At 45.2% G+C, this 271,284-nt stretch overlaps 2 protein-coding genes across 2 annotated transcripts; both read left to right on the top strand.

Annotated features, from left to right (window-relative positions):
• Positions 1-1,879: 1,879 nt before the first annotated feature.
• Positions 1,880-33,764, top strand: SMC3 (structural maintenance of chromosomes 3). Its single transcript, XM_081105134.1, has 29 exons — positions 1,880-2,182; positions 3,200-3,275; positions 5,451-5,489; positions 7,882-7,949; positions 9,640-9,711; positions 10,081-10,160; positions 10,419-10,497; positions 12,413-12,530; positions 13,469-13,644; positions 14,149-14,229; positions 14,831-14,995; positions 15,953-16,074; positions 17,060-17,273; positions 17,521-17,624; positions 17,800-17,899; positions 18,253-18,413; positions 18,788-18,929; positions 20,117-20,267; positions 23,683-23,835; positions 25,211-25,362; positions 26,078-26,236; positions 27,213-27,320; positions 27,796-27,904; positions 28,446-28,693; positions 28,780-28,992; positions 30,054-30,245; positions 30,398-30,575; positions 31,650-31,756; positions 32,364-33,764. Exons 1-29 carry the CDS (start codon positions 2,168-2,170, stop codon positions 32,433-32,435), a joined length of 3,654 nt encoding a protein of 1,217 aa, XP_080961260.1. The 5' UTR covers positions 1,880-2,167; the 3' UTR covers positions 32,436-33,764.
• Positions 33,765-58,617: 24,853 nt separating this feature from the next.
• Positions 58,618-233,313, top strand: RBM20 (RNA binding motif protein 20; the record flags this gene model as incomplete). Its single annotated transcript, XM_081104738.1, has 14 exons — positions 58,618-58,766; positions 184,058-185,144; positions 186,541-186,602; positions 188,421-188,512; positions 189,095-189,192; positions 200,228-200,371; positions 202,705-202,836; positions 208,891-208,970; positions 210,633-211,302; positions 217,483-217,578; positions 218,706-219,366; positions 220,910-221,044; positions 228,374-228,495; positions 232,843-233,313. The coding sequence occupies 14 exons, from the start codon at positions 58,618-58,620 to the stop codon at positions 232,951-232,953; spliced, it is 3,639 nt and encodes a 1,212-aa protein (XP_080960864.1). The 3' UTR covers positions 232,954-233,313.
• Positions 233,314-271,284: the final 37,971 nt, after the last annotated feature.

A 271,284-nucleotide genomic window follows, 5' to 3' on the forward strand; every position in this document is an offset into this window, starting at 1 on the left:
TCTCTCTCTCTCTCTCTCTCTTTCTCCCTAAAATTAACCATCTTAACCATTTTAAAATGTACAGTTCAGTAATGTTATGTATATTCAGCCTGTCATGCAACCAATCTCCAGAACCTTTCCATCTTGCAAAATTGACTCTGGCTTGTGTTGTCCCATTTTCATGGACTATCTTGGATTTTAGCTACAAATATACAGATAGTGGGTTTCAAACTCTTTAGTGAGTCTCAGTGTGGTCAGGACAGTATTGGTGCTCAGTAAATGTCCACTGGTTAATTGATTTTGCTCTGTTTTATTTTTTCCTTCGTGCTACAATTTCTTCGTTTAAGGGCAAGTTTAGTTTTATGATGCACCTGACAATTGTTAAGTACTTCTCGACTGCCCTCTCATGGAAAGATGAAGAAGTGAAACTCGGAACAATGTTCATCGTTTATGCTGGAATAAAGTGGCCCTTTTTCCTAACTCCCTGGACTTTACACCATGCAAAATTGTGATCGATCCAAAGTTGTCAATTTATCTTCACCTTATAGATGAAGTTGACATATAGAACAGTGGTGAATGACCAGTTTAAAACATTTTTAATCCGTTGCAAACCAATCCATTTGTAAAATATAATAAAAATGAATCCATAGATAGATTACATTTAAAAACAAAGACATACAAAACAGAAATCTAATTTTTATTATCAGATTCAACAGGCAAAATTACATTCCAATAAATATAATCAGAACAACAGGCAAAATTACATTCCAATAAATATAATCAGAGGATAACAGGGAAAAAATAACATAATTGCATAATTTGTGTGTTGTTCATTGAATGTGCATACTATAGGTGGTTAATACAGAGAATCGCTTCTATGCTAATAACTTTTGGTGTTCTGCAATCATAACTAAAGAACAAATTCGAAGTAAAAGGTAGTGTTTCTTCACTTTGAATGCATATCATATTTATTAACATGAAGATTTTTTTAATAGATAAATCCCTATAAAGATAAAGAAAATTCCTTTGTGTTCCTTCCCGGTTCCCTTCTAACCTCCCCAAAGCAATCACTTTTCTGACTTTTTTCCATCATAAATCTGTTTCACTTGTCCCAGAACTTCATATACATAGAAATATGTATTCATTTGGAATATATATGTGAGTATGTCTCTAAGATTCATCAGTATAATATCTTTGAGCTTCACTCAGTATATTTTTGAGATTCATCTATGTCATTGCATCTATCAGTAGTTCATTTCTTTTTATTGTCAATAAAAAGATATACCTCAATTTATTGATTGAGTCATCAGTTGATAGGTATTTGGGTTGTTTCCAGTTTGGGACCATTGTAAATAAAAATCATTGAGGACAAGTATGTCCTCGTATGTTTATCTTAGGCTTAGATCATAGGATAGATGCATATTTAGTTTTATAAGAAAGTAAAGTGGTTGTATCACATTACGTTTCTATCCTAAATGTGAAAGAGTTTCAGTTTGCTGAGGGGAGGAGGAGGGGGGGGAGGAGGGGGGGGGAGGGGGGGGAGAGAGGGAGAGAGGGAGAGAGAGAGAGAGAGAGAGAGAGAGAGAGAGAGAGAGAGAGAGAGAGAGAGAGAGAGAGAGAGATGCAAGGATTCCGCACGCTGGACCAGAGACCAGCGGCATCCTGTGGTTCCAGGGACGACGCAGCCCGTTCCGGTCCGCATGTTTAAACAGCCCGAGACCACGTGACCACCGGCCCGCACAGCTATTGGTTCTCCGACTCCCATACTCGGCTTTGGCGCCCAAGGTTCCCCCTTCTGGACGCAACCACTGGCTCCACGCTCGGAGGGAATACGAGCCAACCTCACATTCAAGACTTTACTGAATGAAGCTTCCGACTAACCCTCAGCCAAGCTTCAGCTACAGATAGAAATTTAATAATCAAATCCACCTAAGGACGCCGGAGAAGCCTCCTTTTCTAAGACAGATGAAGCACACCTGACCCGGACTCCCCCTACGCTTTGTTGGGAAAAGGAAGATGGTTCCGTCCGAGGCGCGGACTCCGCCTCCCGGGGCGACGCCATTTTGTTTGGCTGGCGGGACGGACTGGCGCTGAGGGGGAGGGGTACCGTAGGTGCCTCACCTGACCCCGCGGCCGCGCTCTTGTTTCTTCACGGGCGGCCCTTCTCCCCGGCTGGGGTCCCGGAGCCATGTACATAAAGCAGGTAAGGCCTGTGCGTCCCTCACACCCCTCACGGGCCCGTGAGGACCGCTCCTGGAGGCGGGGATGTCGCGGCACGACCTGCGGCCTCACCTCTCCCTGCTGAGGGGGACCTGGGGTGGACGGGGCCGGGGGGCGGAGAGAGGCCCCGCCCCCGGAGCGCGGGGGGCGCTGAGAACTGGGGCGTCCCTGTGCAGCCCGGGCCTCTGTGCGGGGCGCTTGTTGGAAGGAGAAAGGACTTGGGGGAGGTGTGGAGGGGCCGGCGGGGCGGGCCTTGTGGAGAGATCGGGCCTTCCCGGGGGGAGGGGGGGCGACCGGGGATCTCGGGGTCCTGCGGGGAGATCCCCGCGCGGGTCATCCGCTGGCGTGTGTGGAGATGTGTCTCCCGCCCGGGGGCGCCCCTGGGGCACAGGGTGGGTGGGTGTCAGCTTACCCGGGGGCCTTGCTCCTCCGGGTCTGACAGGAGGAGGCCGAGGGACCTCATTCTGGCGGAAGATGTGGCGCCGCCTCATTGTTGACTCCTGTCAAAACGCCTTCCCGCGCCGGAGCCCGCGCGGTGCCGAGCCCGTCCGCGGTCCATGGGCGAGCGTCCCTGGTGGCGGCGCTGGGCTCTCAGCGCCCCCTTCCCGCGACGCCTCCCTTTGGGGGGCTGTCCCGTGTTCCCCTCGGACTCAGGAGAGTGGGGACCAGCCTTCCTGCTTGACGCATGTTGACGTGAGCCCTTCAGGTTGGGGCTCCGGCGCCCGTTGACTGGGTGCGTGGTGTCCGGACGCCCCGCGGCGGTTCCGAATGAAAACTGAACGCACGGGGATGGGCGCGGAGGAACGGACTGCGTGTTCTCCGACGGTACTTGTCATCGCCGCTTTCCACGGTGAAATCTGAGGAGAAATCGACAGCTTCCTGTCTTGAAGGAGACACCAGAGAGGGCAATAAGTGCAAAAGAAAACGTTTTTAGAAGTTTGCATTTCTTCGTGTGTGTGTGTTCTGGAAAAAAAAAAAATCCCTTTTATTTATTTGCTAGGTTATCATCCAGGGTTTTCGGAGTTACAGAGATCAGACAATTGTAGATCCCTTCAGTTCAAAACATAATGTGATTGGTAAGTGTTCGTGTTTAAATTCTGCCTGTACCTGGGCTGATGGAGACGAAGTTACCTCTGCGTATACATAACTGTATGTATTTTTTTTTCCGTATGAAATAACTTATTTGTCTTCTGTCTGCACCGATGAATTGCTTATTTTACACATTTAAAGAGTTTGAGTAAGGCAGGCGTACATTATTCGGGTATACTCCCGTGTGTGTGTGTGTGTGTGTGCAGAGCTTTAAGTTTATAGTGAACGGCACTAACTCTCGTGTCATTTTGCAGTTAAAATGCTCACTATGGCCCATTTCAAAGATGACCATGCTTTCTTCACAAATGGCATTGTTCTCAGATTTCTTGCTTCCCTGTCATAATGTCTGAGGATAGACCACAGAGCTTGGTGGGAAGGTCGTGAACTTTGGAGCAAAATTGAATGGGATTGGAATCCCAGTTCTGGCCTGTGCTCTTGTTCACTCCTGGCCCCCCGAGGGCTTCGGTTTTCTCATTTGTGAGGTGGAGGTCATGGCCCACTCATGGGGCTGTTGGGGAGATGGGATGGAAGAGCAGCTCTGCCGGAGATGGAGGGCCAGTGGTGAGGGCTCTGCAGTAGTCAGTCTCCAGGCTCTTCTGTGGTGGTGCTCTTGTGCTCAGAGCCAGCACAAGTGACTTTTGATGTTCTGAGTTTTTAGATGTAAGTTACGTGTATCAGGGAACTTTACCTCAGACTTCAATGCAAACTTCCTAAGAAAAGGGATGCTCTTGCATAATCATAGTATACTTAATCCCCTGAGTAAACTGAACATCAGTGCAGTCATTTGCTGTTCATTTTCCAGTTAATTGATTGACCCAGAAATGCTCTTTTTGGCATCTCCCCCCTTCCTCCCAAAAGGATCTATTTAGGATCAGGCATTGCATTTAGTTGTCATATCTCTTTAGGTTCCTTTAAGGTGGATCCTTTCCACAGTGTTTCTTTGCCTTTTATAACATTGTTTTATTAAAATATTGTGTCATCTGCCTTTTACTGATGTTACTTTTGATCACTCAGTCAAGGTAGTGTCTAATTTTTCTACTGTATAGTTAATGTTTTTCCCATGCAACTAATAAATACTGTGGGAATGGGGAGATGCTTTTGGAACATGCAAAGATGGTGGTGATCTTTATAAAAATTTTCCTCTACATTTTGTGTCCGTTAATAATTCTTTATTCTGATGGTTTCAAATGATTTTTTTCCATTTCCAGTATTCCTTTCACATTTACCATGATCAACTAAGAATCATTCCTTCTTGGTTGCTTATCTTTTTATTGTCAGTGTAAACTCATGGATTATTCCCCCCAGCACTAATTTCTAGTTCTAATTATTATGGTACCATGTTGTCCTAGATTTAACTAGTGGAAGCCGCTTCAAGCTGGCCTCTGTGTCTGTTATATGCCTCTTTTTAAAAACACTTCATTACTTTCTGGCATAAATGATCTCTTTAGGATTTACTTTGTAGTAAAGTGATAACTTTGAGGCTAAATTGTTCAGCATATTTTGGTCAAGATTAAGAATCTTAATGAAAATGTTTCAAAACAAAACACTCAAATGAATTCATTAAACTTGAAACATTTGATACCCTTTTATGTATAGGATTGCTTATTTCTGAATTCAGATAGAAAAAACAATGCCTTACAGTTGTCTATACTTTTATGAGTATGAAACTACATTAATATATATTAATATATATCATATTAATATATGATATTAATAATATAAATTGTTTAACATGTGAGTAGTTGGAGAATTTGAAATAATTCAAGTATTTTTAAAAATGTAATTTGTGAATCTTTACATTATTAAAAAATACTTTATATACAATTAAAATAGAATTACTGTGCATTGTAATGATTATAAATTATAATAGCCAGGCAGTGTATTTAGTTATTTTTATCTAAACTATTGGGAAAGGGCAAAAATATCAACAATGAAATTATTTTCTTTAAAGAAAAAGATATCTGAAGTCTATATAAAAATTGTACTCATTTGGTGATTAAAGCTGTTTTGTTTATTGATTTCTTTTGTTCACTGTTCTGTTGTATTTAATATATATTAAGATGTTATGCTAAAAACTTGGATTTATAAATTTTCTAATACAGTAAAGTTTTAATTTTATAGTTTCTTATACAAAATAACATATACTTTTTGAAATTTTATAGTGGGCAGAAATGGATCTGGAAAAAGTAACTTTTTTTATGGTAGGTATTGTTTTTTGCATTCTAAATATATTCAAACCTAGGTATCTTAAGATAGTTCATTTTGAGATTATGTCTGCATGAAAGCCAAGAAATACTTCATACAGGGTTGTAGTTTAGAGAGTTAAGAGTGTAAGCACCTGAGTTCTACTCTATACCTAGTGATTAATGAGCTCTGTGAGACTGGGCAAAACACTTAGCCTCTCAAATTACTCTTTTCACTTTAGGAACAGAGATGTTCACCCTGCCTGCCTTAGATGAGTTGTGTGAATTACAAACTTGCAACCTAGATACCTGCCCTTGACCAGAAATCGAACCTGAGGTTCGATGCTCTAACCACTGAGAAAACCAGCCGGGGCTCTAAACCAATTATTATCATAAAGGATGGAGGGGTGTAAAAACTTTGTTAAATCAACAGACTATTATCAATTTGCAGATAGTAAATAGGACTTTGAAAATTATCTTTAACCCTTTTCAGTCCAACCTCGAGGATGACTCGACAGACCAGGTGCTAGGAGCAGGTCCAACGTCGAGCAATAAGAACATTAAAAAGTTCAACATTCAATCCCGTCAGTTAATTTGGACCAGACTGTTTGAATTCCAAAAATAACATTGGACCGCAAAGGGTTAAAGATAAAATGCATTTAAGTATAGTAATGCCTCTGTCAGCAAATCTTCTGGGCAGAAAAAATCATGTTAACAGAATTAGACTATATAAGGAGTGAGTTGGAAAATTTTTGAACCTCTTAGTTGGGTAGTATTTGAGGAAAAGGGCGGGTTTAGAAAAGCAAAAGTTCTATCCTGTCTGCTTGTAAAACTAAAAGGTATTACTCTATATCCTATCAGTGTAGTAATTTGGGGATGGTAGGAGAGTGGCTTGGAGTGGAAATGAGTATTTCATAATCTCGGGAATGAGGGCAATTTAAATTCATTTTCCTTCCACCCCCACCCCCCCACCCCCAAGGTGATTATAAAAGACAGCCAGTCCTCACCTTCACCCCCATTCATGCATACACACACACTGTCAGAGGTCTTTTGGGTGGACTGGGAACAGAACAACTGGGTAAAGAGTTCCATTTCTAGATCAGGGTGGTCCATTTAAGTGCTCTACATGGAAGTAGGAGTGACTCCTTGTCGAAGCAGTTGAGTAGAAGGTGGGAATCTGAAACATTTCCCTGTATATATATGTTTTTAAATTTTTATCTTTTTTTAAAAATATTTTATTGATTTTTTTACAGAGAGGAAGGGAGAGGGACAGAGAATTAGAAACATTGATGAGAGAGAAACATCGATCAGCTGCCTCCTGCACACTCCGCACTGGGGATGTGCCTGCAACCAAGACACATACCCTTGACCGGAATCAAACCTGGGACCCTTCAGTCTGCAGGCTGACGCTCTATCCACTGAGCCAAACCAGACAGGGTTTATCTTATTTTTTAAAAATATTTTTTTATTGCTTTCAGAGAGGATGGGAGAAGAGAGAAATAGAAATGTCAGTGATGAGAAAGCATTATTGATGGGCTGCCTCCTAAACGCCCCCTTCTAGGGATTGAGCCCATAACCCGGGCATGTGCCCTGACCGGGAATTGAACTGTGACCTCCTGGTTCATAGGTCCACGTTCAACCACTGAGCACACCAGCTAGGCAACCTTTTGGTGCACTGGGCCACACCCAGCTAACTGAGCCACACCATCCAGGGCATTTCCCTATATTTTTACTTAGATCTATTTCTTTTGACAAAGTATCCAATTAAGGATATTGTACGAATGTATTCTAATTTGTTAATAAATAATATGTAACATTTATATCTAGTGGGTAAAAGCAAATATAATGTTAACCTAACTAGTCAGTGAGTACTTTAAGAAGAAGTAGACCTTAGTTCTGCTTGTCTCTTCCTTTACCTTTGTATTTTCTTTTTATTTTATTGCCTTAAATGTTTCAGTGAACATTTAAAAAAAATATTTTATTGATTTCAGAGAAGAAGGGAGGAGAGAGAGAGATAGAAACATCAGTGATGAGAGAGTCATTGGTTGACTGCCTCCTGCACACCCCACACTGGGGTTTGAGCCCACAACCCTGGGCTTGTGCCCTGACCGGGAATCGAACTGTGACCCCCTGGTTCATAGGTCAACGCTCAACCACTGAGCCATGCCAACCAGGCTCAGTGAAAACTTCTTAATAGTTTTCTTATATCATCATCTTCTAGCTGTTAGTCTGAAATACAGGCAAATTATCTGCATTTTTTTTGTTGTTGTTGTTTATATGAAGCAGGTAATCTACTTTATCTGCATTGTTCATTACCTGCTACACTATATTCTATGAAGATATGGGAAATTATTAGTAAGGCATAAATTCATTTTAGACTGTACTAATTGTTATGTTTTTGTTTTTCTAGCAATTCAATTTGTTCTCAGTGATGAGTTTAGTCATCTTCGTCCGGAACAGCGATTGGCTTTATTGCATGTGAGTGAGGCTGCTTTAAGACATTATCGATATTACAGTTAACCCTTGAACAACTCAAGGGGTAGTAACATCCACTGCCTTCAGTAGAAAATCTGCATGTAACTACAGCCAGCTCTCCAAATATGCAGAGTTCCAATCACCAGTGGATCCTTGAACAACATGTGCAGATCAGTTTTAAAAACCTGCATAGGTTGATAATTCAAACCCACATTATTTAAGGGTCAGCTTACATACATATTTTTTTATTTATTTAATTCTCTCCTGAGGATATGTTTCTACTGATTTTAGAGAGAGAGAAACATAGATTAGCTGCCTCTCAAATGAATATGCCCTGTCCAGGGATCGAACCTGCAACCTTTTGGTGCATGGGATGATGCTCCAACCAACTGAGCCACACCCGCCAAGGCAACAGTATATATATTTTAAAATACATTGTCAATCCTGATAAATTACTTGTTCAAGTTTCAGATCCTTTGTGAATATGATATAGCCTCTTATTCTGCTGTAAAATTTAATCTGTTATGTTTAATGTAGGATAAAGCTTTAATTTTTATCTAATGATAAGAAAATTGTAGGATTTGTCTATAGATGGATATGTCTTCCATATAAATATAAATTCTTTATTAAGGATATTGTCTGGTAAAGCTGGAGAAGAAGGTTTGCCGAGGAGAAAGAAGAGTTTGATATTGGGGATTAGGAACTTTGAGACTCAGAACCAGAAGTTAAATGGGAACATATAGAAGCAACCATTGCAAAATAAGCAGCATAAAGTTGCTACTGTTTTTAGCCATATAAATGTTAACATTTTCCAACATGAAAGAAGTATGTGTAAAGAAAATTATAATTTTTCATTAGAGTTTTATGAATAATGAACTAAAGTAGTTTTAGGATAAAAGTTATAAAAGACTATTATAAAATAATATAATTTATATTTCTAGTTTGAATAAGGCTTATAATTAATTTAAGGACCAGAAAGCAAGATTCCTCCATATATCTCAATAATGTCTCTCCCACTTAGGAAGTGTTTTTTTGTTTTAAATATCTCTCTACCCTACTCCCCAAATTTGAATTTTTGGCTCAGTAATCAGGACTAATTCCTTATAGAAAAATCTCTGTTTAAGTTTCTCAGATTGGCATTAAAAGAATCATCTTTTTAGATATTCTCCATGTGTTGAATCACTACATGATACCAGTGTCCAGAATCTGGAAATTACCTGGACTTGGTTATGTAAGTGGTTGGGTCATAAATTGGTTTAAATGTGACACATGTTAAATGCGTTTTCTTAGCAGATTTAAAACATAGACTATCTCAAATGTTTACAAAACAGAGTTTCAGTAGTTCAATGATTTGTTAGGGATCATTTCCAGCATTAAGATGAGTCTGTAAAAGAAAAGCCTCAAAAGTGTTTTAGATATTATCATGTAGGTAGAACTTAGTGTCTATGGAGTCTTGTGCTCTAATGAGGACCTAACTTTAACATCTTTTGTATTCTCATTCAGAATCAAAAGCCTTTGGTTAAAAAATATTACTATCCTAATCCAGTATCTTTGCTATTTTGGCAAGAGAGATATATACTAGTCGGGTAGAAATTTTTCTCCATTGAATCAGGCTTGTTACCATGCACTAAACTTGAAATGTGTTTAAAGTATTTGAAAATACCACAAATTTAAAATTTATCTCATATTTTAGGAAGGTACAGGTCCTCGTGTTATTTCTGCTTTTGTGGAGATTATTTTTGACAATTCAGACAACCGGTTGCCAGTGAGTAACTGCTTTTTCTTTTTATTAATGTTGAGAATTTTATTGTTGCAGCTGATTTTTTTATGCTTTAAAACATTTATTTATAGCTTTATGTAAGCTATTATGATTTAGTTTATGCCAGAGTTACTATTCAGTTTACATACTAACTTTGTTTTAAAATTATAATGAACATTCTTGTAAATAAGTGGGAATGTTCAAGCTGTTGTAAAAAAATGTCTTTATCATAAGAATTGAGTATTCATAGCATACCTGTAGTGAGATTGAAATGTCAAAATAATTGTTAGGTTTAGGGACTCTAAAATGACCTTTAAAATTTTTTACTTTTACTATTAAATTAACTCTGGGCTTTTACTTTTTTCTTCTTCTTAGATTGATAAAGAGGAAGTTTCACTTCGAAGAGTTATTGGTGCCAAAAAGGATCAATATTTCTTAGACAAGAAAATGGTCACGTAAGCATTTTTCTTCACATTTGTAATTTCTTTACAACAGAGTGAAAGTATTTTTTTACTTGTCTAATATAAGAGGTATATTTACTTATGTTCAACAAATCAGTATTTAGAGCATGAACATAAGAGTCTGAAGAATCTCTGAGGCTAATACAACAGATGGTTTAATAACTGTTCTGTACTCCCTCATGCCCCTTAACCTAAAAGTTAGTGTACTCATTTTTTTGTCATTTATCTGAAATTTTCAATCTTTATCAACAGGAAAAATGATGTGATGAATCTCCTTGAAAGTGCTGGTTTTTCTCGAAGTAATCCTTATTATATTGTTAAACAAGGAAAGGTAAAAAAATTGTATGTCCATTTTTAATAGAACTTGGTTTTTGAGTATATTCAATGAATGATGATTTGGTTTATTGTAGTGGTTAAGTTGAAGTGAAAATATACCTTATGTCTTGTTTACATTGATTTATTTTGTATTGAAATTAGTATTACCTTTTATGTGGCTATAAAATACAAGTAGATCCATTGCATAATGGGATGGGAAGTATTTCAGTAGAGGTTAAATGGATCATCTTTCCTTAGTGACCTGTATTACTTTCTAAGGCACATTACACTGGAAGACATGTAGGTTTTTGGAAATCTTTTAAAATCATAAATTATGGATATTGTGGAAATTCTGTAAAAATCACATTTGAAAATACTACTTTCTGAAAGTATATCACAAAATTAAAATGCTAAAAAGCTTACATTACTAGAATTCACCATAATGATACATATTATTTTCCTTATAGAGATTATATTCATTATAATTTTTAGTTTCTATATGCTTTAGGTGATTGTTCTACGATTTCCTAATATACTTTAAACTATATCTAAGATAATTAATTTTTCTTAGGACGTACCTGTAATGTCCTAAAGTTTTCTGTAATGTTTGCTTGAACTAGGGGGAAGTTCTTAACAAATGTCCACTTCTCATATATTGAAGGCTTTTTTAGATTTGTGTTGGAAAGTTAGCATTCAGAAGTGATTAGGAAAGGTATGGTGTTTCCCTTTTGGGAAATGTGATACCAGAAGAACAGGTTTTTTAAAAGATGGTTTATAAGAAAGTTTTTAAAAAGGAGGCTGGTTTGAAATAGCAATTATCTGAGTCTTCCCTTCACACATACAACATGGGTCTCTTTACATTATTTTAATTTCTGCTCATGTGTGATTTCATATGACCCATCTGTGACTACTTCATCTACAAAAGCATTGCCTTCACTCCTACTCTATCTGCTTTATTTCTTTATTCTGTTTTGTTTTTCTTCATAGCAGTTGTGTTATACTGTGATGGTATGCTTATTTCCTCTTTTTCCACTAGAATAAGTTCCATGAGGGCAAGACCTTTTCTGTTTTGTTCACTGTTTTCTTTCCCAGTGCCCCGCGGAGTGGCATGTATGTTGTAATGATTCATTAAATATGTTTTAAGTGAGTAAATTTAGTGAATGAACAAGCTTAATTGGGGTACCTTAAGAGAAGGACTTGAAAGGTGATTTTTTTTGTTGTATATACTTTTGTTCTGTATACTTTTGACAGACCATTTTTTCTTATCTCAGAGCTGATTTTCTTTTATGTAAAAGTGTTAAAGTAACTGTCACTTGAATTTTTAATGCAGTGATAGCATTTTTTACCTTTAGCACTTAATTTTATTTTAAAGAATATGTGAAACTCATGCTTGTTATATAACGTTTCATGATAATTAGGTTTTATCACTCTTTGTCATGTATTTTCTTTGCCATATATTTGTGAGATACTAAAGATGTTTTTGCTTATTTTATTTAATACACCCTACCCCTGTGAGACAGTTATTTTAATCTATATTTTAAGAATACCATTTTTGTTACACTTTCAATAGTATCATTATAGCTTTAAAAAAATGCATAGTGAGTTATGGTTTCCCCTCTTAAAAATACTTTGTTCCTTTAGAATGAATCTCATCTTTTATACCTTATCAAATTGACTAAGAAAAAGAGATGGTGGGATATTCCTCTGTCATGTAATTTGGAGGGTTTTATCATAAATTAGACTTATGAATATATATCTTGGATTTTTTTGGGTAAATTTCACTTTCGTAAAAGGAAATACAGGTATATAGGTATACTTATGTACTGTACAAATTAGATTAGTGAACTCAACTTATGTGAATACCCATTCAACGTAGAGTTCTTAAAGAGCAGTCTGTAGTGCTGTAATAATTATTTTTCCAAAATTTTTAGATCAACCAAATGGCAACAGCACCAGATTCTCAGAGACTAAAACTATTAAGAGAAGTAGCTGGTACTAGAGTATATGATGAACGAAAAGAAGAAAGTATTTCTTTAATGAAAGAAACAGGTAAAAGAAATGTGATTGTACCTTATTTCTATTTGTTGTGAATTACTTTTCATTGTATTGTAATGGAAAGGAGTTCTTTCTATCTCAGGAGTATATTGTATGTTACTTTGCCTGTATGTTGAATGGAGAGAAAATTAGTTTTAAGCAATTTAAGGTTTGAGATTTCCAATTGATTCCTTTGAATAAAGAATTGTTACTGTGAAATAGTAATGCCCTTTTAGGTCAACTACTTTGTGCCTCTAATGTCCTCATCATTCTGTGTGAGATAACAAATTTGGATGTATTCCTTAAAAGAAAAAAAGGGGTTCAGGAGCAAGTAAATGTAAAACTTCGAATTTAGACTCATCATTAGTGCATTTATTATGGAAACCCACTTTGTTCTTCAAGTGCTCTGTCCTGTCATAGCTTAGAGTCAGACAGTCCTGGATTCAAAATCTAACTAATAATTAACTGACACTGTAACTTTAGACTTGATCTCTCTAGTTCAAAGCTTCCCTATCTGTAAAATCCTTTTTCATGTTTTATAGTGGTGAGTAGAGGAACAAAGTAGCACAATTGGAATATAATAGGCATACAATATGTAGCAGCTATAGGTAATGCTATAATTGTAAAATTGGGAATCAGTGTCACCAATGATATTAGGGTTTTGTGTTTTTTAATGTTAAGCTTTTAAAGGAAGCTTAAACTGAGATCCTTACCACATGTATATGAGAATCAGTGTCACCATGTGTAAGTTTGTTCTCTGTTGCTTTTCATAATAAAGCATCATAATTGCCATTTTGTTATTTTGTTATCTTAGATTTGGTTATCCCATAATAGCAAAGAAATATTGCTGTAGTTCTTAAGATTAAGTTTAACTCATGGTATATTTGAGAAGAGATATTACATAAAAATGTATTGAACTCCTTCATCCCCCCCCCACCCCTTTTTTTTTCAAGAGGGCAAACGGGAGAAAATCAATGAGTTGTTAAAATACATTGAAGAGAGATTACATACCTTAGAGGAAGAAAAGGAAGAACTAGCTCAGTATCAGAAGTGGGATAAAATGAGACGAGCCCTGGAATATACCATTTACAATCAGGAACTTAACGAGACTCGTGCTAAACTTGATGAGGTAAAATATTTACCTTTGCCACTTAAATTCAGATTAATTTTTATTACTTATGAATGTGTTAAACTCATGCTGTATTTATACTTTTCAGTGATTTTTAAATAGAAAATTAAATTTGAAAACCCCTTAATTTATTAGTTAACAAATTTGTTCTTTCGGTCTATTCTGAGAAAAATGTGTAGGCCCACGTTGGCCTTGCTGTATATCTGAAATATAATCAGGTGGGGTCTCAGACCAAGATGAGAGGAAGCCACCTTTTAAAGTTTTATGAATTTTTTTTCTTAGCTTTTAAAAATGTATTTTGTAATTACTATTGCTGACATTTTGTACAAAAATTTGTTTTAGGGAATTTCCTATGTAAAAAAAACCACTAAGTTTTCTGATAAAAATTTTTTAATGTAAATGACAATTTTAGCAGGTATCTAAAAATTTAACTAGGTATTTTAAAAAATTAAATAAATGCAAGATGAGTTAGAAATAATAGCTTGGTTTTGTTGTTGTTTTTAGCTTTCTGCTAAGCGAGAAACTAGTGGAGAAAAATCCAGACAATTAAGAGATGCCCAGCAGGATGCAAGAGATAAAATGGAGGTAAGATTACAAACTAAACCTACGCTATTTTTTTTTTTTTTTTTACCACAGTAGGACCTTTGTACCAGAATTGGGAATGATAACTTTAAGTGGGGTGTCACTGGGGTTGAGTATTGGAAACACAGAGTACTGAAAGGGTAAATGAAAGAAAAAAAAATGGACAAAACTAATTGTATTAATAAAAGGCTAATATGCAAATTGACCAAATGGCTGAATGACCAGTTGCTATGACACGCACTGACCACCAAGGGGCAGGTGCTCAACAAAGGGGCTGCCCCCTGGTGGTCAGTGCACTCCCACAGGGGGAGCACCGCTGAGCCCGACTCACGGCTGGCGAGCACAGTGGCAGTGGCAGGAGCCTCTCCCACCTCTGTGGTAGCGTTGAGGATGTCCGACTGATGGCTTAGGCCTGCTCCCCTCAGGCCAAAGCCGTCAGTTGGACACCCCACCAGGGCTCCTAGACTGCGAGGGGGTGCAGACGGGGCAAACCCCCCCCCCCCCCCCCCCCGCCATGTATGTCGTGCACCGGGCCTCTAGTGGTGTAATTCTGCTGTTGTACTTCTACTTGCCCGACTCATTTCTATTTGAAACTTTTGAATAGGACATTGAACGCCAAGTTAGAGAACTGAAAACAAAAATTTCAGCTATGAAAGAAGAAAAGGAGCAGCTCAGTGCTGAAAGACAAGAACAAATTAAGCAGAGGACTAAGTTGGAGCTTAAAGCAAAGGATTTACAAGATGAATTGGCAGGCAATAGTGAACAAAGGGTAAGTTAAAATGCTAAAAATGAAAGACATAAATATTCAGATGAGGAGGACTAAGAGTCCTTTCTGTGATGGGTGCATGCTTGAATTTTTGTAAAAGATTTGGCACATTAACCCTTTGCGGTCGTTTGTCTACTCTCAGCCACCAAAGCTTTTTTACCGTTCCGGTCGTATGTCTGCTCTCAGCCACCACAGCAAGGAACCGTACGAATCTTAACTCTATTCATTCATGTATCAGTTCATAATTTCTCTGAAAGCTCTTAAGTGTCTAAGCCACCTTGTCACTAACCAAAACATTGCCCCGACAAATCAGAGATATCGAAACTCAATATAAACAAACGCGGTCGTTCCACACTCGCCATGCAAAACACCGTGGCGAGTCAGTCGCCTTTTGAGAGTGAAGAAATCGACAAGCTTCGGAGATACTTCGCAGAATTTCAAATAAAGCTTTACAAATTACGTTTAACTATAATTAGGCATTCTCGCTTGTTAAGATATTTCAAAATAATATTCCAAAATGGCAAAAAGAAAGTTACCGAAAGAAGTGTACTGCGAATCTGAAAGTATCGATGAAGAGTTTTATTTTGGCACCTTTAATACTGACTCTGACGTAGAAAGTGATAACGTTTGTAGTGATTCTACTAGTAGTGACGTAGTTCCAAAAAAGAATTAATAAATCTTGTTTATCCTTCATAATCTTGCATGTTATGTATCACCGCTCTTTCAATGGAAATTAATTCCGACCAGTACGACACCCATGTCCAAATTTAATATGACCGCAAAGGGTTAAAATAATTTGCACTCACATAGCAACTCATTACTATCTCTTTGTTTCTTACATTTAAAAATTAGTTTTGTGTTGCAGGATCAATTTTCTCATGAGAAAACATTTTATGTTAGAAATATAAGTTAAAGATTTTTAAGCAGATTGCATTTTTATTTATCTTGCTTTATTTACAGAAACGCTTATTAAAAGAGAGGCAGAAGCTGCTTGAAAAAATAGAAGAAAAACAGAAAGAACTGGCAGAAACAGAACCCAAATTCAACAGTGTAAAAGAAAAAGAAGAGCGAGGAATTGCTAGGTTTGGGATTTTTTTCACCACCACTTTTAACTTTCTGCATAGGTTTTCTCTAGAACCTAAATAGTCATGGGTTTAGAAGGCACAGAATTAAAGGCAAAAGTTAAATGTACATTACAGAGTAATAGCCAATGTTAAACAAATACTGTGGGCCAAGCATTATTGTGCATATATTGTCTACATTCTTTCTACTCAAAGGCCCTAAGAGAACCACATTATCCCCACTTCATATGAGCCAAACTTGAATCTCGAGTAGGCTAAATAAGATGTCTAAAATAACATAGCTAGATGTTGGATCTTTTTAAATAATTCGTGTTCGTTTTTTTCACCAAATGACGTGTTACTTCATGTTTTTTTCTGCCACTTTTTTTATTCAATGCTGTTTTCACAGCTAGACATTTTAGTATGTATTTGTAGATTGGACTTGCCAGTGTTTGCTGATTTTATGATTTAGTGCATTATCATGTTTATATGCCACTTATATTTCATTTTAGTGAATTGCACTTTAAAAATTTTTTTTTCTTTTGTATCGGATTGCTTTATGTAATATAGGCATTAATATTTATTTTATGTGGTTTGAATGTTTTCTCTTGCCTTTTAACCTTTATAGTATCTTTAGTTGTAAGGAGTTTAAATGTTTATATAATTAAATATAGTTGGAGAATTTTTGAAAATTCCTGAGAATGGGTTACTAGAATGTCTAGATTTACCGACTATCGCAAACCTAGAGTGAAGACATTTTCTATCTGAAATTCTTAAAGTATGGACTATTTTACCTGACAAATTGTGATTTTGAAGTAAGTTTATTATTTTATAGTACTAGCCCAAGGAGCTCTATCAGATAACAGTTGCTTTTTATACTTAGTACCTTTTTAAATGGAATTTTTAGATGGCTATTTTCTCTTATGTACTCTTGATGTATTGATTGCAATTAAACTTCTTTATTTCCTGTTCTGTTTTTCAATCCATTCTCTTTTGTCTTGTGTAGATTGGCCCAAGCTACCCAGGAAAGAACGGATCTTTATGCAAAGCAGGGTCGAGGAAGCCAGTTTACATCAAAAGAAGAAAGAGATAAGTGGATTAAAAAAGAACTCAAGTCTTTAGATCAAGCTATTAATGATAAGAAAAGACAGATTGCTGCTATACATAAGGATTTGGAGGACACTGAGGCAAATAAAGAGAAAAATTTGGAGCAGTATAATGTAAGAACTATTACAGTTATTTTGTAAAAATCTTTCCAAAGAGATAAATGTATAGTTTTACCTATTTAAGTTTTATTTTTAACAGTTTCCATGTTACTTTTAAAATACATAAGACAGGCACTAATTTTAAAAAGACCAGCACAATTTAATATTATACATATGGTAGTTTTTTGTTTTTATTGATTTTTTTAGAGAGGAAGGGAGAAATAAATTGGATTTTAAATTTGAATTATTTTTATTTCCATAGAAACTGGATCAGGACCTTAATGAAGTCAAAGCTCGAGTAGAAGAACTGGACAGAAAATACTATGAAGTAAAAAATAAGAAAGATGAATTACAAAGTGAAAGAAAGTTAGTATAGACTAAAATATGTCAATTTTTTGGAGGAATGCTAACTGACTATTAAATGGTCTTTAAAATTATTCAAATACGTTTGATTTCATTATTTTACTCTAAATTTTGTATACTGTTAGTGCGCCTTCTTAATGCTTTTGAAATTAAAGACAGTCTAATTTTTATTGGTTAGTTACTTGTGGAGAGAGGAGAATGCAGAACAGCAAGCACTTGCTGCTAAAAGAGAAGATCTTGAAAAGAAACAGCAACTTCTTAGAGCGGCAACAGGAAAGGTGAGCGGATTCTTTTCATTACCTCAGTTTACATTGAGTCAGTTGCTATCACACGAAAATTAGCTTTCAAGCTGTAGGTCATTGGTTCCAGGAAATAAATAAGAGTAGAGTGCAAATCACTTGTCTTATAAATATGAAATTATGGGTATTGTTTAAGCATGCTATTAATGATAGTACTTTTAATAATATAAGATACTGCATGTAGTTGGCATATTTCCAAGGGGCATGTGTTGTTGGAGAGGGTGTTTTTACTTGAATCTCTGGCATATTTTTTAATATGGAGATATGGTTTTATTTTTTACCAGCAAGAGTGCCATTGGTAAATTATTTTAATATTTTTCACTTCTAAACAGGCCATTTTAAATGGAATAGACAGCATAAACAAAGTGCTAGACCACTTTCGTCGAAAAGGAATAAATCAGCATGTTCAAAATGGCTATCATGGCATAGTGATGAATAACTTTGAGTGTGAGCCTGCTTTCTACACATGTGTGGAAGTCACTGCTGGAAACAGGTGAGATTATTTGCTTGATATCTTGAGTTTTTAAAGGAAAGAGGAAATAAAGAGTAAGAAACAACTTTTTGTAGTTTTAGTACAATATGTCTCCCATTATCTTCTTGTATCCTCACTTACTTACTTAATTTTCTAATTAAATGTGTACTTGCCAAGTGTTTGTTTCTAATTGTAGAAGCTAGAACTTTCCCCTTTTGGGGCTTTTCCTTAGAGTGGTAACGATTTGATTTTTCTTAGTAGTTCTTCTCTCCACCCACATATAAATTGGATTGCATAGAAAGGAAGTGAATAATTTAAATGTTTATAACACTTTAAAGTCTAGTGATTAAAAAATGTCTAACAATAAAAATGTGTTTTGTTCTGTTTACATGTAGGTTATTTTATCATATTGTTGATTCAGACGAAGTCAGCACGAAGATTTTGATGGAGTTTAATAAAATGAATCTTCCTGGGGAGGTCACTTTTCTGCCTCTTAATAAGTTAGATGTAAGGGATACTGCCTATCCTGAAACCAATGTGAGTTGGCCTATTAAGGTCTTTCTTTCAATAAATTACTTTTCCTCATGTTCAATCCATGCTTAGTGCACAGGCACTTTACATTAGAATTCACATGGTCTGTGAAATAAATACGCCTTTTTCCCCATAGAGCACAGTCACAACATGAAACAAATCATTGGAAACGGTGCAAAGTATTAAAATACAGAAATGGAGGATACTTTGAGAATGTATTCTAGGGAGACAAAATTAAGGTTAGGTAGTTGGAGAATTCCCTGAGGAACTGTCATTTAAAATGAGTAATAAGTTTTTCAAATACACTGTTTTAATGGCTTATAAATTAAATTTAAAACATCTAGCAAGATGATAGGCCTGAAAGTGTAATGTTGCTTTTGTTACTAGCTGGTATATTTTTGGAAAGTGCTTTGAGGTATTTGCTTTCAGAATGTTCATGATAGTAGCAACTATTTTATTATTCTCTAAGGTTAGAGCTAAAACCTTATGAGAAAGATCAACAATTCCAGAGGAACAGTGAGAATCTTATAAGCTACTCAAAGGGCCCAGGCCCCTTTTTCTTTTAAATCTATAAATTATATTTGAATTTTGGGGAGGAGAAATTGAGTCACAAATGTTACCTGTGAATGAAGCAAGACAAAAGAATGCATGTAGTGTGCTTCCCTTTTCATTACCTAAACAAAACAGCTGTCACTGTTCTGTAAAGAAGGCCCTCGCCTTTTATTCTTATTTTATCCGAAAACTATTTTTCTGACTAAAATAGATATAAAATAAAATTAAAACATTTTGAGGAAACACTATTAGTTTACATTTATTTTGCCTTTTTATGTGACAGATGCTATGCTGTTTCACATATATTAATTTGTCTAGTTTTAGTAACTTTATGAGAAAGATACTGTTATTGCAATTGTATAATGAAAAAACTGTTATATAGAGAAGTTAGGCAGCTTGTTACTAAGCTCTTTATCACTGCTCTACTATTGAAAACCTAGATGATTAAATGGGCACTATTTCCAGGATATTTTAGCAGAATGATTTTTCTAACTTCTTCAGTATAAAAACCTATAGTTTTGAAATATAAAGTTATTTGTGTTTATTTCTGTTTCATAAAGATGTAATTAATAATTCTGCTAGCATGTTTTAATTAACTGTGTTGTGATCTCTTTGTTTTCTAACAAAATATTCATTTTTAGGATGCTATTCCTATGATAAGTAAATTGAGGTATAATCCCAGATTTGACAAAGCCTTCAAACATGTGTTTGGAAAAACACTGATTTGTCGTAGCATGGAAGTTTCAACCCAGTTGGCCCGTGCTTTCACTATGGACTGCATTACCCTGGAAGGTTTGTAATGGGATTTATTTCCCATTTAAGTTTTAAGAGTATTTAAAAATTTATGTCCAATTCTTATTTTTTAAGTAGTTTGTTTATTTAAGTCAGAATCCAAACAGGGTCCACACTTTATATTTAGTTGATGTCTGTTAAGTATAATCATTTGGTCTATAATAGAGGTTCTTAACCTTTTTTGCACCATGGATTCCTTTGGCTCTTTGATGAATGAAGCCTATGGATCCTTTTTCAATGTTTTTAAACATTGATCATAAAAAAAACCCATAAATTATATTGGCACATTGGCATGGTTATCACAACATTTAAAAAAATATGACATAGTAATTCTTAAGTATTCAAAAACAAGATTTAGCAGTGGGTCTAATCTATTTATATGTAAAAGCCTAAGCAACCATTACAATGGAACAACCAGTCGCTGTGACTTGCACTGACCACCAGGGGGAAGACGCTCAACGCAGGAGCTGCCCCCTGGTGGTCAGTGCACTCCCACAGCCAACCTCCCATGCCCTGTCCCCCTCCCTTATCCCACCCTCACTTCTATCCCCAGCCGGCAGGCCCTGCTGATTGCTGGCCAGGCCTAGGAACCCCACCTGTGCATGAATTCGTGCACCAGGCCTCTAGTAAGTCATAATTTTGAAGCACTCTGCTGCATGTAAACAATATTTTGAGATTTGTGACAAGTGTTATCTGATAGAAAATATCTGTTATTTTTCTTGATAACAAAGTCACAAGTACTGATAATAGTACTGTGGTTCTTGTCTCATTCATTATAGAAGGAATTACTAAATTTCATTTGAGATTAACATAAAAATAAAGATATAAATTTTTTCACACTCAAGCCAAGGATCTCCTAAATTTTATCTGTGGAATCCAGGTTAAGAACCTCTTATACATAGGTTCACTTGCCTTCATTTTTTTCCCCTTCTCTTTATAATACTTATGTGTTGATGAAAGAAGGTAAACCACCCTCCAGCTTTGTCTCTATATATGTAAAAATGTTGTTTTGAACCATCTGAGAATAAGTTTTAAAATAATGACCCTTGATCTCTAAAAATTACGTATCTCCTAAGAATAGGAGATTCTCCTTTATAACTATAACTAGAGGCCCAGTGCACAAATATTTGTGCCCCCGGGGGGGGAGGGGGGGGGTCCCTCAGCCCAGCCTGTGCCCTCTCGCAGTCTGGGACCCCTCGGGAGATAACGACCTGTTGGCTTAGGCCTGCTCCCGGGTGGCAGAGGGCAGGCCCAATCCCTAGGTGCAGCCCCTGGTTGGGCTCAGAGCAGGGCCGATTGGGGAACTGGGACGCCGCCCCGTCATGCACAGAGCAGGGCAGATTGGAAGGTTGTGATGCCACCCTCAGTCACGCTCAGGGTAGGGCCAATTGGGGGGTTGGGGCACTGTCCCCTGTCACACTCAAGGCAGGGTCGATGGGGAGGTTGCGGCGCCACCCCCTGTCACGCACAGAGCAGGGCCGATCAGGGGGTTGGAGCGCTGCCCCCGTCACACACAGAGCAGGGCCATTCAGGGGGTTGGGGCACCGCCCTCTATCACCCACAGAGCAGGGCCGATCAGGGGGTTGGGGCGCCGCCACTGTCACACTCAGGGCAGGGCCGATGGGGAGGTTATGGCTCTACCCCATCACACACAGAGCAGGGCCCGTGGAGGGCTGGGGGTTGGGGAGCTTCTCCCCTATCAGGCACAGAGCAGGGCTGTTCAGGGGGTTGGGGCCCCACCCCCTGTCACACACAGAGCCGCAGGGCGATCAGGGGGTTTGGGCGCTGCCCCCTGTCACGCTGATCCCGGTGCCGGGAGGCATATTACCCTTTTATTATATAGGGTAGAGGCCTGGTGCATGGGTGGGGCCGGCTGGTTTGCCCTGAAGGGTGTCCAGGATCAGGGTGGGGGTCCCCACTGGGGTGCGTGGCCAGCCTGGGTGAGGGGATGATGGCTGTTTGCAGCTGGTCACACACCCTTCAGGGTGGGGGTCCCCACTGGGGTGCCTGGCCAGTCTGGGTGAGGGCTGAGGGCTGTTTTCAGGCTGGGAGTGACTGAAGTTCCCAACTGCTCCTTTTTTTCTTTTTTTTTTTTAATTCTGGGCCAGCTATACCTTGAGGCTTGGCTCCAGCTCTTAGGCCTCCACGGCTGAAAGTAGGTTTCTGGCCTTTGCTTACAATGTTGCGAATCTGCTGGCTGAGGTCCGGCGGTATTTGTTACAATGTTTCTTAAACTGCCCACCCAGAGGCCTGCAGCGGGGAACATTGGTTTCCTCCAACGATCCTCCGATCCTCCGTCACTGAGGCAAGCAAGCCTCATGTTAGTTTCAAGCTGCCTGGCTGCCGGCCGCCATCTTGGCTGACAGTTAATTTGCATATCTCGCTGATTAGCCAATGAAAAGGGTAGCGGTCTTACACCAATTACCATGTTTCTCTTTTATTAGTGTAGATATCATTGTTACACCTAAGAAATTTAATATTAACCTTATAAAATCTAAAAAGGGCCTACATTCAGATTTTCTCAATTGCCCCAAAATAAAATAAAAAATTCTTTTTAAAGTATAGTTGACATGCAATATTATATTAGTTTCAGGTATACAACATAGTGATTTGACATTTATATATCTTATGAAGTGATTACCACATTCAAATTATTTTTCTATCCAGGATGCAGGCAATGTCTTCTCTTTAGTTTCTTTTAATGTAGGACAGTTGCTCCTGTTTCTTCCTACCCACAGAAATTGACTTTCTCAAAAAATGTCCATTCTCTGGATTTGTCTTCTTGCTTCCTTATCATTAGATTTGGGTTAAAAATTCTTGGCATAGTGATATGTACATATAGTATCACATAATGTGTCCCACTGTTGGTGATGCTAAGTTTGACCACTAGCAAAGTACCTTTTTCCCTTTTTAAATTAATAAATGATATGTGGGATTGTCCTTTAAGAATACTGAATATCATGTTCCCCCGCAACTTTTTTAGCATCCTTTGTTGATCCTTGTCTGACTCATTTAATATACTGGGGGTTTCAGAATGGTTATTCTTTTATTGCTTCTATATTTATTAGCTGTCACTGTTCTGTAAAGAAAGCCCTCTCCTTTTATTCTTATTTTTAAAGTATCAGTATGATTAATGGATTCTTTTCTTATTCCATGTGTTACTACATTGTCACTTATTTTTTATCAAATTTTCCCAAATATGGCCAGTGGGAATTCCAAGCTAGTTCTGTGTCCTGTTCACATGTCTCCATTAGTCTTTAGCACTTCTTTTCTAGCAGAGGTTTGGGCTCACCTAAAAGCACATTTTTTTAAAATGCATATTTTAATATTGGAAATATTGTTTGATTGTAAGTCAGTATATCATTGAGTAAAGTTGTTATAAAGAATTACTACCTTTCTTATGTTTTATTTATAGGTGACCAAGTTAGTCATCGGGGTGCTCTAACTGGAGGTTATTATGACACAAGGAAATCTAGACTTGAATTACAAAAAGATGTTAGAAAAGCGGAAGAAGAACTAGGTGAGCTTGAAGCAAAGCTCAATGAAAACCTGCGCAGAAATATTGAAAATATCTTTTTGTCTTGTGCCACTGTAGAGAGAGAACTGCATTTTGGTTAGAATATATAATCTTTTACATGTTAGGTGTGTCTTCTCATATATACAATGGGAAAAACTTCCATGTGTTTTACTTTGACTTTTATTTAAGCATAGAAGCTTATATTTATCTAACTTCTGAAAGCAGTAAAAACTATTATAGCATTGATCCTTTACTTTGCTGATAAATAGCTAATAGTGAGTCTACTTCTGAGCGAAAGAACTCAAGAAATACTAAAATTTAAGGTTATAAGGTAACTGAAGAGGATTAGTCAGAAAATTGTAGAAGGAAAACCAGGATAGTGTTTCATGGAAGAAGGAGGGGAGGTAATTAGAAATACTACATTAAATTAAATATATAAGGTTGAAAAATGTCCATTAGATTTTATTATATCGTGGTCATTTGGCTGAGATTTAGTAGGGTGGAGGAAATGGCTGTCAAAATCCATAAAAATGGTGTTCCATTAAGAGTGGCTAGTTCAGCCCTTGTTTCACTGTCCTCAGCTTTAATAAAGGTACTCTCAAAATCACACACACATAAAAAAGAATGGCTAGTATAGCTTACAACTGAAATAGTTGTGCCTGTTCATTTTCTTAAAACAGCCATGGTTTAAGGCAAAAGTGCTTTATGTGTACTTCACATTATGTCACACAATACTAAAAATACAGATACTCGAGCAGCAAAAATAATCATTTTTACTGCTTCATTAAAATATTCTTAATTGAAACTGGCATTTTTAAAAAATTGGAGTTTATAGCTTCTGTGCCATCAGTGAAAGCAACAGCACTGAGAAAAAGGTAAACATCCTAGTTTTGATTTTGCAGAGATCTACACAGCATACTTTGAGAACTGCCTAAATTTGGCAACTTTTTACCACTAAGAGAGCATAGTGAAATACTAGGAAAAAGGAGATTGACACCAATTACCTTTCCATATTTGATAATCCAGTGAGAGAGAATTATTCTTCCACATTGAGGAAGGCCTCTTTATACATAACTTCCATATATAATTGATGCTTTAAGCATAATAGACTACACAATAAGTATTTGTTTAATGAAAAGATGTTAAAAAATACTGTTATATTTCATTTAGCTTCTTCTAGGGTTTTCCAAGAATATTGATTGGTTGATTGGTATAGCTATTAGCAAAATAACATGTTATTTTGAAAGAGAAATGGTGGGGTGAGCACCACTTAATTCAACATTCTTATGGCCCATAAATTTGAGTAAACCTATTTAAGAGTAAAGAAAAGGAAGGGGATACAAAATAATGTTTATAAGAACTGAAGAGAGTTTAGAACATAAGATGTATTTACAACTTGGAGAGAATTTTTCTTAGCCTTGCATATGGATTAATAATGAAATTGACCAGTTGATGAACCAAATGCAGCAGATAGAGACCCAGCAAAGGAAATTTAAAGCATCTCGAGATAGCATATTATCAGAAATGAAGATGCTAAAAGAGAAGAGGCAGCAGTCAGAAAAAACTTTTATGCCGAAGGTTCGTAAGTATGCCTTTTATTATAGATGTTTTCATTATATAGAATTGGGTGGACCATGTTAAATAGGTTATCCACACTTATTACCCAAGGGTACCCAAAGTCTCTTTTCCTAGCCCACATTCAGACTTTCCAAATTCATTCAACAAATAGGCATTTTGAACTATGGCATAATAGTACTGTCTGATAGTAATTAATTTGTAATTTACCATTTTTGTCTGTAAAGTACTATTTATGGAGTTATTTGAATATTTTATTGCATTTTGTTTTGAGTATTAAAATGAGTAGAAAGCACATTGTAACTGCTGTTACAGTGAAAATATATATTGATCTTATAAACGTGAAGCTGTTTGACAAAACTATTAATTTGGTACATCAGTACTAATACAAAATTTTTTTTCTAAAAATTACCCACAATTATTCTACCCTAATACATTCTAACAGTTAACTATTTTTGGTTCTTATGAATATACGTGAAGATTTTTATCTAGTCTGATATGGGATATGGTATTCCACACAGCCCCATGGTATTGCATCATGAATGTTATTGCTACATAGTTTTAATTAGCAAATGTAATGGATACCTAATAGTTAATTTGAGTTGATATGATTCTTAGCTCACTTTAATATCAAATGTAGATTGTTACCAACTTTTTACTATTATAAGTTATACAGTAACTAGTACCTTTATTAATAAATGAATTATCTGTCTTATAGCAACGTAGCTTACAAAGTTTGGAGGCAAGTTTGCATGCTATGGAGTCCACCAGAGAATCATTAAAAGCAGAGCTGGGAACTGATTTGCTTTCCCAACTTAGTCTGGAAGATCAGAAGAGAGTAGATGCACTGAATGATGAAATTCGTCAACTTCAGCAGGCAAGTACAATTGACAGGAAAAATAATTGTTGATAACTGTTACTGTGGAAAGTATCTTTCTTGCTAATAAAGAAATGCGAAAGATTATTGGAAAAATGTAAAAATGACACTTGGACTTATCCATAAAAGTAAATAAAATAAGATTTTAATAAGTTTTTCTGAACCATTCTGTATATGTTAGGATTATACAAGAAATCTTCATTTTATTCTATCTTATTTAGTGCATATTTATCACTAGTAAGGTTTGACTTGTTAGCTTTGCCATATTTATTGATATGACCATCTTTACATATTTAATATTATTTGAATTAAACATTTTAGTAACATTTTATTATTGAAACAGAGATTTAAACAATATTAAGTCCAAAGATTTAAAAGCAGGAAAAGAAAAACATTTTTGGTAGCATGCTTACAAAAAGAACCAGGCACAAAAACCTAGCATTTGAAGACAGAAAATGAAGAAAACATACAGTCTTCGGAATGATATAAGGTGTCCCAAAATTCACGCAAGAAGTAATTTTGATAGAAAACACAGGTTTATAATTAAAAATTGTAAATTTTTTTATTGATTCATAAAGAATACAGTATAGGGTTATGTATGGAATAGCACATTGGGTAAATGGCCTCCACGGCTTTGCTGGCACATACACAAAGCCGTGGTCTTCATTGGTCTTCATTGTCCCTGCTCCTGGGCCATAATTGGTACTTGGTAATGCTTATCAAATTGAAGGGATTGAAATCAAAGGGCAACAGATATTAGAATCTGATTCAATAAACCAAGTAAAATTAGGCTTTTATTTGTTGTTGTTGTTAATGCTCACGCAAAATTCAAATCTTGCGTGAATTTTGGGACACCCTATATAAAACTCTGTAATGCTCATTTGAACACAAGTAATGGGGATGACAGCAAATTAATGGCATTCCTGTATGTGAAATGTACATGCCTATGTAGACAAATAATTTTCTTTTCTTTTAGGAAAACAGACAGTTGCTGAATGAAAGAATTAAATTAGAAGGTATTATTACTCGAGTAGAGACTTACCTCAATGAGAATTTGAGAAAACGCTTGGACCAAGTAGAACAGGTATGTTCTTTTTCGGGAGTTCCTTGATGACCATAACTATTTGAAGGTGCATATAAGAGGCTCTGTTTGAGAACTTGGACTTTGGGGACCAAAAACTAGCAGTGTGACCACCTGCCTAGCATTGCCACTTTGTGTATGATCTTGGATAAATCATTTAATATTTCTAAGCTTCAGTTTCAGGACTATCGAAATACTGTTTTGTATTTGTATTCTGGCACAATCTAGGTATTCAGTAAAAGTTATTAATATTTAATCAGTAGAAGGTAGATGTGGAGACATTTTTTAGTAATTATATCATTACTTTTCCCCCCTTGTAATGGTACTTTAAGTATTTGCAATTTATAAAGTATGTTTTTTTGTTTTCTGAATGTTTATTCAAACATAACAGCTATAGAAACTGTTGATAGTCATAATATTTTGAAACTAACCTTTATATTTTGTGGATGAATGCTCATAACTGTCTTTTGTGTTGCAGGAACTGAATGAACTGAGAGAGACAGAGGGGGGTACTGTTCTCACTGCTACAACCTCAGAACTTGAAGCCATCAATAAAAGAGTAAAAGATACTATGGCACGATCAGAAGGTAAATTATTGTTTAGTAAAATTTTTTTAGGTATTTTAGTTAAATTTAGCGTATTCATTTTATAACATTGTTTAATACAAAATGAAACATCCAAAAAGGCAGAATTATCTAGTAATGGTTTTTTGTTTTCCATCATCATAAACAGTCTATAGTGAACAGAGTTCAGGGTGTTGATTATAGATAGTAATCTTTGTTTTATTGAAATATTTGTGACTATTTTGAGATCGTAAATTGTTAATTTTATTGAGAAAAGTATGAAATAATTTTCTTGTCGCCTACTTCATGAGTATAAGATTCTTTTTTAGTTTTTTCTAAAGGTAAACATTAAATAATAATAAAAACTATACTCATGATTCTCATGTAAACTTCTAATTTATCCTGAATTCAATGTTTTATGAATTTTTCACAGTAAAATTTAAACAAACATGAAAAATCCTATTTATTTTGATAGATTTGACCATTAAAATAAAACCTTTGATCAAATAACATTCTGTCTGTAAAATAGGTATTATGGCTTAATTTGTTTTTCCCTCCATTTCAGATTTGGACAATTCCATTGATAAAACAGAAGCTGGAATTAAGGAACTTCAGAAGAGTATGGAGCGCTGGAAAAATATGGAAAAAGAACACATGGATGCTATAAATCATGATACTAAAGAACTAGAAAAGATGACAAATCGACAAGGCATGCTACTGAAGAAGAAAGAAGAATGTATGAAGAAAATTCGAGAACTTGGATCACTTCCCCAGGAAGCATTTGAAAAATATCAAACACTGAGTCTCAAACAGGTAAATCTAGTTGGTTTTAAATTTGAAATCTCATTGCAAATTTTCCTATATATGAATTTACATATACATGGTTTTCCTCCTTATAGTTGTTTCGAAAACTTGAACAGTGCAACACGGAATTGAAGAAGTACAGTCATGTTAACAAAAAAGCTTTAGACCAGTTTGTAAATTTCTCTGAGCAAAAGGAAAAGTTAATAAAGCGACAAGAAGAATTGGATAGGGGGTACAAATCAATCATGGAATTGATGAATGTACTCGAACTTCGAAAATATGAAGCTATTCAGTTAACTTTCAAACAGGTATGTTCCCCCCCCCCCCCCCCCCCCCGCCCCAGAGAGAGGGGACAGGAGGGAGAGATACAGAGAGAAACATGTATGTGAGAGAGACACATTGATTGCCTCCTGCATGCACCCTGACTGGGGCCTTGAATTGAGCCTGAAACCGAGGTATTGTGCCCTTGACTGGAGTAGAACCCGAGACCCTCAGTCCAAGGGCTGACTGCTCTATCCACTGAGACAAGCCGGCTAGGGTGGTGTTTCTTTTAGTAGTAAATAAACATACATGACAAAAGCTCCAGCTATCATTCAGTTTATTTTTCAGTTTGTAAGATTTTTTCCCCACTGATAGTTGAATCTAATACATTTGAATAAATTCAGCATATAAGTTGCTAACATATTAACTAGAATGTTTTACACAGCTGTCTTCTATTTTTTAAAGATTACAGTTCTTTTAAAAAATATTTTCATTGTATTTTTTAGAGAGAGAGGAGAGGAGAGAGAAACATCAATATGAGAATGAAACATCTTTCAGCTGCCTCCTGCACACCTCTCACCTGGGATTGAGCCCACAATCAGGGCACATACCCTGACCGAGAATTAAACTGTCAACCTTTTGGTGCACAGGATGACAACCAGCCAAATGAGCCACACCACTGGCCAAGGCTACACAGTTCTTAAAAGGATCACATCTGTTATTGTTCTTAAAAAAAACCATACTTCTGGCTCTGGCTGGATAGCATAGAGCATTGTTCCCACTCACCAAGGTTTTGGGTTCATCCCCAATCAGGGGATGTACAAGAATCAACCAATGAATGCATAAATAAGTGGAACAACAAATAGATGTCTCTCTCTCTCTCTCTCTCTCTCTCTCTCTCTCTCTCGCTCTCTCTCTCTCTCTTTCCTCTCCCCTTCTCTCCCTCTAAAAAAAGTCAATTAAAAAAATGCATATTAAAAAAATACTTCTGATTGCTTTTACATACTTGTCTTTGTTTTAAGCAGTAATATGTATAGTTCCATATAAGCAAAATTTATATTTGAATTGACACACAACCTTATATATCTATCTATTTATTTATTTTAAGGTATCCAAGAACTTCAGTGAAGTATTTCAGAAGCTGGTACCTGGTGGCAAAGCTACTTTGGTGATGAAGAAAGGAGATGTTGAGGGCAGCCAGTCTCAGGATGAAGGAGAAGGGAGTGGTGAAAGTGAGAGGGGTTCTGGGTCACAAAGTAGTGTCCCATCAGTTGACCAGTTCACTGGAGTTGGAATCAGGGTAAATGCTTTTACATCCCGTTTTCCTCAGTAATTATCATAGTGTAATTTGTAAATATTTTGCAAATCTAAGTAGATGCATTGTATGCAATTTAATTTGAAGAGGTGATTGTATTCGACCCCTTTAGGATATTGACTCAAATGTTTTCTTAGGTGTCATTTACAGGAAAACAAGGTGAAATGAGGGAAATGCAACAGCTTTCAGGTGGACAGAAATCCTTGGTAGCTCTTGCTCTCATTTTTGCCATTCAGAAATGTGACCCAGCTCCTTTTTACTTGTTTGATGAGATTGACCAGGCTCTGGATGCTCAGCACAGAAAGGCTGTGTCAGGTACAGTTTGGGTTTTACACTTATCAATGAGAACATGCTCTAAAATGATAGCTTAACTTTTTTATAGTGACTTCTTATTGCCTGAGAGATTTGGGGTTACTAGATAGGATATGTACTAGTAAATAAAATGTATCTTTTAATAGGTTTTTAAAATTTAACATTAGACTTCTTTGCAAAGTTCTGTGAGAAAGATGTAATTTTTTGAATCAATTGAAAATCCTACTGCCCTGGCTAGTGTGGCTCAATTTATTGGAGCATTGTCCCGAACATCAAAAGGTTTCGGGTTTGGTTCCCAGTCAGGGCACATACCTACGTTGCAGTTCAATGCCCAGTCTGAGGGCGCATGTAGGAGGCAATCAGTCAATCTCTCTCTTTCTCTCTCCCTCTCTCCCTCTCTCCCTTCTTCGCTCCAAAAATCAATAAAAAAAGAAAATTCTACTTGAGTTAAACATTTTAATGTAGAAGTTGCTCATTTTAAAACTTGTATTTCAATGTTTGAGTATTTCGATGTAGTTTCAACCACATTGTTGATTATGTGGTTAAAGAATCTGTATTTAATCTTTAGTAAGTTCAGAAGATCTTTGGGAAAGCCCTGGCAGGCTAGCTCAGTTGGTTAGAAGCTCATGTGCCAGGATTATGGGCTTGATTCCTGGTCAGAGCACATACAAGAGATAACTAGTGAGTGCATGAATGAGTGGAACAATGAAGTGATGTTTCTTTCTGTCTTACTCTAATAAACAAACAAAAAAAATCAATAAATTAAAATAAAAACACCAGTAAGTTCAATTAAAAAAAATATATCTTTGGGAGTGGTAGCTGGGGAAAGGCGTTTTGTTCTCACATTATTTCTAATGCTGTGTTAGAAGTTACTGCTTCTTTATATTCTGGAACTAAGATATTGGGGTTAAAGATTTATTTCTAATTTAAGAAATTAAGGTGGTAATTTTTGTAGGTATATGCATAAAAATAGAGTCACAGGCTGTTTTGAATATTAAGTAAGAGTAAAGATAGTTGCATTTTAAATTTTAAGATCTAAGAAAAGGGTCTTATTAAATTACTTTTTTGTTTTTACAGATATGATTATGGAACTTGCTGTACATGCTCAATTTATTACAACTACTTTTAGGCCTGAACTGCTTGAGTCAGCTGACAAATTCTATGGTGTAAAATTCAGAAATAAGGTAATTTTTTTTACATGAAGTTTAAGTTTATGTAGTATTTAATCCATTATGTTTGTTGAATTCTTATTTTGTGTTACTTAAGTCATGAAAGAAATCTTAGAAAGTTGTTGCTTATCTGATGATGTCTTTGTAAAGAAAAAACTTTACTTAAAGTGCCCAGGAGATTTAGCAGTTTTCTTGTGGCATTCACTGCACTGATTTTTTTTCCATTGGCATTAAGAGACAATGTCTTCCTATCTAGTCATTCAGTGCTTCTTAATGAAGTCTTTAACTGTTATGTACATTGATTTATATTTGGCTGGACCGTTTTCCTTGGTGTTTTAATAAGCCTTAATGTTCTCTGAAACAGCAAAAGAATACTTAGGCGTAAGTTCTTGTCCGTATTTTCAGAGCATTAAAAGGCAGAATATTTTTAAACTCACACATGGAACAAACACCATTATAAATAAAGGTTTTATCAGTCCTTGTTTTAAAATCAGTCATTTGACTTGATATGTAAAACTTACAGGTAATAGGCTGTATATTTTAATTATTACCCTGTACAGTGGGAACACTGATATATTTCTTTAAGATTTAACAGATTTTATTTTTGGCATTTATTCTTCAGGTTAGTCATATCGATGTGATCACAGCAGAGATGGCCAAAGACTTTGTAGAAGATGATACCACTCATGGTTAATTGGAAACTGTTGCCCACTGGTTTGGAAGATATGTATAGTATTATGATTCTCATTCCCAGGAACTGTAAATTTAAACTTAAATATCTGGTCGTCATTAATAGTTTTCAGATGTAGAGCACACACTGTCCTTTTATATTTCTGTCATTGTATTTTATAAGATACTCTGTAATGTTACATTTCTATGTATAGTTTAAGAATTTTATTTCCCACACAACTTTTTGTAAAGTGTCCTGTTACTGTTTTAAATCTTTGAAACATGTTAAATATCTTTTCCTAATTATTTTATCAATTATATTGCCTCTTTTTTTATAGCTTCAATTAAATAATTGGTTTTATGACTTAATTTTGCTTTTTAAAATTTTGTGTTTTATGTGGCTTCATTTATAGTTGTACAATTAGAAACAAATTTTTCTTAAATATCTGTTTTATTTTGCCTAAAAAAAGGTCTGTTTTCACCTAAAAGAAGATTTTAAAAATAGTTTCATATTCTGTTGAATTATATCAGTGGTTCCTAATCTAGGCTGTATGTTTAAATTCATGGAGGAAGCTTTTAAAAATATAACACTGTGGGAGTCTGTCCCTATACCAGCTGGATCAAAATCCTAACAGGATGGTGTCCTGGTCACTTCAATTCTGAATTCCCCCAGGTGATTCTGACTCTCAGTGAGGGTTAGAACCCCTGCTATATTTATTGTTATTATTGATTTTTTTGTTGTTAATCCTCACCCTAGGATATTTTTCCATTGATTTTTAGAGACAGTGGAAGGGAGAGGGAAAGACAGAAAGAAACATCGATGTGAGAGAAACACATTGATGATTGCCTCCTGCACAAGCACTGACCAGAGCCCAGGCTGGGGAGGATCCTGCAGCCAAGGTACGGGCCCTTGACCGGAACCGAACCTGGTACTCTTTGGTCTGCAGGCCAACACTCTATCCACTAAGCCAAACCGGACAGAACCCCTGTTTTAAACTCATAACAGTCCTTTAAAAATTATTTTTAATTTAAGATGGCAATCTATTTAATAGAACTTGGTAATGTGGTTTTAAGAGTAACATTTATAAAGCTTTTTGCAACTTTAAAAAAAATAAAATATGGCCCAGTTGGCGTGGCTCAGTGGTTGAGTGTAAACCTATGAACCAGGAGGTCACAGTTCTATTCCCTGTCCGGACACATGCCCGGCTTGCGGACTCAATCCCCAGTGTGGGGTGTGCAGGAGGCAGCCAGTCATTGATTTTCTGTATCATCAATGTTTCTATCTCCCTCTCCCTTCCTCTCTGAAATCAATAAAAATATGTTTAAAAAATAAATAAAATATGGGATGATTAGCAAAAGTGGGTTAAGCATTTTGTCAAAATAAGTAAAGTACTAATTTTAAAGAAAATGATGCAATTTAGAGAAAAATGACTAGTGGTATAATAGTCATATAATAGAAGTATAGAAAAGGTATGAGATGAATTGGAGAATTTCTTTTTTTTGGGTAAGTATTTAAGCAATAGCAACCCTGAGTTTAAAAACATTTAGTTCATTCTTAAATGGAGTTTCTCTCATAACAACTCTCAGGGTAGAGGACTAGCACTTTTGTTCAGTTCCCACAAAGAGAGAATCCAGTGCTGAGGAAAAGCAAACATTAAGATTTCTGTCACCCAGCAAATGGTCACCTTAGCCTGGGAGTGGCATCATGCTGCTGGGATGCTTGCCAGAGAGGAGCAGAAAGTGTTCACTGTCAAGGAATCTTTATAGTAGCAATGGCATTCTTTATCTTTCTTCACCTTTACTCAGGCATATATTCTCTTATCCTAGAACATGAATAAGTAATTTGAATTTGCATATTCAACAGGGGAAGAGCAAATGGAAAACAGAGGCACACTAATGCAGTTAAAACTGTGACAGCAACGTGTTTACCTACTACCAAGAAACTAGGAATGTCTTTCCTTCTTTATTTGAGGATTTCTTTTGAAATTATGTTATTAGGTAGAAATTACCCTCTGCTTTTCTGTGAAGATGAAGCAATAGAGATACCCTTGTTCCGTAGGTTTCATACTTTTGGGAGAAGCAGGTAGCTCTTTTCCTCTGTGAAAAATGACAGAATCTATTTCAGTGGTCTACTGCTTAGAGGCGTGGTGTGGCCTTTCTTTTGGCCTCATTAAGTAATTCTTGATAAAGTGGGTTGATTCAGATACCTCTCTAGAAGGAATCTTAGTTTGGCAGGAACTCGGATTTTGTAAGGCATTTCCTCTTCTTAAATAAAGCTTTTTTGGTCAACATGCTCTAAGCTAAAAGTATCAAGCCCTTACACCTAGGATCCAGAGATACGGGATTTTTTTTTTTTAGTTTAAGACTTTTATTTTATGGTTAAGGAAATTTGCCCAGGTAATGACAAAGTGAGCACGCACAGCTTACCCCTAGAGTGCCTGGGAGCGCGGTCCACACTCCTCCTGTCTTTCGCCAAAAGTGCCAGGAGCGCTATCAAAGCTTCGAAATGGCATCCAGTTCTAAGTCTGCTTGTATTAGTGATGATGATATTGCTAAATATGTCAATGTAGTAAAGGTTTCCTTACGTTTTTGAATATGTAACTTCATTTACTTGCGATTCATAATTTTTTTCCTAAACTGCTGTAAAATCAGCAAAAATGACTTGGCAATTTTAGCATAGTTCCTAGGATATTGGTTGGCACTCAAAGGGTTAATAATGGGCAGAGCCAGAATGAAGCCTAGGCTTCCCTGCGTTGATAGAGGGGACTCCTTGACGTGTTAGGTCTTTGTTCTCCCTGGTGAACTATGAAAATGGGGGAGATGGTGTTGTGTTTGTACCGTGTTGGTTGATCCTCTGTGTTAGAGTAACAGTTTATGGGTGAGTCACCATCATTCGTTTTCTTTACCTATTCACTCCCCCCCCCCCCCCGCCCCCTTTTTCTTCAGACCTCACCTATTTTAGTGCAGGTCACTTGTCTCAATGTCCTAGGGGGACTGGCTGCCAGTCTTCCGCCTGGAAGATGCCAGAATTGCTCCATAAATCTGCCACCTTGTGGCACTCAGTCTCCCCTTCCTAGAGACAGAGAGTCTCCTGGGTGTAACAGCCCTTGTGGCAGCCAGTAGCTGCAGGAAGATGAGGCAGCACAGAGATTAGGTTTGCAGGGAGAGCATGGATATATTTACTCTCTCAAGTCATTGCATCAGTGGGTAGAAGTCCACTGCAAAGAGAACATTAGCATTTGAGTGTCATTTTTTATGGAATCTGTGTGGGTCAGACCAATGCTTGGCGTGCTGATTATATAAAACATTCAAGTGTACAGTGATACCAAGTCCTGCTCTAGCCTCATCAGTTAAGTCTACAATTATTCAGCCATTAAAAATAATGGTTATTGTCCTGGCTGGTGTGGCTCAGTTAATGGGAGCGTCATTCCGTATTCTGAAAGGTTGTGGGTTTGATTTCTAGTCAGGGCACATAACTAAGTTTCAGGTTTGATCCTCCATTGGGCTGTGAACAGGAGGCAACCAGTTGATGTTCTCTTACATCAGTGTTTCTCTCTCTCCTTGTTCCCTTCTCTCTAAGCATATCCTTAGGTGAGGATTAAAAAAAATGGTTTACAAGGACTGGAAACAAGGAAATATATGTATATATATAGTAAGAGAAAAACCACAACAGAAAATTGAAGGACATGGTGTAAAGCCAAATCATTTGGGACTCAGGTCTGAGAGGCAGTTAACGTGTCACCCAGTAAAGAATTGTGTCACCTCTAAGGCACCCGCTTTTGCTAGAAGAGGTTTTCAAACAGGAATCTATCATAGCATCTCAGAATTAGAAATGATGACTGCAAAGGTTAGTAAGGTTGATGCTTTCTTCAGCTTTGTCTGTGCCGCTATTTTTTCTCCCAATATCCTATATCTCAATTATTTCCAGCACCGCTAGAGGGGGCCCTTGACACATGCCAGCCCTTCCTCCATTTTTTCAGTCTAGTTTCCTCTCTAATTCCTCCTTTATTAGAGTTCCAGCAGCATTCGACGTGTGATATTCCTGAGGTTTCTCTGTTGCAGGAGTTTATGAGCTACGTGTTAACTGCTTGCAGCTCAGTCATAAACTGGCTGCTTTCAGCCAAGGCACCTAGTACTTGCAACAGGTTGAACTGTGATGTAGATAGCGATGCAGCAGCTGTTGAATGGAATCTTGTTAATAAAATGGCAGCCCTTTCCTGCAAAGGCACTGCTAGTTTCTCTTCAGAGCAGCAGCTTTCTCTCCTGTGCCTGATTTAAACAGGTTATTACTTACCTAATACCAAACAGGCCTTTTATCATGTCACTTCAGGGCAACAAGTTGGCGGTGGGTGGTGTTAACCCCAGTCTGTTAACCCCACCTTCTTTTTCAAAAAAATATATTTTATTGATATTTTACAGAGAGGAAGGGAGAGAGATAGCCAGAAACATCGATGAGAGAGAAACATGATCAGCCGCCTTCTGCATATACCCTACTGGGGATATGCCCACAACCAAGGCACATGCCCTTTACCGGAATCAAACCCGGGACCCTTCAGTCCGCAGGCCTATGCTCTATCCACTGAGCCAAACCGGTTTCGGCAACCCCACCTTCTATGAGGGTGAAGTAACTTGCCTAAAGCTTTCTATTAGAAAGCGGTGGAGCCCTAACTAGTTTTCTCTGTGGTTACAGCCTCAGCCCATGGACTGAAGGATCGCAGGTTCAGTTCTGGTCAAGGGCACATATCTTGTTTCTCTCATGTCCATGTGTCTCTTTTCACTCTCTCTAAAAAAAAAAAGTCAATGGAAAAATATCCGTCGCCAGTGGGCCATCCCCTGGGCCCCCCGGGCTGCCTTTCGCCTTAGTGACTCCTCCCACATACTTTGGTGCCTTGGCCCTGGTTGTCTTTGACTTGGTTTTCCCCACAGAGAAGGGGGAGTGGGGGCTAGAGAGAACCTACACTCTGTGGGACCCCCTAGGGATGAATCTGGAATAATTTAGCCAGAACTTTATCTAGAAATGGATGCAGGACCCCATACTATCTCGTTAGCAAACAGAGGGGTTCTAATCTACACCTACGTTACCCAGGCCTTGCCTCATCATCGAGTTCACCTGAAGTGGTTGTTGAAGATGCAGTTTCTCCAGCCTTTCCCCCCTGAAGATTGGAAATCCGGGCAGGGCAGGGCCCAGGTGGGCCACGTGTAATACCCATCAACTGGAAAATCTGGCCTCACGAGCGGTCAGGCCTGCTGAACGCTTTGACCTTTGGAAGAAGATGAATCTGCGGTATCTGTACAAAGGAAAGCACCAGACTTTAGGATTTTGCTTTTATTCGAAGAGAAAGTAAAACTTGCATCTGAACTAAGGTAAACAGTGGGCAGCAGCTGGGCGCGGGGCTCAGGGACCTGGGGGGTGTGACTGGCAGAACTTAGACAGAAAGGGCTTGGAGCTGGAGGGCTGGGTTCCCAGAAATGACCTACCAGAGTGCCTCCATTCAGGCCAGCCACGGGAGTGCACCACTGCTCCCATTTTTGTATTTGTTTTCTTTTGTGGGGGATTTCAGCGAATTCCTATCTTGAAGGGAGAGTCGTTTTAAACCTCCCAGCTTGACTCACAGGCCTCCTTAATGGAAGGAACGTGGAGGCTCCCGCTGAGGGCCCTGCCTGCCCGCAGTTCTGACAGTGGGGCTCGGGGTGATCGTAGCCCTCATGTTACAGTGTGTGCAGCTCGGGGGCCTGGCGGCTGCTCCCTGTACCCCTGTACATCAGTGGTTTCTACAGGGCTTTGGTTGGAAGCCAAGAGTCTAAATGGGTGTGACTAACTCAGTGGCCGTCTCCTCCAGCCTAGCCAGTGAGTCTGGCCACCAGGAAAACACAGACCTGAGGCAACCCTGACTCTGATTCCGCACAAGACCCTGTTCTGGCAGGAAGCCTGGGCCTGCCTCGCCTGTCACAGGCTCACACCTCAGCTTCCCTTGCAGAGGCTTCCTGCCTCCTGCTGCCCTCATTCCTGGACCTGAGGAACAGGTGCTTGCAGCTCACCGTCTTCCATACTTGCCCCACCTCCCCCAAACCTCTCATCTCTAAGCCTCAGTCTTAACACCTGGAACCTTTCCTTAATCCCTTAAGGATTTCCTGTGAAATCTCTCATTCCTGAGACCGTTTTGATGGAGACCACGCTTTCTCATCTGCTTCCTCTCAGGTCTAGGAGAGGGACCACTGAGCTCCTGGCTCTCTATTGCCACTTGGTTTCACCACTGTAATTCGGCAATCAGTCCTCTGTGGTTCTGTCCACCTGCCAACTCCCCACAGCATTACCATCAGCATCCTAAGATCACCATCTTCTCAGGACACAGGTGCACATCCCCACCTTAAGTTCAGCCTCCCTCTGCATCCTGTCGTCATCAGCAGTGGCTTCAGCGTTCTTCCTGCCGATTCTCACCCTCAGGGGTCCTTCCACCCAGCTCTGGCCTCCTTCCGGGACGTGAGATCAGGTTGAAGCATACTTTCTGAAAAGTTGAAAATATGATTCACATCCACAATATAGTGAGCATGTCCCAGAGATTGTTTATCTCATTAACGAGGGAGCTAGCAGTATGACAAACATGATATAGGTCCATAAAACCATAACCTTTGGGTTATCTTTCTAGCCTCTAAGAATCATGTCCAACTTCCCAATCCTCCATTTCTTTGAAGTTAACATCTAATTTTCCAGAATCTGTGCCCTAATCTGTAAAAAAGAGTGCATCAAACAAAGTGACCTTTCTTTAGGGCAGTGGTTCTCAACCTTCCTAACGTCGCAACCCTTTAATACAGTTCCTCCTGTGGTGACCCCCAACCATAAAATTATTTTCGTTGCTACTTCATAACTGTAATTTTGCTACTGTTATGAATCATAATGTAAATAAATATCTGATATGCAGGATGTATTTTCAAAGTGCTCTATTGTGGCTTCGAAAGAGCATCCAGTCGGCTTGTTGCCTTATTTCCAAGTATTGGATTCATTTTCTAAACACCCAAAGCTTGTCTGACCACCCACTCCAGCCCTCAGAATCATGGGGGAAAGTAGCATTCAGGGATGGATGGGGAAGGCCTAATAAAGAGCAACTGAAGACAAGCCGAGCTGGGTAGGGGTGGGGTTAGAGGGAAGGAAGGGAGGTAAGGAGGACAGTGCGGGTCAGGGACCTGAACCATAGAGGATGAATGGATAGATTGAGGGGTGGGCAATTCTGGGTTTATTCAACAAGCATTTGGTGAGGACCTGGGATATAAAAACCCATAAGTCAGGTGCTGTGATGAACCCGTTTTACAGATGAGGAAACAGAAAGTTAGATTAGGAGCAGGTCCAGAGTCACCAAATGAATAAACGGTGAAGCCCAGAGTTAATCCAGACCTGGGTATCTTAAGCCAATAGTGTGTTGGGAAGCCACTGGGTGGGAGGTAGAGGTGACTTCCACTGGTGTGTGTGCATGTTTGTATGCATATGCATGTGTGCTTGTGCACATGTACGTGCTCTGGATGGAGGAGGAGGTGACATTCTCTGGTGTGTGCGTGTGTGTGTGTGCGTGTGTGTGTGTGTGTGTGTACATGTGTGCGTGTGCACGTGAACGTGCTCTGGGTGGAGGAGGAGATGACTTCCTCCAGCAGCAGGTGCAGAGCCCAGGCCTGGGGTATTCCATGTCTAAACAAAGCCAACTGCAGGATTCCATACATCCCCACCGCAGGGCCCTCATTCCTGTCCCTCTTCAGCACCAGCCGCCTGAGACCCCAGGGAATGAGCTCAGAGGGTGGGGGCCACAGGGATGGTGGCAGCTGGCAGTGCCTTTGATAGATTCGTCCTCCAGCTTCAGCATTGTTCCCAGGCAGGATGGGTCTCTGCCTTCCTGTGCCCTGGAAGGAGGAGGAGGAGGAGGAGGAGGAGGAGGAGGAGGCCATCGGGGGCTCTGGGGTCTGTAATTGGATCAGAGGCTGTGATGGTGACAGCTGTGGCAGGGGCCTGAGTAGGGGGCTCAGGCAGGTGGGGAAAGGCTGGGCCTGGGGTTTGTGCTCATTCATCATCCTAGAGGCAGCTCTCCGGGGCACTGGACCCTTACCCCAGCATCTACCCCAGAGACCCTAGTGATACCAACATAGCCTGTCCCGTGTGGTGTCTCAGATGTGGGGAGGGCCCCAGGGAAGCCCCACCCATTGAGGGAGGTGGTACATGGAGAGAAAAGCAGGGGTTTGGAATCCCAATTCTGACTTTTGCTAGCTGTGTGTGGTCTTGGGCAAGTTTGTTAACCTCTGTTTCCATTTCTTCTGTTAAATGGAGACACCACATGAAACTATCTTTTTTTTTGTTATTAAATATATTTTTAATTGATTTCAGAGAGGAAGGGAGAGGGAGAGAGAGATAAGAACATCAATGATGAGAGAGAATCATTGATCGGCTGCCTCCTGCACGCCCACCACTGGGGATCGAGCCCACAAACCCAGGCATGTGCCCTTGACTGGAATCGAACCTGGGACCCTTCAGTCCACAGGTGATGCTCTGTCCACTGAGCCAAACCAGCTAGGGTGAAAGTATCTTAAAAGGTGGTTCTAGAATTAAATGAGAACAGAGTGGTTTGCATACAGTGGTTGCTCAATAAGACTTAGATTTAATATTTTGTGCCAGTTGGCATCCAAGTCACATTTGTAATATGGGGTCAGGAATAGATTTAAGAGAAGCTTGAGCCCGGCTGGTGTGGCTCAGTGGTTGAGCGTCAGTTGACCTATGAACCAGGAGATTATGGTTTGATTCTGTTCAGGGCACATGCCCGGGTTGCAGGCTCATCCCCCAGTAGGGGGCATGCAGGAGGCAGCCGATCAATGATTCTCATCATTGATGTTTCTCTCTTTCTCTCCTTTCTCTGAAATGAATAAAAATATATTTAAAATACGAACAAACAAAAACATTAAAAAAAGAGAGAAGCTTGAAAGAAAGCCATGCATACAAAGTGTATAAAATTCAGGGGTGTGTGTACTTGAGTTAGAAAGGACTCAGCAGCCAGCTGCTCTGTTCTCTGGTATGTTCAAGATGAACAGTTCTTGCCGTTATCTATGACCATGTAACAGCACCGATGCTCAGTAGATTAAGGCAACTGCCGGTGTATTATAGCTCATGATTTTGTGGGGCAGGAATTTGTGCAGGGCTCAGTGAGGTGATTCTTTGCTCCAAGTGGCATCCATGGTGGTCACCTAAGTGGGGTTCCAGCAGAGAGGCTGACCTGGAGCGTCCAAGGCTTTCCTCCCATAGCTGGTATGATGTTAGGGGAAACTAGCTGTGAGAGTCCCAGACATCAGTTCCACATCATTCAATTTGTCAAGCAAGTCACAAAGCCCAGCTCAGTTCCAAAGTGAGGGGAATGAGGCCCCTCCTCAGTGGGAGGAAGAGCCCAGATTTTACAGTCATTTTTCATCTAGGACAGTCACCCTCAAGTAGGATCTTACAAAGTACTTCTTTAAAAAAAAATCTATCCATTGATTTTAGAGAGAGAGGAATGGGGTGGGGGGGAGAAAGAGAGAGATCGTATGTTCCCCGAGGGGATCAAACCCACAACCTTGGCACGTTGGGACAGTGCTCCAACCATCTGAGCTACCCAGCCAGGGCCAAAGTATTTCCTTGTTTAGAACTTTTTCAGTGGCATCTTGGGGGAGTAGAGAGAAATGTGATTTTGAGTCCAGTAGAGAGAGACGTGATTTTGAGTCCAGCTCAGCATCACTTTGAGCCTCTGTTAAGGTGTCACTCGAGGCCTTAGTTGTGATACTGGGGACACAGGGGTAGGCAAGAGAGTGTTCCTGGGTTCCTGACCTTAGCCTGGACCTGCTTCAATCTGGGTGACTTCAAGAAAGTCCCGCCCCTTGTCAGCTCCCCACTTTCCTGGTCAGGGGAATGAGCAGGAGGATGGACTTGCTGCTCAGGGAATCTTGCCCCAGGATCACCACCCGCCCCCCAACCCCGTGGAGCTAACTGGAACCTCTGGGGAAACTGAGAGGCCTGCCTGGCTTCTTGCTGACTTTCTAGAGGTGTCTGTGTGCCTCTCACCTTTAGCAAAGTCACAGGAAACAGCTTTCCAAAGCCCAGCAGGGAGGAGGTGGTTGGTTGGTTTTGGAATAGATTCACAGCAGGAGTCCTTTAAATTGCCAGGCCTCCCAAAGCTCAACAGGAAAGGGTGTACAGACATGGAATTCCAGCCCCTTCTCAGAAAAGCTGAGGCCTAAAGTGCACCCACCTGCTCTACCCACCTGTTCTGTGAGCTCCAGTGTGTGGGGGGATTTGGGATTTGCACCTCTCACTTGGACAGGCTATGCATCTCTCTACTCACTGGTTCTGGACTGATCAGTCTTACCTAGAGAGGTCCTCAGAGCAGGCAAACAGTCCAGAGGGGGGTCTCCAAAGAGCCCAGCAGACAGACCTCTGGGGCCTGGCCTGTGCTTGGAACCTTCAGGACCACCCTGGAGCCTCTGATGCTCTGTGGCCTCCCAGGACCTGGGCATCCATGGGCCAGGCCATCCAGGAAGAGAGTAAGGCAGCAGGGCTCTGGCCTCCAGCCGGGAAGGTGGGGGAGGGTGGGCAAAGAGTGGTCTGGCCTGGGGCCAGGGCTGTGGGATTTATAATCATCCTGGGGGCTGTAAATGCTTGGAGCAACTTTTTTATTTTGTGGCCATGAGTAATTGAGCCAAATGTGTGCTGTATTCACAGCCAGCCCTGCCTTCTCCCACTCACAAACACATACACACACGTGTTCACACCTGTTACACGCACACCTGTGCACAACATCACGTGGAAAGGTAGGAGGAATACCTTGTGTGGAGGATCTGAGCTAGGCATGTACCAATGCAGAGGGCTTTTTCTTCGCTATCTCACTTAATTCTTTTTTCCCCCCGAATATTTTTATTGGTTTTAGAGATGAAGGGAGAGGAAGAGAGAGATAGAAACATCAATGATGAGAGATAATCATGGATCGGCTGCCTCCTGCACACCCCTCACTGGGGATCTAGCCTGCAACCTGGGCATGTACCCTGACCAGGAATCAAAGCATGATCTTCTGGTTCATAGGTCGATGCTCAATCACTGAGCCATACAGGTTGGGCCAATGGATTATTTAGAAGTATGTTGTTTGCCGAAGCCGGTTTGGCTCAGTGGATGGAGCGTCGGCCTGCGGACTGAAGGGTCCTGGGTTCGATTCCGGTCGGGGGCATGTGCCTGGGTTGCGGGCATATCCCCAGTGGGAGATGTGCAGGAGGCAGCTGATCGATGTTTCTCTCTCATCGATGTTTCTGACTCTCTGTCTCTCTCCCTTCCTCTCTGTGAAAAATCAATAAAATATATTAAAAAAAAATAAAATAAAAAACCAATTAGCATTTAAAAAAAAAAGTATGTTGTTTAATTTCCAAATAAAATATTATGTATATTTTAACTATTTTCATACCACATGAATATGTTACCTGTTTTAATATTACATTGTAAATAAATTCAAAGTAAAAGTAATGACTCTCAGTTTGGGAGTGAGAACCTATCCACAGACTGAACTTCCCATCTTCCCCGGGCTCGCTCTCCTGTGTGCCATAGCTCCCCTCCATCCACCAGAATATTTAACACCAACATTAGCTTCTCCTCCCTTCTCATTCCTCATCTTCAAACAACTACCCTAGCTTGTGGCTCTTATTTCCAGAGTTTTATGAAATATACCCCCTCCTTTGCCATTATCTCAGTTGAATACACTGTTGACTGTAGTTTGCACAAATGCAATAGCATTCTCATGGCCTCCCCACAAAATTCTTAGTTACAAAGGGCGAAAGAGTACACAGTAGAGAAGCCTGGCAGGCGCTATCTTAGTGAAGTGATCAAAATGAACTTCATTGTTAACAGGACAAATTGAAACTGTGGCTGTTTGATAAGATGCAGTGAGAACAATGCAATCTAAACATATTACTTAAATTTTTTTCCAGACAATTCTACTATTTTAACTTAACGTGTATTAAATTTCCCTTCGAACTGTTTGATGTGATTAGCTTTCTTTCTTAGAAAGGGTTAGATTTCTTCGTGTGCTTAAGAATTTTGGTTTTCCAGCTCATTCTGATAGTCCATGGAGATGTTCATGGTGGCTTTTGAGCCAAGATTAATTTATTTAAAATATATATATATTTTTTATTGATTTCAGAGAGGAAGGGAGAGGGTAAGAGAGATAGAAACATCAATGATGAGAGAGAATCATTGATTGGCTGCCTCCTGCATGTCCCACACTGGGGATAGAGCCCGCAACCCAGGCATGTGCCCTGACCAGGAATCGAGCCATGAACTCCTGGTTCATAGGTTGACATTCAACCACTGAACCATGTTGGCCAGGCCAAGATTAACTTTTAAATTATTTGATTTGTTGTTCTTACGTGCTTGGAGCGGCGGTAGTGCCTTAAAGCATGAACTAACTGAGAATCTTTCAAGCCCAGCACTCTGTCTGTGCTAGAAAGAACAGCCTCTTCGCAGGCCAGAGGCCTCGCCTGGAATCCTCGCTCTGCTGTGTGACCTTGTCCAGGTTTCTGAACTTCTTTGAGACCCATTTCTCTCGTCCAAAAAATTGGGCATAATGACACCTACCTTGCAGAGTTTTCATGAGGATTAAGTGAAAGTGCCTGGCGGGGCTTCCCAAATGTTGTTGACTTTGTAATTGAAACTATAATTGAGTCCCCCATGCAGCATGAATGAAACGGAGAAAGTTGATATTCCGCCAACAGGTGCAAAGGAGGCTGCTGGGCTTTTAAAAGAAAAGGACTCCAAATACATGTGCCTGTTTACATTAATGTGAGTGGTCCCTTAATCCAATTTCTGCCCGTGTGTTCTCAGAGGGAGCGAGCAGAACACACAGAGGCTGGAATGGGTGGTATTTCTGGAGTCGGAAAGCGACAAATCAGTAGCAGGACTAACCTTCGGGGCGCCATCAGCTGCTGGGGCTCTCCAACGTGCAACAACTGACTATTGACTAGGCACGACCTTTGTCTTTCTCAGCCTGGAACAGGGGCTGGGAGGGTAGGAGACTAAGTCAAAGGCTCCTGTCACTCAGATCCAAACAGCCAGTAGCAATAACAGAGGGGTGTGTGTGTGTGGGGGGTGGAGGGTGGGGGCAGGGGGGCTCAGGTACTGGAGGTGGGAAGCTGAAGCCTCAGATTTGTCTCGACTTCCCAGTCTTTCTAGGGGTCCCTCTCCTTGGATTTGCTCACCAGCTCCCCCTGCCCCCCCTCACCCCCCCAGCTCTGCTGCTCTACCTCCTGAAGTCACACCAGACAGACCCACAGGGATTTTCACTTGAGTTACAGACCCTCCCTCTTTGTTCAGGGTCTTCTTCATGGCCGTACACCCTTCACAAGGACGCCAGATGGGAGATGAAGGCAAGAGAGAAAGAACTGAGAAAGGTAGGTGACTACACTCAAGACGCTGTCACATTTGGAAATTCATTTAATTCACTGAAACCCTATACAGCAACAGGACATAGTAATTTTTTCCAACTGTATCAATGAGGCCCAGAGAGCCGGTAATAAAACCAGGTCAGTTAATCACACAATTTTTGAAATTATAGATACAGGAACATTATTTAGCTATATTAAAGAAGTGGTTAAAATCTATTGTTTTATTAGTCACAATCAGCCTAAAGGAATTATTTTCATTCTGGTTTTTTCCCCATTTACTATTACTGTAAATAATAATAACAACAAAATGACTACTATTTACCAGACACGTTTGTAGTAGACACTACGTTAATATTTTTGCATTGTGTGCCCACCACCCAAAGTCAAACCATCTTCCATATAGTAGGCCCCCTCCACCCCTGCCCTCCCATCCCTCTGGTAACCACCACACTGTTGTCTGAGTTCATGAGTTTCAGTTTTATTTCCCGTATATGAATGAAATCTTATGGTTCTTAGCTTATTCTGACTTATTTCACTTAGCATAATATTCTCAAGGTCCATCCATGTTGTCACAAATGGCAGTATTTCGTCTTTTCTTACCGCCGAGTAGTATTCCATTGTGTATGTGTACCACATTATCTTTATCCAGTCCTTTATCAGAGGGCACTTTTGGTTGTCTCCATGTCTTGGCCACTGTGAATAATGCTGCGATAAATAATGCTTTAGTTCCATAGGTCCATCCACATACCTCTACCCTAGACTTCCTTGCACATGATATTGCAATCTTTCTCTTCCCAGGACCCTGTCCAAACAGCTACATCACTGTGCCCATGAGTCCATGCATATTCTTATCTTGGGCTCCTGTTTCCATACAAAGTGATGACCAAGTGTAGCCCTTGAAGCGCTCCCACCAGGAGGATTTCCTGTCACCACTCTTAGTGCTACACCAACGTGAAGGAGCATGTGGCAGCAGTGCATTCTGGCTCCATGTACCAAATGATCCACCTATGAGGCCTTTTCCACCTCTGTCAGCTGGTCATAAAGGACCTGCCCTTGTGACCAGGGGCTCTCAGCCATCTGCTAGTGCAGCTTACTTGTGTACTCTGGCGTTGCTCATGCCTAAACCCAATATACAACTTCCATCTTGCAATGGATTGCTGATAGACCTTCCTGAGCTTATGACTTGGTGGGTCTAAGATAACCCAGTCCATGATGAGCAGCTGTGGTAGGGATTATTTCTAAAGTGGCCCCAAAAATGTTCTATCCTAATTCCCAGAACCTATGATTATAATGAGATGGTCTCCCTTCCCCATCCTGTGATTCTGTCATGTTATATGGCACAGTTGACCTTAAGATGATCTCTGATTGTTAGCAAAAGAGGAACTCAGAGAGATTTGAAGTATGAGGGGATTTGGATACACTGTTTTTGGCTTGATGATGGTGGGGGCCACCTGAGAAGTAATGCACTGGCTTTAAGTTGCTAAGAGAGGCCCTGAGGATAACATAGTTCACCATAATCATAAATTTATGAACAAATTATGATGATGCCTATAGATATAGTAAATGCTTTAACAAAATTAAATACCTATTCATGATCAAGACATTAAATAGAAAAAGGAATTAATGAGTTTTGAAAAATAAAATACATACATATATATATATATATATATATATATATATATATATATCTGTATATATATAATATATATTTTATTCCTAAAGTCAGGATTTTACTTAATGGATAAACACATGAGAACAGGAGCAAGGCAAGGATATCCACTACTATTTAACATAACATTGACAGGAGAAAACTATTAGACATAAGAACTGAAAATGACAAAATAAAACTCTCTATTTATAGGTGATATGACTTATAGTTGGAAACTCAAAAGTTTTAACACAGTAAAGTAATTCTGTAGAATATATATATACATGCACAATTTTACATAGACAAATAATATAAAATATGCAAATAGATTTATATTGATACAAATAATAGCCAGTTAAAGGAGATAATGAAAGAGAAACCCCTGTTTATTATAGAAACAGAAAAGCATAAAACATTTAGAGATAAACTAACAAATATGTGAACTATATAGAAATTCTAACAATATCTGTTAGGGAGTTACCTAATATTGTGGCACTTAGCATCTAGAAAAGGAGTCACATAGTCATAAGAAAACATAGTATGTAAGAGGCCAGCTTGACTCTGAACTTAGTCACCCAGCAAGGCATTTGGAGTCTCTAGGGCACAGAAGAGTGGTGTCGGCTCCCAGGAGAGGTGCTATGGGTACCTCATCTGGCTCCAGGTCTCCTGTCCCTCTGGGCTGTGAGACTGGCAGCTGGTTTTAGTGTGATGACTTGTGAGGTTCTGTCCTCTCCTCTAGGATCACATTTTCTGTAATAAAATTATTGCTTTGATCTGCTGGAGTGCCCAATGTTTTATTTGCTACCACTAATATCATCAAAACTTCTCTGAGAGACACTCTAAAGTGCTCCCAAAGGTATGAAAGGAGACTTGGGCAAAGCAAAAGATAACCCATGTTCTTTGGTGGACAACTCAAGATCATAAAGATCTAATTCTCAAGTTAATATATAATTGTAACATGATCCCAAAGAAAATACCACATTTTTTTTCTAGAGGAGTTGAGTCTAGAACTCATAGAAAATAAGCATGTAAGAATAGTTATTAAAAATATCTCAAAGGAAGAGCTGTGAGAAGAGAGTAGGCTTGTTAAATCTATTATAATAAAAACATAATATGCTAATTAGACCAGACAGCCGAATGACCTTCTGGACGTCCTTCTGGACGATCTTCTGGATGAATACAAGGGCCGAGGCAAGCCACTGCGGCTGCGAGGGCCAAGCCCCTTGCAAGAATTTCATGTATCAGGCCTCTAGTAATAAATAATATTATAAAGGATCTATAATTAAAACTGAATTTAAATAAATAGAGACTATGAGAATAAAATAGAAAGCCCATAAATAGATCTGAGTGGATATGGAAATTTAGCATATGATAAAGATAATATCTGAAATCACTGAGGAAAAGCTGGTTCTTTTAATAAGTGGTGTTGGGGCAACTGGATGGCCATTTGGAGAAAGATAAATTTGGACCCATGCCTCACACTGTACACCAGAATAAACTCCAAATGGATCAGAGGTCTATGTGTAAAAATAAAATCATACAGACACTAGAAGAAAAAAAAGATAATTTACAAAATAATCTCAGTGTGGAGGAACTTTTCTGACTCAATGTCTATATGCAACAAAAGATTAATGAATTGCTCTATTAGCATGGCAAAAAATATAGCAACCATCATTACAAGAAAAATAATGTACTAGATGGAAATATTTGCCACCTATATCAGAGAAAAAGCTCTAACTTCCCTAGTATATAACGAAGGCTAGCACATGAAGAAAGAATATAGTTTTATCCTCTGTGCCTTAGACCGTGTGAGATTTCTTTTTTCTTTCTTTTACTTTTTAGGAAACTTTGTATTAAAGTACTAGAGGCCTGGTGCATGAATTCGTGCACAGGTAGTATCCGGCCGGCCCACCCCGATCGGGGTCCATTGGGCCAGGCCAGCCGGGGGGAGGGGCCGAGGGCAGTTGATGGGCCAGCCCCGCCTCCTGATCGAATTCCTGGTGAACTCCCAGTGGAACTCCCTGTCAAGGGGAAAATTTGCATATTAGCCTTTTATTATATAGGATAAAATATAAGCAGGAAGAGACACAAATCTTATATGTATAGCTTGTTACATTTCTACAAAGTGAATAAATCCATGCAACCAGCACCCAGCTCAAGAAACAGAACAATCCAACAGCTCAGAAGCCTCCCTAGGGCTAAGATTTAAGACTCAGCTTGAGGATCTATTTTTGATAGAATTTGTATGCATATAAGCATAACCAATGGATATAGACAGTAGGAGGGATGAGGGCCTGGGCTGGGGAGTGGGGGCAGGCTGGGAGAGGTCATTGGGGGAACAAGGGGATATATGTAATACTTTCAACAACAAAGAATTAACAACAACAACAACAACAAACCCAGCTTGAGAATCACCTCATAGATGCTTGTTTTCTGTTTATTTATTTAATTATTTTCAACAAACTTCTGAATACCTCCTCTGTGTCGGACACCCAAAGGCATATTGCATTCCACATTATTGTGTTTTTCATGCACCTGCCACACCAGAGGCTGTTTGTGTGCTAACATCCTTTTGGTTAAGAATAAACATTGTCAGGGTTTTACTGTCCTGCATCCACTCATTCTTGGCACCCTTAGATTTTCCAGGAGGGGAATCACAGACTGTCCAATTTTCAACGTGCATGCTTCAGGTGGAGTTAATGCCACATCTGGCACCAGGGGTGAGGATCTGACTCTGGCTCAGCCAATGAGATTATCACATTTTACGGCCATAGATTGGTTCATGAATAGGTACATGGCCCAGTCAGAGCCAGAGGAATGGAATAAGGCTTTTGTTAGCACCATTGGGAGAGGCATGCTCACTTTTCCATTAGACTTGAGCCTGGGAGGATGTAAATGAGGAAATGCTAAGCGCCACTTTTACCAATTCTGAAGGGTCACCCCAGCTTCAGAATTTCCGTGGGGTTGGCTGAGGTCTCCATTGAGCCTTTATCATAGCCCAACTTCTCTTTCTGCTCAGTTCTGCTTCCTTCCCTTCTCCTCCCCATGTGTTGATCCTGGGAGCAGCTTCTAATAAACACTATCTCTGTTTCAGAGTCTGCTTCACAGGGAACCTAACTGGTAAGCATGGTGCTAAGCACTTACATTAATTATTCATTCCACAGCTGAATTCCACAGCATCGCAACTCTCACAACCTAGGAACATCATTTAACAGGTGAGGAAACAGAGGCACACAGCATTTAGGTTACTATTCAGTGTCACACAGCTGTTAAGCAAAAGAGTCAGGATTCACACTCAGGTCTGTCTGATTCTTATGATACTGCTATAAATCAACCAATGGCAGAACTAAAAACCACGCCAAATTTCCAAATCTTCATAGTGGACATTCATGTGCTGGCTCAAATAAATAAATATACGCTCTACTATAGCCAGATCTCAGAGTTTGATGATGAAAGGGCTACTAAGAAAGGCATGTCTAGCCTCTGCAGCCCAGGTGTTCCTGATACAGTCAGGAGAACAGGCATGACACATGAAAAATTAAATCACAAGACAATAAAAAGAGATCACATTATCAAATTTAAAAAACACATTGTGAGCCCTGGCTGGGTGGCTCAGGTGGTCAGAGCATTGTCGTGATACGCCATGATTGTGGCTTCAGTCCCTGGTCACGGCACATACAACAGTGAACCAATGAATGCATAAATAAGTGGAACAACAAATCGATGTTTCTCACTCTCTCTCTCTCTGAAATAACCTTAAAAACAAATGTGATTTACCGCTGAGGACATGATTAGCCACCAGGTGGGTTGCACTGACCAGCAGTGAGCTCCTGAGATGGAAGTGGGCTCAGGCAGGCAGGGCCTGGAGAAAGAGGGACACTCACCAGGGGGCGATACGAGGAGACACAGAGGGGTGAATGCAGGAGGTGTTTTTCCAGGGAAAGAATTGACCATCCTGACCAGGGGTTTTAGTGTGAAAGGAGGTGCTCCTGGAGGCTGGACCAGGGGGAGGCTGAGCAGGTTTATGGGTGTCAGCGTCCTTCCCCCTTAGACCCTCCTTTCTCTCTGGGGCTTCTATATGCAGAAGGTGACCGACATCCTGCCACAGAGCACCCCTCCCTCGTTCAAGAGGAGACTGTGTATTTTGATACTGATTCTCCAGTGGGAAGTTCAGAAGTTGTAATATTAAACATAATATTAAAAATAGCTAATGACAGCTTGCTGAGCCCTGACCATATGCCAGGGGACACTGGCCTGAGTGGCTTACAAAAACAAAAGAAAAGAAAAGAAAAAAAAAACCCCAGCTTTATTGAGGTATAACTGACATAAAAGTGTAATATATTTAGAGTGTACACAGTGGCGATTTGATGTCACATACATTGTGAAAAGACCCCTCCCAGCTCATTAACACATTTGTGTGTGTGTGTGTGTGTGATGAAGGGACCAAAAGTTTTGCTTTTGGAATATTGACTTAAGCTGTTTATTTAGAAACAAAATACTCCTAAAGAACCTTTGATTCTCCCTCCTTTCCTGCCCAAGAGATTCAGACAGAAAAACCTGTGTCAGGAAGGCAATCTGAGGATGTTGTCTTAGCCTACTCTGAATTAATATGGCAAGTAGAGGGCTTCAGGTAGGGGCCTGTGAGCTAGACTCCCTCCGTGCCCTATTGTAGAAGGTGGGAGGAAATGTATTCATGCTTTTTACCCCCACAGTGAAAACATTTAAGTTCTACTCTCTTAGCAAATTTCACTTATACACAGTATTCTGAACTAGAATCACCATGTTTTACATTAGATCCCCAGTTCTATGTATCTTACAGCTGAAAGTTTGTACCCTTTTACCAACCCCCTAAGTGTTTTACATCGAATCCTCACAATAACCTTATGATGTGGCCACTACTAGTCCCATTTTTCAGATGGCAACACTGAGGCTCAGAGAGGTAAAGTAACGTGCCCGCAGCCACGCAGCTGACAGGCCATGGGGCTGGGTTTCTCGTGCAGCTATTCTGACTCCAGTTGTTATGCTGAAAGGGGCCTCCTGCATGGGGTGGCCCTCGATGACCAAAGATGCTGCATCCGGGAGTGGAAGCCGTCTACCCGCCCCAGGTCCAGGCCAGCTGCATGGGTGCCCCTCAGTGAGGTCAGCACATCACAGGCTCTGACTGTGACTGGCGTCACGCTGGCATGCACACGCCTCCGGTGTTGCCTTCCATAATGGTCACCTGATCCCCAAGCTGGTGGGCAAAGAGCCTGAGATGTTTATTCCCTGACAACCAACTGGCCTGACAGACAGACAGACAGCCCCGGTGATAAAAGAAGACGGAGGAGGTGGCTGGGGGGAGGGCTAGATAAAGGAATCCTCTGCCTCTCAGAAGTGCTATTTCACTTGGCTGGGGCTCGGAGTCACACTATCGGGCTCTGAATGACGGTGACATTCCCCAGGGATTAGGCACGCGGTGTAGACGCTGGGTCTCCACGGGGGTGCCGAGCCCCTTGGAACTTAAATCATGCCATTAGCCACTAGCTAATGTTTCTCCCACATTCATTTCATATCTCCACGACTTCCCATTCTCCCCTCCAGAAAAATTTCACTGCACCTTGTTGTATAAACCCCCCTGTCTTACCCGGCTGCTCTGCTGTCTCTTGGCAATAGCAAAGGAGATAAAGCCATTCTCTGGATCCTTCACAGCACAGCTCAAAACTCTTCTTTTCCATGAAGCCGCAGCAGGGAACCCTGCCCTCCCCTGCTCTGAGCCCCTGGGATTCTGAACTCAACCCACAGCTGTTGGTTTGTCACCAGGCACGGAACTCGTGGTGGAAGGACCGCACGCGGGCCACCTGGGCTTGGGGCAGCGATGCTTTGAGGGCAGGCAAAGATGCTGTCACTCCTGGTTTGGGAGAGCCGCTTTTCTCCTCGGAGCTATTGGCAACACCTAGTGATCCAGGACCCGGATTCTCTGGCTCCCAGTCCACTGCTACTCGGACTCTAACGCAGTCCCCGTGCGGCTCCCGAGAGGACCGAGGGCCTGGCTGATAAGTCCACGACCGGGAGATGGAGGCTTCGCCGGCCCCTGCAGCCAATGAGGGGCGAGTTGTTAGGCAGAAAAGAACCGCATGGGTCATGTCCTCAGTTTTTTCCTCAGCTAAAGTTCCCTGACTGTCTCCTTGAAATTCAAATGTGCATCCAGTGCCATGAGTAACCACATTATTTTTAAACAGCATCCTGCAGCCACTCTCTCTCCTGGGTTTTCAGGGAGGCAATCCTTGGTGAAGCCGACACAGGCCCTTATTTTATGATGGTTTTAAAACAGCTACAGGGGTTCCAGGGAGTGCATGTAAAATCCTGTGCTGTAGTCGAGCGAACCCGGGGTTAGCAGGGACGCGTCTGGTCTCCAGAGCCCCATGGCATCGAGAGCCCCATGCCCAGTAGTTTGAAACCTCCACCCACCATAACTGTAACCAGGACTGGGGTAACATCTGCAACTCCTCCACTCAGTCGCTGAGCTCCGGCCAGGTGGCTCAACTTCTTCGAGCCCTAGTTTTCTTACCTGTAAAATGGGCATAAAATAATCACCTAAAAGAGGTGGCTGTGAGGATGAAATAAGGAATGTTATGTACTCCAATAATATAAAGAAGTCATAAAAGGGCCCGGCTGGCATGGTTCAGTGGTTGAGTGTCATCTATGAACCAGAAGGTCACGGTTCGATTCCTGGGTCAGGGCACATACCTGGTTGTGGGTTCAATCCCCAGTGTGGGGTGTGCAGGAGGCAACTGATCAGTGATTCTCTCTCATCGTTGATATTTCTCTCTCTCTCTCCCTCTCCCTTCCTCTCTGAAATAAATAAAAAAATACTTTTAAAAAAGGTCATAAAACAAAAAGGTTCCTGCTCCATCCTAATTTCCAGAGGTAATTCATGTTAATAATGAATTACTTGTATAATGTTCCAGAAATGTTCTATGCTGTTTGATTTCATCGTACTGCAATCCTGTGGACAAACTTGCATTTCTCCTTTAAGAGTACATCCTGAAAGTCTCTCCCTAATAGTGTGTGTAGACCTACCCACTTCTTTGTAAGAGCTACAGTGCATTCCCTGGGTGTTGGGGCCCTTTTTTTATGTAATCAGTTGTTTCTAGTTTTTGCCGCCAATGAACCCACAGGATACATTCCAGAAGGGTGACTGCTGAGTCAGTTTTATTTGTTGCCATTTTATAGACAGTGCCGACTCACTTCCCGGGAGGTTGCAGCACCCGACAGGTTTGCTCACAGTGCATAGAGTGTCTGTGTCCCACAGTTTTGCCAGCTCTGGGTATTATCAAACTTTATAACTTACTGTTTAAAAGAATAACACTAATAACATACATATGTGCAAAACCAGTGCATAGTAAGTATGTTTAATGGCAGAGCTAAGTGCTCACAGCTACCCTGCAAGGTGGGCTAGTTTCCCTTCGAACAGGGCTGGGGATTGCAGGGAGTGAGGCCAGGGTCTAAACCTGGGCTCCAGTTCATTATCCCCATGACTTTGGACAGGTTCCAAGCTTCTCTGTCTGCAAAATGGGGATATTAAATGAAATAAGGCATGAGAAAACGCCTAAAACCAGTGCCTAGGATCCAGTTAACATTTATTAATATTACCAAACTCAACAGGGTGCCAGAGCCCCTGAGAGTTAGAGGTTTGAGAGTGACCCTAGTAGTGACAGAATCCTGGGTCCAGTTCCCCACTCCTTCCCAGCACCTCCAGCCAGGCTGCTGAATTCCTTTCGAATTTTCTTGTTTGTAAGATATCAATTTCGATCCTTCCTATAAATGTACTGATCTGGATAGAAATGAGCAGCAGACTTGAGTGACAGTGAAGATGGCATTTTACAGCCACTGGGAGATGCAGGCGGCAAGCACCCCAGCAAAAGAAGGCAGATGGGATCAGTTCCATGTCTGTCGCTAAGGCAGTGGCTGGACCTGGTTGAGGTCTTGCTTCTGTCCCTTAAAAGCCAGGCGACCCGGGGCAAGTTCTTACAGCTCTCTGAGCCTCAGTTTCCTCGATTCTAGCATACGGATAACAGTAGCCACCTCATGGGGTTACTGTGAGCGTGAAGTGAGCCATCATCTATGCAGGCACTCAGAAGCTGACTTCTATTAAATGTTCAATTACATTCATAGGCTGCAAAGCCTCACTGTCTAACCATCGTTCACTGGTAGGTCAGAAGGGACGGATACCTCTGCAGAGTGGGACAAAGAGAGATGTCACCAGCCCTCACCTCCTAGTCATGCTCCCTATTTGTCAAGTCGGATGACTCACACAGCATTTCTCTCACTTCCATAACTGTGAAGGCACCTGGGGTGAGGGGGGTGGTGAGGGCCCAGGGCGGACAAAAGCAAGACAGTTTCTTAAATGGTTGCAACTCCAGCTAGGGATCTTTTCATACTTCCTGGAAAGAAGCCAGGAAACATAAGTTAAAAACATCTCTTATTGGAACTGTTTAATACACTCAATGTTTGACTTGCAAAAAGGCAGTGCTTGTTCAATATTTCCATTTTGGGGGGATGTGAGGTAGGGAGTGAACTAGCTGACGTTTTTGCTACACTGTTCCCCTCTCCCTTTGCATCTGCTTCAATTCAAATGTGAGTTATGACATAACATATAAATTGCAACATATAAATTAAGCTATAATCATGGAAATGGGATTTCTGAAAAACACCTTGTGAGTTATTAATTTTTCCACTTTTTTTACTTCGAAAATTTTAAATTTATAGCAAGGATACAAGAAAAGCCCAGTGAATACCTAGATTTACCCACTGTTATTATTTTGTCACATATGCTAATACATTGTTTTTAAGATCTAGAGAGCCACACTCATATAATATGAGCTTTTTGTTTGTTTATCTTTTTGCCAGTAAAAATATCATGGGAGTGGATTTAATTGTATCAACATTGTGACCTCCAGGCACTCAGCTTCCTGAAGTTTGAGATCTGTTGTTTTAATTGGCTACAAGGTTGGAATATAAGGAATCATGTTTGCACTGACTGTCAGATTGAATACCTCCTGCACCAAACATGCAAGATACATTATCTCTAATCCCAGCAGTAACTGTGTAAACCAGGGTCTCATCCCTCTCAGTTTACCTATCCAGTAACTGGTACTCACAGAGGTTGAGTCACTCCACAGGTAAAAACTGTCTTCCTGAATACAAAGCCCTTTCATGAAGATTCTGGGAGATTCTCAGAGGGAGATTTTAATGCAAGCTTACAGAAGGTTTTAGTTTTAGTATCTGGGAGTTGCAATGGTAATTTAGGGTAATTTCCATCAACCAAGAGGATTCTGGTGGTGGAAGGTGGGCTTTTATGGAAACTATAGCCAGGAATTTAGTGGCAGCCTCTTCCTAGCGGTGTGTGATGGGGCAAATCACCCTGATGCCTCCTCATTTGTAAAATGGGGACAAACCATCAGTATCTCTTCACCTGGGTTTTTTGGTGAGGTGCCATTTTGCAAATTGTGACAATATGAATACAAGGAATTGATGCATCATTTTATCTGTAGGAGGGAGGGAGGAAGGGAGGGAGGGAGAGAGAGAGGGGGCAGAGGGAGAGGGGGGGGGAGAGAGAGAGAGAGAGAGAGAGAGAGAGAGAGAGAGAGAGAGAAGAGAGAGAAATCTAGGCAGGATAACGCAAATCAAGGGAGGCTTAGTTTCCTGAGTCTGTCGGGGAAGTTGACAGGAACTCAGTCTAGAAAGAGAAGAAAGCATCTTTAAGGGAATTCAATTAGTTACCAGGTCCTAGAGAACCCATCTCCAGAACTTTCCTCTACGTGGCTCTGGGAGGAGGACGGGTGGGTTTGAGACCCTCAGCAAACTTCTTTCCTGGCCGTGGGGCATCCTGGCTTGGGCTCTAGCTCCTAAGAACGCAAGGGACACGTTTCCTTGCTTCCCCAGGCTGCGGGTGTCAGAATTTAGAAAGCCCCTTAGCCCGAAGGGTCCTGAAGGATTTCCTGGGTGACTTCCGTGATCTTAGATGCTTCTTCAGCACCAGGTGCCTCCTCAGCCCCCCATCCCAGCGCCAGGACATTAAGCTGCCCCTTGCCTGGGTGTTTCCTAGGGCAGGACGCCCTTGTCCACGGGTGTGTACAGGTGAACCGGCGCGCACAGGCTCCCGGGCAGCCAGCAGAGCTTCAGAGGCGGGGATGGCGGAGGCGCGGAGTCCGAGTACTCTCTCTTTTTCATTCTTCACATTTCCACTGAGATTTCGCCAAGAAGTAACAAGAATACAAAGCATGCTTGCTTTTGTCTTTGCGCTCGCGGGATTGCGGCGGGCCTTTTAGAGAAGAGAGGGGAAAAGATGACCAACCACAGCGGCCCCACCGGCGGCTTCTGGGGACCCCTGAAGCCAGCAGCTGGAGCTGACAGTCTGGAGAGCCGTCGGGCCTGGTCGTCTAAGATCTGGGGTCCCAAGTCCCATCGACCTGGGGGAGGGTCCGGGCGTTGCACTCCCAGGGTCGGGGCCCCTCAGCCCGGGTGGCGCTGGCCGGGCGCCAGACGCCGGAAGGTGCCAAGCCGCGAGCTCTTCGCGCCGGTGAGGTGCGCGGACGCCCGGGCGCGCTCCGTCCCCGGCGCTTGGCAGGAGCGCGAGGCGCGCCGTCTCCGGCTCCGGCTCCGTCTCCGGGCAGCCCGGCGGCCGGCTCCGGGGAGCGCCCAGAACTCGGCGGCCCGGCCGGCCGCTGGCGTGCGTCTGGCCGCCTCACGCGGTTGCCTGCGCTGCGGGGCGCGGGGCCTGGGACCCCGCGGGCGCACGGTGGCGGGGGGCGCACGCCGTGCCGGGGTTCGGCGGGCAGAGCTCTCCCGACCACCCGGGCTCCAAGCAGCCCCCGGCCACCCGGCGGCTCTGGCCGCCGGGAGACGCCCCCTGACCCCGGCTCCGCGTGGCCTGGTCGGACGAGCGGGAGCGGCGGGAGGAGGAGGAGGAGGCGGCGCCGCCGGGACTGCCTCTTCCCCGCCCCTCGCGTCTCCTCCCCGCGCCACCGGGAAGGACAAGGGGACTGGGCACGGGGACCCCGGCCAGTGAGCGTCCGTGTCCCGGGGCCGCCCCTCGCGTGCGCTCTCTCGCCGCGAGCCGGGACAGCTCTCGCTTCACCGGGTGCCGGCCGCAGCCATGAGCCAGGACGCGGACGCCAGCGGCTCCGAGCAACCGGACAGAGATGCCCGCAGCGTGCCCGGTGCCCCGGCGCCTCCAGCCCCGGGCCCGCGAGGGATGCAGCCGCCGCCTCCGCCCCCAGCCGGCCTACCCCAGATCATCCAAAAGTAAGAGGAGGGAGCGGGGTGCGCTGGGGAACGCATCCCGGACGCCCCCTTCCGTGGCTTTCCCTCCCCACGGAACTTATCCGGGCCGCCAGTGCGTTTGAAGTTCTCCTGCCCATTTTCCCTGCGGAGTAGGCGTCATTCTGGCTGTTTGCGAGGTTGGGGACGAGGAAGCCTAGTTATTCAGGGAAAGTAACTTTGGTTTTCTTTATCCCCCTTTGCTCCTCTTCAGGGATGTCACTGGATATTTTGAACTAAAATAGCCCACATTAGGGGGACATGGACCAGAGGTTCTATTTCATCTTTCTGGTCCCAAGAGGCCGCCGGAACGTATGGAGAGCCGCGCGTGAGTGTGCGCGCGCGTGAGCGTGTGCGAGTGACATGCCGCCACCAAGAAGGCGCTCTCAGTGGTGCCTCTGAAGGCCACCAGCGGCCCTGGGTGCAAAGGGCGGCGAGGGTTTGTAAACAACATGTTTTGCTTTGCCCCGCAAGACGTGTTTACACTTTGCAAGAAGGCCCTTGCGAGGAGTTTTCAGTGGCGCAACCGTTTTCCATTAAAGTTAGCATCTCGCGATTCCGGCCTGTGCGCCCCGGGTGGTCCCCCTTCAGCGGCTTTCCCCGCGCGCGAGCAGGTTAGGGTGGTCCACAGGCCGCCGACTCCCTTTCAGCCCACGCGGGGACATAAAAGCACCCCGGGGACGTTGTGTTACTTCTTTTGAGGCTTTATTCCACAGTGTGAGGCCTAGAAGGTTGGTTTGTTGGAAGGATATCTGTTCTCCTAGGGGTTTCAAGCCCTCAGCTTCTAGCGAAGTCCTCAAAGCTAGTGTCAGAAGTAGAGCGAAACCTGGATGATGCGAGCTTGGGCGACATTGTCGAAACTGGAGATGTACACACAAGCACAGCAAAGCCAACCTTCTGCAACAGAGCAGGCGTCTTTTCCAGCGCTGCTGCATGGATGCTTTGAGTTACATAAACTTTCTTAAATGCAGGAAGAGAAATAACCAGTGATGGGATGTAAATGGAAGTAAGTGGTACTTAACTGTGGTGGTTAAGGCTGATTTATGTAATAGAAAGGAGAGTGAAAATTCAAGTTTGACGTCTAAGAACGCTGGTATATTTCAGAACAAAATGGTTCCCGTTTTTTTTTTTTGACTAGCAGAACACAAAGCTCCATTTAGGACACTTTTTTTACTTTAACTTTTATATAACTCAGCGGCTAGCAACTTTCCAACTACATAAAAATTGAAAATGTTTTATATTGTCATTCTCTTCCTATTGTTTTGCAGATTATTTCAGTAAGACTAAATATGATTGACAGCTTATGTACATCATTATTTAAATTTTCTCTTTAGTCTTTACTATAATTATAAACCCATAGAGGAAAACATGTTTAAAACTTAAATTTCACTTACTAAAAAAAAAAAAAAGATGCTTAATTGACCAGTTATTAATTGGAAAACACCTAATGTGCTTCTTGCTGGGCCAATATTTTGTGGCTTAAGATTAGGCTGCACATTAAATTTATTGAATTTGCTTTTGTATTGTAATCACCCTGCACTTTCCTACCGTTTACATTTAATTAGAAAAAAAAACACTCAAAACAAAACTAGGAGTTTTATGCTCACAGAAAAGTCTTCGTAGATGGGTGTCTGATGATGAAATGTTGCCAGGTCGAAAATAAATGCCATTTTGTAGAAAATGGATCGTTTAACGTATATTTCAGTGACCGCGTATGCTAAGTAATTTACCCGGTAAATTCATCTCCATTTTGGAAATTCTGTATCTGGAATATCTTACTTTGAAAAGATGAGCGTAGGCTTTTCAAAGATGGCCTCTCCTGCCAGAAGTGGAGGATGGAGACCTCAAGCAGCGCCTGACAGCTCGCCTTGTTTGACAGATCAGTGCAGGAGCCAGGTCCAGGCCAGGGAGTGTGCCTGTGGGATTTGATATTTGTGCGCTTCTCTTTCAAGGTCTTTCTATATAAGGATGATTTGGGGTTCGCGCTCCCCTCGGTACCCACAGAGATTCCGCTGGGACCAGGCGTAAGGTGGCAAATGCTTTGCAGGTCCACCTTGAGTGCGCTGAAACCTGAGCATGTTATTTTGAAACTACGTTTGCATAATTTAATCTGAGCAACCGTTTTTCTGTAGTTATGAGGCGCTGTTTGCATCAGCCATCTTTGAGACAATGTAGTGGGGAGGTTGCCTTTAGCTGAGCAAGGAGCTGTTGGCCTCTTGATTCGGAATTTTGTGAACTAGAGCTTTGGATGCACTTCTCCTCCAGTGGATCAAATATGAAATAAGTTTTGTTGTGGGACCCGTATTTTTTTCTAGTTATTTTAGTGAGGTTGTTATGTAATTTATAAGAGGGGAAGCTAGGACCTCTTTCACAGTGATGAAAAATATCAGTCTTCATATCGCTTAGCGTTTAAGGATTACAAGAAATGTTTCACTTCTTAATGTCTCGGTATGTCTTAATGTCCAGGTGTACTGATTTTCATTAATAACAGCTTTCATTTGGGGTAAAGTCAATGACTTGATGAAATAATCATCATGATCATAATAAAAATTGCTTCCCATTCACATAGATTGTATTTGGCCTTAAGAGAACTGTGGTATATTACCTTTATGTCGATAAACACATGGGGTAGCACGATGAATAATGATATTTGTGCACTTATCTTTCAAGGTCTTTCTCTACAAGGGTGATTTGGGGTTTATGACTAATAATAATGAGACTGGTTTTGGTGTTTGTTTTATGAAAGCCAGTCTCAGTACTTAGGAAGATTGCATCGAAAGTTAATTTCTGTGGAGTACTTTTGTTCTACTCGGGGACATTTAGTTTTCTTATTATTGCATTCTTGGTTTTCATCAAGAATAGTCCATGATCTTTCTGCTCTTGTTAACCCCAGACTCCTGACCAATATTGGCATTACCGATAAAGACTGTCAGCGATGTTCAGATTCGCATAGCTCATATCTTGTGGGATCTTTGTTTTAAATGTGCATTCTCTAAGTTGGCCACTGTGGAGATATTATTGCATAAAATGTAAAACATTATGTCAACCACTTGGGCAACAAGAAATATAAATAATACTTTGAGAGGAGATTTGGGATGAGTTTAGAAAATCAGAATAATTTGAGGGCTTAAAATATATTCTCCGTATCAGCAGAAAGTAAGCTAACATTGAGCTGTGTGTTTCGGGGAATGCTTTTTAAGGATTTATCATCTTAAGCATTCACATTTTCAAAAGTATTTTACATTTTAATTTTGTGCTTTGAAATCAAACCTAGTTCTGGTTTATAAGAAGTTATTTATTAACCTCGATGAACATCAGAAAGTGGAATCTTAGGTTATACGTTTTACAACTCTCTCCACAATGAAAGCAGGCTATTCAATTCTGCGTGAAATGTTGACGGCAATTGTCAAATGCAACTACTAAATGTACCACTAACCCATGGTGAAAATTAACCAAACAAGCACACACACCTTCCATGAGGTGACCACATAGGTGATTTTTCTGAAATTATTTGATTTACAGCAAAATATTTCTGGCTAATGTATGACATCGGGTTGCATATTTAGTTTGAGTGTAGACGACTTACTTTTTCCCTTTCCAGATTATTTCGATAAGCAGTGAATAAAAATGAATTATAAAAATTGAAAAAGTTTTGGGTTAGCATTTGCTAGCTCTTGTCACCGGCCTGTGTTTGTGACTTATGGAGATATAAATCCAGCTTTAATTTCTCAAGTTTATGGTCTTCCGCATGGCGTTAGTTACACTGGCCGACTGTGTTTTGCTGACTGTGTTTTCAGAGCAAAGTGCTCTCCTCGATTCAGAATAGAAAATATTACAAGTCGTCACTGTGATTGCAGAGAATTTTTGCAGACATTCTGCATTTGGAAAGATCTCCACGCATCTCTTATGAAGCAATATGCAGGCGAGTTATGTGTGATGTCCACCCACTTTGATGGACATGCTGACAATTACATCCAAAATTAGGGAGGAAATAAGAATTTGCCAAAAGGGATATTACCTCACTCATACTCAGTCCGTTTCTGGAAAAAGGATGGAATTTCTAACATCTGTGCCAGTTTCTAACATCAGTTTGAGTCCGTTTTTAGGGGAAACAGGGATACAATTGTGGAAGGAATTTTGACAATTTTAAATACCATCTTAAACTGCACGTAAGACAAGCATTCAGCAGGAGAAAACATCTGAAAGGATTAAGCGGTTACCCAAAACAGCGAAGGAGAGAGGGTGGGTTTTTAGCATTCTGCAAACTTTCTTTGCTTCTCTAGAAAGTCTCTTAAGGGTATTTTTTTTTTTTTAAAGGAAATTGTGCTTGAGGGTTTGTTGTGCTAAGTATTTTTAGATAGTAAGTGTAGCCATCCAGTTATGAGTTTTTCTGACATGTCCAAAGAGATCAGTATTATGAAATGTAGTACATTATTCCCATTCGTCATGGTAAATGACTATACATATGGTGTACACAGGGCTGGTCCAATGCCAGAGCTATAGGGAAAGAAAAGAAGAAAAACTTGATCACCCATTTTATTCTTTTATCACTTACTCTTTTGCTACCTCCTGAGCAGTTTATCAAATTCATAATTTTAAAATCCCAGTTGGAATGTGAACTCTGATCGGTTAGGATCTCTTTGTCTTTCCTTAGAGTTACCAGGGGGGAAAGAAACCCCGCCAGGATCGACTCACAGTGAAATGATCCTACATTATCCAGTTTCTTTCTCTCTGTCTCTCTCTCTCTCTCTCTCTCTCTCTCTCTCTCTCTCTCTCTCTCTCGATTTCTTTTTCTTGCGGCTGTAGGTTTTTGATTCCAGTTAAACTAATATTTCTTCTCTGCCACAACAGCTAATCCTCCAGGGGACAAACTAATGTAGTGCCATCCACAGCTTTGATAAACAAGAATCCACACAATGTTGGGAACCGGGGTCTAATCAAGGGCTAGAATGAAATGGACTGAACTGAACATGGAAGGTAAGGCTGGAAGAAGCAGCTTGAGATAGCGGAGTTGAAACTCCAAAGAGACATTCAGAGTCAGGGCTCCTTTCTCCCTTCATCAGCCGGTCCCCCTGCCAGACAAAAGCCTGAAGGGGTTTCCTGTGCCACAAAAACCCCACTTCATCTGATTTTCATTTCCTGCCACAGTAATTATCTTGTTTGGGATGGTCTCACTGATAGGATTTGGTGTATTTTAACAGGGAAAGTGGCTGTGCAGCCACAGCTGGTGTGAGTGACTGGTAGCTGTGTTTAGAAGAGCCTGTTGAAAAGTTTTGCAGAATGTAAAGTGATCCGTATTCCAGAGTCAGAGCAAAGACGGTAATTAGTGGTTTGTGGAAAGGAGTTTATGGCATTTCACTTTCTGGGTAATGAACCTGGTCGGATCTTGGTGATATGTGTGTTATCCTGGAAACCTGATCCTGCTTGTTCCCACCAGTAAGAAGACTGGGAAATCCTGACTTTAATTAAATAGGCACATTTTTGAATCAGGAATGTGAATTTGGTTTCCAACACCGCCGAGGGGGTGTTGGCGGTGGGCTGATATTTTGCCTGGCTCGGTGGGTGGTCACCGTTTAAATTCCACCCAACTAAGGTTTCAGTCTTTGACATTTACAGACAACGAGTTTGGGGATAAGTCATCGCTGCCAGCTGTTTGAGAAAGAGGTGGAAGGGAAGGACCCTTGCACCCTCCAATATTTTATTTGTGTATTTTGGATATGATGCATATTCTAATATGATAAAGTCTTTTTTTATTGATTGATTTGAGAGAGAGAGAGAGAGAGAGAGAGAGAGAGAGAGAGAGGAAGAGGAAAGCGATAGAAAGAGACAGACATCAATTTGTTGTTCCACTTGCTTATGCATTTATTGGTTGCTTCTTTTTTTAAAAAAATATATTTTATTGATTTTTGACAGAGAGGAAGGGAGAGGGATAGAGAGTTAAAAACATCGATGAGAGAGAAGCATTGATCAGCTGCCTCCTGCACACCCCCTACTGGGGATGTGCCTGCAACCAAGGTACATGCCCTTGACCGGAATCAAACCTGGGACCCTTCAGTCCCCAGCCCAACGCTCTATCTAGTGAGCCAAACCGGCTGGGCGTATTGGTTGCTTCTTATATGTGCCCTCACTGGGGATTGAGCCTGCAACTTTGGTGTATGAGGACAATGATCTAACCAACTGAGCTAACCAGCCAGGGCCTGTGATAAAGTCTTTTTAAAAATATATATTTTTATTGATTTCAGAGAGGAAGGGGAAGGGAGAGAAAGATAGAAACATCAGTGATGAGAGAGAATCATGGATCGGCTGCCTCCTGCACACCCCACACTGGAGATCGAGCCCGCATCCTGGGCATGTGCTTTGATTGGGAATCGAACCCTGACCTCCTGGTTCATAGGTTGAACCTCAACCACTGAGCCACACAGGCTGGGCTGTGATAAAGTCTTTACAGCAGCGGGAGTTACGGCCAAGTCAATCGATCCTCCTCTTTCCTATGTTCCGAAGAGAAATAAGTCCCCTTGACGGTTTACAAGGCAACTTTTCCCACTCACTGACAGCACATCCGTCAGGGAGATGGTACACGTTGCTTTGAATGTGTTTTATGAGCAAAAAGGGAGCCGTTAGGCAACTTGCATGAGGAGGTGTTAATAACTTGTAGCTCAGTTTGCTGAATAAATCTTTCCATGTGTTCAGAAACAAAAGGCTGAGGGTCACGCATGGGCTGGGGGGTGGTTGTCACCCCATAAAGATAGTTTTCACGCCACTTTGCCCTTCTTTTAATGTGGGTATTTGCTTTAAGGATGCACGAGGCCATTTGCTGCTGCCCTTACTTTGCACCTGCTTTTTCTCCATCACAGTAAAGACCCATCAGTTATCAGTTGCCACTTCCCACTTCTAGCCCAAACCTGGAAGCCTCCGCTCACTGCGGTCTGGACATCTTAATACTTTTCAGTTTTGCAGCTTGTCTGTAGATCCTCTCCCAAATTTGTTTTTGGCCCTGAGTACATCTGCCCTCCAACCTGACCCCCAGTGTCATGACCCTAAAGGAGTGGACAAGGTTGTGTAAATTCTAAAGGTACTTCTTTTGGTTTATTTAAAATTCATTATCGAATAGGATGATTTAGGATCTGCCTGATATTGGCAAGTGTCAAAGGGACACCTTTGCTCTAAATTAATTATTGGGTCTCTGACAAAAAGGGGCAGAGAGGACAAGAAAACCTTGGATTGGGAGTGGGTGACCTGGACAAGCCAATTAACCTTCCGAATCCAGCCCCCCCAGGGATTGGAAATGAGCGATGGCAGTTCCTTCCAAGAATAAAATTATGTGACCCTCCAGGAATAGTGCTGAGTGGTTGTCAGAGTAGCGTGCCTCCCCTCTCCTGCTGTACATCTGATAGAATAAACTCCATAGCAGTTCTATTTTTAAAAATTTTTATTATTTTTAAAAATGTATATTTTTATTGATTTCAGAGAGGAAAGGAGGGGAGAGAAAGATAGAAACATCAACGATGAGCGGGAATCATTGATCGGCTGCCTCTTGCATGCCCCACACTGGGATCAAGCCTGCAACCAGGGCACGTGCCCCATCCAGGAATCGAACCATGACCTCCTGGTTCATAGGACGAGAAGCTCAACCACTGAGCTGCTGGGTCAGCAATATTGTAGCCATGGGTCCAGGTACATGTTTGTGAGATTGGTGGCTCATGGAAACAGCAATGACCATTAAAATGCTTTCTCCAACATTTGCCAAGGGTATTTGAATCAGTGACATGATTTTAAGTCAGAAAAATAGGCACTGTCAGTGAGAAGGAGGACGTTTGATATCATCTTCTAGTCACTAGAAATTTTTAAAAGCGAAAACAATTATTTTGGCATGTCAATTATTTTTGATTGTTAAAATGAATACTTGAGTTTACACAGAGAATTCTGTTTTCAATTCAGGAGACAGGTCCAATCATTAATTGTCATGTCTCTAAGTTGGACTGTGTTAAACACAGGCAGGTGGGAGTGTGTTTGGTGATGTTGTTTTTAAAGACAAACACCATAAACTCGGGACCTGCAGGCGTCTTCTAGGGGCCAGACCACCGCGCGCAGACCGGACTCGGTGAACCGTGAGGCAGGGTCAGGCTGCTGCGTGGGTTGCAGACACGCGGCCCAGAGCTCGCGGCCTGAAAAACACTTGGCGGAGAGATCGCGGTTGTCCAAAGGCGGGGCCTCGGGTTTCCCCGTGGCCTCCTTGCGTGGAAGGGACCAGGGGTTGTTTCCAGAGCCTCCGAAGGTCGGGCCTCCTTGGGCCCTGCGTCCTCCCGGGGTCACCGGGTCACCGATTGCCGCGACCCGGAGAGCCTTGATTTGCTTTTTAAGAGATTTTTTAGAGCCTTCTGCATAAAATGGGGGATGGGTTGTGTGATTAAATCATAATGATAGACTTTAAGTTACATACATAAGAATATTTGTTGCAGCATTGTCTAGAAGAGCAAAAATTAAAAATCGGCTAAATGGTCCTCAGTTGAGAAAATCAATCATTTGCATGTATAATAACAGCGTGTACTATTCAGCTCATTAGGACAATTTTGTTACTTTATATTGATTAATAGGGGACATAAACCAGATAATACTGTTAACTAAAAATGATCACATGCAGCATGCCCACACGGATCTCATGTTTGTTTGTTTTTAAATGTGTATGGTTGTCTACACAGGTGCCTGCGAAGCCTGGGGAAAAACACCTAAAGAACAAACATAAAGATGTCAACAGTGGTTCCAACTCTAGGTGGTGCAGCTATAGGGGTTCGTCTTTTTTTTAAAACTTTCTGTTTCTTTCCATTAGTGTGTATTAACTTTATAATCAGAGAAAAGAAAACTGCATTTTTTAGAACAAAAATAGGAATAGACATTTCATATTGGTATTGTACTGTCTTTAAGGCTCAACTGCCCATTACGTTAGCATTTTAGATTTCAGGCCTGGACGGCATCTGAGAGCTGCTTGAGCCCCGCCCTCCTATACTTCCCCGTAAGGCAAATGAGCATCATAGAAGACAAGTGAATTGTTCAAGGTCACACAGCAAGGCACTGGTCAGGCTGGGATGGGAATCCTCATCTTTCTATTACGTTTCTGCTAGACTTTTGTCTGCCTGGACACAGGGGACAGTGGAATGGAGAACATTCTTAAACTATTTAACCATGGGCTCTAGTCTGTTCAGATCCCTCAAGGGGATTACAAAAAACATCCTTGGCTATGTTTTTTTCGCCTCCCTGACTCCTGGTAGGTTTTTTTTTTTTTTTTTTAAAACAATAGTTTATTTTTAGCAAGAGAGGAAGTGAGGGAGAGAGAGAAACATAGACCAGCTGCCTCCTGCATACCCCCTACCAGGGATTGAACCTGAAACCTGGGCATGTGCCCTGACCAGCAAATCGAACCGGCAACCTTTCAGTTCACAGGGGGACACCCAACCAACTGAGCCAACACCAGACAAGGCCCCTGATAGGTTTTTGTGCAGGTGGCGGTAGACTGGGTCTTCCCAGGACATCTCCTGCTCTGTGCCATCCTGCCAAGCAATCCGAGCATCATACTCCGCTCCTCCAGCTACGTGAGAGTAAGTGGCATCACCCTCATTCTGTTATCATAGCTAAGGAAATTAATCTTAAATAATTTTTTCTACTGAACACTAGATTTCTAACTTTTTCAAATTGTTCTAAAAATATCTCATATAGCTATTTAAAAACAACAACCTGGTCTTGCATTTGTTTATGGTATCTCTTCTAATTTAGCAAGTATACCCGCCTTTTTCTGTTCTTTGTGACGGAAGATTCCAGATTAGTCGTCTTGTAGAATGAGCCATGACCTGGATGTGTCTGTCGTTTCCTCATGACCAGTTCAGATTAACCATTTTGGTAACGGTATGCAACAGGTGATGTCTGTTCCACTGAGTTTGTTCCTTTGGTCAATGTGGCCACCACCCAGTCTCTCCTTCGTAACGGGACATCTTTTTCTTAGTGATTACTAAGTTGTCTTTGGGACAGATACCGTGAGACCCTCTGAATATTCTGTTTTCCAACACACTTTCATCTAGTGGTTTTGTATTTTAATTTGACCATATTCTGAAAAAGCCTCCTTGGATGAAATATATGGAACTTAAATGATAACTAAATATCATGTTAGAATGGATAAATGGTTTAAATCTGATAGCCTTGAAAATATGTTGTATTGTACCAGCCTGTGCATATATCTGGAGCTTCTGGATTTTTCTAGTCCCGACTTAATAGGAACTTAACTGATGGGCCAGTCACTTCCTACTTAACCTCTACGGCAGGCATTCTGTCACGAGCTGCAGTATTTTTTAATGTCCATATCAAGTTAATATAAATCCCTTTTAATGCTGGTGGCAGTGAGTGGATGCTAATGTCATTTTTGCTAGCTCACACAATTTTTTGGCATCCTCTCGAAACTATGTCCACTCTTCGCAAAAACCCTTTATTTTCCTTTTCAAAATCACTACATGAGGCTGACTTTAAAAATGACTGATGACTTGCCCGGGAGCCTAAACTTGGTGAGTCCCGGAGCTGGTCTGTGACTACCAGTTTGTTCATGCTTTTTAGATTTAAGTTACACAGCTATTTTTGCCTCTTCCAGATTGGTGCTTTTATTTTCATGCAGAAAATATGTATGGGGGAAGGTGGTGTGGAGTAGTGAAAAGAATCAGGAGCAGCCAAGCTCTGTGTTCCAGATTCAGCTTTGCCTCCACTAATCCTGAGCCTCAGAGTTCTCATCTGTAAAAGGGAACAATAATATAAAGTGAATAACAATGAACATTCATTGAGTGCTTCCTGAGTGCCCTCTACTATCCTAAGCACTTCACGTATAATTCATTTAATCCAACAATAATCCTGAGGTAAGGGCTGTTATTTTCCCCATTTTACAGATGAGTGTATCAAGTCACAAACATTTAAAGACCCAACAAAGCTAAGAAATAGTATTTATGAAAGAAGTGGTGGGGTGGGGCTGGGATGGGAGAATGTTAGGTAAATATCATTTTTATGTAAATATCTGTGTCCTCAAAATAATTTCTATAAAACCCATCATTTACAAAAAAAAGTATAGAAAAAAAATTGCTGAAATAACTTTGAAAGTAGGTAAAATTTAATTTGAGACAAACTAAGCAATCCAATTAAAACCATTCTTTTGGGTCCTACCCCCCTTTTCCCCTGTAATGTAAGCACGCCTTTTGGTTTAAAGTGAAATCCATATCCCAATTTAAATTCCACGAGCAAATCTGACTCTGGCATCGATTCACTGTCTGACTCTGCTTGTTAGGCATGTTAGGCAAGATCTGAATTTGATGCTCACTGAGAGTATATAAACACTTATAATCCTCTCAGCATGTGCTAAAATAATAACAGATATGATAGTTTGGTTTGCAAAGCGAGTGTCTGCCAAGTCCTACCAGACCATTTCTGAACCAATTCAGAAAACCAGGAATCAGCAATGATTTAAAGTGTCCTGGGTTCCTATTAATAGCAAGAAGAATTCCTGACTTGAAACATGGCCACATCAAGCTCGCTCAGTCTCTACCGGGCGTACTTGTTGAACGGTCTTAGCAGACATTGTTACAGGTGTTCTTTTGCTTCAAGAAACCACGGTATGTAAAAAAAAACCTGACTTAATAGAACCCATAAATCAGGAAAGGATTGTTTGCTTTTGACCTGTGAAAGAACTTATGGTCAAGTTCCTCGGTGTATTTTGATTAGACATTTAAGAAGTCTAAGAGTTTAGAGGTCCAATGATAATTTAAACAATGTTTTTGTCTGTTTACAGAGGCATACTTGAAATATACTAAGCTGTGCGTGTTTAAAGCATCCATCAAACAATCAAGCTTATAAATATTTTTTTATCAGCCCCGAAAGTTTCTTCATTGCCTTTTATAATTTATTATCCTTCTCTCTTTCCCTTAATCCCTTCCCCCTCAGGCAATGACTGACCTGCTTTCTATCACTGTAGATGAGTTAGCATTTTCTGGAATTTTATACAAATGGAATCACAGTATGTACTTTTTTTTTTTTTTTTTTTTTTGCCCTGGCTTCTTTCAGCATACTGATTTTTTTGGAAGTAATATTTCTAAAAATTGTGATAAAATACAAATAGCATAATACTTACCATTTTAAATATTTTGAAGTGTAATTCAGTAGTTTTAAGTACATTCACAGTGTTGTACAACCATTATCACCCTCTAGTCCCAGAACGTTTGCGCCACCCCAAAAGGAAACCCTGTCCCCATTAAGCAGTGTTCCCCATTCCCGCCTTCCCCCAGGCCCTTGGCAACCACTACTCTGATTTTTGTCTCTAAGGATTTGCCTGGACATTTCATATACATGGAATCATAAAATACGTGGCCTTTGGTGTCAGGCTTTCTTTCACTTATGTTTTCAAGGTTTATTTATGTTCTAGTGTATATTAGTACTCATTCCTTTTTATTGCTGAATAATATTCCATTGTATAGATAGACCACATTTTGTTTAACCATTTATCAACTGATAGATTTGGGTTTCTGCCTTTTGACTATTGTGAATAGTGCTGCTCTGAACATTTGTGTCCAGGTTTTTGCTTGGACATCTGTTTTCTATTCTTTTGGGTATAGAATATCTTGGAGTGAAATTGCTGAGTCACATGGTAACTCTATGTTTGATTTTACTGTTTTTCAAAGTGGCTGTGCCATTTTACATTCCCCACCAGCAACGAATGAGAAGGGTTCGAGTTGTTCCACAGCCTTGCCGACACTGGCTACTTCCTTTGTTTTTAATTATGGCCATCCTAGCTGGTATAAAGTGGTATCTTATTGTGGCTTTGATTTGTATTTCTCTAATGACTAATGCTGTTGAGCATCTTTTCATGTGTTTGTTGGCCTTTTGCAATCTTCTTTGGAAAGTATCTATTCAGATCCTTTGTCCATTTTTTAATTGTTTGTTGTTTTGTTGTGAAACTGTAAGAGTTCTTTATAAATTCTAGATACTAGACCATTATCAGCTATATGATTTCCAAATATTTTCTCCCATTCCTTGGGGTTTCTTTCGGCATAACGGTTTTAAGGTTCCTCTGTTTTTTTGTGTGTGTGTGTTTTGTATATATCAAAAGCTTGATCCTTTTTATTCTATCTTATGGGTATATTATAATTTGTCTATCCATTTGCCTATTGTTTTAGGCTGTTCCCATTTTTTGGCTATTATAAATAAAGCTGGCATAAACATTCCTTTGCAAGTTTTTATGTGGACAGCCTTTTTGTTTTCTTGGGAAAATATCTAGGCCAATGATAATTGAACCATTTAGGAGCCCAGATGTTATACATTTTTGGGGGTGAAAATACCTTTGAATTTTTATTAAAAAATGTGTCTTTGAGCAGAGAATGTTAATATGACCCTTCAAGGCAGTTAAGGAACACAGGCTTTTTTTTTCAGGGTTAGCCACTTATTAGCTTAGTTTGTCTTTTCTTAGATGGAAAAATCTTCCTTCAGTAATTTTTCATGTGACAAATAATTACTATCATGGAGGTTGAGACGTAAGATGAATAAAACAACACAACTGCAGAACTTTAAGCTGGAGGGACCCTAGAGATCATCTAATCCAATTCTCTTGTTTTATAGAAAAGAAAGCCAGGTCCAGATTTACCAAAGGCCACTCAGCTGTTAGAGAAGGGAAGTGAGCAGAGAAACCTCTCCTGCCCGGGAGTGTCCCTTTAAGCCTCCTAGCAATGAGGCGTCTTTGAGGAGACGGTGCAGGGGGTGAGTGAGCGGCACTGTATTCCTGCTACTCCCCTGCGCTGCAGGGTTCACAGGCACTCTTCTCCCTCCTCGGTTACTCCATTTAATCCTCCAACAACCCTGTGAAGTAGGTAGGGATTAAGGAACTACTAGTAGTTCAGGGTCCCCTAGCCAATGATTGAAGAGCCCAGGCTCAGAACCAGGCTTCCGGCCTGTTCCAGTGTGCACTCCTCCCTTCAGTGCCACTGCCACTGCCACTGCCACTGCCTCCGTCCATGCCTCCCGACCTCTCCCACTGCCTCCAGCTGGGCCTGTCCTCAGATCTTTCTTTTCTCCACACCAGCACCACTTTAGTAATCTTGTCATCTGTTTGCTCAAGACCTTGCTGGAGCTTCCTGTTGCCTGTAGGTTGAGATGAGACTGTTTAGAAGCCCTTCTGGATCTGCCCCCCCCCCCCCCCCCGCCCGACACACACACACACACACACACACACACACACACACACACACACTTAGCTGTCCAGCCCTGGGCTTGCTGTCTTGACTGTCCTCCTCTCTCTACTGCACCGCTATTAGAACATGCCTTTAGTTTTTATGGCCTTTTCTTAGACCTCACCTCTTCTAGGAGCTTTCTCTGACCCCAGGCGGGAAGGGGGGGCTGGGTGCCCCTTTCCTGTAATGCCCTGTGGCCACCACTGAAGCATTTGCCCCACACTTACCTCTTGTTGGTCTCCCCTAAAGTCCCTGTGAAGTCCTCGTGGGCAGAGCCAGTGTCTTTCCTCTTGGTGTCCTCAGCATCTTGGCGTCCTCCCTGGTACACAGTTTGTTGAATACACGAGAGAACGAGCAATTTAACTGCAACGTGACTTGATCTAACTGATGAGAAGACCACTCAGGATGGTCTCGTGGAGGAGAATTGGGGTGAGACCAAAGCTTGGCTTTCTCCAACTTCTGTTTTATTCGGCCTGCCTGTCTGAAAGGGCTAGAGAGATACAAACACACCGCCTTTATGTTTGGGGAGGTAGTATACGTGGGGGGCACAGACCCAGGGAGTAAGGAACCTGAGCTCCGGTCTGGGCTGCACCTTCAGGTCCCACATTTGTTAAAGGGGGTCAGGGTGTGGGCTTAGTATAGAATGTGGAGTTTGTTATAACAACCAATGAGAACATATGTGCACATGCATTGATAGGAATAAAGTGTGTCATGATAAACCTGACTTTTGTCTTAGTCAAGTCTAGCCAGGGACCTGAGCAAGCCTTTAAAGGTATAGGCAATCCCGGCCAGTGTGGCTCAGTGGTTGAACATTGACTATGAACCAGGAGATCACTGTTCAATTCCTGGTCAGAGTACATGCCTGGGTTTCAGGTTTGAACCCCAGTAGGGGGTGTGCAGGGGGCAGCCAATCAATGGTTCTCTCTCATCATTGATGTTGCTATCTCCCCCTCTCCCTTCCTCTGTGAAATCAGTAACTATTTATTAAAAAAAATAAAGATACAGGCAAATTCTAGGCAGAATTTCTTCTGTGATGTTTGATCTGAGTAGGAGAAATGGTGGGAATAACCACTTGGAGCTCCCCTTAAACCCTGTTGCACCAAAACATTCAGCAGCTGAAATTTCTGGATCACAAAAATGGTTTTAAAGTCCTAAACAATTTATTTCAAGCAATTTCTAAAACACAATTCAAGGCAACTGGGATACTTTATTATTACCTTGACATTTGCAATGATGACAATGACATTTGACCTGTGGCACCTGCAAAAAGGAGATGCCCAGAAAATAAGATATTGCCCATGATTCCTTAAGGAGCCCTACTCCGACCACATCCTGCACCTTCCTGTCCAATATCCCCCGCTTGCTCTGCTTTCCCCATAGCATTTTTCATCTTCAGACAGATTATATCATCTGCTTATTTTACTTATTACATTTTTATTGTCTGTTATATCCCCTCTCTCCCTGCCTGTGCCATCTAAGCTCTCTAGGAGCAGGGGAGTTTTATTCAGCTATTTATTCCCCAGCTCCTTAGAATAACACCTGGCACCTAGAAGAAGCTCACTAAATATTTCTGGAAGGACTAGTTGAACTGTTAATAAAAAGGCCAAGCTTGGGCATTGCTACATGGTGGCATTTGCTTCTTCTCTGAGCCCACCTAAGACATGAACTATATGTGACTCTGGGATCTGAGCATTGAGATTCAGGAAACGGACATGAATGTGCAGATGTTAGATGATCAGAGCCTTTGTTCCTGTGTGATTCTTACAAGTAAATGAAGGTGCAGAACCTGGGATGCTCCCACTGGCCCTCAATGCCTCGGTGCTTTTATCGTGGCCTGGTTCTGGCAGTGGCCAGTCTGGTTGGACTCTCTTTGAGCTATGCTTTTGGTGAGATCTTGTTGTTGGATGAAGAGCAGGAACGGCTAGTCTTAGTCCCTTGAAATCGGGGCCCAAAAGACTGGGCAACCACATGTCCCTCAACAGGGGATTAGTGAATAAATTCAGCTACATCCTCCCATACTGTGAGGACCATCTCTGTGTGCTGTTATGGAGAAATCCCAAAGATATGGGGGGAAAGCAGGGTTCAACGACAGTGTATACATTTGCTGTCTTTTGTGTAAGAAAACGAGAAGATAGAACTATATAGAAGGAGGGTTCAGCTGTCTCCTGAGGTCATTCTGAGTTGATTTGAAATCTGTGCCTAGGGGCTTGTTGGGTGAATGGGGGAAGAAGGGGTCTAGATGGAGGTGGGAGAAGAGCATTGTGGGTAGAAATGCATTTTCAGAGGTGAGAAAGACCATGGTGAACTGGCATCCTCTGAGTAATTCTACTTGACTGGGGGGTCAGAGTGTGTTCTTAACTAAAAGGCACTGATATGGGAAAGGGTAGCTGGGGAATGGTGAGAGCTGGGATGTAAAATAAGGCAGGATGCTGGTGATTTAGAACCAATGTCTCTCAAAGTTAGGAGTTTGGATGCTCTCTTTTGAGTAGCCATTTGTAAGCAGGGGTCTGATGTAATGAGATTGGTGTTTTGGAAGATTAAATGGGTATTGGAGAAGAGAGGTTAATTGGCAGAGGGGTGTGTGTGTGTGTGTGTGTGTGTGTGTGTGTAACTGTGCACCTGGAGGTGGTGATGTCAGTTAGGAGGCCCCCATACTCAGGTGATGAACATCTGAAATTAAGAAGCACCATAGCACGACAGGCTAAGGTAGGTTTTGGCGTTGGAATACCTGGGTTTGCATTCCAGCCCCCTACTTGCTTGCTAGCTATGTAGTATTGGACAAGTTAAGGAACTTCAATGTGCATCCATTTCTTCGGGTGTAAAATGGGGCTGATAGGGTATCCATCTCACAGTGTTATTGTGAGGAGTAAATGAGAGTATGTATGTACAAGTCCCTTAAATGTTAGCTACTTGTATTAAGGCGGTGGCAGTGGTGATGGAGGGGAGGGGCCAGATTTGAGAGATGTTAGAAGTAGGGATGACCAGGGAGAACCAACAAAGTCTACATGCCGGCTAAACTCAAATGCTGGGACGATGCCATGGGGAAAGGGAGGTAAGGTGACGCTCTTCAGTGGTGTGGATAGGGGCCAGCACTCAATCCCCGTCAGCTCTGTGATCTGTTAAAAGGATGAAGGAGGATTAGGAGAGGAGAAAGCACGGAGAAGCAACCCCTCCAACTCTGACTTTCCCAAAAGGGGGTCACTGGCAGTTCACAAAGACCCAGACAAATCTATGGTATTTTAATCTGGACATGTAATACTGTGCCTCAGTTTCTGACATAAGTGGGGGAGAGAAAATTATGTGCAAAGTGTGTATTGTAAGTTAGGACAGACTGGGGATAAAAGCATTTTCTTGAGCACATCACTACTTGTTTGCAAAAGAAATTTCCATTGTCCAAAATGTAGGGAATTGAATTAGATAGTTTCAGTTAAAATCCTTTTCATGGATTTTTAAATGAAGGCCCCTGAGATTTGAGAGATTTTTTAAAATTGCAGTCAGCATGTAAGATATACCTTATGGTGGGAATGTAAAAATGGTACCAGCTATATGGAGGGGAATTTGGAAATATCTAGCAAACGTACATGTGCATTATTTTTTTGACCAAACAATTCCTTTTATGAGATCTACCCCAAAGACACACAGGCAAAAATAAGAAAAGACATACGTACAAGGGTTTCCATCGTGGCATTATTTGGGATAGCAGAAGACTAGAAACAACCCCATATCCTTCAATAATTGAAGGAACCATGGGACATGCATACAATGGGATTCTAGGTAGCTATAAAAAAGAAGGGGATGATCTCCATAGTATACTGTTCAGTGAAAAAAGCGGGGTGCAAAAAATAGATAGCAAGTTTTCTTTTATCTGAGAAACACATATGTATTTGCTTATAATGAAATAAATGGAAGAGCAAACCAATGCAAATGATGACAGGGAAATGGATGGATGGGTTGGACTAGAAGCTGGATTTTTCTGAATGTATTTTATTGGGTAGACTTACCTTTGGAATCCTATGGATGTTTTTCTTAACTATAAACAAACTTTAATTAAGACAAAAAAGAATCCCCCCAAATCAAGAACAAAATGAAGCAAATTTATGTTTCAAGTTGCTATCTAACCACACAGAAAATTACTTCAGATAACTTTAAAACATAATTATTGGATTACATACCTATAGCAGAATTTATCTTAAGGTCAAAACAAATTCCAAATAAGTCTTAAGCTGTTTACAATAACATTGTTAGTAATAATATTGATATTACTATTCTGAATTGATTATATATACTTATATGTATGTGTATGTATAAATTATGTGAAAATCATCAGAAACCAATATTTTTAGCACATAAAAAAGAGACAGTAATTTTATAATCAAAGATGTTAAGTAAAAATCCTGTAATCCTAAATCTGAATTAGAAATTTCAGCATGAACTCCTGAAATATTTTCTCTTTAACAAATCAAAAAGCATTTCCTAGCATTGTCCACCGAAAAGCCTAGAAATAATGACTAGCAGTAGCCACTAGCACCTGCAATGTCCAGATTGTGGCCTCTAAATACAATTTCCCACTAAAAGGAACTAAGATTCCTCAGGCAAATGGCTGATTCCAGGTCTGGGACAGGAAATGTACAACATGAGTTGGAACAGTTTGTATCAGAAAGTAAAGAATCTATCAAAGACCACTTGTGCCCTGTCAAAGTACTCAGGAGCCAAGTTGAAGGGCCCCCCAGTGTCCAAATATGGAACAGTTGAGCATTAAGAAAAGTAACTGTAATGGATTAACACACATGAAATATATTACAATGTGTAGAATTCAGTGGTCCCCACTGGAAGATGCCGGGGAACCAGCTCATTCTGAAAACTGGTCAAGAGAGAGAAAGAATCAGGCGTTTCATTCTGTCTTTCTTATTGGTTACCTGAGGGTAGTTGTTGATGAGGACAAGTTCTTTTTTTATAGAAGAATTCTATCTAATAAATACAGAGGGAATTATAGAAATGGAACATCACCACTTTGCATCCCCTTGTAGAAATAATGAGTTTAGACAACGTAGTGATTAAATGGTTGCTGAAACATTAGCTGGAGCTGATGGGAGACTTTTTATTTTATTTTTTATTTTTTAAATTTAAATTTTTTATTGTTTAAAGTATTACATGAGTCTCCTTTTCCCCCCATTCACCTCTCCCCGGCTGTTCCCACCCCCCAGCACATGCCCTCACCCCCCTACTGTCTGTGTCCATTGGTTATACTTATTTGCATGCATGCAAGTCCTTTGATCTTTTACCCCCACCCCCCTACCCCTGCCTTCCCTCATAGGTTGGACAGTTGGTTTGATGCTTCTATGTCTCTGGTTTGATGAGAGACTTTCCTTTTTTTTTTATATACTGTTTTTCTTTTAAAAAATATTTTTATTTATTTCAGAGAGAAAGGGAGAGGGAGAGAGCTAGAAACATCAATGATGAGAAGGACTCATTGATTGGCTGCCTCCTGCATGCCCCCTCCTGGGGATTGAGCCCACAACCTGGGCATGTGCCCTTGACCTAATCGAACCTGGGACCCTTCCGTCCCCAGGCTGATGCTCTATCCACTGAGCCAAACCAGCTAGGGCGATGGGAGACTTTTTAGTGGATGGATCGCGCTGATGATTTTCAAAGCCACTAATCAATCTTTTCTTTAAAAAAATGTTTTTATTTATTTTAGAGGGAGAGGAAGGGTGCGGAAGAGAGAGATAGAAACATCAGTCGGCTGCCTCCCGCATGCACCCTGACCTGGGATTAAACCTGAAACCTGGGCATGTGCCCTGACTGAGAATCAAACTGGCGACTTCTCAGGGCATGAGACAACGTTCAACCAACTGAGCCATACCGGCCAGGGCAGCCACTAATCAATCTTAATGTCACAGAAAAGAAAGACTCCAGGATCATGTGCCTATTGAGCTGATGTAGTGGGAAGTACATAGCACTGTCAGAAATAGAACCCGAATCTTTGCCAGGCTCAAGTAGTAACTACCAGTTTATAGAAAAACAGGGGTAAGAGGAACATGTCAAAACAACCATGGAGGTAAAAATCAGCCAGCTGGACTGTGGGACATTCTTCAGGTCAGAAGACTTGGTTTCCTCAGTAAGAACAAGAACAGCAAGAGGCGTTATCTATAGATTAAAAGAGACTAAAAATACTTAACAACAAAATGCAGTCTGTAATCCTTGTTTGGATCCTAGCTCAAAAAACGAAGTAATAAGAAAATTATGAGATCGGTTAGGATATTTGAACACACTGGATATTGAGGCTAAATAATTATAAAATTATTTATTCATGTATTTAAAAAAATTTTTGAGAGAGAGAGAGAGAGAGAGAGAGAGAAACATTGATTTGTTGTTCCATTTATTTATGCATTCAGTGGTTGGTTCTTGTACGTGCCCTGACTGGGCATCAAATCTGCAACCTTGGCATATCAGGACGATGCTCTAACCAGCTTAGCTACTGGGTCAGGGCTATTTATTTATTGATTGATTGTTGTGATACTGATACTGTGATTATGTTAAAATTTAAAAAGTTACTCTATTTTAGAACTATATATTAGAGTATTTATAGATCAAATGATGTATCTGGAATTGCTTCAAAATAATAGTGTGGAGGGTGAGTATGAGCAGCAGGTATACAAAATTGATCAATAGTTAATAATTATTGAACCTGGGTGAATGGGTACATGAGACTTAATTATACCGTTCTCTCTGCTTTTTGTATAGTTAGAAAATGCCCATAATAAAAGTAAAAAAATAAAACCCACCAGCTCAGTCAGTGGCCAGTCCTGATTTTATTTGTCCCTGAATTTAATTTTGGGCTGCGGAGTATACTCTTGAAATCACCTGGGTAGCGGTTAGAAGAGCTAGGATGCTAGCTCACAAAGTCCAAAGCTCATGGTCTTTCCACCTTACTCTGTAGAATTTATGTCCTTCTATGGCTCAGACTATTGTGGGATTGTTTAGATTGTGGGTTTATAGGGTTTCACAAGCAGCTGTCATATAAACATGGGAAAACGGGAGCAAAGCAAAACAAGAACCAAAACACCAGAATTTTCCTCTGAGGGAGGGAAAATCGCCCAAATGAAAGGCAAGAAGGTGCAAAGACTACATCCCGCCCATCTCGGCCAGGCTGGGCCTTGCCTGCTGCACCACCTTCGGTTTGGGATTGAGACCTGGGTTAAAGCAACACGCTCTGTCACTTCCTAGCTCTGTGCCCTTGTGTTTTGTGCCTTGGCTTCTTCCACCAACCTCTTCTGGTTGTTGGGAGGATTTCACGAGCTTGTAAGGCCTCAGATGTGTATTCAGAAGAGAAAACAGAAACACACTTCGCCAAATTCCTAAGAATCCCAGAGCGGGGCTGGGGATTATGTGTTTGGAAGTGCTTTATGGACACCCTCTTCTCCTCCCACCCTAGCCCATTTTCCAGCTCTTTCTGCAGGACCTGGGGGGCGAGGGGGAGGAAGCCTTGCCTAAATTTGGGGACTACTGTTTTGCCCTCAGCACTCCTAGGGCCATCATTCTTCCACTGGCCACATTTTTATTTTGTTCTGTGGCCTGATGACCAAGGGCAGCCACAAGAAGATCCTTCTTACTAGTAGGTGGGTCCATAGAAAAGTCCAGCTGGATAGCTGGAGGCCAACTTTCACTTCACCATCTTTGCGATTGGGAGGAAAAGGTCAAATTGTCTTTTCTGAAGGAAGCACCACGCTCTCTCCCTTCTACCCTGTTTACCTCCTAGAGCCATGACGCACTCCCCCACCTTTCCTCATTAAACATCATAACACACAGAGTTCCATTCTGCAGTGTAGACCTTTCTTTTTTTTAAAATATATTTTATTGATTTTTTACAGAGAGGAAGGGAGAGGGATAGAGAGTCAGAAATATCGATGAGAGAGAAACATCAATTCAGCTGCCTCTTGCACGCCCCCTACTGGGGATGTGCCCGCAACCAAGGTACATGCCCTTGACTGGAATCGAACCTGGGACCCTTCAGTCCGCAGGCTGGCGCTCTGTCCACTGAGCCAAACCGGTCAGGGCAGTGTAGACCTTTCTTTTCACGAGCCCTTTAAGGGTTCCTGGCCAATGCCCTTGGTTGAGTCACTTGGTCACCTGGAAAGGGTCCAGGAGCCATACCTTGTGTCCTTTGATCTTGGGTGTCTGGCTCACTTTCCCCCACTGCATGTGGCCCGCCCACTTGCCAGGGCTTGGGTGTGAGGAAGCCTCTGGCCTGGGACAGCTCAGCCAGAGGGAGCCCTGATTTACGGACTGTCCGTATTTAACCGAGGCCGCAGCACTTTTATTAATAGAACATGCTGCATTTCCTTTTTATAAAAATACGAAGATCACTGCACTCAGGAAAATGCCTGGTGACTTTCTGTCTTTAGTGCCTGTTCATCACCAGGCTAAAATTAAAAGTGAAGTCAGGCCCTTCTTGAGTCTATTTTTAACCGAGTTTAGCATATGAATGTGAACGTGAAGTCTTTCTTTAGATCTCCCTTAACTCAATTACTTACTTATGCCAAGCATGCTGCCTGGAATCTTGAGCTGTGGCTGGGTCTACCTAGAGTGGGAGGCCCACAGGAAAGTTAGGGACAACTAGCCCTATCCCCTGCTGTCTGGGTTTGTTTGTCTCCACCCATCCCAGCCTCACTTTTTCTGGAAGGTTAAGGTGGAGTTTGTCATTAGACTGAAACAACAACAATACAAAAATCGCACACAAGGGCAACCAACCACCCAACCACCCAATCAACCAACCAACCAACCAACCAATCAACCAATCAACCTATGGCCTTCTGTGAGGCTTAGATATAAATAGTCTCTAATTGGTACATGGTTTTCTAGGGGCTCCAATATAGAAGCAGCCACTTGGGTGGAAGGTGAGACACTGGGTTTCAGGGGAGACTTTGTCATTCCACTGAGACTTGGGACAACAGGTGGGGGGGGGGGGGGGAGGGAAAAACTTAAGGAGTGTCATTCCTGTCCAGAGAGTTCGCGGTGAGTGATGAGAGTGTTAGGGAAAACTTTCAGAAACCCTCTTAAATTCCCTCTTTGAAATCTGTTTAAAGTCTCTGTTCTTTGAGGCCTGTGAAGGGAGGGGAGGGCAGAGGGCAGAGTTGATCCTAAATCTTAAGATTCTTGGGCCTAAAGTTTCACTTGAAGGCAGGGACTGACAAAGGCTCTTTTCTGAACTTCTGCCTAGGGCAGTTCCCTGTGGACATTTTTCAAGGAAAACATTTTTTTTAATAATAAAAAAAGCCTGTTAACCATAGTAAGTCCTGGCCCTTGTTTTGTGTTTTTGAAAAGTGATTTTGAAAGTGGTATTTTATGCGAAAAATACTGACAGCTCATTCCAGTTGTGTCATTTTTCTTTGTACTTTTACGTGAATGTCTATTCTGCTCCTGTTGTCCTTTAAGGCATTGTCATTTTTAAGCATTTTTTAATGCATTTTATTTATTTATTTTTTAATTTTTATTGATTAAGGTATTACAAATATGTCTTTATCCCTCCATTGTCCCCTCATCCCGCAAGTCCTGCCCTCACCCCCTGTTGTCTGCGTCGATTGCTTATGCTTATCTGCATGCATACAAGTCCTTTGGTTGATCTCTCCTCCTTACCCCCACCCTCCCCTACCTTCCCTCTTTTAAGCATTTTTTTTTTTTGTATGGAAGCAAAGCTGTCATTGAGGATAAGCAGAAGATTAATTTAAAATGCCAATTACTCTGGCTAATCTGCTGATGGTGAGGTTGTTTATGGCTGGAAAACTTTAAAAAAAAATTATTTCAGAGAGGAAGGAAGTGGGAGAGAGAGAGAGAAACATCAGTGATGACAGAATCATTGATTAGCTGCCTCCTGCACGCCCCCTACTGAAGACTGCGCCTTCAACCTGAGCATATTCCCTGACTGGGAGTCCAACCATGACCTCCTGGTTCATAGGTCAATGCTCAACCACTGAGCCACACTGGCCAGGCATGGCTGGAGAACTTTGAAACTGTTTCTAGGCAGAGGGGAGCATGAGGAAGGTGTGTGTGTGTGTGTACATGGTAAGGTAGATATTTGACTTTTGGGGACTAGGAATGATATCTATAATAATAAAAGCATAATATGCTAATTAGATTGGACAGCCGGACGACCTTCCGGATGACCTTCTGAATGAAGCCGAGAGCAGCTGTCGAAGCTGTGAGGGCCGAGCCCCTTGCACGAATTTCGTGCATTGGGCCTCTAGTGTAAACAGTAAGCTCCTTCCATATACATATTAATTGCATTTTCTGCTAAAAGCAATCAAAATGAAGTATGATGTGGTTATAGGCCACTATCCTCTGTCTGAAAAATCTCTAGTGGGTTTTTGTCTGCAGCTCAACAAACCACTTACATGCTTTAATGATCTTGTCAATAAAACTTTGGATTTGATTACATCATTTTTTGGCTCAGACATTGTTTTCAATTCTGAAAACATTGCACCCTTACTTGGTTGCAGTAAAAATTAAAAAAAAACCTTTATTGTTGAAAATATTACATATGTCCCCTTTTCCCCCATTGACCCCTTCTACCTTCCCCTCCCCCGGCCTTGACCACCCTATTGTCTGTGTCCATGGGTTATGCATGTATATATATACTAGTATGTATACAAGTTCTTTGGTTGATCACTTCCCACCCACCTGCCCTCCCTCCCCCACCTTCCCTCTGAGATCCTGCAGTCTGTTCTATGATTGCAGTAAGGGACTGCCTCTCCCAGCCAGACTGATATTTGGGGCTGTGTCCAGTTGGTAAAGCTAGGAGTGGGGACTGAAAGATGCTAGGGACATTGTGAATGGACAAACAAACCCCTGATAATCAGAGTTTTGAATTCAAAATAAGATGCTATTTCTTTGAAGCCATTCAATTTCACCCTATTTCATTGTTCAGATATTTTGCCTTGGTTTTTACCTTGACTCAGTTTCACTCTAGTGAGTCTAAGGATTCATCTCTTTCAGGTTCACCTTGTTGGGTGGTTCCTAATAAGGAGAACATTTTTGCTTGTGTTTTTCTTATCTCAGCTTGACCCCTTGGGGAGTCCAAGGAGTCCACATCTTGGATTTCAGGGTGAACCTAAGAAATGGATGTCTCTTTCTCAGGGACTGTTGGGTGACACTTGACACAGATAGTAGATAAGGAAGTGGAGAATGTGGCACGTCCTTAAATTGTCTTCTGAGGTGGGATCCGAGCGTAAATTTCTCGTGACTGGGCTCTGACAAGTCCCCCCCTCCCATTGCCGTTGCTTCTTTCACTGTCATTAGGGTTTGCAGGATTGAGGTTAGGCCTGGAATCCCCAGGGTTCCCCTCAGCTGGGGTTCCGGCTGCTGGTGCTGTTTCCACCTGCCAGCAGGATCCTCCTCCTTCCTGGCATGTGGGAACCTGGCTCAGAGGACACTAGAACCACCCCCGTTGCAGGTTTTCTTCTGAAAATACGGCTTATTCTCGTAAATCCTTTGAGACATACTTCCTTTCTCTGGGTTTTGTTTATAGCAAGTCTAAAACACAAAGGGACATTTCTGAAAGAAAAAATAATGACCAATAATCTCTTCATCAGACTCAATAATTTGCCTGTTTTGTCTTCATTCCTTTTATGTTTGGCCACGTGCATATATTTTGAAATACTATACGCAACTTTATATTGATTTTTCTACTTAATATATTGTAAAAAAAAATTTCCGCTACATCATCAACATAATTTAATTTACCATGACTGCTTGATATTCCACTGAGCTGATATACCAACATTTATCTAATTATTCATCAACTGATGAACATTATGATTTCAGTTTTTCCTCTTATGAATGCTACAGTAATGGATCTCTTCATACATGTAGCTTTGGAATTTCTCCCAGGAATGGGATTACTAGGTCAAAGGGTATGAATATTTTTATTGCTCTTGAGATATTTGCCCCATTGCCTTAAAATAAAGTTGTACCAGTTTTCAGAGTTAGCAGTAATTTGTGAGGATAGGAGTTTAACTATGATAATTTTGAGAGTTTCATGAAAGGATATGAAAACCGCTTTCTCTGGGTTTGAATCCCAGCTTTGCCACTTGCCACTTACCGGCTGTGTGACCTTGGGAAAGTTATTTAACCATCCTGAGCCTCAGTTACTGCCTCTGTAAAATGGAGCTAGCCATAGTACCCACCTTAGGAATGAGTTAGTTAATATTTGTATAGTGCCTAGGACAGTGGCTATGCAAGTATTTTGCACTGTTTTTATTTTTGTTGTTGTTCTTGTTGCTAAACACATCTCTCTAGTTCACAATGGAAAAAAAATAGTGGCTTTTAAAGTATTTTTACATGTTTATTAACAGTATTGCTAAGACACTCCTTTTAAATCTTTTTTTTTTTTTTTCCTCTTTGGAAAGATGAATTCTAAATGCTAATTTATAGAACGTCCCTTCTGGTGCAGTTACTCATGTTATTTAGGACTCCTTCCTTAAACTTTTAAAACAGAGAGCCCTTATCCATGCCAGCCGCCCAAAGGTGCAGAGCTGACAGCTGCTCATCTCGGAGGAGTTCCAGGGCTTACAGGCGGCCTCCCCGCTCAGGCAGGGGTGTAGCAAACACGTGGGTAAGTTGGGGTCTGTTAATGCAGAATCTCAGTTGCTTCCCAGGGGCGCAGAGTACCCTCCTGGCTGTGTTCCCGGCGTGCGGACTCTCCAGCTCCGCGGTGATGCCCGGGACCTGCGGGTGGGGGCAGTGGTGAGGCTTTGGGGCGGGCGGTGAGGCGGGCAGAGTGGCATCCCGTGCTCCCTGATGGCTCCGTCAGCTTTCCTCTCCGTAATGCTGGTTGTTTCTGCTGACTCTCTGAATAATTCAATCCTTCCGTGCGGTTAAAAACTAGAAACCTGAGTAATCTCCGCCAGCCTGGCTCAGGGGAGCCTCCTGGGCGCCCTGCGCCCCCCGCGCCAGGACCCTGCGTCCCGCCCGCGGAGACCCCCTCCCCTGGCGGCTGCTGCCCTCCCGGACCCTCTGAGCTCTCGGGTCATCGGGAAAACCCCTGCCAGTGCCGGGCAGCTTCCCCAGGGATCTTCCCGGAGGGAGGGCGGGAGGACGCGGGCGTGGACGCACCTGCCCCACTAGGTTCTCCCGCGCCCTCGGAGCTGCTCCCTTGGCAGCCTCTGCCCCCTGCGCGGGGCCTTTTCCAGGCCGGGGCGTTCACAGCGGCCCGGAGATGATTCGTGGAGAGCGGCTCCTTTCTCTGGGAGCGACAATACCCTCAACATCCTGGGACCCGAACCTTCGGGGTTTTTCCAATAAATGCTTAGGACACGTTTCTTATCGGAAAAAACCCTCATGGGCCCACTGTCCAGAGGTAGCTGCTGTTCGGAATAGTCCCCTTTCCTTTTTTCCTACATAAATTACCCCCCTCTCCACTCCCCCCGTTTTAATTGTATGATAATGTTCAATTTTGAAGTCTGCTTATGTCACAACATTATTTTACATACATACTGGCTGCATAATATTTTATTTTTAATTTTTTAAAACTTGACTTTAGAGAGAGAGGAAGGGTGGGGGAGAGAAAGAGAGAGAAGACACTGACATGTTCCACTTATTTATGCATTTATTGGTTGCTTCTTGTATGCGCCCTGACCCGAGATTGAACCCTCAACCTTGTCTTATCAGGATGATGCTCTAACGGTTAGAGTCTAACCAACTGAGCTACCTGGCCAGGGCTGTGTCTAATTTGTATTAAGTATATATAGCCATTCCCCTGTTGTATATTTAGGTGGTTGGTTTTTCTTCTTTTTAAAAAAATAATTCTGTGGTAAACATCTTTTTGCATAAACTTGTTCCATATGAGGTTATAGTCTCATTATTATAATTCTTTGGGGGAAGTGTGGGGATATTTTAAATTTCTATATCTCTCTCTGTCTCTTTTTCTCTCTCTCAGGCCAAGGCCGAAGGTGAGGAGAGTAATCCATTTATTTTCAACTCCCTGCCTTTTTAAAAAAATATATATTTTTATTGATTTCAGAGAGAAAGGGAGAGGGTGAGAAAGAGAGAAACATCAATGATGAGAGAGAATCATTTATCGGCTGCCTCCTGCACGCCCTACACTGTGGATCGAGTCCGCAACCCAGGCATGTGCCCTGACCAGGAATCAAACTGTTACCTTGTGGTTCATAGGTCAACGCTCAACCACTGAGCCAAGCTGGCTGGGCTGCCTTTTTTTTTGTTTTTGTTTTTGTTAATCCTCACCCAAGGATATTTTTTCCATTGGCTTTTTTTTTTTTTTTAAAGAGAGAGTGGAAGAGAGGGAAGGAGTGGGGGGAGAGGGAGAGAAACATCGATGTGAGAGACACATTGATTGGTTGGCTCCCACATGCACCCCTATAGGGGTCAGGAATCAAACCTTCAACCCAGCTAGGTGTTCTTGACTAGGAATTGAAACTGTGACCTTTGGTGCATGGGCCCAGGCTCTATCCACTGAGCCAAACCAGCTAGGCAGGGTTGAGGTGATTTGAGAGGTTACCCTGGGTCAGTGTGTTTAAGGTATAGTGCTCCCTGACATTGTCATGGCTTCATAACTCATGGACACACCTTTTGGGGGTGTCTTCCTATTTGAGGAGAATGAGTCCACTTGGAGAGGCTTTGCCTGTGCAGTTTGAGGAAGTGTCTTTCTGGGCAGGGACTGGACCTGACTTTGTGTTTCAGACACCCCACCCCCTGTTACCCTTTATATTGCAATTAAGTGTTAGGGTTGTTGCCTGGAGAGAAAGGCAACATTTCAGTCCCTTGGTATATAAGGTGGAAGGGAAAGCATACAAAAGTCACTTATTAGTTATTATTAATTACTAGAAGCCCAGTGCACAGGTCGGGGCCGATTGGAGCCCATTGGGCCCAGCGGCGGCGGGGGGGTGGGGAGGTGGGGGGGGGGCAGGGGAAGGGGAGGAAGCCGTGGGTGGTTGGCTTGGCCCCGCCTCCTGGTTGAACTCACAGCCAAAGGGACAATTTGCATATTAGCCTTTTATTATATAAGATTAGTCTGCAGATGTACAGTATTGGGAAGGCTGGGCTTTAGTAACAAGTAACCTGTGTAGGATAGTAACCTGTGTAGGAACAATTCATGTTTGAATTGTTCACAGTCCTTTCTTAAGTTCTGCAAAATCCATTAGAAAACCTGAAACTGTCCAGGCCATTATTCTGAGCCTCATGTTCCTGGGACTTTGCTTGCAGCAACAGTGAGCTCTTCAATCCAAGTCTGCTGTCTTTACCCTCCTACTTCTGAGTGAGAGCAGGATATCACTGTCCTGCAGTATAAACAAGTTCTGAATATCTCCTTAGCATTATTCTCAATTCCCAGGCCATTTCCAGATGACAGGCAGACCTGAATTATGTAACCTGTAGCTGGACATTTGTGTCAAGCTCTATAGTGTCTTCCAAGTCTTTGTGGATCACTGAGAAGCTCACTGGATTAATAGTGTTGAACCTTTTTAATCCAAATAATTTTAATTGCATTAGGAAGCCTGCATTTTAACAAGCCGGTAGTAGGTGTAGGCATTAAGATTGATACTGCTTAAATCTCTGAGAGCAGATACACAGTCTGTTATTTTTGAGGATGTTGATGGACTGTATTCTTTAGACTTTCTTGAGCTCATTCTGTACTCTCAGAGATGATTTAACTGTCTCAAATAATTATTTTAAATACTTAATATAAGCCAGTAACTTGAGGGTTCTCCCACCAGAGGATATGCCTATTTTATATGGCTGTGTGTGTATGTGTGTGCGCGCGCGCGCGTGCATCACCTCTTTGCTTGTAGAGGATAGAAATATCTCACACACTGCCCTCAAGGAGCTTGCAACCTAGTTGTGGGGATAAGACAAATACAGTTGAATGTTTCCAGTCAGGATATACTCCTACAGTCACAGTGTATTGCTGAACAATGGTAATGTTCTAAGTGCCAACCTTAGGCGAACGGTCTGGAAGGAGAAGACCCGTGGGGCCTCAGTGTGTGCGGAAGACTCGTCGAGAGGGTGGGATTTGGAAGGGCCTTGAAGGAATGAGTAGGTTTGGGATCAAGGGAAGTGAAGTTATTGAAGTTATACCCTGAAAAGACAGGTGGGAAAAAGAAGAGAGCCTGGCCTGGCCTGGTGCCTCAGTAGGTTAGAGCATCATCCCACGCACCAAAAGCTTGTGGGTTCGATTCCTGGTCAGGATGTGTACGGGCGGAGGCCACTGCTCGATGTTTCTCTCTCCCTCTCCCTTCCTCTCTTTCTAAAAACCAATAAAAACATATCCTCAGGTGAGGATTAAATAAATAACAAAAAGAAGAAGAGTGCCTGGTTAGGAGAATTGTGTTTGTTGAATTGTGATGGGTAAAAGGTTAGATAGGGTCTAGGTTTGGGAGGAGCCCAAAGTCAAGAAGAGTGGCTGATCTTTGAAACCACTTCCACAACCGTCATCATCATCAACAGCCTATTATTAGCAGCTAACCTTTATTGTGCGCTTGCAACATGGTTCTAAGGGCTTTTTTTTTTCATCCTCCAACAACTTTATGAAACAGATAACAATCATTATAGCCTCTTTAGCGCAGAGGCACCGAGACATGAAGAAGTTAAGTCACTTCCAGCTGGTATGCGGCAACCTTGGGGTTCAGGCAGCCTAGCGTCAGCGCCTGTGTTCTTATGAGCTTTAGTAAGAGTGGAGAGCTCCTGATGCGACTTGCAGGCCCCCCTTGGGTTCTGGAGCCCCGCCTGTCAGGCCAGACAGAACTGGGCTCATATTCTGGCTCTCCCACTAACGATGACCCTGGAAGTTATTTCTCTGAACCCCAGTTTTATTCTTTGTGAAAAAGAGATAATGATAATACTTCAGGGTTGCTGGGGGATTAAGTGAAATAATATATGCAAATCCCCTAGCAGAATGCGAAGTAGGGAGGAAGCAGGCAGGAAAATGATAGCTGCTACGGGCTTCTATTTCTCACATATACCCAGGGCCATAGAGAGATCCATGAGAAAGAGAAGGAATGAGGGCAAGACATAATTCAGGTAGATCTTATTTGGTGTCACTTGCAATAGTAATTAGCCAACACAGATGCCGGATGCTGGATTCCTCCTTCCGGAGCACCCCAGGAATGGACTGTGAGCCCCGGATGTGATTCTGCATTGCTCCAAGCACTGACTGCGTTTCCCTTTGTCCTCTAAAACGTGGAGGGTAAAACCAGGACGTTGCCACTGCACGGCGCTCGGCACAGGCTCCGGTGCCCGTCATGCATTCCAGGGGCTGAATCGGGACTGCTGCAGTGACCAGGCTCCTTGCCTGCCGCTTCCTGCTTCCTGCCCACAGATAATTGTCCTGCATCTCGGAGAGGAAAATCAGATGTTGGAAAGGAGCTTATTTAATTGTCTATAAAGTTCAACAGTGCGTGGAATATTTATAACTAAGACAAAGACATTTAAACAAACATTAAGAAGAAAGTCAATGGAAGAAAAACTGTGCTCTAACATGAAACGCTAATTAGAAATATGACCGTCAGAATTGATGGAGAAACAGCACTCAGTGGGCTTCTCACACTTGGGTTTCTGCACATTTCAAACTGTTCACTTGGTAGTTTTTGTCTGTGTGACATTCTGTGGTTATAGGCGTTGTAACGTTATTTCCTTCAAGAATTTCAAAAGCCACAGTGCAACGTGTCTACAAAGAAGAACAATTTCCAGTCCCTTTCTGATGATCAGTCTAATTGTTCTGATAAACCTATTTGTACTTGTTTCTGTGTCCTTGGTAGAATTCAATTTGGCTTCCTGGGAACCATCAAATATTCTCTGTGGCTCTTAATCCAATATTGGTGTTGAAATTTGAGGATGTAAGAAACTGTAAGAAAAAATCAAATTAAATAAATATGTCGTGTATCTGAAAATGGGAAAATTGTATTGAAATTCCAGAGTCACTGTAGAAGTTTTCAGTTTCAGATAAGGCTAGAGTCAGATCACTACTCGCAGGTCTGTTTGGTGCTCAGTGGTATTTTTGAAAAACTGGAGTGTTGCCCATTGTTTCATTTTCCAAAATAACTTTTCAAATTGCTTTGCTTAATGTAAAAAGGGTTTGCATCCTCCAGAGCCTGCTGCTCCCCAAACACCAGGGACACTTCATTCCTAATTCATTCCAGTAAAAGAAGTATTTATTGAGCACCTACTGTGTGCTAGGTGCTGACTTAGGTGCTGAGTGATGAATAGAACAGATGTGATCCTTATGGGTGGAGCCTACAGTCTAGTGGAGAAAACAAACATAAACCAAGATACATATAGATAACTATAAAAACATGCATTGAGATAAATAATAAGAAGAAAAAGAAAGGATTTCTTTCAATCCAAGGCAGGGGAATAGAGCTATGGGAATACTGAAAAGTTTACCCATACAAAATAGAATCCTATTCAAACAAACAAACAAACAAACAAACATAAACCACACACACACACACACACACACACACACACACACACACACCAAAGAGCAAAGATGAAAAGTGATTATGCAAAAAAGTGTGTAGGTGTCAAGGAAGTTAAATACTTCAAATTGACATTAGTTATCCAGTGAAGTGTCACTAAATGAAATTCTGTTTCAGGACACAGAACTTGATTCCATGGCTATGCTGAGACCATGAACAGTGAATCTTCTCACAGTTTGGTCGCTTTAGTTAAAGCCGCATCATACCCACTGCAGCGTCACTCCTGAGTCAGGCCCACCGTGAAAACGTCTGATCAGGGGACTGCTCCCTCACTGCTCATCCTGGGAAGATGCAGTTCGGTTCTGGGAAGTATCCTTGAGTGTGCAGGCTAGCGGGTCTGGGGTTCTCCCCTCTGCCCTGCGGCTGCTCCTTTGGTCAGTGAGCTTGGCTTCCCTGAGATTTCAAATATGAAGGGGTTGAGCCTGACAACCTTAAAGAGTGTTTCTAGGTTCAAATTGCATTTCAGAAGAGATGGACAGCAGGAGAACGTTTGGGGTAGAACCACTTCATATTTGTTAATGAACAAAATAAACGAACTAACAAAATAGAAACAGACTCCTAGGTACAGAAGATAGACTGACAGCTAGCTGTCTGAGGGGAGGGGTTTGGGGGCCTGGGTGTAAAAGGTGAAGGAATGAAACAAAAACAACCACTCACAGACAATAGTATGGTGATTACTAGAAGGAAAGGGGGTTAGGAGGATGGAGGAGGGAGAGGGCAAAGCAGGGACAAATGGTGATGGAAGGAGACGTGACTTAGGGTGGTGAACAGAAAATACAACATACAGATGACGTGTTATACACCTGAACCTATATAATTTTATTAACCAATGTCACCCAATAAATTTAACAAAAAAATATCCCTTGGCCAGCAAGGCTCAGTGGTTGAGTGTTGACATATGAACCAAGAGGTCATAGTTTGATTCCAGGTCAAGGCACATGCTCCAGTTGCGGGCTCCATCCCATCAGGACTTGTAGGAGGCAACCAGTCAATGATTCCCTCTCATCATGTATGTTTCTATCTCTCTCTCCCTCTCTCTGCCTATGGAAATAAAAAAATAAATATTACAAAAAGTTAAAAAGAAGACAACATATTCATGGTACAGTAGAAGGCACACTGGGCCTAGAATCTGAAAGCTCCAGGCTCAGCAATACCACTGACTCCTGGAATGACTCGATTTATGCTACTCAAGGCCCAGAGCGCAGATGAGCTCTTGTGGGGCTGCCACTGTGGTCAGAGACAAGGAGGTTCCATAGTGGGTAAGCCGGCAGGTTTGGGGTTCAACTCCAGAACACTCCACTAGGCAGCAGTGTGCACTCCGGCAGGACATTTGCCCTTTTCGAGCCTCAGTTTTTTCATCTATAAAATGGAGCCTCTGTGTCTCATCTGTAAACACTCCTCTTTTCCGCCAGGGTTGGAGCAGGGATGGGGGCTAAGGTGGCTAGCACAGTACCTGGCACATAGCACGCTGTCATTTTTCTCGTGAAGTTGCTATGGCTTCTGTTACTGTAGTTCTTTCAGGTGGGCACGTCATGTGTAACCCCCTATGTCTTGGTGTCCTGCTCATGGTTTTGAAAGTCCGATGTGCTTTGTGAACCCTCAGATGGCCTCCATGGGGGAGGTGGGAGGACTGAGCAGGTGGATGCAGAGGGCTGGAGGTCTGTCTGTCTGCAGCCTGGCTGTTTCTGAGGGAGGGCTTGGCCGCAGCGGGAACGCGGGTCTGTCTTCCTCCGGCCCTGACAGACTGAGGCACATGCTCACACACTTCCATCCAGGCAGACGGGCCAGCCCACAGATGGCCACAGAGTCAGGCATTTGGTGACTGTCATTCACAGCTCCTGCCCTGTCATGCCAGAGGCAGCCGAGGGCATCTCGGACTTTTTTTCATCTCTACATGGACCCTGCCCCCTTTCAGCCTCCAATAGGAGGACACTCCTGTTTTAAATGTCTTGAAAAACAATGATATAGACTTTAAAAACAATAAAACCCAGAAACTGTGAGTGGAGGGTTTAGAGGCGGGCACCTGTTGTCATGCAGGCTGCCCGGAGGGAAAGCCATTAGTTTGCTTGGCAAAGCCACTGGAATGTTCTTGGTGGGGGCAGAAGCCCGGGAGTGGGTGGTGGGTTTGCTCCCTGGGTGTGTTGCCTCCTTCCCAGCAGATGGGGCTGAAGGAATTTCCTGAGGGAGGAGGGACGGCCCAGCCAGGGAAGGCCCGGGGCTGTTTTCCTGTCCAGATGTCCCATTCATAAAAACCCTCCTCCTCCTTCTCCAGATGGCACTGGCCACTGCCCGCTTTCCCCCATTTCTCTCCGAGTGGGGGTGGGGGGAGCACTGTCAGCTAAAGGGGTGGCAGGAGCCTCCCTCTCGCAGCTCCATCGTGTTACCACTCACCTGGCTCTCTTGATGGATGGCCTCGGCCTTGCTGGGTCGCATGTTCAGCTGTGAGCCAGCATCTGCCAAGGGTGTTTGGCCAGCGCTGGGACTCACCCACAGGGTGAGCCAGCCTGGGCTGCGGGTCACAGCGACGGCTCACCTGGGGGCTGGGAGCGGTGGGTGCCTGGGGGAGGCTGACCCACCTTCCATGGCTCGGCTTGGTGGGAACTTGCTCTTCCCTCCAGCTTGACCCCCTTAGACTGGGGTGCTCAGTAAGGCTGGGGGAGACAGGTGTTTCCTGGGGGTCAGTTTGCCCAGCTGCTCCTCGCAGGGGAGAGCTGCCCTCCCATTCTCACTTCCTGTCCCCCTGTGTGCTCCCGGCCTGGCCCCATTCCCTTTGCTCCTCTTTTCTTTCCACTTCTTCCTCGCAATCTCTGTCTCTGTTCTCTCTATTCTGGCAAAACTGTAGACGTGATTTGCTAAAACTCATGAAAAATCTTGACTCCGTGTGGCATGTCTGTTTGGGCAGTTGCTTGATGGAAGAGGCAGGGGTAGCTTCCCTCACATTCCTAGCTGACCACGCAGGGCAGTGAGTGAAGAAGGGACACGCCATTTCCCTCCTTGGCCAGGGCTGCATGAGGTGCTGTGGACAGAACCGGCCCTGTGTCCTCAGAGGCACTATCTCCCTCTGCTGTCAGACCCGTCTCCTCTGCTGTGGTTGGGCGCGAACCTCCTGGCAGACACTTACAAGAAAATCCTAGGTCCACCTATCTCTTAGGGCTTGTGTAGGCTTTGAGAGACCCCAGGGGAGAATTAGACGTCCAAGCTCACCCTTCTATGTAGTACCTGCAGTACAGGGATCCCCATGCTATACTATACTATACTATATATATGTATATATGTATATATATATTTTAAATATTCTTAATTGGTGTCTCTACAGAGAGGAAGGGAAAGGGACAGAGAGCTAGAAACATTGATGAGAGAGAAACATCGATCAGCTGCCTCCTGCACACCCCCCACCAGAGATGTTCCCGCAACCAAGGTACATGCCCTTGACCGGAATCGAACCCGGGACCCCCCAGTCCGTAGGCCGACGCTCCATCCACTGAGCCAAACCAGCCAGGGCAATATACTAGATTTTTTAAAGGGAGTGTTGGTTAAAGCAAGGAATCCCCTCTGCTAATCCTGTCTGCCATCAGGTCCCGGGCATGGAGTGTCAGTGACGCTGGACTTATTTTCATAGTTGCCTTTTTTTTTCTTTTCCTTTTCTTTTTTTTTTTTTTTTAAAAGATAAGGATTATTATTATTTTTTCCCCACAGTTGCCTTTAAGCCCCGTAAAGACCAACTTTGGAAGGCTACTGGCCTCGACACGGCTGCTGCCGCTCCCTCAACCTCAGACCCCACTGAGGGGTTTCATCGCAGTTCTTTTTAACTTGTTATTTTGAAATAATTTTAGACCTACAGAAAAATGGCAGAAATAGCACAGAGAGTTCCTGTGTGCTTGTCACTCAGCTTCCCCTAGTGTTAACATCCTGCATACATGTATCAAAACCAAGAAAGGAATATTGGCGCAATGCTCGTCACCAAATACAGATATGTTCATTTTTATTTTTTGGATTTTGGCAGTCATTCCATAAATGCTCCTTTTTTCTATTCCAGGATGCCATCCAGGATCCCACATGGCATTTAGTTGTCACATTTTTATAGCCTTGTCCAGTGTATGACAATTCCATCTTTTCTTGTCTTTCATGACCTTATTTTTTTTAAATTCTCACCAGAGGATATTTTTTCCCATTGATTTTTAGAGAGAGTGGAAGAGAAGAGAGAGAGACACCGATGTGAGAGAGACACATTGATCAGTTGCCTTCATCACACTCCCGACTTGGGGCTGCGGGAAAAACTTGCCATCCAGGTACCTGCCCTTGACCGGGATTCGAACCCTTGACCCTTTGGTGTGCTGGCTGATGCTCTACCACTGAGCAACACTGGCCAGGGTGACCTTGACACTTTGGAAGAGTACTGGCTAGTTATTTTTTTAAAACAAAGACCACTCAACTTTTTTTGTCAAAGGCCAGATAATAAATATTTTCGGCTTTGCAGGCCATATGGTCTCTGTTGCAGCAACTCAGCTTTATGCTGAAGCATGAAAACAAACCTTAGATAATATGTAAATGAATGGGTGTGACTGTGTTCCAGTATAACTTCACATATGAAAATGGGCAGAGGTCCAGATTGGCCCTCAAGCTGCTGTAAAAAGACCGTAGATTTCCTCTGATATGTTCTTATGACGAGATTGAACTTATGCATTTTTAAAATAAGAGTCCCACAGAAGGGACATGCCATGTCAGTGCCTCACTTAATCGCTTGGGTAAGGTGGTATTAACTGTAAAGGTAAAGATTGATTTTCTCCCCCTGTGGGATTAAGAATATCTCCAGGGAGATCCTGTAAGGTAATGCAAATATCTTGTTTCTCCTGAAACTCCTGCCTGCTAATTTGAGCTCCTCTTGGAGCTTGCCTGTAGCAGTTACTGCTGTGGTTCTGATGCTGAATTTCTGTTTCACTCTTGTCTTCTACATTTATTAACTGGAATTCTCTTCTAAGGAAGAGCTGCTCTTTCTTCCCCATTAATTTGTTTATATCAGTAAAAACTCATAGATATTTTTTCAGTTTTTGGATTAGGATATTCACCATTTTTGAGGTGGCTGCCAAATACCCGTCTTTTAGACTTTGGTTTCTTGATTTCATAGTTGGCTTTCGTTTACTTGTGGGCATCAGGTGGCCTCAGACCTCATAGGTCGCTCTTCATTAACTTGTTAATGGCAGAAGGCAGTTATCTTTCAGCCTGAGCACTGGCCAAGCTTACACGCACCATCTACCACGCAGGTGGCTGAGTTGCAGTGGGAGGCCAGCTTCAGGGCGGTGGGAGCCTGTTGGGTGCTGGGTAATTGGTTTCCATGAATCTTGTTGGGTGGAGGAGGAGTTTGTAGTATTTTCGTGTACATGCCAGGTCAGGTTTGAATTGTGAGTGTCATCTAACACTCACAATTGCTCTTAAGAGCTCCTTTTTTATTCTGTTTGTTGGGAGACGTTAAGGGTAAAAACCTGACTTAGGTGCAGGGTTTAAAGTGAATAGAATTTTATTGCTTTTGTAGGCACATTTCTAGATAAAAGTAAAATGTCAACTTAAATGGCTCCATTAGAAAGCCAAACAGGCTTCCAAAATATGAGCCATCTGACCTGTTTTTAAACACAAAATCCACGTGTTGAGTCAGCTTTCTGAAGTAGGAGAAACTTCTAGTACTCCCCATAATTAAAATGATTCCTTTAGTAACCGCATGGAATATTAGGTGAACAGTCAATGAGTGTGACTCTTACATTTTTGTTCGCCCATTAAATGATTTCAGGAAGTGTGCTTTACATAGGGCTTTTTGATGGTGATGGAAGAGAAAAAAATCAGCATGTACTGTGACTAAGAACAGGACTGTATCCCTCACTTTGAAAGATTTTTTACTAATTCATTTTGGGGGTAAGGGTGAGTAAATTCACTCAGCCTTTAAAGAAATTCAGAGAAAGAATTCTCCCAGGCTCTCAGTTAAGGAAACACACACACACACACACACACACACACACACACACACCAAAAAGAATAGAATTATCATTTGCCCAAGACATTGTTAAAATCAGAAAAAAGAAGGGGGAGCTTCTGATCTTCCTCTGTTACAGAATTCACCGACAGACATCCTCATAAATTGCTGCTTAATTTGTACCTTCTTTAGGGTAGAAATGTGTGTGCTACGGAGTCCTGTGGCAGTTCAGGCAGGTTCCCACTGGTCACTGAGAAGTTGCATTCAAAACTTGACATGCTTTTTCTGTGAACATTTTCATCTCTCCTGAGATGTCGAATTGGATGAGAAGCCGAGCTACTAGTACTTAAAAATAAATGATAAAAGGGAACCACAGACGTTCACTGTGTGTTCATTTCACTCTCTGTGCAGCAGCCTAATAAAGCCCATGCTCAAGGCCCTGGCTGGATAGTTTACTTGGTTAGGGCATCATCCCAATATATCAAGGTTGTGGTTCCATCCCCAGTCATGACACATACAGAAAGCAACCAATGAATGTATAAATAAATGGAACAACAAACCACAAGCCAGCCTCTCTCTCTCTCTCTCTCTCTCTCTCTCTCTCTCTCTCTCTCTCTCTTTCTCCCTCCCTCTCTCTAAGATAAATTAAAAAATAATAAAGTCCCATGCTTGAGTGAGCTGGAGATCTCTTGAACTTAGGGCCACCAAAAGAATCACTCCACCAATGTAATATGAACGAGACAGGTAGAGAACGATGGTGTCATATCTGGATGATTGTGGTAGATCCTGACATCTTGAGAAGTGAATTGATTCCCAACGTCTAGTTTTAGCACAGGTTCCTGGGTCTGCCTCTAAGAGAGCCACATGCTGGAAATGACGTGAAGACTGGGTTTGCTTTGTAAAAGGAGGCCATTAGACCAGCTGTTGGTTTTGGGGGAAAAAACATTGTATGGGCCCTTGCTGTCCCGCCTGGATTTGTGATCGTGTTGGGAGCTTGGCACTTTCCCACGTAACCTTACAGAGTCATTGTCATCATGTCCTTGGCGGGCATTTCATTCCATCAAGTGCACAGCGCATTTCATGTAACCGCTGGAGGCCTGGGAGATAAGAGTGGAAAAGGGCCCTGTGCCCTTCTGAGCGGTGGGTGATCTATTTTCGACTTGGAGACTGGTGACAAATTTGTCTTCTGTCAGGTCAAACTCGCAGGACCTTCTTGTTTTCTGTTCTTCTGTTGACAGCTGTGTCCGTGTTCAGAATGGTCATAGGGTAGCTGGAAGATAGCTCTGGCATTTAAACACCTAGATAGGAAAGGGTGGTGGAATGTTTTTTTTCTTCCCTTTGCTATTTTGGGCAGCAAGTCCCTAGTAGTCCATAGTGAGAAGTGAAGAAGTGAGGAGAGCCCTTTGAGAGGGTGGACAGGAAAAGACGCCCAACTTCTGGTGTGGAAGGCACAGAGGGAGCGGTATTTCTACCACTGGTGGGTTTCAGTACCCACAGAGGAATGGCTGGAAGGAGGATGGAAAATAAAGTTTGGATGTGAGCTAGCCTTGGGTGGAGAGAGGGTATGGAGAAGAAAAAGGCAGTTTTTAAAATTAAATTGCTGTATAAAATAAAACGCATGCACTGAAAATTGCATTTCTGTCATACTTTTATACAATGTAAGATCTTTGTTGTTTTTCATCCTCACCAGAGGATATTTTTCCATTGACCTTTTAGAGAGAGTGGAAGAGAGAGGGAAAGACAGAGTGAAACATCAATGTTAGAGAAACACATCGATTGGTTGCCTCCTGCACATGCCTGGACCAGGGCCCGGGCCTGGGAGGAGCCTGCAACCAAGGGACGTGCCCTTGACCACAATTGAACCTGGGACCCTTTGGTCTGCAGGTGGACCAAAGCCAAACTGGCTAGGGCTGTGGTCGGCAAACCGCGGCTTGCGAGCCACATGCGGCTCTTTGGCCCCTTGAGTGTGGGTCTTCCACAAAATACCGCCACACTCAAGGGGCCAAAGAGCCGCATGTCGCTTGTGAGCTGCGGTTTACCGAGCCACAGTTTGCAGACCACTGGCCTAGGGCATAAGATCTTTAAAAACACAATGGTGCGGTCTGACCTGGTGGGAGAACATTCTAGAGACCCCGTTAATCCTCAGCAGTGCTTGAGACAAATGCGAGTAGAACTTAGTTGAAGTGCCAAATCCCAGCGTCTTGCATCCACTATGTTAGCCATTGAGCTTTGACAAGTTCTTTATTGTCCTCACCTGCAAAATGAAGCCAGCGCTACCTGCCTGCCTCACAGGGCTGTTCCGAGTGTGCAAGGTACAATGTTATGCTACATTGGCAGGGCTGTTTAGTAAAACCTGTACTGGAAACTCGGGGTGTCGCTCCCAGACCTCACTTTCCTCTATTTATTTATAGTGGCCACTGATTCTTCCCCTCATCCCTCCTTTACCCAAGGCCGTGGCTCCTTCTGAGATTCTGATGAAGGGAAGGGCCCCCTTTACACACACACACACACACAAATTTAGGGGTTCACACTTTGAAAGCCAGTTGAGAACCTCTGATTTGACTGTGCTTTTTCTTCTATGGAAGTTACAATTCGATCTGAGAGAACTAGGTTTCCATAGATGCCTGGCGTTGGGAATTTTCTGCTTGTGTGCCTCTTCCTCCATCATTTGCATTTCCAGTGGGAGAAAGCATTAAATTATGTTCTTAGTCTGAGCTCAGTGCCTTCCTAGTACTGCCCCCCCCCCCCCTTCAGCGACAAGCGGCAGGATTGCAAACTGACAAAAGCAAGATTGCAATTGCAACAAAAGGCAAAGTTGAGTCACATGGTACCGACAGGGAAAGTGGTAAGATATTAAAAGTAGGTAAGTCAAAAGCACCCAATTCATATTTCCCTTCCCATTCTTCAAATGTCATAGCTAACCAGAAGGCAAACTTTTTTTAAAAAAAAATAAACCTAATTATTGTGGTTTAAATCATTCATGATATATTTATAGCTGAATGATTAGGTTGGTTGATGTGGCAGAACTCTCAGATCGTATTTATGGTCATTGATGGTTTTATGCATTATTAGAGAGAAGCATAGTTACACCAAATTAAACAGAGACATCTGATCCCGACATCAGTTCAGTAATTTCATGGGAAAAAATAAATCTAAATGAGCAAAAAATGTTGTGGTATTAACTCCAATGTGATGGGATTGCAAGTTTTCCCAGTTAATTAGTAACACATTGTAGAACAAATGTTTGAAACAGAAATCTCATGTTTTAGCATTATAGAAAAGAGCCCTGCATTAGCAGGCAGGCGAGGGGTCTCAGCTCTCTCACCACCGTGCTGTGTGACGTCGGGCAGATCACTTCACCACTCTGGGAACCCAGGAAACAGGACTGTGTATCTTAAATGATGGGAGACTCTTGCAGTGTTAACATGTTGTGGCTTTAAATTTAATTCTGTGATGATTGCTGCTTCTGAAAAAAAGTCCTGTTAGCATTTAACATAATGTGGAATAGTGGCCAAATTGTATGTGCATAGTTCAGCATATCATCACCATTCTAACCCATCCTGGATTAAGAAATGAAATGTTATCAACATTCTAGAATCTCCCCCCTCCACCCCCTGCTGTTGTCTCTGAATTGAGTGTTACTCCTAAATGTATGTGTGTGTGTGTGTGTGTGTGTGTGTGTGTGTGTGTGAGAGAGAGAGAGAGAGAGAGAGAGAGAGAGAGAGAGAGAGAGATATTAAGGTGATAACATTTTTTAAAAATTTGGAAGTTTAACATTAAAAATCAAAAGCTTTATTTATTTGGAATCCTGTTAATCCAGTTCACAATCCCCTATCGACTATTTTGAATTTCTGAATAATTCTGAAAACTGAAAGTTTTTAGCAAAATTATTTTGCAACACTGTCTTACAAAGGGCAAGTGGCTGTGGTCTTTATTTATCCTACATTGTGTGACTGTCCATGTTCTCGCTAAAGAAATGTCCATATGTTCGATGATAAATGCTGCCCTTGGACCCCAGTGGGGTTGAATGCACAGCACATGTGCCATGCTTCTTTGAAATCAAAGAGATTCTAAATTCCAAAGCAAATCTGGCCCCAAGGATTTTGGCTGAGGGATTGTGGATCCAAACCACAGCAAATTGTTTATAGGTGGTACACCCCAACTTTTTTATTGCTTAGATTTACATGATCTTTATCTGAAAAGATAAGCACGCACAGTTCTAGTTAACTACCTGGTGCATTATTGGACATTTTTCTTCTAACCATACATTTAAAAAAAAACTCACTTCAATTTTGGACTAGTTTTAGATTTAATAATAAGTTGCACCCTATCTGGTTTGGCTCTGTGGATAGTGCATTGGCCTGCGGACTGAAGGGTTCCGGGTTCAATTCTGGGCAATGGTATATGCCCAGGTTTGGGGCTTGATCCCCCAGTAGGGGGCGTGCGGAGGCAGCCGATCAGTGATTCTCATCATTGATGTTTCTCTCCTTTCCTCTCTGAAATCAATTTATATATATATATATTAAAAAGTTGCAAAAATACTAGAGAGTTCTCATCTACCCTTCTTTACCCAGCTTCCCCTAATGTTACCGTCTTACATAACTAAGGTACATTTGTCCAAACTGAGACATTAACATTGGGTACAATACTGTTGACTAAATTATAGACATTATTAGACTTCCTCAGTTTTTCACTGATGTCCTTTTTCTGTTCCAGGATCCCACATGGGCATTTAGTTGTCATGTCTCCTTGATCTCCTTGTCTGTGATAGTTTCTCAGTCTTTCCTTATTTTTCACAACCTTAAGGAATGAAAAATAAGCTTTGAGGAATATTGGTCAGGTTGTGACAACACAGATGGACCTTGAAGGCATTATGCTACGTGAAATAAGCCAGACAGAGAAGGACAAATACTGTATGATCTCACTTAGACGTGGAGCAGGGGGAACTGGAGGAAGGGGATCAAAAGGGACACACTTCTAGTTATAAGGCAAGTCAGTCCCAGGGATGTAAGGTACAGCTATGGTCAGCACAGCTGTGTGGTGCATAGGGAAGTTGTTAAGAGAGTAATTCCTAAGAGTTCTCATCCCGGGGTGAAACCATTTTGTCTTTTCTTTTTATTGTATCTATGTGAGATGATGGATGTTAACTAAACCTGTTGTGGTAATCATTTCACAGCATCTGTAAATCAAACCATCATGCTATATGCCTTAAACTTATACAGTGATATATGTCAGTTTTTTTCTTGAGGCCCCCGCCCCCCAACAATTGGGAATAAAAATAATACTGGTCAGATATTTTGTAGTAGACCTTTCAGGCATTTGTTTGCTCATTTAAATTATTGTTTGTAAGCTTTTTAAAATGAAGTTTCTAATCTTGAAGTCATGGTGGGTTAACGTGCGTTGTATAAAGTAACACAGAGAGACCTGCATATCCTTTACTCAGGTTTCCCCAGTGGTAACACCTTGAAATCTGTAGTCCAATATCACAACCGGGATATTGCCATTGATACAGTCAAGGTACAGAGCATTCCCATCACCACAAGGACCCGTCCGTCATCCAGCCCAACTCTCTTGTACCCGCTTGGTTCAGCGCATGCTGATTGAGGTCTCCTGTGGGTCAGGCTCTGCTCAGGCCCTGGGAGACAGAGGTTAGCTTAGCTTCCGGGAAATAGACATGAGCAAGGAGACACATGTGCAGAAGAGAGAATGTCAGCTAGTAAGTGCTGTGAACTAACATCAAAAGACTAAGGACTCAGAGAAAGAAGGAAATTCAGAATTCTAGCTTCTCTTGAAAATTGAGAGCTTGGTCACATTGGGCCAGATTTCCCGCTTAGCACAGTAGGTGTTGTTTGTCTCCCCACTATCCCCCGCCCCCTTTATTCTGTTATTCTGTTGTATTGCATTGATTGACTTTTGTATGGTGAACCATTCTTGCATTCTGGGAATAAATGCCACTTGGTGTACAATTTTAGCTTAATATGCTGCTGAACTCAGTGTGCCAGTATTTTGTTTACAATTTTGTATCAATATTCATAGGATGTATTGGTCTGTAGTTTTCTTGGTATCAGGGTTATGCTAGCCTCATAGAATGAGTTAGGAAGTGTTCCCTCCTCATCAATTTTTTTGGAGAGTTTTGAGAATGATTGGGGTTAATTCCTTAAATGTTTCGTAGAATTAACCAGTAAAGTCATTGTTGTTGAGATTATTACAGATGTCCCTCTTCCCCCGCCCCCCATTGCCCCTTCCATCCAGTTACATCCCTCCCCAGGCCTTCGCTACCCTATTGTCTGTGTCCATAGGTAATGCATATATGCATATATGATCTTTGTTTAATCTCTTCCTGCCCCTCCCCTTCCCTCTGAGAATTGTCAGTCTGTTCTATTTCCATGCCTCTGATTCTGTTTTATTCACCAGTTTATTCTGTTCATTAGATTTCTTATTTGTTTATTTTGATTTTTGGATTCAATTGTTGATAGGTATGTATTTGTTGCCATTTTGTTGTTCATTTTTTTTTCTTTTTCTTCTTCTTCTTCCTCTTCTTAAAGAATACCCTTCAACATTTCATACAATACTGGTTTGGGGTGATGAACTCCTTTAGCTTTTTCTTGTCTGTGAAGCTCTTTATCTGACCTTCAATTCTAAATGATAGCTTTGATGGGTAGAGTAATCTTGGTTGTAGGTTCTTGCTATTCATCACTTGAAATATTTCTTGCCACTCCCTTCTGGCCTGCATAGTTTCTGTTAAAAATCAGCTGACAGTCGTATGGGCATTCCCTTGTAGGTAACTAACTGCTTTTCTCTTGCTGCTTTTAAGATTATCTCCTTGTTTTTAGCCCTTGGCATTTTAATTATGATGTGTCTTGGTGTGATCCTCTTTGGGTTCCTCTTGTTTGGGACACTCTGTGTTTCTTGGACTTGTAAGTCTATTTCTTTCACCAGGCAGGGGAAGTTTTCTGTTATTATTTCTTCAAATAGGTTTTCAATATCTTTCTCTTCTTCTGGCACCCCCATAATAAGAATGTTGGTACAGTTAAAGTTGTCCCAGAGGTTCCTTACATTATCTTCATATTTTTGGATTCTTATTTCTTTTTGCTCTTCTAATTGAGTGGTTTTTTTTTGCTTCCTCATATTTCAAATTGTTGATTTGATTCTTGGAATCCTCTACTCTACTGTTGAATCCCTATATATTATTCTTTATTTCAGTCAGTGTATGCTTAATTTCTGACTGGTCCTTTTCCATTTTTTTTGGCATTCTCACTAAGATCCTTGAAAGTCTCACTAAGTTCCTTGGAGGTTTCTAGAAGATTTTTGAGTAACCTTATAACTGTGGTTTTGAACTCTATATCCAGTAGTTTGCTTTTTTCCATTTCTTTCACTTGTGATATGTTTCTTTGTCTCTGTATTTTGACTGCTTCCCTGTGTTTGTTTCTATGTATTGGGTAGAGCTGCTATGTTTCCTTGAGTTGTAGAGTGGCCTTGCGTGGTAGGTGTTCTATAGGGCCCAGTGTCTCAGCTTCCCCAGTCACCTGAGCTGGGAGCTCTGGGTGTACCCTTTGTGGGCTCTGAGTGCAATCTTGTTGTAGAGGAGACTTGATTGCTGTTGGTGTCCCTGGGAGAAATTGACTTCCAGGCCAATTGGCTGCGAGGACCAGCTGTGACTACAGTGGGAGAGCTGCTATGCAGGAGACACCCCTATGGAGCAGGACTTGCTTAAATGGGGCTTTGTTGCTCACTGAATTTTCCCCTTGAGTGTGTCACTTATGAGTGTGTAGAACTGTAATCTAGTATGGTCTGAGACTGACCAGTGGGTACATTGGCTCTTGGGTGTCCAGGAAGGTGCAAAGTCAGCCACTGCCTGAGGCCACCCTGCAGGAGCTTCAGAGAGATTTGCAGATTCTTCCTCTTTGTATAGGGTTTGGAAGTGCCCAGATGAGGCCCAGCTATGAAGCAAGGCATGCTGGTCCTGGTGCTGGGTCTTACGCTGTTTATTGATAGGTTTGGGGCTCCCTGACCCAGCTGCAGCTTGTTTGAGAGATTTTAGCCTGAGCAAGGACAGGCCATTAATATGCAAAAACTGCTGCACGAAGCTTAGGTGGGGTTGTAAATTGGATGAGGTGGGGTCTTAGGGAGTCACCAGGGCGGAGCAAACAGAAATGGTTGCCAGTCAGCCTTGAGACTGGGGAGGTCCCAGCACAGGAACAGTGATCCCTGTGAGCATCTCTGTCTGGGAGAAAGCTGTCCCTGAGTTCCTACCCCAATGCCAGACAATCTAGTTCCTCCTTGTGTGTGTCTGTGTTTCCCAGAGCTTTGCCCTAGTGCTGGTGCTCAGAGGAAGCAGGAGTTTGTAAGTTCAGTTCATGGTGCTGGCCTTTTAAGAGGAACAGCTGGGTCTCCAGCAGCCCCTGTGTCACTGAGCCCCAATCTGCACTGGTTTTTACAGCTTGTAGTTCTTACTGCCTGTAGGGACTTCTTTTCCCAGCTCTGGAACTCTGGGCTGGGGATCTGGTGTGGGTCTGGGACCCCTTGCTCCTCTGGGCAGCCTCTGCAGAGACGATCTCCCTCCTCATTAAAAAAGTGGCCCACATAGGTACTGGACCAGCCTGTTCCATGTTGCCACACCTCCTACCAGTCTCAGTGTGCTTTCTTTTTTACTTATCTAGTTGTAGGACTTCCATTCAGCCAGTTTTCCAGTGGTTCTGTATGATGGTTGTTCTGTATTGTAGTTGTAATTTTGATGTCACTATGGGAGGCGGTAAGTAAAGGTATTTACCTATGCTACCATCTTGGTTCCCCTTCCTTCCCTGGATCTGTTGGGAGGCTTTTGAGTAATGATTCAATTTCCTTATTTGTTACAGATTTTCTCAGCTTTCCTATTCCTTTATGGGTCAGTTTTGGCAAATTGTGTGTTTGGCATTTGCTCATATCAACCATGACCATTTTTTAAAAAAATATATATTTTATTGATTTTTTACAGAGAGAAAGGGAGAGAGATAGAGAGTTGGAAACATCGATGAGAGAGAAACATCGATCAGCTGCCTCCTGCACATCTCCTACTGGGGATGTGCCTGCAACCCAGGCACATGCCCTTGACCAGAATCGAACCCGGGACCCTTCAGTCCGCAGGCCGACACTCTATCCACTGAGCCAAACCGGTTTTGACCATGACCATTTTTAAACAAAATAGTGACTTTGGCAAAATAGTGACTTTTGTCTATTTGATTTTGGTTACTTTCTTGTCTAAGCATGAAAACTCTAATTTTAAATAGCATATTATTTCTTTACAAAGTAAAGTATCAAGGAACATGAGAGTTTTGCTTGTTATTATTATTGATGTATATTCTATTTTTGTAAAATATTTAATAAAATATTTTACTGTGTGTCTTCTGACCCATTAAAAGTGGGAAAGTATATACAAGATTATCAGGCTACAGTTGCCAAATGGAAGAGGGGTTGGTGAGACAGGTGAAAAAGGGGAAGGGATTAAGATGTACAAATTGCCGGTTATAAAAACAGTCACGGGGATATAAAGTACAGCATAGGGAATACAGGCAATAATACTGTAATAACCATGTATGGTGTCAGGTAGGTACTAGACATCATGGTGATCATGTTGTAAGTTATATAAATGTCTAATCACTGTGTTGTATACCTGAAACTAATATATTGTCTGTTAATTGTAGAGAAATTAAAAAGAGGACTATGAGGCTATATAAAAACGTTTTCAACATACTAGTTACAGTTTAGTTAGAGGGATTCTATGGAATTTTGATAAGTTTTCATTATCAACTGACAATTATCCTCACTCTTGTAAAATGACTTTGCTTTTATATGGTCTTTAGTCCATTTAATTGGTACAACAGAATGAGCTGTATTAGGCTCAAGTTTAAATTTCTCCAGTTTCTTTTCAGCAACTGGTTCAGAGCCCACAGAAGCAACCCCCATCTCTGTGGTGCGAGAGCTCTGTGACTGCCTCTGACTCCCAGGGTGTGTGTTTTCTGGTGGAGAGTCATTCATTCAACGGTTCTTTATTGAGCACCTGCCATGTGCCAAACACTGTTGTAACCATCAATATTTCAGTGACACAAAATGCAGAAGCAATCAAAGCAGACCACTTCCTGTGTGTTGGGAGAACCAAATGAAAAGGCAGCTGCTCCTCAGAAAGAAGAGGATTCTGCCGTTCAGACTGGAGAACCTTTCACCCTGTCCCTATAATGGAGTGGCCCAGTCCCAGGCATGGTATTGTCTGGGACTGGGTTGGCCCTTACGTCGGAGGTGTGAGCAGTCCCCTTTAAGGAGAGGGGGATTGTGATGAAACAGTAGGCAAATTTGGGCTGGGCCTTGGAAATCTTTCAAAATTATATGTGAAAGGTGATATTCTCTCTTCAGAGGAAATTATGGCAAAATGGCATCTAATCATTTCATTGCAATAGTAGATTGGACTCCAACTTCTAATGCAGGGAGAGACAGATGAGAGAAGAGTTGACATTTGAATTAATTCTGAGTATCTCTGCTGGAAGCGAGGAGCTGGTGATGGTTTGGATTAAAATAGTAATTTCCAAGCCATAGGCCTTTCAACAGCAGCCAACTGGTTCTTACCACAAATGGGGAACCAGTTCTGTTAGAATGTACCTTAGTATTGCATGTTACTCAGACACCACGAGAAGCTGACTGGTGTGTAACTCGCAAGCTCCTCCAATTTTGAAAAACACCCTCCCCAAGGAATTGGAGTAAATCTGGCCAGTGGCCTCCTAACAGCGAGTCAGACATGTGTCAGGAAAATCATTCTAACAGAGCATCATGTCCACGGTCAAAGGTTGTGCCTTTACCTCTTGAGTTACATTTTCATTGAGAGGACAGCATTGAACTGTGCAGGTGCTGTCGCTTCAAAGGGCCCTTAGGGCTCTCCACACACGATTGAATTTCTTAGGACATCCTTAGATAGAGTGAGATTGATATCCCCGAGTGCTGAAATTGTTCACTTTTCCGGCCCCTGCTGAGTTGTGACCGAAAGTCCCCGGCAGTTTAACTGAGGTGCTTTATTCATCTGCAGACTGGAAGCCCAGGATTGGAAATTTAACACGATATAAATAATTAAGTCCCAGCTTCCACAGGTGCAGAGGGCATAAATAATCCAACTGCATGCTGCCCGAGCATTCCATATCGTGGGCCATTTAGATTTAATGCCCAGGCACTCACTCGTAACTGAATATGTCAGAACGCAGCTCCTGCCCGGGACAGGAGAAGGGTGCTATTTCAGAGCCGTGTGCTCGCCTGTCTGCTGGAGAGCTGCCTCTGCCCTCGGCCTCTTCTGAAGACCCTTTACTGGCTGGGTCTCCAGGGAAATTCATCTGTCTTCCTGCCCAGCACTGAAGACCGGGATCTACATCCAATTCTTCTTGTGGTTAAATGAAGGAGGTGATTGATATATGGAAGGGCAACCCAAGAAAATCACTCATTTAATTGGAGGCATTTGGGGAAAGATGATGAGTTCACTGGTGGGGGTGGACCTTGAACACTTTATTCTCAGAGTCAGGCATTTGAACCTGAGCCCATTCGAACACTTGGGAGTGGCTGAAAGGTGGTGTCCTTTTTCTGCTTCAGCAGCAGATCCCACGAAGGGCACTCAATCCATTTTCTGGTGACCAGAGGTGAAAGAACACAGCTACTCATTCAAATTATGTCTGCATCACTGACATGGCTTTGCACGTGGTCGAGACTGAATACGTTTGCTAAATGAGCAACTGAAAGAACAGATGCATCATGAGGCTTTGTTCAGCTTCCTAGGCATGGTCTTGTCAGATCTGGTGCCACTCACGGGGAGGTCCCCGACCAGCTGCATCCGCTGGGAGTTGGTTAGGGATGAAGAACCTCTGGCCCTGTTCCAGATCTGGGTGGGCCCAGGAATCTGTAACAAACCCTCCGGCGATTCTGATGCTTACTGAAGTTTAGCACCACTGGCTTCAAACAGGGATGTGATTTAAGAAACTTATACCTACTTCCCCTCTCTCAGTAGGAAAGTCTCCACAGCTGGTTGCAAGAGAATCCCATCTTAAATCCCTTCATGCACATGTTTCTCCCCTCCCCAAGCTTCTCACTCAGTCCTCTAGCGTTTGTCTTATGCATCCAGATTCTCTGCTCAGTCTCTTCTGGGAAAATAGAGATGGGGTGGGGTGGTGGGTGGAAGGCACATTTCCATTTGCTGTCATGTCAGACACTTTCTGGATGCCCACGGGATGCTCCAGTCCCTGTCCCCAGGACCTCGGCGCTCCGAGGGAGGCAGACAGGGAGGTGATGAGTGCTGGGCCCGGTGAAGGTGTCACTCACTGGGCTGTGTCCCTGGGAGCACCCCGATGGGCTGAGCTCAGACCTGCACTGGGTGGGGTCAAAGAGGCTTCCTAGAGAGGTGCTGCAGGGCCACCTCTTACAGGATAAGTCGGGTGGCAGCAGGTGCACGGAGGGAGGGACAGGAGGGGCTTTCGGGTGGAAGGGGCAGCATTGCTGAAAGGACACGCTACAGAGAACTTGATGCAGGTTTGGGGACTCAGTACTTACTCGCCATTTTACTTTCGAAATCGAATTATATCCTACATATAGTGCAGTGGACAACTTTTAGGTTTGCAGCTCAGTGAACTTTTAAATTTGACCTCACTCTTGCAACCATCACCCAGATCAAAATATGGGACATTTCCAGTTGCTTGAAAGGCACCCTGTACACATTTCTGCTAGTTTATTGGGGTGACATTGGTTAATAAAATTCTGTAGGTTTCAGGTGTGCATTCTATAAGACATCATCTGCATATTGTATCGGCTGCTCACCACCCCAAGTCAAGTCTCCTTCCATCACCATTTATCCCCCCTTTACCCTCTTCTACCTGCTCCCACCTCTCTTTCCCTCGGGTAGTCACTATAGGTTCTATTGTTTTGTTTTGCTTCTTGGGGACTTTTTTTAGACTATAAACTTCTTGAGAAAAAAATTTATTTTGGTAGCTAACGGTTGCTAACAGGCTGAATATGGCTCCAAATTATGTAGTTATTATTTTCTTATTGTTTTTAGAGAGGTAGAGAAGAGGGTGGGGAGAGAGAAAGAAATAACGATTTGTTGTTCCACTTATTTATGTATTCATTGGTTGATTCAGGTATGTGTCCTGATCAAGGATCATACTTGAAACCTTGGTGCATTGGGATGACGCTCTAACCAACTGAGCTACCTGGCCAACGCCTAACTATGTATTTTGGTTTTAACTCATTGCTATTATTTAAAAATTGGGGGATTTCCCATGAGAATCAAAAGATCTGGCAACACTGGGCTCATGTACCTTGGTGGGCTGCAGCTGGGTAGGGACTGTCCCCCATAAAGTTGGAACATCTATTCGTTGCTTATCACTTACCTGCTTACTGCTCACTCCTGGCCAGCTACACTTCTGTTACCTGCCTGGCTCTGTGGGCATCTAAGTTTGTAATCTCTGCCTTTAAGTATTGTTTTGTGTTTTGGTTTGTGGCCTCCAGCATGGCTGAGGGTGCTTAATTCTTTTTATTTGTTCCCTCATCAGTATGTATGGAGCACTGACCATAAGCGAGGTACTCGCCAGATGTTGGGAACACAGAGATATTCAGGGGCAGAAAGACAACACGTTTGTTAGCTTGCCATGCAGCTAACCACCCCCCCCCCCCGCCCCCATGTGTGGCACTTCCTGTCTGCGAGTTCACTTCTCCCTACCCCCGTGGATGCCACCCGTGCTGGCTGTTTCCTGATCTCTGAGCCCACCTGTTCCTTATAACAGTCATACTTCTGCTGTCACCTTCCTCACCTTTGTTTCCTCCCTGTCCGAACCAGAACCTTTTGCTCAAGTCCCACCTCTTCTGAGAAGTCTTCACTGAGCATCCCTTTCTCTTGGGACCTCCCTCCTCTGAACGCCTATCAGCATATTTCTCACACCACCAGCAATCCATTCTGTCCTTGACTCCCTCAGGTTAAAAAAGGAAAGGCCCATTGCTTAAGCTCAGTATTGCATTCCTAAGGGCAGAGACCTTGCCTTCTATTTCCTGACATTACCCCATACAGCCCTGCATGGTTTTGAGCATACAGCAGGCGCCTAGTAAATGCAGAAGAGGCGGTAGATGGCAGCATCTGGAGGTTGGGGTCAGAGAGGAAAGCACAGGAGATCAGTGCCAGCCTCCTCACCGGGAATTGCCCTTCCTGGCAGTTACCCTGCAGGGATCCTGCCTGTCTCCAAGGCCTAGCGTCCTTGCAAGAACGTTGACACCCTTCAAGGAGGCCACAGACACTCCGGCCGCTGGGTCACAGGCATTCTGGGCAGAGTCATGTGAGGTGGCATTTGAGGTTCTCCCCTTACAGCCTGACACAGTGTCCCTGGGGTGGCAGGAGAAGGCTCACTGAAGATGGCATGTGGCTGGGACAAGAAAGTGTCATTTTGATGGCCATTCCCTCAGCCTCTGCCATGGTCCCTTCAGCCTGGGCTGCCTGCTCTGTCTCACTTTTCTTTCTGACTCAGTGATACCCATGGCTGAAGGCAACCCGATTGCAGGTAGCCGTCCCACACCTGGTAACACTGCCTCCTGGAAAAGTACCTTAGATGTTGGCAAAGGATGGTGACCTTTCTTTAGTGGACTTCTGCTCCCAGCCCAGCCGACCAGACCATGGCAGTGGAGGTGGGAGAGGTCAGAAGAGCCTTTAGTTTAAGGTTCCTTTGGCAAATGCAGTCCCCTTTGCTAAGGTTCTGTTATATGTCACTTGGTGTGCAGGGTTCCAACAACTACTTGGCCTCTTGTCAGGGAACATGATAGAATGTCAGAACCTAAGCTAATGCAAGGTATGTTTTGCCTCGCCAAGTCATGCACAGCCAATGCAAGAAGCCCATCGGTCATCCACACGTCTGCACCATGTGGCCACAGGGCTCCACTGGTGGGATTTAGCCTTTCCAGAGCCACGTGATGTGGGAGACCAGGCACACCGTGGCTTCTTACTCAGAGCATGCTCATTTTGAGAAGCATGAGGGCATCTCTTAAAAAAGTGCACATTCTTAAAGGGCACGTGTTTCCTTTTCCCCCTTATATGTCCCCTTTCGATTGTGACCCTTCTCCCCCACCCTTCGCCCTCCCCCCACACTTCTTTTTCTTTTCCTGTGTCTTTGTGTTTATCTATTGTGCCTTTGGCACCAACCCCAGATTTTCAGGTGACAAGGCAGGCTGGGTTTGTAGGTGCTACACTCTTACTTGGGGGCTTCAGATTTATATACCAGGACAAAGAGACCTACGAGTGTCATCCAAGTTTCAGCCTTGGGCCAGTTAGGTTCAGCCTTGGGCCAGTTAGGGAAGACGACACTGGCAACTCTCATACAACTGTTGAGCAAAATCATGATGGGGGAGTTGTACCAATGAAGAAATGTTTGGCTACCAACAGAAAACCCAACACACCTGGTTGAAACCAGGATGTTTCTCATCTACTGAGCAAGAAGTCTGGAGGCAGGTGCCCAGGGTTGGGTTAGTGGTTTGATGGGGTCTTCAGAGGCCCTGGGCCTTACATCCCCCACCTGGCCATGTCCAATGATGGACCTTCTGTGGTCTCCTCTTCACAGGGTGGCTGACAGGGTTCCAGATCTCATGCATTTTCCTGCCAGCAGCCAAAATGAGAAGTGCCGATGGAGCGTGGGCAACCCAAGAGTCTCTTTGTTTACTTCTCTCTTATCTGGGAGCAGAACTTTTCGGGTCCTTGTTGCAAAGGAAATGCTGTGTCAGGTGAACGCTGACACACGGACCTGGGTCGTTTGGGGTTATCTGGGATAGAGTGAGCTGAGACTTCATTTTCCTGCTCCCGACTCCATTCCCTGCTGTTCTTTCTTAAAATTACTGAATGTGAAGAACTTTATTTCCACCTAGTTTCTCGCAGCCTGGAGTGCATAGTTGGACTTAATTTTCATCAACTGATGTGCCAACATATCTTGTTTTATTGCACCTCACAGATGATGTGATTTTTTTTTTTCAAATTGAAGGCAATATAATCTACCAGCAAAAAGATTATGACTTGTTTTATGGCAACATCTGCTTTATTGCGGTGGCCTGGAACCAAACCTGCAATACCTCTGAGACATGTCTGTAAGAAAGTCTAGCCCCTACTCCCTGGCACCCATTCCTTTTATTCTGAATGGTGCATCGTATCAGCCTGGACCGTGGGCAGCATACTGTGTGCATCATTTAGCCAGAGCACTCATGGTTAGTGTCCTCTGATTGGGAGTTTGTCTTGTGAAAGGTTTGGGTCTAGTGCTCCTTTCATCCTTCCTAGCACTGATCCTTGGGAAATGATTTCTCTCTAAAATAACTTAGGTTTGTACAAATTCGAACACATGCACATATCCCAACTCTATGCCACTCCAGTGGGAAAGGCAGACGGCAGTTTCATGGTAGTTGTCTTTTTGATGAATGTCCCCATGTCCACCCACAGGGCCGTGACATTCCTGCCGCCCCACTTGATAATCTGAAAATCTCCCAAGCCAGATTGCCTTGCTATAGGCCTGCAACTCTAGAATGCCACATAGGTTCTGGGTTTCAGCCTCCAGAGCCCGCATTGGCCAGCATGTGGAGGCGACTATGGGCTTGAAACTGATAAGGCAGGGGGAGCGAGTGGGGGCCATTCCGAGAGTGCCAGAGAAGATACGGTGCACCCGTGATAGGGCCTGCGAGCCGGGGCAGGGGTGTGCGAAGCGTGACACAATTACATGGTCTTGTCTCAGCTTTCCTCTTTCATCTGCTCCCAGATGCATTGTGCTTTGTAGGGCTCCTCACCCTTTCTTTCTGAAATGCTCTCCCAAATGTGCCCAACTTTCTTCTCTGTTTTTCAGCCAAAGGTGACAAAAGGAAGCGCCCCTTTACTCCGCGGCGAGTAGCTCTTAAGTGTTAGAAGTGTTCGCCCTCCCACCCAGGGGAAGGTTTTGCATTAGAATCTGTCCAATTCCTTTAAAGTTGTTTACTTCCTTTAACGTTGACAGCATGTGAAAGTCATGATCGGCTTTATGATCTGAAGGGTGTATCGTATGTTCAGCTTGCATTCTGGGAACCTTCTAGAAGAGCCGCCGTCAGGATTCAGGATCTAGTCCACTTGGCAGCCCTCAGCCTTCAAGGGTGAAATGCAGAGATCTCTAAGATTCCTGCCTTGGAATCAGCTCCCATCATTTAACTTACATGCTGTGTGTCCAAGTTATTTGACCTCTCTGTACCTCAGTTTCTCCATCTGTAAAGTGGGAATAATAGTACTACAGGCCACGTATGGTTATTAGGAGGATTCAGTGAGTTAACATTTAAGTGCTTAAAATGTTACCTGGCAGTTAGGAAGCACCATATAAGTGTGTGTTCGATAAATACATCTTACTAACTGGAGATACTTTTGTTGGCTTTCTACTCTGCTAACTGAAATTTTTGTTGTAATCATGGTAGAATCGATTGCAGTTGTGAGAAATAATACAGCGAGTTCCCCTCCATTTATCCAGTTTCCCCCAAAGATAACATTTTGCAAAACTGTAGTACAGTATGGCAACCAGGATATTCATATTGATTTCCCCAGTGTTACATGTGCACATTCGCTTGTGTGTGCATTTAGCACACTAGCCTGTGTGTGTGCATTTAGCACATTAGCCTGTGTGTGTGCATTTAGCACATTTGTGTGTGTGCATTTAGCACATTTGTCTGTGTGTGTGCATTTAGCACATTTGTCTGTGTGTGTGCATTTAGCACATTCACCTGTGTGTGTGCATTGCTGGAAAACCAGCTGGATTTATTTTTAAAGATTTTAAAAATATGTTTTTTTAAATTGATTTTAGAGAGAGAAGAAGGGAGAGGGAGAGAGAAACATTGATGAGAGCAACATCCATTAGCTACCTCCTGCATGCCCTCCTACTGGGAATCAAGCCTGCAAAATCTGGGTATGTGCCCTGACCGGAATCGAACTGGTGACCTCTCAGTGTATGGCAGTGGTTCTCAACCTGTGGGTCGCGACACTTTGGTGGTCGAACAACCCTTTCACAGGGCTTGCCTAAGACCATCCTGCATATCAGATATTTACATTATGATTCATAACAGTAGCAACATTACAGTTATGAAGTAGCAATGAAAATAATCTTACGGTTGGGTCACAACATGAGGAACTGTATTCAGAGGGCCAGAAGGTTGAGAACCACTGGTGTATGGGATGATGCTCAATGATCTGAGCCACACAGACCTGGGCAAAACCAGCTGGTTTTAATGTTTTACCACGTGGGTGAAGAGTTAGCCTCTTGGCCACATCACACTCTGGTTTCCCAGGTCCTGGCAGATGCTGCTGCTTCCTGGGCATTGGGGTCAGTTTAATGGAGCGCAGCGACCGCTCACCTAGCGTGTTTGCAGCTGGGGCAGATAATTTTTCACAGTCCTATCCTCTGGATGACAAAATTATTTTCAGTAAACATCACGTAATGAGAAGTCATTATTTTCTTGATTTCCCCCAACAATGAAGGATTGAAAAATAATACATTCGTTTTAAAGATACTACTTAAATGTAATAAAATATTTCATATCTGGATTAAAATTTGCGTTTACCAAACAAAATTGTTACATCTTGCAGTTTGCTGTTTTAAATTTGACCCACACACAAAATGCCCAAGGGGTCTCAGGGTGACTGAATGGAAATAACTCAAGTTCTGTTTCTTCGTTTTACAATCACTGTGCTATCACTTAAAAAAAAATTTGTTTCAACATTGGAATATATAGTACTGCAGGGATTGGACACAGGGACTGTGTCCAAAGTGGAATCAAAATATTCTGACCTATTCCAAATTTATTTTTGAAATCCGTAGAAGTCTCAGTTTGCATGTGTCAAAGCCAGACGTGCTTCAAATTACCTCTCATGTCAACATAATATTTATCAAATGATAGGTAATGCAATTAAGCGAATTTAAAGTTTACATGTATATTATCATTCAAACACAACAGTAACTGCAGGAATTGTATAGAACTTAAGCCAACAAAATACTTTTTTTCTAGGAGGAATAACTTCTTACTGATATTGTTTAGAATTGCTGGTGCTTGGTGAAAATGAAAAGACTTTCAGTGGTTTTATTATGGTTTTTACATTTTTGGAGACAAAGCCCTTCCTTCTTGCCAGCACTGGTTTTGGGAGTTCGGTTGATTTGAATTTGAAGCCCAGCCTTGCCTGTTTGGAGCCCTATGACTGAGCAAGTTATCTTACCATCTGTAGTCAGCTTCCTTATCTGCAAAATGGTAAGCTTTTGTTGGGTTAATAATATAATCTCCACAGAGGGCCTGGAGTTGGTTCTGGCGTGCAGAAGGGTCTTAAGAAATCTGAGTCGTGGCCCTGGCCAGTGTGGCTCAGTTGGTTGGAGCATTGTCCTGTGCACTTGAAGGGTCCTGGGTTTGATTCCCAGTTAGGGCACATGCCCAGGTTGCAGGTTTGATTCCTGGTCAGGGCAAGTACTGGAGGCAACTGCTCTCTCTCTCTCTCTCTCTCTCTCTCTCTCTCTCTCTCCCTCTCCCTCTCCCTCTCCCTCTCCCTCTCCCTCTCCCTCTCTCTCTCTCTCTCCCTCTCTTCCTCTGTCTCTCAAATCATAAAAAACAACAACATATCCTCAAGTGAGGATTTAAAAGAAATGTGAGTTGTGTTCCTTTCTCCATCAGGAAGGAGTGGCTAGCCCTGGACCCTGAGAAGAGCTCAGGCTGACCAGTTAGAGTTGCCTCCCTTTTCATCCTCTCTGGCCTCCGTCAGGAGAAGCAGCCGTTCTGATTAAGCAGCATGGCACTGAGTGCCTATGTTGAACCCCAAGGGAAACTTGGACAAATTCCCCGGCTTCTGAGATGCGTCCGCCAGAATGCCGGCTTGGGTAAGGAGAAGGATTCTGGCCTCTCCTGGGCCGAGAGGGTGGGGATTTCAGGACGATGTGATCAGCTTGTCTATCAGAGGCTGGACCTCGGGGACAAAAGTGATTGTCCTTTGCTTCAGAGAGAAGAGGTCCTGCAGCAGTTTCTCCCGATGGAAGAGGCTTGATTGTCGTCAAGGCCTTCTGCAAGCCACTTTCCACTCTTTCTCCACCTCCTCCTCATACTGATAATTGCCAAGGAATGTGGTCCAGGCCTTTTGCTGGCTTTTGCAAGCCTTTTATAGCAGCTTAGAAGGAATTCTTGGTATTCCTCTCATGTGTTAAAGATCAGGCTATTCTTATACGTAACCCAGATCATGTTAAACATGGAAACACGTTTCAATGACCCAGGGAGGCTCTAAGAAGACTACTTTATTTAGCTTTTTTTTTTTTTGTCATTAAATGAACCTGTTGTACTTTAAAGGCACTAAAGAGAATTCTTAATTTTTACAGTTTGATCTGCCAAGTGATATGTTTCCTTTCCCTTTACTTTTAAGGGAGGTCTATTTAGTGGCACTTATTGGAGGACATGAAGGAAGCACATCATTTGTTATTTAAAAAAAGAAAAGAAAACGAATTATAAAATTTATCCTAAGAGACTACTCATGTTGTAAATGATCTCGGATGTAGATTTTTGGATGTGAAATGGAGCTTAAGGTTTTATTCTTGAGTGTTTTGTATTTCTACCATACTAACTGCATAGCTAATTCATTTCAACTGGAAAGTACATCAGAAAATGTATAACTTAATCAAGAATAAGTGGAAAAATATACCGGTTTTTAAAAACATTTTTCCTGGCCTTCTTCTCATCCTGCCAGTGTATTGCTTTAGAGAAACCTGAGCATTTTTAGAAAACATAATGCATGGTCTCAAAGTCAAATATGGTAGGTCTGAAGCCTTCAAAACACAGAGTGAGCCCTCGGTAATCACATGGTTAAATGAGTGTATAGAGAGGGCCAGCTTCCCGAGGGTGACTGCAGTCACGCAGACCCCCGCGCTCAGAGGGCCTGTGCTGGCTTCATGTTCTGTCGTCATCCTTTTGAAATTCTTTTTTTTAAAAAATATATATTTTACTGATTTTTTCCAGAGAGGAAGGGAGAGGGATAGAGAGTTATGAAACATCGATGAGAGAGAAACATCGATCAGCTGCCTCCTGTACAGCCCCTCTTGGGGATGTGCCCGCAACCGAGGTACATGCCCTTGGCTGGAATCGAACCTGGGACCCTTCAGTCCGCAGGCCGACGCTCTATCCACTGAGCCAAACCGGTCAGGGCTGAAATTCTTCTTCTTCTTCTTTTTTTTTTTTTAAATCTTTATTGTTGAAAGTATTACATAGGTTCTCTCTGCCCCCCCCCCCCCATTAACCTCTTCCAGCCCGCTTGAAATTTTTAATACTTTTTGAACAAAGGGCTTCATATTTTCACTTTGCACTGAGCTCCGCAAGCTACGTAGTTAGTTGGTCTTGTGTACTGGCTACCTGGTAATTCAGCTTCGACTAGTTTTGGGCTTTTGAATTTCCAGATTAATGAACTAGACATTGATCAGCCTTTTTTTTCTTTCTTTTCCATATGAACTTGTGAGGACCCTCCTAATGTATCTTTTATTTAGATGCATTTCTTTTCAACTATTTTCAACTCTTGTGTCTCAAAATAGTGGTGATTGCGGGAGGCTGAGTTTCAGAAGGCGTTCACCTTTTCAGTTTTATAGGTCTGAATGGGCGTTTCTGCAGCAGGCAGGAATTATTTTTTGTAATTGTGGGAGGGGGCACCCTACAGATGTGAGAAAAGCTTCTTTTATTTGTTATAGCTTTCAAAAGAGGAGCAGCTCATTTTGATCCTGGCAGGTAGCCTTGCGGAGTTGCCGGGGTTCCCATTCCTGTGGGGCCGTCAGTTCCGATGGAGAAGTGGCTTGGAGTGAGCGTGGCTGCGGGTGGGTGGTACTATTTGTGGCAGAAACATTCAGTGAGTGTTTGTCAACTTGGGGGTAATCCGGGCCTGGCATTCAGCTTTACCCACGGCACCGGCGGAAGCTTATGCCATTGTAAGTCCGCGGCTGCCAATCGTTGTGTTCCTTTGTCCGTCTTGTTTGAAACGCTCCTCTCACGCTTCAGCAGCAGATCAGAGATGGGTGGCTTTTGGCCAAAGCTGCAGCTTGCCTTTGAACCAGGACAGGGCTGTCCTCCTCCTGATGCGGGGTCAAGTTCAGTGTGAGATAAACAGCTTTGGCCTCTAAACCCTTGCTGACATCTCACCCTGCCCTGCATTGTGGCACCACTCAAGCCCTCCGGCTGCCTGTGAATGGGCCAGGATTTACTAGTACATGCTGGGTCCCAGAGTAAAAGGACCAGGGGGTGACCCTGCATTCTGGTGGGCACCTGCCCCCCAGAGGGCAACCCCACTGGGTTGGAGGACTGGACAACCTGGGCCCAGCCCCACTCCAGCCAGCTTCTGCTAGTCCCCCTGCTAAGGGGACTTTCTGCCCTGATGTGTATCAAGGGGTCAGGGGGATGGGAGGTCATCTCTTCTTTTTTCTGCCTGTGCCGTCTGTGGGCAGAAATGCTTTGACCAAAGGCCTTGGCACAAGGTGGGTACCTTATCTCATATACTCAAATATACTTTTCTGTTTGGCAGACACAGTCTTTTTTTTCTGTAATTCCCCAGCACATCTGTTAGTACATCTACTATGTTCTCTGCAGTACTCTCTGTCAGTCATCCTCACCTTGGCTTCCGTATTCTGCATCGTCTCTTTCTTCTCCGTGCCTCACTGCCTCAGTTTCACCAGGCTGCCTCCTGGAATGTTCTTTTGTTCTGCCCATTGTCTCCCTCCTTGCTTGTCTTTTCTCTCTGCTCTTCAGGTCTCTCAAGGTGAGAACCACAAAAGATAAGCAGTTAGCATAGAGGCTGGACTAACAGGGCAGATGCAGAGAAACGGATTTATATGTACACCCTTGGGAAGAAGTCTGGACTCTCGGGTCCGGGCCTGGCTGGGCCACAGTCCCGCCGTGTGGTCCAAGCAAGTGTCTGGCACAGAGTAAAAAGCCACCAGTGTTGGCTGGCATGATAGCTGTTGTAGGTTATTAGTTAACCTTTCTGGGCCTCCGTTTCCTTCCCTGTTCAATGAGGGACTGGGATGATATAGCAAGCCCTCTCCACTCTCTTAGGTACAGCAAGATTAAATTGGATAATAACCCTGATTGGTGTAAATCCTAGGGAATGAGGATCAGGCCTTGAACCTCTCTGGGTCCCTGTGATAATTTGCACACTAACTGGGTGGAGCAGTTATTTAAAAGTTAGTACTGCCCTCTGAATGTTTATGACATCAATAAGGAATTTATTAAAATCAATTAAATATATGCATTTCTTGCAAATTAAGGAATAAATGGACTAATACTGCTCAGCATTGTATAGTGGTTTGGAAGAGCCTTCACATTCATGAATTTAATGCCAGTCTTCCAACCATTCCCTACAGCAATGCCATTCCTAGATCTAATGCCAGTTCACAGAGGCGTAGGGCGGAGGTCATTTCTCCTGGTTGCCCAGCTATTGAGTGAGTGGCCAGTCAGGAACCAGAATCCTGTGCCAGTGTATTTTCCAACCCACTGAGGGCTGTCTCATTAGGCTGGTTAGGAGCAGTAAGAAATACTTCCTTGTGTGAAAACTGATGATCGTTAGATACATTAACCCCTAGGAAATGCCTGTCCCAGGATCCCTGTTACAGGATCCTAACCCAGGAAGGAATACATGGAGGCCAGAGTGAGAATGATGCTTTCCCATCTACCGTGAGGATCTGGGTTGAGCAGGTCTGGCCTGAGGTTAGAGTCGTGGAGGTGCTCCCAATCCTGCAGATGGGATGGGGGAAGAGGAGTCTGAGACTTCTGCCAAGTCCACTGAGTAGACACTTAGGCCCTGGCACACTCAGGATTGAAGAAGAATAGGAGACCCTCTTAAGAGAGATAAAATGTTCCCTGATTCAAGAGGCTCATGACCTTGGGTCTTGTCCATGCCAGGCAGCTAGAAATGTAACCATATCTGCAGTCCTTGGAGGGCAATGAAAAGGATTTGTGAATGAGGAGTTCATGGCAGATGTCTCCAGTACCATGGTGGCAACAAGAAGGCTGGCCCAGCACAGTCCCTCTGGAGCAGTGCTTTGCGGTGCTTGTAGGCTTGCTGGGTTAGCCACCTGGCCATCCAGGCTCCTAGGAGCTGCCAGAGGGGCAAGACACAGAGGATCCCAGTAGCTGCCAACCTGAGACACCCCTAGAGGATCACATTACTTGAGAGCAGGAACTTTTGCCCCCCGGTTTGTTGAGTGACCTGCTGATGAGAGCAACTGCTGGCCACTGTCAGAAGGAGCTGCTGCCCCCAAAGAGCAGGCACAGCCCCTTGGAGCTGTGGGTGCCCCATGGCCAATGGAGACCACCAATGGGAGCAGCAGATAGAGTGCCAGGCTGGAAAGTCCGTCCAGTGGTCCGCAACCCCATGGCATTCTAGAGAAGGGCCAACATGGTCCACCTGCCAACATACTTCTCAGTGAGGAGGAGGAGAATCATTTTCTATCAGATGACCTGGTTGGAGACCCAGCAGCTCAGGGTTCTAGCCTATTTGAATCCTCACCTGGTCTTCAGATACCTGATGGAGGGGTGGTTCAGAGAAAAAGGGTTACCCTGGTAGGGACTTTCCCAAATGAACTTGACAAAATATCAATGATCCAGTTGTTTTTTTCAATGTTTATGTTAATATTCATACTTCTTTTGATCCATCGTCCTTTACTGATTAACTCTAAATTGGAAGTTAATGTTTCCTAGTTTAGCCTTCCATTAGCATACTGTGTACACCAGTTTTATGTAATTCATTCATCCACTCCTTCACCAGACATGGTCAAGTACCTTTGATGGGCCAGGACAGTGTCAGCCTTGCTGTATTGTATTTTATTTATTTGTGTACATATCTTAGCTTCCACTCAACTAGGAGTTTTTATTAATTCATGATAGATTTATGCTACAGCCACCAAATCCCAGTGGTTTAATACAATGAAAAAACATTTTTTTAATTCTCACCTGAGGAGTGAGGACATTTTTTTCCATTGATTTTTAGAGAGAGTGGAAGGGATGGGGGAGGGGAAGCTAGAGAGAGAGAGAAAGAGAGAGAGATGGAGAGAGGGGGGGGAGAGAGAGAGAGAGAGAGAGAGAGAGAGAGAGAGATTTATTGGTTGCCTCCTGCTCTTGCTCCACCAGGGCTGGGGATTGAACCTGCAACTGAGGTACGTGCCCTTGACCAGGAATCGAACCAGAGACCCTTTGGTCCGTGGTTTTATACTCAAACTACTGAGCCAAACCAGCCAGGGCATGATAAAAATTTATTTCTCACTTATTCACTCATCCTACACGGGTTGGTGGGGCAAACATCAAAGGGGCTGCTCCATGCAGTCCCTCAGGGACCCAGGATGACAGAGGCTTGGCCATCTCATAGCAGCACTACCTGGAAAACAGGCTTATTGGTCACTAAGAAGGAAAAGAATACCGAAAGGTCTCATACCAGCAATTAAGTACTTCTGCTTGGGAGTGGCATCACAGCTACTCACAGTCCCTTGGCCAAAACGAATCACACAGGCCCACCCAACGACAAGAAGGCCCAGAAGTGCAATTCCCCCTTGAGCCAGAAGAACAGGACAAGGGCGAGCACTAAAAGGCTCGATGCAAGTTTTTATTATGTTCTGGGCTCTCTCATTTACTTGAAGCAAAGTTGTCTCTGGAAGGCTCACATTCTTCATTTGTAAAGGGATGGGATATAAGCGATGAAGAATGGAGTATATATTGCTAATTGCCCAGCTTGGAAAAAACTAGTAATAAGTAGCTTAGGCATCCTTATGTGAAGGTGCCTGTCTTTTTCCTTCCCTGGTAATGGAGAGGTGGGTGGTTAAGGGATGGAGACAGCCCTCTGAGCAGGTCCCAGATTCTTTGACCCAAGGCAAGGTTTGCCCTCATTTCCTACAGTGACAAAGCTAGGATTGTCTCACCTTCTCCCCCTCCCCCCCCCCACCCCCCAATGCCTGAGCACCAGAGAGCCTGGCTTCTCTTGCTCTGTGGGCCTGGGTGAAGACAATCATAATTGAGCTTCAGCCAACATAATTTAAAAATCCTCTGTTTACCTTTATACACTCAACCACCATTGAAAGGAAAGGTTTGGGATTGGGGCAATCTGGTTGTTTCAATAACACCAGCTGTAGATTATGTCCTAACTTAAGAATGAAGAGCACAAGAGTGGTCACGAGTTTCGAAGGCATTTGAGGAACCAAATATTTGTAGAATAAATGGCTGGAGTACAGAGGAAAATATGAATTTGCAACTGTGCCTGCTATCCTTCCTGTGAGTGTGTCTTTAAACAGCTATTGACTGAGTTTTCTTCCTTATGTGTTTGGATTCTGTAGAAGGAAAGGTTGGGTGGGTGACCCATGTTGTGTTTATCGTGCCTGTTTATCCAGTGCTGTCACCTGCCCCAGCGTGTCCATCTATAATTGCATATCTGAGGACAGTGCTGTGGGATGCTTGCTCCATTCCCTTTACCCAGCTCCTTGCACAGTACAAGACAAGGTAGGTCTTAAGTCTACCAGACCTGAGGCCCTGAACCTAACTGTCCCCTATACCTGGGCTCCTGAGCATTAAAGAGAAAAAACCAACATGATATAGAAAAATGTTAGTTACATACAAACAAGTGGTTAGAATAAGATGGAACTTGGAGACATTGTAGAAAATAGGTCTACCTTTCATCTAGCACCAATATTCCACCTTTGTTTGGAAATAACCTAAAAATCGGTACAGTGGTCTGGTTTAATGATGAAGTCGGTGAAGGTGGTCTACAGGAACAGTCTTCATAGTTAGTTCACGACACCCTCATACTTTCCTGTTCTTTTAAAGTACTGGGGGGCGGGCATCTTGTCTTTTTCCTTCATGTCTCATAAACATTCTACTGCTCTGTCTTGCCTTTCATCTCCCTCCAGCAAAATTCTATCAGTGCGAATTTCATTTTGTTCTTAGGTGGTATCTGGAGGGAATGTTAAGGAATGTGAGGGGGTTACCTTAGTTCTTGGAGGGTGGGCCCCCGCACCACCTTCACATACACAGATGGGTGAGGTGGGTGTCCCCAGGCCATGTCATTGGGCGACACTGGGCAGTAAGTTCAGATCTTGTTCATTTCTGATCTGTTGTGGATTGTGTTGTCTGTGGCCTGGTGTGCCCGTCACACTTTCGCATCCTTCTTCCTCTGGTTGTGGTCCCTTCAGGGATACTCCTCACCCGTTCCTCCTGGTCCTAGTGGGGCTGTCAATCATGGAATGAGGAAAACGGACGTCCTCACTCACTGGGGAGGGCGGGTAACTGAAGTACTGGCCCCACTCACTGAGGGGGAAGCACACTTGTCACGTCACTCCAATCAGCGTTTCTCCCAGAAAAGAAGAGAAGCAGCTCCTTGGCACTAGGGCTTCTCCCAGAGAGGATGTGTCTCTGGGCCTCAGGCCGCCCTCTTGTCTGCCATGTGGTGATAGCCTTTGACACTGAAGAGAAACCGAGGCAAGCGGAATGGGGCAGCCAGTGTGACCTTTTATTTTTATTTTTTAAAAAATAATTTATTGATTTTTTACAGAGAGGAAGGGAGAGGGACAGAGAGCTAGAAACATTGATGAGAGAGAAACATCGATCAGCTGCCTCCTGCACACTCCCCACCGAGGATGTGCCCGCAACCAAGGCACATGCCCTTGACTGGAATCGAACCCGGGACCCTTCAGTCCGCAGGCCGACGCTCTATCCGCTGAGCCAAACTGGTTAGGGCCAGTGTGACCTTTTAAAATGCAAGTCGAGTCATTTTCCTTCTCTGCCTGAAACCCTCCAGAGCCTCGGCCACGATCCTCAGAATAGAACCGGAGGTCTTGCCTGGTTGGCCCTCCATGGCCTTTACTTTCACTCTTGCTCTCTCCCTGACAGTGTCCCTTCCGGGTATCTGGCTCCTCAGGTGTCCCAGGGCCTTTGCTCTTGCTCTTCAGAGCCCTCTCCTCCCAGAGGCTTGCAGAGTCCCCTCCGTTGCTTCCTGCCTGCACCCTGCTCAGTGATCACTTTGCCAGAGGCCTTCCCTGGCCCCTGGCCCAGCGGCAGCTTCAGGCCTCCATCCCTTTCTGCCTCCTTTTCCTTTTTCAATTGTCGCCTTAGCCCTTGTCATTGCCTGACACACGATACATTGATCTGTCTGTTTTTCTATCTTCCTGTCCTGGAATATCATTTCCCCGAGAAGAGAGACTTTGCTTTGTTCCCTGCTGAATGAATCTCTGGCACCCAGAGCCATGCCCGGCATAGACAGGCCCCTCACCTATTGGCTGAGTGTGTAGGAATGTCCAACCTGGGCTCTCTCTGCTGTGGGCCGAGCCTGCTGTTGGAACCGGGGCTGCCTTCCCACGGTCAGCCTGGTGGGCAGCGTGAGTGCTTGCTCCTGTGAAGGCTCAGCCAGGACAGGCGAGGTGGGCGAGTGTGTGCCGTCCCCCCAGCAGTAACTCCGGGCTGCTCAGACCTGGCCTTTTCATTGACCAAAGGGCACATTGGCGGCGAGCTGCTCAGCAGCCTCCTCATTGGTGTCAACTTCACAAGCAACCTGCGGTTTTGCTTGTGTAAGCGTCTCTCATGAAACATCTTAATGTAGCCGAGTATTTGGATTTCCCTGCACCTGCTTGTTTTACCAAGCTATAAAACGAAGGCCTAAAAATAGGTGCGATATGCAGATTAAGGCAATTTACTGCAGAGCTGCCTGCCCCCTTCACCTGCAGCCCAGTGTGCGATGCAGGAGCTCAGAGCAGCCTCGCTCTGTCTCTTCTTCAGTTGTGGCGGGGAGGCTCCCCTGCGGGGAACTTGTCCCTGCCCCAACTCTGCCTGCCCCCTTTTCTCTGCTTTGGCTAATTTTTTTTTGGGGGGGGCGTGGGGGGCTGTATTTTGGAAATAAAGTTAGTTGTATTAGAAATGACTGTTACTTTTGATGACTGCGACATCCTGGCTTTTAGCTGCTATCAGTATTTATTTATAGTTGTTAAGCCAGAGGATGCGAAATGGTTAATAGAAAGACATATTTCAAACATAATAGCAGGCATTTAAAAAAATTAAATTTTAGTCACACAAGTACTATGTAAATACATTCTGCTTTAAAATATTAAGACATTACATACAAAGTTAAAGTCTATTTTCCCCATCACTGTCAATCTCAGCTTCTGTCCCAGAATCAATTACTGTTTATCAGTTCGCATCCTTCCCTCATGTCCGGGGAACCTGGAGGTCAGGGTGATGGTACCAGTTCCACTGTGAGTAATGCTGACAAAGTAGCTGTCGGGCCAGGCGTGCACCAGGGCTACGCAGCGTAATACTCCCAGCAACTCCGTGAGAGAGGAGGCGGGTACCCTGTGGTTGGTAACAGCTAAGTCACATACTGTAAAATTCACCCCTTTAATGGGTACAATTCGGTGGTTTATTGTACATTCACAGAGTTGGACACCCGTCACCACCGTCTGACCCCGGGACAGGCTCAGACGCTGAAAAAAGCCGCAGATGCATTGGTAGCCACTCCCCTTCCTGTGTGTGCAACACCCACGCCCACAGGTGGCCACCCGCTCAGGTTGAAACTGCACAGAGCTGGGAGCTGAGCGCCAAAGCGGCTTCACAGCCGTTGGCCACGTCTGTGGAAGGACGGAGCCTGAACGTGTCCCGCAGGCCCATCTTTTCACTCGCTGCTGCGCAGGGGTGATTAATCAGGACTCCTTCGCCCTGTTTCTGGGGTGGGGATGGGCGGCCATTGAGTCACATTCTTTCTGGAATCTTGGGCTTCTCCGCCCACATCGTGCCTTGTAACTTGTAATGCCCAGCTGTGTCCCTGCAGCCACCCGTGTGCTGGGTCGTAGTGTGGCCTGGCCGGCGGTCTGTGCTTTGGCAGGGTGCATAGAGAGGGCACATTCTTTCTTTGTAGCCAGAGCAGGTGTGTTTGCTGCTTGTGAATCATCTGTGGAGCGAGAACCCTGGGCAAGGAAGGCATGGTCACATTTCACCAAAAAGCATTTATTAAGCACCTACTGTGCGTGCACCCGGTTTACCATGATGGGTGCCCTTCCTCCCCCCAGGAATCTGACCTCTAGCACATCCAGAATCCGTCTTCAAGAAGTTTTAAGTGTAGGTTGGAGAAACACCTGTGAACCATCGCATTACTGCAAGGGGGACTGTGATAAACAGTTACCGAGCTGCTAATAAAGTGACAGGCACGCCGTGTGAACTTGGGCAGTCACCGCCCTTTCCCTTCGCCCGGCGAGTAATCATTCTTCCCCCGTTTAATTCACGGGATGTCTTGAGAATAAATGAGCCTGGGAGGGTGCCAGTTCCAAATGTGCTAGTTGCTCTAACATTTTGGGGTCAGCGATCCCTTTAAGGAGCTGATGAAAGCTTTGGACTTGCACCTCAGAAAAATTACTCTGGAATGCACACCCACGTGATTTTGCAAACAATTTCAGTTTCATGCTTTTTGTGGACATCCTGAAACTCATCCGGGAATCTCTGCGGGGCTGTAGGTTCATCACACCTATTTCAGAATTTATCCCCTCCAGGGTGTTGAAAAATTTCCAGATGGTGATTCACATGACTATTATTAAGAATACTGTTTTTTCAGTTATTTCTGTGTTAAAAAAAAACTTCCTTTATTAAAAGAAAATAATTTACTAAGAGTATCTTATGACTAGGTATTAGTTAGATTCTTGAACAGCAAGCATTAAGCAAAAAGCAAGGTATTCTGACTGACCAGGTTTTTCTTCCGTTCTGCGTAGGTGACTAAAATAAAATAGCAAACAATGGAACAGGAGCACGCTTTAAGCAACAACAACAACAAACAAAGCGTAGAAGTCTGGCTTGTAAGCGTGACATCTCGCTGGGCTGTGACTTTGGGGACAGCAGAGTCCACAGAGCTGTTTAGGGGGGACAGTGTTAAACCGACTGCTCTTGTAAAAGTGTTTCTATGGCACACAGCGGGGGCGGCGTGTGTGCGGAGGGGAGGCACCGCCGGAGACGGGGACGAGGAGCCGGGATTGACAGGCACAGCTTGGCCTCCACGCTGGGGGGGAATCTGCTGCGTGTGCAGCCTCCTTCCTGCCCCTCCCCGGGCTGGCAGGCGGCGGTGCCATGGCTGACACCAGCCCTGACTGGGGGCAGATGTGCCATTGGCCGCCCCATCTGCCGCCTCCCGCCCGAGCCCTTTCTCTGCGCACCCCCCTCGCCGCGCGCCTGACGCAGCCCTTGGTGGAATGTCCTGTCCTGGGAGGCATGACATCACTGCCCTCCAGGCTTCTGCTCTGAGGGCCGGTGTGACTGACCATGAAAGGGCTGAGGTTTGGGTTTCAGGGCCGCTGGGGTGTCTGTGTCGCAGGTGGCCCGTCTCAGAGTGGAATGGGAAGGTCACAGTTCCACCCAGCATCTGGACAGCCTAGTATTTTTTGTTCCCACTAAAGCACTTTCGGAGATCTCCCCTTCCCCTCTGACGGCACGGGCTGCTGTTCAGAGCACAGCACGGAGCGAGGCCCTCTCGTCACCTGTCTGCAGGTCTCAGGGTGGCAGGTCCAGCAGCTGGTGGCCGGGCCGCTGGTGCCCAGGTGAGAGTTTCGATGCTGCAGCTGGTGATGAACTCCAGGTCCCCACCCGCTGGATGTGGGCCATAGGCAAGTGCTGGACTCTTAGCGACTCAGCCTCCTTGTTGCCGAGGTGGGAATGACCACACCTGCTTCCTTCGGTTTATGTGGGGATTAAATGACAATGCAGAGGGACTACAAAGTTCGGGGTCCCCGAGACCACCCTCATGATATAATTTGTTAGAAAGACGTACCGAACTTACTGTGCGTCGTCATAGTCACCGTTACTTTGAAAGGATGAGAATAGAGTCATCCCAAGGGAAGAGGCACACAGAGAGCTCCATGCCAGGAGCTTCCCATGGTCCTCTCCCCGGGGGTTCAGGCCAAGCTCCCTCTCTCTTGGCAACAGTGGAGGACAGTGCACACTGAGTATCCCCACCCAGGGAAGCTCACCTTGGGCTCCAGAGGCTTCACTGGGGCTCGGTCAGGTAGACGTGGTTGAGTGCCCACATGGCCGGCCTCAGACTCCAGCCTCTCAGGAGGTTATGCTAATACCACACGGTCCAGAGCTACCACCATACACCACCTTGTTAGACTGTCTACGTGGCCCCAGGTCCCAGGTAAATGGACACTCTAATTGGGCAGGACAGCCCAAGGGCCTGGAGGCTGCCTCCCGGAGGCAAGGGCGAGGCAAAGGCCAGACCTCTCCCTGGGTGAGCGCTGTTCTTTTTTTTTTTTTTTTTTTTTAAATATTTATTAGTGTTACTATTACTCCCGGGGAATTGGACTTTTCTTTTTAAAAAAAATATATTTTATTGATGTTTTACAGAGAGGAAGGGAGAGGGATAGAGAGTTAGAAACATCGATGAGAGAGAAACATCGATCAGCTGCCTCCTGCACACCCCCTACTGGGGATGTGCCTGCAACCAAGGTGCATGCCCTTGACCGGAATCAAACCCGGGACCCTTCAGTCTGCAGGCCGACGCTCTATCCACTGAGCCAAACTGGTGAAGGCAGCTCCGTTCTTTACTGCGCAGGGACAGGGCCTGAGTGGTGGACAAGCTTCAGGGAATTGCTGTCAGCTCTCGTGTTTATGCCCCAGGTCAAGGTGAGGGGGGTGGCTTTGACTTTTTTTTTCTTCCTTCTTCTTTTTTAAAAATCTTCGTTGCTGAAAATATTACAGATGTCCACCTCTTTTTTCTCTACCTCTTCTCTTTATGTCTGTGGTCTTGGGAGGGCGTCACTCACCTTGCCTATTTGAAGTTAGTATCAGGGTTTGTTTTGCCACATAATAATGCCTCTCGTTCATGTGGTGCTTTAAATCTGCCGGGCTCACCTGTGCTTGTCTGAACCTCACAACAGCATGATGAGGTAGGGAGACAGGTATCATTATTCCAATTTTACAGGTTTGGCAGTGACGTCATAGGGGGCTTGCTGCATAGGGACTGAGCATAGGGATAAAGGCAGCAGTTCCTGGTATCTTTCGCCTCTGTCAGCTGACCCCCTGAGCCTGCTGCTCCTTGTGCACGGCCTTGAACTGGATGGGCCTGAGTTCAGATCTGCCCCTGTCCCTCCAAGGCTGCGTGATTGTGGGCAGGTTCCATCACTGTTCCCCTGTCCAATAGGATTGCTGTCTGAATCACATGAGATTAGGCATGTGAAGCACAGGCTCATGACGCTAGTGGCTGGTGTGGGATATTAGTGCTGAGGGTGACACGTATTCACAGTTCTTAATTCTGCTGCAATGAGAGCAATAATGACTTAAGCATTTTGCTAGGTGTGTAATCAGTTCAGAATGAGAGGATACTATGAATACAGAGAAGGCCATTTGTGGTACAATCATCCATCCTTTTTAGGTAATTGCCAAGCCTGGCCGGTGTGGCTCAGTGGTTGAGCATCAATCCCTTGTTGAATTCCTGGTCAGGCCACGCCCTGGGCTGCTGGCTCGATTCCCGTTAGGGGGCATGCAAGAGGCAGCTGACGGATTGATGTTTCTCTCTCTCACATTGATGTTTCTTTCTGTCTCTCCCTCTCCCTTCCTCTCACTCTAAAAATCGATGAAAAAAATCTAAATATGTATATATCAAGAGGGAAGCTGGTAAGGCTCCCACATGCTGCCTGTACCATTGACAATGCCCTTGGGACATCAAGTTTTTGACTCCTTGCTTGAGATCACTCTTGGGACCTCTGTCCACTCTTCTAGCCTCAGAGCTGGTTCACGGTGTCTTAATTCTGTCCATATCTGCCCCACTCAGACATTTCTTTATAAAGGGCAGAATCAGTGACCCCCCCCCCCACACCACCCCCCATCCTTCGCCCCTTGCTGATCCTGCTCCTTGTGTAGGGATGAGTAGCAATATGAGGTGAGACCACGAAGCACAGAGCCAGGTGTATGGCTGAGACAATTGTCGATGTGGCTTCCAAATGCCTTCCCAGGGGAGTGACTTTTGGAGGAGGCTGCCCCTGGATAAATGATCCCTGGATACACAGAGGAGGCAGGCAGCGTGATTCGTGGTTACTATGAATAGAGTTGCCCAGGCAGGGCTAACTCCTTGGTGTGTGCGCCTTGATTAAGGTCAGGGCATATCAGGGGTGCAACCTCTTTTATGACCCCTGGGGATGTCGTCTGTGGTTTCTGTTTAGCCTGAGACATATTGGCTTTACCCTGGCCGCCCATTTCCCACACTTTGGTGACTCAGCACTTTCTGGCTGCCTTTGACATGCCTGTGACTTTGCAGAATGCCTGAGAACTACCCGCTCGGCTCCTTTGACCCTCACTTTAGAGATTATCGCCTCTAACGCAAGGTAATGGACATATGTTATCCCCAGCAATCTGGTTTGCTCTTAGGGAGCATTTTCTCAAAAGAATGATCTCTCCTGTGAGTGACCAGCTAATCAGCTTGTGTGAGTGTGTTGCTTAACCCGGCTTGTCTTTGTCTTGACGTTTTCAGTTTACCTGGGAACCTCTGCTAAACCATTCACCAGAGTCATTCCTTCTCTTTTTTCTTAACAATAAAATCAACCCCTCCTTCTGTTAAACGAGGAGGTCATTTTCATTGTTCACTGAGGGTCTACATTCTGTCTTGAATCACTGATCATTGGGCAAAAACTTGAACGAAGCATGCTTATTCAACAATATTTTCTTGACCGATTTGGTTGTTATAATGTCACTGAGTGTGATGAGAGGGTCTCGCTTTGTGCCCTGTGGGAATGACTCCAGGAGCAAGTGTGAGAAATGGGTTCATACTTCCTTTGCTGCTGATCCACTCTCAGGATGCTGCGTAAAAGGATGTTGAAATCGTGGGAGAGAAAAAAGAAATGGAGACGAGACCTGGACAAGGAAAATTAGGGTCACCAATATTGCCTTGTCAGCATAGAAATGCACTCATGAGTTGGCTTCTGGAGCTCCTGCTCATTTGTGACTTTTAAGTCATTTACTTTCAGATACAGTGTTGAGGATTCGTTGAACTACAGGTATTATTGGAAATGAATTTCTCTGTTTAGTCTCTTTCCCCCACTAACACTAGATTTGTATCTGCTTCTGATTTCATGTTTGGGCCTAACTTATTAAATCCTGGGGGTGAACTCATTGTCTACTATAAGCCAAGATGTTAAAATTTTGGTATAGACCCTATATAAAAATACCCTCATATTCCCATTTCAGGAAGGTCCTTAACATACCTAGACCACAGCCCAATCCACTGAGATGAATAATTTTAATATGTTTTTAGAAAAGAATAGTTTATTGATTTTGAAAGAGAGAGGGAGGGGAAAAGAGAGTGAGAGAGAAAGGAGGCATCGATGTGAGAGGGAAACATTGATTGGCTGCCTCCTGCATGCCAGGGATAGAGCCTGAAACCCAGGCATGTGCCCTTGATCAGGAACTGATCCTGCCTGCAACCTCCTGGTGCATAAATGTTGCCCAACCCACTGAGCAACACCAGCCAGGGCAGCCGATCTTAATTTTAATGGTGGATATTTTCTTATTTGTAAAATAGGGTCGCTGAGAGGATGGGGTGAGGCTGTGCATGTGCCTGGTACTCCACCATGTGCTCTTGGTTTGATTGAATAGAATTCCACTGTGTGAATGCCTGTCATTTATTTGCCCAGTCCCTATGGGTTGAGGTTGTTGCTAATAATTTGCCGTTTCTGACAGTGCTGCGTGAACATCCTTGCTCACGCATATTTGTGCGTGTGTGAGTCCATGGGAAAGATACATTTTTATTAGCAGGATGGCTGTACGTCTTTTTTTTCTTTTTAATACGAAGACCATCCAGTGTATGAGAGTGCCCCACCAGTCGGCCATCAGCTCTAGGTTGTATGCCTCCTCAACACCTGCCACTGCCCATAGAATTCAGGACACTGTCCTACATACAAAAGGCAGGTAAGCAAAGATACTAGTGGACACGCAGCATCCCAGGAGTTTGGGGTACTGGCCCAGGATGGCCGGTTTCATGGCTCGAGCCTTCAGCCCAAGGGGTGGAAGGCTAAGGAATTTAACCACAACTTAGGCTAGGAAGAAACACTGTTCCCCACCCTTTGTCCTGACAGCACATTATCCGGGCAACGCTGACCCTTCCCTGTGCCAGCCGGTCTGCCTCGGGGAGCACAGACGCATCTGCACAGAACATTCACACTTTCAGGCCCGGAGAGGGTGAAACTCAATCTTCTGGCAGCAAATCCGAAATAACATGCACGTGGGATTGTAAAGTCACAACTTTGCAACCAGAGAGCTTGGGAAGAAGTTGCTTAAAGCAAGAAAATCATAATGTGGTATTTACCAAAATTAAAGAGGTCGCAGCCCGTGCCCTGTCACATGCTTACTTGTCTACCAGGCTCTTTGCCTGAAATATACCCGTTTGCCCTGAATCCCACTACTTGCTCCCTTCCCCCAAGCACACACTGTATGTGTTTGTCAGCACATTTGCAGCTCTATAGAACAAGATATTCTGTTTTATTTTTTGCTTTACATTTCACATTTTTGGATTAGGTCATGCAACAATAATGCTATTTATATTTGCTGTTTCTTGGGAGAGCAAGTTTAAACATGTATCTTTATCTAAAAAAAAAAAAAAAAAAGAAAGGAAAATCCACCCTAGATGACAGAAACAGAAAGGGAAGGGATGTGGTGGTTGCAAGTGCCCATGCTGCCGGGAGCACAGGCCCCGCAAGCAGCATGGGAGGCTGTGTGCTGGAATCTGGGCCTGTTGAGATCCAGCACCATCTCATAGGGAAATTATTTTTCCCTTTTCGTAAGCTTTTTACTGAAGTATAACTCACCTATAGAAATAATAAGTGAACAGGTCAGTGAATTTTCATGCTGTAACTATATCCTAAAAGCCTACCCCCAGATCAAAACACAGAACCCTCCCTTCTTCCTCAAAGTCATTAGAATGTTTACCGTTCGTACCACGGGTTAACTCGCCTGATTTTGGATTTCACACACTTGGAATTACTCTGTGTGTTCTCCTCTGAGACTTTCATTTGCTCAGTGTTATGTTTGTGCAGTTCTGCCATGTTACAGCAAAGAATGGTGCTTTGTTAATCTTCACTGCTATATAGTATTCCATTAAATGGAAAAAAATATCTATCTATCTGTTTTATTGTTCATGGATATTTAAGTTATTTTAGTGTCTAGCTCTTACAAATAATGCAGTCAGGAACATTTTTATACAAGTCTTTTGGAAAACTATATATATATATATTTCTGTTAGGTGTACACCTTGGGGAAGAATTGCTGGATCATTGGATTGACTTACCAGGGGCCAGATCCCGCTTATCAATAGGTTCTCTGTGGTCATTCATTCATTCATTCATTCATGTGCCAGGCACCATGCAAGACATAGCCAGGGATATGGTAACTAGCAGAAACAGATGTCGCATCTGCTCTTGGGCGACGTTCATTGAGCAAACACCTCGATGAGGTGGTGTAATTGCAGGTAAGTGTTAAAAAGGAACAAAGCAGGGTTTCAGGAGAAAGTCCGACTGGAAGTGGATCTGGACCTCAGAGGGAGTGGTGCCAGGGAGGCTTCCCTGAAGGAGAGGCACAAGCTGAGGTCTGAAGGATGCAGAGGAGTCAGCCAGGGGATGGAGCGGGAAGAGCTTTCCTTGCAGTACAAGAGAGCACGTGCCTAGAGCTGAAGGTGCCACGGGGGCCAGGACTGGGGGAGGGGCGAGTAGTGAGGCTGAGATGGGGGAGGGGGTTGCAGGCCTTTGTGTTTTTCCTGAAGCACGGAGAAGACATGGAGGTGTTTCAGAATGTGGTCCCGTGCCCCTATGGGAGCCGTGAGGACCTCCCCCTTTATTCTTCTGCTTGTTCATTCTCCTTTGAAACAAGCTGAGGATGGGCCGGCAGTGCTGAGTGCAAGAGGGAAAGCTCTCAGAAGGGACTGTCAGCCAGTGGACGACCCCTCTTGGGCCAGTCTCCTCTGGACTGGGCCTTGGCTAATGGCCATTTTAGGTCTTTGTGGGTTTTGTGTGTGACCCTGTGGGCAAAATCAAGACATCTTCTGTGATTCTTCTGTCTCTCACATGCCCTGTTGGTTTCTGTGTGTGGTTTATTTTGGCAGCTTCCCAATAAAAGAGGCAACTGACTCCCCACCTCAAACCCTCATTGCACCAGAAAAGCTCTTTATAGATCTCCCCTTAATAAATCCCTTCAATTTTACCTGGCCCACAGCCAGCACCTGCAGCACTCCTGCCAAAGTGAGGCCCCAGCATTCCTAGAGTTGACCTTCTGCCTTCCTTCAAGGTGTCCCCCGTGCATAGACGGAACCCTCGTTTATCCATTAATCCGTTATTCAAGTCCCAGGTTAGCTCACCTCCACAGGAAGCCTTCCCTGATTACCCCCACTTGCTTTTAGTTGCCTGTGTCCTATTTCTAACAACTACTGTTGTTCCTGGGGGTGGAAACATTTCTTTGGATGGTGGGTCGCTGAATTTCCTAGAGAAGGTTTTGAAAAAAAAATTATTTAATATTTTAACATAAATTGATTTTTGATTCATGAAAGAAACTATTATAATAGAGCCTGTAAGAATTAAAGCCAGGCAGATGTGTTGTCTAGTGATTCTCAGTGGGGTGGATGGCTTTCATGTGCGGGGGATACTTGGAGATGGAGATGGAGAGTGTAGGATATGATAAGGTGCCCATAGGAAAATTCAGATTACATCCATATATGAGATACTTCTACACACCCACCACAATTACTAAAAATTTTAAAGACTGGAAATACCAAGTGTTGGTAAGGCTGTGGAGACATTGGAACCATCATTCACTGTTGGTGGGAATGTAAAATGGTACAGCCACTTTGGAAAACAGTCCGGCAGTTCCTCCAAAAGTTTCACAAAGATCACCATATGGCTCAGCAATTCCACTCCTAGGTGTATATCCCAAGAGAAATGAAAACATCTGTCTACACAAAGACTCGGACAGGAGTGCTCATAGCAGCATTATTCATAATAGCCCCACAGTGGAAACAGTTCAAACGTACATCAGCTGATGAATGTGTGAACTCAAGGTAGTCTTTCCATACAATAGAATATTATTTGGCTGTGAAAAGGAATGAAGGTCTCATACATGTTACTGGAACCCTCATACTCTGCTTTTGGTAAGCTAAAATGGTGCATCCATTTTGGGACACAGGCAATGTCTACTAAAGTTAAGTATATGTCTCCCCTATGACCATACCCCTCTACTGCTGGTTGTATATCATGAGCAGTGAGTACATGCATGCACAAAGGCAGGTGCGAGAATGTTCATAGCAGCTTTATTTATAATAGTTATGAACTGGAAGCAACTCCGGTTGTTTCCATCAACTGGCAAATGGATAAAGTAATTGTTCCATATTTTTAAAAAATATATTTTATTGATTTTTTACAGAGAGAAAGGGAGAGGGAGAGGGAGTTAGAAACATTGATGAGAGAGAAACAACGATCAGCTGCCTCCTGCACACCCCCCACTGGGGATGTGCCCGCAACCAAGATACATACCCTTGACCGGAATCGAACCTGGGACCCTTCAGTTCGCAGGTCAACCCTCTATCCACTGGGCCAAACTGGTTAGGGCAATTGTCCCATATTTATACAATGGAATAACACTCAGAAATTTAATAAAAGTGCTGACACATTCAGCATGAATGAATATCACAGATATGTTGAGTGAAAGAAGCCAGACACCAAAGAATATGTATGATATAATTCCACAATATGAAGTTCAAAATTAGGCAAAACTAATACTGGATATCTGACAGACGTTTACCTTGTGAAGGAGGAAGGTATATGAGAGAACCTTTTGAGGTTCTAGAAATATTGTATATATCCTGATTGAGGTGGTAGTTAGATGGTGTATGTGTATGTTAACAAGACTAATGCCCTTTATTGTACATTTATTACTTCACAATATAAATGAATTAAAATTATTTTATTTAATGAAAAACATTTAAATTATTTAAAATTAATTTAAAATATATATTTTTAGCCCTGGCCAGTGTGGCTGAGTTGGTTGAGCGTTGTCCCGTGCATCACGGGGTCAGCATTGTGATTCCCAGTCAGGGCACATGCCTGGGTTGCAGGTTCAAAGGGGGAATGCAGGAGGCAGCCAATCGATGTTTCTCTCTCCTTCCCTCTTTCTTCCTTTCTCTGAAATCAATAAAAACATATTTAAAAAAATTTCCCCCCTAAAATTTAATTAAATTAAAAAATTTAAATCATTCTTAAACTTGCCTTGGTTTTCAAACACTTGGTAAGCTCCTTGAGTCAGAGACTCCGGTTTATTCATATCTTGGGGTAACTCCCAAACGGATAGAAGGCCCAGCTCCTCAGCTGGGCTTTTTGTTCAGGTCAACAGCAATCTTATGGGGGCCAGGGAACTTGCCTAGTTTCAGCAGGACCAATGCAGTCGTCTGGTCTTCTCCCAAAGGAAATTCAGTAAATGGTGCCACGGGTTCTTCAGTCACAGCATCCCCAAAGGGAATCTGGCTGAGGAGCTCTGTGAGACCTGAGCAGTCCCATGTGTCTATCATTGCTTATGGGGACACACAGATCTGTGATGCGAGCCCTGACCGGTGGCACCGAATGGGAAGAGCCCATTAAGCTGCAGAATTAGTAGGCGGTGTTTGAGATGTTCCATAATGTCTCAGAATCCTTCAGGGGGTTGATCCGTAACTGAAAAAGGTGTGGGGAGCCCTGACCGGTTTGGCTCAGTGGATAGAGCGTCAGCCTGTGGACTGAAGGGTCCCAGGTTTGATTTCGGTCAAGGGCATGTACCTTGGTTGAGGGCACATCCCCAGTGGGGGGTGTGCAGGAGGCAGCTGATTGATGTTTCTCTCTCATCGATGTTTCTGACTCTCTATCCCTCTCCCTTCGCCTCTGTAAAAAAATGGATAAAATATTTTTTTTTAAAAAAGGTGTGGGGAGGTGCCAGTGTCTTTCCAGGAGGTAACTGCTGCAGGTGGCATCTCTGGCTGGACAGGGGAAATCAGATGACATCCTTCTGAATGTTGAGTGTGGTCTGGGCTCGTGAGGACCTGGGGGAGCCCGCACCTGTCCGAGTTATGCTGCGTCTACCTGGCTGCTTTAGTCTGGCTGTGGGCTCTTGAAATCTTGCCTTGTTTGTAGGAAGCATTTTGACCATGAAAACTGCAAGGATTTGTGCAGTGGGAGGGTGTTTGTTAACAAACATTTCCCCAGGTACCTTCTCTGTGCCAGCATCTGCCGGGCACTGCCCTAGACATGGGGCATCGGCAGTGAACAGGACAGACACCATCCCCGACCTCATGATGCTGTGCTCACCCAGACGCCTCGCAGAGCAGGGTTGTTCTGTTGGGCTGCCTGACATCGCAGACAATCTTACATGGGGGAGAAGTGCTTATGTGGAGGCACAAGGAAGAAGGAAAGTAGGGAAGAAAGAACGCCTTCTAGACAGAACTGGATGTGAGGGCTGATCTGGTGGAGGCCGAGTGGAGCTTGAGGGAGCTGCAGCATCAGTTTGAATCCCAGCCTGGGCCTTCCTGCGGAGATAGCTCTGGGCAACTTGATCTGTAAAACTTAGCTCTGTAAAATGTAAAATAATCGCCAACAGCAGGCTTGTTGCAAAGACAACTGCGATGGGGTAGGCCCAGCCCCTGGCCTGGGTGCAGTGGCCGTCTTGGCCATGGAGCTATGAGGCTTCCCAGACACCCCACGCAGCGGCGAGAAAGCCTTCGCCAGCGGCCCCGCCTGCTCTGCTTGCAGCCCCAGCTGTGCCGTCTCCCTCCTGCTCCTGCCCCAGCGCCCAGACCTGCTTCAGCCTCCCTGATCCTCAGCAATGCAGACTTGTCTGGGAACTCGGATGCTCTGGCAGCTTGGCATTTCTGGCCAACTGCTGAGCTGAGACAGGTTCCTTGTCAAGGCCAAGGCCAAGGCCAAGGCAGGGAATCTGGTCGGAGGCCTCAGGACCGGTCACCCCAGAGCCCTAGAAAGAAGGCTGTTGAGGATTTTGTAAAAATCTGTGGCTTGGGTGTGTGTTTGATGGCCTTGACTGTGGGTTGGGGTGGAGCAATGTTGACCTTGGAAGGTTAGGATGCTTCTGTTTCTGATGGGTTGTGTAGGATAGGTCCCTAGGCTTGTGTGGTGGAAAGAAAGCTAATTTTTTTTTTTTTGAGGTTGGGTGTTTTTGAACCAGCCAAACTCGAATGGGCTGGGCAGACCCCCAAGTTAGTGCCAGCTGGATGTGAGTGTTTTGTGGGCAAGAGTGGGGCCTGGAAAGAGAAATTTGACCAAGGTCCAGATGGAGAGGAAGACTGCAGGGGAGTGAGGAGGGCTGGTGTGGGGAGCTCCTTCTGCAGAGCTGAGATAAGGATCTGCCTCAGAGGTGGAGCCCAACTTCCTTCCTGCCCTACCCACCTTCCTCCCCCTGGGGCGCAATGGGGTGTGTGCATGTGGGGCACTGTGTGAAGGGATTTTTTACCTTCATCACGCTCCTTACTCAGGAGGATGGCGGCAGATGTAACATTATTTGTGTGAAAGCCTGTGAACACATTTCCTCCAGGGGGCAGTGTTCCCATGCACAGGACAGCCGGTTGGCTCTGCTGAGTTCAGAGAGAGGGTGCCGAAGCCAGCTGGCTCCAGCTTGGGAGAGACAGCCTCAGCGACCCCAGGGTTGGGAGCTTCTGTCCAGGGTGCCATGGCTCTCATCACCTGGGATTCAGGTCCTCTCTGCCTTACTGTCTGCATTCGTCTTTTCTGATTCTGTGGTGTCAACTGGGCTTTCCTTAACTTCTAGACCAAGATGGCAGCCCTCATCTCTGCTTCCCTCGGTAGCTCCCGACCCTCCCTCCAGCTTGCCCTGCTTCCCAGTGTCTCCCATCCCCGTCAGCACAGTCTTTGTTCCTGCCTTCCATGCCAGTTTTCATCTGAGACCTTTCCACGCCTCCCCCAACCAGAGTCCTGTGAATAAGCTGAAAAGCACACATATTTTAAAGGATATTTTACAAATAAAATATAGTTGAAATGTTCATTTGATGCATTTCTCTGTTGTAATATGATTGTCATTGCAGCGATAATTAGCACCTCTATCCCGTCACATAATTAGTTTTCCTTTTTAATGGTTGGAATCACGTATTTCTGGCCTCTTAGCATGTTTGATGATTATGATACGTTATTGTTGTTTGTATTCATTGTATTGTACATGAAATTTCTAGAACTTATTTTAAGTTTGTACCTTTAAACAACCTCTGTCCTGTCCCCCAACCCTCATTCCCCGGTAACCACCATTTTACTCGCTGTTTTTACAAGTTTGGCTTTTTTTAGATCCCACATACAAGTGATAGCATACAGCACTTGTCTTTCTCTGTCGGATTTATGTCACTTAGCACAGTGTGCTCAAGGTCCACCTCTGTTGTCATGAATGGCAGGATGCCCTTCGTTCTCATGGCTGAATAGCATTCCATTATATATACACTAGAGGCCCGATGCACAAAATTTGTGCAAGAGTAGGCCTTGGCTGCCCCGGCTGCCTTGGCTGCCTTGGCTGCCCTCGCAACCCCGGCTTCATCCGGAAGGTCGTCCGGACGGTCGTTCCACTGTTCACCCATTCGGTCGATTTGCATATTATGCTTTCATTATTATATATACACATCTTCCTTATCCATTCATCTGTGGACAGGCACTTTGATTGTTCCCTGTCTTGGTTATTGTGAATAACCAGTGAACATGGGATTGCATATATCTTTTTTTCTATTTTGTTTTCTTTCCTCTGAGCATATATCCAGGAGCAGGATTGCTGGATCATATAGCACACATATTTAAGATACCTTAGGGTGGACACAGATAAGAGAAGCTGTCTACAGAGGTACCACAGAAAGCACAAATACCGTAACAAGGAGACCCCAGTCTCTGGCTTTCTCATCTTCCCAGCTTCAGATGTGGGGATCCAGGGACCTGTAGCTGTTTCCATGTTATGTCCTCTGGCACCCAAAACTTCACGTGTCTGAATTTGAACTCATCATCATCTTGTTGCCTCTCTTTCTGTTCCACAAAACTCTGCCATCTACTCAGAAAGCCAGAGACCCACCAGTCATCCGGACTCCTTCCTTTCCTTCACCTCTGCCTCTATCCCAGGGGTGGGCAAACTTTTTGACTCGAGGGCCACAATGGGTTCTTAAACTGGTCCGGAGGGCTGGAACAAAAGCATGGATGGAGTGTTTGTGTGAACTAATATAAATTCAAAGTAAAAATCATTACATAAAAGGGTACGGTCTTTTTTTTCAATAGTTTTATTCATTTCAAACGGGCCGGATCCGGCCCGCGGGCCGTAGTTTGCCCACGGCTGCTCTACCCTCTCCATATCCAGTTACCATCAAATTCTGCCAGCTTTCAGCCTTAACTTTTCTATGACTCTATCTCAGCAGGACTGCCCTGCCCAGCTTTCTGTCATTCGCTAGCTCTGTGGCAGGCTGAAATGGTTTTCAGTTCCCTGTAGCTATGGAGGTGCTGTTCCCTGTGCCTGCAGCCCCTCACCCTCAGACTCCACTTCTTACTTGTCCTGCTCTTTCAGCTCAGCTTAGACCTCACCTCCTCTAGGGAGCCCTCCGGTATTAAAGTTGCAGGTTCCCCCTTCCCTCCCCAGGATTGTCTGGTGGTGCCCTCGTCCAGGCTCCTGCTCCTCTAGAATGCCCACTTCCCACCTGTTGTGGGAATGGTCATTTTACATACCTGCCTCCCCAGCCCAGTTGTACAGTCCTACTCAGGGTTGTTACTCATCCCACCTGCTCAAGATGAGGTGTTCTTTTCACATCCCAGAGGAGTCTAGGAATATCTCAAATGGGGTGAGGGGAAGAGAGAGAGGTTTTCCAAGAGAGGGAGAAGGTACAAAGGGAAGGAAGAAATAAATATTCATCCTAAAAAAGTAGAAGCAAAAATCTGAGTAGAGAAAAGTCTTTGCCCAGAGATTTGGGGGGTGAGAACGTTGAGAAGAGGAAGAACAAGATGAGGACAGGTAGCCTAAGAGACACGTGATGCTCAAAGAAACTACAGAAGGGTGACATGATGGCTTCAGAGAAGCAGAAGCAACATACAAGGAGTTAAAGTAAATAATGCTCCGTTCTGTTATTGCCCCTGTCTTGCTGATCTTGTATTAGGAGGGTCTTAATCTTCTGTGGAGAGCGCCGTGGTATTTGTTACAGCTCTGAGGTCGTCCAGACAGCTGGATAATTCGGCTGGCCGAATCCCCAAGCCACTCACAACTGGTGTTGGGCTTAGAGCCTTGGGTGTCTGCAAATTCCAGCTCATTCCAAATGACTCTAGAAGTGGGTTATATGTGAAAATTTCCCTCTTCCAAATTCATCCCTTAAAGCTGTAAAAACAGCAACAACAGCTAGTATTTATTGAGGTCTATTATGTTCTAGCTAGATCATTGGTTCTCAGACTTAGCAGGCATCAGACTCCCTAGAGGGTGTCTTGGAGCACAGATTGCTGGGCTCACCCTGGAGTTTCTGACTCAGTCAGCCGGGGCTGGAGCCCCAGAGGTTTCAGCTCTAACAAGTTGCCGGTGATGCTGATGTTGCCACTGCTCTAGGTCATCCAACAGCTGCTCAGGGGTGCGCTTCTTCCTCACCACAACCCTGTAAATTAGGGCTTATTTCCCCACTTTACAGACAAGGACACAAAGACATAAGAGAGAACAGCTTCCTTCAGGCCACAGATTGCAAAAGCAGAGCTAGGATTTGAACCCAAAGCCCTTGTAACCACTGTCCACCGTCAAGCCACGGCATCTCCCAGATCTCAGAGGTTGCAGGGCTGAGTGGGTGCCCTGGGTCTCTTACAGGCTTATCTAAGAATGTGAGGCCGGGAAGAGCCCTGAGCCCCACCCCTCACTGTTCAGGGGTGGGCCCCATGGTTTTACCTCTGGCCGAGATCTTGACTCACAGCCCAGGGCTCTGTTCTCTAACCACATAGTTTAATGTTTTCTGTTTGCCTGTTCGTTGGGATTCTCCTTTGAGAAGGGCCCATAAGGAATTATGCCATCTCTGTCATGATGGTCTTGACCATCTTCTTTTGTTTGCTTTTCATATATTTTTATTGATTTTAGAAAGAGAGAGGAAGGGAGAAGGAAAGAGAGAAACATCGATCAGCTGCCTCCTACATGCCCCCTAATGGGAATGGAGCCTGCAACCCGGGCATGTGCCCTGACCAGGAATCAAACCAGTGACTCTTGGTGCATGGGATGATGCTGAGCCACACCAGCGAGGCTAGTCTTGACCATCTGTCATGGCAGAGCTAGAATTGCACCAGATCTATTTTGAAAGACCTTCAGAGACCTTGGTACTGCTCTGGGGGTTGGGGTGGGGGGTGGTGGTACTGTAGTAGAGAGATGTAGGCATGGTATAAAATATTCTATTCACCTTCTCAGTTGTAAAGCCCTTCAAGTCCACAACACCCTCGACAAACCCTAAACCTGTTGGCTGTCCTTTCTTCCTTGCTCTTCCCATGCTATGCTCCTGTCCCAGGGTGCTGACCCTGCAGGCTGTATCTCCTCGGCTCCTGTTGGGTCTGACTGGTGCAAGGCAGTGGTGGGAGATTGGAGGGTGGGAGGCGGGGGAAGATCCAGGGTATGTATGTCCCTCCTCTGTGGCTGACTATCTTCCTAGGCTCTATCCACCCCCTCTTGTCCCCACCAGTTTTGTTTGCCTTCTCACCTGGATAACAAATTCCCTGAATTAAATTCTCTTTGTTCTAAATACTCAGAGTGGTTTCTCTTTTATTACTTGGGTCCTAATTACTATAGCCACCCTTCACTTCCCCCCCAAGGTAGTCACTCCTCTGTCCTAAATGAACATACCACTCTGTTGTCATAAGGCATTGGCATGTGTGTCTTCTCTGATAGCCATGACCTTCTCAGGGGTAGGCATCCTGTCTAATTCAATGCCAAGTCCTTGGTGCCCCCCGGTAACAGTTGTGACATGCTCAGTTAATATTTTCTGAATGAATAAAGCATAGCATGTGGCAAGGACTGAAAATTCATAAGAAAATCAGAGTATTCAACATTCAAAATGTGTGCCATAGTCCAAGATTCACCGCAACATTGCAAGTACCTCCCCCCGTCCCCAGCCCCGTACCTCCCCTAGAATGTAGTGGTTTAGAACAGTTCACTGTTTCTCATGATTCTGTGGGTTATACTTGAGTTGGCTTCAGCCAGCCTGGCCCAGACTCACTCATCACTACACTTGGTAGGGGTTCACTGTCACCGCCTGGCTCTGAACGGCCTCTCTCACATGTCTGGGGCCTCAGAAGAAATGGCTAAGACATCCAAACCGTTCTCTCTCTCCACCTGGAGCCCCAGCCTCAAGGAGGCTGGTCCGGGCTTGCTCAAGAGGTCGTGATGCTCCCAGAGGGCAAGGTGGGAAGCTCTGAGGCCTCATGAAGTGGAGACTTGGAAGTTTTCCAGCATCATTTCTTATGTTTTCTTTTCCAAAGCAAGTCATCAGCCCCACCCAGAGTCAAGGGATGGGGAAATGACAACCTGCCTCTTCATCAGAGGGGCTTCAGAGACTCTGTGGCCATATTCAACCCACCACATGGTAGTTATTTTCATTACAAAGCGTTCTTACACACTCTACGGTGTATAGATGATGTGTTGTGGAATTGTGCACCTGAAACCTGTATAATTGTATTAACCAGTGTCAACCCAATAAATTCAATAAAAAGGAATAAAAAACATTCTTTCTTAGAAAATTCAGTACAGTCATATCTTAAGCAGAGCCTCCTGGAAAAGATTTAAAAAGTCGACTCAACTTAAGGTCCTCGAACGGACTACCCATTTTCACTGATAGCCTTAGTTCTTTGTCTAACCACCAGGTGGCGGCATTGCTCAGCCGACCTGGAGTATTGCGAGCCCAGCACCAAATTCCACTTGGAGATGCCCTTAAAGCTGAGGGACTTCTGTGATTTTGCATGAGTGGCTCTGGGCTGGCGGTGCTATGAAGGGGGCCTCGGGTGAGGACTGTAATGGGCATTAGTGACTCCATGCTGGAAAGGAAGCACAACTCTTCAGTGTGATTCTTAGAGTAATTTTGTGGGAACAAGGATCAATGAAGCCATGCCACCTCCCAGAATGGGCGATCCTGCAAAGAGGTGCTGCCATTATCATCTCACCACAGAGACACAATCACAAAGCATTACTGTCTGCAATGAAGTAATGTTTGCATCCTGATGACCTGCCTATCAAAATTACACAGTATTGATCTCATTCTGGTGTTGTAAATAATTCTATACCAGTATTTCCTCTACCCTCCGCACCATTATAGGTGTTTGTAAACTTAAAAACGCCAGCATATGCCAACAGCTGATGCCATCTGTAGTGTAGTTCATCCTTTTGTGCCACTGTCAGGTCCTGGATTTCATATCATAATGTGGCGAGATGTTAGCACTGGGGGAAGCTGGGCAACAGGGACAGAGCCCTCGCTCCCTGTACTATTTTTGCAACTTCCTGTGAATCTATAATTATTTCAGAATAGAAAGTCTTAAAAAAAAGCCCCTCTTTATAAATAACCCCCACCTGGTTGTGTATGACTGGTATTTGCACTGTTGTTTGGGAGAAGAAGGTTGAGTGTCGATTTTTTAAAAAAAAGTTGTTTTGGCGTTCGGCCAGGGTTGCACCCTTCCTCCCACTTCAAACCCACTTCCGCGGAGCCCAGGCGACTCCCAGAGCACCTGCCAGGCCCACCGGTCATCTGTGCCGAGGATGTGGAGACAAGGGCACGGACGTGCACCCCCCTCCCTTCTTCCCCTCCGCCCTCTAAGCACCCTTCCATTCGGTGTCTCAATGGTGTCTCACAGCACTATTCCCATTTTGTGGATAGGAAAACTGGCTTGGGCTGAGGGGCTGAGGGACTTGCCTGAGGCCATAAGTAAGTAGTGGACGCAAGATTAGCGTACAGTCCTTTTAACCTTAGGTTTCCTTTGCTAATTCCTCAATAGACTGAAAAGAGAAAACTCCCTTTTAAGTGAAGTTATACAACTTCTTTTGAAGTATACATGTTTGAACCCTCAGCCATCATTGCACGTGTCTTTATTTATTGGCTTGCTCTATTAAAATGCAACCCAGAATGTTCATGCAGTGTTTGACGTAGAGAAATGAAACTTCCTCTTATGAATAAGTGAGAAAGTCGTGTTAATGCTCTCTCTCTCTCCCCGCCCTCCCAATCAAGGAGAAAACATTGGTAACAACGGGTTAGTTCTGTTCTGGCAAAAAGGCATTTCCTGAGATTGAATCAAGGGCGAAAGGAGACTGTTGTTATGTTTTGCTGACCAAGAGAACAGTGGGAACTTTCTGGATAAAAGGCAGATTAAAACTGTGAAAAACGGAAATGGCATCCAGCAGGCTCTTCAGTTCCCATCACTCTGGTGCCCTCAGTGCGCCCCGTGGGAAGGCTGTGCCCGGCCTGTCCATGGTCTGGCTGCGGAGACGGAGACCAGCACCACGAAGTCACAGAGAAAGAAACATGCAGGCGCGGATGCCTTTGTGCCCGGCTGCTTCTGGAAACACGGGCCGAGAGGCCTGGCTCACTCAGAAGGGGCATCGGTTGGGGAGGATGCACTGGACTTGGGCTGGATGTGGAGGTGTCGGGAGAGAGCTCTCTGCTGACTCAAAATTGCCGTGAAAAACCGGGCTCTTAAAATCCACTCTCAGAACCCCACTGGCTAGCTGTGTTCTCCTGGAATAAAGATTTCTATCTGCTCAGCCTCAGGCCCCCCCCCCCACCCCCCTTTTGTGGTACATAACATAACATTTGCTATTTTAACCATGTTAGGGTATATAATTCTGTGTCGTTAAGTGCATTTATAATGGTGTGCAGTTGGCAATCCTATGTAGTTCCAGAACTTTTTCATCGCCCACAAGGGAGACACTGTACTCCTCAGTCACACACCGCCCCCCCTCCCCCCGCCCCGCCCGTGGTAACCACCAATCTGTTTCATGCCCCTAGGAGTTGCCGTTGTGGACATTTCATGTAAATGGACTCATATTGTTTATTTCAGCCTCAGTTTTACATTCTGAAAAATTATAAAAGGCACCGTGGGCATGACTAGGAGAATACAACGGATCATGCCCTTAGGGGTGCTGTGTGCCGGAGAAGAGAGGCATATATCTGGTTCATTCTGCTACAAGCTGATGACACGGGTCGTACAGGAAAGAGCACCAACATGACCCAAGTTCACGGGTGAGAAGGTGCGCGGTGCAGTTAGATAAAGGCGGGTGGTCTGGGTGACTGACCCATAGGCCTAGAGGGAGACAAGGTGGGCGATGGACCCAGCTCAGTGCTCAGCGCCGTTCTGGGAAGTCTGGACTGACTTAGTGACAGGTAAGAGCCATGGAAGGCATTGGGAGTGATGGGAAGGGTATTAGCATAATCCAGGCAAGAATGTTGACCAGGGCATTGGCAGTGGGAATGGCAGGAGTAGATGGGTTTGCTATTCATAGTGCAGACAGACTCAAAAGAATTTGGCCTCTGCGTGGATGTGGGGGCCGAAGGAGATGAGGCGGTGAAGATGGCCCTTAAAGGTCCAGCAGGCGGCCCTCCAGTCCAGGGCCCTGCGCTGCCTCTCTCCCTTCAGCTTTGTCTGCATTGGGTTGAATGAGATAGATTGCTCAGCCATAAAGGAGTTTGAATGACACCTTGAAGGGAGGGCTTTCTGGGTCTTCCTGGCAGACCCCAGCTGATGGCTTATCCTGTCTTCTCAGCTTGCCCTGGTCCTTCAAGCCAACCATCGGGGATTTTCATTCTCTGGCATTAGTACAGACTTCCTGCAGGGGCTTTGGACTTCTCAGGGACTAAGCAGACGGTCCCTTATCCCTGGCCCACACTGCACTAGCACCCAGGACCATAATGCTTGTCCCCATTTTACAGACGAGGTGCTTAGAGGCTGAAAGGTTGCCTATGATGATATGGCAAGTAAGTGGTGGAGCCGAGACTTGAACCCAGGACTTCTCTTTCAAGAGCAGCATGGTTTTCTCTCTGCCGTCTGTGCCTGCTTCCACGTTTGCACGCTCTGCTGTTGAGAAGTGGCTCACTCTGATTTTACCCAGGCTGTGAGCGTTGCTTATTTCCCCTCTTTCCAGCTCTTTGCTTGAACAAGGTTGAGGATCGTTGGGGCCCAGGGGGCAACAGTCATCTGGTGTCCTGACATTCATGTTCCTCTGTGTACCTCAGGCAGTGAGCTAAGAGCTGGGGACAGTGACTCGGTGGGAGTAGCCGAGGGCTTAGCCAGTGGCAAAGGGAGCAGGGGCTCGTAAGAAGGGAACATGGTTCTGTTTCTCTCTTCCTCACCACAGGCATTTTCTTGTCAGGACTGATTGGAGGTCTTACTGGTTTTGTGTGTCCAGCCTCAGGGGGACTAGGCTGGCCACATTCCCAGGGATTGCATTCCTGCTGAAAAGCCAGAAGGGAGGTGGCATCCCTCCAACTGAACCATGTGAGCAGCCCCTCCTGCCTCTGGAGTTGCTGCTCTGCACAAAGGAGCAGGTCCTGGTGCATCCAAAACAATCAGTGGCCCATTCAGGGCCAGTTAATCCCTTCAATTAATTCCATTCATATGGGATGAATGCGGAGGGAGAGGATACAGTCTACGGAGGTTAATCAAATCCCAAATCCCTGAAGTAATTTATTTTTTGAAAACCAGAATTCTGTTTTCTTCACAAATCCCAGAGCCTTGCTTCATGAGCTACCATAAAGTTAAGTATGTATACACACACACACACACACAGAACATTTGTCTTAAAACCATCTGGCCAAATGTTGCCCCAGCATCCCCTGCATTTGCTAAGGTCAGAGAAGCAGGAAGTATCAAAGTAAATACCAAGTAATAGAGTTCAGAAGTGTATAAGCAATCAGCAGACATTTATCGTGCACTTATTGTGTGACAAGGGCTGTGATATGGTGGATGGAAAGATGTGTGAGTTAGGCCTTGCTCAGAGGGAGCTTACTAGATGGGAACATAGAAAAGGCAACTGCCGTCCTATGGTCAACACATGCTTGGTAGGAAAACCTAGAAGCATTCCCAGTTAGAGCTAGAAATAAGATAAGGACACTAGATACCCCACTTCTGTTCAGCACTGTGCTGGAGGTCTTAGACAATGCAACAAGGTAAGAAAAATAAATGAAGTTATGAAGATAAAAATTAGAAGCAAGGTTCTTGTTATGTGAAGATTCTATGATTGTGTACCTTCAAAACCCAAGAATTTTCTAAAGTTATCATATATGACAAAAGAGGTAGGCAGAGTTGTGGAGTATGGTATCCACATACAAAAAGCAATAGCATTGTTGTACAACAAAAATAACCTATTAGACATGCTAATAGGTTAAATAGGGAAAAATGTCGTTCATAACAGCAAGTAAACTACATGATACCTAGTAATAAATTAAATCATTATGTCATGATCATGATAATTAAGTCATTATCACAGTACATAGGAAATGGACAATGATATGTTCATAGATGGGACAAGTATTGGCATAAAAACATCTCATTTAAGACAATTCTAATAAAAATTTCAGCAGGATTTCTCTTAAGACTACACAAACCAACTCTAAAATTCATTTGGAAGCATGAGATATACAAAGAAATAGGTCTAATATTTCTGAAAAAAAGCAAAAAGCAAAAAGATCAATAAAACCTAAGAATCCCTGTGAACTTGAACTTGACCTGGGGTAGTGATACATTCTAGACCAGTGGGAAAGGCGACTCATGCGGAGACAACTGGCTTTCTATAGAAAAAGATTAGATTGTATCTCACAGCATACAGAAAGATCAATTTCAGCTATCCCTAAACATTAAAATCAAAACTTCAACACTGTTAGAAGTGAACTCCAGGAGAATATCTATATGACTTCAGGGCTTAAAAAGAATGTCTTAGAAAAGACCCAAAACACAACTCAAGTGAAAAGGTGGATAAAGTTGACTATGTTAAAACATCACTTATGGGTGTGTAGTGTAAGAATATGGCTTCAAAGTGCACACAAAGATGTTGCCTCTGGACAGAGAGGGAGGAGCCTACAGGATGAGACAGGGACTGCACTTGATCCGTAATGTTCAAAGGGAGGACATGGCTAATTCTGGATGGTTGGAATGAGAGCTTGCTCTATTTATCAATATTTTTGTATTCATTTTTTTTTCCAAGAGAAGGTAAAGAATACTGGCTTCATCGGCACATATACCGAAAAAAGAAAACATAAAGTAACTGCCAACCCAGATCAGCGTGCAGTGTAGAAACTACAGTTGCATTATAGAAATTACCTGCCTCTCCCCCCACATTTTGATTCTGGTCCTGGCACTGCCATCAGCAGGCTGTGTCATGGGTGAGAAGCTTGGAAAACAAGAGGATTGGATTGGACTGCCTGCCTGCTGAGACCCTCTCCCTCCTGGCCCTCACATTTTCCCTTCTCCCCCCGGGGAGAGGTGACAATCGCTCCAGGAGCAGAGAAGGAAGAATGCGAGGCGGAGAGCCACCGCACAAGCTCTGTACGAGTCACTGCTTTCAGCTCTCACTGGCCTGACCTCTTACTTCATAGGCGGCCCGATTTCTGTCAAGCTCTAGACCTTACTGTTTTCCTTGACAGGGTGGGTCTGGGTGCCCTGTAGTGACGTGTGCTCCCTACCAAGTGGCAGACTCTTAATTAGCTGGGCCTGAGTAGGAGCGGCTTGCTGCTGACATTGATGTACCAGCTTAATTGGTCTCCATTACCGCTTTGGCGTCATAGCTGTAAGAGAGCCAGGGCGAGGTGGAGGGAGGGAGGATGTCAGGGGTCTTTAGGGAGGTAGTAGGATTTTGATCAAGGTGGTCCTGTTTAATATAGAGACAGGAGTGTTGGAATCTGGCCTCAGGTATGGGCCTTTTGGCTTGTCCTGCCTCAGTTCTCTCATCTGTGAAATGGGGCCGACTGGGTGAGGCCAGAGTGATCTATGAGATCATTTCCTCTTTGCAGAAAGGAGGTTTTAAAAACAAAAAGGCAGGGGCGGCGGGGGTGGGGTGGTGGTTAGTGGTACAGTTTTCCACTGGGTCTGGGTGTGTGTAACTACAGTTATTACTGCTCTCAATCCAAACAGGGTGTGTAACCAAGAACTCAGTTATCTTAAGTCATCTGTATGTGTGGACAGATTCTTCAAACTGTATGCGATGTCCCTGTAAAACCGGTTTGGGTGCCAGGTGATAGGAAAATCAGAGTTGAAAGGCAGGGCATTTAGCCACAGGAACGAATTTTAAGAGACTCAATTGAGTATCTAAACTGGGAGGTAGTTGTAGCAGGATCAGATTGGGGGGTGCAGACACACACACACTCCCTCCATTCATCTTGATCTTTCCACTGCAGGTCCTAAAAAATTCATGTTTGTTCTCTCACGGTCTGGTCTCTCTCTCTCTCTCTCTCTCTCTCTCTCTCTCTCTCTCTCGTCGGTTTCTCCCACTCTTCACTCCATTAGGCCATCTCCTCTTCGCACCTTCCGGGTTCCTTCTCTGCAAGGAGGTTTGAGAATAAGGGCTCTAGAGGCTCCATTCTGTTGTCACAACAGTGTCTTGTAGGATATGCTGTAGGCAGGCCCTAAAATGAGCCTGCTACTGTGACCTGAAAATGGCCACGCTTTCTGAAACCCATGGTTGCCCAAGTCCTGGCTGTGATTTGACTTTGCAGCTTGTAAAGTTCGTCACTAGCTTGTTGACATGTGTGAAGAGAGCATTTTCAGTTAAGAGAGAAACATGGACACTGAAGGGCCTTTGTTTCCAGTGACCAGTGTTGGAAATTTTGTGCTTTATAGCAGTTGTTTTAATTTGTTAGGAGAATCTATAGAAAACTTGCAAAAAAATGAAGTTGTTCTTTAAATGTTTATTTGCATTAAGATGAAAGTGGTTTTTTGAAAACTCTGTGCAGATTTATTCCTTAAGCCACTGCCGCTGCGTGTGTGTCTCTTTCTCTGCCATTCCTGTGGGATGGCGCCTCCGTATCCTGGAGGAGTTCCTGGGTCTGGGGCAAGGGCTGCCGAGCCCTCCCTCTGCCCCCCTCCCCCTGCCACACGAACAGGGCACTGTTTCCCTTCGGTATGATGCTTGGCTCTGAGGTTGTAGCAGCATTATTTTTGGCGAGCGTCTCATTGGGAAGCCACTCGCAAGTCCAGGCTTGATTATGTGTCCTGTTTTTTAAATCCCTGCTCTTGCACCATTTCAATGGTATCTCTGCATCAGGATTAAAGAAGTGTCTTGCAAAAGCACCTGTTAATGACAGGCACTCACATTTCTGGCCATTACCGCGTCTTTCTTAAATATGCAGCATCGTTAAAGGCGAGGGGAGGCAGGCTCAGGTCTGGGCCATCTCAGTGCAACCGATTTAACACCCGGAAGTCTTTAGGATGCATGCATGGCATATGGAGCATGCGTCCAGGGGAGGCAAATAAAAAATAGATTTTGCCGTTTTTGGAAAAACAGAAGTAAAAGTTAGCCTCAATTAATTGTCTAGATGAGGTCACTATGGCCTTGGATAAATCATTCAGCTTCATTAGACTTTGGCGGTATCATATATGAACTGGGTACAATAAGAATTTACTTGTCTGTAGACAGAAGGCTGATGAGATGGTGTCTGGAGAACTCAGCTCTGGATTTTTGATGTGCTAAACACTGAGCTGAGTGTGGACATAGCGCTAAGATAGAAGAGTCTGGACATACTAGTTGAAACGGATAAATATGTGATTTCTTTCAACCATTTTCCCTTGTAGAATATTGCATCCTCACCAGGAATACTTAAAGCATATCTGCAGAGTTTAAACAATTAAAACAAACACCGATGTCACTATCACCAGGTCAATGGCCTCTGAGTGCCCGGATGCAGCCCAGCATCCTTTCTCACTTACTCTTTTATGGTCACTGCCTTGCTTTTCTCTATAGTTTTTCCACCCGTGTTCCCTCTACTACTTTGAATCTTATACATTCCTTCTGTTCTAAACATTATGATTATTGTACTTAGAATTCAACCTTTATCAAAGCACTCATTTCCCACTGGGGAAGACCAGGTCCTGGAAATACTCTAAAAACATTTACTTATGCCTTTGCTTATTTTCTTTCATTGTTGTGTGTTTTAATTCCAAATATTTGAGAAAAAACCACAACATGTATTATTCCACACAGTCAGCGTGCATTTAGATCTACTCCTGCATTTGCCACTGTCTTTGCTCTTCATTCTTCTTGTGCTTCCAGCCTTCCCTCTGGGATCTCTTTCCCTGTCTGATGTACAAGCTTGAGCATATCCTTTGCTGGTAGTGAACTCTCTCAGGTCTGTATGCCTGGAAACTCCTGGTGGAGGGATAGTTTGGGCAGTTGTATTATTTCCTGTGGCTGCTGAGACAGAGTTGGTGACTTAAAGCAATACATTTCTTTTTGTGCAGTTCTGGGGGCCAGAAGCCCACAGTCAGGTTCTTGGGGCTAATGTCAAGGTGTCAGATACGCTCCCTACCGAGCTCTAAGGGACAAGCTGTTTCTTTGCCTTCGCCAGCTTCTAGAGACCTTGGTTCATGGCTCTTTGCTCCATTTTCAAGGCCAGCATCAAGGCATCTTCAATGAATCTCTTTGGTGTCAAATTTCCATCTGCCTTTGTCTTGTAATAATACATGTGGCTGCATTTAGGACCCACAGAGGAAATCCAGAATGGTATACCCATTTGGAGGCCCTTAACTTAATCACACTGGCAAAGTCTTTTTGCCATTTAGGTAGCATTCATGGGGTTCTAGTGACTATGATGGGAATATCTTTGATGGCCATTCTTTTTCCTTGCACTGTATAGAATTATAGTTGATCATTATTATTATTATTTTTAGTGTAAAGTTGGCCCTTGAATATCACGGGTTTGAACTGCAAGGGTCCATCCACTTAGATGCAGATTTTTTTCACATCCACAATTCAACCAACCTCCGATCAAAAATAGTATTTTGCATCCAGGGCTGGGAATCTGCGGATACGGAGGGCTGACTGTATGCATTGTTCTATTCTATTTTATATCAGGGATTGAGCTTCCATGGATTTTTGTATTTGTGTGTGGGGCGGGGGGTGGGATCCTCCATGGATACCAAGAGACAATGAAGTTTTGGGGGATTCCAAAGTTATACGTGGATTATTAACTTCACAGGATGGGTCAGCACCTCTAACCGCTAATTGTTCAAGGATCAACTGTATTAAAGGTATTATTCAGTTGTCTTCTGTGTTTCATTTCTGATGTTGAGACATCATTTCTCATTCTAACCATCATTTGTCTTAAGGTAATCAATATGTTTTTTAAGATTTTATTTTTGGTTTTTGATCACTGTGATATATCTAGGTGTGTGCATTTCTTTATACTTATTTAGCTTGGGATTCTGTGGTCTTTTGAATCCATGGTGTCATTCAGAAGTTCTGAAAAGTAACCTCAGCTAGTATTTCCTCAATATTATCTCAACCCCACCCCCACTCTCCTCCTCTTCTGGGACTCCAGTGAAATGTGTGTTGGACCTTTTCACTGTGTCTCCCAGGTTGTAAATCCACTCTTCTGAGTTCTCCATATTTTTGCTTTTCTATGCTATATTCTGGACAACTTCTGATCTAACCTCTGGTTTCTAATTCTGCCTTCTGTTGTTTTTAATCTGTTGCCAAACACTTCTGTTGGGGTTTTCATGTTACTGAATTTTCCCTTTCTAGAGGTTCTGTTTGATTCTCTTCCAGATCTGTGAGGTGATTTTTTTTTTTTTACCGTTTTTTCTTCCCTGCAGATGTCTGCAAACTTGTCGTTTACTTTTTTCATGTGGGAGGCATACATAAACTTAACGGGGCTGTTTCTGAAGCCTGCCCAGGTCCGTTACTACTCTCCGCTGTTTATACTGGTTCTCACTCATGTCGCCTTATTTCCCTGTGTGGATGATGATCTTTAACTGTTTTGCTGGCTGTTGCTCTTAAAAATATTACTTGTAGAGATGACCTGAGGCTTGGAGTAAATGTACTTTTCCCCACCTGGATGCTTAAGTTTAGGGGTATTACAAGTTGGGGACCATTTCAGACCAAATTTGTTGTGCTGTTTGTTCCTGGAGTGAAATATGTATGGTGGCAGGATTGAGGCCACATTTTCTAAGAGTATTTTATCCCCCTTCCATCTCCTTCCCTGTCTCCTGCGCTGCTGAGGTACAGAACAACCTTCTTTCTGTGCCTGTGGGGTTAGGGAGGAGCAGCAGGGGACAGATTGGTTCTGGTTCAGCCTAATCCTGAGAAATAGCCTTTGGGACCCAGCTTAATGCAGGAAAGGTTATCTTGTAAATCTTTCCAGTGAATGTGCCCTGTGCCTTGACTTCATCACCCCTACCCCTCCAGTATCTTCGAGGCAGAAATGACTTTGGCACACAAATAATCCTCTAGTTTCTTTGGGTTCAAGCTTCCCCCCAAAATTGGCCTGGCAGGGCTGCATGGTCTTTTCAACTCCTCAGTGCTTTTAAGGTGATTTATCCAGAGTTGTTTTCAGTCCAGAGGGTTTATCCGAATAACCTACTACCTAACTCATGCTTACAGGAAATAGCTATTACATTCTTATTGTATAAAATGATGCATTTATGTTTAACAATCATTGCCTTTGGGACCAACCACTGCCTTTGAGAACTTTACAGTGCAAAAAGATCCAGGGAATGTGGGCCCACACGTTTTTATTTGTTTTAAGAGAGTAGTAGCAACCATATGGAAGACTGATCTGGTGTAGGTAGACTTTTGGGGGGAAAAAGGTGTGAGGCTTGATGGATTGTCCCATTGACATGAACTTGAAGAGCCCATCTTGATCGACGCCACTTGTTCTTTCCTCAAGGGTTAACTTCAATTAGTTGTCCAATAAGTGGCATTGTTGCCTTGGAAAAATAACCACCAAGGGAAAAGCACTCTTGGCTGTTTCCCAGCCACCTCAGCCTGGTCCTGAGTTGCCCTATGGTGGCCAAGATCCAGTCTTTCCAAGTTAGGGGCAGTTGTGAAGGCACCTGGTTTTGACTGAGGCTGTAGCGACAGCAGTAGTCAGCAGCCTCTCCTCTCCCGCCCCGATGCCGTGGCGCTCCAGCGCGTGTCTGTGACAGTGCGGGCAGATTCCTGACTCTGGCCATGGATAAGGACATGCGCTTGGGCCAGGTTTCCGAGTCCAGTCTTTGGCTTACTCTCAACATCACATTTTGACTAGTTGGTCTTGGGTCACGGTTTTAAAACTTTAAATCCCAAATGTCAAGAATGAATTTTTGACCCCTGGGTCCTCCTATCCCAAATGTGGATGGAGACCTCTGATATTATAATCAATAGGAGGAAAAGCCTATAATTCATATGTTGATTCAGAAAACATGGAAAGGATTTCTACGGTCCGGCACCAAGCTGAGTCCTGTGGCGTCTTTGCCCTCAGAATGCGGATAATCTGGTCCCGTGTAGAGAACTCAAGGATGGTCACCTAAGAGGGAAACAGACTTACAGCCCACCCCCCGCAAGGCTGGTTGTGAGAATGGTCCATGACAGTGGTTCTCAACCTTCCTAATGCGACCCTTTAATACAGCTCCTCATGTTGTGGTGACCCCCAATTTCATTGTTACAGATTGAACATAATTAAAGCATAGTGATTAATCACAAAAACAATATGTAATTATGTATGTGTTTTCCGATGGTCTTAGGCAACCCCCAAAGGGGTCGCGACCCACAGGTTGAGAACCGCTGGTCCATGATGTTTATCATCCCGTTACTTATGAGGTTTGATTTGGCTGATCCGGCTGCTGCTGTTCTCTTCCTTCCGCATACCTCAGTGACTGTCCCTCCCAAATCTGGGCTGACATCAGTGACTGTGATTGCCCCACCTGGAGGAGGACTGTCCTTTGTTCAAGGTGTAAAGGTGGCTGTGCTTCTCCATTTAAGACTCAGCAAAAGACAAAGCAGAGAAAGCTTGAAGGCAGGAACTAATTGATCTTACGGCCCATCACCAGGCTTCATGCTGTCATGGTCAAAGAAACAAAAAAATAATTTGTGATTTAGGCATCACAGTAGACTTAATTTCCTGGAAATCTTTTCAGAATGGACGTTGGAATTTGACTACCAAGACGTGGCTGGAGTGATGTGTTCTCCCTGCCAATTCTTTCAAAATTCGAGGTTCTGCAATCTTCCTGCAAAAGGAGGTTGGTGCATGTACTGGTTCATGTCATCAAGAGAGCAGTTAGAGCTTCAGCAAACAACTGCCCTGTATGCCTTTAAGAGGAAACCAGCGTAAGAGCAGATTTGTTTCATTCTGGCTGGTGTGGCTCAGTGGTTGAGCATTGTCTCATGCACCAAGAGATCGCCAGTTGGATTCCTGGTCAGGGCACATCCCTGGGTTGCAGGCTCTATCCCCAGTAGGGGGCGTGCTTGATGTTTCTCTTTCTCTCGCCCTCTGTTCCTCCCTCCCTTCATCTCTCTCAAATCAGTACACACACACACACACACACACACACACACATATTAGAAAGCATATTCGTTTCCTCACATCTTTTGCAGCATACCTTAGAGCAGCGGTCACCAACCTTTCGGACCTCACGGACCACCAGCGGTCCGCAGACCACCAGTTGTCAACCACTGCCTTAGCGGATATGCTGCAGCAGTGTCTCCAAACTGCCCCTCTCTTTCCTGGCAAGATGTCAGGTTGTTAGCCTCCAGCTCCACAACTTCCTTGACAATGGGGATTCCTTCCTAGGTTGATTCTGAGCACAGATTCTTCCTGTTCTTATTTTTGCTTTCTATTGGTTTGCTATTTTCCATTCATTATTTGTGCTATTTCTCCAGCCCTGCTCTCTGGCTGCTTTGCTGAGTTGTTTGATCCCAAACAAGGGTGACTTCTGTGCTCAGTTTGTTATGAAAGTTCAGTAAAATGTGACACGGGGTACGTTCCCACTTTTGTATCTTTATATTCCTCTGGTGTTTGGCCGGGGGTGGGGGGATGTCATGTTTTCCTGCATATAATACTCTTGTCATTTGAGTTTTAATTGCAATTAATAATAAAACTAAGTTGTAATAGACTGGTTCCTCCTCCTTCCCCTCCTTCTCCTCTTTCACAGGGGGCATCAGAAATCACCCATATATGCAGAGTATTAAAATACCAACTCCTTAAACTTAGGTGAGACCGCATCCTATCACTTGCTTTTGTATATGCATGTGGAGGAAAATGAGTCTGTGGTAGAGGGTGTCTAACACCACGTTAGAGGGTATTTTGATCATTTACAAAAGCAGAGAAGGAAGGCTGGGTGCAAGTGCTGGGCACAGCACTATTGACCGGCTGATAGAGGCGATAAAGGCAACTAAAGTTCTTAGAGGAAAAACAGGACAAAGTTGGGTGTCAGCTACTCTGCTCCTATCTGGGCACTCCCACACACAGCCTCTCCGGGTGCTCTTGATGGGGCCCACACTTGGACATTATCTTGGTTCATGGAAAGATAAGCTGCAGCTGCCTTGGGTGGCTGGTGCCCTGTGATCTCCAACTTACGAGTAGACCCCACTGTGAGTCACGTACTCCACAATATTGACTGAGTTCCTGCTTATGCCTGGTCATTGGGCAATGTCCTAGGCATTGGACATGGAGCAGACAAGATCCTGTTCTCATGAGTTTATATTCCAGGGGAGGGACAGGCAATAGAGCATGAAATAAACAAGGTAATTTCAGATACGATAAAAGTAGGACAAAGGGACAGAGAATGACCTTGTGTCCTGCTTTAGATGCCTGAAGCAACGATGACCGGTAGAACTTTCCGGATGCTGGAGATGTTACCTACTGTGCTGTCCAGTATGGTCAAAACGGCCAGTACGACTGAGGGGCCGAGTTTCAAATGTTATTTAATATTAACTTCAATTTAAATAGCTCCATGTGGTCCACAGCTACCTATAGGTCAGTGCAGAGCTAGAGGAAGGACTTTTAGGCTGAGGACAGAGACTCTGCAAAGGTCCTGAGGCTATGGTCACCCTGAGAACCCAGCGTGGGATCTCTGTCTGGAGACTGTGCCTGGTCTTTATAGAGCAAATCCGAAAATCTTAAAAATGCTTCCTGCCTCTGTTCTGTGGCCCCTGGAGAACCTACAGAGGAACGAGAGTTAACCAGATGGGACTTGAAAACCCCTGCCCAACAAAGAACCCGTTTCCTTTCCTGGGAAGGGCTCGTTCCCACACCGTCTGACTCACAACTGGCTTCCCCTGCGCAGGGCGCTGCGGGCCTGTGTGCAGAATGTCCTCCTTACGCGGGCGGTGCTGGTTCATTCAGGGAGCAAATCCTGTCTTTGTTCTTGCCCTGCATCTTCCTGGAACAGCACGCTGGAGCTTCCACCGTTGCTTTCTCAGGGGGTCTCGAGGCAAATACTTCTTACTGCCGAGCATTTAGCCCGGGGCCCGAGACCTCATCTTTCCTGGCTAACTCTTCTGGCCCACGCTGACGATGGCAGAGCTGGCCCTGGTTAGAAAGAGAAACTGGGGTTTAGAGATCGTTTCTCTGTGAGTTGCCACTTACATGGAAAGAGTTAGGAAAGAAAAGAGGAGAAGAAAGGAGAGGAGCGAAGAAGAAAGTTTCCAGGAGCATTTCCAGCGGCTTTCTCACAAGCCACATGTGCTCTGGGAGCGCTTAGGCCGTTCAAGGCCTCTGCCCCTCTTGGCCAAGAAGTGGGCTATTCCAAGCAGCCAGCGGCTGATCCCAGCACAGCAGGGGAGGGAGTGGCCGTGGCAGCGACCAGCCCTGTCCATCCAGTGCGGGTGGCGATTCAGCTCCAGCAAGATTCCCAGCTGAAAACAGCCAGGCGGCGGCCTCTCCTGGCTCCGTGTGCTGAAGATTAGATAGAGGAGGCCCCGCCACACAGTCTGATCCTGGGCGAGCCTGGATTAGTCATTGGTTACCACTCTCTTGGCACTTGCATCCTTCAAAGAAAACACAATAACCTAGCACCCCCCTGCCCCCCCCCCCAATATATAGAACTGAGCCAAAGGGTCTCAATGGTAAAATCGGAGACCACAGCCCCAAACCCCCTTCCGGGGCCTAAGCGGTGACTCTGCCTTTTCCCCTGGTCCTGCCTTAGTGTCTGCAGTTGACTCAGAGCTCCTCCTCCCCTCCCCCAGACCAGCAGCGGTTTGGGGTGGACAGGCAAGGGGAAAGCGTAGAGGCTGTTGACTTCGAACTGTGGCAGGTACAAACACAGTCTTGATGCTGATGAGCTTTGTGTTGTTGTTAATCCTCACGCGAGGATATTTTTCCATTGATCTTTTAGAGAGAGTGGAAGAGAGAGGGAAAGACAGAGAGAAACATCAAAGTGAAACACGTCGATTGGTTGCCTCCTGCATGCTGGGGAGGAGCCTGCAACCAAGTTACGTGCCCCTGACTGGAATTGAACCTAGGACCCCTTGGTCCTCAGGCCGACGCTCTATCCACTGAGCAACACCAGCTTGGGCGATGCTGATGATATTGATTTCTCTGCTGAGAAGTCTGTGGTCATAAAATGAACCGTTGTTCACCCCTGATCCACATGCCGGCTGTTCCGCCCGCCATGTGCAAGGTGCCTTGCTAGAATGCAAGGTGCAAACCCCTAGGAATCATGTGCGCTGGTCTCCATGGGAAAGCGAGCGTGGCCATGCCTCCTGAGGGTGCCTCCGTTCTCCATCTGCTTTGTGTGTGCATCTCCAGGAGAGAGGTGCCTGCTATGGGAAAGAGGCTGTTGGGCAGCTTTATTGGAAGGTCCTTCTAAGCTGGGGTGGGGTGGGGGGGCAGTATTAGTCCAATTGAATTCATTTGTCTCTAAAAAATTACTTTTTTTTTCACTGAAAAATAAGCATGCTTCCTAGAGAAAAGTTGGGACATTTATGAAAGGAGAAAAATAATGACCTAAGATTCTACCATCTAAACACAGCAGCCCCTGTTAACATTTTGGTGTGTTCTCCAATAGTATTTTTTTTTTTTTTTACCACCTAAGGTATATTTTGCCTTGTACATGTTTGTAACTATACACGAGGTGTCCCCAAAAACCATATACAGCTGATTCTATTACCTTTTGAAAATGAAATGTATTTTAATAAACACTGCCTTTATAATGATTCAAAGTGTGTATACATTTTTTTGGGGACACCCTGTGTATAATATGTGATTTTGTGCACTGGTTTTTAATTTAACATTAAATAGCAAGTGGATAGTAAGCATCACTCTGGATGGCCATGTGGTAATGCCCTTAAGTTCCTATGTACTTGGCACTTGGGTATTTTGAGCCCCAAGAACTCAGTGTAATTAACCATCACACAGTGAGTTGGTAATGAGGCCAGACACAGCGGAGTGTTCCTTATGCTCACTGGTCCTGAGCCTTTCCCGGCCTGCATCCCTCACACATGGGCTGCATACCCCCTGCCAGGGTGACTCCTTACGTTATAGTGTGTCACCCCTCCCCCACCTTCCACTGAGGATCGCTATGCCACCAGCTTTGGGACAGCTTCCCAGGAATGGAGGCCAGATTATTCCCTTCCATCGTATCACTTCAAGAAACTCAGTGTCATAATAAATAACAGCGTTTGTTTGGGCCTGCTTCTCCCAAACCAAGTGCCCCCCCCCCCAAGTTCCCATCGCCTGGTGTCCATGCCAGCTCTGTGCAGGAGAAGGGATTAGCCAGGGGAAACAGGGGCAGGCTTGATGGCGAGCAGGTGGTCTTGGGCTGTGCTGCTCTGGGAACTGCTGTTGTCGGGTGGATAAATAACGTGGCTCCCACTCCCTCCTCTCTCCCCCTCAGAGTTCTTCCCTCCCATTTGGGACTGGCTTCCTGGGCATGTGTGCACACAGGGCCTCTGCTTAGGAGGGTCCTGTGCTCGGTTTAATGCTCTGCTGTTGCCATCTTGAAATTCTTAATAATTTTTAAATTTTTTACAACCCTGCATTTTCCTTTCGCATGGGGCCCCACAAATTAGCCGGCCTGATTCCATGTGGAACACACTGTACCTGCAGCACTCACCTTGTTACTCTTTTACTTATATGGTGACTCACCCTGCACCCCGGGAGGTGTTTTAGTAGAACAACAAGGTCTTTGGAATCAAACAGACTTTGTTTCCAATGACCACCTACTGACTTTGGGACTTTGGATAACTGATCCAGTCATTTGGAGCCTCAGCGTTCTCATTTGTGAAGTGGGAATAGTGATCTTAATCTTTTAAGACTTGTGAAGATTAAGAGAATGTATGAAAGGGTAGCATACACAAGTGCCTTGTATATCCACACTCAATATTACCTTATGGTCCTCCTTCCCTCCTTGCCTGGCACCGTATACAGTAGGTGCTCAACATGTGCTTATTTTTTCATTTTATTGATTTTTTTTACAGAGAGGAAGGGAGAAGGATTGAGAGTTAGAAACATCGATCAGCTGCCACCTGCACAACCCCTACTGGGGATGTGCCCGCAACCAAGGTACATGCCCTTGACCGGAATCGAACCTGGGACCCTTCAGTCTGCAGGCTGACGCTCTATCCACTGAGCCAAACAGGTTAGGGCTCAACATGTGCTTATTATATTTCAGTTTGTAATGGTTACTTGTGCCTCTTCATTTCCAAGTGGGGCCAGGGTGTGTGTCCTAATCTCTAAGTAAGAGTGAGTACCAGGCCATCAGAGGGGCTCATTCTAGGTACTGACTTTTCTTCTGGGAATCATACTCCGGACCATGTATCAGGACACCTTTTTCTTAATAATTAAGTTCACCACCCGTGTGTCACTCTGTGGAGCTCACGGTAGCACATCCTCACCGGTGCTGACTACACCAGGCACTGGGCTGTTAGACACATCTCTTCTACCATAATTCTAAAGGTAGGCATGGTCTTCACCCCATTTCGTGTGGCTGATTGCAGCTGTCTGGCTTCAGGGCCTGTGTTCTTAACCACTACATACTTCCTTTTTGGGGGTAAGCGATTGCTGAGCCTTAGATATGGGTTTGGGAAGTCCTGGTCAGTGTGGCTCGATTGGAGTATCATCCTGTTCACCAAAAGGCTGCAGGCTCATTTCCCAGTTTGGGCATGAGTGGAAGACAACCAATGGATGTTCCCTTTCACATCGATGTTTCTCTCTCACTCTCTCTCTCCCCCATTACTCTCTCTGTAAAAATCAATGTGTATCCTCTGGTGAGGCTTAAAAAAAAAAAAGAAAAAAGATATGGGTTTGGGAAGATGAGTGTGGAGGAGCACTTTTTAGTAAACTATTATCTTAAAATGTATTTCATTCCCCCACCCCCTTTCCTTTAGCAGTTATGTTGTTCTATGTATCTGCAGTATGGGTCTGTTCTGTTGTGTGTGTTTTTTCTTTTAGATTCCACATATAAGTGAAATTATACAGTATTTGCCTTTCTCTTTCTGACAATGTATTATTGAATTGGTTTGCTAATATTTTGTTGAACATTTTTACATCTATGTTCATCAAGGATATTGGCCTACATTTTCTTATTCTGTGATGTCTTTGTTTTGTTTTGGTGTTAGGGTAATGCTGGCTTCTAGAATGAGTTTGGAAGCATTCCTTCCTCGTCAGTATTTTTTGGAATAGTTTAAGAAGGATAGTTATTAATTTTCCTTTAAATGTTTGCTAGATTCCACCCGTGAAGCTGTCTGGTCCTGAACTTTTTTTTTTTTTTTTGCAGAGTTTTTATTTTTTATTTTTTATTACTGCTTCAATATTGCTAGTAATCAGTCTGTTTATATTTTCTATTTCTTCCTGGTTGAGTGTTAGAAGGTTGTTTGCTTTTAGAAATCTACTCATTTCTTCAGTGTTGTCCTAATTTGTTGGCATATAATTATTCATGGTATTCTTTAACAATTCTTTGTGTTGCTGTGGTGTTGGTTATAACTTCTCTTTCATTTATGATTTTACTTATTGGGCTCTTTCTTCTTTTCTTAACATTTGGCTAAAAGTTTATCAACTTTGTTTATCTTTTCAAAGAACCAGCTCATAGTTTCATTGACCTTTTCTATTTTAATCTCTATTGTGTTCATTTCTGCTCTGATAATTATTATTTCATTCTTTCTGTTTACTTTGGGTTTTGTTTGTTTTTCTTTTTGTGGTTCCTTTGGGTGTAAAGTTAGATTGTTTATTTGGGATTTTTCTGTATGGCAATGAACTTTCCTCTTAGAACTGCTTTTGCCAACTTCCATATATTTTAGAAAGTTGTTTGTTCATTTTGATTTGTCTCTAGGTAGTTTTTAATTTTCTGCTTGAGTTCCTCTTTGACCCATTGGTTGTTAAGTAGCATGTTGTTTAGTTTCTACATATTTGTGTTTTTATTTCAGTTTTCTTTCTATAGTTGAGTTCTAGGTTCACACCATTGTGGTCTTAAGAGATGTATTTCAATCTTAATGTATTTCACTCTTCTTGAATGTATTTATTCCTGAATGTGATCTATCCTGGAGAATGTTCCACATACATATGAAAAAACACACACGTGTATTCTGCAGTTTGGGGATGAAATGTTCTATAAATATCTACTCAGTAGACTGTTATCCTATATCCTAAGCAAGTTCTGAGCATAATGAAATAAGACAGAGCGTGAAGAAGAGCAAAATGTACCATCCATGATTGGAGCTCCACCGTGCACCTTGGGGAAACCTACTAGATCGTGGGAGGGACCCCAGGCCTGAGCAGAAATGCCGCTGCGGCCAGGTTGGCTGGTTCCCATAGGTCAGCATCTGGGACTGGCGCCTTTAGGTGTCTGTGACTGCGTCATGGGCTGAGAGCCAGGTGAGCCTGGGGCAGCCTGTGGGCTGTGACTAAATTAGGAAGAAAGAGTCCTTGGGCTCTCTGGGGAGCATGCTGGGCAGTGGGCCTCTGGTGGAAAGCTGGACGTGGGCGATTAGACAGACACGACTGGCTTTCACCTCAACTTTCCAGTGGTCTGTGGGAGCATCACACACTGAGTCCCAGCAGGAGAGGAGCCTCCTGATACCAGGGAGCCCACCCCCGCCCCACCTCCAAGCATGTGTGTAAAATAGGAGAACCCAGTGAGCTTTAATCCCGAGTCTTTTATCATCTATTCTGGGGAGGCTGTCCCTTGTAAAAACCAGAACCTGCTGGGTAATTTTGAGAGGGGATTATGGTGGAGACTGGGCATCACAGATGAACAGCAGACCTCCGGACAGGACGGGCTGGGTGGTGGCTGCTTCACGTGACCTGTGGACAGCAGGTTTTTATTTAGAAGAATCACGTGAGGGTTTCGTTTGGGGTGACTGTGTTGTCAGGGTTATAGGGTAAGATTTGGGGAGAAGAAGAGGTACACAGAGTAGCAGGCGGGTGGTGGCCCCTGGGAGAAAACTGATCAGGCTCCTAAGTAATTAAACCGTAAATCAGGCCACGCTCATCCCTGGGCCTCTGGGAGGAATTCAGTCGTTCCTCATCGCGCGGGCTGCTCAGTTTTGTTTTTCTTCCTTTCTTCTTTTTTTGCGGGTATCATATTTTCTGCGAGACTTGTGGAAGGGCTTAGTTTCTCAACTGTCGCACTGTTGATACCTTGGGCTGGGTAATTCTTGTTTGTGGGCTCTGTACTGAGCATTGTAGGATTTTAGCAGCAACCCTGACCTCTGCCCAGTAAATGCCAGTAGGAACCTCCAGTTCTGACCAACAAAATGTCTCCATCATTCCCTGGGGTGGGGGGGATCACCCCCAGTTAAGAGCCCCTGCTTAGCGCAGAAGACAGTCCACTTGTCCTGCTGAAAAGTATTGTAGTTACTGCTGGGCGGGTGAAGTGATGGGTGGCCTCACTCCATCTCCTGCTGCTCCGCACACAGAAACGAAGAAAGGGTCACCTGTGCAGGAGGTTTGCTGGTTGGGAGTCAGTTTGTCAGTTAGGGTTGGGGTCTGATGTGGCTACATCCCTAAAGGTCTTTTGGGGGACCTGCAGGACCAAATTGTCACATGTGAAAACCCAGAATGAAAAACAAACAAGTGCCCAGCCCAGCCGGCATGGCTCAGTGGTTGAGCATTGACCTATGAACCAGGAGGTCACGGTTCAATTCCAAGGTCAGGACACATACCTGGGTTGTGGGCTCGATCCCCAGTGTGGGGCGTGCAGGAGGCAGCCGATCAGTGATTCTCATCATTGATGTTTCTATCTCTCTCTCCCTCTCTGAAATCAGTAAAATAAATATTTTATATCTATCTATCTATATATCTCTATCTCTCTCTCTCTCTCTCTCTCTCTCTCTATCTCTATCTCTATCTCTAGCTCTGCCTCTATCTCTATCTCTATCTATCAAGCAAGGAATCAAACAAACAAACTGCCATCACTACCACCACTAACAAAAAGTAGGAAATAAACCAGAACTGGGAGGCTTTGGAATTTTATTAAAAATGGCCACATGATTAGCCCACGTGCTCCCCCTGCAGAAGCATTCTTAAAAGCTGGCCTGGGTGTTGATATGTGAAGAGGCTGAGAACATGTGGCGTAAACACGGACTGATATTGTTTGCCATTTACACGCGGCGTGTGTAATGCGGCAGGAATGGCTCCCGGTGGCATGTGACTCCCCTTCCAGATGGGTATGCAGGGCACTGGGGCTGCTCTTTCTCTTTCTCTCTCCCCCTCGCCTTCATTCCCCCTCCGGTGCCCCTTTCCAGACTCCTGAGGGTTTAAGTGGAGGCCCGTCATGATTGGCACGCAGAGAGCCGGTAGGATGTCATTGGCATTTTCTAGGGAGGCACATGCGCGACACCCAAAATGACCGCGGGCTTCGGTGGCCTCAGGTCAGCGCTCAGGGCCAGGCTCCCTGGTCTTCTTCAGAAAGGTAAGGTTGCATGACGTCATCCTACCTTTCCCCAGCGCAGGGGGGCAACCGGGGGGTTCCTCTTTATTCTCTAGTCCAGGCAGCACTTCTGACCATGTTCTTGGCGCTAAGCATTTGTGCATGAGTGTGCGATTTATGTGTATCCCCACCCCCTCCCGTTTAAAAAAGGAATAACTGATTCCCAGGGTAGCATGTGACTTCAGATAGCTCCCCATGACCCCCGTGGAATCCGCGATCCCAATGTCGGGATCTCTCCATGTTTCTTTTACTCCAGTTACTGAACTCTTTTTTTTTTTAAAGAAAAGTCGGGCGGCCGCAGGAAAACAGATTGCATGACCCCTGGGTCTGAGGGAAGGGAAGGGGACTTTTTCGGAATCCTGAAGTCTTGTGAACAGTAAGAGGGGGGGTCTCTTAAGATTGAGGCGCTTTGTGTTCGTGGCTGGAATGTGTCGATGATGGGAAATGAATGTCAAGGCGCTCGCAGTGTTTCCTATCTCGAGTGCAGAGGCAGAGCCGGGAACCGGGCGGGGAGTGCCGTTAGCATTCACGAGCCGGGATATTTTGCTCAGAAATGCTTGAAAGTTGCTTCTGAGCGCCGCTGGAGGAGCCGTGATCCGCATTTCAGCAACGATTAGATGTCTTTAAATAAAGTTCAATTTCAAAACAAAACTATTTCCAAGTCCCCAAGCAAGCAAGAAAGCGTATAAACGCCTGTTGCGAGGTTCAGGGGACGTATTTGGACTTGGATGTGATGACCCGTGAGCAGGCTCGGCACAACCAAGCCGGCTCACCTCGTTTCTTTAACCGCGGCAATTAAAAGTCGCTTGGACACCTTTGGGAGAGGAACCCTGGTTTTCTGCTTGCAAATGTGTCCAAGCAAACCCACACGCATACACTTGTAAAATGGTGTGTCTGCTGTATTTTCCATCAGGAGGATTTTTTAACCTTAAAAAAAAAAAATCCATTAAAAAAATCCATGATGTCGCTTTGCCATTGGTTTCTGCCTTATGTGCGTTCGAATCTCCTTTTATTTTCTGTGCCAGAAAACTGAAAGGGAGAGAGTTAATATTTTCACACACTCGTTCCCTCCCCCACATGCATAGCCTAACAGCTGCCACATATGATTTTGTGGAATTTGATATTTCAGACGAAATGACTTCCTTATTTTTCAGAGTAATATAATAATCAATTTCCCCACAGAGCCCTGTGGACATGTCAGGCCTGGGCCGCCCCTAATTAGCAATGGATGGGGAAGCCGAGGAAAGTACCCGAGAGCAGGTTTGAGTGGAAAGTCAGCTTGAACCCTTCTTTCTTGCCCCAGCCTGCTTGGATCTGAACCACGGTCGAGTTTATGGTGGATCTGACAGAAATATCTAGAATGGCACATGCAGGTGTGACCTCGGGGCCTGCCCCTCTGGCCGTTGCTGCTTTGCCTGTCCTCTCCTCTCTGCGGTAACTTTCCTATGGTCACGCCACGGCTTTGTAAAATCGAGGCAGGAGCCAGAGGTAACCTGCGTGTAATGTTCTCTGCTTCAGGTGGCACCTGTGTTTTGTTGGCTGTCGTCAGAAAGGTATGTCTTCTTAGGCACCAGAAACTTCCATCCACTTTGGGGGAAATGGAAGCTTTCTCAAATAAATAGTTTCATGGTCTGTTTATAAAGTCCCAACCTCAAGGTTCTCGTGTACTCTAAGGAACTGACAAGAAGTAAACAGTGCCCATCTGCAGCACAAACGCAGAGGCGTGCATACCTCGTATTTCACAGTGAGACACTTAGCATGTTCTGCTGAGGTCTGCCTTCTGTGTGCTTGGAGACAGTCATAAATTCAAGGGAGTCAAACAAGTATTTGTTCAGTGCGTCTGATCTGCCTGGCACTGAGCCAGGAAGCCACTCGGGAATTTCAAAGGTTTTTAGGATGTGGGTGATGTCTTCACGGTGCTTCTAATTTAGAAGGTACGAGAGTCACGCCTGAGCAAACCTCACCTGGCTCTCTGTGGTAGAAACTGTACGCACACTCGGGGAGAAGTCTTGCCACGAAAAGTATGTGTTGAACTGTGCGGATGATGCGTCAACATCGCTTAGAAATAGTTGGTTGCCCACTGTGTCTGTGACCCGTTGTGGGCGAGTGAAAACGTCAGTGTTTATTCTTCACTATAATTTAAGACAAATGGCCATGCCGTTAGGAATGACAGAAATGGCTTGTGGGGTTTAAAGTAATGAAGAACAGATTGATTTTATTCCTTTATAGATTAGTAGTCTCAGACTAAACTTTACAATAATCCTGGAGAGCTAGTATTAAAAATCCCAGTGCCCGAGGTGAATTAGAATCTCTGGAGATGTGGCCCAAGCATCCATTTTTTTAAAAAAACACCCCAAGTAATTGCAGGGCCATCGAGTTTGTAATCTAATGATAGAGATGATTTTATTTGCAGATGTTCTAGTCTATGGTGAATTTGGATTTTTTTCGTAATCATGATGTCGCTCGACTGAAGAATTTTGGGCATTCTGGAATCTGACCCTTCTGTTCTCTGCGTTAGTGAACGCAGTGTGAATGGAGTTATGCTTTTCTCCCGCTCAGCAAACCTGATAACATGATGCTGAGCGGATCAATTAACTAAGTTATCTGAGGTTTTGTGAACTTAAGTGTTTTTAATCACAGGAGACCAAATGTTGAACATGGCAATTGAGTCTTTTTTAAAAAAATTTATTTGTTGATTTGAGAGAGACATCAATTTGTTGTTCCACTTATTTATGCATTCATTGGTCAATTCTGGTATGCGCCCTGACTGGGGATCGAACCTGGCACCTTGGCATACTGGGACAATATTCTAACCAACTGAGCTACCCGGCCAAGGTAGCGATTGAGTCTTTTTTAAAGAAAGGTAGGTATAAGCGTGATCATGTGTACCCCCCGAAGTTATTTTTGCAGTGTTTAAAACCCCCATGGAAAAAGAAAGCCCCTTCTTGTTTTTTGGTGCCTAAAGAAACATACCTAATGAGGCACTTCGGCTATTTCTTTCCCTAAATCTTCATGGATAGGGTTAAGAGAGCTTATCTTTGTGCTGAGCGGCCTGCCCACGCGATCAGGGATAGAAGAAATTAAATTAGTTCATGCTGGCTGGCTCATTCAAGGCAGAGGTGGCTCATTAAATATATAATAGTTAACAAATTTCTTATAACTCACCATAGATTCTTAAAGTTGGAAAGTAGGTTCAGTGGCTCTCAAAGGGCAGCGTCATTATCACCTGGACATGTCAGAAATGCAAATTCTGAGGCCTCAACTCAGACCTCCTGAGAAAGAAGCGGGGAGTGAGTCTAGCATCTGTGTTTTAAGGTGCTCTCTGGATGCCCACCAAAGTTTAAAAATCACTGCTCTGGTAGCAACTTGTCATTTTACAGACAGGCCTGCTAACTGGAGGTTAAGTGCCTATCTCTTAAGTCACCCAGGACTAGAGGAGTAGTAGAGACTAGAAGTCAGATCGCTCAGTGTAAAATCGATCTCTGCACCGTGGCCAGATCACCCTAACTTTTCCATGAGTCATAAATAACAGCTTTAGGGAAACACCCACCATCCTAAAATCATAAGGCATAAAGGAACCTTAAATGTCTCGTCTGACCCTCCCATTTTACAGATGAGAAAACTAAGTTCTACAAGATAAAGTGAGTACAATAAGATGTAGAGTATTGGTGGTAGAGCCTGGTTAAGAAGTGGGTCTACTTACAACCCAAGCAGTGGCTCCCCCAACCCCCAAGGTCCCCCACACCCTCCACTGCCTCTTCACTTTCATATGGACTCCATTTAGCTTAAACCATGTTGGTTAAAATGTCCAGGTTAACAGGCAACTCTAGGAAAAGACCAGCTATTTTAATTGAGAATTTTAATTCTTTAAAATTAATCTAAAACTATATTTTTGATTTAAAATTGGCTTTTAAATCAAATGAATTTTATAACACTTACCAGAAAAATTTCAGTGTTATAAATGACTAAAAAGAAAGTTTAGAGAACATAGGGACCATTTATTCTTGAGCATATGTTTCATCTCAGAATCGTGTGGATTAGACACTTATATCTCCTCAGATCACACACTGAAATTACATTTTCTTCAGATTTAGTTAAAAGGAGAACTGTGGCAACAAGTCTGTTTGTTGAATATTTTAGGATTTTATATTTGATGTGGTTGGTGGTATTTACATAATATCAACAGTGTTCAAAGACTGAATCTAATCCACATTCGCTGCAGAACTTCATCTTCAAAGCCTTGAGCAGCACACATGGAACATTTGCTCCAGAAAACAGATTGAGAATGTGATACACAACTACTGTCTCACACACATACACATGGGTCAGGTGTATACATGTATAGAAATGCTTATAGATTCTACACACCTACCATGTGCCAGGCACTGTGACATGAAACGGGACATACAATTCCTGCCTTCAAAATGGTGATGGGGCAGTAAGGAGGAGAGATGCGTAACTGGATACACAATTATGATAGAGAGTGGTAGGAGTTAGAAGAAAATGTAATTGAGGCTAATGGCACAGCAGAGCTTTATGGGGGATCATAGAAGGAGCACCAGCACACACTTGATGGATGTAGGAGCCAGGGAAGTCCGCCTGGAAGAGGTGACATCCAACTACATGTTGAAGGATAGTTACCTGCGTGAGGAGAAGGGAGAAGATTGTCCTGGAGAAGGACCTGTATGTGCAAAGGCGTTGATATTTGCATATACTGCCCTTCACAGGGGAAGTGTTGGTCTGTAACCATGAATGTTTGGCTTCTTAGAGAAAGTTGTGCAGCAGTTTTAAAATATGTATTTCAGACAGCTTGTTTCTCCATCTCAGAAGGCTCCCATGTTCCCCAGAAAAGTTTGTCGGTTGCAAGGTTACCATATGTTATGTGACTGAGTCAGGAAATATCTCTTCTAACCCTAGAAGTCAAACCAACTTCCTGGATTTTAGCCTGCATAAAACCAGTGGAATTCTACCCAACATGAATTTCCTGAAGAAGGGTGTGTCAGACAAACCAACTCCAGCCCCGAATGGATTCGAGCTGCTTTTTACTGTGAAAGACGGGCCTGTCTCTGGAATGTCTTTGTAGAGGAGAAAGTCTCATAACGAGGCACTTTTGGTATTTCTTCCCCGAAATCTTCATGGATAGAGTTAAGAGAGCTTCTTAACTTGTGCTGAACGGCCTGCCCTAGTGATTAGGGATAGAAGAAATTAAATTAGTTCATGCTGGCTGGTCAGCAACACATACATCTGAACCTAGCCATATACTAGTATATGAAACAATGTTTTCTTTAGAAGCATTCCCAGGAGCTTGAAATAAAGTTAATTTGTGACTAATAATTATTATCATTATCAGCCATCATCATGCTTTGCAGAGCATCTGCCCGCCATGTTAGATGTTTAGAACAACTACGGGGGCAGATGTTATTATCTCCATTTGACAGATAAGGAAATTAAACCTTAGAGTCCTCAGACTTCAAAGGTGGATCAGATCTTGGCAATCCTTTTATATACAGCTTTCTCATTTTACAAAAAAAAAGGGGGCGGGGGAGGGGGTTGACTGACCTGCAATCGCACAGGGAGTGAATAGTGGCTGTAAGACCAGGCCTGGGTCTCCTGATTTCTAACTGGCTCACTAATATTTTGCTCCGTCACACTGTCTTGATATTCAATGGTTAAGGGAAACTTAGAATATGCATTTGTTTCTTTAGGAGAAATATTGTTGAAACCATTCCTACCTGCTCTTTTATGAAACATGCATATATAAAAGTCTCTTATTTTTATACTTTTTCTGTAAATAGATAGATACAAATAGACAGACAGATATATACATATATACAAACACACCACACCCAGATGACACTGGGAAGATGGGGGTGGAATTGGACCAGGCAGAGGCCCAAAGGGAACTTTATTTGTATAATTATTATATTTTTATTAAAAATATCTGAGGCAGCCCAGCTGGCATGGTTCATAGGTTGAGCATTAACCTATGAACCAGGAGGTCATGGTTTGATTCCCGGTCAGGGCATATGCCCGGATTGTGGGCTCCATTCCCAGTGTGGGGTGTGCAGGAGGCAGCCGATCAGTGATTCTCTCTCATCATTGATGTTTCTATCTCTCTCTTCTTCTCCCTTCCTCTCTGAAACCAATAAAAATATATTTTAGAAAAAAAAATCTGAGGCAAAATGACCCTAACTGTATGTAGCATTTATAAATTTGGGATCATGGGTAATGAGTTCATAAGTATATGTTATATTCTTCATATTTTTGTAGTTAAAAAAACAAAACAAATATGAGCATTAAAAACAATTACTACTTATAATACCATCATTTTATAAAACAAAGGATATTTTAAAGAAAAAAAATGGTACAGAAGAAAAGCAGACACAAAAAGTCCTAATCTATGGTTCTTGGTGGTAAGTTGACATTAATTCTCACTTTGCTTTAAGTCTTTCCTATATGACACTAGCAGAATGTATATTATTTTCTTTGTATTTGCTGCATTGCCCATTCTGTTTTTCTCTTTATTATTGAGTTCAGAGAGGGAGGGAGAGAGAGAGAGAAACATCAATGATGAGAGAGAATCATTGATTGCTTGCCTCCTGCATGCCTCCTACTGGGAATTGAGTCCGAAACTCAGGCATGTGCCCTGACTGGGAATTGAACCATGACCTCCTGGTTCATAGGTCAAAGCTCAACCACTGAACCACATTAGCTGAGCTATTCATTCTGTTTTGTACATTTTGAGCCCTTCTCATATCGTCAGCAGGAAGGCAAGTCCTCTCTTGTCAGTTATAAAACTGCAAGCTGTCCCTTTGTGAGTATAGGTCTCTTGGCTCTGAGAATCTTATTCTGCCTGATGAAAGTGGTTCAGAGTATAAGGGACCACCGGAGTATAATGGTGATTTGATATCAAATGTGTTATTTAAATCATGCCCTGGATGTGTTAACTAAACTTACTGTGGTAGTCATTTCACAATATACACATATATCAAATCATTACATTGTACACCTTAAATGTATACGATGTTATATGTCAATTATAGCTCCATAAAGCTGGGAAAAAAATTTAAAACCACTGTGACAAGCTGGGAGAAAAAAACACAGAATAAAGGAAAAAGCTTTATAATTTAGTACTTTCGAACAAACCCAAAACAAAACAAAACAAAACAAATCACACCCATGGAAGTAGGGCCAGGAATGTGGCTTCAGAAGCTCCTTTAATGAACCCATAACAGAGGACAGAACATTAGTCTTACAGTCAAAAGACCCTCGTTCAAATCCTTTATTCACTGGATGCCCTCAGGTGGTTCATCCGACCTTTCTTGGTCTCAGTCTTCTTAATATAAACTAGAAATGGTCGTATCTGATGAAGGTACCCATATGGTTGTCCGGGTGATCAGAGAGCTAATGAGGTAAAAACACTTATTAACACTCCAACTGAAAGACATGAAACAAAAGAGAGGTGATGAGATTACCATGCTGTTATGAATCACGCCAAGAGGTGTCATGGTGATATGAATCATCATTTGGTAATATCACAGCTGAAGCCCAAATGTAGGCTAACACCAGCATTGACCCAGTAATCTCAATTAGTCACAGGGGCCTAGCTAGTGATAATCCATAGCCCTATTGTTACCAAGAAGACAGCACTAACCAGAAAGTGTGCAATTTCACTCTGCTCCCCGAAAAGGAGAAAATTTGCTGATGAACATTGATGGGGGTGGCCCACCGTAGTAGCTCCATGAGCCCCAGGAATGAGGAGAGTTGGGTTCCAGACCCTCCTCCTCTCCTCTGTCTAGAGGTGTGACTTGGTTTGATTCACATATTATGTCTACTTCATTGGGCTTCTCTTTTCTTCTCTGTAAATGGAGTGGGTTAAACTAAATGATCTCTAAGGCCTCTTCTTGATCTCACATTTGTGGTAATGAGCTAGAGTTTACACTTTAGCCCCAATAGTACTGTACTATCATCATTGTCCTCTTGTACCCTGGCATTTAGGGACTGTTCCCTGTGGATCGCGTCGAGTCCTGACCTCGAGTCTAAGAGGGTTAAGTAGAGTGGAGAACTTATGATGTGAAGTTCAGCTCCCAGGAGGCGACAGAAAGGGCAGGACTCAGCAAAGACTTGACCCTGATTGCACTTCATTTGATTTGGCCATGTTATGAAGGTGTGACCGAACCTGGAAAACACTCTCTGGCCAGGTTCTGAGCCCTCTCACCTGGATTATATTTTATGTTCTAACACATAATAAAAATGGCATGTCCATTGCTTGGCCTGGACAGGGTCCTGTGTTGAACTGGAAGTGAATTTAAATTCCTGATTGGTTATCTTGGAAGATCTTGTGCCCAGCCAGACCTTGAACCACGCTGGGCTGCGGTTCTTGGCTTTTGCTTCTGGCTGGCTGACCATCACAGGGGACATTCACACCATGGAACTTCGGCTGTGTCTTCATTATTCCACAGCCCTTTCAGTCTCCTGTTGATTACGTATCCCATTACCAAGCAACTCATAACTCTCTCTTCCCTCCAAGTCCCAGTCCCCAGCCTGCTCCCTCCTCTCTCAACAGATGTCCATCCTTGTTTTTTACTTCTCTTCTCTCCATATTCACATCTCCTTGTGTTTTCTGCCATCTCCCTCGGTCACTCGCCATCTGCTCTGATGATGACAGTGATGCCGATGATGGTGGTAGTGATAGTAGTGCTGGTGGTAATGATAAGGGTGAGAAGACAGTTGTTGTAGCAGTTGCTGCTGCGTTTGTTTAGTGAATGCTTACGGTGTGCTAGGGACTGTGTGGAACAATTTATTGCACCCTATCATTTAACTCGGAACAAACCTATACCTTAGGTATAGCCACCCCGGCTTTAGCAATGAGGATTCCGAGGCTCAGAGAGGCTAAGTATTTGCCCACAGTCCCCAGCTTACAAGTGGTGAACTGGAATTCACACCCAAGTGGATGCTAACTCTGAAACCTGAGCTCCTTTCCATCCCCACTCCCCCATCCCCATCTGCAAGGTGTCTCAGTAGATTAGAAATTACCCCCTTGAGAAGATCAAGACGTTATGTACCCAGCTCACAAGAGCACCTGTGTGGCCAGGACTGGATCTCTGAATGTGCAAGATGTTGCATATGCCCTGGCCAATGTTGCTAAGTGGTCAGTGTTGGCCTGTGTGCTGGAGAGTCACGAGTTCGATTCCTGGTCAAGGGCATGTACCTGGCTTGCAGGTTTGATCCCTGCCCCTGATTGGAGCGTGTGCGGGAGACAACCAATCGGTGCCCCTCTCACATCAATGTTTCTCTCTCTCGCTGAAACAATAAATAGGAAAAACATCCTCACTCCTTGAGTGAGGATTAAAAAGAATGTTGCTGCCTAGCCCACACCCCATGCATACCCTGGTCTTGTAACCACCATACGGGGCTCTGCCCAGGGTGGAGGAGCATTCTGTTCCCCAACCTCCAGGAAGCAGGTCTCTCTGGTCAGTGGACACTCACCAAAGTGATTGCCCCAGTTCCCCCTGCAGTGACCCTTTAGGTCCTCACAGTGGTTCCCTCTTCAGAAGAAGCTGGCGATGACAGACTATACTTGAATCATCATGGGGCCGTGGAGGAAAAACATCTGAATTTAATGCAGATGGTTCTAGTAGGTTGGCTTTCTTTTTACATTATTACTTTTATTAACAAATAAAGGAAATGCCTTGGTTTGTGTACAGAAAAGCCCAAGCAGGTCCAGGGCAAGTGTCTCAAGGTGTCCCTGTGAGGTCACCAGGAGCTGCCTGCCCAGCTCCAGGCTGGGGTCTTGGGTTGGCTTGACTTTCAAGCAGGCTCTCCTTACGTGGTGGCTCAAATTCAACCAGCATAGCAACCCAGGCATGACGGAGGGTGTCTCTCTCCTGATAACACCAACAAAATTTCAAGGAGTGTCCATCGCTGAGCCAGTCACGGTGGCCAGGGGGCTCTGTCACATGGGATGGGGATCACTATTCCCATTTTACAGATGAGAAAATTTAGCAACTTTCTCCCATCACATAACCAGTAACTGGCAGGTGGGAGCCCAGGTCTCGGACCACAGTTCACCCCCCTGCTGCCTTTCACTAACAGCCGGTTCATCTTTGCATCTGCAGATGGGTTACTGAGCCCAGGACATTTGCAAGCCTTTGTTCCTTTTGTTTTGTTTGTTACATCTCTCTGAACAGTCTGAGGCTTGTACCACTTCCTCCTGGGCCTTGCTGTTTTGTGCTTACCTCCGAAGGACTATCCATCACTCTCTGTGTTGGTCTGTCTCCTCTTGGGAAGGTACCTCTTTCTCCATCACTGTGTCCCTACCACTTGGCAACTTCGCCCGGCACATTGTAGATGCTCAGTCCTCGTGGGCTGAATGGACCAATTCATGAACGCCCGATGGAGTCTGTACAGAGCAGAGGCCCCGGGTCCCGCCTGTGTCTTGGGTGCTCTGCCTTCCTTTCAGAATAGGATGAATCACATCGCAAAACGCTAGGTGAATTTCTAGCACCCCGACTCCCTGCCTCACTCCCTATGCCCCTCTACACACCCATCACTGCCTCCTGCTTGGGACCCGGAATAAAATATAGAAGAGCTTTGGGATGAATAATGAGCCTTGCCATGCGGGGACAGCTGTTGCGCTCTGCTGGTGGAGACAATATGTTGCACATCCTTTTGGCACTGTGGGATTAAACCATTAGAAACAGTTTGCATCTGGATGTTCTAAATCTCCCCGCATTATAAAGGCAACACTTTCTCCTTTATGTTATATTTTATGTTTAAAACCATGGAGAGAGGTTCTGTTTTAATTCAAAACAAAACAAGAAAACCTTTCTAAGTGAGCAGGCAACCAACGTTTTCAATGTAATGATGCACTGTGAATTCTTAGTGGCTCAGAAAGGAACCGTCAGCCCTGGAGGCAGTGAGCCCCGTGGAGGCCTGGGTGAATCAGAGAGGCTGTGCTGTGATAGGGGCCAGCCCTCCCGGTGGAGGCGTGGTGGCTTTTCCAGCTCTGCACAAGTAACTCTCTGTCCTTCGAGGTTTGACTCTATGACAGCAAACCGAGCCACTGCACAGGTTTAGAAGACAGGATGGAGCAGGGGCATGGAACTTTGTCTCCCACCCGCTCCCCAGACACGGGACACCCCTACTGTCACCTCTGGAGTTTACAGGGGCTCAGAGGGGCCGAATCTTTGCATCTCCCCAGGGTTCAGCGAGTGCCTTGCATATCACAGGTACTCGGTACTTCTCTGAACAGCGGGAGGGCTACAGATATGGATGGGTGGAAATGATAAGTTGGCTATGAAATAGATAGTACTGGGCTTAGTTAAGGCTATTTTGTCAGGTGCTAAAAGCTGGTTTGAATGATCTGAGTTCTCATTCAGGTTGTACTGCTACCCAGCTGTGAGCAAGTCATTTTCTCTCTTTGTTCATGAAGGGGCTGGATGAGTCAATCCCTAAGGATCTGCGAGTCCAAGCTCTCCCAGATTCCCATTGCTTGGCTGGGTAGGAAAGTTGACTTTGAGAAGGAAGGGACCTCTGGGTTTTTCTGGATCTTGGCTGAGTTCCCAGAGGGCCTTCAGACACCTGGTGAGATGACCTGTGCTTGTCCAGGACCGCTGGGAACATGAGTTCATGCCAGCAAGATCCAGCCAGTGTCCTGAATGGAAGCCTCTTCTATGTATAATTTTCTTGATGGATTGCATGAGCTTCCTATTTGCTTCCATAACATATTACCACAAATGTACAAATTTCTCATCTTACAGTTCTGGAGGTCAGAAGTACAAAATCCACCTCACTAGGCCAAAGTCAAGGTGTCACCAGGGCTGATTTCTTCTGGAGGCTCTAGGGGAAATTTGTTTCCTTTTTCAATTTCTAAAGGCCTCCTGTATTTTCTTGGCTCATGGCCCCTCCCTCCATCGTCAAAGCCAGCATTGTGTCTCCTCTCCTCCCTGACCTCTGCTTCCATCCTAATAGCATCTCTTCCTGACTCTGGTCCTCCTGCCGCTGTTTTTTAAGGACTCTTGTGCATACATCGGGCCCACCAGGACAGTCTCTCCATCTCATGCTCCTTCATTTAACCACGTTGGCAAAGTCCACCTACCACGGAAGGTGACATTGCATAGGTTCTGGGGATTAGGATGTGGCTATCTTTGGGGGCCATTATTCAGCCTACCACAGGGATTATCCATCAGTTTCAAAACCTAGACATGGACAGGGAGAAGGGTGTATTGGGGCCCCTGCTTTGGAATGGGGAATTGTAGACCATCCCCATCTGTTTAAGCTGTATACAACAGCCAAACCCATTTGCTTTCTGGGTATCTTTAGATTCTGCTTTTTGAATTATATGAGGGCCTTTATCCACAAAATATACACTCTTCTTTTAAAAGCTAAATTGATACACTTTATTTATTGATTATTACTGTTTTTCATAGCAGCACAATTCACCATAGCTAAGATCTGGAAACAGCCTAAGTGTCCATCAGTAGATGAATGGATTAGAAAACTGTGGTACATCTACACGATGGAATACTATGCTGCTCTAAAAAGGAAGGAACTCTTACCATTTGCAACGTCATGGATGGAACTGGAGAGCATTATGCTAAGTGAAATAAGCCAGTCAATGAAGAAAAAATACCACATGATCTCACTCATTCATGGATAATAGAGACCATTATAAACTTTTGAACAATAATAGATACAGAGGCAGAGCTGCCTCAAACAGATTGTCAAACTGCAGTGGGAAGGCCGGGGAGGGTTGGGTGGCAGGAGGTAGGGGGGTAAGAGATCAACTAAAGGACTTGTATGCATGCGTATAAGCATAACCAATGGACATAAGACACTGGGGGATAGGGGAGGCTGGGGGACTGTCTAGGGCGGGGGGATAAAATGGACACATATGTAATACCCTTTGTAATACTTTAAGCAATTAAAAAAAAAACAAAAAAAAAACAAACAAAAACATATTTTTATTGATTTCAGAGAGGAAGGGAAAGAGAGAGAGAGAGAGAGAGAGAGAGAGAGAGAGAGAGAGAGAGAGAGAGAGAGAAACATCAATGATGAGAGAGAATCATTGACTGGCTGCCTTCTGCACACCGCTCACTGGGGATCAAGCCCGCAACCCAGGCATGTGCCCCTGACCGGAATCGAACCCGGGACCCCTCAGCCCACAGGCCGACGCTTTATCCACTTAGCCAAACCTGCTAGGGTGAAAGGTACACTCTTAAAAGAGGTGTCCACATCTTCTTACAGTCACCAGGTTCTGATGAGCCATGTCCATTATCTTCCTTCTCCATTCTGTTCACGGCTGTTGCTGAGTATCCACCAAGTGCAAGGCAGCGTGCCGGGGAAATCGACAGTCTCCCAGACATGCTCCTTTCCCTCACAGAGCTTCAGTCTAGTGGAAGCAAAAAGGCACATATGCAGTTATGTTGAACACAAGGCAGGATGTGCTAAGTGACATCAGAGCAAGGAAACGAGGGAGTGGGGAAACAGGAAGGTGCTATCACTGCTAGCCCCGAGGGTGTCAGATCAGATGCCCCAATTTTTTGGTCAAAAATATGATTGCTAGAAGCCCCTGAATTTTAGGACTTTTAAAAGATAGGATGATTGGTCTTCCTCTTCCTCTTAGGGTCCTTGGTTCAAAAGAGGTATCTAGCTCTGGTGACTTATGTGAAATCACTTCTACTCAAGGTTGAGTAAAGTTGGGGACAGTAAGAATTTTCTAGGCAAAGCAGGAGTTGAGAAGAAAATGATCTTATTCATGTTGGATCTGAATGGGTGACCTTCTGCAACCTGGGCTGTACTCGGAGCCGCACCTGCTTCCCTGGCTGACCTGCGGACACCAGGAGGCTGGCTTTCCTGGTTAGAAGGGCAGCAATTCCCCACGCGTCCTCTTAGGGGTGAAGGGGACTCTCCAGCCAGAGCTCCCACCAGCCCAGGACGCAGTTTTAGAAAATACAGCTGACTTCTCCTGGAAAAACAAAACCAACCTCTTCTTACTCTGGTCATGTAAACCAAGTTGGCACCTCATTATCGCCTTGTTAGCAAGGACAGGCTGCTTTGAGGACAAACCTGGTAGGAAGGGCTGGCTCCCTGTGGGCAGGGTTTTGCATTAAGCTTAATTGCTTTTCTAAAGCTCAGCCACTTAGTACTGCACCCGCAGAAATCTATCATCAGACTCTTGACCATCCTCCTCTTCCTTTCCTATTCTCGCCTCCCCACCTCCACCATGACCTGTGCCTGGGCCCCCCTGGGGCTGCCAAGGCTCTGCTGCAGCCAGCACCCCCTAAGAGGAGCAAAGGTCTGTGACCACCTTTCACCTGGAACCCCCAGCCTTCCAAAACCCTAAAATGTAGCCAGCTCTTCTGCCCTTGGAGCACAGCAGGGCTGCTGGCTGGGTGAAGGTGGGATCTCTTTAATGACTTGATTTCTCACAGGATGGGAAACAGTAACTCAGGGTCATTTTTATCTGGCTTCGACATGTGTTTTTTACATGCATTTGAACACGGGTGTGCCTGGTCTTCTGAGAACTCACTTCAAACAAAACAGCGAGGCAGCCCACGAGACACTCAGAGGGCTGAGAGGCTGCACGCCTAACCGCCACCCTTGTTCTTCTTTTCAAAGCCTGGCTGGCGGTGGAATCCCACATCTGTATTCACTCACCGTGAGTCCTTGCAAGCAAGGCCACCTAATCTCTCTGAGCATTAGGTTCTTTCCCTGCATAATTGAGACACCTCAAATGAGATAACGCAGCCTTGCTAAGCACTGGTCCCACAGAAGCATTGCGATCAACGTGAGACTCTCTCCTGTTTACCTTCTTCCCATGACCTACACACACACACACACACACACACACACACACACACACCCCTCACCATTTTCTTAGACCAACCCAAGCAGAAGCTTGCTTTCTTCCAAGTGTCTCCAAAATGGGAGAGATGATGTAACGTGCCACACACTTTCCATGTTGCCCCTTTATTCCTGAACCATGCCCACCCCCAGCTTCTCTCCTTTGTTTCATTGTGGTTAGACTTTTACTGTACAGAACGTGTGACAGTGGAAACCTTGTCTGAAGTGTTGCAGCTTTGTAGCTTCTACGCCACACTTATTTATATAAGCATGCAGAATCTACAGCTTGGGTTGTCCATGTTAATCCCAGCTTCAAATGCACAGTCCCATTCTTCCCTTTCAAATGTCCTGGGAATTCCAGTTCATCAACACCCCAAACATATTTCCCTATTACACCCACTCCCCAGAAGAGGTGTTTAGCCCTGGCCGGTGTGACTCAGTTGGTTGAGCTTTGTCCCATGTACCAAAAGGTTGCTGGTTTGAATCTGGGTCAGGGCACATGCCCAGGTTAATCGGGCATGCAGGAGGTAGCTGATCAATGTCTTTCTTTTATCAGTGTTTCTCTCTCCCTCTCCCTTCTCTCTCTGAAATCAATAAAAAAAAGGGGGGGTGTTTAAGACACAAGAAATATGGTCTCACAAAAGAGCCCTGATTGCGGTAACCAGATATCCCAGACTTTCTGGGAAAGGCTGTCCCCTTATGCATCCTGGTTTTTGGTCCAGAAAGCACCGTAACCACAGCAAAGGTCACATGGAAGGCACAGGTTCAGACAGAACAGCCCTGTAGTAAGAGTCTGTGCGAGCCCACCACTGCCTACGACCTCAACTTCAGATTCTTCTCTTGTAAATGTTTGGTTATTCTTTGTGCTGGTTGGGCTTGAGCGTGGGCTGAAGGGAGCATGATTCTTGCTGCATTTGGATGTGAAATAAGAACAAGGATGAAAATGTGTTTGGCGCAAGTACACACCTCTCATTCTGTCTGTGATTTTGAAGCCTGTTTTTTTTTTTTCAGTTAACATTAGAGTACATGGATTTTCTCAGGTCACTATTTTTTTTTTTTTTTTGGCCGGGGGTGGGGGGTGGGGGTGGGGGGAGGGGGGCGGCGTAAGTAATGACCATCCCAAATTCAAGATAGTGTCTACTATTGGCAATGGTGGGGGCCAGGGTGGATGGGGAGAGTGGATACCTAAGGAACATTTTGTGTGTTGGAATGTTTTCTGTCTTAAGCTTGGTGCCAAGTACACTTTTTTAATGTCTTAAATATTACATAGTGAAGCAAAAACTTAAACAGCAGTAGTAAATGTCTGCTTAAAATTTTATTCTGTAGCTAATATCACAATTTACTCAGTTTAAAACTCCCCTCCCTGTTATCGGATTATTTGTAATTTTCAACTGTGGACCTTAAATAATGAAATACTACTAAACATCTTTGGGCGTCAATTTTTGTCTGAATTTTAGCTCGCTTTCTTCAGATAGATTCATAGCATTGAATTATTGGGTTAAAGCATGTGGCTCTCAGGAGTACATATTACGTGGCTATCTTTCAACAGAGTTGTGTGACTTTAAGACAGTCATTGACACGTGTCCGTTCCACTTTATCTCACACCAGCACTGAAGGCTATTGTGTGTGTGTTTTTTTGAAATGTGCCACTTTGCTAGGCCAATATTTGTTGCTAATATATCTCTTTGATTACCAGCGAGATGGAACCTTCTCTCCAACTTTTCTGTTGGAGCTTTACTTTTAATCGAGGTGTATGTGTGAGCACAGGTTTTTGCAGACTCCCTTCTGTGTGGGGCCCTGTGGGAGGGTCTTGCTTACATGGGTGGGGGGACCACAGCTACCCACTGAGAGAGCCCTCTGGCCTCCTCGGGGAAAGCAGCTGTGCCTCTCGACCCCTATCTTCCTGCAGTGCCGCCAAGCTTCTGGACAAGAACCCGTTCTCGGTCAGTAATCCGACCCCCCTGCTTCCTTCGCCTGCCAGTCTCCAACTGGCTCAATTGCAAGCCCAGCTCACCCTCCACCGGCTGAAGTTGGCACAGACAGCTGTCACCAACAACACTGCGGCCGCCACCGTCCTGAACCAAGTCCTCTCCAAAGTGGCCATGTCCCAGCCGCTCTTCAACCAGCTGAGGCATCCGTCCGTGATCAGCGCCCCCCACGGCCACACCGGGGTGCCCCCACATGCTGCGAGCGTGCCCAGTGCCCGGTTTCCCTCTAACACAATCGCCTTCTCACCCCCAGGCCAGACACGAGGCCCGGGACCCTCTGTGAGCCTTCCCAGCCAGCCCCCCAACGCCATGGTGATGCATCCCTTCACTGGTGTCATGCCTCAGACCCCTGCCCAGCCGGCGGTCCTCTTGGGCATTGGCAAGACTGGGGCAGGTCCCGCCACGGCAGGATTCTATGAGTATGGCAAAGCCACCTCCAGCCAGGCCTTCGGCTCTGAAACGGATGGTCAGCCCATTTTCCTGCCGGCCTCGGCCTCTACCTCGGGCAGCGCGACCTATGAAGGGCAGTACAGCCAATCGGGGCAAGATGGCCAGGCTGCCTTTCCCAAAGACTTCTACGGAGCCAACTCCCAAGGCTCACACGTGGCAGGCGGGTTTGGGGCTGAGCCCACGGGGGGCCTGAAAGGGGAGGTAGGTCCACTGCTGCCGGGTCCAAATAGCCAGTGGGAGAGCCCCCACGGATTCTCTGGCCAGAGCAAGCCTGACCTCGCAGCAGGCGCCAGCCTGTGGCCTCCACCCCCGAGCCAGTCCTACGAGCTGTATGACCCCGAGGAGCCCACCCCAGACAGGACCCCTCCTTCCTTCGGGGGTCGGCTGAACAACAGCAAGCAGGGTTTCAGCGGTGCACGGCGGCGGGCCAAGGAGGAACCAGCGGTGCTGTCCGTGCGGCCCCTGCAGGCTCATGAGCTGAATGACTTTCATGGGGTGGCCCCCCTCCACCTGCCACACGTCTGCAGCATCTGCGACAAGAAGGTATTTGATTTAAAGGTGAGTCATCTAAGACCACGTAGGAGCCACCGATGGAGCCTGGGCGGGCTCACCACCACCACCATCCAACTCTCACTGTTTATGGGCGAGAAATTGGTACCTTTGGGGACTGGGGGACAAAATGTTGCCATCTATCCCCTTGATGACAACCACAGGTATTAGAACCAAAAGGAATTCCAGAAATGTATGAGGGCCAGTCCCTTGGTTTAAGGCAAGTAAGAAATTCTTAACCCATGTCTATAGCTGAGAAGCTGCGGCTGAGTGGGGGTGGGGAGAGAATCAAGTGACCCCGCCTGGGTTACAGAGAAGGGACTTGGGGACTAGACCCTCCCGCCTCCTTGAAGAAGGCTTTTCCTCTGTGGTACACGTAGAAGTTACATATATTATACTGGAGACAATATATTGTACTGAGTTTGAAAGCGGGGAGCAGTGAGCAGAATTTTGGATCAGGGGCAAGAGAAATTCTCAGGTAGGACCTAGATAAATGATCAAGAAGGCCTCAGCATCCCCATCTGCGAAATGGAGATGGAGCCTCCTGACACTGCCCAGTGGTTGTAACATGCTTCAGCTGCAGCAAAGTTCCATCATAGTGTCGTTTCTCCCCAACATGTATTGATGATGCAGCGAAATATTTCAAAGCAATAACAGCTAACATATGTTAAACCTTCCCCGTGTGTCAGCAGTAACTCTCCAAAGTTGGAACTGTTGCTATTCTCACTTTACAGAAGTGGAAACTGAGGCCCAGAGAGATGAAATGACTTGTCCGGGGCCCTGGGGCCCCGTAGCTAGAAAGCAGCAGAGTGGAGATTTGAATATGGGTCTGGCCCTCCCAGAGCATGTGCCTCTTAAGCTCCGCTGCCTTCTGTCTCTCCTCCCGTCTGCATTTCCTAACGATGCCTCCTGAGTGGGAGTCACACTGCTGTCATTCCCCTCTGCTTGGATGCATCGTGTCTCTCAGGTGGGACACAGCCTCTCACCTCTAGTCCCTGGAGGGGGCTGGCTGACATGAGAGGTGATGGAGAGCTTTGTCTCTCCTAAGCCTTTCCTAAGGCTTTGCAGTTAGTTCACTGTGATTGCACCTGCTCGATTCTCCCAACTGGATGTAGACATGGGCTGGAGGTGCGGTGGGACTAAGGGTCCACTGAGTAGGGGAGAAGGACACAGGTTTTTGAATCTGGGCTTCTGTAGAGGATGGGCATGGGCTGTGCAGGTAGGATGGAGAGCAGGAGCTGGTCAGGAGTCTGGGAGGGAGAGGAGGCGGGGAAGAGATGCATCGGCAGGGTTGGTCCAGCCTCCCGATGCGCTGAGATCCTGCCTGGCCTGGGAAGCCTGCACTTACCCTGCCTTCCCGTGGACTCAGTTCTGCTTCCGTCATTTTTCTTTCCTTCTGGCCTAGGACTGGGAGCTGCATGTGAAAGGGAAACTCCATGCTCAGAAATGCCTGGTCTTCTCTGAAAAGTAAGTGCTGTCCAGGAGAACAGGTTCATGCACGCGCCCAAGAAATCCTCACAGAACACCTGCTGCATGCCATGAGAACAGCACAGCCAAGTCCCTGTCCCAAGGAGCTAACACTTAAGGGGGGGAGGGCTCAGATGATAAACAACATGAACAGTGAATCACATGGCGTCCATGGGGGTAGATGCTAAGCAGAAAACATCAGGACAGAGGCAGGGGTGTGTGTGTGTGTGTGTGTGTGTGTGTGTGTGTGTGTGTGTGATCCTTGCAGAGACATCTCAGGAGAGGATGGAAGGGGCTCATGGCTACTTGGGGACGTGCACTCCTGGCCATCCATGGAGAATGCAAGTTCCAAGGCCCTGGCTTGGCCCTGGAATGCTCCGGCAGCATCGGTGTGACCAGCGCGGAGTGCCCGGTGAGGAGCCAGGAAAATGCCAGAGCCCAGATCCTGAGCCCTTGGGCTTGTCGTAAGGACTTTCACTTTTGCTTTGAGTGTGACTGGAGCGTTGGTGGGCTGAGCGAAAGAGGGGTGTGCTCTGGCTCTACTGACCAGGCCCCTGGCTGCTGTGCTGAAAATAGTGGAGAGCAAAGGCAGGTGCCCAGAGACCAGTGAGGAGGGGCTACAGATTTCCACAGAGAAGAGGATGCTGGCCCAGGGACACAGGACCGAGGGTGGGGTTCAGTGTTTTGAAATGAGCGTATTCAGAAGGCCTCCCTTTCTTATTCACAATAGCCTCAAAGGTGGAAGCAACCCAAAGGTCCCCACCACATGAACAGGCAAAAACAGTGTGGGACACACTACACTGGGATATTATTTGGCTTTAAAAGGAAAGAATTGCATGCTCCAACATGGGTGAACCTTGAGGACATTACGCTCAGTGAAAGAAGCCAGACACCTAAGGACAAAAGCTGTCTGATTCCACTTGTAGGAGGTACTGAGAGTCATCAGATTCATAGAGACAGAAAGCAGAGTGATGGTTGCCAGGGCCCGGGGCCGGGGAAGTGGAGAGCTCTTGTTTAATGGGTTGAGAGTTTCAGTTTTGCAAGATGAAAAGAGTTCTGGAGATGGTTGGTGGAGATGGTTGCAAAAACAATGTGAATGTGGTTAACGCCACTGAATTGTACGCTTACAAATGGTGAAGCAGGTAAATTTTCTGTTGTGTACATTTTAATACAATGATTTCAGAAAGGTTTTCTCTGGCTCCCCATTTTTTTTTTTTACTGTGGTTAAACTGATGTAAAATGTAAAATGCAGTGGTATGTACACATTCACAAGGCTGTGCAAATATTACGACTGTCTAGTTCCAGAACATGTTCATCGCTCCCACACCCAGTTGCCCCCAAACCCATTAGGCAGCCACTCCTCATTCCCCTTCTTCCCAACCCCTTACAACCCCCAATCTGCTTTCTATCTCTGTAGATTTGCTTTTCTGAACATTTCATATAAATGAAATCATATCCTACGTAGCCTGTTGTTACTGGCTTTTTTCACTTAGCACAGTATTTTCAGCTTCATCCCCATCACAACATATACCACCTTTTTATGGCTGAATAGTATTCATATCTGTGTGTGTGTGTGTGTGTGTGTGTGTTCACCTTTTCTGTATCTATAAATCAATCTTTTGATCTATATTCAGAGCGTTTCTTCTACCCTCTGGCTCCTGTGAATAGTGCTGCTATGAGCATTCATGTGTGCGTTTTTGTTTAAACATTGATTTTAAACTATTTTGAGTCTATTCCTAGGAGTGGAATTTCTGGGTCATATGGTAGTTCTTTATTTAACTTCTTGAGTAACTGGTTCCCCTTTCCACCCTACTCCAGCGCTGCTGTCCGGTGTGTTCTCGGTTCGGCAGAGGGAACTCTGTGTGCCTCTCCCAACAGCACGGCTGTTTATAACCCTGCTGGGAATGAAGGTGAGCGAGGGCTACAGGTCGGCAGCTGGAGCCACAGATCAGCTTCCCAAAGGCTTAACACATCATATCTGCGATAACCAGACTTACCTTCCGTGTCCTTATGCGTCTATAAGGCAGAGCCCAGGGCCCTGAAATGCATGGGGCCTGCTGTCTGGGCTCTTGGACATTTTCTGGCCTATTTTATTTTATTTATTTTTGAAAAAATATGTTTTATTGATTTTTGAGAGAGAGGAAGGGAGAGGGATAGAAAGATAGAAACATGGATGAGAGAGAAATATCGATAGGCTGCCTCCTGCAATGGAGCCCGCAACCTGAGCATGTGCCCTGACTGGGAATCGAACCGTGACCTCTTGGTTCATAGGTCGACACTCAACCACTGGGCCACACTATCCGGGCTTTCTTACCTATTTTAGACATAAAGCTTTGTTGGTTATCTACATGCCTAGAGGTATAATCATGACAATCATTAATCACTATGTTAAGGGGGAAATTCCATTTTTCCCTCCCCATGTATGTCCTAACAGTGACTTTTGAAGGTAAAGAACTAGGTTTTCACCCAGTTTTGTGTAATTTGTCATTTAGATTATGCCTCAAATCTTGGAACATCATATGCAGCCATTCCAGCAAGGTCATTTGCTCAGTCAAATCCCGCCTTTCCTTCGACTTCCCCGGGGACAAATGTGAGTACAGAACGTTTTCTCCATGTCATTGTCATCACTAGGGCGTTTGCATCCCCTGCTGTGGCTGGGTGTCAGGTGCAGAGGGACCTGGGAAGGAGCTGGTGTGGCCGTGGCTTTGCTCAGTGCAGGAAAACATGTCCCTGGACAGAGGTCAAGACTTGTGTAATTCAGTCCAGCGAGTATCGAAACACGCGGATAAAAATGCTGATATACATTTTTAAAATCAAAGGCACTCACAGACTTTCTAGCATTCAGCACTGGTTTAAAAAGAATAAGTTTGTGTGTGTGTTTTTAAGACGTTGGTATTTTATTGAAGTGGACCGTTTCCTGGGAGTGGGTAATTCTGAAACGTGAAGCAGTAATGTGTCTGAAAGTAATGACCTTGCACTCCTGCTATGTTGGCCCCTGGGGAAATGGCTGCTTCTGTATAATACTGTGTTTTTAGTTGTGTTTGTGTGCAGTCTCCTCTCTCTGCAACATGCTCTTTAGTCCCCCAACGCTCTAAAGCTCGGCCCTCCTTTTCCAATAGTTATGGCGACACTTTTTCTCTCCTTGTTTTCCCACTGTGTGTAGCCTTGTCCCCAGGAGCTGTCTGCCTTTCCGTTCTCTGGGAACACGTGGAAGGGGCTGGGAGACACAGAGCTGCCTGTAAAACAAAATGCATTTGCTAGAGGGCGTGTGTCTGTGTGTTTTGCCTATATTTTTTGAATTCTCGATATGAGCAGCTGCAGCCTCTTTCTCTCGTCTCCTGCAATGAGCGAGCACAAGCTCACAGCAGCAGGCTCCACGTGCTGTCCCTTCCATGTGTCTTCTCCTCCACGTGCCATGCCGGGCATGTGTGCAGACTTTCAAAGGGCAAGCTGAGCAGTGTAGGTGTGAGGCCGGGGGATGAGTGAGGGGACAGTGAGGAGGTTCGTGAGAGGAAGTGAGGCCCGCCTGGGCTGAGATTTCTATTCGTCTGTTTGTTTGCGATGTTTAATAGCAGTGCTTCACAAGGGATCCCCTGGCTGTAAGCCCAGGTTTCGGAGAAAGAGAATTTTGTGGTTTCCCTCTCTGCACCTCCATGCTCAGGGCCCACCTGGTCAGTGGCAACTTAGGGTCAGATCCAGGAGGACAGAATGGCTGGGTTCAAGGAGCCCTGTCCTTTGTCTTTGATTACATGACCTTGCGTCCCAATGGGGGTGCTGGCAGCTTCAGAACCTTCCCCAGGGCTGTTTCTCCATCCTGTAGACCATGGAGGCATCTCCGTGCCCACAACCCGCCCGGAGACCCGGCTCTGAGGGGAGGGGACTGTGACCAAGATGGGGCGGGGGCGGGGACGGGTCAGGAGGCAGGTGGGCCAGGGGTCTGGGCACAGTAAAGGAAGCTGGTGGCCAAGAGCTCCTTACAAAGGGGAGGGGCTGAGGAGAGGAAGGACAGGACTACTCTTCCTGTGTCCTGTGCCTCAGCCCCATCCTCCGGGACTGACCAGCGAACCAGAGGCTTCTCCTACGGATGTGGAGCCAGGAGGCCAAGTTCATGTTCCTGGTCTGGAGCCCACCAGCTGCGTGGCCTCAGGCAATCACTTCCCCGAGGCTCCATTTCCTTAAACAGGGACAATACTCCTCTACTAATGACTTTCAAAGGTAGAGGGCTAGGTGTTCACCCGGCTTGGGTAATTGATTATTTTGATGATGTGTCAAATCTTAGAACATTGTTCGTGGTTGTCTAAGCACAATCTCCTGATGCAGTGGTCGGAGCTGGAAGGTGGGAGCGAAGCTGGGGTAGACCTGAGTTGTCCTGCCATTGTGGGATCAAATGGGAGCATGTGTGTGACAGTGATTTGGAAACCATGCAGCGCATAAGTAACTGGCTATTGTTGAGTAATGAGCCCTTTTAACCTGCCCTGGGAAACCTGTGCTGTCCAGGGCTGGCTCTGTGTGCTAGCTGTGAGTTTGGGCAAGTCTCAGGGTTCCTCATGCTCCAATCTGTCCAGTGATCTCTGTAGCCATAGCTGCTCCCCCGAGAGATGTTGGGAGGCTGCCTTTCCTTACGTGCAGGGCAGGCACGAGCCATCTGCTGACCGGGATTATTCGTGAGTACAGTTTCCTCCAGATGCCGAGAGACAGGGAGGCCATCTGGCTTGAGCCCAAGGAGAAGCAACGCACAAGAAACATTTTGCTTTCTGCACCGGAGGCCGCAGGAAGGACACGGAGAGCCCCGGACAGTGTAGGGCGATGATGATAACAGTGGCGGACATTCGAACAGTGCTGAATGCATTCTTAGCATTTTTGTGTGTATGAGCTCATTTCATCCTCCAGACAGCCGTGTGAGGTGGGGAAACCGAGGTGGAGGGCCACTAAGTGCCTTGCTCAGGTCACGCAGCTGGTAAATGGAGGCGTGGGGACTTGAGCACAGGTGTCCTGGCTCTAGAGACCTCACCGCTCAGGCCCCCGCCCCCCACCCCGAGGGTTTCTGTGTTCTCCTCCTTGCTGTGACTGTCTCTCTAGTAAGCTCCCTCCGCTCCCCCAACTCCCACCCCACCAGCTGCTTAGTAGGATCTGAGGCTACCTTAGGGATGCCAGTCCTTCCTGGGCCTTGGCCAGCCATCAGCCATGGAGCAAGGTATAGAGGCCAGTTGAATCCAGCACCCAAATGCTTTGCCCCCAGGACAGTGTCTCCCAGGAGGAACTCAGACGTTTGAAGGCATTTTCTGCAGATCCAGTGGAGGTAGAGAGGCATTGTTTGACTGTTGTTATCATTATACATTCTGTGAGGTATTGTTGGTCACATGAGCCTCGCCTAGGATAACTGGGAGCCAAGGACAAAGCCTGCCCAGCCATGTGCCATTAGTGGCCTGATGGCCATGTCCTCCTGTAGGCCTCCGGCCCTCTCATTTGCCATTTCTGGCAAATGGAACTGATTGAGGTGCGCCTCCCTTTAGGCAAACCTGAAGAACAAAAATATTGACATTTGAAGACAGGCTGAGAAATGAAGGGTGGACGAATCCGCTACTGAAAGGTAATTTACAAGGCTCCTTTAGAGCAGGGGCACCCCTCACGGAAATTGTTGATTTTTTTTTTTTTCCTGCTTACAAATACTGACCTCCAAAGATAAGCAGCTACATCAGGGGCAAAGGACACTTTGCCATTGAGCTCCTTGTGCGTATTCATTTCCATGGTCTTTTCTGCTTACAAAATGTATGCTTTTTGTGAAAATCAAAACGGAAAAGACAAATTAAATGAGCGATGGAAATTCCTCCCGGATCTCCCTACGGCCCCCATGAGAACCCATGAAGTCTCTGCTGGGCTTTCTGCAGAAGCATTTCCCCGTCTCATTCCACTTCCGCACATCTTTCCAGAAGCACATTTTGCTGCAGACCAGCCCGGGCCTCTGCCGTGGTCGCATCACTATTGCTTGTGCAGCAAAGAGCGGTCCCTGCTTCTAAAGCTCCCTGTTCTTAAGCAGAACACAGTGACCGGGACTTTGGGCGTGAGCCCTCAGACGGTCTCCGAAGGGTCACATGGGGTAAAAGGATCGCAGATCCCGTCTACTGCTTCCACCCGCCCAGGCCTGGCTGCGAAATTGATACTTGTCTCGCCTCTGTGGGAGCACCAGCCTCCCTTTCCGTGTCGCTTGTTGACGGAGATGGGGAGGGGGTGACTTGTGTGTGCCCCAGCCCCTCCTCGCCCATCCCAGGGTCCCCGGGGGAAGGTGTTCACTTTCGCTGGAAGCTCTGCCATTGACTGAGTGGTGGCACTTTGTCTTTGGCTGACAGAGTCGCCATAAATAGAGTAATCAGGTTTCCTGAGCGGGCCTTCAGGGCCTTCTCGGGGGCTGTAAATAGTTTCCTTGCACCTGCCCAAGATGGACTTGGCCTGCTGGCTGTCCCCATAAAACCGCAGGGACGTTTTCACAGCCACCTTGGGGACGATTTAGTGCCAGCACCACAGATGTGCCTCCCCGTCTGCGAGGATACAAATCGTTTTTATGGTTTCTTTCTCACCGGGCCGCCACACACCAGGAAACTTGTGTAAATAAGGAAACCGAGGCACGGGGAAGCATACGTGTTTGTGGAAGGCCAGAGGTTGCCCCTCAGGTTGCAGGCTGTTTCCTGGAACATCTGGCTTCCCGGGCCCGTGGTTCGGAGCACTGTGGTCCCCTGGCTTCCAGAGCACGAGGAGGAGCAATTCGTGCGACACATGATGCCCACCCCTCTCCCACCAGTCCAGCTCTGTCCCTGCTCCTGTCCCCTCCGTCGGGGCCACCTTGTGCATTTTCAAAGAGAACAAAGAGCCAGGAAACAGACGTGGGTGGGTTTTGTTCTCTTTTTCGTTTACTTTTTACAGATCTTAATTATGTTTTCTTGTTGCAAAAGTAGTACAAACACAGTCTAAAAAATCCAGTCACAGACACGTAAACAATAGAAAATGTAACCCTGCAGAGAAAACTGAAGGTAGATGTCTTTTACTCTAATTATGGGTTTCTGGCTAGTGGACATCTGCTGGCGCAATTACCAAGAGTATATATTTTTGCACAAATCAGATAACACCATATACGCTGTTGTGCAGGATGGTTTATTTCACGTAACATGAGCTCACAATACATATTTTAATTGATTTCTAGCCATCTTCTTGCATCTGAACACAAAACCCTATCATATATGTAACATTGTCTATTGTATGCATTTACCATAATTTATCAAGTCCATGTTTGATTGATTTTTCAGTGAAGCCTGAGTTGTAATCACAAACCTAGCACTATTCCATTCCCCACAAATTAAGTTCCTTAAGTTCTCCCAGGCTTCTGTGTCCACATACGCAGTGATGGGTGTGGACCAGATAACCTCCCAGTTTAAGATTCCGTGACTCTAAGGATTACATGTTGCACCACCCAGACACCCGTAGGCTAGTCTGGCACAAATAAAAGTAGATTTACTCTAAGTCAAAGCTAATATGCTTTATAAAATATTTGAAAGTGTCAATAAAGACATCTGTGTCTATCCTCCAAGAGCCATAGCTGTGGAACCCACGCCCTTTTGCTATCTGTACAATATGTTCTAAATCAACACCACGAGGAATAAATATTTGCCCTGGTTCTGTCCTCACGTGTCTCTAGCACAAAACCAACAGAGGCCGGCAGACCAAGTGCCAGGTGAAATTAGGACACGCCTAAAGGAGATCAGTGTGGAGCACAGAAATTGTTTATTGAAGATCAAGCTCCTATTTGTGGCTCTAGCAAGCACTTGGGGAGACTTCTCCCCACCCCCAGGCCTATTGCCCTCAGCCACACTTTTATTGCAACTCTGTGAGTTATTTGAACTGGGCCTGTTCTCTGAACTCACCTGCAGAGCCTGTTCTCACCTGCATCGGAGGGCACGGAAAGGTCTGAATCTTGCTACACAAGTCTGTTTGCTCCTTTCATATTTCCATCTATAAAGAGTTTGTGGGTGAGGTGAGAGATCTGGGACCCAGCCACATGAACCATTAGAAGCAGCTTCTGATTTTAAGAGAATGACCCCAGCATGTGAAAATGGACAACCCAGGCCCCTGATCACTTGGGGTTGGGGTTGGGGGGGTGAAGGGTGGGGGTTAGGGGCCATAGCAGTGCTGGCCTGCAGGCCTATTGAAGCATTCCCCCAGGCTGGGAAAGGATGACTGTCCCTTTAGGTTAGTAATTAGGGCTTTAGTGACAACCCTTGACACTTTAGCTCTCTTAGAGATTCAACCTGGGATTGGAAATTTTCAAATGCATCTGTCACATGTGTGCCTCCTAGAAGCTCAGCAGGCAGAGCAGCGGGTGGGAGGTTAATGGGGCCCATCAACACCTCACACCAAAAATTCAAGTTGGCCCGAGGTCCTGTGATTCTCTCTAAATCTATCTGCTCCTGCTCTAGAGACAGCTTTTAAAATGTATTTTTGGTAACTTTTAATTGTAATATAATTCAGAATTACAAGTAAGTTTAAGGACCATCCATATGCCTTTTACCCAGAGTCACTACTTTTCATTGGACCCCACTGATCCTTCTCTCTCTGTCTTTCTGTCTCTGGGTGTGTGTCTCAATAATCAGTCTGTCTGTTCATTTCTATCTGTCCATCCATCTCTGTCTATCCATCTAGTCATTTATCCATCCGTTCATCCATCTCTGTTGATCTTTCACCCATCTATGCAATCATCTATGCCTGTGTTCTCTTGAACGATTGGGGACAGTATATCTCTTCACCCCTAACTATGTCAGTAGGAATTTCCTAAGAACACAGACTTTCTCATACATAATCACAGTACAGTTATATCCCCACTAACCCCCTCAGTCTAGAATCACCACGCACATTCTTATACTGTGGGCGGAAAAGGAGCCAGCTGGACGCCAGGCATTGCACCAAGGCACTTTACATACATTGTGGCAGTCTTGTCTTCTGAACAGGCATGTGGGATCAATTTTTATTTTCCTTTGATTTATAGACAGGCCAGCTCAGGCTTAGAGAAATTCATCACTTGCCCAAGGTGGGTCCCGCGGGAGCAGATTCTGATCCAGGTCTATCTGACACTCCCATGGCCCTGGCACTGGTGCCTGGAGTCCATGAGGCACACACTTGATGTGTGTCTGCCCTTGAAGAGGGACCGGGCCCGTGTCCCCTTTGCTCATCTCAGGATATCATGTCCACTGTTGTAGGCACTGGACACAGGGTCACTCAGGGAATGGCAGAGCTCATCAGCAAGGTGCTCACTGCGTGGGGCTCATCTTCAGCCCTTTAAAGATGAGGCCACCACTGACACAGATAAGCATGTCTGAAAGATGGACGTGCTTGTGACTGTATTTATGCTGACACTGATGCTCGCATAGGGAGGGAAGACAGACATTGTACTCACTGGGACAGAGAGTGGGAAAGACATAGGTTTCCTGTTTATGCCCAGCATGGTTGGGGAAAGTTATCATTATCCTGGATTTTAGAGTTTTGCTTGGCAAGGCGTCTGGGAGGAATGGAATTTTAAAACTTAGAGCCACATAAGCATGGATATTTTACATCTGGAAAGGACTTCAGACGTATAGGCCACCTCCCTCATTCCAGACACTGGGAAACTAATGCCTAGAATGGAAAACTGGTTTGCTCCTGTCACGTACCTAATCAGTGAGTCCAGACCCCCTGTCTTCCGGAATTATGTTCGCTCCACTACCTCAGGAAGTCCGAGCTTTTCTCAGCCAAAATCCCTTTTAATGATTTACTTCTACCTCAAGCAGCCACTATCCTGCATTCCATGTTTGGAAAAGTACTGGATCTGCCAAAGTACTTATATTAGTGAGTAATTAACTAGCCACCCATTTTTATTCATCAGAAACACAGACACGCCAGTCAGATTGTCTAATCAACCTAAGATCTAACCAGGGTGCCATATGGATAGAGTCAAGAAACTCAAAGTATGACCTCAACTCGGGTTTTTTAAATGTCAAATATTATGACCCTCCCTTCAGATATTATGATATAGAGACCCCTTAAGGACTTGTCAGAGGACCTGGGCTGGGAATTCGTGTACAGCATGATGCTGCTCAAGGGCACTCAGGGTTGCCTGTGTCCCCAGTGAACAAATTTTACTCTCGATGGACCACCTAAAGTCCACTCTTCCTTCCTCACCTTCCTGCTTCCCTCCCTGCCTAACATTCTCACTCATCATTTGAATTTGCCATAGCGCCTACAGCAATAATTGCTACGTCTATATAAAGTGTTTAAGTGTATATATATATATATATATATATACACACATATATATGTATATATATGTATATATATATATATATCTCGAATCAAATATGATTTTGAACCTATTTGGGTTTAATAAAGAGATATATTAGCTTGATGGCAGAAAAGAATGCAGCCTAAACTGTCCTAAACAGAGTATTTGCAAAGGAATATGCAGGCACACCTTGGAGATTTTGTGGGTTCGTTCCAGACCAAAGCAGTAAAGCGAATTGCAATAAAGCGAGTCACACTAACACTGTTGTTTCCAGTACATATGTTTATACTGTGGTCTATAAAGTGTGCAACAGCATTTTGGAAAAAACAACAACAATGTACACAGCTTAATCTAAAAAGACTTTATTGCTAGAAAATGCTAGCAACGATTATTGGAGCCTTCAGAGTCGTATCCTTTTGTGGGTGGAGGGTCTTGCCTGCAATGTGTAAAAAACACAGTGCTACGGTGCGCAATCAAACGAGGTATGCCTGTAACTCATACAACATTGTTTTATAAGTGGATGGGGTTTGTCACATGCAAAGAAGCCAGGCACAACGCAAAGCAAACCCTTAACACAGAGATTCTCAAGGTTTTCAGATCTCAAAGATTTTCATTTCATGGCTGACTCAGAAAATGATAAACCGAAGAGGCCGCTTGTGGTCGCTGGAGGTACTTGGCCTCCACCTGAGGGGTCAGTATCCTGGCATCCCGAGATCCCATCTGCAGTTCGCCAGTTGGGAAGCCCATATGAACATAATTAAGTGGAGGAATATTAAAGATCTCGTGATTACCTTAAAGGACAACAAAAGGCTCAGTAAAATCCAACTTCTATTTCTAACTGAAAATCTTGGCAGGAAAAAAGCGCTCATGGAATGCATTTAAAAATTTCAGTGCAAACCTTAATGGAGACCATTCATTGCAGGGCCTCTCTAACGAGGCCTGCAGCATGAATTCGTCTGGTTATTGGGTGACTGGCAGCTGCAAAGGTGTTTGTTCTTCCGAGGCCGTTCCACCGCCCGCAGCAGCGTTTGTTGCACTCTCACGCCAATAAAAGCCTCTCCAGTCGCTTTTTCAGCCTGAAGGAGACAATGAGAGAGGCGCTGGCCCTTGTGCCGGTCACTAGGCAACTGGAGAGGGGATCGGCCCCGAACCGCCCTGCGTGTCTGCTCTGCTGTCCAAGCACACGTTAGCCCAGGCCAAGCACACAAAGTCACATGTGGCAGAAACGTGCCCCGCTGGGAGGCAGTGGGTCAGAGCGCCCAGCCTCAGCCCTCCTGTTGATAAACTCAGAGGACCAGCCACTTGGTCTCGACTGGGCCTGTGTCTTTTTGTGGACCGCCGACCCTGATGAGAGGCACTGATATTCCCTCTGAAGAGCCCTGCTCCTGTCATCCCTGGAGAGCCCTGGGGCCCACCTGGGTCACACCACGAGTCCTGTTCTCCCTCGGGAAAGTGTTAGATGGCAGATGGGGAGATCTGAAAGGGGCACTTGGGTTTCTCCATCTCAGGGCTGAACCATAAAAGGAACTTCTTATCGTTTCTAATTGTCCTCAGCCCAGATGGGAGAAGGGAGGGCTTTCTGTGGTCAAATTACCCAGGTATTAGCCCTTGTTAGCCCTCCGACTTTCCCACTGTTGCCTTAGCAAGTCAGCCCCCTCATTCATGTAATTAGATGTTGAAGTTCACTTTATCGTAGAAAATGGTGATTATGCAAATGCAGGCTATGCTGTTAGAGGGTGTTTTGGGTTTGGAAAATTGCATCCTTCTCATGCACGTTGGGTTGGCTTATGATTTCACTAATTCTCAAACCTTCTGGAGACTCAGACTGATTAAGGTTTGCACAGACCAAACAGACACACTTCCTTCCTCGGAGAGCTTTGATTAGGCCCTGGGTTTGGCTTCAAAACTGTTCCTTAGAGGTGCCTTGGGATTGCTGGCTAGTGTGGCAGCAGGGTGCTGGACCCCAAGCTCTGTGCAGAGCAGCAACTCTTTTTTTTTTTTTTTAAGAGCAGCAACTCTTATGTGTCCCATATGTTAGCCTGGTGAGCAAGCTTTTGTTTGAAGGAAGGATCCCAAAGATCAACAGAGCTTTGAAAACCAGTTCCTTAAACCGCTGTTGCTGTGAATGTGTATGTCAATGCATGGGGACCCCACAAATCCTGTCTATGCTCTCGTTTTCCTTACTGGAATTTTAAAAAATTATAAGTGAGATGATATGAGGTATGTAAGGAAAAGGTTAAACATCGCTTCCCTTCCTCCCTTCCTATTCTGCTCTTTGTAGATACCCAGTGTTGATAAGTATCCTCCCATAATACCTTTCGCTTCTGGTCTGATATCCTTTAACAGCTTTTCCTTTGGGGAAAATTTTAAACAGAACAGGCAAGACTAGTATAAGTAGCTCTGTATCCCCATCCCCCAATTTCAATAATTACCAAAATTTTATAACATTTGCATCGTCTATCTCTTTCTCGTATATTTTTAAAATTTTATTTTTTAAATATGTTTTTATTGATCTTTAGAGAAAGAGGAAGGGAGGAGGAGAGAAATAGAAACATTGATGAGAGAGAAACATCAGCATCGATCAACTACCTCCTGCACACCCACTGCTAGGGATTTTCCTGCAACCCGGGCGTGTGACCTCTTGGTGCATGGGTCAATACTCAACTACTGAGCCACACCGGCTGGGCTCTTTTTCATGCATTTTTAATTTATTTTTTGTTTTGTTTTACAAAAATGGCATGCTAATCAGCAACCTGTCTTTTTACCTAATTTATCTTTAACATTATTTCTTGTCAGCTTATCTACCTCCTCCTTTTAATGGCTATGTAGTTTTCCATTGTTTGCTTGAACCACCATTACCTCAACCGTCCCCTATTTTGGACATCCAGGCTGTTTCCAATTTTTTTTTGTCATCTTCTAAATTACTGTGACTAATATTCATGTACATAAGTATTTACATTCTGATGCATTTATGGATTGCCAAAAGTGGGGTGGCAGGATCAAGGCTATGTATATTTTAAGTTTTATTAACTATTGCTCATGTATAGTCTCAAAAGATAACCTCCCACCAGCAACATTGGCTTATTTCCTCAAAGCCCTGGATGTGATTGTTCATTAAAAATGTTGTGAATCTGTTGTGTAAAGAGATGGCATAAAATCCATGCCTTATGTGTGTGTGTGTGAGTGAATCCTTTTCTGCATTAATTTTGTGAATTGTAGTTTTGCGATCATTATTTGGGGGGAGAGAGCCATTAGGAACGACCGGAATGGAGGCCAAGAGGGAAATGTCTTTTGCAGACCCGCCACTGCTCTTTGTTTCTATTAGTTTGTACAGCGGAAAACGGGCACTGGCCGCGTGGTGCATATCTGCAATCTTCCCGAGGGGAGCTGCACTGAGAATGACGTCATTAACTTGGGGCTGCCCTTTGGAAAGGTCACCAATTACATCCTCATGAAGTCTACTAATCAGGTAGGTCTGGGCACTTTCACACGGGTATGTACCAGAGAGATCACAAATTGGTGGTTTATCCATACTAACGATACATATTTTTTTAATTATTGGTGTGTGTTTTTTTAAAGAAGCTGTCCTTAGCATAAAGAGGTATTGCACAGCTGGACTTCCATTGGTCTTAACCAACAAACAGAGGTGACGTTTTGTCTCCCTTGTTTCACCTTACCCTTCTTGTGATGGTTACAGGCCTTTTGTAAGTTGCCTAGAGGCGAGGAGGTGCTTTGGAATGAGGTACTCAATAGCATAGAAAAGCCGGCCCCCCAAATAGATATCCAATCTTCTGAACTAATGTCAGTCTTGCCTTCTAAGCTTCTCATAGCTAAGAGCCTGGATTTTGAGCCAGCCAGCAACTGACTTGGGAGCAAGAATTTTCATGGATCCTTGGTGTTACCCTCTGAGGCCCAATAGGTGGGAATTGATGGATGCTGGAAAGTCTAGGAACTAAGGGGATGGACTGAGTCCTTGGGAGTACGTGTTTGTCTTCATTTCTAAAGTCAGAGGGAGAGTTTTACAGAGAATGGACAGAAATAAGAATTTTTGTATTTGGTTGTTAATAAATATTTTTACTTTGTGAATCAGAGGAACAGGCATAAAAGAAATTCTTTTCTTAATTAAAGCATGAACCTTGGAGACTCAAAGCCACATCGAATCCCCAATGGTCTTCCTCTATCAGCTTGGGCTTAGATAGCTCACCTTGTCTCTTTGTTCCTATTTCTCATAATTCTATTTTGGGTAAATATCCAAAATTCAGCCTGTAACAGTAGTGCAGTGAAAGTCATTGAAATAATATTATTTGCATTTGACAGGCTAGAGCTAGAGGTGCTAAAATGTTTGCATGAACAAAGTGGCAATTAGAAAGCTGGGTGGCAGAATTTGAAAAAAACTCTAAGTAATCTTGACTCCTACTCTCCCACACTCTGCCAAAGACTGTGACAGCGTGGAGAAAAGCATACCTCACTTAAACAACAAATGTGAGGGAAGGAGGAAGAAGACTTTGTTCAAGGCAGTGGGAGAGTTGGCATTCACAGTCAGGGCCCCCTTCTCACAGACCACTTCTTCCTCAATACTGAGGGATGAGATGGCACAAACCAAACAAATCTAAGAAATAATAATGATAATGAATTCCCCACAGTAGCTACTGGGGTAAACTGACAGGTCAGTCAAAACAGGCTATTTAGAAAGTCTCTATAGACACCAGTTGAATGGAAAAGACCATTTCTTTGGGTGTGTGTGTGTGTGTGTGTGTGTGTGTGTGTGTGTTTTATCACAACAGTTAAATAAAGAGGAAAACTGCTGTGGAAGCCTAACAGGGTTTTCCTCTCTCTTTAACTTGCAAAGACATGACCTTCCTTTAAGCCTAGAGAGCCCCTGAATTTTTTGTTTGTTTATTTCTCTTTTCACAAAAAAATGAGAGCTCACTACCCAGGGCCTGTGCCCCTGTCTTCTGCCATTGCCACCACTGACGGGAAACTTTTGCAGGGATTGGCCTGAGATCTATTGTGCAGTGAACTCACTCCCTCCTGTCTCACCCCTTCCCCCGGGAAGCTGTTGGTAATGGACCCTCCCATTGCAGAGGGACTCCTGTGGCATCACATAGCCCAGGATGGGCATACATAATTAAGAAGAATGTTTGGTAACCATGGGGATCTGGAGAGGGGTCATCTTATAATGAGCTCTTTTGGTGAAGTTAATAAATAGGTCTCTTTGAACAGATGGGATCAAAGAGAGCTCTTCCTTTACTGTTTTATTTTTTATTTTTATTGCGGTATGAAATACATGCTCTTAAGTGCACTAGTCTAAGGGCACAACACCATTAATTTTTTACATGTGTACACCCATGTAATTACCACCCAGGTCAAAATATGGAACATTTCCAGAACCTCAGGTTTCCGAATGCCCCCTTTCCAGTCAATACCCCACCCCACCCCAGGCAGATGTTGAATTTCTAATACCATTGATTTATTTTGTCTATTTCTACTTATTTAGTTATTTATTTTTATTTCAGAGAGGAAAGGAGAGGGAGAGAAAGATAGAAACATCAATGATGAGAGAGAATCATTGATTGGCTGCCTCCTACATGCCCCCTACTGGGGACTGAGCCTGCAACCTGGGCATGTGCCCTGGCCGGGAGTTGAACCATGACCTCCTGGTTCATAGATCGATGCTCAACCACTGAGCTGGGCCGTTTTGCCTATTCTTGAGCTCCATATACTTGGAATCATACCTTGTATTAAATTTAGTTTGAGACCATTCATGCCAAGTCCAATGTATGTCCTGCCATTCTTTCCTAGGCCTTTTTAGAGATGGCTTACACAGAAGCTGCTCAGGCAATGGTCCAGTATTACCAAGAAAAGTCTGCTATGATCAATGGGGAGAAGTTGCTCATTCGGATGTCTAAGAGATACAAGGAATTGCAGCTGAAGGTAAAGCATTCTCTTGTCCATTCAATCATTCTACAAGCATGAGCTGAGTGTCTCCTCCTGGCCAGGCACCGTCCTAAGGAGAAGACAGGAAAGATGCAAAAATTACCCACTGTCTTTGAGGATGTCACATGGGAAGGCAAAGTATTATAACATGACAGTAAATGTGCTTATGGATATAAGTACAGAATGCAAAGGGTTGCTTGAGACAGGGTGACTAACTACCTGGGACCCACAGGGGATTTACAGGGGAGGTCTTGAAGGAGGTAGAAGTTCCAGGCATAAACCCTGAAGATAACCTCCTTCTCCATCCATACGGGTCTTCAGTAACTTTCTTCCTCTGTCACCCTCTTTGATCTCTTATTCTCTCCTCCATCCCCTGTAGTTATGTCTTCAGCCCCATAGAAATCCTTCTAAGCCGCACATGACTGAATTGGCCACTGTCAGAACTCAGGGATGAATTCAGATAGTTCCAAACAGGGCTTTTGTTTTAGCTTGTCCTACATTTGTCTTTTCTTTCTTCTTTTGTTTTATTGTAAAATACAACATACATAAAGAAAAGTGACTAAGCATTACACAGTTTTAAATGCACTAATGTGTGAAATCTCCTAAGTCCCATAAAAGTCAAGAAATAGGACACTGATGGCACCCAGAGGCCCCTCCTCATGCTCAATGCTTCCCTCTCCACTCCTGTGACTTTGAGGATCATCATTTTTCCTTCCTTTACTTTACAGTTCTACCACCAGTATCTGCCTTCCTTAACAAGTGTTTAGTGTTGCCTACGTTTGAACTTTATATGAATGGAATCATATTGTCTGTGTTCTTTTATGTCTTGCTTCTTTCACTCAACATTATGCCATTCATGTTGGGTGTGTTTATTTTCATTGTATAAATTTCTATTGTATGACTACAAATTTATTTATTCATTCCTCTGTTGATGGACATTTTGGATTGTTCCCAGTTTTAGGATGTTAGGGACAATGAATGCTACTGTGAACATTCCCAAACATATTATTCTGTAAACACATACACCAACATATAACTAGGGGTGTGTACATAACTAGGAGAGGACTTGTTGAATCACAGGCATGCATATCCTCAAATTTGCTAGGTAATAGCAAGCTCTTTTAAAAATTAGTTATCCCAAATTTACACTCCTATTAGTAGTATCTGAGAGTCTACATTCTTTTAAAATTTTTTATTTTTATTGATTTTTAATTGATTTCAGAGAGGAAGGGAAAGGGAGATAGAAACATCAATGATGAGAGAGAATCATCTGCTGCCTCCTGCACACCCCCCACTGGAGATCAAGCCCGCAACCTTGGCATGTACCCTGATTGGAAATCGAACTGGTGACCTCTTAGTTCCTGGGTCGATGCTCAACCAGTGAGCCATACCCAGCTGGGCAACGGTCCACATTCTTGCTAACATTTTATTTTATCTGACTTTTTAATTTTTGCCTGTCTGGGAGAGAGTGTAATAGTATGTCATGGTTTTATTTTTTATTGTCCTGATTACCAATTGATATTGAGCACTTTTTCATATGCTTACTGGCTAAGCCATTTGGATCGTCTCTGGTGGAAAGTGTCTTTTCAAGGCTTTTGCCCGTGCTTTTCTCTTAGATGTGTCCTCTTAATGGTCTGCAGGATTCCACTAAACTAGAGCACTTTGTCCATTTGAATTTATTGTAAAAAATGCTACCTTTGTGTTTAAATCTACCTTCTTAGTTTATGCTTTCTGTGGTCCCATGTGATAGGAATTTTCCGGGTCACATCAGCTCATTCCACATCTACTTGGGGTCCATTTTGTTTAGGATCCACAGCCTCCAGTCTGCTTTCATGGTTAAAGGCTGTTTCTGGCCAGGACTTGCTTTCTGACAAGTCCGCATATGTAGGTCGGGTATTCGTCAACCAGCCGACAAAGTCCTGATTCTGCTTTGCTTGCAGTCTTGCTTCTGAAGTTCCTTTGTCAACAGTTCTGTCAGAACCTGGCTTTTTTTTTCTTTCCTGATTAATGAAAGCTTATGGCTTTTCTCAGACTAGTGAAAGATCCCACCCTATTCTCCACCCAGCCAGAGTTCTCATTCTTTTAGATTCTCCCCGGGGGGGGGGGGGGGTGCTTAAAGTTGAATTTCCATACTGAATTCCAGGTGGAGCTTTGGTCTCCAGATGAAATGTTGTATTAAGTTGTAATTAAAATTAATAGCAGTACTCAACTTCTTAAAGCAAGGTACTGAGGCACCCCAGTGCCTTACCAAGGGAGATAGTTTGGGGTGGTGCAGAAACCATGGGTTAAAGAAGTCATGTGGTCCAAACTTGCATTCAGCAAATGTGGAACCCACTGTGGGCAGGGAGTGGGCCAGCACCATGGTAGCAAGCTTGTGGAGGAGCTCACAGTCTGGTGGGAGGAAGAGCAGGTAAACACAGAGCCACCCACAGCCATGTGAGCTATGCCAGATTGGAGGGTGGTAGTGCCAACGTAGGCTCTGCCCCTTCCTGCTTTGACCAACTTGGACAAGTTGCTTCACCTCTGTGAGCCTCAGTTTCCAGATCAGTAAAGACTGTACTCTGAGTTCCTTGGTTAGAAGCATTTTTTTTTTCATACATTGTCTCTCTGAGTCTCACAATCCCTCCCTCCTGTGAGGTGTGCAGGGTGGATAATAACAGTAATTATAACTGTACAACAATAATAACAAGCGTACATACCTTTGCTTGAGTCCTGGTACTCAAGCAATGTGCTGAGCGCTTTGCGTAAGTACATTATCTCCTGTAATTCTGACATCAGCTTTGTCAAACAGGTATTATTACCTCAGTTTTACAGATGAGGAAACTGAGCCTCATAGAGTTTGGCAACTTGCCAAGATCATAGTTTCTGGAAGAACCATGATTAAAACCTAGGACTGTCTTGCGTTTGCACTATAGCTGCATCTCTATATTGTGTTATCGAGATCTTCATTGTCCACGTGAAAAATCAGAGAAATCAGGTGATTTTGTTACAGTCACCTGGGCAGTGAGCCGCAGGGGTAGTATTCTTACAGCTTCTCGAACTTTCACACGTAGTTTGTTAAAAATTTCTGTTCAGTAGTTCAGGGGCAAGGCTGTGATCTTGCATTTCGAACAAGCTCCCAGGAGACGCCAACGCAGCTGGACCTCAGCACTTTGAGCAGCAATGGGCCGAGGATGCATTGTTATCTGACCTTCATAAGGGCTTCCTGCTCCCCAAGCTGTCACACTGCCTCTGCGAGAAAGCAGCTCAAAGCATGTTTCAACTCCACAGCGATGCCTGCATTATGCCCCCTAAGATGACATCAGCTAGGACCTTTCTCTGCAAGGACAGAAAATTGTCTCAATTAAACATATTGACTAAAGTTTTCAAAAGGTGAGGGGGATTTATTGGCTCATGTAAATGAAAAGTCCAGGAGCAGCCCTGGCTTCAGGTATGCCTGGAATCAGGGCCCAAGTGATGGCATGAGGACTTGGCTTCTCTCCATGCTGCATCCTGCTCACTTGGCTTTGTTTTGGGGTCTCCCTGGGATGCCCCTGGCAGCCCCAGGCTCTCTCCTCTAGGTGGCGTGATGGCGTCATTGACTTCAGCAGCTCTGGCTTCCCACCCTCCCATTTCCTTCAACAAGAGCAAGCCAGAGTTTTCCCTAGTGGCTCCCACAGAAGTCCTGAGAGGCACTCTGATCACCCAGGTCCCTTAGGACACGTGTCCTTCCTGGAACCAATCTCTTTGGTCAGGGGACAGCTATGCTGTGATTGGTGAAATCTCTGTCACCTGCTGCATCTTTGGAGCAGGGCTGGAGAGAGGGGAATGGCTACTGGGGAGGTAGACAGTAAAACACTATATTTATGCATATATCCAAACATGTCAGGACCAAAGGAGCCACCACATGGGGTACCACCAGGGCTTGCAGAGGGGGAGGGAAGTTTTGATTGGTTTTTCTCCTCTAACCTTACCTTTTGCTCATGAGGCAAAGTGGAAAGGGAGAAAGAAGAGAGCTTAAGGTACTTCCCATCTCCTGTCTTGAATATTTCTTCATGCCATAATCTTATCTCCCTGCACACTCCTTGTGGGGAAGGTTCTAGTTCTTAGGGCATTTGGGGCAGAACCTGTCCCATAGCAGGTGTCCAACAAGTGCATGGAATAAATGAGAAGGAGAAAATCTCTAGGAACAATAGAAAGTGAGTGTTTTTCTTCTTACAGACCAGACAGGAAAACGGAATTATTTTCTGGTTGGTTCTATAGAGACTTCTCCAGAATCAAAGCATCTTACATGTGCAGCAGGGAACTTGGAGTAATTTAATCCAGTGTCTTCCAGTGACTGATCAGAAAGTTGTCAGGGCAGTTTGAAGGTCCTTTTGCCCAGAGATCCTTCCCTGGCTTGAACATTTCCTATCCCGTTCCTGTGTCCCAGCCCTGACCCCTCTCCCTGAAACCACAGGCACCTCCTTCATTCTCTTCTTGACTTGTGTTTTCTGAGCCCAACCCTCAGTCTCAACACTAACACAGATAAGCAGCCGTGTGCTGGAGGGCTCAGAATTCTCCTGCTGGATCACGTATTCACTGCATATCTCTGGCCCTGGTTTCCCCAGCTGTAAAATGAGATATATGATCATACCTAACATTCACGTAGCTCTGAGAGTTCACAATTCTTTGTAAAACATATAGGAAAACATCAAGGCTTAAAAACAGCCATTGATTGCATTTCTTTTTTTTTTTTTAATTTATTGCTTAAAGTGATTGCATTTCTTAATAAGACTCTTTGTCAAAAGTTGACATTACAGACCAAGGTTTTTTAGATTTATTGAGATATAATCATATACCATAAAATTCACCCTGCTCCATACATTTTAATGGAATAGATGGATTCTGTGTAGCCTATTGAAAGATGTGCCTGCCTTTCTTTTGTGTCCATCAATTTCTTTTTTTTTTTAGTTGCTTATTTCTTTTTTATATAAATATTTTTTATTGATTTCAGAGAGGAAGAGAGAGGGAGAGAGAGAGAGAGAGAAACATCAATGATGAGAAAGAATCATTGATTGGCTGCCTATTGCACCCCCCACACTGGAGATCGAGCCTACAACCCGGGCATGTGCCCTTGACCAGAATTGAACCTGGGACCCTTCAGTCCACAGGCTAACTCTCTATCCACTGAGCCAAACCGGCTAGGGCTAATGGTTTATTTCTTATTATTTTGGTATTGTTTTCTGTCCTGGGTTTAGGAAAGGGCATGGTTAGGATTTGGGGGCTGGGGTTGGTCCTGTCCTGGCACAGTCACCAAATAGTGATTTCTGAAATAGGAGGGGCCTTTGGGTGCCTGGCACCCTCAGCTGTGAATCCTGGCTCACAGCCTACGGTGCCCACCCCACAACTTAGGTTGAGCACCGTGCTGTGGAGGAACACGCTGGAGTAAGGTATTGCCTGGGTCATGGGAAGGATCTTGGAATTGAAAAGCCTATTGTCAATCCTGATTCTCAAACCATCTGTGACCTTGAACGTGTTCCTTGACCCAGCACAACTCCAGGAGTCACCATCTACATGGAACACAGTATGGCTGGTGACCCTGGAGCTGTGCAAGGAGATCTCTGACTCCATCCCTCTGGGTCTCAGCTTACACATGTGTCAAATGTGGACACTGCATTCAATGATCTTCAAGTCTCTTTACAAGTTACAATGCCTGCCTGGCCCCCACCTTCCTTCCTCTCTTCCTCTCTTCCTCCTTCTTTCTCTTACTTCCCTTTACATCTCAGATATTTTCTTTTATTCAGGAATGGGTGGGAGGCAGATGTGATGAACTGAGAGAGACTTTCCCCAGCACACGAATGTGCTCCTTCTTCTCCCAGCTCAATGGACACCATGTTCCCTCGACCACTTAGTCCACTGATGTTCAGCATTATGCTCCTACTCCTCATCCCCTGGGTTATTAAACCTTTTTCTTCCCTAAAAGGCACTTTTCCCCATTGGTGGACTGGACCATGAACCCAAGTCCTACCTGCGTCCCTCTGGTGTTTGCAAGGCTGTCTCTGGTCTGATGACCTCTCTCGCTTTGTCTAGAAACCTGGGAAAAACGTGGCTGCCATCATCCAGGACATTCATTCCCAGAGGGAGAGGGACATGTTCCGGGAAGCAGACAGGTGAGGTCCTAGATCGCAGGGCATATGCTGGGCAGTTGGAACGTTCTCCCGTTTCTCATTCTGAAGGGTATTTGAGTCATGCCCTGCCCTTGCCCCTGCCCTGTCCATCAATCTCTCTGTGCCCTACCTTTCCATGTGCCCAATGGCACACATTAGGCAGAAGTGCTGCTCAGGTTAAATCTCAGGATAATGCAAGATGCTAAGCTTCCTTCCAGCTGTTCCTCCTTTGTTAGAAAGGACTATAGGTAATTGGCTCTTAGGGGCAAGTCTATTCTTTGCTAAAACAGCCTGAAAGAGTGTGTGTGTGTGTGTGTGTGTGTGTGTGTGTGTGTGTCTTCTAATTAGAGGCAGCTCTTGATTTTTCATGGCTAAATGTAGATGTAGGAATAGGAGTAGAGATGACCCCCCCTAAAAGCAGCTACATGACTCATCACTCTGAACATTGAATGCATTCAGTTTTCCAACTTATTTCTTCCAACTGAAGCTCTGACTGCACAGAGCTGGGGCTACAAGTTTGCCACTGTCGCTGCCCTACAAAGGGGGTCCCTCCCTTAGAGAGCCAAGGTGGAGAACAGCAGGAGTGGGAACCTGGCCTGTGTGTCTTGTGGTTCTTACCCAGGGCGGCCACAGATGGTGCTCTGATACCACTGCAGGGCGCTGAGCCCAGGCTGCTCCCCCTGAGGTCCAGGCAGCCTAGCCTGGTCCTAGGGAGCCACATCTCCGTGTCCCCTGGTCAGTGAGGGCTGCATGGTCTTCCTGGGTTTGGGAAGTAAATGAAAATTGCCCATGTTTTCAGAATATGGGGTATGTGACTCAGTTTACCTGCTAAATAACCAAACAACCTTCAGAGAGAGAGAGAAAGTGTGAGTGAGTATGTGTATGTGTATGTTTTTGTATGTAGCTGTTTCGGTTTGGGATTTTTGTTTCTTTGTTTTTTAAACCACGGTTATCTGCGTTTTTAAAAAACATGTGCAAAGCCATCCTGTGCCATCTGCAGTCCTGTGGCGGGGGGGTGGGCAGGGGTGACCTAGGGCCTTGCTGGGAACCTTAGGCAGGTCCAGGCCCTTTTCTGTGTTTCAGTTTCTTCATCTGAAGAATGACCAGGTCAGTGCTCAGGTCTCTGCCAACCCCAAATGCCTTCCCAGTTCTTCGTTTTTTGAATCTCTGAGTCCGCCCTCCCTTCCCCGCCCCCCAGCGATTAGCACCTTCATTCCGTGCCCAGGATCTGAACAAACTGAGATGAGAAATAAGGAAAATGGAGGCCTCGAGGTCCCCTTTCTGCCGATAGAGTCAGAGGTGTGGGAGTGGCTTCAGTCCCTGAACCTCAGGACCAGGCAGCCTTGCCCACCAGCCGGAGCAGGGCAACCTGGCACACACCCCCACCCGCATGCCCACAGAAGAGCTGAGCTCATTTCTAAGAGGGAGACAAATGGGGCTGAGCCAAACCAGCCTGATTATTCATCCCAGTTCCAGGAGCAGGATGGGCGAAGGGGCAGAGCTAGCAGGGCTGCGCTCAGGGAAAACCCTGCTCCTAGAAGCCAGAGGGAGGAAGCGTCATGATAAAGAGTGTCTGGCCGACGGGGTTACGTGCACAGACTGGGGTTATCTGGGCATGGTCTGGAGGGGTACAGATTCTAAACCCCCTCCTTTGCGCCCTCACAGATACGGCCCCGAAAGGCCTCGATCTCGCAGTCCCGTGAGCCGGTCACTGTCCCCGAGGTCCCACACGCCAAGCTTCACCTCCTGCAGCTCTTCCCACAGTCCTCTGGGCCCCTCGAGGGTTGACTGGGGCAATGGCCGGGACTCCTGGGAGCACTCCCCCTACGCCAGGAGAGAGGAAGAGAGGGAGCCGGCCCCCTGGAGGGAGAACGGGGAGGACAAGAGGGACCGGACGGACATGTGGGCACATGATCGCAAGCACTACCCTAGGCAACTGGACAAAGCCGAGTTAGAGGAGCGGCTCGACGCAGGGAGGGGCCATCGAGAGAAGCACCCCAGGTCTGGGTCCCCCAACCCTCTCCACTCTGCATCGAGCTACAAGAGCCGGGAAGACGGCTACTACCGGAAAGAGCCCAAAGGCAAATCGGACAAGTATCTGAAGCCGCAGCAGGATGCCCCCGGGAGGTCCAGGAGGAAAGACGAGGCCAGGCTGCGGGAGAGCAGACACCCCCACCCGGACGGTGCGGCGAAGGAAGACGGGCTGGAGCCCAGGGTCACCAGGGCCCCCGAGAGCACCAAGTCGAAGCAGAGTGAGAAAACCAGAACCAAGAGACCCGACAAAGACCAAGAAGGAGCTGAGGACAGAAAAGAAAGCAGAATGGCGGAGAACGAGGTAATGATGTAATCTCCTCCCCAGGGAAGCAGAGGCGGGTCCCCACGGGTAACAACGGGACTATCGGGATGATCAACAGTTACTGAATGAATGAAACGCTTACTGAATGTTTACTCTGTGCCAGGCACTGTGTTTAAGACTTTTTCTCAATCAAGTCTTTTAATCCTTGCAGCGACCCTTTGAGGTAGTAATATTAATAATGTTATTATTACTCTAGAGGAGAAACGGAGGCACAGAGAGCTTAAGTGAGTTACCCAAGGACACACAGCCGGGAAATGGCAGAGCTGCAATTACACGTAGGTGGCCAAATGCCATAGTGCGTGCTGCCTTTACTAGAAGTTAGGGAGGGACGGGGTGCAAAGGCCTGTGTTCCTGTTTGTCCAGGGTGGAGCGCCCTGAGGTGTTTGCACCCACAGACTCTGCTATGGGAGATTAGATCTTCGGTCCACTCTATCTTCTCTCCTGCCAAAAGCATCTACCAATCCTGGGACTTGGAAGGGAGGCGGTAAAGGAGAAGCAGCCACCACCCATAAATTATACGGGGTGCCCAGAGCATGGTGTGTCTCTCTAGCCACTGTCCACCGTGTTTTGCTTCCACTGTAATAAAAATGGGCAGCAGTTGGCTGGCATCTGTCATCGAAGCATCTGAAAGGCCTCATAACCTGCTGCGTGACTTCAGTTCACCCAGCGGGTCAGCAGGAGGACTCTGGGTGCAAGGTTTATGTGCTAACTTGGCTTACACTTCCTTCTTGCTGGAATTACCTGCGTTTCAGTAGGAGTGGGACAGTGGGGGCTGAGGGGTCTGCACAGAGAACCCAGATTGGAATATCCTACGCGCATATCTTCTAGTCTGACCCAGGAGGTGGTGACAACGCTAAGTCCAAATAAGGAGCCCAGTTCTCAGCTCCATGCACATTGAAGAGTCACACTTTTGGCTAGCGCGTTAGCATGCCACTTTGCAGGTCGTGTGCTCAGTCCAGAGGTGAATAGGACACAGTCCGTGTTAAGGCAGAGACCAAGGTCTAATGGTAGAAGCAGACCTACAAAAATGATTTGCAGACAGTCGTGCCCAGGCTGCAGCAGATGAGCTGCTCCGTGGGCAGGTAGGTCTGCACAGAGGAGTATACCTTTGAGCTGAGTATTGAAGTGGGGGGGGGGGGGCAGTTTGGGAAGAAGCAAGGGCAAAAGTGAGAAAGACTGACTGGAGAACCTGAAAATACTCCACATGACTGCATCTTTAGGGCATATTAAAGAATCGTGTTTTTACAAAGTAAAATCTTGGCTTTCATGCAAACATAAAATGAATGCATGTCAAAGCTGCTATTTAAGTCATTAATGAATGAGGGAACCAGTAAGATGTAAAAGCCAGCTCAGAGGAGAATGTAAAGATCAGGCAACATGTAGAGGCAGTCAGGAATGTGGACATGAATTTGCTAACAGAGGCAAGCTGACCTCTTCCATGGAGAACCTGAAACCAGATAAAATTCCTTTGCATCTCTATGGACAAGAATCACTTGCACGACTCTCAGTTATCTGCATTTACATGGTTGTAAAGCAGCTCAGTTCAAGTGCAAGTCCAGACTCTCACAGAACCAGATACCCGAAGGGCGTTCTGGTAAATGGCCAGCATTCCATGGAAAGGACACCCCGCAATCTTTTTGCCCACTGCACGTTGCCACAATTTGTCCTGACTGGCCTAGCAGGGGGAACATCAGGAGAGGAGATTAGGGGATGGGTAGAGGGGACGTGAAGGACCTCGTGTGCCCCGCTGAGGGCTTGAACTGAATCCTGAGGACGTATGAACAAATAGGTGTATTTAAGAAGGGTGTACAGTCCTCCCTCAGTGTCCCTGGGGACTGGTTCCAGAATCCCCTGTAGATAATAAGATCCCAGGATGCTCAAATCCCTTATATAAGACAGTGCAGTATTTGCATATAACCTATACATATCCTTCCATGAATTCTTAAATCATCTCTAGATTACTTACATAATACCTAATACAACGTAAATGCTATGTGGATAGTTGTTATACTGTGCACTTTAGGGAATAATGGCAAGAAAAGAAAGTCTGTGCATGTTTAGTGTAGATGCAACGATGCAGTATATGTCAACAACAACCTACCTTCAGTTTTGAGAATTTGTATCCGAGGTCGGTTTAATACGCAGATGAGGAACCTGCAGATAGAGGGCCAACCATATATACCTGGAGATGTCCGAGGTGTTGGTGACAGGTCAGTGACTGAAGAAAAGGCATCGAGGGGCCGAGAGCACGGGCTCATGCCTCCAGTCTGGAACCATCTGTCCCCACCGCAGAGGGGTGGAGCTGCCCCTTCACACTCCGACCCACACTTCTGAGATTCTTCTTTAGAGACTGTTTCTCCTGCTGCGTAGCCACTCTTCATCGGTTTGCACAACCCTTGCCCCCTTAAGGTGACACACATGGTAGGTCACCCTGAGAGCCCCTGATGCAGAAAAGATTCAGAAAGCCCTGTGGGTGCCCCACAATTCTGTCCCTCTAATCGGTCTGCTCCTCCAAGCCCTAGAGTGGGGTCAGTAGGGACTAGTAGGGGTCCCCAACAGACTTCTTCTGTGGGTCTGAAGCCAGGGGCCCACCACGCGGTGGTGGAATACTAGCAGAACAGAGTTTTCCTCGCTGATCTCAGCTCTATGTTGTGATCTTGAGAACAACCCAGATCCCCACTGGGCCACCCAGGGCTCAGATTACAGACAGGAGGGACTGGACTTGGGAATGAAGGCCTCGGGGCTGAGGAGGTGTCCCTGCCTTTCTTCTAACATGCCAGGCACCTCCCACCACCAGGTGCACCCCTGAGTCCATGTGGATCCCTCCTCACCTCTGTCTTTAGGCATTGTCACATCCCCACAAGTTTATCCTGGCCACTGCACCCAGTCACACGACACACATCTCTTTCTTCCCTGCTTTCCTTTCCTTGGTAGCACCCATCTCCTTCTAACTGATCCCCTGACGCCTTTATTTATTTTATGTAGTGTCTGTGCCCCGCCAGCCCCCGCCTCCAAGTGTAATGCCCATGAGGGCAGGGATTTTTGTCTGCTGTGCTCACTGCTGTGTCCCTCGTCCCGAGGTTAGAGTGGGCGTTCAGCGCGTAGCTGTTGAAGAAGTGAGTGACTGGACCCGGACTCCGGAAGCCAAGGCCTGGCTTCTGAGAACCAGGTCACACCCTGTTCTTCTCTCCCTCAATTTTCTTGGTTGTGAAATGGCGTGATCACAAGGCTGTGGTAGGCCTTTAACGAGCGTGTGCTCATTAGAAACCCTCTGGGTCTCTGGAGAAGGGCCCGGGCTGGCGAAGCCAGCGTCTGTGCTTTCGGTGCTGTGGGTGGCCAGGTCCACGCAGGAGAGCCACCCTGCCTGCGAGACCATAGGCAGGAGGAGAAAAAGCAAGTCCGTGGCTGGAGAGACCGTGGGAGAGAAGCACTCCTCCACCTGCTGGGAGGGAGTCAGGGCCTATCCACCCAGATGCCTAGGGAGGGAAGCCAGGCGGGCGACCCAGAGCAGGTGGAATGAGTGAAGCCAGGTGGAGCAAGGGGACCATGGCAGACCAAGGAGGAGGTGCCTTGTGTTGGGAGCAAGCAGCCAGCCACTGCTCAGCTCCATCCTGGGTCTGCCGTCAGAGCTCCTATTCCTTAGAGGAAGGCCAGAGCCCAGCCATCTGTTGAAATTTCCCACGTGTGAGAAACTATAGACCAAAACATGCCGGGGACAGATGGAGCCCAGAATTCAGCCACGGGTATAAACAATCCACGGGAAGGAGAAATGGAAAACCACTTATTCTCCATTCAGAGCCCAGACAGAGACCCAAGCACACTGGGAGGCAGGTGCAAGCTTGTTACTCACTCCACCCTCTCCTGCCAACCTCCATTCTATTACCGACCAGTCTCCATGGAGCACCCAGCACGGGTGCTCAGTTGTGAGTGAAGCTGAAATGACCCCTGATCTCATGGAGCTCATGGTCAGTGGAAAGACAGACTGATCAAATAATTCCTCAGATGAGCAGGAGAGTGTGAGTGTTCGGTGCTAAGAAGGAGATGGAGGCACATGTTGCTGTCAGGGCCTGGAACTAATCAGAGGCTTTCCGAGGTTAGGATGTGACTGTTGAGATTTGAAGGAATGGTGGATATTTACCGGGTGGAAAGGAAGAAGAGCAGACAGAGGGAACAGCATGTGCAAAGGCCCAGTGGCTGGAGGCCAGTGCTGCTGGAGCAGAGGGACTGGGTTAGAATGGTCAACAGAGGCCACATCATGAGGGGCCTTAGAGGCGGGTGAAGGCTGTTTGTTCATCCTAAGTGCAAGGGGAGGCAAATGAGATGTTTAAGCAGGACGGCGCAGTGAGGATACGATGGATTTTGTATTTTGGAGTGATCATTCTTGATTGCCTTGGGGAGAATAGACTTGGGAGGAGGGAGGAGGTTACAGAGCAGAAGGGGGAGACCGGTTAGGAGGAGGTTTAGTGGTGGCCATGGCCCTGTGGTGGCAGAGCCCCTGCTTGCAACAATTGGGACCTAGTATCTTGGTCCATGAGCTGGTGTGGGCCGTGGGTGCATTGGTAGCCTGTGTCTGTTCCCCTTAAGCTGCTGCTGACACCTGGAAGTTGTTCCAAGGCCAGAGGTGTGTGGAAAGCACTGCCCTGTCTGCTGTGTGTGCAGGGAGGAAGGGCAGGGTCCGCTTGGTGGGGGCTTCCGGCCGGGCCAGGCCGCCCTGCCCCTCCCAGCATGAACCAGAGGCTCTCCTTACTGTGTTGATCTAGGAGTGTGGCTGCAGGAACCGGTTGGGAAGGGGGAAGGTTATTTATTTTGACAAGGGAAGGCCATGGATAATTTATTCAGAGAGAAAAATAAAGAACAGCCGTCCCCTGTTGGTAGACGCTATGGGTTCTGATGGCTAAAATGGCATTTGGACCTGCTGTGCACTCAGGTTAGCTCCAAAGACGTGAGCAGGGATTTTGGTGGAATTTTGTGCTCCAAACACTGAAAGAATAAGGACTTGAGGATTTGAACTCTCTCTTCCCCCTCGCTCCCCCCTCATCCATGATAACTGGTTAAACCAGTTAGTTCTGAGCTCCTGCCCCAGCTGGCTCCTCTCAGCTCAGGAGGGGTGTGTCTGCTTTGAAGGAATCAGAAGTCATTTACTTCAAACCAACCTCAGCCAAAAATGTGGAGAAAATGCAACTTGCCCCTGGGGCCCCCAGGAATAGTCATTGATTTGGTGGCCAAAATTTAAATCACTGGAGAATATCCTCCCCAAACTCCTGAAGCAGAAGTTGGAAGTCTATTTCTACAAAACGTCAGATAGTAAATATGTTAGGCTATGTAGACCAAGGAGAAAATGGAAGATATTATAGAGGGACTTATATGATCGTTTAAAATGCAACTACTTAAAAATGTGAAAAGCATCGTTAGCTCAGAGACTATAAAAAGAGGCACTGGGTCAGATTTGGCTGGAGGACTATAATTTGCTGACCCCTGTGTTAAAGGCTGGTGAGAGACCCTCATTTGCAACCCAGACATTTGCTTTCAGTTGTTACATTTCCCGGATGAGCACCATTATGAGTGACTTAATTTGAGGGAGGCATTAGAAGGAAGGGAGAAGAGAAGGGATGGCCGGTTGGGCCTATCGCTCCAGAACAGAGAGAGGGCACAAGAGAGGTGAGCGGGCCACTGACAGGTGACAACCTCCTTCGTACCCACAAATGGGCTGGATGTGAGTTTTTATGGCCAAGACAGATCTGTTGAGGAGATGTCCCCGTGATGGTTGTTCACCCCAGGGTCAGTTCACCCCGGGCCCTCTACTCACCCTCACTGTGTCCAGGTTTCACACCTGTAAGAAGTGCCCTGTTTGCCAGGGGTTTCCGACCTCCTAAAGGTATCCGACTAGCCGTGAAGGCCTTTCTGATTTCTGGGCCTCCATTAGTCTGTGTGACCTGGAACAAGTTACTTAACCTCTCTGAGCCTCAGTTCCCTCCTCCGTACAATGGAGATGATAAGAGCCCCTGCCTCTGAGGGGTTTTGTGAGGATAGAAGAAACGTATGTGCAACACCCCCGGCAGCTGGTAGCGGTGCTGAGTGTCATTGTTTCTCTCGGTGTTCCTTTCTCTCTCTGCCGCGGCTGACTGTTGATTTGGTTTGTTCTGTTCTTCCTTTGGCGAGGTTGGAAAGGGGGACGTGGAAGAAAGCCCCCCGTCGGTGGACCGGCACGAGAGAGAAGCAGAGTCCTCTGATCCAGAAAATACAAGAACAAAGAAGGTAAAGTTTGTCGCAGATGCCGACAGTGTAGCCCTGTCTGCACAACAGTCATCGGGGACCAAGGCTGCAGAGTCCCCCTCCCGCCCAGTGACGCCTGCTCTGTGGGACGTGCTCGAGGGCCCACCAGTGGTTCCATGAATGAAGCCGCGTCCCAGCATGTCCTGGAGGAACGGCTCTGCCTGCGCTCCCTGTGTGCTCCTTATGGGGAGATCTTGACCGCGTGCCTGGGCTCTGCCGTACTCTCCAGCAAGTTGGCTGCGCTCATACGAGAAAACATGTGCCCAAAAAAAGACTCGGTCTTCAGAGCCAGGTGCCCAAAATAGGCAGGTCCCTTGAGAGAGGCTGGGCCAGGAAGGGGGGCTCTGGGCACTCGATCTGGGGCCATGACCTCAGCAGGCCCAGACCCTGGGATTAACAAGACATCTCCTGTGCTCGTAAAGATTATTTTACACAATTAAAGTGGAAAAAAAACCCCACCAAAACCCAGTTAGAGTGCTGGGGATGCCACAGCTCAAAGAAATGTCCCTGAAATGTGGCCAGCTTCGTGCCTTCCCGGTCAGGAGAGGCGGAGGGATGGGTATCGCTGGCCAGGAAGCTGATCTCCTAAATCTGGCTGTTGGGCCCGTAGGCTGCTGGAGATACGGGGGAACAATTTTAGGAGGGGCCGACTATGAACCGGGCTGTGGAAGTTGCACCCTTGCTGGGAGAGGGTGCTTGGGGGAATTTTAGGGGGGACTTTGCCGCAATTACATTTAGTGATGCTTTACATACAAGGAAATCACCCAAACAAGTTGATCTATTTAGAGTTTACAGATTGATCATCCATCCAAAAACCGTTTATTGAGCACCTATTATGTACCAGTAGTCGAAATGCTTTGTGTCACTTTAAACAGTGGTAGATTAAGCATTAAGGGCTTATTCCAAATCCTGTGCTCAGTTTTGAGCCTCATCCTAGGGATGAATCAGTGATGTGGGACTCGGGTGGTCCCCAGTAAATGCTCCCAGGTAGAGGTAAGAATGCTCAGGATTGCTCTGATTGGAGGGGACCTGGGGTCAAGGCTCGTGCCCTCTGGTGGAAGACCTGCTCCTCAGCCACCCTCTGACCTCCGTCCTGCGTTTTTATACAGGATCAAGACTGGGAGAGTGGAAGCGAAGCAGAGGACGAGAGCTGGTACCCCACAAACATGGAGGAGCTGGTTACGGTGGACGAGGTCGGGGAGGAAGAAGATTTTATCATGGAACCGGACATCCCAGAGCTGGAAGAGATCGTGCCCATTGACCAGAAGGACAAATTGTGCCCAGAAATGTGTTCCTGTGTGACAACCGCCTTACACCTGGACTTGGCCAAGGATTTCACCAAGGAGGGCGTCAAGACCATAGGTAACGGGGCTACGGAAATCAGCCCCAAGTCTCCCAAAGAAGGGCCGTCTGCCCCCACGAGCTGTCCCAGTGACATGGACGTGGAAATGCCTGGCCTAAATCTGGAGGCTGAGCAGAAGCCAGCTGAATGCGAGACTGGCCTCTCGCTGGAGGGTTCAGATTGCTACGAGAAGCAGGCAAAGGGAGCAGAGAGCTCAGATGTTCGTCTGTCCCCTACACTCCAGCAAATGTCTTCCCCCAAGCCAGCTGAGGAGAGGGCCCGGCAGCCTAGCCCGTGTCTTGACGACAGCAAGGCCACGGGGACTCCCGAGGATGGGGCTTGTGGAGGCAGCCCCCTGGAAGAGAAAGCCGGCCCCCCCACCGACACCGACCCCCAAAGCCAGGCTTGCCGAGGAGTGTCGACTCAGGGTAACTACCTCCCTTTTTTCCTGTGTGCGTGGGCAGATGGGGCCACCGCTCACCTAGAGAAGGGAGTGGGCCAGAACGGACCTGAGTAAGGTCTCAACCAGCATTTAGGCGGGTGCAGAAAGTGAGCTGCTAAACGCCTGGTTAAACTGTTGGAGCTTTTAGGCAAATGGTGCAGAGGAAATCAGATAGGAGGTCACATGTGTTCTGAAAAGCAAACTCAGATAGGGCGGGCTTCTCTGAATTTATGGGAGCCCAGATGGACGCTGACAACGAAAATTAGCAAAAGTTTTGAATTATCAGCCAAAGTTCCCGGGGGCAGCCAGCCGGCCTCTGTCTGCAGGACAGAGGACCACCCAGGCTGCTATTTCTGTGAGGCCCCAGGGAGGGGAACGGGGTGGGGGTGGGGGAGACAGTGGGAGGCCCAGGAAGAAGCGGGCAGGGGCGAAGAATGAAGGGCTCATGCCTGTCCCCCTTCTTCCCGCCTCAGACCCCTTTTCTCCAGGGTCTGATGGTGAGGCAGGACTCGCCCCGGACCTTCCGCCGGAGGGGATGCTGTGTCTGTGCCTGGCACTATGACATCATGAAAAACAGAGTTTAAAATAGGCTGAGCCCTGTGCTCTCCGCCAAGTGGAAACTAAGATCCATCCACGGCTCGGGGGGCAGGAAGGGGGAGTCGCCATCCACGTCCTCCCAGGGAAGCGAAGTAGAGGTTCCCGTCACAGCCTGCAGCCTTTGAGAGGCTGCAGTACAGGGGGGGACAGGCTGAAGTGAGGGGGCAGAGACTACGGGAGAGGCGTCACGGTAAACATCCCCACCGGGTGCCGTGCTGGCACAGCGCTGGGAGCTGGGCTCGGGCTTTCCTCTGTGTCAGGCTGACCTGAGCTGTTTTCCACCTGCGTGGCTCTGAGTCTCCATGGAAACCCTGTCATGTGCTGCCTTGTTGCTAGAGAAACGCCGGAGCCTGGGCTGTATCCAGAGAAGGCCAAGAATAAAGGAGTGAATCGTTCACCTTGCTCCAATGGAACGCCCCCCCCCCCATACTTTTTTTTTTTCATGGTATAGGTCTCAACATGCACTGGCATGCGTGGCTCTTTAGCTCACCCAGGGTTTGGAGTTCATATTTAGTAACAGGAGCGTGGGGTGAGAGAAAGGCATGGCCTGTCCCAGCAGCCTCGGTGCTCCTGTGGACGTCAGCACAATGTAATTGCCCGTCGGTAATTCTTCCTCCTGCAGAGATGGGGTGATACGGAGTTGGGGGGAATGGGTGCGGATCATCCCCACCCAAGGCATCAGCAGTCCCTGCCCTCCCCCCGGGCCCAATGCAAAGACTGGCCATGTTGTCCTGCGTGGCGTTCTCTTGGCAATGGGAGAAGCTCTTCAGTGATAGCGCTCGGGTTCTAACGAGCAGTCCTGGCCCTGGCCCTGTGTAATGAAGGAGTCCCAGGGGCCAGCCCTGATCCCGCAGCGCGGCCAAGGGCATTTCAGGGGTTCGCAGAGGCATGTCATGTTTCATCAATTCCTTGCTTTGGCTCATGTTTTGCAGAAAACTCCAGGTACCTGGAAATGAAGTCCCTGGACGTGAGGTCATCGGAATACACGGAAGTGGAGCTGAAACAGCCCCTTTCTTTGCCTTCCTGGGAGCCGGAGGATGTGTTCAGTGAACTTAGCATTCCTCTCGGTAGGTCCTTCCTGAGAATCAGCCCCAGGAAGTGAGAGCTCCCTAGTAGCGCCTAAGAGCTTGACACTTGATCCATGTCTGATGCAATAACCCACATTGGCAAGGTGCTACCTTCAAGCCTCTTGCAATGGCAGGCTCCCATAGGAGAGCAGAGACGCTGGGGTCCGGGCCTTGAACGCCACTCCCCGGGAGCCAGAGCCCGGGGGGCTGCTTCCCTGCCAGGAAAGGCTTTCTTCCTGACCCGCAGCCCTTACTGGCAGGGAAGCAGAAGCCCCACGCCCACGCTGCTTCTGTCTTCCCTGTGGTCCTTGCCCCAGCCCTTCCCAGAACAGGACTACCTCTTCTCTCTTGAGGGTGATTAGCTTCTCTGAGGCCATGATGCTGAATGGGCTGTGTTGGGGGCGGGCTCTATGTAATTGACTGTGGGGACACTGAACCGAGAGGGACCTGGGCCCCATCCTTCTCCATTTAATGGGTGAGTGCTTATCCTCAGGCAGGTCGTACCCAGGAATGGTTTTTGTTTTGGGGTATTTTCCCCCCAGTCACTTCAAGCCCTTTAGTAACAAGTTGACTAATGAGAGAGAGAGAGAGAGAGAGAGAGAGAGAGATACTTTTCTCAGAGAGCTTGGGAGTGGGAGGTACTGTCAGGGTTCACATGGCCAGGGAAGGCAACCCAGCCGGAGGAGTAGCTGTCCAGGGGAGTAGCTGGTGGTGTAAGAGGGGCAGGTCTGCAGGGTGGGGGACACTGAGGAGGGGATGGCTTAGCTCCCAGGCAAAGGAATGGCACCGCCTCACACAGAGCAATGGGTTGGGCGTTCCTGGAAATTAGTTTCCTCCTCTGCAATGTGGAAATGGACCCGATCGGTGGTTTTTCAATGGCAGAAGGAAGTGTTGGAGTGGGGCAGGGAGGGAGGTTAATTGAGCCACCTAGGACACATTTTCGAAAAGGAGAGTTAACTAGAGTTTCAGGGTAGGGAGTGAAGGTCCTTTAAGAAGGACTGTGGGAGCTGCTGACACCACCGCTAAGTCAGTGACGCCCACTTCAGTCAACATCATCTTTGAGTGTTTGCGTTGACTCTGAAAGGTTGGAAAGCGGTGAGACAAAGGAGTAGCAGCTGCTCAGAGAGGAGCTTGGGAAGGTGCCGTCAGGAAGTAGGCGAAGTATGGGCTATGTGATGGCCACTGCCAATGACCACGTGTCTGCTCCATCAGGGAGGTCAGTATGGAGGGTCACCCATTTCGTCATGCTTCTCTTTTTCTTTTCATTTTTTAAAAAAGTTTCTTATTCTTTCTGTTCTCCAAGTGTATCTTTTTCATAAAGTCAGATGGAAAAGAAAATGTCCTTTTTTTTTTTAAGGGATAAATTTGCTGCATAGCCTCCAGCATGCCTCAGGATAAAAACTAAAAAGAAGACACACTGACCTTAGAATGAACTAAGTTGACTGCACAAGGGGCCTGGGTGTTGTAACTCTGGGAAATAGTGGCGAAGGCCGCCTTTCAGGAAAAAGGTGCTAGACAGTTCATCCATGCATTCTTCATGCATTCAATCTGTCAGCAGCACCTACTGTGTGCACGGCTCTGTCCTGGGTACTCCAGGGTTCGGGGAGGGACACACGTCTCTTGTCATTCAAGAAGTTGGAATCTAATTGACACACAGAAGCAAAAAATAAGAACAAAATCTGCTACCTTATAATTTGTATCTTTTTATTATTGTTTTTCATTATAAAAAGTGTGAAAGATTACTGTAACAAATTTTAAAACTAAGAACCACATAAAGTAAAGATTGAATGTCGTATCTCTTCCCCCGCCTCTCCCCGACTCCAGAGGCAGCCACTGTCATATCCTCAAAATGTTTTCCTCCCACAAAAAATAGGATCACACTATATACATAATGTTCAACAAGTTGCTTTTAAAATCTAACAGTGACTCTCAGAGGTCTCTTCATATCAGTACATAGAAAATTCCTTCTTTTTAACCACTGCAAATATTCCATCTTAAAAGATACACCATAACTTATTAAACCATTGTACTGGTGAATACTTAGGATGTTTTAAATACTTAGGATGGTGAATACTCCTCCCCCCCCCCCCATTATTAAAATGCTTTAATAACTTAGCTTTTATCATTTGCCATGCAGGCACCATTCCTGGTGTGTTGCATGTATTATCTCATTTAGCTCTCCGAAAACTCCTATGAGGTCGGTAATATTTTTATTCCCGTTTCCCAGATCAGCAATCTGAGATGCAGATTGGGGCCTGGACCGGGGCCGGGATTTCAATCCCGGTAGTTTCACTCTAGGACCAGGCTACCTCTGTGCTCTGCGGCCTCCTAGGCTAACTGTCACCTTTGTCTGCGTGCCAGTGTTTCTGGAGGGCAGCGTCCTGGCCTGGGGGTTGTGTGGTCATATGTATTTGCAATTTAGATGTTCATAATTGCTACTAAATTGTACTCCAGAAAGATTACACCGGTTTTAACTGCTACCTTGAGTGAGAGTTCTCATTCTCCACATCCCAGCCAACACTGGATAATACCAGCTTTTATTTTTTTAAAATATATTTTTATTGATTTCAGAGAGGAAGGGAGAGGGAGATAGAAACATCAATGATGAGAGAGAATCATTGGTCAGCTGCCTCCTCCACGCACCCCACTGGGAATCGAGCCTGAAACCCAAGCATATGCCCTTGACTGGAATCGAACCTGGGACCCTTCAGTCCTCAGGCTGTCACTCTATCCACTGAGCCAAACCGGCTAGGGCTACTACTACCTTTTAATTTTCACCAACCTGTTAGGAGGAAGGCGGTATCTCATTCTGATTCTTGAAGCACCTCTAGTGAGGTGTAATTGACGTACAGTGACGTGCACACATTTAAAGTGTACTGTCTGATCAGTTTTGTCAAATGTATATGCCTGTGAGATCGTCACCACAATCGGGATAATGAACATATTCATCAACCCCCCACCCCCCAGTTTCCTGATACTCCTTTGTAATCCCTCTCTTTTCTTACCTCAGTCCCAGGTACACTGATGCCAGTTTGGTCGCTAACTCCTAGTCTGCATTCTAGAATTTTATATAGGGGGAACATGCGGTATGACTGTTTTGGCCTGGCTTCTTTCACTCAGCGTAATTGTTTTGAGGTTCCTCTGAATTGTTGGGCGTGTCCACAGTTGGTTTCTTTTTTATTGTGGAGGAGTATTGCACGGTGGATTCCACGTTTGGTTTATTCATTCATCCGTGGATGGGCATTTGGGTCGTTTCGGTTTGGCGCTGTTAAAAATGGTAGTTTCGTACTTGATTATCGTCTTCGATTCACTTTGAAACCCAGTATCTCATTGATCTCTGGGGGTGGGGAGGGGTGTGTGGTACTATTTCCCGCATTTGACAGGCGAGGAAACTGAGGGCCAGAGACTTACCTAGGACCACACGGCGAGTTCAGGTCAGAACTGAGGATTTCTAACCTGAGACCACTCTGCCCACCTCTCCCCCCATTTCAGGCGCCGTGTAGGGAAGGTATTTGCATGCTATGGTTCAGAGCACGACTGCGGAACCTGACTCCCTGGGTTCAAACCCAGCTGGCGGGGCGGCAAAGAGCAGCTTAGTTCACCTCTCCGCTTGGCGTTTTTCATCTATAAATCAGGCATCAGGCATAGTCAGAGAAGCCTACTCTGCCAGGTTATTTTGAGGATTAAATGAATGAATACTGTGAGGTTTTTGTCTTCCAGTGGGAGGTACTTAGAAAGGGTTTTTCCTGAAGGAGTTATTGAGACCTACTGTGTTTCCTCTCACTGGGGCTGCATAACCCTTCACCCTCCAGGATCGGCCGCTGTTGCAGAGGGACTTCTAGAAAGGTGGGAATGACCTCCTGGCTTTGTCCCTGTGGAGAGCAGAGAGGCAGAATGAGGAGTGCCAAGGTCTGGGCACACCATGAGGAGGAAAGGGAGGTGAAGTCTCCTTGCTCAGGGACTGGGGTAGGCATGGGCGGGGGGGCAGGGGGGCCGCGGGTCTGGGTGACCCCAGGCAGTGCGAGCCTGCCAAGGCCTGCTCTTAACAGAACCAAAGGGCATTGCCTGCAAAAAGCAAGCTTCCCTCCACCCAGCCCAGGCTTCGCTGGATGACGGAGTTGTAATTACCCGCCAGGAGCTATTATTAGAAGGCAAATGCAGCTTTAATTATTGCACTTAAAGAGGCTGGAAAACGGGAGGACCAAGTGGCTCCAGAACCTGTCGGGGCTGTGGCAGTTTTTCTTGATGCTGCGGCTTCCCTGGGCTCTCACATTCCAGAGGCGACCTGAGGCCGTGTTGGCCTCCCAGTGCCTGTGGCAACTCCCAGGTACGTGGGGGAGTTACCAGGTACCTGGGGATCCTCTCCGTCAGACTTCCCAGTGCTGTCTCTCCACTGCCTGGTACTTCTGACGGGCCGCTGGGCAGGGCATCGAGGAGAGCTGCTGCCAAACCGTGGAGTCTTGGCTCCCCGGGCTGGCCCGGTGAAAGGATGGAGGGCAGGCAGGCAAATGCCTAGGAAGTTGGCCTCTGTAGAGAATTGTTTAACATGTGTGGAAACAGATTTTCTGAGCACCAGGCAAAATGAGAGGTGCTTCCCTTATAGCAGCATCTGTGGGATGATTATTCCTGTTTTCCAGATGAGGAACCTCATCTCAGGAAGTTGAGTAGCCCGGTTGGTGTGGCTCAGTGGTTGAGCGGCAAACTCTGAACCAGGGGGTCATGGTTCGATTCCCAGTCAGGGCTCATGCCCGGGTTGTGGGCTCGGTCCCCAGTAGGGGGCGTGCAGGAGGCAGCCTGTCAATGATTCTCTCTCATCATTGATGTCTCTCTCTCTCTCTCTCTCTCCTTACCTCTCTAAAATCAATTTAAAAATATATTTTAAAAAAAGAAACGAAAGTTGAACAATGTAATGTACCTGAGATCACACTGGGTAAGGAAAGGAGCTAGGTCTGTCTGGCTCTAACTTTCATTTTCCTCCTGCTATGCTGTGGCTTCCGAGCTCTTTGGCGATGGGAGCTTTTGTGGAAGTGACATCTCTCCCGGGAGACCACAGGCGGTAGCTGTGCTGCTCGGGCTGAAAGGGGCCCGGCTGCCACCTCAGGCCCCGCTGCGTGCTCTGTGCTGGTTGCTGAGCCAGCCGCACCCCTGCTGGGGACCGGGCAGGGGCTGGAGGCCTCTTGGGAAACCTGGAGCATCCTGGAGGCCTCAGCCAGGGTCTGCAGGGCAAACCCAAGGCTGCTTTTCTGGAGCCAGCCAGTTGGCTGCTTTTCTGGAGCCAGCCAGTTGGCGACCCTGCAGGGTCAGGGACAGGGCAGAGAGGTTGGGGTGGCCCTGATCACAGGCCTGCGTCTGGTCCCGTGGCCTCGGGCGGGGCTTCTCCTTTTCTAGTTGCCTTTATCCTGTCCTGTGTGAGCCAGGGCCCGCTTGTGAGGTGGAAGGGCCAACTGCCCACTCCCAGGCACAGCAGGGAGAGTGGGCGGAGGGTGAGGAGGGAAGGACTCAGCCTCCCTCTGGGCAGCGAGGCCTGAGTGAGGGGGCCTCCCTTCTGGGGATGGCTGTAGACCGCTGAGGCTGAGGGCAGGGCAGTGTGTGCGTGGCAGTTGGAGAGAACTGGGGGAGGAGGGGGGCCCAGGCCGGAACCGCAGAGGAGCAATCCGTCCAGGCCGGAGTGGGCAGGCCTCAGCACCCTCCTCCCTCAGACCTGCCCTCCATACTGAAAAGTGGCTTTTTTTTTAATAGAAAAAAAGCTGTAATTACAAGCCTTTGTTTCCCTATGGCAGGGTCTCCTGGGCACTCAGGGGAAAGGAAAGGAAGCCCCAGACTTGGGGTCACACGCAGTGCCTGGTAGAGGCCTGGCCTGGGTCCCCCTCTGCAAGAAGCTACGCTTCCTGGCTTCCCTGGTGTGACCTCCCAGGCTCCCTGTCCCCTCTGCCCCCGCTCCTCACCCTCCACCCCCTCTCCCTGCAGTTAACCAGCCCCCCATTCCCTCCTCCCAGCGTGGCCAGCTCTCCGCCCACCCCCAGGAGGGCAGTGGGAGCTAACCAGCCGGCTGTGGCTGCAGCAAAGCCCAGCTGAACTGTGTCAGCACATGCAGCGGGTGGGGGGGCCTGGTCCTGTGCTGGGTCCTGCCTCTCAGCCCTCACGCCCTGCTCTCCAGCTGGCGCCGTGCAGTCAGGTGCCTGAGAAACTGAGGCGAGGGAGGGGGTCGCCCGGTCTGTGCCCTCTCAGACCCGGACTCTTCCCACTCCGCTGGCAGTGTCTTCGAGAGGGAAACTGCGCCCCTAAAACACCGTGGTGGAGGCTGGAGAAGCCACCGTCCCTTCGAAGATGAATTTCCTGGGCTTAGACACTCACCTGTCTGGCTGTCAGGCCACTATTTTCTTTCCTTAGAATCCAAAGGCCTCCCAGAAGCCTGGGACTTAAAAATGACACATGAGATACTATGAATTGATGGTTCAGATGTAAAGACTGGAGAAAGTGGGGCAATGTTTATGATACACTAGGGCAGTGGTCAGCAAACTGCGGCTCGGCAAACCGTGGCTCTTGAGCCACATGTGGCTCTTTGGCCCCTTGAGTGTGGCTCTTCCACAAAATACCGACTTCTGCGCATAGGCCACGAAGTTTTAATCGCACTGTCTGTGCGCGCCCGCACGTGGTATTTTGTGGAAGAGCCACACTCAAGGGGCCGAAGAGCCACATGTGGCTCGAGAGCCGCAGTTTGCCGACCACAGCACTAGGGCATGAAAAAGGGAGGAGACAGATTGCACTTAGGGTGTAATTAAAACTGCCCCCTCCCCTCCCGAAGAGGCTCTACCTGTAGATAGTGTGGAAGAAAGTCTGGGTGAGGTTTCCTCCCTTCTGTTTATTTAAAAAGTTTTCTCTGGTGAACATCATTCTAAAATAAACCAGCGAAAATGCGAGCATTCTTCCAGAGTCCTGGCCACAACCGCTGCAGAGGGCGTAGATGACAGAGGAACGACATCCAACTAGTGAAATGATTGAAACCTCCTCCCTCCTCCTTTCCCCAGAAATGGGCTGGGACCAGGAGAGCCTGGACGTAGTTCCCAGAGCCCGTTGCAGAGCGTATTCTTGCTCAGCACGGCCACCCCTTCCACTCGCAGACACCTGTGAACGAAGTGGGTGTTACCCTCTTCCTGCCTGTTTTCAAATGGGGAATCGGAGGCTTGGAGAAGCTAGGTCGCCCCCCAAAGTCGACAGCAAATGAAGGTCAGAGCTCATTGCCCCATTTCCACCTGAAGGCTGCAGGACCACAGGGGCCTCCCATCACCTTCCTAATTGCCTACCCACATATCCCCCATCCTTCTGCAGGGGTGGAGTTCGTGGTACCCAGGACTGGGTTTTACTGCAAGCTGTGTGGGCTGTTCTACACCAGCGAGGAGATGGCGAAGATAAGCCACTGTCGCAGTGCTGTCCATTACAGGAACTTACAGGTAACCGCGGGCCGTCCTTGCCTGGCCCTGGGGGGCTCTCGCGTCTCTGGTTTGGAGTTCCTCTCTCCTTTCCCCACGTGGAGACCTGGCTCCACCAGGCTGCTGCACGCAGTGGCTGCCTCTCCGGTGCTCTCAGAGCATCAGTCTCCACGGTGGCACTTAACACATTCTGTCGGGCCAGGTTTTTTGTACCTGCCTCTCCCTCTGTCCTGAGTGACTTGAGCTCGTGTTCACCTGGCCCGTGGTTGGGCTGACCCCTTTCACAAGGCCTGGGCGTTCCCGGCGCAGAGATTTCTCTGTGTTTCTGTTCCCCTGTGCGGTGCCCCTCTTTGCTAGACTAAAAGCCACTACTGCCCTCTGTTTTAAATGTTCATACGTTGCAACTATTTGTCACAGCAACAACAAAAAGCACACCAGAAAAATGCAGACAGAAACCCTGCCCTCATGGATTTTCCAATCTCGTGTAGGAAATAAGCAATAAATAAAATAAGTCTTATAGTATATTAACAGGTGACATATAAAAAATACTCCATGTACCATATTTCATCCAACCTAAGGTGCCATCAGTTGTAAGACACACTATTTTTTGATACCAAGAAAAAAACATTGAAAATTAAACAGTGAGACTCCATCAACTGTAAAATGCACCTCAATTTCAGAGATGTTAATGTGTGTGTGGGGGGGGAGCATCTTAAAAATCAATGAAACATTGTAATATGCTCTGTAATATACACCTAACTAATATGTAACATATTAGAAAGTGGTTTTTATAATTAACTTCTGGTATAGGCTGGGCTTAGTAACTTAATTGAAATCATGGCATATCAGAAAGCATGGGGTGTCTTTGGTTTTTACTATATCTTTTGCTACAGGAATCAGACTGATTCTTGATATTCAAGGTCGTAACTCAGGAAGACCCTCAGGGTGGTAGCGTGCCCTCATTCCAGAGCAGGCATTACTGTCACAGTTAAATTGGTAGAGTGGCCGAGACGTGAACTGAATCACTTGGACACTGTTTCAGAAGCATATACATTAGCTCAGATGTTCAGTAGAATTGGGGGTACACCCGGGAATATGTAATTTGAGAAAGTTCTCCAAATGATTAGAAGGGCACCCCTAGTTAAGAAACTCAGATGTGGGCCAGTTCTCTTGTTTTATATTTGAGGCCCAGAGAAGCTATGGGACGTGTTCGACACCACACAGATGGTGAGTTACCAGGCCTGGAAACAGATCACCTGATTCTTACTCACTTTCCTCTTTTGACTCTATGAAGCTGGTCCTGCAAACAGACCCACAAGGGCCTGGGCCACCATCTGCAAGGGACTGTCACTGCCTGTGCCCAAACTCGGGGCATTTAAGCCTCCTGATTTCCCTCCGGGGAGCAGCTGCTCTGTGGCCAAGGAAGCCATGGGGTGTGAGGCCCAGGTCCCGGCCCCTCCTGGGGGAGGGCAGTGAGGGCCTGACTTGGCCAGACTAAGAGCTCACACTGGGTTCACAGTTCACGCAGAGTCACTGAGGGCATCCACCTGAAGACATCACTATCCCCCACCCCAACAAGATGAAACCTATAGAATGGCATCGCTGGGCGGGGTCTTGGAGATTACCTGGTCCTGATTTTCCCAAACCTGGGTCCTCATACTAGCTGGCATCTTCTATAAATGCAGCTTCCTGTACCCACCTTATGCCTGCTTATTTATTCTCTCTAGAGCTGGACGTGAGCATCTGAATTTTTAAAATCTTTCCAGTGGGTTCTAATACCTCAATGTAAGAACTCCGATATCATCCAACATTATAAGCTAGACCCCACAGCTCAAGGTCACCCAGGAACTTAGAAAGTGTGCCAGGGCCTCTGATTCTAAATTCTGTGTTTCTCCAGGGTAGTGGACTACACTGTGTTCTGGGCCTTAGGGCCAGACACCCCCTTCCCTCCCGGGCAGACTCACCGCCCACAGCAGGGCAGAGCCATTCCTGTGGTCCCTAGGCGTGTCCAGTCCAGACAGTGGCTAACCCCTTACACCTGCCAACCACAGTTCAGGTTTCCCCATGCACCTGTCAGGGAGCTGGGAGCCTCCACCACAGGCTTCCCAGATAGGGTTTCTGTCAGTGACCTTGACACTGTCTCTGTCCACATAGTCTGCCCACCCCACCCTGCCCCAAGTTATAGGTGTGAAGAGTGAAGAACTCAGACCCACGGAGCAGGCGCTGGCTGACACCTAAGTCAGGCAGCTTGTAAGCTTAGCCTGCACCTGCCCCCCTCCCCTGGGAGGCCTTGAGGTGGGGATTGGATATTACTCTTCGAGGCAGGGAGCAGGTGGAAGGAGTTCTGTCTGTGTAACCCCTGCCGTGCTTCACTGCTGGTCCCGGCCCTGAGAGAACCCACCCGGGGAGATCCAGAACAACAGGTGGAGTCAGTACCAGATGGGAAAACGTGACATCTGCTTGGCTCCAGGCCATCGAGGCATGTGCCCGTCCATGGCACACTCACCCACTTGCCTCTCTGTGCTCCCCTCCCCCTTCCCTGGGCTGAGGCGGAGGAGCATCCCGGCCCTCCACCTAAGCCTGGCCTGCAGGGATGCACGGTCGGCCCCTCTCCCATCTGACTCACCCACCTCTCAAAGCCAACCATAGAGAGGCCAGGCCGACCCAGGCATCCTGTGCCCATCATCTCTCTGTCCCTCAGCCACCCTGGGAGGAGAAAGACACGGTTTCCCCCATTTAACAAATTAGAGTCTGAGGCTGTGCGAAGATGGGCAACTCTCTTGAGCCAGATGACTGGTGCCACTCGTGCTAAAGAGCAGCATCTCTGAGTGTTTGCTCAGTGTCGACGCTGTGCTAAGTGCTTTATGGCCCCTCTCCTGCACGTCACAGCAACCTTATGTGGCCGTTCCATTATGACCCACACTTTTTTTTTTTATTATCAGCAGCCGTTTATTGATCAATGGTTTGATATAAAGTTATTTCAGATCTTCAGAATTTGCCCAAATGGCATCACAAGCATTTACAAATTTTTCCTTTTCCCTTAAAAAAAAAAAAAAAAAAAAGTGGGGGCAGGTTGGAAGTACTAACACTAGTGACATTTGAGAATAAATTAACAAAAAAAAATTTAGTCTTATCATTTATTGGGGACAAACACTGAGTTTTACTTACATTTCATGGGGAGAAAAAAATTCCAGTGCAAACAATGAATCAAAGCAGTACTTAACATGTGGCGATGTAATCTACAGTATAACGCACTCGGGAAAACCCATCTGCAGTGTTATATGTGCTACACGGAGGTCATATCCTGTAGTGTAGTGAGAGCTATGTGTCCTCAAGAGCCATATGTATATACGCACAATTTTAATAACCTTTAATAACCTTTAAAACAAAGATCAAACTCACCCACTCTAATGCAATTTAAGTCCTATTGCATTAGAAATGAAATAGCAAAGGAGCCAAATGATCATTGAAAGTTTAAACTTCCTAAATTGTCTAATTTATATGACCCACACTTGGCAGAGGTCAGAGATGTTGAATGACTGGCCTGTTGAGATGTAGGATTTGAACCCAGGTCACCTGACAGCGGAGCCCACACACTTGACCATGTCCTGGGCCTACCCCTGCCAGCTCCCAATCCAGAGCTGTTTGCAGCGCCCCTGGCTGCCCAGCACACAGAGGGCCCAGCTGATGCCCCGACGTTTTCTATTCTGTCTCCCTGTGATGAACCCAGAACCCCCGGAGCGGCCCAGCGTGTGGCTGGGGGCCAGTCCCAGCAGTGAGAGTCCCGGCTCTGTGAGGCAGCCCAACTATAGGACAGGAGTCCGTGGAAGGACCTCCAGGCCACTCCACCTGCCCGCCTGCCTGGCAAGAAACAGGCTGTTAGGCGTCTTGAATGTCAGGCGGTGGTGTTGTCTGCCCCCATCTCTAGGGGACAGCGTTGCCCTTCCAGCTTCTCCCTCCTCCTTCATCCCTCACATGTGGATGTGCTGCCTGGATGCTGGGCTGCTGGAAAACAAGGAGAGTTGTCCTGAGGATTAACCGAGTGTAGATAAGAGAAGCAGTGAGAACAGAGCTTGCACGGGATAAGGGCTGTGGAAGTGTCTGCCACTGTGAGGAGCTGCACTTCCTAGGTTTGCTACCAGAGACACGCGTCCCTTGTACCCTGACATGAAGGGGGAGAAAGCAGATGGCTTATCCTGGGGGCTGTGGCCCCGGGAGGATCTGGGGAGGCCGGCGAGGGGGTCTCACTCACAGATAGGTGACAGGAGAGGGAGGCCAAGCACACACCGTCCACTCCTCTCCTGTCCTGTCCTGCTAATTCTCTGCTGACCCTCTTCCTTCCTCCTGTGTCCCTCTCTCCCACCACAGAAGTACTTGTCCCAGCTGGCCGAGGAGGGCCTGAAGGAGCCGGAGGGGGCCGGCAGCCCGCGGCCCGAGGACAGCGGAATCGTGCCCCAGTTTGAAAAGAAAAAGCTCTAACACCCTGGGCCTGTTGGAAGCTGGGAGGGAGGGCGCGCCCGGCCCGCCAGGCCCGCCCAGGTGGGGCCTTCCTGCCCGCCCGGACGGGGACTCACGCCAGAGAGGAAAGGACGCCAGGCTGGCCACGGGGCCTCGTTCGTTCTCAGAGACTCAGGAAAATGCTCTGGAGTGTTTCCCAGAGGCCTCACCCTGTGTGTCCAGCCCCCCCTCCCACCCCCCAGGGTCGCCCACTCTCTCCCTGTCACTCTCGTTGCCTTCAGACAATCTTTTCATTTGCTTCTCTTCTTCCCTCTCCCTCCCTTTCTCCCTCCTCCGTGCCAATGGTGGTTTTCTTTTCATAAAAGCCAACTTCTCAGGGATTTTCACAGTGTCCAACTTCTTGGTGGGCTAGGCCAGGCCAGGCCAGGCTGAGTCATCCAAGGAAAAGATTTCACGGAAACTCCTGGGTCAAGAACCGCTCCGGTGAACCTGGGCCGTGTCTCTGCCTGGCACGATGCGCGGGCATCTGGGTGGGGTCTCCCGTCCCGAGAGGGGCGCCTTCGACAGTCCGTTGGCAGAAGCTGGGAGCTCCTCCAGCTGGACCACCTGTTGGAAAAGGCCCTGATTTTATGAATAACTCCTTCACCCTCTCAGTTATTCTAGACGTCTACCAGGCTCATGCCTTACAGTAAAATTAAGTGAATTTTACAGGGGGAGGAAATGAGCCCTTCGAATTGGAAGCTCCGATCATTTCCCCGAAACGTAGTCCCCTCCACTTGATTTCAGGAGGTGCCAGGGTTTGGTCTGTCCTGGACAGAGAGTTTGGTATAGATTTGCTCTAATTAAAGGTGAACACAGAAGCACCCTCTCCCTCCTGCTGAAACAGCGGTGGGTAAGGGCTTAGGCTGAATGGCGACCTCCCTGCCATGGGTGTCACCAAAACAAGGAAATGGGCATCTGTCCGTGGCTCACCCTTGGGCCTGCACTCTGGGCTCCAGCAGCCTCGCTGCAGGATGGTTTTAAATGGTGTCTTGGGGGTGGGGGGCAGAGAAATGAGGGAAAGGAGGCTTCAGGACTGAAGAGCATTTGAGGGTTACCGGTGTTTGTAGGTAGGCCCTTTCCGATTTGGCAGAAGGTCAATGGCGTCTCAGAGTTGACCCCCGGGGCAGACTTTGATGTCAAATGCTGTGAAGAACAGAGCCCTTGCTCCCAATAGGCTGTCTGACACTGGAGGCCAGTGCCTTAGGCCCCAGGTGGACTGCAGGTTTCTGCCCCATTGGAAGGCTTTGGGACAACGGTGTTGGGGGAAATGAGGCTCAGCTGCCGCCCTAGAGAAGACCTGGAGAAGTTCAGAGAGCCTGGTGCTACTCCCACAACGGAGATACTCGCCTGGAGGCGGCCTCCCTGGCTCTGCCCCTGGAAGACAGTTGTTTCTATTCCTGACTGCCAGCAGGTAGACTAGGAAGAGATTGATTCTGGGTGGGATTTTTTATTTTTGTTTTTGCATTCTTCTTTTCAAGGTAGATAACACTATACCGCATATTCTGTCCTCCACACTCATGGAAGAAGGGTAGAAAGATTATCTGAGTTCCACACCAACTTTTTATCAGTAAGGAAACTGAGGCACAGACAGGAAAGAAATGTAGAACACACAACGATCACGTGTGAACCCGGGGGTCAGAGGAAACAGATGGGCTCAGACAGGTGTGGTGAGAAGAGGCTGCGGGAAGCAGGAAACCTGAACTTGGCACCTGGCCACCCAGGGCCTCAGAAAGGTCGGGGTTTCAGAGCAGGGTTGGAAGATGGTGACTCAACCCAGAACTGGCCCCCTGGCTGCCTCCACAGGCTTTTTTTCTCACCTGGCATTCTGGAAGCCAGCTTCCTCCATTTCCCGGAAAACCTTGGGCCCTGTGTGTCTGTCTTCCCACTGGAGCAGCAGTTCTCAACCTGTGGGTCGCGACCCCTCTGGCGGTCGAACGACCCTTTCCCAGGGGTCGCCTAAGACCATCCTGCATATCAGATATTTACATGACGAATCATAACAGAAGCAACATTACAGTTATGAAGTAGCAACGAAAATAATTTCATGGTTGGGTCACAACATGAGGAACTGTATTTAAAGGGCCAGAAGGTTGAGAACCCCTGCACTGGAGGGACATCCAGAGCCAGGTCTCTGGCCTCCCGGCCAAACCTTGCTGGGAAAAGCCTCGGCCTCATGAGAGGCTAGGACTGTGCATTTTCAAAGAGGCTGGCAGTCTTCTCCCTGCAAAGGGGAAGCTGACCCCACCAGCTCATCCCCACCCCCCACCCCCAGCAGCGTTTCCATGGAAACCTGGATGGCTGTTCAAACAGCCTCGTTCCTGAGTAAAGTAATGGCTCCCTTGCTGACAGACTGACCTTCTCCATATGGCAAAACTGGAGAGAGCTCTTGGGAGGGAGGGAGGAGAGGTGCGCTCTGCATTCAATCAGAACCTTCAGTTACCAAGTCATTTAAGAATCTATATTTGTGTGTGTATATATATATATATAAGTATATATATATTTATTTTTATTTATTTTTATACAATTCCATTGGCATGGTCCTTCACCACTCTCTAATTTTCTCTTTTTATTCCTACGTGTGTCATACACACTGCAGTATTAAAGGCAACCAGGAAAATATTGATTTATTTTTTAAAGCTTTTCTTCAGTGTTTGTCAACCATTTCAAAGATTGTTCAAGAGCAGCCGCTACCTTGAGCAACAATCATTTGTTCCCTGGGTTGATATCACCAAAGGCCTGGGTCATTTTATTTTCATGGTAAGCACCTGAAATAAAGTACATCCAGACAGTATTCCCAAAGAATTTGGTAAATTGGATGTCGGTGGGAGTGTCAGGGTTTCCCTTCCTTGGAAAGTCCGAGGCTGTGACCTGTTAGATTCTACTTGAACTGGACCAGCGTTTGTTTTATGAGCTTATGAGAAAAAGAAGAAACACTAGTTAACTGAAGTTTGAACTTGTAAAGTATTGGAATTCGTTGAGTGTCCCATAAATTGTCAGCATTTTTCCTGATCTGTATAACTGACCGTAAGTGCTTGTTTTTATGAAAGAAAAAAAAATGATTTTTAATAAAGAGAATTTGAAAGCTTGGGAGTAGCTGTCTGTCACCCAGGGATCCCTTGACATTCAGCTGGGGAAGCTGATTGACACAGAGGCTGGGGCCTGGCCCCTCTCTGATCTGGAATGTTTCTAAAGACTTGAAAAGAGGAGACACAAGAGCTTCCACCTGGGACTGTGTGGGGACTCAGAGATTCTCAGGGGCGAACCTCGGGAAGGACTGAGTTTGGGAAAATGAGGAGCTAGGGTCCCTTTTGGAGGATCAGGTAGAAAAATCTCTTGGCCTCTTATAAACCCCTATCCTGCTACCTACTGCTCCCCAGTCTTCTGGTGGCTGAACCCTGTTGCACTGCACCAGACTCAGGCCATTTCTGGCAATTTCATCCCCTGTGGGGGTGGGGCCTCACCCGGTCCTGGTGAGCCCTGTGACTTCTTAAGTCCCACCTCCTTGGGCGTGAAGGGATAATGGTAGTGATCCCCTCCCCGTTCTTTCAGGGTTAAGTTAATCACTACGGAAAGCATTGCTGCACAGCACGAAATCTAGTTTGCTTTTGGAATCTGTGCTCTGAACAATATCTTAGTGGTTCTTGAAGTTCTTTCTCCACCCAGTGCTGGTCTCCGGACCTCAGTGGGCCAGCCCTTTGAATAGCCTGGAACCTTCGCTGGGCCCTCCCCTCCTCTTGGCAGTGATCCTGAGTCCCTGGGGAAGGGACTGGGCAGTCTGGCCTCAGAGGGCAAAGTGAGTAGGGCCACTGTAGTTGGTGGGAGCAGACTTAGATCTGAGGAAAGTGCCTGTTCAGCCGGCCCCACCCCCGGCCTATGTTACCTTCCTGGAGGGGAGCACAGGCCTCCAGTTCCCAGCCAGGAGGGGTGGAGAAACCTTCCCAGCAACTGCCGGCTGCTCCCCAAAGTGCTGAATGGGCCTAGAGCGCGTCTTGCTCCCCTACATTCAGGAGCCAGGATGCCCGGGGGTGCCTCTGGTGCCTGATCCCAGCATGTCGCTCCACGTGGCACAACTCCAGGGGGCACCATGCACATGGTATTCTGTAAGATAGCACCCCCTGGAGCTGTGCAATGGAAACTGTCTGCTGTGGAGCCCGCAAGCTGCCCCTTGTCCCATGCCTGGTGTTCCCATTTGCTCACCAAAGTTCCTGTGGCCCTAGAATCTGGTTCTGATCCAGTCATCTGGGCTTGCCATTCAGAGCCACTCTCTGTGCTCACTTGTCTCGCCAGGAATCAACACCGGACTGCCCCTGGCCTGAGGGTCGAGGCCGAGGCACTGGTGTTTGGCTCCTTACAGTTCCCCACGAGGCCAGGCCATTTGGATACTGAACTTGGCCCCTGTCTGGCCCTCTGAACGTCAGTGGCAACTATCGGCTGTCCACCTAGGCAGTGATGGGACATCTGGGGCCCCCCCCCCCATTCTCCTTTCTCACCATGGTGGCCCTACAAAGGAGCCTGTCCCAAGTGGATTTTCAAGCATGTCAAAGTAGGATGGCCCCAGAGACCCCCAAGTCCTGGCCCTTTCATTTGCAGGTGAAAAAACTGAGGCCCAGAGAGGGAAAGTGACTTGCCCAAGGCAACACAGCTTATTAGTATAAGATCAAGACTAGAATCCAGATCTCCTGGGCACTCCTGCTGGAGACATGGGATTTAAGTTGCATTGTTTCAGGAGTTTTCCAGGTCTGGTCCTAGCTGGACTTTGGCACTCAGCGAGGACTCAAGACAAAGTAGTCTGTTTTTGTGCTTTGTGTGTATCAGAATCACCTGGGGAGCTTGTTAGAAAGAGATTCCTGGAGCCCTCCACGGAGTTTCTGTCCTGCTAGGCCAGTGGTCGGCAAACTCATTAGTCAACAGAGCCAAAAATCAACAGTACAACAATTGAAATTTCTTTTGAGAGCCAAATTTTTAAAACTAAACTATGTAGGTAGGTACATTGTTATTAACTTAATTAGGGTACTCCTAAGGCTTAGGAAGAGCCACACTCAAGGGACCAAAGAGCCGCATGTGGCTCGCGAGCCGTAGTTTGCCGACCACGGTGCTAGGCCATGGGCAAGGCATTTACATTCTAGGAAACTTCATGCAGGTGGAGTCCGCTGCTCACACTTTGAAAAACACTGCCCTAGACGGAAGACTTCCCAACAGCCCCTGGAATATTTATTTTACCGGAGGAAGGGCAGGAGAGATGTGAATGGAGACCATTCAAGGTAGGAGACACTCCAGCATGGAAAAGTCTAGACAGGAGACAGAGAGGAGGCATCTAAGTCTGGCAGATGGAGCTGGTGGGAGCTGGTGGTGTTAGGGGGTGGTCATCAGACTGGGTCTGGGGCACGTCTCAGACTTTTTTTAGTTGGCTTCCTGCTTACGGTGCTTGGGCAAAAGTCAGTTTTCCAATGGTCTCTTTATCCTGGTTCATGGCTGAAAACACTGTGTTCATTAAGACTCCGTGAGATCTGCTGAGAGTCCTGCCCTCAGGGCAGAGAGCTGGGCACAGTCAGCAGGCCTTTGGGGAGACTGGAGTCACCGGAACAGGGGCATCCCCCAGGGCTATATCACTGCCAGCAAAGCGCCCTGGAGTTCACACACTTGGTCCCCCGCCCTCCATGAGCCAGCTCTGATGCCAGTATCAGCCCTGCAGATTCCTGAGCATGTACGCCACACTCGGTGTGTACACTGCCGGGACATTGTCTCTTGGTCTGCACGATGCTGACAGACAGGTATTGTTATTCTCTCACTTCATAGATGGGGAAAAGGAGGCTCAGAGACCCAGAGTGGCTTGCCCAGGGTCGGACAGCCAGAAAGCGGCAGAGTAAGGATTCAAACCCAGGTTTGCCTGACTCTGGGCTTTTCTCCGCTATTCTCCACTGCCTGGCTCAGGGGTGGGGTCTTGGGCCTGCATCTCCCTGAAGCCTCCAGACCCTGGGTCCTCCAGGAACAGTCGTCTCGGGAGATTCAGGTGCTTGTGAGTGACCTGAATTGTTAAATTCCTGAAATGGATCTCGTCAACCCCTCCCCTCCTTTCAAAGTAAAGAAGTTCCCCCACCCACCACACTGCCCGGAAAACAGGCAGGAAGGCGGAAGCAGCAGAGAAGCAGTTTGTCCCTCCTCCTCCCAGAAGAGAGTTTGCCAGGGGAGCTGGATCTAGGAGGTGAGAGAGGGAGGGACTCCGGGGTGGGGGCTGCTCCACCTCCTCCTGCATCAGAGAGGGAAGGAAAGCACCTGTTCTCTGTTCTCGGGTAATTCGGGGTATAAGGGTGTGACCGAAAGGGGACTTCCCAGGGCCGCAGAATGCGGGCCAGACTTTGCACTTTAACCGCTCCTTCCTGATGAAATTTCATTGCTTATTTACCTGCCACTGCTTCCCAACAAGGAGTGGAGATGATAGACCACGCAGCCACGTGTGACCAGATTAAGCCAACTGAAAAATTCTAAGTGAGGACTGAGGAGAGTTTAAGGGTGGCAAGTGTTGCAAGCTGGGAGGGCCGGCGGAATCGTGGTGAATGAGCATGAGATGTGACTGGGAGCCTCCTGGGAGCCAGAACAAAATGGGGACGCATGCTCCATCACTGGGCTCTCCTGGTTAGAATAGCACAAGCCTTCCAGTTCATCTGGGGAAACAGGACTCTGTATTCTAGAACTCTCTGTGGTGTGGGCAGAGGCCCCGAGAGGCTTGGAGAAAATCCTTAGGTATCTGACAGGCCAACGTTGGAGAAGAGCACAGTGGACGCCCCTCTGGAGGAGACATTAGGCTGGTTCCTGTTCTGTGCAACGTGGTTCCTAATGTCAGGTGACACCCCCAGGTGTCCAATGGCCTGACCTTTGTTCACACCTGTTTAGCCCACATGAGCCAGTGTGCTGGCTTGAGTGTGTGTGTGTGTGTGTGTGTGTGTGTGTGTGCGTGTGTGTGTTTTCTTCCTCAAACTGTTTTCAAATGCCTCTTGTTATTTGGCTGAGCTTCTGAGGGCCATGCCCGTTGACAAGGAAGAGGCCATTGCCAACCCTGCCACCTGACTGCCCAGCACACCCTCCTGACAGCATGGTGCTCTGGGTGGGTCCCCTGTCTCTCTGGTCCTGGGAAAAACCTCACGGGCATTTACTCTCTGGGGTTCTCCCAGGGGCTGACTACAGCCAACCAGGAAGAACCCCGCCTGACTGGGAACTACCTCAAACCTGCCTGCGAAGGACTGGCCCTGGAGATGAGGGGTGCAGAGGGCACCCCCTGCCCATTTGCCCAGGAGATCTCTCACCCTCACTGTCTGCAAGGCCAGGAGGGAGAGAACTTTCTGGCTCAGAGCCAGGTCCTGGTGCTGGGAACCAGGACCCTTGAGTCCCTGTGTCATATCCACAATGAACCTGCTCAGGCTTGGGCAAGTGTCTGCCTCCCACACGTTTGATGTGTGCCTTGTGTTTGCCTGAGGTTGCAGAAGGGGTAGTGGTCACTTCTGTCCCTGCACTTTTCACAGCTCCAGGGCTACCTGCCACAAGCCTGCTGGGAGCCATGATCCTGTCACCACCCTCGCAGTGCAGTCTCCCGTCTGCAGAGGACACGTCCCGCTCTGTGGGGCAGGCTTACTCAGGTGCCATCCTGGTCTCTAACCCTGCCCCTCATATGCCTTCGCTGGGCATCAGCCATGCCTGCTTAATGCCTACCTCATCTCCACCCACCTTCTCACCCCCATAGCCTCCTTCACGGTTTGGCCGTGCTCAGTGCCTCATAGGTCCCCAAACAGGCTCCTTTTCAGCTCCTTGATTTAGCATGTGGTCTTCCCACTGCCTGGAATGTCTTTCCCTTTTCTCTCTATTTGGACACTATGACTTTCAGATTCTAGGTGAGTGTTACCTTCTTTATGAAGCTTTCCTTGACCCTCTTTGACCTCCCGCAGTGTTACTGCTCCAGTACTGTGTCCCAGGGCACAGTCCCCTCCCCATATACTAGTACATACACAGAGGTTGCCTTGTTGTTATCAGGCTGCCTTGTGATCTGTTTGTAGGGTTGTTTCTGCATTAGCCACTGAGTCTGCTCCCCTGTGCCTGCCACAGAACAGCTATCAATGACTGTTAGTGCAAATACTGAACAGCGTCTCTGCCCGACCCTGGGACTGGCTGGAGCAACAGAGGCCTGAGCCCCAGGTCTCTGCCCAGCCACCAACTGGCTGGAGAAGCAGGGTGTGTCCATGGAACAATGCCAGGGAGCACCTGCCCTCCACCCCCAAACCTTGACCCTGTTTATTCCCCCCTCCACTCCCCACCCACCCAGCACTGGGAGGTGGCTCTGATAGCTGGTGACACAAACCCTGCTTGTGTTGCCCGAAGCTCGGCCTTTTAACAGTCAGATTCTCCTATAGCCGCAGAGCCGGGCCTCCTATGCCAGCCTCATCGCTCTGTGTCTAAACCTATCTGTCCTCACTCCGCATCCCCGCCTAGCCAGGCCCACCCAGTTCTCAGGGACCGTTCCAGGCAGATCTGGGAACATGGCACAGTTTATGACAGTTGTGTAAACACTGGGTGGATGGCCTTGGCTCACCTTGGGAACCACCCCTGCCTGGTGCCCACACCTACTCAATGCCTCCCAGGGGCTGCAGGGAGGCTTCGCTCTCTCCTGCTTCTAGAAAACACTGGGGCTCGGGTCAGGGAGCGGAGATTTCACAGCCTGGAAGAGAGACCTTGGTCTAGATCAGTGGTCAGCAAACTCTTTAGTCAACAGAGCCAAATATCAACAGTACAATGATTGAAATTTCTTTTGAGAGCCAAATTTTTTAAACTTAAACTATATAGGTGTGTACATTGTTATTAACTTAATTAGGGTACTCCTAAGGCTTAGGAAGAGCCACACTCAAGGGGCCAAAGAGCCACATGTGGCTCGCAAGCCACAGTTTGCCGACCACGGGTATAGATTGATTAGGCTGGCCAGGTGATGAATAATTAACCTGACTGTTCCCAGTCACACACACACCCTGCAGCCAGAATCACCAGAGAGCAGTTCTGCATGGGCCCTGTGCCCAAAGCCCCCTGGGAAATCGCCTCTTAGGAGTCTCAGGGCTCCTATCCACCTACATAGGTCCTTCAAATCCACCTTAAATAAAGCCTTCCTGACTTTTTCACAGGGTCTGAGGTCTGAGCAGGCTTGGCCAATTTCTAGGGTATAGCTAGCCTTGGGGGCTCTGCCCTGGGGTGGGATTTGCAGATGAGATTGAACTTTGGCTCCACCTGTGTTGACACTAATTTCCTCCATTCCATGGTGAGTTCCTTCAGAGCACACCCTCCCCGCTTCCTTACTTACACTCGCACTGCCCTGCGCTCTGTGAAGTGCAGGGCACGCTCAGTGGGCATGGCTGCTTGTGTGATCCTGGCGCAGGAGCAGCATCCAGCTCAATGAGGTGGGAGTTGGTTAGCCAGGTTGCATTCCACCCTTATCACCACGGGCCTCCTAAATTCTCCCACTGGTCCTTCTCCAGCCACAAGGACCCTGAGACTCCAAGTGGTTGCTGAGCAACTTGGAAGCTATGGATCCAAACACCAGGGCTCAGCCAGGCGGCTAAAGGGGGGGGGCTCCTTCATTCCCTCCCTCTCCCCTTCCCTGGGCCCCTGCAGACTTCTTCTAGCTCTTCCCTTATTTTTTCCAAGGTCCCAGGGAAGCATGGTCTTCTCCCCAGAGGCCATCGTCCCGCCCACTCTCCTTCTCCACCTCTCCCCAGAGCTGAGTGCTTCCTTCCCAGGGGAGGCCACTCTTTTAGCGGGTTGTCCAGCCTTGGGTGGTTAGTTTTGGAGCAGGTGGGAGGGGTGGGGTCTCCAGCTCCTGTGGTGCCCTGACCTCAAGCCAGTCAGCACAACCTCTCTCCCTGGGCCTCTGCCTCCCAGGAAAACAGGCCATGGGCAGGCCTGCCTCCCTCCTAGTGCTGTGTGAGGTAGGATAGAAAGACCTTCGCCTGTTGTTTGAGTGCATGTGTGCATGTGAACACGTGTTTGTGCCTATGTGTACGTGCGTGTGTGTATGTGTGTGTATGCATACATGCATATGAAGCTTCTGAAGAGCTGTGGTCACAGTTGATGGTTTTAAAATCTGAGCCTTCAGCCCTAGTGGGTTTGGCTCAGTGGCTAGAGCGTCGGCCTGCAGACCAAAGGGTCCTGGGTTTGATTCCTGTCAAGGGCATGTACCTTGGTTGCAGGCTCCTCCCTGGCCCAGGCCCTGGTCAGGGCTCATGCAGGAGGCAACCAATTAATGTTTCCCTCACATCGATGTTTCTCTCTGACTTTCCTTCTCTCTTCCACTCTGCCTAAAAATCAATGGGAGGATTAACAAAATAAATAAATAAATAAATAAATAAAATCTGAGCCTTTCTAGGATGCCCCACTACGGGTTGCACCCCAATCTTGCCCCTTGCTGTAGCACAGTGCACTCCCTCCGTTTTATCCCACACTGTGATCTGCCTGCTCTCTCGATCCAGGCCCAAGAATTATTCCTGTAGGACTACTCAAAGCCTCTTTCCCTTTCTCCGTCCTTGCTAAATAAAATCCTACTGCCAGGCCTTTGCCCCTCCCTCTCTTCATTATTAAATAAAACTGGTCAATCTGCAGGGATGGGAGGAACCAGAGGAGTGGGGTTAGCTAGGGAGATGTCCTTTGAAGATGGCTGAGATTGACTCCCAGGGAGAAGAGGGAGAGAGGGCGAGCGAACAGGAGGGTGGGGAAGAAAGAGAACGCACTCACTTTGGGGAAGATGCCAGGGAGGTTTTATCGTGTTTTGGTGGAGAGTAGAGAGTTCCAGATGGAGAGACGGGTTCTGGGCAGCTATGCGTATTAGAGAGTTGGAAACGCAAAGAAATGGAAGCAGGGATGGAAGGTTACAGTCTATGGATTACAAATTTGCTTTCAGTATTCTTGGAGAGACACAAATAATATTTTTCATCGACTCTATGACAGCATTGATTGTAAGTTTCATTTTTATTTCTTGTACAAGTAGGAAAGAAAAAACACGGCCAATTCAATCCTAACACACTGTATTCTTATCAAATCATTGGTTAGCTGCAGCCTGACTTCAGGGGCTGCAGTTAAGTTCTCTCCAAATGTCTTCATACTTTTTTCCACCTTAAATGAATATCTGAAAGATGGGTAGACAGATAGGCACGTGCAGACCTCCCTCATACCCCCTCCCCTTACACACACACCACAGTCTGGTCATCTGGGTGACCAGATGACCCAATTTCAATCCTCCTGTGTATGTGTGGGTGCTTGGTGGCCTTGGTGCCAGCGGCGTACCAATTGCTCTGATTATGCCAGGCTCTTGAGGAAAGTATAGCCAGGGATCTCACACACAAAGAACGTGTTTGTGCAGGCTGAGGCAGGGAGAGGGAGGTTTTACAGCGGTTTTAAGAAAGAAACATGGTAGTAATTAAGAGCACTGGGACAGAGAAGAAAGGAGGTTTTATGGCAGAGCCCCCAAAGACTGCCATCATTTATGGGAGGTACAAAGGAATCTGAGCAAAGCAGCTGGAGAGGGAGGAGGAAGTCTGAGAGACACCGAGGGGACCCATGAAAGGGGGTTGGTCACCAGAACTGAACAGTTGAATTGATCATCTGTAATCCCGATACATTTCACTAGTTAAGTGCTCAGTAATTCTGAGGATCAACAAGTAGAAGGTGCAGAGTGTTAAACAGTAAATGTGAGAAGGTCTAGACAGGTGGAATAGCACCTGAGCGAGTGCCTTTTTAACACTGCAGTGCCTGTGGGACATACTTCCCATTGGCTTGTAGGTAGTCGACCCAGTCATTCTCCATCGCCAGCTTCTAACACCTGAATCCCCTCAGCCTTGCCCCACTCCTCACCCCTGAGGGCCCTCTGGGTTCTGATTCCTAAGTCAAGTCTGACCGAGAGGAAATATGCACAGTCACAGCCCCTCCATTGTTGACAGGAGCCACGGAATGAAGCATTCGCCCCTGGAAACACACACAGTTTGACCAAACCTGGGCCTGGTAGCCGAGCCCTTTCTGCTGGGCTGCATTAATGTGCTGCCAAACTGGCTCCTGCCGGGGAACCTTCTCCTCCTCCACTTTGATCCACTTCCCTGCCTGACGCCGACCTCGGCCTCCAGCAGGAACAGGCCTGGCCCTGTAGCCTGGATATTATTGCCAACTTCTCTCACTCTCCTGAACTGTACAATGGGTTGTTTTGGCCTGTGCAGCGAGTGTCGCTTTGCTCATCTTCCTGGAGGAGAACGACTCCTTACGGAAGCCCATTCTCTGTGATTTGGATAGACTGATCTGTCCGATCCTTTCAGACAGGTGCCCATGGGATTCAAGCCTGACCAATCAGGGCACCTCATCCTCCACTTCACAGGGATTGATTCAGGGAGGGGAATATGACCCAAATAGGACCATCAAAATCTTCCCCTCGACTTTTGCCAGAACCATCCAAAAACAAACAAACACCATGCACTCTAACTCCAGAGTTGCTAGCTCTAAGTTAGTGTTTCTGCAAGTGTGGTCTGTGGGCTCCAGAGAGTCCCTGAGGTCACTGTTTTTATAATAATATTGAGGTTTCACGTGCCCTTTTCACTGTGTTGACATTTGCACTGATAATGCAAAAGCAATGGTGGGTAAAAATACTGGCACCTTGGCGTGAATCAAGGTAGTGGCACCAAATTAAACTGGCAGTCTTTGTTTTCTTCATTGCCACACACTCAAAGGGGGAAAAAACTAGTTTCACTTAAGAAAGATCTGGATGAAGCAGTAGAAATTATTATTAAACCTCAACCTTTGCTTACATGTCTTTATAATATTGTGATGTGATGAAATGGAAAGTACCCATAAAGCTTGTGGTGGCCATGAAAATGCGCTACTCAGATCTCCCGCTGGGCATCTGCTGTCCTCTGGACCAGCCACATATGTGCCAAGGCCATGCTCCCCTGGTCTACTATCAGCCAATGATTGAGCACAGTGGGTGCACTGCTGCAGGTTCATTCTTGGGAGACAGAGACTCCTACACTGGTTGACTTTGGGTTGAGGACTGCTCATTGGTCTGGCTGAAGTTTTATTGAACTACTAGAGGCCCCATGCACCTGATTCATGCACTGGTGGGGGGCGTGGCCTGCAAGGATCAGCCCACTGTGGGAGCCCACTGACTACCAGGGGGCAGCTCCTGCGTTGAGTGTCTGCCCCCTGATGGTCAGTGCACGTCATAGCGACTGGTCGACTGGTCGTTCTGGTTGTTCTGCTGTTTGGTCGCTGGGCTTCTATTATTATTATATAGGATACTACAGTCCAAGACTTTTCCTACCTGATTCTCTTTCCTTTCCTCTCCCTCCTTCAGTGGGCGAGCGTTCTAGTCTAAGGATCCTCTTACCTTCCCTAGTTCCCACCCCTTTATCCTTCTTGGGTACTAGTCTGCCATTCACATCTAATCTCTTCTTGGCGTCTATTTTTGGGAGGTTCTATATGTAATTTTGCATCACAAAATATCAGAACTGTCTCAAGAAAAACACTCCATGTGATTGTTTGAGACATGAACCAAGCTGGCCACATTTTTTCATGGAATATCATTTTGGCTGAAAAGAATGACTGACTGGCAAACTGTGGTTTTTCAGACTTGGTGTTCACCAGAAGTTTCCTCAAAAATGAATGAAGTACCCTGGTCAAGTAGCTCAGTTGGTTAGAGCATCTTCCTGATAAGCCAAGGTTATGGGTTTGATCTCCAGTCAGGGCACATATAAGAAGAAACCAATGAATGCATAAGTAAGTGGAACAATAAATCAATGTGTTTCTTTCTCTCTTCTTCTCTCTCCCTTCCTCCCTTCCTCCCTCTCTCCAAAATCAATACAAATAATAATGAAAAATAAATTTAAAGAATGAATGACGTGAGCTTGTATTTTGGAGGAAAACAAATGATGGTTTTGTTATCAATGATAAAATTTAAGCTTTGAAGTAAAAATTGGAATTTTGAAATGTATTCGCTACCATGAGCTTAACAGCTTCCCAATGCTTACACTTTTTTCTGATGAGGTTACATGGTGATATTAAAGAATGTGATTTTGGAATATTGTATAATGAAATGCATCAACATTGAAAGATTAGCAAAACCCAGTGAACAAATATTTTTCAAATGATCAATCCATTTTGAAATCATGCATGGGTAAAAATCTGTTCAAAGTGCAAGACAGATCAACAAATTTTAATGTACCAGAGTATGATGATGTCATTTATATGTTTCTAGATTCCACATTGCAACTGCCCTTTAAGAAACTACCATTTTTGGCCTGGCTGGTATGGCTTAGTGGTTGAGCGTCAACCTATGAACCAGGAGGTCACGGTTCAATTCCCATCCCAGTCAGAGCACATGCCCAGGTAGCGGGCTCAATCCCCAGTGAGGGGTGTGCAGGAGGCAGCTGATCAATGATTCTCTCTCATCACTGATATTTCTATATATCTCTCTCCCTCTGCCTTCCTCTCTGAAATCAATAAAATTAAAATACTACCATTTTTGAATTTGGGTGTAGTATCAAAGAAGCATGACCACAACTACCTGAAAAAGTTATTAAAATACTTCTCCCTTTTCTACCTACATATCTTTGTGAGGCCAGCTTTTCCTCATATACTTCAACCCAAACAACATATTACAACAAATTGAATTCAGAAGTGGATAAGTAAATGGAGCTATCTTCTTTTAAACCTAAGGTTAAAGAGCTTTATTTAAAAAATGTAAAAAATGGTGACACTCTTTTTAGTAAATACTCTTTTTTGGAAATCAGAATTTTCTCATAGAAACATGTTATGTACGTTAACATGTAATAGATTTATTATTGCTATTCTAAATGAACTAATTGTACGTTTAAAAAAAATTCTCAGTGTTCTATTCTACTGGAGTTAAATATTGGTAGCTGTAATACACATAAACAAAAGTTCTCTGAGATCCTCAATTCTAAGAACTGTTGGAGAACTACTGCTTGTAGGCGTAGGCAGCCAGCTGCCCTTTTGTCATTATGTGGCAAGAACCTGTTTGAAAAGGAAGCCAGGCGGAACTGCAGAGCAGAGAGAGCCACAGTTCAGATATATACTAATATTTGGAACAAATTCCTAGAAGCACATACAGGCAACCCTGAAGAAGATTTCCAGTTATATTCTTTGCTTCAGCCAGATTGAGGTGGGCTATCGTTTGCAACCAAGGGTACTAACCAATAGCCTCATCTGCCTAATGGTCTGGTCCAGAATCTCTGTCCATGGCTCGTGCCTAGACTGAACACTCTCTGGATGACATTGATTTTAATTGGTAAGTGTTTAATTTTTAAATTCCTACAACATGTGACATGTCAACCAGTCTCCTATAATTCAACTCACCTTGTATGTAGATATATACATTTTATTTCAATGTGGGATTATTATAATGCAGATTAGGACCGCTAAACCCTGGAGATCCTTAAAACATCCCCCCAATTATTCTCTTGATTCGTTACCATTGACAGTATCATGGGCCTGGATACCACATCATCCGTAACAGGACCCGGACCCCACCCCATTTACCCTGCTACCTTCCACCATCCCAGTGCAAACTTTAATGTGCATATGAACCACCTCGGCATCTTTTAAAATCAGCAGGTCTGGGTGGTACCTGAGATGGTTCATTTTTAACAAGTTCCCCAGGTGATGTCTGTGCTTCTGGTCCATGCTTAGCATCCTGAGTAATGAGATGCTAAGTACTTATTAGTCTCAGGTTTGACATTCCCAGTTTGTACTCTTTCTTAGGAGTCCCCAAAGCCCAGAACATGCAACGAATTGTCATTTTATGAATCCATGAACTTTTAATTGTGCAAGGTTTGAAACTGACAAACGGTATGAGACACTTAGCCAGTGACAACCTGGTTAACAGCCTACCATCCTCGTTTTAAAAAGCAGAGTGATGTATGCACTTAACATAAAAAGTCAAATAGTGCTAAAAGTTTTGGAACAAAAATGGCTGACTCCTGTGCTCCTCTGCTTACCCCCGCCCCAACACACACACACACACACACACACACACACACACACAATCCCAACCAGCTCCCAACCACTCTCCACTCTTTCAGCTTTAGTTCTGATATTTGCCTCTGTGTTTCTAAATACTGTGCATACTGTGCATTCATTCTTTTTAAAATTTTATTTATTGTTTTTAGACAGAGGAAAGGGGAGAGAGAAAAACGCATCAATTAGTTGTTCTACTTATTTATGCATTCATTGGTTGCTTCTTGTATGTGTCCTGAACCCACAACCTTGGCATATGGGGACAACATTCTAACCAACTGAACTACCCAGCCAGGGCACTGCATTCATTCTTGATGAATAAACTTTATAGACACTATCCATTGACTTCCTGGACTGATAGAGGAGAGTCTTAGCTTGCATACACTCCACCTTCCCAAGCTCCCTCTCATTCTAAATCAATATTTGTGTTTTTGTGATTAGAGCTAAATAGATATAAGTCACTCCCAAGCAAAGTAGCAAACTCTGATCCCATTGCCTTTCTTATACTTTTTTTTCCATTAATAGTTACCTCTTTCTTGTTGTTGTTAGTTTCTGTTGACCCCATGGAAAGGTCTTCCCAGTTCTCTAAATAGAATTTTCCACAGTCAGATATATCTCTGTTTTCTTTTGTTTTTGTTTTTGCCTGGAGCTTTCCTCTAGGACTCTTTCTCCACTTGAGCCACTTCATCCAGTTCCAGTTGGAATCAGTTGCCCTCTGGACTTGCCACACAGCTGTTGTCCTAGACGGTCACTACCATCATCCCAGATGCCCTTTGAATCTCTCCTGTGTTGCATGTCCTATTTCCTGGAGCCATATCTTTGGATTTCTTTGTTTATTTACTTTTGTTTTCAGTCGAGCATACATTCAAATAACTCCTGAGTAGCATGGGAGGTAATATTTTTGAGACTTTGCAACTCTTGAAGCACCTTTTTCTACTCTCAGAATTGAGCGGGAATCTGGCCAAGTAGAGATTTCTGGGTTGAAAATCATTTTCATTTGGAACATTGACAGCATTGCTGCATTGTCTTCTAGTTTCCAGTCTTGCTTTTGAGAACTCCCATGCAATTCTTATAACTGCTCCTGTGTTTGTGATCTGATTCCCCTCTCCCTCCTTTCTGCCTTTCTGGAAGCTTTTAGGGTCTTCTTTATATCCTGGGAGTTTTACATGTCACGGTACTGTACCTTGAGGTGTGCGTGCGTGTGTGTGTGTGTGTAAGTTAAATTTATTCTTCTGGTTTCTTTGTGCCTGGAGACTCACATGAGTGTTGTGCTTTGACCTCCTGGCGACCTTCCTGAAGGCTACCTCTGCAGCTAGGTCAGGTTTTCCTAGCTGCTGAGTGCTGTCACTGGCCTGTTCTAAGAGGAGCCAAGTGGCAAGTTAAGTGATAGCCATGAACCCTATGCTGCTCATGTTTTGCCCTATAGTTAACAGAGATTAGGTCCACCAGTCATAAAACTCCAGGGCACCATGAATATGCTGGCCTAGGTGAGTGGTCTCACTAAACCAGTGTACCACCTCCATACCTGTACCCAGTGGTCCTGAGAGCTGTGCTCCACAAACTGTGTTCCATGTGACCCTCGTGCCCTGAGATGTAGCTCCCAAAAAGGATGTCATAGTTCAATAAGCTAGGAAAGGCTGCATTCTATAGATCCCCCCTCTTGGAGAGTCTCAATGGAATCTGCATACTGAAGGTTCTGAGGATTTACAATAATCTGATTACCTTGACTTAATCCAGTCTTTTCCCCCAACTATTTTACCATACAATCAAGGAATACTTAGTGATACGCCATGAAATACTGGACTTTAGAAAATGCCATTCAACAGTACTGTAAACTCCATGAAAGCAGAAACTGTGCCAGCTCCATTTTGTGCGGTATGGCCAGGGCAGGGCCTAATACAGTGCCTGGCACATAATAGACCCTTGACAATGATCTGCTGTATAAATGAATGCGTCAGTGAACGGTTGATCCTTTTGCAAGTCCCTGACATCCTTCGTACTTTCTGTAGTTGCAAAATACAGTGCATTAGTTATGTTGTTTTGCCAGCCTTGAATTCTGTGCTGTGGTCTGTTGTCATTTCCATGTGATATGTTTTCGAGGATGCAGGGAGATTTTTAGGCATTTAAAACGTGTTCCCTCTATGCACAGGGCTGGGCGAGAACAACTGTTTCCCATTAACCCAGCCACTCTGAGGCCCTCCCCTCTCCTCCTTCCCACTGTGGATTGGGCTGGAGAAGAAGCTCAAGCAGTGGTTTTTCGTTTCCGTGTGGTTGGCAAAGAGCTAACGCTAGGCCGGTTGGGCAATAACGATGCTCCCGGAACTCCTTCTTGGGAAGTTGCCAGGCTCAGCCTACGTGTCCATTTTTGAGAAGAAAAGGCACCAAAAAAGGGAGTGAAATGTCCTGGAAACCCTGAGGTTTAGAAAGTATAGGATTTGGGGGGGCTGTGGTGAGAGAGAGAGAGAGAGAGAGAGAGAGAGAGAGAGAGAGAAAGTGAATATCTTTCTCTATATTATCCTCAAGTGCAGGAGTAATAACTTATAGCCTGAAGCCAAAGCCAGCCCTCTGCTTATTTTTATACTGCCTGTGAAGGAAGAAAACATTAAAAGAATAATATTTCGTGACAGGTGAGAATTATATGAAGTTCAACACTCGTTTTCAAAGATGGAATACATAAAATCTCATTACAGATCATCAGCATTAATACATGATCACTTCCAATAGATTTAAATAATAGAGGTCACTAACTTTGAACCCCATTAAGCAAAATGTCTTTCCTCAAAAAATAATGTTATTCTTCTCATTAGGAGAACTGTATTATTTTTTAAAACTGTACTCCATTGTTATTATTATATTTTGTTTTGTTTTTTTATTATATTTTGAATTTCATTAATAATAACTTCATAGAAATTATTTCCCTTTTGCTTTTTTATTACTGATTTAGAGAGAGAGAGAGGGAGAGAGAGAGAGAGAGAGAGAGAGAGAGAGAGAGAGAAACATTGGTTAGTTGTTCCATTTAGTCATGCATTCTTTGTCATTGGTTGATTCTTGTATGTGCCCTGACCCAGGAGCAAACCCACAACCTTGGTGTATCGGGATGATATCCTAACCAACTGAACTACCTGACCAGGCTCTTTTGCTTTTGAAGTGCCTATGCAATAGCCTTTATTTTGCCTCTTGCCTGTAAAGCCTAACCTATTTACAGAAAAGGTTTGCAGACCCCTGCGCAAGTGGATTATCTGCTAAGTTAGAATGCCTTAAGCTGTCATATGTGGCAGGGGAGATGGGCGTTTAAGTGATTCATCTAGTATTCATTTAATCAACAACTTTTTACAGGAGCCTCCTATGTACTAGGCTCTGAGTGTACAATTGGTGGTTGAACTTGCCAGGGTCCCTGCTGGCAAGGAGTTTACAATCCTGAGTCAGGACATTGGAAATTCACCAGCCTCCGTGCACTTGTCTATGGGGTGAGGAGTCAAAGTGACACCTGACAACTTTGGAGTTTAAATGTGTCAGCTTGTCAGTGGGTCACCTTGGCCAGGACGCAGCTGCTCAGAGCTCTGAGAAGTTCCGGGAGGGCGGATCAGGAAGGAGGATCAGGTGAGCACCATGAGACCGGCAGCGGAGAAGCCAAGTCCAGGAAAATCAACCAAGATAGGTTTTCTGTCATATTGGCTCAGGCAAGAGGCCAGAGAGCTGGCACCTGAAGAGGAAAAACAAGGAGGTGAGCAAGGCTGCCGGTATTGAGGACTGTTTCACATTCTCTGCGAGGGCACACGGATCCTCCTCTTGGGAGGCTGAGCAATTCTCAGACTTGCTCCTTCCTTTAGATCAGAATTCTCTTTTCTGATGGCTGCAGCCTCCAGAGGACTTCACAGGGGGAAGCTGGAGTGCTCCAGGCTGCTGAGGTCTTGGCCTTTGGTCCAGGCAGCATCCGTTGATGGCCTGGACTACACTCTGTTCAGCTTGGCAGGTATCAAAACCTACTTCTGCAAACTTTTTCCAGAGAAAAACATCCAGAGAGGCCATCTGGGTGCCTCAGTGACCACTCCTGTCCCCCCCCCCAACCTTGCATGGACTTCTGAGGCTCCAGGAACAGGGACAAAGGTCAGAAGCAGAGCACCTTCCCAGGACATCCCTGCAGCTCCCCCCTTGCCCTTCTGCTGCCAGAAACCACCCAAGAAATGGCGCCAAGGCTAGTCATAGACTTAATTCTATTTGCCTGATAAGCACAGATAGACTCCTGTGAGCCAGTGATGGCGAACCTATGACATGCATGTCAGAGGTGACAGGCAAACTCATTTTTTTGGTTGATTTTTCTTTGTTAAATGGCATTTAAATATATAAAATAAATATCAAAAATATAAGTCTTTGTTTTACTATGGTTGCAAATATCAAAAAATTTCTATCTGTGACACGGCACCAGAGTTAAGTTAGGGTTTTTCAAAATGCTGACACGCCGAGCTCAAAAGGTTCGCCATCACTGCAGTGTGAGCTATTCTTGCTAAGCCAGGGAGCAGCCTGGCAACGTGTGAACCTAACTGGAGCCCTGGAGCTCTGGTTCTGCCACTCAGTAGCATCTCTGTCATTTGAACTTGGCAAGTGACAACTTCTTTTTTTATTTTATTTTATTTTTTTAATCTTTAATTTCTTTATTGGTTAAGTTATTACAAATGTGTTACAAATGTGTCAACTTCTTATATATGCAGAGAAGATAATAATTGTACCTGTTTAAAAGATATGTAAAAAGAAAAGTAAAAGTCCTCTTTCTGACTAATGAAGTGCTCCTCACGCATACATTATTAATGCTTTGGTTCAAATACTTTCACACTTTTCCCTAGGTTTATACTGACACAGATAGGAATGTATGTATACTTATGCATATTTTTACAAACCAAAAATCATTGTATATATTGGTCTGCAATTTGATTTCTTTCTATTCAACAGCTTCTCACATACATGATTTCAAGTCCATATATGCAAAATATTACTCTTTTTAACCAACTGCATAATATTCTTTAATGGATACAAGGTAATTATGCAACCTACGGATGGATATTTAGTTTGGTGCAAATGTTTTTCTATTACAACAAACCTTGCTGCAAGTGGACATGCATGTGTATAAATCTATGTTATTATTTCTTTAGGAGAAAATCCTGAGAGTAAAATTGCTGAATAAAAAGTACACACATTTTAAGTATATGCATTTGATTCTACCAAATCCCCTTCCTCCCAAAGTTGTGCTAATTTACATTTGCACTAATGGTGGACGAGAGCACTCATTTCTACATATCCTTCCAAGCACTGGGTTCTATTAATTTTTAAATTTTTGCTTTTCCCTGACAACAGTGAAGTTGAACATCTTTTTATGTTTATTGGCCATTTGCCTTTCTTGCATGAATTATTTGTTTATATTCCTTGCCTATCTTTCTGTTTGGGTTGTTCTTGCTTGTAGGCATGTTTTTGTACATTAAGCATGGACATCTGTTGGCGGAAAGAAAGGACACTGTGTTTTGAAGTGCCTTGGGCTAGGGCTAGCAGTACATCTGGAGCAGGTACTGGGGTGCCAGAGGTGTGTGTTTGATATTAGGGTGTTAATCCTCTGTCACCAAATATTTTACCTGTCTATTTGCTTTCAAACTTTATCTATGCTGTCTTTTATAATGTAGGAGTTTTAAATGTTTCACTATTCAAATCTGTGTGGGTTTTTTTTTTTTTTTTCCTTTCTGGCTTCTTGGTTTCCTGTCTTGCTTAAGAAGTCTTCTCCATCCTGATGTTACATAATTAATCAACTCTGTGTTCTTATAACACTTTTATGGCTCCATTTACTTACATTCATATCTTCGGCATTTCAAGAACTTCTATTTGGCGTAGATAAGGAATTCCTGCTACCAGCATAGATGATGCGGCTCTGAGGTTTTCTCCTCTCATCACTCTGAATGCATTAAGGGACCCATAATGTTTTGAGTAAAAGAAAAAAAAAAAAAGATGTTTGATGTGATCCTATCAATGTACTCATTTATCTGAACACTTTTACAAGTTGTTGATACTGATTATTAAAATAAATGTTAATTTGGTTATTCCTTGTGATGGGACTGCAGATGCTTTTACTTTTTCTCTCCTCTCAACAGTGTTTTCTTATTTTTCTGCACAAATGAGTATTATTAGTACACTGGAATGTATTTAATTATAAAAGTATTGAGAAGAGTGCTATTAACCCAATACCTCATGTATGACCTAGACCCTGGCCTTGAAAAGAAACTAGCCTGTAAGCTTCTTGAGGGAAGTCCCCTATTTCTTAGGGATCCCACCTTCTCCTGTACCTAGCATGGGGCCTGACCAACAGTCCCATGAAGAAGTGTGTGGCTCGATTGGTTAAATTCCCCCTCTAACTCCTCCCACAGAGGGTATGGCACACATGCTGGGAAAAGGTAACAATGTCAACATGAGTAAAGGCAACACAAATTTAACTTCCAGGCCAACTCATCAACACCCATGATCACTCCTAAATAGTCTTCAAAAGTAATTTGAGACCAAGGGATTAGCCTTTGATATCCCAATGGTTAATTTGGATAGTGTCTTCTACCTTTTCTATAGCTTGTGCATTTACATTCTCTGATTTTATACTTGGGCCAAATATTGATATGCAGAGAGCAGGTATGACTGTGCCCACCAGTGCACTCATGGACTATATATGTCTTTTTTGATATCTGTATGTTCAGGATATTGGAGACTTCCCTTTTTAAGCACCAAGGCTTTATTTATTTGAAACATGTGAAAGGAAAATTTTCTAAAATAATATTCTGTAAAGCTTGCCTTGCTAAACAGTAGATATGGAGTGCAGTCATTTGAAATTTCCCTGGAAAAGTCCTTATAAGTATCAGTTACTTACTAGGCTCCTATTCCTGATGGCCATTGGAGCTATTGACATGTGTAAGCATATTTGCCCTTCGGGTCAAATGGCTGTTGTTGCTTTTAAAGATCTTGTTTCTAGTTTTTCTTTCTCTTGTTCCCTTGGTTGCCTATAATGTTTCTGTCAGTCAACAGTATGCCTATCTCTAGCAGGCGTACTCCATGCTAATCAATTGTTTGTCATCTGTGGTAGGCCAGGAAGCCAGAAAACCAAGCATATTCTCATTATGTGTAAACTAAGAAAACACATGCTCCAAGAGAAGTTCTAAGGAGGTTTTACTCTGAGTAAACGATAATGAGATACACCGACAAGTAAAGTAATTTCTTTGGATTACTCAGAAGTCTTTGGGGATTTTCTTCCTGATTTTTACGTTGATGAAAGTGTTAGTCCTACTTTATGGATGAGGAAAGGGGTGCTAGTGAGCCAAGGTGACTTGGCCAAGGTCACATGGTAGCTGAGTGGAAGCACAAGCGCTAAAACCTGGATGTCTTCCTCAGCCGCATGGCCCTTTTGGGTATGGCCCTAACCATGCTTTCTCGGATGACCAAGTGGCAGGAACTTGGCGGGGGCAGAACACGCTATTGCCTCTTCTGTGTTTGTCATCAAAAGAGTGGGCCAGCTGCAGAGCCTGGCCTCTCTGGGAGTTTTACCCAAACCCACAATCTACCTGGGTCCCTTCTGCTAACAAAGCAGGCCTCTTCATGGTCAGAAATGAGAGCCTGGGAAACAGCTGTGTTTACTTCCAGAGGGCTAGTTTATCACTGCTAGGGCCTGGCAGGGATTGTTCAAGCTTATCTTCTCTAGATAGCCATGTGCTGAGGGCTGCACAGATCTGACCCAGATTGAAATCAGCTGCAAAACACGAGTCCTGAACACACACACACACACACACACACACACACACACACACGCACACGCCCTCCCCTCGCTCCCCCCGCAAGGCAATTTAAGCCAAATGCAACTCACTGACCGTCCTTTCCTCAATAGGCCAACTCCTTCCCAGAAGGCTGTGAACTGAGCCAAGCTGGCAGGTCAGCGAAGGTCTCAGGGCACTCTGTTGAGCCAGAACTGTTTCCTTGAGCGGGATACCTGCCTCCTGCCCCATATGCCTCGTTCTCATGTCTTTCATGCAGGGAGATGGCTGAGTAAGAGGGCACATAGGAGAGAGATGGTGAGCATCAGGCTGGGGAATGCTCAGGAACAGTAAGCAGCTTTTGAGCACTGCAATTTTATGCAAACCCTGCACTATTTTATTCAGGGAACGAAGCCCTTATAAAAACGGTGGAACCCCAGTCTTTCCCTTTTAGAAATTCCATTCTGGTTGCTCCAGGTGGTAGAGAACTAACAAAAGGTTCCCGTCCCCATGGCTCTGATCTGGCCACTGCCCTTTCAGTAGCCTTTAATGTCCTCCTACAACCAGGCCCCATAAAACCCAAGCTATCATTCAAGACCCTTCATGGAATGGCCACAGCTCTATCTCCCTTCCAGCCCAGAATTACCCTCTCTCTGCTCTCCACATTCTTGGTCTTATTCTCTACCCTTCCAGTACACTTATTACTTGTCACTGAATACTCTACTTATTTTTATGGGTCTTATCATTCCTACCCGTCTAGTCTATGAGCCCCTTAAGGGCAGGGCCTATGCTTATCTTTGTACTCTGAGTTCTTGCAACGGCGCAGGCTGTTCTGGGGTGCTCAATAACATTTGTCTTATTAAACCAGAAACTCCCCCACAAGGCTGAGTTCACCTTGACAGAGACATCAACACATCCAATTCCCCGCTGTCCACAACAGGAAGGACATGGTCACGCCATCCTGCGCAGAGAGCAGGTTAGACAGAAACCTCAAAGTCATGTGGCCCAACCCTTGCATTTCTGAGATGGGGAGACTGAGCGCCAAGCACTGGGCTAGGAACAGTGGATGTTATTCATTTGAGCAGACGTCACTTTTCTAAAGTCAGACAGGTAGAAGGTGGTAGACCTGGGGTTTAAACCTAGGTCTGCTTGACTCCCAAACTCAGTTTCTGTTGTATAGGGGCCCCCCAGCCTCAGCCCCTAAAAATCCAGCTGTCCTGCTGGTTTCCCAGAAACAGGCTCTGGCTGACCAAGGCCCGGGAGGGATTAGGCGCTAAGGCAGGCGGTACCTGGCTCCAGTCCCATTTGAGCTCTGTGGCCCGAGAAGCTGTTGATGAACTCTGCCTGTCCCAGGCCTGGCAGCCCAGCTACCCCAGCTGGGCCTTTTCACAGAAGACCCGTTGGGCAGGCACTAGAACATCACACAGAGCCTTTGTCCAGAGGGCTCGGTGTTTTCCAGTGAGAAGTTTGCATTGGCCATGCTGTTGGGGCTGGAGGAAGTAGAGGCCTCCAGCCTCCTGCCCATAGGGCACTGCTCCAAGAGGGCAAAGCCTGCAGCTCCCAAGAGGGAAGAGGGAGGAGGGGAGGGGAGGGAGCGTGGGCCAAAGGGAATCCAAGGAGTAACTTGGGAGAGAAATGGCCTGGGTGGTATTCGGAACAGTGGTTTAGGAACTTGAATCGGATTTTGTGTTCCTAGGCTACAGTGGGCAGTGGAAACAGCTCAGGCGGATGGGTCACTTAGGTTCAAGTCCTGCCCCTAACCAATTGTGAGGCTTTCAGCAATTTTTAAAAAACTTTCTGAGGCTCAGTTTCCTCATCTGTTGGGTGAGGAGATAATAGGTGTATCTTGCTGGGGTTGGTGAGGATCAGACATCCTGGAGTGTGCAGGGCACACAGTAGTCACCCAATACATGGTGGACTTTATGACTGTTTGTAAATCTGCCCTCAGTTCCAGATTTCTGAATAAAAGGACAGAGCTGCAGAGAACACCGGTGACGGTGACTGAGCAAAGGAAAGGAAATCATTGTGAGCAGACCCACAATAGAGGAGCTCTGCCCCAGAAACAGTTGTGGGGAAGACAATCTGTTTCCAATTAGAGAGCAGCCAATGGAAGGACTGTGAACTTTAGACTTGTTGATTCATAAATGTTTTAAATTTAGCACGTGTATGTGTGTGGTATGTGTATGTGGTGTGTGGTATATATGTGTGTGGTGCTTATGTGTGCGGGGTGTGTGTGTGTGTGTGTGTGTGTGTGTGTGGTGTATATGTGTGTGGTGCTTATGTGTACGGTGTGTGTGTGTGTGTGTGTGTGTGTGGTGTATATGTGTGTGCGTGTACAGCATGTGTATAGTGTGTATGGTGTGATTTCAGTGTGATTTCACCTTATAACTTCAGCCTTGTCTTTCACCTTCAATAGTGCTGTTAAAAAACAAATGTCAGCTGAGTACATTTGAAAATCAATTTGGTTTTATTAAGTGCTTCATAATCGAGCAGCTTCCCAGTTAGCAAGTAGAAGGGCTGCTCTGAGGGGTTGTGTAAAATGGAAGGCGTTTATGGGAAGGAGCTACTAACAAAATAAAAGGATTATTTTTAGAATAAGATGTGTTCTTTTGGGGAGAGGGCAGGCAAGGGATTCTATCATAAAGATTGCCTCTTCTTTCTGGGGGGACGACTGAGAGGGCCCACTGGACAGATGAATGGTACTTGACCAGAAAATTCCAGATTGATTGATTAAGATTATATTTCTAGGAAAGGTTGAAATAACAGTTAGGTCAGGTATTAAATGTAGGTTTGGTATCATGGACATTCACACAAGTGACACCTTTTGGGGCCTGTAGTTTTCTCTTTAACAGTGCTGAATAACAAAGAAAGGAAAGGAACATTTATTATGTAAATGTTTGAGTAAAAGGTTTTTTTGCCTAATTCTCCCAAAGTCTCCTAGACAAGGAAAAATAAGGCATAGAGAGGTCCCTTATCTAAGCTCAATCATCTGGTTAATTTCAGAGGCCAACTCTAGACCCCCATCTGCCTGACAGCAGAAGGTATTGTTGACTTGACTCTTTGAAGAAGAAACCTCCAAATGCAAATAGGATCCTGTTGTGCGGGCTGATACTCAGGCAGCGTTTTTTGTGTGGTATGTCAGCCAAATACCTGTGCTCTGTTCTGGCTCCCAGACTTGCAACTTCCTGTGTGGCACCTCACCACTCTGGTTTTATTTTTGTCAGCTCTTCCTCTCAACCAGCCCTCCCCCCAGGGAAGCAGGCTCTGTGAGAGCACAAACAGCTCAGGGGCTGTTGGGTCTGGCCCCTAGGCTGAGGCGGAAATATCAGCTCTGCCTCCTCGGGCTGGGCCAGAGTGTTCCTGGGACAGCTGGAGTGTTATTCTGCACGTTCTGCCTGGAGTCTGGCACGGCTGGGGTCCCCGGAGAGCTCCCGCTTCCAGCCCTTTCTGAGGCACCTATACATTGCCACAGTCCCCCTGTTTGGTTCACTCTCTGCTAAGCCAGGCTTCAGCTGCAAGCACTGAAGCCCGATTGTTGCAGATTATGCTCCTGTGCAACTCCCTGCAGACGTAGTGACTGACAGACAGGCCACTGCTGGGCTAAACCAGGAAGTGAAATCCCACTGATGCCTCAAGCAAACGCCTGTACAGAAAATCAAAACAGTATCTGGTCCTTTATCCTTTCTCCAACTATTATTGACAAGCACCTACTATGTGCCTCATGCAGGGATTGGATTTTCCCCCCTCTTTCAGAAGCCTATAGTCCAGTGGGGAGCCAATATGAAAACAAAAAGCTGAGCCTGGGAGGCCAGCATAAGACCAGACAGGCCTATCATACTTTTGCCCTGGATCAGGGAAAACGTCTCACAGGAGGTGTTGTTTTATCCACATCTGAAGGATCACAGAATTCAATAAGGAAAAATAATATTAATAGCAACCAAAGTATTTTGATTAATTAGGTACTTGTCAGACATCCTGCCGAGTACTTTACAAACATTATTTCTGAACAATAGCCCTACTGAATAAGTACTGTAATGATCCATGTGATGTTATAGGTGAGGAAACTGAGGGTCAGAGAGGATGAAGTAAACTTGCTCAAAACTAGGAAACAGAAGAACTGGTATTCAAACCCAGCCTTGTTGATTCCCAAGCCCAGTCCGTTATACTTTTTAGTAAGTTCAAAAATTTCAATAACATAAACAGGTATGTGCTGAGAAGTCTTCCCCTCCTGGCCCCTGTATATCCTGTGTCTCCACTGTCCTTATAGTTGTAAAAGTTATATTAGTTTCTTGTATACCCTTTCAATGTTTCTTTATGTAAATATAAACAAGCCTGAATAATTATTCTTATACCTCCCTATTTCTTATAACGTAAGATGGCATATATTAATACTGACTTGTAGTTAATGTAGTCTTGGAGAATTTTCCATTGGAGTACATAGAGATTGTCCCTTTTCTTTTACACAGCTGTATACCTCTCCATTTATTTTTTGTTTTGTTTGTTTTTTAAAATATATTTTGATTGACTTCAGAGAGGAAGAGAGAGGGTGAGAGAGATAGAAATATCAATGATGAGAGAGAATCATTGATTAGCTGTCTCCTGTACGCCCTCCACTGGGGACCAAGCCAGCAACCCAGGCAGTGCCCTGACCGGGGATTGAACTGTGACCTCCTGGTTCATAGGTCAATGCTCAACCACTGAGCCACACCATCCAGGCTCACTCTCCATTTGTTGATGCCAGCCTTTCAAACACAAGGCAGTTTGTCCTAGCTGGGGAGATGTGGGTATGCTTTACTAAACTGTTTACATTTCACAGGGCACCAAGGAGCAAAGGGGTGATGAGATAGCTTTATTTTTGAAAGATCTGAGAGGTAAGAAGCTGCACTCAGCATAGCTTGCCTCGACATGTGGCCACACCTGGATACTAGGACACATACACTCCTACAGTGGTGGCTGGGGAAAGCCCTTCCATGGAACAAGTTCCAACATATCTCTGGCTTTGCTGCCTGCAGTTCTGGGCCCCTGCTTTTTACGACATCTTCCTTACGTTATGCCTGCAAAATTTTTATAGCGCTTCCTCTGCCTTGGATGCAGAAAGTGCATGTAATCGTCATGCGTCACCTTGGGCTACTTCCCCACTGATTGTGCAAGAGTTAAGGCCTTCGCAGGGGGTACTTAAAGAGTTCCCAGGCCTCTAGTGTGCCCTGGGAAAGCTTGCTGGCAGGGCTGCTACTGACTCAAACACCTTTGAAAGTGAGCTAGAGTCAGCACTTCTTTTCTCTGAGATACGGGATTCTCCCAGACGATAATAATGCCTGTGGGGATAATTTTGGTCCTTTAAAAAGATGCATTTGCTCTTAAAATCATGTGATCATGCTTGGAAAAACCTGGCTGGCTTCAAAGGGGTTGTGCGATTTCCAAGGAACCAGTCCCATCAAGTGTGCATGGCCACAGTCAAAATGCCTGTGTTGACTCAGGTTTAGGGCTTTGGGACAACCACATGCATGGGTCACAGTGAACAAAGCCCATCCAACTCGGCAGTGTGGGTTCCATCTTGTTCTAGTACCTGGACATCTACCTTACCCTCCCACGGGATTCTTAAGAGACTTTCCTTATTAACAGACACCATACTGTTTCTTGCATGAAAATAGGCATGATCATTGAAAATGGCTAAAAGCAGAGTCTTAGGCCATAAGCCAACCCAGAGATCATACTGGATGGATCACAGTCCCAGAAAGAATCTGGGAGACCTTTTAAGTTCTGCACCTTCAGAGAAGCCCAATGGCCTAAGGCCACACATCCAATTAGTAGCAGAGCTAGGACTGGATTCTGGCCCCTGGACTTCTAGTCCAGGTCCTGTTCTACTATGTAAGTGCTTCCCGGTGTGTATCCCATAGATGTTAATATTATGTCAAAAAGAGTGCCACGGTCAAGTAAGTTCAGCAAACATTGGCTTAGAGAGAATTAAATGTGTTTACTTACATTAGGATTTCTCAGAACCTTTAAAACACCATTGTTTATTGTGATCCTATAAGAGGAGAGATGATAAATCTTCCCAAATTACTTCATCCTAGAGCCCTTTTGTGGTGGAACGTCTGCGGAGCACACAGTAAGTCCTCACTTAATATTGTTAATAGGTTCTGTGACTTTAAGCAAAACAATGAACAAAACCAATTTTACCATAGGCTAATTGATATAAACACGAGTTATGTTCCTACAGCATATTTCTGGGCCACAAAAACATCAAACTTCTAAACAGACCCAAAACACTTCTAATATTAAATATTAAAATAATTGTGAGCTATACAAATGTGAGATAAATAGAAATAGAAGTATCTTACTTCTTTTCCTACTTGCCTGCGTATTCCAGTTCAGGGTGGCTGGGCGCCCGAGACTATCCAAGGTCTCTGTGGACAAGGCAGAGACCACCCCAGACAGAACACCCTTCCATCGCAGGGCACACTCACACACACCTATACTCACTCACACTGTGACCGTTTAGATACACCAGTTCAACTCATGGGCACATCTTTGGGACATGGGAGGGAACTAGAGCCCCCATGTAGACATGGGCAGAATGTGCCAACTCCACATACACAGAGGCCCTGGTCAGGAATTCCTTTTCCTCCCTCATCAGAGTTACAACAAAAGGATACTGAACAAAATGATGTTATTCAAGGACCTGCTGTATTTTAAAACATATATTTTTATTGATTTCAGAGAGGAAGGGAGAGGGGGAGAGAGATAGAAACATCAATGATGAGAGAGAATCATTGATCGGCTGCTGCCTACACACATGCCCCCATCCCCCACTGGAGATCAAGCCCGAAACCCCAGGCATGTGTCCTGACCAGGAATTGAGCTGTGACCCTCCTAGTTCATAGGTTGACACTCAACCACTGAGCCACACCAGCTAGGCTAGGACCTGCTGTATTTTGACAGACACCATAGACCAAGCATGACAAACTCGTTGCCCACAATGAATATTTTTGCGGCCCAGCCAATATAACAGTATGTAAGAAATGTTAATAAAAATTTTGTAACTTAATGTTTGCAATATCCTGTTATACATAATTACTAATAACGAACTACAATATTCGCTAATGACTGATTACTATCATCATGTTGCATTCATTTCCCTTACGTGCCTAACGCACAGGCACACCATTTCTCTCCACTAATACTAGCCGCGAATATTTTAGCAGCCGATTGCCATGTCAATTAATCTTGAACTGACTTGTTTGGTGTGTGCAACAGGAAATATTTCGCTTTCAGAGAACAAGAAAAATAGGTTGATTTGTGTTACGCTTATTAATTTGTGCAGTTATTCTGTGTCTGGTAAGTTAATGTTCAAGAAAAAATATTAATTTTTATTAAAATGTTCCATTATTTATGTTAGCGATGACTCATTTATTTCAGCCCTTTGTATTCAGCATGTCTCTATCGAAATAAACCTACGTTTCTATGAAAATTGCAGCTTTTGTTTTTTGTGGCCCACATCAACTTAAACTTTGTTTATTTGGCCTGTGTTAGCCTTTGAGTTAGATGTGCTTGCCATAGACTGTTTCTTCTCTTAAATAAATTCAAGAGTTTTAAAGATAAATTCGTGGGTGATGGAGCTGTGGCCTTTGTTTAGGAAATACAGTGTATTGGGAGGCTCAGCCTCTATTTCTGCCTCATGGAGGACAACATAATGGAAGGGAGCTGCCATACCTGACTGGAATGACTACTGTGACATCTTACGATGGCGTTCCATTTCTTTTTAGGACCACTGTTGTCTTTAAAACCAATTTTGTTTTGTTTTGTTTCCCTGCTGTGGTTACTTTGGTTCTATACCTGGTTTGACACACAGAGGGAAGTCGGGTGGCATTTCCTGGTGGAACACCCGTTCTGAAGGGGATGCTATATTCCAGAAGTTCATCTTTTTGGGGATGTGACTCTCTTAGGTGTCTTATGAAAAAATGTTATAGACCCCTTGTGCCAGAAAATGCATATTCGTAATAAAATCTGAGGATGTTCTTTTGAAGCTCATCAGCAAATCACTGCCTAGATTCATTGCCCCGAAAAGAACTTTCTAAAAACACACACACACACGCACTCACACATATACAACACAAGATATGGTGGTAAGACTTTAAATTGCCCCCTCAGGAATTATTCTCTTCTTTCTTTTGAATTCTTGGTTCTTGGGGGGCACCTTGTTGCCTGCTAGTTCCTGTTTCAATGCTGGCTTTGTCAGCTGTGTTGAAGGGCTGCCAATCATATTGCTTTAAGTGCAGAATTTGGGGAGTTCCTGGAGCTGCTTTAAAATGTCAGTCCCTTGCTGAAACCGGTTTGGCTCAGTGGATAGAGCGTCGGCCTGCGGACTGAAGGGTCCCAGGTTCGATTCTGGTCAAGGGCATGTACCTGGGTTGCGGGCATATCCCCAGTGGGAGATGTGCAGGAGGCAGCTGATCGATGTTTCTCTCTCATCGATGTTTCTAACTCTCTATCTCTCTCCCTTCCTCTCTGTAAAAAATCAATAAAATATATTAAAAAATAATAATAATAAAATGTCAGTCCCAGTGTGCTTTCTGTTTGTTTACTTTCTGGAAGCATCCCTATTTGGAAAGAGAGCGAGAAAGAAAGAAAGAGGGAAGGCAGAAGAAAGAAAAGGAGGAAAGGAAGAGAGAGAGAGACAAATGGAATGGTGAGGGGAAGAAAAGGGGCTGAAGAACAAGATGTGTTCAGAAAACCATATGGGAAAAGGAAGGCAGCTCTACATGGTGGGAAGAGGTACAACAGTTGTCTGTAATTTGGCTGGAGCCAGGCCTCTTCCCCTCTCTGGACGTCAGTTTTTCATCTGAATTCTGAGCAACTTGGCCTCGCTAGGCCATCTCCTGGGACCCTCTTCAGTCCCTGACCTTCCACAGGGCTAACTTCATTTTTATTATAAATATTGAATAAGGAAAAACAGTATCTTTCTTGGCTTGCCCCTGTCCTCTTCTTATTTTCTACTACTTTTACTCCTTTTTACCAAAATAAATAGAGGTTTGATTAGTTCCCTTTATTAACTTCCTTTTCTTCCCTCTGCCCAGCTTTGACCTCTCGAGCCTGCCCTCCACCCCTGGTTGTGCTTCTTTGTAGCTCAGGCTCTCAATCACATGATCTTTCATGCCTCTTGTTTTCCAGCTTGAAGGGTCCCTGATTTCCACACCAGGCTTCTTGGGCTCTGCAACCCCATTTGGGAGACAAGCAGAAATTGCATCTGAGTCAGGAGGAGGGCACAGCAGCACCTTATGCTCATTCAGAGCTCATTGGAGAAAAGAGGATGAACTCTGAGAAGTGTGATGCCTAGCTGAGGACCCAGTGTTCCAGGAGAACGCAAATAAATCCTCCAGAGACACAATTGGAGGACCTCTTCTCTACCCTGGCTCAACACAGTGAAAAAGACACAGGGCGTGACAGTTTTAGTAAGCCCTGGAAAGCATCAGGGTCATGAAAAATTTGGAGGAGCTGGAGTTTTCACAGGATTAAAATGCAGGCCAGGTGCAGGAAATGTGTTAAAATTTCTGGGCTCTGGGGGGAAAGATGATCTACTGGAGTTCCTCAATCCTAACTGAGCTTGTTTCTAAATCCTAAGGTAGCTGGAGGGGTTGGGTGGAGGGGAAAACAGAAAGATGTGCACCAAGAAAAGCCCTCAAAACTTGAATTGGGGAAGTAAAACCTTATTAGCCTTTCTTGGTACATACTATTTTAAAACACTGAATTTCCTTCTTTGTGCTAGCCTTCATATTACTCTATGCTCTTTACTCTAGAAAAGAGATTCTTGAAAATGTCCCCATCAACAGCTTCTAAACATCATCCAAACAGCACCCCCTCACCAATCCCCCTCCTCCCTCACATCTAGGACCGTAAAATGGGCTCATCTGCTAGCTAGAGGCTCTGGAGATCAGAAATGAGCTCAGATACATAACTTTTTTTTTTTTTATCAAAAGATTCAAGGTTGAGTGGCAGAAAGAATCCAGCCCTGGCCTGGGTGTCAAGAAGTCTGGACTTCCCCTATCAACATGGTCCCTAGCATGTGCAATGCTGGGACGCTGAAATCTCATTTGTATTCTGCCTCCACTTCTAACTAGCTGTGTGGCTTTGGGCAACTCACTTAACCTCTCTGGGTCTCTGCTCCATTTGTAAAATGAAGGGTTTGGACTAGGGATCCCCACATTTCCTTTTAGCCTAAAAGCCCTATGATTACCAATGACTTGCTCAAGCCTCATTTTCCTCCTCTTTGAAGCAGAGAGAGTGATATCTGCTGCTCTACTTCCTAGGGAGGGGGTGAAAGTGCTCAGTAAGCCTTAAAACACAACACAGCTGTCAGCCACCACACGATTATTGGGATTCTTTATGCAGCTCTCTTTCTCCCGAACATGTTTCGTGTCTTTCACCATTTGGAAGATCAATTCAGTGCCTTACAGGAATTCCTACAATTCGGTCCTTGGTTTGATGAACTACGGGGCAGGATGTCAGCTCAGGTAGATGAAGTTGCTGCAAATGACAGTAGCAGCTGAAAAGTTTTCGGAAGGAAGTGGGCTAAGGCCTCCCTCGGTCTCTAGAGATGGCCTCTTCTTAACCTTTTTCAAAGGGCACAAACAGTGCCTACTAAGGAACTCATGTTCTCAAGTACAGCTTTGCCTAAAGAATTGAAAAGATCTTGGCAATCTAACAGTAATTTAATGTGCTTATCTTTTGCTGAGCACCTGTCGGTTTCCAAGTAATTTACCCACATTAACTCATTAGCACTCCCAACCCTACACCAGCCTTCATTCTTGCCTTTGGTATAGGGAGGAGATACTATTTGAGCTTCGCATTCAGAGAAAGCCCCTGCGTTAAGAGTGACAGTCCCTTGGCCCACATCTGGTGGAATTCTTCCCTGTCACCAGTGGCAAGCCCGCTCCTCTCTTGTCCCCCACCAAAGGACTCCAGGGGTGCTATCTCGGTGCCTTGCCCAGCATCACTGGGTGTCAGAACACAAATGCCTCCTTAAGGACCTCTTGCTGAGGCCGACTCCTTCTACAGTGTAAGAAACTGAAGCGTTCAATCAACCCAGAAGTGACATGCCCAAAGCAGCACAACTAGTTAGGCACACAGTGAATAACTTAAGAGGCGAAAACTAGAACTTTCCTCCACCTTCACCCACATACACCCTAACAACTAAACAACTAAACATTCTTGTGTCCCTCTAGGCATCTCAATAGTACTTAGTTCTAAAGGGTACAGGGTGCAGGGAAGACATTATGTACGTCTATCTGATCACACAGCTCGGAGATTCCATTGCCACCTCTGAACAGTTGTCTTATCCAAGACAATGCCATGGCTCTTCCTTTCCTAAACCTAAACTGGGTCATTTTTAAGGGAAACGAAAATTGTAATTCCATCATTCTGGATAGAATGAGTTAAGGGAAAGGGCTCTCTCATTTTCTCTCATCCAACAGCTAAATTAACATACACCCCTAGGCACAGGGCTTTAGGAAACTGAAAGTTAGTTAGTAAGCAATTACAATGTGAAATGAAAGTATACACTGTGGTCCAGAAGCCTGGGCAGTTCTACTCTCAGAATTCCCTACCCTAAGACAGAACATAATGCCTTTGCTAAAAGCACAGCTGGTTCAGGTCCATTTTTCCCCAGAATAGGCACATAATAAATATTTGTGGATTGATTAGGTGGGCAAACATTCTTTCCACTTTCCATCTTATTCTTTTTAATTTTTTATTCTTAAATGTTTAGCAAAGGTGCAGGTGGTTAGTGTTCAATACAGCTTGAAGGAATGTTGGTGATAGTGGCTGTCATCTGTATTTCCCAAACTGATTTCTAAGTAACAATGATTCTGGGTATCGAGAAAAAAGGTTTTGTGTTTAAATAAGTTGGGGGACCATTAGTTAACTTCCTAATCTGGTTCCCCAAGATTCTCAAGGCACATTAAATAGGCTGAGAAGATTTTGGGGGGAAATACACAATTCTAACTTTGTTAAAATAATTTCTTTCCAAGTTGATTTGATTATGGAACAGTTCCCTCCCCCATCTTTTTTGTCATATCTGTTGAAGTTCCACAAATTTATGGTCTTTGGGAAAATACTTTGGGAACTACTACTTGAACCCAATTTCTAAGTTTTACTGGCAAAACAGGCAGAGGTTCTAAGAGGGGTTGAACTTCTTATATGTAGTTGGTAGGGGAGCTAGGACTAGAGCCCTATTTCTTGACTGCCTGGTTCAAACTGGTCAACCATACCCAACTAGGGGGCATTTCTTAAGGTGGGTTCTGGGATGCCAGGCATTATATGTAGTCCTTAAGATAATGGGTAAAAAGGATGAGAACATTTACTCCAAAATGGGTTCTTTTGGGATACTTTGCTAAAAGATAGAGATTGTTTTAGGTGCTTTTAAAAATGGAATTGTATCCCATTCTTTTGTGACTCATAGTTCTTGAGGTGCCTTTCATTGCAGCCTGGATATACCACTTATTTAATAAATGTTAGAGAACCTAGTGGGGTCAGAGGAGGTTGGTGGCAGGGAGGAAGAAGGAAAGGGTCGGGACCTGAAAAGGAGTGAGAAAAGGGAAAATGTGAATAAAGAGAGGGGTAGATGAAAAATAGGAGCCAGCAGCCACTGATCAGTGGACGATAGTGGAGCCCTGGCAGAGAAAGGAAAGGAGACAGCTGTAGGTGACTGAAAAACAAAACAAAACTGAGTGAACAGGAAGCTTTGCTTTTAAAAAGTAAAAGTGACTCATGAGGCTAATTTGGATGCTGGCCATGCCAGGAGGGCCCTGCCAGGAGATTGGGTTGAGCACCAACTGCTGAGAAACCTAGTGAACTCGGACCAAGGTGTATTTATTGAATGAATACAATGGATGTGCAAGGTGTCTTCTTAAGCACCAAAATCATACATGAGTAAGGCACAGGTCTTACCCTCAGGAAAGTGACAGTCGAACAGGAGAAAAGCTAGGACAGGGACTTCGCTAAGACAAGGAAAGGTAGAATGTGATCAGTGCCCCTAGAGGTACAAGAAGCCAATACTGGGAGGAATCGGGTGTCAGGAAGATCATATCAAGTCTTGAGGCTCTAAAAGGCCTATGTGGGAGGGCCATGAGGTATAGATAGGATTGCACCAGGCAATAGTGGGAGATAAGAGGAGAGGCATTTCAAGGCAATATGATAAGGAATCTTCAGGCAGTGGGAAAGCATATGGATCAGTGAGTGTTTGCAGCCAAGTGGGTTGCAGCCAAGGGGACATATGGACTGGGAGGGGTGTAGAGAGAAAGTTTTGAAGTTACACTGGGGGACTTTGAATGCATGGCTCAGGTACTGATGTTCCAGGTAGTCAATGGGTAGCTAGTGAAGTGTGTGTGTGTGTGTGTGTGTGTGTGTGTGTGTGTGTGTGTGTAGAGGAATAATAACATTGGAGATGATTCTCAGGCCGGTTACTGTGCAGAAGGGGTAAGTCAGGGAAGGGGCTCACCTAGTGAGGGAGGATGCACTTTGTTTTTGGAGACACCAAGGGTCAATCTGAAAATCCTGCCGGAGATAATGCCCGAGTCCTCTGCCCACAGAGACCCAGAAGGTTCTGGTCATTACCTCAGGGGTTAGGGAACAAGAAAGAATGAGAGGAAAAGAACCAGGAGGAAAAGACACAAAGAACAGCCACAAGAGGTGGAGATGTCTTTCTTTCTTTTTTAAATTGAATTTATTGGGACGACGTTAGTTAACACAATTATATAGGTTTCAAGTGTACAGTGCGTCTCTAATAATCATCTGTATATTGTATTGTGTGTTTACCATCCAAAGTCTCTTTCCATCAGCATTTAATCCCCCTTGACCCTCTTCTACCCTCCCCCCCCCCGCCTCCCTTTCCCTCTTGTAATCACTATACTGTTGTGTCTAAGAGGGTTTTTAAAAATTTAATTCCTTCACCTTTTTCACCCAGCCTCTCGACCCCCTCCACTCTGACAGTCTGTTCTCTGTATCTTTGAGTCTGTTTCTATTTTGTTTTTTAGTTTATTTTGTTCATTAGATTCCACATATGAGACTGTGTGGTTCTTGTCTTTCTCTGACTGGCTTATTTCACTTAGCATAATATTCTCTAGGTCCGTCCACGCTGTTGCAAAAGGTAAGATTTCCCTTTTTTTTTTTTTTTTTTTTTACAGCCCAGCAGTATTCCATTGTGTAAAGGTCCCATGTCTTTTTTACCCACTCATCTACTGACGGGCACTTGGGCGGCTTCCAAATCTTGGCTATTGTAAATAACGCTGCAATGACCATAGGGATGCATATATTCTTTTGGATTAGTGCTTCAGGTTTCTTCTGCTATATTCCCAGAAGTGGAATCGCTGGGTCATAAATAGCAAGGACTTTCCTCAAAAATTTTTTAAAAATAAAAAACTTTTTTTAAATAGGTGGAAGTTTCAATAAAGAAATTATAGCTAGAGTTTCGAAACCCAGCCTTGGAATTGAGAGTAGTGTGTTTCAA

This window comes from Myotis nattereri (assembly GCF_964212035.1).
Source record: "Myotis nattereri genome assembly, chromosome: 13".
NCBI lineage: Eukaryota > Metazoa > Chordata > Mammalia > Chiroptera > Vespertilionidae > Myotis > Myotis nattereri.

Bases quoted from the DNA above. Each gene is read 5' to 3' on its own strand.
- SMC3 (XM_081105134.1), top strand. The intron at 3,276-5,450 runs GTAAGTGTTCGT...GAAATTTTATAG, and splicing joins TTCAAAACATAATGTGATTG to TGGGCAGAAATGGATCTGGA. The intron at 30,246-30,397 runs GTAAATGCTTTT...ATGTTTTCTTAG, and splicing joins TCACTGGAGTTGGAATCAGG to GTGTCATTTACAGGAAAACA.